This window comes from Ctenopharyngodon idella, chromosome 1 (genome assembly GCF_019924925.1).
Source record: "Ctenopharyngodon idella isolate HZGC_01 chromosome 1, HZGC01, whole genome shotgun sequence".
NCBI classification, from domain to species: Eukaryota; Metazoa; Chordata; class Actinopteri; order Cypriniformes; family Xenocyprididae; genus Ctenopharyngodon; species Ctenopharyngodon idella.
Window position 1 is genome coordinate 24,269,183 of NC_067220.1, and position 288,358 is coordinate 24,557,540.

Below are 288,358 nucleotides of genomic sequence, written 5' to 3' on the forward strand. Positions count from 1 at the left end.
CTTCACGTCTGCAATCACAAAAGGACAGTATCACTTATCTTCACTCCTGTTAATCACCTTTACGTTGCCTCATGCTCACCTGCACTGCTGTTTTACTCTGCTGGTATCAATAAACATCCCTGTCTGTGATCTCCTGTCTCCGACCCTTCTGTGTTGTAACACATATATCAAAACGCGCTTGCACGTATTAGTATGAAACTCGGTACACATATAGACCTCATCGGGCCTAACAACTTTCGTGCTCTAAGTTATACGCCAGCTCAACAGGAAGTCAGCTATTATGGGTTGTTTGAAAAATGCATGCTCTGGAATTTGATATACTCCTCCTAGGTGATTAATCAGATCACCACCAAACTTGGTCAGCATGAAGTCAAGACATTGATGATGAAAAATTGCCAGCAGATTTTTGATATCTCGAACGCTTTGGCCGTGGCGAGGCAACGAATTTATGGCGAGAAAAGGGAATCAGGAAGTGTGTTCTAACGTTTGCATACATTGATTGATTTTTATGAAACTTCAGCAGTGTGTTGGTTGTAGGAGTCTGATCACATGGATGTGACTATTGTGAGTCAAAGTTATAGCGCCACCAACTGGCAGCAGGAAGTGTGTCACTTTCAAAATGCTTTGAGATCACTCTGTTATTTTTACCTGATGTGCTTCAAACTTCATCAGTGTAATGTCAATACACAGCAGATGTAGACCTGTGACAGGATTTTTGATATTTTAAACACTGTTGTCATGGCAACGCATCAAATTTTAATATTTGTTTTGGAGGCTTTTGAGACTCTTAGCATGCTTCAAATTGCATGAAACTCGACACACACACCAGCGGTGTCATACAGTAGACAGGGCCTATATAGCGCCACCTTTTGACAAAAGTGGGGGGGTTAGTTTAACCTACAGTTTAACCTACAGTCACCAAACTCAGCACACATGTTGCTCTCATTAAGCCGGACAACTTTCTAATTTACAGTCATTACCTCAGACCAACAGGAAGTCAGCTATTTTGGTTTGAATGTGGATTTTTTGAATAAACAGGCTCTGAATTTTAAACTACTACTTCTAGGGGGTTTATTCGATTCAGACCAAACATTTTTTACCATGGTGCTATGATATTGAAGATGTTAAATTGAGAATGGATAATGGATATCTCGAACAGTGTTGCCATGGTGATAGATTGAAGTAATGTCAAAAAAGGGAAACGGAATGACTCATATTTTCTATAAAAAAAAACACTATACACAATTAATTTATACATAGAATAAAACAAATGTTTGAAATAAACACATTTTATTTATTTATTTATTTATTTATTTTAATTTAAAAAGCATGTGTAAGTTAAAAACAGACAGATTAATTATATTTGATTGAAAAATGGATAAATATTATACATAGAGTAACAACCAGAGGGCAGCATATACCTATTTTTAAACAGGGTTGGATAAATCAAGCACTAGATCAATAGTTTATATAGGTAGAACAATGATTTAGTTTTTATTTTATACTGTTTGTGCAGGTATATTTAAACATTTATCAAAGACTACTTTATGTCACAAATTTAGATGTTTTTGTTTTTTTTTGGTTTAAAATGATCTTCTCAGTCTGTCTGTCTCTCTCTCTCTCTCTCTCTCTCCTCCCCCATACTACCTCAGGTTCACTTGGGTGTGTGTGTGTGTGTGTGGGTGTGTGTGTGGGTGCACTTCTCTACTTATCTAACAGGGGACATTGGTCAAGTCAAGTCAAGTCACCTTTATTTATATAGCGCTTTTTACAATGCAGATTGTGTCAAAGCAGCTTTACAGTGATAAATGGTATATAATTTTGGCTGCACAGCAGCTCTTAAAGAAAATGCTGTCAATGTAGGCAGATGCAAAGCACTGTTGAATATCAAATGTCAAATGTCAAGTGTCCCCAACTAAGCAAGCCAAAGGCGACAGCGGCAAGGAACCCAAACTCCAACAGGTGACATCAGGTGGCAAACAGGTGGCAAATAGGTGTTAAAATGGAGAAAAAAACCTTGGGAGAAACCAGGCTTAGTCGGGGGGCCAGTTCTCCTCTGGCAAACAGTGCTTCGTTACGATTCAGGTAGCTATCATAAGCACGATAGGATCGCAACATTCAAAGTATTTATTCCAGTTCAATCCAGTTCAATCCATCGTATTCATCACGCCGGTATGGACGGTTTGTTGAGGAACTGTGCCACTGGCTGTCGTGTCGATGAGGCCTTCACAATGGATGATCTAGTTGACTCAATCTCTGCTGACACTTCAGGGGTGCGTTGTGGTCGTGTCAAGGCACAGGTCCTCAATCTCACCTGGATACGGCCTGGATCCGGTTGACTACGGTAAACCTCGGGATAAACAGAAAGACTAATATTAGCGTAGATGCCATTCTTCTTCTGATGTAATGAGTACATCTGGTGTTATAGGAAGTGTTCCCGGTTCCGGCTGACCTAATTTATGCAGCCTAATAATCCTTTAATGGATTTGAAAAAATAAATTGATAATGTGTTATGTGTATGCCAGGTTAAAGAGATGCGTTTTTAGTCTAGATTTAAACTGACAGAGTGTGTCTGCTTCCCGAACAATGCTAGGAAGATTGTTCCAAAGTTTAGGTGCCAAATAGGAGAAGGATCTACCGCCTGCAGTTGATATGACATCTCTTCGTTTACTACTACAAACTGATAACGGTCAGATAAGTATGATTTAAACCATGGCGTTGCAATTCCACTAATGCCAACATAATTTTCGAGTCTATTTAAAAGAATATTGTGATCAATAATGTCAAATGCAGCACTAAGATCCAGTAACACTAATAGAGAGATACAACCACGATCTGATGATAAGAGCAAATCATTAATAACTCTAATGAGAGCAGTCTCAGTACTATGGTACGGTCTAAATCCTGACTGGAAATCCTCACAGATACTATTTCTTTCTAAAAAGGAACATAGTTGTGATGATACTGCGTTTTCTAGTATTTTTGACAGAAAAGTGAGATTTGAGATCGGCCTGTAATTGACATTCTCTAGGATCAAGTTGTGGTTTTTTAATAAGAGGTTTAATAATAGCCAGCTTAAAAGTTTTCGGTACGTATCCTAGTGATAAAGATGAATTAACGATATAAAGAAGAGGATCTATGATCTCTGGAAGCATCTCTTTCAATAGCTTAGTCGGTATAGGGTCTAACATACATGTTGTTGATTTTGATGATTTAATAAATTTAGACAATTCTTCCTCTCCTAAAGCAGTAAATGAATTGAATTTTTCCTCAGGGACACTACAATGCACTGTCTGACACGATACTGTAGTAGACGGTTGCATGGTTATTATTTTTTCTCTAATATTATCAATCTTGCAAGTAAAGAAGTTCATAAAGTCATTACTGCTGTGCTCTTTGGAAACATCAGAAGTTGAAGCTTTATTTCTTGTTAATTTAGCCACTGTATCAAATAAATACCTAGGGTTGTGTTTATTTTCTTCTAAAAGTTTTGAAAAATAGGCAGATCTAGCAGTTTTTAAGGCCTTTCTGTACTCAATCATTTTCTCTCTCCACGAAATGCGAAAATCTTCTAGTTTTGTTTTCTTCCAGCTGCGCTCCATTTTTCTGGCTGCTACCTGCAGCTAGTACTAACTCCGATAGAAAATCAGCAAATTCTTTGCTAAAGTCTGTATGGTGTCCTGGTGGCCTGTATACAGTATCCAGCACAAATGTCAACTTACATAATGTTACATAAAGTACCATCACTTCGAAGGAATTATATTTGAAAGATTTTTGACTAATACTGTAAATATTACTATAAATTACAGCAACACCTCCCCCTTTTCCTTTCTGATGAGGATTGTGTCGAAAATAATAACCTTGAGGGCTAGACTCATTTAAAGTAATGTAATCGTCTGATTTTAGCCAAGTTTCTGTCAAACACAGCAAATCCAGATTATTGTCTGTGATAATATCATTTACAATAAGTGCTTTTGAAGAAAGGGATCTAATATTTCACAACCCAAGCTTTATCATTTGTTTATCAGTTGTTACGTGTTGGTATTGTAGAGACGAGGCGAATACGGAAATCCACAATAATAAGGGTATTTAATCAACGAAGGAGCAAGAAACACAACCATACACATTTAGAATAACATTAGAACTGACAAAGGAGTGCAGGGAGTGAGTCCAACTTAAAGGGAGTGCTGACGAAGACAACAGGTGCAGGGAATCCAGGAAAATGGCGGGAAGGCTGATGAGGGAAGTGAAAACAGGAGTGGAGCAAGGAGGATTCTGGGAAACGGAGTCCGGGAAGGCGTGGATGTGACACCAGTATTATTTCTATTTTTTATTTGTTGAACATCAATTAAATTTTTACCATTAAATGGGTTTGGAAGTTTTTTTGTTTTTACTAATTTGGGGTACAGACACAGTCTCTATGTGATAATATCTAGGTGTAAGTGTTTCTATGTGTTGGGAATTATCTGACTTCTTTAACGTGAGGCAGCTAGCAGACGGTCGGTTTAGCCAGTATGTCTGCTTCCTGACCTGGACCCCAGTTTGTCATGTTTCAGCTCTAAGACTATGTGCCATATTACTAGAGAGAAGAGCAGCACCATCCCGGGAGGGATGAATACCATCTCTTTTCAACAGGTCAGGTCTGCCCCAAAAACTATTCCAATTGTCTATGAAACCTATATTATTCTGCGGACACCACTTAGACAGCCAGCCATTGAGTGATGATAATCTGCTAACTATCTCATCACTCCGACGAACAGGAAGGGGACCAGAGCAGATTACTTTTCCTAACATTGTACTTGCGAGTTCACACACCTCTTTAATGTTAATTTTAGTGATCTCCGACTGGTGAAGTCGAACATCATTAGTGCCGACGTGAATAATGATTTTAGAGTATTTACGATTAGCATTAGCCAGCACTTTTAAATTTGCTTTGATGTCAGGTGCTCTGGCTCCTGGCAAACCTGTGACTATGGTGGCTGGTGTCTCTATTTTCACGTTCCGTGTAATAGAATCGCCAATAACTAGGGCACTTTCAACAGGATTCTCAGTGGGTGTTTCACTGAGTGGGGAGAACCTGTTTGATGTTCTTATTGGAACGAAAGAGTGGTGTTTTCCGCGGCTAGGCCACCTCATCGTTACCCAAGTGCCCTGCTGTGCGGGCTCTACAGCCGGAACCGAACAATGTACAGAGTTCACTAAGCTAGTCGCATCCAAAACAGTATCTGAAGCCCTTACATTCTTACTATCCTCAATTAAAGTTTGGATGCGTGTCTCTAATTCTGAGATTTTCTCTGTCAGCCTGACTATTTCCCTACATTTATGACATGTAAATCCCTCGTCGCTGACAGAGAAAGCTATACTGAACATGTGGCAAACAGAACACGATATAACACTAGGAGAGGATGACATGACTCACCGTGTTTGTAGACTGATCCGACTTACCACAGCTGTTTGATGAACGCGTTGAAAAGAAAATGAGCGCGCGAGAGACTGATGACAAGTTAACAAGCTAGCGAGATGCAAACGTATTGTAATAGCGATTTAGATTCAAAGATTAAAAGCTAGCGACGTCAGATTAATGTGGTAGGCAATATTATATATAAGGTAATGATAATATAAGCAACAATGAATGAAAGTAAGAGATTAAAAACAAACGAGTGTCAAAAGAACTGCTGTTACATTGCTGCTATATTCAGAGATATGTTCAGAATATGAAATATTGATAATTGCATTTTACCATCTAACAGGGGACCAGTGTCCTTTTGTGTAGTGAATCACTTTTGCACGTTGCTGCTGCTGCTTAACTTTAGCGTGAACCCTTTTGCTTGTGTGGAATTGGGCACTGAATGATGCCCACTAGGCCAATTATAGCATTGAATATTGAATATAATTATGGTAACCTGTTATTGTAACTGTTATGATAAGTTATTAAAAGTTATTAATACTTACTGAACCGACCTGAAAATGGTAACATCTAAATTAACTTATTTTGTTCAAGTCAAAAATATTATTTACATCAATGAACCAAACTAAATACATCAGTTTATACCAACAAAACTAAGTTTTTTTTTTAAATCAAGCAGAAATAGCTATTTAAGGTAACAGTTGCAGGTCATCACTTTGTACAGTGAATATTGATTTGATTAAACAAAATGTATTTAATCCCCTGTTAGATGGTAAATTGTGACATCTGTTTGGTTGCTTTGCCATTTCTTACCGTCACAAACACACTGTAAAGATTTTGGAGGTCAGATCTCAATTTTATGTTGACTTGCTGTATTGCTGCAAAATTGTCTTTTATTTCTATTAAATTGTGTAAACAACGTCTTTTAACACTGGCATGTTATTTGAACCACCTGAAGTTTTTCAATGCAACAATCTACATAAAACTGAGTTTTGACCTTCAAAATCTTTCTACAGTACAAATTCTACTTTCTAAAAAATCTTTCTTCTTTTTTTTAATGGCAAGAACTGGTGTTTTAATTTTATTAATTAGATTACAAAATATTGCTAAATGTAAAGGCAACCAAACAGGTGTCAAACATTACCATCTAACAGGGGACCAGTGTCCTTTTGTGTAATGAAATCACTATAACAAGCACATGTTGCTGCTGCTTAACTTTACCGTGTACACTTTAACTTGTGTGAAAATGGGCATGGAATGGTGAATAAAAAATGATGGTAAACTGTTATTGTAACTGTTATGATAACCTGTTATTAGAAAATTAACTAATTTTGTTCAAGTCAATTATTAAAACTTACTGAACCGACCTGAATACATTAATTCATAACAACAAAACCAAGTTTTATTGGTTAAATCACACAGAAATGTAACACGTAATGTAACAATTGCAGGTGACCACTTTATACAGTTAATATTGATATGATCAAACAAAATGCCTTTGCTCCCCTGTTAGATGGTAAATTGCGACATCTGTTTGGTTGCTTTGGCATTTTATGCCATCACAAATACTCTGTAAAGAGTTTAGATTTCAACATTTTTGTTGACAATTGAAATATATGAAGTAGGGAAGTTCATTTTGGATGTTTTTTTTCCTTACTGACAGCAGATGCCTTTTAACCAATCATTATCTATTAACCGAAAAGATTAGAAGGTTATATTAGAATTAAACTATAATGGATGAGTGTCTGTGACCCATTAAAATACCACAAAAGTTTAGTTTAACATGTGCAAATAGCAGCATAAAGCAGCACTTTTTATTTTTATTTTATAAAATAGCATATTATGTTTGGTGTTCATTTGTAAACAATACATATTTTACATTTCAGAATGTTAAAATAAAATATGACATACACAACTTATCTGTTTTTTTCTCTCAAAAACACAATTTTGACTGATATGTGTAGCATATATTACTTTACTTTTAAAATTACTTAAATTGTTTTCTACAGGTATTAATTGGTCAAAACTCTTACTGTCATTTAATTAAGGTCATTGTTTTTTTTAAAACGGGCACTTTAATTGAACCAACTGAAGATTTTCAATGAAATAATCAACATAAAACTGAGTTTTGATCCAAAATAAAGGCAAGGTTATAAAGGTTGTAAAGGCAACCAAACAGGTGTTGCACTTTACCATCTAACAGAGGACCAGTGTGCTTTTGTGTAGTGAAATCACTATAACATGCACATGCTGCTGCTTCTGAACTGTACCATGTACACTTAAACTTGTGTGGAATTGGGCATGGAATGATGAATAAAAAATGCTAACCTAAAATGGTAAATTAACTTATTTTGTTCAAGTCAAAAATAATTTTTAACATCAATAAACCAACCATGGTCAATTAACCAATGTACATACATCAGTATATACCAACAAAACAAAGTTTTATGGGTTAAATCAAGCAAAAATAGCACTTTAAGGTAACAATCGCAATAATTGTGACTCTGTTAGAGTCCCCTGTTAGATGGTTAAGTGGGACAGCTGTTTGATTGCTTTGACATTTCTTTCCATCACAAACACACTGTAAAGATTTGAGAGGTCAGATCTCAAAATTTTATGTTGACTTGCTGCATTGCTGCAAAATTGTACAAACCTGATTCCAAAAAAAGTTGGGACACTATACAAATTGTGAATAAAAAAGGAATGCAATGATGTGGAAGTTTCAAATTTCAATATTTTATTCAGAATACAACATAGATGACATTTCAAATGTTTAAACTGAGAAAATGTATAATTTTAAGGGAAAAATAAGTTGATTTTAAATTTCATGGCATCAACACATCTCAAAAAAGTTGGGACAAGGCCATGTTTACCACTGTGTGGCATCCCCTCTTCTTTTTATAACAGTCTGCAAACGTCTGGGGACTGAGGAGACAAGTTGCTCAAGTTTAGGAATAGGAATGTTGTCCCATTCTTGTCTAATACAGGCTTCTAGTTGCTCAACTGTCTTAGGTCTTCTTTGTCGCATCTTCCTCTTTATGATGCGCCAAATGTTTTCTATGGGTGAAAGATCTGGACTGCAGGCTGGCCATTTCAGTACCCGGATCCTTCTTCTATGCAGCCATGATGTTGTAATTGATGCAGTATGTGGTCTGGCATTGTCATGTTGGAAAATGCAAGGTCTTCCCTGAAAGAGACGACGTCTGGATGGGAGCATATGTTGTTCTAGAACTTGGATACACCTTTCAGCATTGATGGTGCCTTTCCAGATGTGTAAGCTGCCCATGCCACACGCACTCATGCAACCCCATACCATCAGAGATGCAGGCTTCTGAACCGAGTGCTGATAACAACTTGGGTTGTCCTTGTCCTCTTTAGTCCGGATGACATGGTGTCCCAGTTTTCCAAAAAGAACTTTAAATTTTGATTCGTCTGACCACAGAACAGTTTTCCACTTTGCCCAGAGAAAACGCATGCGCTTCTGGATCATGTTTAGATATGGCTTCTTTTTTGACCTATAGAGTTTTAGCCAGCAACGGCGAATGGCACGGTGGATTGTGTTCACCGACAATGTTTTCTGGAAGTATTCCTGAGCCCATGTTGTGATTTCCATTACAGTAGCATTCCTGTATGTGATGCAGTGCCGTCTAAGGGCCCGAAGATCACGGGCATCCAGTATGGTTTTCCGGCCTTGACGCACAGAGATCGTTCCAGATTCTCTGAATCTTTGGATGATATTATGCACTGTAGATGATGATAACTTCAAACTCTTTGCAATTTTTCTCCAAGAAACTCCTTTCTGATATTGCTCCACTATTTTTTACTGCAGCATTGGGGGAATTGGTGATCCTCTGCCCATCTTGACTTCTGAGAGACACTGCCACTCCGAGAGGCTCTTTTTATACCCAATCATGCCAATTGACCTAGTAAGTTGCAAATTGGTCCTCCAGCTGTTCCTGTTTGCGGCCTCTTATTGCTACCTGTCCCAACTTTTTTTGAATGTGTAGCTCTCATGAAATCCAAAATGAGCCAGTATTTGGCATGACATTTCAAAATGTCTCACTTTCAACATTTGATGTTATCTATATTCTATTGTGAATAAAATATAAGTTTATGAGATTTGTAAATTATTGCATTCCTTTTTTATTCACAATTTGTACAGTGTCCCAACTTTTTTGGAATCGGGTTTGTAATTTGCCTTAATTAACTTTTATTTTCAGGTTAGCTTTAAAATTTAAATTTAAGTTGAGCCAACTGTTTAATGTTTAGATGCAATAATCAACATAAAACTTTGAATTTTGATCTTCCAACAGCAGGCTTTATGTATTGTCTGTTTTTTACAATTTAGATAAACTAAATATTATCAGATTATCACTGAGGACATGAGTACATTATCACTGATGTTCAGCAGCATCTAATTGTTTTGATAGTATTTTGATAGATCAGATTCTGAAAATATTTCAATATGATATTTCTGAAGAAATATAGCAAATTGATGTCTTATTTAATGTAATGTTATGTTTGGTTTTAAACTTAAGTTGAACAGTTTTGAAAAGAGCATGTATGTATAGACAGGGCCTAAAATTAATACTTGCCAACCACCAAATGTGAGTAAAAATTGGTGTTGGTGAGCGTATAAAATGGTGTCACATGCCAATTGGCTGGTAACATTTTTATGAATTCTAACAAAGCATGAACGTGAACAAACATAAACAACGATTGGGACAGATGACAGGCCAGCACTGCATCATCAAGAGAGTTTAAGCCTTGACAATTTAAATATTCAAATGCAAGAAGTCACAAAAGGGAGCTCATTTTGTGTGCTGTGAGGAAAGCTTTGTGTGCACAAACAAGCGCATGCCCCGAAATCAGCATCTCTTGACAGCGCACAAATATTAAACTGAGCTGTCTTTCATGACATTTTGCTCTTAAGTGGACAAATTAATTAAAAAAGGTCAAAAAATAGCGAGTTGGAAAATGAGCCTATTTTCAAAAAAAGTGGAGTGTTCCTTTTAGTCACCGGCCATAGGCAGATGTGGCAAAAAGTTAGTTTTAGGCCCTGTATATAGTTTTGGCAGTGGCTGCATCTAAGGGAAATATGTATTCATGTAGTTTAAAAGATTGAACACATTATTACGACATTGAATAAGACAGAAATTTGCAACATTTCTATCGTAATACCATATTGAAATATATTCCAAAAATTAAAAAATAAAATACTATCAAAACAATTGGATGTAGCTGAACACCTACACATGAATTGATCTTTTAGTTTCATTACCATCTATACACAAGGGGAAACTTAGAAGGGAAAATTTTACTGTAACACAGACATGAACCATGTAACAATTTGCAGTGAATTCTGAACAGCAGAAAACAGCAAAAAATATTGTATAATGCCTGTCGATAGTGATTTTAAGTCTGTGTTTTATGAGTGACAAAGTGTGTTTGTTGGGTGAAACCTTTGCTAGTGTTCTGGAAGAATGACTTGATTTGAGAAATGAATTATGTGTTTTGGTAGTTTTAGTGCATTTTGAATATGAAATTAACTGCTATGAAGCTAAAAAGTTTGTTTGGTGAAATTCTGTAGTGTTACAGTGCTGCAAAAATGACAGCAATGTTTCTTTATGAAATAGCAGACATGGTAGCATACATATTTTTTGAAAAAGCTCCAAATCCACTTTAAGGTTTGGATGCAAACTAAAAACTTAATGAGTCAAACAAACTCTTTTTGTTTAAGAGACCATTTAAAACTGTAGTCTAAAAATTGAATGGTTTGGCCATAACTCATTATCCTTGATATTTTAATATCATGTGTATTCAGGATTGGGTTTGGATTGTGTTTGCTGCACAACCCCCACTGGTGATTTACATTTCAATACAGGAAGGCTTCTCACAGGTGAAGTACAGACAAACGAGCTCACTAACTACCAATATTGTTACCAATGTCTAAGAATCTGTGGAACTTCTCAAATAAACTAGAGAAGATGCTGGGATTTACCCAAATTAAATTAAAACAGTTTTTATCAAGTCAAGTCAAGTCACCTTTATTTATATAGCGCTTTTTACAATGTAGATTGTGTCAAAGCAGCTTTACATTGATAACTGGTACATTGTTTGGCTGCACAGCAGCTCTTAAAGAATAGTGTCAATGCAGGCAGATCAAAGCACTGTTGAATATCAAATGTCAAGTCAAATGTCAAGTGTCCCCAACTAAGCAAGCCAGAGGCGACAGCAGCAAGGAACCCAAACTCCATCAGGTGACATCAGGTGGCAGACAAGTGGCAAATTGGTGTTAAAATGGAGAAAAAAACCTTGGGAGAAACCAGGCTTAGTCGGGGTGCCAGTTCTCCTCTGGCCAACAGTGCTTTGTTACAATTCAGGTTGCTATCATAAGTCCAATAGGATCGCAACATTAAAAGTATTTATTTCAGTTCCATCCAATTGAGGATCGTATTGAGGATCACGCTGGTATGGACGGTTGTTGAGGAACTGTGTCGTGGCTGTCGTGTCGATGAGGCCCTCACAGTGGATGATCTAGTTGACTCAATCTCTGCTGATACGTCAGGGCTGCGTTGTGGTCGTGTCAAGGTGCAGGTCCTTGGTCTCACCTGGATACGGCCCGGATCCGGTTGACTACGGTGAACCTCGGGATAAACAGAAAGACTAATATTAGCGTAGATGCCATTCTTCTTCTGATGTAACAAGTACATCAGGTGTTATAGGAAATGTTCCCGGTTCCGGCTGACCTAATTTATGCAGCCTAATAATCCTTTAACGGATTTGAAAATATAAATTGGTAATGTGTTATATGTATGCCAGGTTAAAGAGATGCGTTTTTAGTCTAGATTTAAACTGACAGAGTGTGTCTGCTTCCCGAACAATGCTAGGAAGATTGTTCCAGAGTTTAGGTGCCAAATAGGAGAAGGATCTACCACCTGCAGTTGATTTTGATATTCTAAGTTTTATCAGCTGGCCTGAATTCTGAGATCGCAATAGACGTGAAGGACTATAATGAATTAGGAGCTCGCTCAGGTACTGGGGAGCTAAACCATTTAGTGCTTTGTAAGTAATTAGCAAGATTTTAAAATCTATACGATGTTTAACAGGAAGCCAATGCAGTGTTGAGAGAACTGGGCTAATATGGTCATTTCAGTAAGACTGAAATTTGCTACATTTCTACAGTAACACCATATTGAAATATATTCTGAATCTAAAAAACAACAAATACAATCAAAATAATTAGAGTGTTAGTCTTTGTTTCATAACCACCTAATTTTAACGTGGATTATGTAACAAACTACTGTGAATTATAAACAGTAGATAATGTCATTTTTGTTTTGTAAATAAGTTTTACAAAAGAAAACATTGTGTAATGCTCCTGTTTTGTTGTTGTTGTTTTGTTTTATGAGTGACAAAGTGTGTTTGTTGAGGGGAACCTTTGCTAGTCTTGTGAAAAATGGCATGATTTGAGACATAAATTTTTTTTGGTAGTTTTAGTGCATTTTGAATGTGAAATTAACTGCTGTGAAGCTGAAAGTTGGTTAGGTCATATTTAAAAACTCTTCACTCAGTTCTCCTAAATATTGAGAAATGCGTCCTAGCGATGGTAAAAGAAAATTATTTTAATTTAATTTGGGTAAAACCCAGCATCTTCTCTAGTTTATTTGAGAAGTTCCACATATTCTTAGACATTGGTAACTGTATTGGTAGTTAGTAAGCTCCTTTGGCCTGTACCTCAACTGTGACAGAACTGGTTTTTGAAGCCTATTGAAATGTAAATTGCTAACGGGGGATGTGCAGCAAGCTAAATTCTAAATACACATGAAATTACCTATGTTAGAATATCGAGGATAATAATGAGTTATGGCCAAATCATTCACTCTTTAGACCACAGTTTTAAAGTATATCTTAAACAAAAACAGTTTGTTTGACTCATCAAGTTTTTAGTATCTGTGACATTCTCACTGAATATTATCATTCTGTCTCTTTAGTCACTCAGGATGATGGTGTGAACGATCCTATAGGGCAGTGATACTTTGATCATCTACATGTCTTTGTGTAAATGTGTTTAACACTAATTCTGAATGATAAATAAGGCCCATTTACAGCTGCTTTTACAGTTAATTTATTTGATTTTTTACAATCACTAGGACACATTTCAAAATTCACTTTTTCAAAATTATTTACACGGTTATTATTCAGACAGAAATTTGCATTCCTACAGTAGTACCATATTGAAATATATTCCAAAACTAAAAAAAAATAAATAAAAACTATCATAACAATTAGATGTAGCTGAACACCTACATAAGTATCAGTCTTTCATTTTCATCATCTATACAAAAGGGGAAACAGACATAATTTTGTACACTAATGTAAACATGAACAATGTAACAAACTGCAGTGAATTCTGAACAGCAAAAAACAGCAGAAAATATTGCATAATGCTGCCTGTTGTTAGTGTTTTTTTGTGTTTTTTTATGAGTGACAAAGTTTGTTTGTTGGGTGAAATTTTTGCTACTGTTCAGGAAGAATGACATGATTGAAGTGTTTTGGTGGTTTTAGTGCATTCTGAATGTGAAATTAAAAGCTAAAAGCTAAAAGTTGGTTTGGAAAACTGAGTGAAGAGTTTTGAAAAAGTGACATAAATATTGAAAAATATGTCCTAGCAATTGTTAAAAACTATAATGAGTCACAGGCACTTATCTATTCTAATTTAATTCTAATATAACATTCTAATCTTGTCTGTTAATGGATAATGATTGGGCAACAAGCATCACCTGTCAGTCAGGGGGAAAATGCAAAATGAACATCCATACTTCATATATTTCAATTGAGTCAACATAAAAAATTTTGAGATCTGACCTCCAAAATCTTAACAGTGTGTTTGTGATAGTAAGGGATGGCAAAGCAACCAAACAGGTGTCGCACTTTACCATCTAACAGGGGACTCTGACAGTCATTTTGTTTAACAGAATCACTATTCACTATATAAAGTGGTAATATTTTTTAATTGAACAAAATAAGTTAATTTAGATGTTACCATTTTTATTAATCATTCCATGCCCATTTCCACACAAGTTATAGTGTAAATGATAGAGTTTAAGCAGCGTGTGCATATTGTAGTGATTTCACTACACAAAAGGACACTGGTCCCCTGTTAAATGGTAAAGTGCTACACCTGTTTGGTTGCCTTCATATTTAGCAATATTTTGTATCTCTGAATATAATAGCAATGTTCATAACAACAACACACCAGTTCTTGTCATAAAAATATGTAGTATGTGATACGATATTGTTTTAATCAATTTAAATTATATTTAAATATATTTAAAAACTGAAAATTATATAACCAATATATACACACATTCAGTTTCAATTTCTTTGCCAAAGACATGTCCACCATCTGTGTTTACATTAATACTTGCCAAGACCGGTATTTTGATATAACTCTGTGTGTGTTTGTTCGAGTACAATGAGCCACAAAAGAGAACTGAATCCGGGATCACACAATGTATGAAAGGCTGCTCTTTGTGTTTTAATGTCAAGCAAGTCTCCTACCCAATCTATTCTCTGTTATGTGTGTCAACCTAAAACTTTAACTTTTTGCATTGTTTTGAAGTAAAATATTAAAATCATTCAGATATCACATGCTATTGCAATATGCATATCATGATATGTACATTTGAAATATTTCAATATATTGTGCAGCCCTAATTTTCAATGCAGCAAGTCAACATATAAAATTGAGATTTGGGGTCATATTTACTTACAGTTTGCAACAGCACAAACCCACTTTCAGGATTTACTGAAGATGGTGAAAAATTAGCTCTGAAAAGGTGTGGACACAGATATTTTGACCTTATTGCATATGCATTTGTAGGAATTTACCTTTTAGATGCAAAAGTCTTAAACCAGATCCTAATTTGCACTTCTCTTGGTAGATTGCGTTGGTCATTATGGAAGTGATCCAGCTGTGTCAGTGTGTTTTTTAATTTGTGCTTCGTCAGTAGATCGATCATACACTGAACTTTCCACTACCATCAGCACTTTTATGGTTTTGTGCTCTCACACTAATTTGCCCTGTTTAGTAAATCTGGCCCTAGATCTCCAAAGTCTCTATAGTGTGTTTGTGATGGTAAGAAATGCAAAACAACTAAACTGGTGTATACTTTACCATCTTACAGGGGACCAAAAGCATTTTGTTTAACAAAATCACTATTCACTGAATAAATGGTGACCTGCAATTGTTACCTTAAATAGCTATTTCTGCTTGATTTAACCCATAAAACATTTTTGGGTAAAAATCAACTTGTTTAGGTTGGTTCAGTAAGGTTTAATTATTGACTTAAACAAAATTAGTTAATTTGCCATTACCATAACAGGTTACCACAATAGGTTACCATTTTTTATTCATCATTCCATGCCCATTTTCACACAAGTTAAAGTGTACATGGTAAAGTTAAACAACAGCAAATGTGAATGTTATAGTGATTTCATTACACAAAAGAACTGTGGTCCCCTGTTAGATGGTAAAGTGTGACACCTGTTTGGTTGCCTTTACATTTAGCAATGTTTCATATTCTGAAAATCTCTGAATGTAATAGCAATGTTCATAATAAAACTAAAACACCAGATATTGCCATACAAATACAGTGTAGAAAGATTTTGGAGGTCAAAACTCAGTTTTATGTTGATTCTTGCATTGAAATTTTTTAATTGGTTCAGCTAAAGTGCCAGTGTTAAAAGACATTTAGTTCACATGATTTAATTTAGATAACTGACAATTTTGCAGCAATGCAGCAAGTCAACATACAATTTTGAGATCTGACCTGCAAAATCTTTACAGTGTGTTTGTGATGGTAAGAAATGGCAAAGCAACCAAACAGATTTCGTAATTTGCCATCTAACAGGGGACCAAAAGCATTTTGTTTAATTGAATCAATATTCACTGTATAAAGTGGTGTTACCTCAAAGAGCTATTTCTGCTTGACTTAACCCATAAAACTTGATTTTGTTGTTATAAATGAATGTATTTAGGTTGGTTCAATAAGGTTTAATAATTGACTTAAACAAAATTAGCTAATTCGCTATTACAATAACAGGGTTTTTTTTTTTAGGTCAACATTATTTTATATGTTGATTGTTTCATTGAAAATCTTTGGTTGGTTTAACAAATAAAGTGCCAGTGTTCAGTTCACATAATTTAATTGAGCCAACTGAGCATTTTTTAATACAGCAAGTTTTGAAAGTTTTTGGCAAAGTTCAACATGGAAACATGGCTAGTGAGTCTCTTATATGATAGGCAGGAGGAACACAGTCCAGTCCTTGAAATTTGTTTTAAATTGGTGCAAGAAATCAAATCTCAATCTAAACATCTCCAAAACAAAGGAAATGTCTATTGATTTTAGAGAGCAGAAATTAATTTATAATTAATAGGCAGCCAGTACAATCAGTCCAGAATTATAAATATTTTGGTGTACTTGACAATAAGCTTAAATGGGATATGTGGGCTGATCATATATGCATGGACTGATCATATATGCATGCATGTTATAGTGATTTCACTACACAAAAGGATACTGGTGCCCTGTTAGGTGGTAAAGTGCGACACCTGTTTGGTTGCCCTTACATTTAGCACTATTTCACATTCAGACTATCTCTGAATGTAATGGCAATGTTTGTAATAACACTAAAACACCAGTTTTTCCATTAAAATTTGCTGTAATAAGATTTTGGAGGTCGCTTTATGTTGATTGTTGCATTGAAAATCATCAGTTGGTTCAACTAAAGTGCCAATGTTAAAAGACATTCAGTTCACATAATTTAGTTGAGCCAACTGACACTTTTTCTGCAATGCAACAAGTCAACATATAATTTTGAGATTGATCTTCAAAATCTTTATAAAGTTTTTGTGATGGCAAGAAATGTCAAAGCAACCAAACGGGTGTTGCACTTTACCATCTAACAGGGGACCAAAGGCATTTTGTTTTTTCACCATTCCATGGCTATTTCCACACAAGTTAAAGTGTAAATGCTAAATGTAAGCATCAGCAGGCATGCGCATGTTCTATTTATTTCACTCCACTTTACATTTTGAGATTTGGCTTCCAAAATTACCACCTGTTTTTGATGGTAAGAAACAGCAAAGCTGCCAAACAAGTGTAACAATTTACCATCTAACAGGGGACCAAAGTCATTTTGTTTAGCAAAATCACTATTGTATAAAGAGATGACCTGCAATTGTTACATTAAAGAACTATTTCTGCTTGATTTAACCCATAAAACTTAGTTTTGATTGTATAAATTGACGTATGGAGGTTGGTTTATTAATCTTAATTAATATTTTTTACTTGGAAAAAATCACTTAATTTACCAATTGTATGTCACCCTTTTTTCACCATTCCATGCCCATTTCCACACAAGTTATTGTGTACATGTTAAATTTAAAAAGCAGCAGCATGTACATGTTATAGTGGTTTCACTACACAAAAGGATACTGGTCCCCTGTTAGGTGGTAAAGTGCGACACCTGTTTGGTTGCCTTTACATTTAGCACTATTTCACATTCAGACTATTTCTGAATGTATCGGCAATGTTCATAATAACACTAAAACGCCAGTTTTTCCATAAAAATTCACTGTAATAACATTTTGGAGGTCTAAACTCAGTTTTATGTTGATTGTTGCATTGAAAATCATCAGTTGGTTCAACTAAAGTTAGAAGACATTCAGTTCACATAATTTAGTTGAGCCAACTAACAATTTTACTGCAATGCAACAAGTCAACATACAATTTTGAGATTGCCCTTCAAAATCTTTACAATGTGTTTGTGATGACAAGAAATGTCAAAGCAACCAGACAGGTGTTGCCCTTTACCATCTAACAGGGGACCAAAGGCATTTAGTTTTTTTCACCTTTCCATGGCTATTTCCACACAAGTTAAAGTGTAAATGATAAATTTAAGCATCAGCAGGCATGTGCATGTTTTTGTGATTTCACTCCACTTTACATTTTAAGATTTGACCTTCAGTATTAGTTTGTGTTTGTGATGGTAAGAAATGGCAAAGCTGCCAAACAAGTGTCACACTTTACCATCTAACAGGGGACCAAAGTCATTTTTCTTTTAGCAAAATCACTATTCACTGTATAAAGTGATGACTTGCAATTGTTAACTTAAAGAGCTATTTCTGCTTGATTTAAAACGTAAAACTTAGTTTTGTTGGTATAAATTGGAGTATGTAGGTTGATTCAATGATGTCAAATAATATTTTTGACTTGAACAAAGTCTGTTAATTTAAATGTTACCATTTTTAGTGACCATTTTCACCATTCCATGCCTATTTCCACAAAAGATAAGTGTACATGCTGAATTGAAGCAGCAGCATGTGCATGTTATAGTGATTTCACTACATACAATGACACTGGTTAGATGGTGAAGTGCAACATCTGTTTGGTTGCCTTAACATTTAACAACATTTCACATTCTGACAATCTTGGAATGTAATAACACTAAAACACCAGTTCTTGCCATAAAATAAATTGTACAAAAATTGTGGGGTTTGAAACTCAATTTTATGTTGATTGTTGCATTAAAAATCTTAAGTTGGTTCAATTAAAATGCTAATGTTAAAAGACATTGAGTTCATATATGGAAGACTTAAATTAACCTGTAAACTGACAGTAAGAATTTTGACCCATTATTACTATCAGTAAACAGTTAAAAAGATAATTTAAATAATTTTTAGAATAAAGTAATATGCTATGTATATCAGTCAAAATTGTGTGTAATATGTAAAAATGTGAAATATTGTTGAATACAACTAATTGTTTACAAACAAACACTACAAACATGTTTTATTCAAAAAAGAAAAAGAAAAAAGTAGTAAAGCTGTCTATGGAGCATTACAAAAATGAATTGAATTGAATCAGGGTATGTTTACGTGATCCCAAAACGATCCCTGTACACTAGGATCTGAGAAAATTACTAAAAAGGCTGTATTATGCATGCCATGCCAGTAGTTGGAGATGTCACTTTGTCAAGAAACACCCTACGAAAACATAATATGCACGTGTGAACATGTTATATGCATGCACATGACGTCACAATTTTCACAAATTCTTGTTTTGTTGTTTACCTGCAGAAGATAAAGGCATCATTTTCAAAGCCTTGTACTTTGAAACCTGTTTTCAAAAGATAAAACTTAGTTTTTGCCTTAAAAAAATACACAGAAATAAGATTTTGGGGGTCAAAACTCAGTTTTATGTTTATTGTTGCAATGAAAATCTTCAGCTGGTTCAACATCTGAATTCTCAATGTAAAAAGACATTCAGATCACATAATTTAATTGAGACAACAGACAATTTTTCAATGCAGCAAGTCAACATAGAAGTTTTAAATTCTTCAAAAAGGTTCCCCACTTTGGATTAGGATTGGAAAGTGTGACACCTGTTTGGTTGCCTTTAAATTTAGCAAAATTTCACATATTATCTCTGAATGTTACAGCAGCATCTTTGATTTTAGTAGAGTATAAATTAGTAAAAAATTATGTTTTAATTAATGGGCAGCCAATACAATCAGTCACAAATTATAAAAATCTTGGTGTACTTGACAATAAGCTTAAATGAGATATGTGGACTGATCGTATACTGTATGTATGAAGCCACAACAGAGAATGTATTTCTTAAAGAAATTACTTTCCTTTAATGTCCACAACAGAATGCTTCTGATGTTTTATAGTGCTTTCATCATAAGTGTTATGACATTGTGGATTATATGTACAGAGAAAAAAAAACAGTAAGGAAAGTGGTTACAATGGCAAGTAAATTGTTAGGGACTGCATGGGTTAGGGTTAGGCAAATAAATAAGGCAAATAATATTTTGAATGATAAGAGGTGTCTTTGCGCCTCTGCTTTTGAACTGTTGTCATCTCGTTGACGGTATTGTTTTCTCCGTTGTATGAAAAACAGATTCAAATGATCTTTTCTCAATTAAAATGTTTTATTAACTGATGGTTTGGTCATTCTTTTTTATTGTATATTGTGTATGTCTGTGTATGTATATTGTGATCTCTTATGCCATGTGTGAACAACATTTTATATCTATATATATATATATATATATATATATATATATATATATTATGAAGATAGACTTCACTGCCAGTTCACACACACAGCTCCATTGCAGGCTATGGAGGTCCCCTGTTGGATAGGCAGACATCGGTCAGAGTTGCAGGTCCCCTCTTGGCATGTTTTTTAAAAAATAAAAAAATGCTTATTTGAAGTTATATTATAAAAAAAGACCTTAAAAGAAAATTTTGTATGTCATTTTTGTTTCTTCAAAATGACCAGAAATACTGGTCCCCTCTTGGCCAGTTTAGAGTGATAGTCCCCTGTTAGTAATATAATCGTGTATAGGTGTGTGTGTGTGTGTGTGTGTTGTGGGGGTGGGGGGTGTCTGTGTGTGGGTCTCTGTCTGTGTCACTGTCTGTGTATATATATATATATATAAAAATCTCTCTCCCCTTCCTGTGTGTGTGTGTATTACAGTCTTGATTAGTGGTCTTTAACCCTTTTACTGGTTACTTATTTATTGATGAACTTATAAAAATTTTGAACTGCAAATTAGATCTTCACACTCATTTGAAACTGAACCATAACACCATATCACTATTCGGACAGGACTAGTTTTCTAAATGTTGTTTGAGTTACAATTATTTTTTACAATTACAGTTAGAATTTTTAAATTAATTATTTATTGATATAATTACATTTTTAAAAACCCCTGTTTCAGTAAATTTCACATGATTATAAAAGTGGCTGTTTAAAATAAACTTGCATAAGTGAACAGAAAAATCTAGACCTTACTATTACCTGAGACTGACATTAAAATTGTCTTTGCAGGTTCTGTGATTTGGCTCTATTTATTAATTTTTTCATTTTATTTTTCCTCTTATACCACACATATTAAAATTAAATGAAAGCATGCTTTTGGTGCATAAGATTGGTGCACAAACAACAGCTCAGGGAGGTCAAAAAACACATGAAGAGAAGTGTTATCAGCAATCACAGATATTCGCATTAAGGCTGGATTAGATTTCTCAGAGCACTGTGGAGTTTGCACAAATATCAGTATATAATTTGCTCTAGAATTTTTATAGGGGTTGTCTGAGAAAAAACACAGACATGTCAGATTAGGATGATATTCTGCACTCATTTTAAATTGACTTATGACATTCTATGACATGAAAGTCATCTCAAGTTAAACAATCTCATGGATGTGGCTGTTGTGGTTTGTGATCATAGGAGCATCAGCTGCTGCAGTAAATGTGGTTTGAAATTGACATAGTCCTTTTATGTTTAACTGTTTTAAATGCCCATTGCCCGCCGTGCACAGTTGCCCTGTAGCCACCGGGGTGGCGCTGCTTGCAGCTATATTTATTATTATTTTTTTTATTTTTTTTTCTCTGTTTTTGGCACTTTTGGGGCCCTTAACATGTTCGAAAACTCTTGAAACTTTGCACACACATCGGAATCCACGGCCATCAGGGCCGGGCAGAAGCTGGTATCCAGGCGTGGCAGGGGGGCTCGACAGCGCCCCCTTGAATGGGGTCCGAAAACTTGGTCCATATATCAAACACGCTTGCACGTATTAGTATGAAACTCGGTACATATATAGGACCTCATCGGGCCTAATAAGTTTTGTGCTCTAATGAGAAAGTTGTCCAGCTTAATGAGAACAATATGTGTACCGTGTTTGGTGACTGTAGTTTAAACTAACCCCCCCACTTTTGTCAAAAGATGGCGCTATAGAGGCCCTCCTCCCCACCTGTTTCTACGGCTTTGCCCGTGTCTACTGGTTGACATCTCTGACGTTTGTATCGAGTTTCATGCAATTTGAAGCATGCTAAGCGTCTCAAAAGCATCCAAAACGAAAATTAAAGTTTGATGCGTTGCCATGGCAACAGTGTTTGAGATATCACGATTCTTTTCACAGGTCTATATCTGCTATGTATTGACATTACACTGATGAAGTTTGAAACAAAACGGGTAAAAAAAATAGGGTGATCTCAAAGCATTTTGAAAGTGACACACTTCCTGCTGCCAATTAGTGGCGCTATAACTTTGACTCACAGTAGTCACATCCATGTGATCAGCATCCTATATCGAACACACAGGTGAAGTTTCATAAAAATCAATCAATGTATGCAGACGTTATCACACATTTCGTGTTTCCCTTTTCTCGCCATAAATTCGTTGCCTTGCCACGGCCAAACCATTCGAGATAACAAATATCCGCTCGCAATTTAACATCCTCAATGTCTTAACTCCATGCTGACCGAGTCTGGTGGTGGTCGTCTAGGAGGAGTATATCAAATTCCAGAGCATGCGTTTTCCAAACAACCCATAATAACTGACTTACTGTTGAGCTGACGTATAACTTAGAGCATGAAAGTTGTTAGGCCCGATGAGGTCTATTTGTGTACCGAGTTTCATACAAGTACGTGCAAGCATGTTTGATATATGGACCAATTTTTTAGGCACCATTCAAGGGGGCGCTGTCGAGCCCCCCTGCCACGCCCGGGTACCAGCTTCTGCCTGGCCCTGATGGCCGACGATTCCGATGTGTGTGCAAAGTTTCAAGAGTTTTTGAGCGTGTTAAGGGCCCCAAAAACTTAGAAAAAAAATAATTTTCCAAAGGATAATAATAATCCTTAGGGGATCAAGAGGGCCCTGCACCATTAGTGGCTTGGGCCCTAATAATAATCCTAAAGAAAACAATAGGGCCTTCAGCCCTTTGGGCTTTGGCCCTAATAATAATCCTAAAGAAAACAATAGGGCCTTCAGCCTTTGGCTTTGGCCCTAATAATAATAATCCTTAGGGGATCAAGAGGGCCCTGCGCCACCAGTGGCTTGGGCCCTAATAATAATCCTAAAGAAAACAATAGGGCCTTCAGCCCTTTGGGCTTTGGCCCTAATAATAATAATAATCCTTAGAAAAACAATAGGGCCCTGTGCCTTAGTGGCTTGGGCCCTAATAATCCTAAAGAAAACAATAGGGCCTTTGCCCTTTGGGCTTGGGCCCTAATAATCCTTAGGGGATCAAGAGGGCCCTGCGCCATTACTGGCTTGGGCCCTGATAATCATAAGAATCCTAAAGAAAACAATAGGGCCTTCAGCCCTTTACAGGGTTTTGGCCCTAATAATAATAATAATAATAATAATCCTTAGAAAAACAAGAGGGCCCTGCGCCACCAGTGGCTTGGGCCCTAATAATAATCCTAAAGAAAACAATAGGGCCTTCGCCCTTTACAGGGCTTGGGCCCAAATAATAATCCTTAGGGGATCAAGAGGGCCCTGCGCCATTAGTGGCTTGGGCCCTAATAATAAATGGAGGAAAACCAATAGGGTCCTTGCACTTTGGTGCCCGGGCCCTAATAATCCTAAAGAAAACAATAGGGCCTTCGCCCTTTGGGCTTGGGCCTAATTAAAGCTGCAAGCAGCGATGAAAGGGCCCTCGCACCCGGGCTCACCGCCACCCATTGGCCTTAGGAAAACAGTGAACAGTGGGCGACATGCATGTAAGCGATTAAATACAGGAGAATTATGGCAAAGTCATTTCAAAGTGCCATACTTCCTGCTGCCAACAGGTGGCACTTTGACTGTAACTGAATATTGGCATATAGATGTCTTCAGGTCAGGACTCTTATCAAACATGTGAAGTTTGGAGCAGATCAGACATTGTATGCCTGAGTTACAACAACTTCCTGTTTTGTGGCGTTAATCACATACTTCAGCACTTAGCCAAGTGCTGCATGATTTAACGTGTTTCTAGTATGTTTTACTTCATGGCATGTGTTTCTGGGAGTGAATTACATTGCAAAGCATGCCATTTCCTGTTGCCAACAGGTGGCGCTATTATAAATTAAAACCAAAAAGCAAAACACACCTGATGCACTTCTTTGTTCTTCATTTTCTAAAAGTAGAAGTGCTGTATTTTTGTGTAATTAATTAAGAGAAGGTACACCGCCATTTCACTCCGACGGAAGTGACTTGAACGCACCAGCCGTCGTAAACACGACTTCCCACCTCGTAAATACGAATTTCCCAGGGGCCCGTTTCAATAAAGAGGTTCAACCAACTCTGAGTTAAAACTTGAACTCTGAGTTGACCTAGGCTGCGTTCCACTCCACTTTTAGACACGCACTCATGAACTTCCCTAAGCACTTCTCCTCGGAGGAATCCCTGCTGCCATTTTGAAGTGCGTTCCAATTCGTGAAGTGGACAAGGGAAGTTTACATGGACAGACCCTTGCTCCCTTGATTTTGACTGAGTCTACTTCATACTTAATTTACCCCACCACAACCAACTGTATATTATTTTATTTAAATATCTAAAACAACACACCTATATACATGTAGAATGCTGCATTAAACAGTTTCGTAAGGGGGAAAAAATGTAAATAATAAATCAACTCCATAGCGGATTCCAAGTGATCAAAGGCTTAGGACGTTCCAATTCAGCCAATTGCAAGGGTTCCGCCAGTAGTGGGCACTCGTGCAACGTAAGCAATGGCGTTCATCCGAGTCAACGAGACTGAGGGAAGTTAGCGAGGGAAGGGCATAAAAAACTAACTGGAACGCAGCCTTAAGCACGGAACATACCAAGCCAACGCCGACAAACTAGTGGCGACGAAAGCAGACTGCGGGGTCCAAAGTTTCCCTGACACACCAAACCGACGCTCGACACCCGACGGCCAAGTAGCACATCTGTTCTGCGCCTGCGTAAGAAGAAATGCCTTTCCATACCAGCAGGTGACTGTAGCTGAACAGCCAGTCAGAATGATCAGATGGCCCGACTGACCGACGAGCTCCGACACTGATTCAACATGTCGAATCGTCCGGAAAAAGCAGACGAGGATCAACTTCAGCCGACGTAGCGAAACACACTGATGTAGCGAATCTGTACAGGTATTTAATTAATTTATGGGTGAAATATATGAATATAATAAATCATAAAGCTTTATGATTAATTATAATACATATACCGACCCGAGAGGGAATTATACATATATTGTGAGTTAATTAAAACGAATTATAATCAATCACATATATGATTAGTTCTGGTTTGATAATAATTTAGAGAAACTATTAGTTTGTCCAGCAAACCGTTAGCTCCTCATAGCCGATTATAAAAGGAAGGTTTTTCTCTGGCCACGAGAAAGACTTCCTATTCTAGCATCAATGCGTAAAGCAAGGATACTGGATCGAAACGTTAAAGTGACCTGGGTTTGTTGCATGAGCAAAAAGGACAATCGAGCATGAATATAATGTATTTAATATATATGAAACTACGGATACAGAGACTATACTACTAAACATACACAAACAATACACATATATAGAAAGCGAAAGTAAAGTCAAGAAAACAGAGGTGATCAAAGGAATGGCAACTTACTAACAGTTAAAACCTTTGAGAGCCAGCAAGGAAACTCAGCTTACACATCGAGCTTAAAACGCTTTGGAAAGAATGGTTCTATACTTGCATAGGTTCAGGTGCTGTGGTCGTTTCGTGTTTCTGCAGGAGTTTCGGTGCGTGCGGCTGAAGCGATTGGTCCTTTTCCGAGAAGGTGTTCTTCGGCGGGATTTTCAAACAAGGGTTTAACTTAAGAGTAAGATAACCGGAAAATAAAGAAAAAGAGTCCGTCTCCTAGGCGATGAAGAGAGAAGACTTAGGGCGACGGATGAAGAGGGTTTGACAAAGAAACTTGTTGCCAAAAGATGGTCGTCCCGAAGAGAGGGGGTGCGTGATGGAAGCGCGGTCGCCGAGACGTCCGGGAGAGACGTGTGTTAAATGGCGAGAGACAATCGAGAGACAATTGAGAGATGCGTGTCATTGTGTTTTAAGGACAACAGGCCAGAACGCCTCCTGGGATACATCAGCCAATGATGAGGGTGCGATTTTGGCGGGCAAACTCTTTCTTTGTCTCCATTTATGACCTAATTTGCATGGTTTATGAAGTGTCCGATCTGAGTACATTTTCTTCAAAGTACCATTAAAAATAGAAGAATGCATTTTACAGTCGTGTGACCTACATTTTCAATTAGAGCATAACGAAAGCTTTACAATGAGACCAAACTTGTCAGATGGCAAAGACATAAAAGGTGAGATACAGTTTATACTTGAGTTTTATCGTTTAGAAAAAAACTAATACAACTACAGTCATAGCTAAGCTTATATACTAGGGATAAATACATGCACCTTTAAATACAGCGACGGGTACATATTGGCACAGTCATATTTGGAGGATAAATGTACATTCACAATCTCCATGCGTGTTTGTGAGTGTCTGTATGTGTGTGTGTATTGGGGTTGTGGCCAGTGTCTGTGACCATATGTCCTTTAGTCCCACCAGGGTGACTCTTTGAAGTCTCTGGAGCTGGTGAGAATATGTTCTGTTTTTCTTTACTGGGGTAACAAAGGTGCCAATAGGGCAATTGGTCCCGGACTTGCCGGAGCCGATTCGTGATTTACATGCACAGTTCAGGAGGCTAAAAGCATTCTGAAATTTCCAAAGTTGATTGACTACGCCGGATCTATCCCAGACACTACACTGAGAAAACAAAAACTGCACAACGGCCGACCGTCGGCTTGGTGTGTTCCGGGCTTTACTCTGATATGGGGAACTCTTGAGTTCCCTTGCAATACTTCTTCACTTGATCTACGAGACTTGAAGCCACCTTCACCTGCAAGCAGCTGGAATTCGCAGCTGATCAGCTCGCCGCTCTGCAGCAGTTTGTTTAGCTCGCCTCTCCCTGCTTGCCGCTCTCTATTCTGCTCGCCGCTCTCAAGCAGCCGCCACCTACGAGTAGTCTACAGCTCTCTCACTGCTCTGCCAGATCGCCGCTCTCGTGCAGCGCTGATCAACCTGCCGCTTCACAGCGTGTAGTCAGGTAGTCACATGTTTGCCGGGAGCCAGAGCACCTGACATCAAAGCAAATTTAAAAGTGCTGGCTAATGCTAATCGTAAATACTCTAAGATTATTATTCACGTCGGCACTAATGATGTTCGACTTCGCCAGTCGGAGATCACTAAAATTAACATTAAAGAGGTGTGTGAACTCGCAAGTACAATGTCAGGAGAAGTAATTTGCTCTGGCCCCCTTCCTGTTCGTCGGAGTGATGAGATAGTTAGCAGATTATCATCACTCAATGGCTGGCTGTCTAAGTGGTGTCTGCAAAATAATATAGGTTTCATAGACAATTGGAAAAGTTTTTGGGGCAGACCTGACCTGTTAAAAAGAGATGGTATTCATCCCTCCCGGGATGGTGCTGCTCTTCTCTCTAGTAATATGGCACATAGTCTTAGAACTGAAACATGACGAACTGGGGCCCAGGTCAGAAAGCAGACAGACTGGCTAAACCGACCGTCTGCTAGCTGCCTCACGTTACAGAAGTCAGAAAATTCAGATAACTCTCAACACATAGAAACTCTTACACCTAGATATTTTCAAATAGAGACTGTGTCTGTACCCCGAATTAGTAAAAACAAAAAACTTCCAAACCCATTTAATGGTAAAAATTTAATTGATGTTCAACAAATAAAAAATAGAGATAATAATGCTAAACAAATGATAAAACTCGGGTTGTTAAATATTAGATCCCTTTCTTCAAAATCACTTATTGTTAATGATATTATCAAAGATAATAATCTAGATGTGCTGTGTTTGACAGAAACTTGGCTAAAACCGGACGATTACATTACTTTAAATGAGTCTAGTCCTCAAGGTTATGATTATCGACACAATGCCCGTCAGAAAGGCAAAGGGGGAGGTGTTGCTGTAATCTATAGTAATATTTACAGTATTAGTCAGAAGTCTTTCAAATATAATTTCTTCGAAACTATGGTACTTTACGTAACATTATGTAAGTTGACATTTGTGCTGGCTACTGTATACAGGCCACCAGGACACAATACAGACTTTATCAAAGAATTTGCTGACTTTCTATCAGAGTTAGTACTAGCTGCAGATAAAGTCCTTGTTGTTGGTGATTTTAATATTCATGTAGATAATAAAAAAGACGCATCAGGATTGGCATTTGCAGATATTCTAAACTCTATTGGTGTTAGACAACATGTGTCAGGACCCACTCATTGTCGTAATCATACTTTAGATCTAATATTGTCACATGGAATCGATATCGATGCTGTTGAAATTCTGCAGCAGAGTGACGACATCTCAGATCATTATCTAGTCTCGTGTATACTACATTTAGTCAAGGCGGCTAAACTGCCTCCATGCCATAAATATGGTAGAACCATCACTTCTACCACTAAAGATTGCTTTATAAATAATCTTCATGATCATTTTCATCGCCTTAGCATACCAGACAGCTTAGAAGACCTCGATGTTGCAACAGAAACTATTGCCTCTGTCTTTTCCAGCACATTAGACTCAGTTGCTCCTTTGTGTTTAAAAAAGATTAAGGAAATTAATCCAATGCCATGGTACAATGAGCACACTCGGGCCCTAAAGTTAGCAGCCAGAAAAATGGAGCGCAGCTGGAAGAAATCAAAACTAGAAGTATTTCGTATTTCGTGGAGAGAGAGAATGATTGAGTACAGAAAGGCCTTAAAATCTGCTAGATCTGCCTATTTTTCAAAACTCTTAGAAGAAAATAAACACAACCCTAGGTATTTATTTGATACAGTGGCTAAATTAACAAGAAATAAAGCTTCAACTTCTGATGTTTCCAAAGAGCACAGCAGTAATGACTTTATGAACTTCTTTACTTGCAAGATTGATAATATTAGAGAAAAAATAATAACCATGCAACCGTCTACTACAGTATCGTGTCAGATAGTGCATTGTAGTGTCCCTGAGGAAAAATTCAATTCATTTACTGCTTTAGGAGAGGAAGAATTGTCTAAACTTGTTAAATCATCAAAATCAACAACATGTATGTTAGACCCTATACCGACTAAGCTATTGAAAGAAATGCTTCCAGAGGTCATAGACCCTCTTCTCAATATCGTAAATTCATCTTTATCATTAGGATACGTACCAAAAACTTTTAAGCTGGCTATTATTAAACCTCTTATTAAAAAACCACAACTTGATCCTAGAGAATTAGTCAATTACAGGCCGATCTCAAATCTCACTTTTCTGTCAAAAATACTAGAAAAGGCAGTATCATCACAGCTATGTTCCTTTTTAGAAAGAAATGGTATCTGTGAGGATTTCCAGTCAGGATTTAGACCGTATCATAGTACTGAGACTGCTCTCATTAGAGTTACTAATGATTTGCTCTTATCATCAGATCGTGGTTGTATCTCTCTATTAGTGTTACTGGATCTTAGTGCAGCATTTGACACTATTGATCACAATATTCTTTTAAATAGACTCGAAAATTATGTTGGCATTAGTGGAATTGCATTGTCATGGTTCAAATCATACTTATCTGACCGTTATCAGTTTGTAGTAGTAAACGAAGACATGTCATATCGATCACAAGTTCAGTATGGAGTGCCACAAGGCTCAGTACTAGGACCGTTGCTGTTCACTCTGTACATGCTACCCTTGGGAGATATCATTAGGAAGCATGGCGTTAGTTTTCACTGTTACGCTGATGATACTCAGCTCTATATTTCTTCGCGCCCTGACGAAACTTACCAATTCACAAAATTAACGGAATGCATAGCTGATATAAAAAATTGGATGACCAGTAATTTCCTACTACTAAATTCAGAAAAAACAGAGATTCTAATTTTTGGACCAAAAACTTCTTCACGTAATAACCTAGAATATTGTCTAACACTTGATGGCTGCTCTGTTAAGTCTTCGTCGTCAGTTAGGAACCTGGGTGTGCTCTTTGATACCAATCTTTCATTTGAAGGCCATGTTACTAGCATCTGTAAAACCGCATTCTTCCATCTTAAAAATATATCTAAACTACGACATATGCTCTCAATGAAAAATGCAGAACAGTTAGTTCATGCGTTCATGACCTCAAGGCTAGATTACTGTAATGCTCTACTGGGTGGTTGTACTGCTCGCCTGATAAATAAACTACAGCTCGTACAAAATGCAGCAGCTAGAGTTCTTACTAGAACCAGGAAGTATGACCATATTAGCCCAGTTCTGTCAACGCTGCATTGGCTTCGTGTTAAACATCGTATAGATTTTAAAATCTTGCTAATTACTTACAAAGCACTAAATGGTTTAGCTCCCCAGTACCTGAGTGAGCTCCTAATTCATTATAGTCCTTCACGTCTATTGCGATCTCAGAATTCAGGCCAGCTGATAATACCTAGAATATCAAAATCAACTGCAGGTGGTAGATCCTTCTCCTATTTGGCACCTAAACTCTGGAACAATCTTCCTAGCATTGTTCGGGAAGCAGATACACTCTGTCAGTTTAAATCTAGACTAAAAACGCATCTCTTCAACCTGGCATACACATAACACATTACCAATTTATATTTTCAAATCCGTTAAAGGATTATTAGGCTGCATAAATTAGGTCAGCCGGAACCAGGAACACTTCCTATAACACCTGATGTACTCGTTACATCAGAAGAAGAATGGCATCTACGCTAATATTAGTCTTTCTGTTTATCCCGAGGTTCACCGTAGTCAACCGGATCCGGGCCGTATCCAGGTGAGACCAAGGACCTGCACCTTGACACGACCACAACGCAGCCCTGACGTATCAGCAGAGATTGAGTCAACTAGATCATCCACTGTGAGGGCCTCATCGACACGACAGCCACGACACAGTTCCTCAACAACCGTCCATACTGGCGTGATGAATACGATCCTCAATTGGATGGAACTGAAATAAATACTTTTAATGTTGCGATCCTATTGGACTTATGATAGCAACCTGAATTGTAACAAAGCACTGTTGGCCAGAGGAGAACTGGCACCCCGACTAAGCCTGGTTTCTCCCAAGGTTTTTTTTCTCCATTTTAACACCAATTTGCCACTTGTCTGCCACCTAATGTCACCTGATGGAGTTTGGGTTCCTTGCCGCTGTCGCCTCTAGCTTGCTTAGTTGGGGACACTTGACTTGACATTTGATATTCAACAGTGCTTTGATCTGCCTGCATTGACACTATTCTTTAAGAGCTGCTGTGCAGCCAAACAATGTACCAGTTATCAATGTAAAGCTGCTTTGACACAATCTACATTGTAAAAAGCGCTATATAAATAAAGGTGACTTGACTTGACTTGACAGCAACCAGATCAGCTCACTGCTCTCAAGCAGCCTGGTCAGCGCTTCGCCCCCGAGCCGCCTGCAGCATCGAGCGAGTGCACTTCGGTGTATCCTTTTGCAACGTAGTTGCATTATAAATATAAGAGCTTTCTAAAGAGCAAATTTCTGTGACGTTGTTGCAAATGTCGCACCACAGCTGTGGCATGTGCAGAACCTCTCTGCATGCTGATGACAGGCACACTGAGTGCGTGCAACGTCTGGGGAAGTCCCATGCGGAAGCCGCGTGCTGTGTTTTCACTACTGTGCTCAGCTGAATATGACATGACGTTCTTCCCTGACTCAGGCGAGACTCATGACCACCCCCGCAAGCCGCGTTAATTGAGGAATTTTGTTCTTACTACAAGAGTGCTAGAACAATCTAAATGCTGACAGTGCTCAACTGAATATGACATGATGCTCTCCCCTGATTCAGTTGAGACTCATGGTATATATTCACTCTGAAAGAGCATTTCTCCAGCGTTTGTTGTAAAATACCCAATCTCTGAGCGTGTCGTTTGCCGGCCACGCCCCGCGTTCATTGAGGGAGTGTGGTCTCACTACAAGAGTGCTAGAACAAGCTCAATGCTGACAGCGCTCAGCTGAATATGACATGACGCTCTCCCCTGACTCAGGTGAGACTCGTGGAATATATTAATTCTGATAAAGCAGATTTCTCTGGTGTTTGTTATCAAATGTTGAGTCACTGTGCGCTTTGCTTGCTGGCCCCACCCTGCAAGCCGCATTCACTGACCCAAACAGCCTCGTATGTGTTCCCAGTCACCCCGTTCAATTCTGGGTGCTGGGAAAATGTGTTTATTAAGTGCCTAAGTGTATAAGCACCTAAGTGTATAACCGATGTGGTAGCAGACAAAATAAAACACAAACATACTCAAAAAAAAAAAAAAAAGGAAGAGAGCAGAATTCCTCTTTCACCCCATGTGTGCACCACAGTCCCTCACAGCGACCTATCCAGCCACTTGCCACGTGGGCCGAGGCCTGGCAGGCCATCCCCGGAGCGTCAACTTGGGTGCTGAACAAGGTTATGTACTCCAATTCACTCAACGGGCCCTGTTATTCAACGGCGTGCCCCAGACCTCTGTGGAAAGCAAGGACATGCATGTCCTGCGTTCCGAGGTGAACACCATGCTGGCAAAAGGAGCCATAGAAGTGGTTCCCCCAGCACTGAGTGTATTAGGCTTCTACAGCAGGTACTTCCTTGTTCCAAAAAAGGATGGCAGTCTCAGACCCATCCTCGATCTCAGACATCTGAACAGGGCCCTGATAAAGCGTTCATTCAGAATGGTCACTTTGAAGCAGATCTTCCAACAAGTACGCCCGGGAAACTGGTTCTTTACCCTGGATCTGAAAGACACACATTTTCACATCCAGATAGCCCCCCATCACAGGTGATTCTTGAGATTCACCATTGAAGGGGTGGCATTTCAATACACGGTCCTTCCGTTCGGGCTATCTCTGGCTCCCCGCACTTTTACGACGTGCATGGATGAGGCTCTCTCTCCTCTGAGACGGATGGGTGTGCGCATACTGAACTACCTCGACGACTGGCTCATTCTGGCCCAGTCGGAGGCGGAGCTAATATTGCACAGATCCATCATCCTCAACCACTTAGAGTGTTTGGGGCTCAGGGTCAATTTTACAAAGAGCTTGTTATCTCCCAGCCAACGTGTCATTCCTGGGGATAATTTTAGACTCAACCCACATGAGGGCCACAGTCACTCCAGAGCATTCTCTGGCCATTCAGCAGCTTGTACAAACCTTTACGCCCGGGACTTCTCTGCCGCTCAGAACATTTCAGAGGATGCTAGGTCTGATGAGTTCAGCATCTCCGGCTCTGCAGCTGGGCTTGCTTCACATGCGCCCTCTGGCTGAAACCACGAGTCCCGCCCCTAGCCTGGCAACATGGTCGTTGCTCGCTCAAGGTGAACCGGGCATATGTCACAACCCTGGCCCCTTGGACGAACCCTTGCTGGTTCAAGCAGGGCGTGGCAATTGGGACGATAGACAAGAGGAAGGTCATCTTCACAGATGCCTCCAAGATGGGTTGGGGAGCTCTGCGTGACAACCGTCCGGCCTTTGGTGCTTGGAACGGCCTGGAAAACAAGCTACATATCAACCGCTTGGAAATGATGGCGGTATATTGAGCTCTCCAGGTTTTCCTTCCTCTCCTGGTGGGACACCACATCTTGGTCAGGTCAGACAGCATGACGGTGGTGTCCTTCATAAATCACCAGGGCGTCCTCTCTTCAAAGCCCCTCTTCACTCTAGCGAAAACCATCCTAGAATGGGCCCAGTGCAACCTGCTCTCGTTGAGAGCAGCACACATACAGGGCATGCTGAACATAGGGGCGGACATGTTGTCCAGGAGCAACCTTCTCTCAGAGGAATGGTCACTCCACCCCCGCTCAGTCCAGAGAATTTGGGGCATCTTCGGGAAGGCAGAGGTCGACCTCTTTGCCTAAGAAGACAATCATCACTGCCCAATATATTTCTCAAAAGCCAGGGACGCGCTGGCCCACGACTGACCCAGCCTCCTCCTTTATGCTTTTCCTCCTATCATGCTGATTCCCCAAGTAATCAGACGAGTCAGGGAAGGTGCTCACAAAGTCCTCCTGGTGGCTCCTATTTGGAGAACCCAACCATGGTTCTCGGAGTTATCACCCCTGGAGCCATGGCCAATCCTTCTGAGATGGGACCTCCTCTCCCAAGCGAGAGGGAAAATATGGCACCCCAGACCCGAGCTGTGGGACCTTCATGTGTGGTTTCTCAATGGGAGCCTGCAAGCCTCCCTGAGAATGTCTTAAACACTATCTCTCAGGCCAGAGCTCCGCTTACGAGACGTCTCTACTCCCTGAAATCGGCCATCTTTGCCGCCTGGTGTACAGCCCAGGGTAAGGGCTTATCCCAGATATTGTCCTTCCTTCAAAACTTAATGGATAGAGGCCGTACTCCCACTTGCAGCTATAGCAGCTTCTCACTCTCCTATAGCGAGGCAGTCGATAGGGAGAAATAACCTTGTTGTTCGCTTCCTTAAGGGATCCAGGAGGTTGAATCCCCCTTGTCCCCTCACGGTTCCTACCTGGGATCTTTCTGTGGTTCTTAGAGGCCTTAAAGGCCCTCCCTTTGAGCCAATCCAGACTGCCAACCTACGACCCCTGTCGCTGAAAACTGCCTTGCTGCTAGCTTTAGCATCAGTTAAGCATGTGGGAGATTTACAGGCGCTCTCTATGAGCCCCTCGTGTCTTGAGTTCGGGCCTAACGACTCCAAAGTCGTCCTGAAACCGAGACATGGATATGTCCCGAAAGTCCTTTAGGGCACAGATGGTACTTCTCTCCGCTCTTCCTCCTTCTCAGGATGAACAGGAGTTGAACCTACTCTGTCCTGTCAGAGCCCTGAGGTCTTACATTGACTGTTCCGCCTCCTTTCATCAGGCGAAACAGCTTTTTGTCTGTTTTGGTGGCCGTACAAAAGGTCTTCCGGTCACGAAGCCCAGGCTTTCCAGATGGATAGTCGACGCTATAGCACTCGCTTACTCCTCATAAGGCCTTCAATGCCCCTTGGGTGTGAGAGCGCATTCAACAAGAGGTATGGCCTCCTCCTTGTCTTATTAATAATTATCAATATTAATTAATTAATAAGACGAACGACGCAGTTTTCATGTAGAATCGCAAGGGAACGTATTCGGTTACTAATGTTCTTTGCTGCATTACGCGCAAGACGCCTCATGCCGTCGCTTCAGTCGAATTTAATCGATTTGCCATGGTGAGACGGCCACTTATATAGCCCGAGACCCCGCCCCTTTTGGCGGGCTCGAGCGGGCTCGCTCACCATTGGCTCACGCGTTCCGCGCCGTCATTGGTTCATTTACTTTAACTTCACGAACCAATGGCCGTGCATTTCACACTGCGTGATTGTATAAAGGCTTCAGAATCAGAGAAAAATGAATTTTTCCCGTAGCGTCTTGTCTTATTAATAATGATCAATATTAATTAATAAGACGAACGACACAGTACTCGTTCCGTATCTAAGGGAACCGAGGTTACGTTATTAACTGAATACGTTTTCTGTTTCAGAACAGCTGAATTGGGTTAGTTCAATCAACTAAGTGCGTGCACCATGACTATGAAAAGCCATGATCAAATGATTATAATTTAAGTGCATTTTTTTATTTAGCAAATTATGTTCTATTTACCATGTAGGCTAAAAGTAGCAGCAGTTCTTTGCAATAAGTGTAAATAGTAATTAGATTCTATTTATATTTTATACTGGCAGATACATATTATTTGCACCTGTACATTAACAGGATGCAATAATAACAGAGTGTAAATGATTTTAACATTATTAAACACTCATTAGGCAATTTACTTCCACTTTTAGAACATTTTCTTCATTTTTTTTCCAAAGTAAATGCCTTTCTGATGTGATATGTGATGGGAAAAGGGAGAAGAGCTAACTTGGAAAACAGCAGATTCGAACCCGGTCAATCACGTCACAGGTTAGTTCTCCGCATTCAATGCGTTACTACCTACACCACTGAAGCCACTGACCACGTGTGTTGTGTTGACATTGGTGGGCAGACCTACTGTAAATTCACACTTAGTAATAGACACTCCGAATAATCTTGTTTTCCGTTTGCATTAAGATTATTTTTATTACCACACTGGCAGATAATTTTAAGTAAAATAGTACACTTAATTTAGAAAATGCGCCAGTTAATTTTATGGCAAATGTGCAAGTCGTTGTCTTAGTAGCCCAATAGTCTAGCCAGCATGCTAAATTAAAGAATAAATAAATGTTAAAAATAATAAAAAATAAATTTAAAAATAAATAAATGAAGAAAAAATAATAATAAAAAATAAATTCAGGATTAAATTCAATTAAAAATGAATTATTTCTTAAGTCATTTATTTATTTATTTATTACTTTTTTGATCGATATATTTATATATAAAATTGTTTTTAATGTTTGCTGGTTTGGGCCTTCTTATGAGGTCATATTTTATTTTAATTTCTGTACCTAAATACTACTGTTTGACCTACCTGTAAAACTTTAAGCATTGTTTTATTTCATTTGTTTCATCTTTGTTCTATTGTATTTATTTGTGATATTGCTTGAAATTTGTTTATTTGTTCTAATACTGACTTTTCACTTGTCTTCAATAATGTTTGAACTTTATAGTAGTTTTTGCTGTGGTATCGAAATTGGAATCAAGAATTGTGAAATTTTACTGGTATCTAATACAAACAAACAATTGGCAAAGTGTTTTATAGTTTGATGAAACCAAACCAAACTTTTGAGCCATAATTTTAAAAGGTTGTTTGGCACAAAAACAAGACTGTTTATCACCCAAACAACACCAATAATGAAGCATGGTGATGCAAGCATCATGAGGCTGATTCTATTCAGGGGCGCCTGCAGGATTTTATCTCAGGGTACGCACAGAACTTTTTTTTTTTTTTTTTTTACCAATTAAATTAATCATTGAGTTGGTAGGAACGATCTAATGCTGTAGGCTACAAATCGAGTAATCGACTGTCTTCCTGTTCCCCACTTAGAAAATCTGATGAACGTAACCACTCTAATGTGCTTGTGTAGATAGATGCTTCGTGAACTTTTTTTTTTTTTTTTTTTTTTTTTACGTTTTCTCTGAGCGGCTTTGTCCCGAAATGTGCGTATTGTTTTCAGAGAAACATATGAGTAACGAAAAAGGAAGCCTCACATTGTTTCCAGTCACGTGCTTCACTTTGCGTGTCAGAATGTTTGAACCCAGACCACTACTATATGGAAGTTCAAGTCCTTTTACTAACATTTTAAATATAGGCCTATAAGCCTGTAGCCTATATTACATTAGCATATGTTCTGTCATATAAACAGTATAAAAACAATAAAATAACAGCACAATTTACTTGCTCAAACAAGTCAGTAAGTAGGCCTATTATTAGTATTATTATAATTATTGTTTTTGTTGTTACATTTAATTTATTGCCACACTTTAATATGTGAATTCTATTATCAGAAAACTAAACACATTTAGCGTCATCAGGCTTTTGTTTGTGCTTAAAGGGTTAGTTCACATAAAAATGAAAATTATGTCATTTATTACATTTATTACTTATTGTCGTTCTACACCCGTAAGACGTTCATTCATCTTCGGAACACAAATTAAGATATTTTGATTAAATCTGATGGCTCAGTGAGGCCTGCATTCAAAGCAATGACATTTGCTCTCTCAAGATCCATAAAGGTACTAAAACATATTTAAAACAGTTCAGATGAATGAAGATGAACGAAGGGTGTAGAACGACATGAGGGTGAGTAATAAATGACATTATTTTCATTTTTGGGTGAACTAACCCTTAATGGATAAAACAACGGAGCTGCGCACTCAGGTTTATGGCTGCTGTAAATTTTTACTGCCAAAAGATGGCACTGTTTTCGACACTCTTGATGCTTTGAAACCTTTCCCGAAAAAAATTTAGGGAAAAGCTTCAAAGATTTAAGAGGCTTCATTTCTCATACTCAATAGTTTTAGGCCTTTTTGCAAATATTTCAATCGACTTTAGCTGTTTTAGAGAGTGTTTACTCATTTTGAGCACGTTTTAAAATATTAACTATCTGTAATGTCATTTTTCATGTGAAAAAAACGACGAAACTAAATTAGCCAATCAGATTTATTTTCACCCATATCCCCCACGCCCACCCAGGCACGCACATACACACATTTGACTTTACAGCACACAAACGCACACCTTTATTTATTCTCATTGTCTCGTGCTTTTTAATATGTCTTGAATGTATGCAGATAGATTTTAATAATCAATTTAAAAATTATGTAAAAAAATAAAAATGGCATTATTTAGCGCCCTCTCATGGTACGCACAGTGCGTACAGCCGTACGGCTGCAGGCGCCACTGATCCTATTCACCCAGGATTGGGGCAGTAGTCAAGATAGAATGAATTATGTACACAGGAGATCCCCCTGCAATATCAGTCTGGAGGTCTTTTGCAAGGAAAAGTGAAAAAAGAAAAGAAAAATATAAGTTGTCACTGGCTGCTGTATTAAAAGGTGTTTCAAGCAATTAGGCTATTATGTTTCTATTTGTTCGTTACTTCAATGTTGGTTTCAGTATTACATTAAAAAGGTGGAAAAAGATCTGACATGGCCCACATAGCAATAGGGAATACTGTAATTATGATTTCCGAAACACTAATCTTTAATATAAACAATATAATAACATATAATTTAACATATATTTATGTTAGGATTATTGAGCTGCAAGCAAGTCTGTAGTAAATGGTGTAATGAATGAATCTCTCAACTTTCACCATTTGCATACACAAGTTGTTAGACAATAAGCAATAAAACAGTTTTTCATAATTTTGAATTTAGATAGTTGTTCACAATAATATTTTCAGGCTACATATGTCATGTTTCTGACTTTCGTGACTTGTCGTAATAACGGACCCCCGACTTGGAGATAGGAGATTTACAGACCTATGAAACTTTAATGTGCACTTGAATGCAGCAGATAAAGCATATATGAATTTGTTTTGCTTTTCATGACATTGCAATGCTAAATTCTTCAAATCTTTGTGTGGAATCAAAAGACAGAGAAAAATATTAAATTGTCCAACGAATCTATTTTATTATGCCCAAAATCCCCATTTAACGCACATCTGGTCATAATTACAAATTTCCGAACTTAAGTAGGGACTTCCCAGCAGAGAACATACATAAACGTCATTTTTTTTTTTTTTTTTTTTTTTGCGCACAGCTCTCTCTATCTTCCTCAATAAGGTATGCAACGGGTTAAGGAGCGGGGCTTCAGAGTCCTCTTCTCTTGTTCGCCACGATGAACAAATGAACTCTTGGGGAATGAAATTTAAATTCCATAAAGGAGAAAAAGTTCTCTGTTTTGAACCTGACCCATCCAAGGCCAAGGTGCTCTACGATGCAAAGGTAAATATACAGTAAGATCATGTTGCTACACATTTGTCTTTTAACAACTTGTTTTTGTGTGCTAAAGACAGTACATATTGCCTTCACGCATATGGATATTTATTGTTTTTTTCCCCCCCTCACATTTCCTCAAATACATTTTTCGGCATGGTCGTGAAACTGGAGCGGATTGCTATTACAGTCTCTAAGGATCACCAATATAATCAGCTTTAACAACATGTGCTGCTATGAAATCGTTCATAGTGTGCGTTAAACGGATTTATATTATTAAAAGTCCAAGGTGTTGCGTGGTTAAGAAACAGGAAAAGTTATAGCACGTTAGCTCGCTGAAGTAGCTAGCGCTCCATCCGCCCTATCTGAGGCCTCTCCATCCTTTTCATCATGCCCGATCAATAAAACATTTCAATAACATGAATTACATCACTAAATTTAAAGTATCCGCGTTACACTAGTAACCCCTAATATCAACTGAAATAAAATTACGTGCACACAATTAAACTCGGTCAACTTAGCAACAGCTGTGACGTCAGCATTATGCGCCGCACAGGCTGCTGCGGTGGCAAACTGGGGGAAGGGCAGAGGATGAGTCTTTACTAGCCAGTAAATATAATATGTGTGCATATATGCATGTATATATGTTATTTATTTATTTACTTTAGATTCCATACATTCTGTCGTGGGAGTCGTAAATCTGTGTTTATTTGCGTTTTGCATTTCAGGTTGTTGACATAGCAACAGTAAAAGATGACAAGGGAAAAAGGGTCCCAAATTATCTGATTCATTTCAGTGGTTGGAACAGAAGGTAAGAAGAGGAAGCATTTTAGGTTTTTAACAATATTGTTTAATTATTTGACATTTTAGCGTTACAAAGTAAACGAATGAAATTACTAAAGTTAGCCACGTTCAATGCCTTAATCGGTGTCACTGCGGCATTTGTTGTTTTGATGTTTTGCAGTTGGGATCGCTGGGCTGCAGAAGATCATGTGCTCAGAGATTCTGAAAATAATCGCATATTACAACGTAAACTGGCACGCAAAGCTTTGGCTCGCATGTGAGTTTCAGTAAGCCGCTGCTTGTTCGCATTGTTCAGTTGTGTAAAATGTTTTTGTCTGCTAGTAGTAATTCAAATACAGTTGATTGTCCTTATGAATGATAATAGCAAAATCAATCTGGCATACTACCATTGATGGTACAATGAAGATCTGGCTTTAAAGGCGCCATAAAATGATTTTTTTTGTGTGTGTGTGCTATTTTGTTATTATTATTTTTTAGATATCTGCTAGCTTTAAAGGGTTAGTTAATCCAAAAATGAAAATTGTCACCCTTATTTGACTCACCCTTATTCACACCCTTTTCTAAACACATGAGACTTTTGATCGCTTTGAAGCACAGACATTTTTATATTTTCCTGAAAGTCCACCCATCCAAAAATTTCAAGCTCTAAAAGTACATAAAGACATCGCAAAAGTAATGTCTTGAGCAGTTTAATCGAAGTATTCTGAAAAGAGAATTCTTTGTTTTTTAGATGATAACCAGATTTGAAATCTACATTCTCTCTTTCTGTGCTACAGACCCATGCAAAGTCACAATGTGACAACTGAAGCTGAGAAACTTTGTCCAATCAAAACAAAATGCCCTCTTCCCCACAAAATTAAAGTGGCAGTTTCAGTATGAATAAATAAAAGTATGTATTTGGGGAGTTAAGTACACAGTGTGCCATTTAACTTTTAGTTCAGGGGTATTCAATTAAAGTTCCATTAGGTCCGGTCTTGATATTTTCTTCCCAGTGGAGGTCCAGACAGTACTTTTTTGGAATAGTTGTAAATTTACATTTGGGAAACAGTAGTACTTTGTAGAAGGAAAAAAAAAAAAAAAATCCTAAACAGTCAAAATAGTCATCAAAGATGAGGATATTGGGCCCAAAGAGGTTTATATATATATATATATATATATATATATATATATATATATATATATATATATATATATATATATATATAATATATATAATATAATTAGAAAATCATCAGTTGAGCCCTATACATATAAATATTAAAAGGTAAGATCAGGCTATTATTATTTTTACATTTAGATACATATGTAAGACAGAAAGCCATGTGACAAAAGATACTGTATGAGGGGTTCAGGGTTTTCCTCTTAAGAAGTCTGGACCATTTTTATTTTTTGCTTTAAAGGGATAGTTCACCCAAAAATGAAAATTTTATGTTTATCTGTTTACCCCCAGGGCATCCAAGATGTAGGTGACTTTGTTTCTTCAGTAGAACACAAATGATGATTTTAACTCTAACCGTTGCGGTCTGTCAGTCGTATAATACTTGTCAATGGTAACTCCATCTATAAGAGTAAAAAAAAAAAAGAACAGACAAATCCAAATTAAACCCTGCGGCTCGTGACGACACATTGATGTCCTAAGATCGTTTCATGTCTTAGGACATCAATGTGTCGTCACGAGCCGCAGGGTTTAATTTGGATTTGTCTGTGCTTGTTTTTTGACTCTTATAGATGGAGTTACCATTGACAAGCATTATACGCCCTGGGGGTAAGCAGATAAACATCAAATTTTCATTTTTGGGTGAACTATCCCTTTAACCAGCAACTAAACCACTACTACTACAAACAAACAAACAAACGATGTGCATAATAATCAAAACGCCCTCATCATGAGCAGAAAACAAAGGTTAGTAGTAATTTCAGAGTTTTATTTGCCTTTCCTTGCCATCTACAAATACTTTTCACAATTATTACATTACAATATTATTATTTATTATATTGCTCTTAACATGCTTATTAATAATGATAAATGTAGATGGAAAAAATGTCTGTTTATTTAGTCTGAGTCCTATGTATATGACAGATAAAAATATCTATTTTACCACTCACTGTGTTTCTGCTACTATTAAAATACTGTTATTGTGGCACTTTAGCGTCTTTAGTGGGAGAAAGAATCAACACACACAGAACAGAAAGGGGTTGAATGAAGCGTGTTTGGCTCTAGATAAATATATCAGAGGATATAGCCCTGAAAGCTCATTACCATAAACGATCCTGAGTGCTTGTGGTGTGAACCGTTCCATTGTTTTGATGCGTGGCTCACTTTAAACTAGAAACGGTAAAATGGTGTTACAGTTGTCATTTTGTCCGGTATTTGAGGATGCCTGTTCTAGTTCATATAACAATTAGATTCAGCAAAATCAGTATATTGTATTTTTTTTTTTCAATTATTTATTTCCTGCACAGGAGGAAAAAGGGATGGAAGAAGCGACGCTGTCGTCTGCCAGGTGTTAACCCAATCTTGAAGACCCTGACTGAAGAGGAAAAGGAGAAGAGTGATGATGCTTGTGAGTATTTAATGTTTACTAGAGGTTGTTTGAGTATCCACCTGCATGCAAACAAAAAAAGACTTGTAAATGTAAATGCTAACCAAAAATCCTCTATTCTGTATTTTCACTCAGTTCTCCCTTTTGATATATATTTTTTTAACAGCTTTGATCTCGCCATCTGATGATAGTGACGAAGACATTTCAGACCAGGCGTCTTTAAAAAGTGAGAGTGACTCATCTGAGGATTTAAACAACATGGTAAGAGATTGCATCATTTTTGAGCATATTATAGAGTCAAGTCTCCTTTATTTATATAAATTTATATATATCTTTATACAATAGAGATTGTTTCTAAGCAGCTTTATAGTGATAACAGGAAAATTATACATTTCAGCTGTTGGTCAGCTGAAGTCATTTCAGTGTTGATTCAGTTCTGTTGTATAGATCATCAATTATTAAATTAGTTAATTTAATCTATAAGCAGTTCTGCAGAAAACAGTGATGTCATCGTCCAGCTCATTTCAATTCTCATACATATCCTCAGTGTCAGTACAGTCAGATCATTAATATTGTTGAATATTAAGTGTCCCCAACTAAGCAAGCCAGAGAGAGAACCCAAACCCCATCAGGTAACTGAATGGAGGAAAAAACCTTGGGAGAAACCAGTCTTAGTCAGGGAGCCAGTTCTCCTCTGGCCAACAAACGAACATTGTGTGATTATGTTTCAGGCTGCATCGCAAGTCAGAATTCAGATCGGGGTCGGTAGCATTCAAATATTCGTCCATTTCCTTTTGATTGAAGATCGTATTCATCACACTGGTATAGAGCCGATGCTGGCCAAAGGGTCTGTGCGGAGGACCTGTCTGGATCTTGTGGTCTTTGTTGAAGATCTGTGCCACTGGCTGTCATGTCGATAAGGCCTTCATAGGGGATTGTCTAGTAGACTTGGTCTCTGCTGACGTTCAGGGACGTTTATGGTCGTGTGTAGGAGCAGGGTCCACCATCTGATCTAGATATGGGCCGGATCCAGCTGACTACGGTATCCTCGGGAGGAGGATGAGACGGACTAATATTAACATAGATGCTGTTCTTCTTATGATGTAACAGGTACACAGGTTGTTATAGGAAGTGTTCCTGGTTCCGGGTGAATACTTTAGAATACTTTTTGTGCGCAAAAACAAAACATTTTCCTATGATGTTGACGTTGTACACACACTGCAGCGCTTCTGGGTTCTACGTCAGAATGCCCGCTCAATATTGGCCGACGCTGTACACGTGAGCACCACAATGCATGTGTGTGGGTAGTTGACAAATAGGCAGTAAAAAATGCTTTTTTTTGTAAAACATTATTTTTGAAGAAAAAATACATATATTTTTGTAGTGTGAAGTCTGATGTGTGAGAAAATATGAGGGGTCACTAGCTTTGTCAATTCATTCGCTGTTTTTTTTTTTTTTTTAAACATTTTTACTGAACTGTGCTGTAAATGTGTCCTATGATGTGACATAGCAAAAATTAAGGGAAAAAAAACTCTTAATAACATAAAAATAGCATGAGAGAGATTTATCTTTATTGTTAGATGCTTATTTTCATATAGTGCTATTTATTTAATATTAAATTATGAATAATATTATTTTTCCCCATAACTTGGACTTGTTGGACATTTTCAATAAATACGAGGCAAACTTTTGCTGTCATCCTTTCAAAACTGCTGAAAATTATACCATTTTAAGATGAGTGATGATTATATCTCCCCTACTGCAATACTCAACTGTTCTTTGAGTATTGCAGAGTATTGCAAGATATTGAGATACAGACAAATCTGCGGTTCTTTTATGTGTCACACCATAGGACATTGTCACACTAAAGGACAAAAATGGTAGTTATTGCATTAAAGAGAGTGAGTAGTATTACATTAAAGTATTTTTATTTAACCTTGAAAGTGTCAAAGAAGGGAAATTTAATTTTGATACAAACAATGTTGTTTTTGTTTTTTTTTAATCAACAAAATGAGCGGGGACGCCTTGAGAGAGCAAATATCTTTGAAACTTTAACACCCCAAAATCTTTTTTTAATGTAATTCATTTGTTTAAGAAGAAATAACATTTCATTTTGTTACATCATCAACCATGTTTTTAAAAATTACATTTTTTAAAGTATATGGCTGCTCTTTTAAAGGCATCATTTTTTTTTTTTTTTTCATTTTATGGCACCATTACAGTTAGCAAGACACATCTGCATAATTTTCCATGATTATGTAATTTAACGTACATTTTTAATTAAAAAAATATAATCTAGGGGTGTCACACCAAAGGACAACAAAACTTAACACACTTATAGTGGTTCCAAAAAAGTTAAATATATGAACAATTCTGAGACAGAAACTAACCATGTGCACATGTCATGGGCTTCACAAGGGGCTTCAGTAACATGATCTTGAATGGGTTCCTTCAATTAATTAAAGATATATGTGGAATTGCCCAATTTAATGTCAGGATATGCTGTCACACCGGAGGACATAGTTTTCTGTGACAAAATGTATCAAGATCCTATGCTTTTAGAAATATATTTATGAAAAAAAATGATTGCCATTTACTAAAATAGACACTTGTAAAATTATGCGTATTATGCGTGAGGTATTTATTAACATTTTTATGCTTTTTCTTTTTAATTTATAAAAGTTGTAATTTACTGAACCATGCTTGAGACAGTCACACCATAGGACAATTTTGAGATTTGGCTAAAAAATTTAAAAAAAATCTAATAACAATGCAGTTTTTTTTTTTTTTTTTTTTTTTTTTTAACAACAGGTCCATATAAAACAAATAAATAAATGTTTAATCATTTACTGCATTTTAAATGATGACGATACTAATTACATTCATTTTTGTCATGTGTGACAGTGAAAATGCCATGTCACGTCAACAACCTGTGTGATACTAACGCAGGAGCTGGCCAGTAATGAGAATGTGTGATGCTGATGCAGGAGCTGGCCAATACTGAGTCGGTGTTCTGACGTAAAACCTGGAAGCGCTGAACGTAAACAGCATAGGAGAATGACACAGAAGAGAAGATATTGTTGAATAACGTCTTTTTTTTTTTTTTTTTTTTTTTTTTTTTTTTGCACACAAAATGTATTCTCTTCGCTTCATAAAATTAAGGTTGAACCACTGCAGTCATGTGGACTATTTTAATGATGTTTTTAGTACTTTTCTGGACCTTGAAAGTGGTGGTTAAATTGCTGTCAATGGAGGAGTCAGACAGCTCTTGGATTTCATCAAAAATATCTTAATTTGTGTTCCGAAGATCAATAAACGACATGAAAGTGAGTAATTAATGACAGAATTTTCATTTTTGGGTGAACTTGGGTGAACTTTAAGTAGTAAGAAATTACTAGTCATCAAATTTTTTATATCAACTATGCATTCCGTTAATTTTGTGAATTGGTATGTTTCATCAGGGTGCAAAGAAATATAGAGCAGAGTATCATCAGCATAACAGTGAAAACGTAAAGCCATGCTTCCTAATGATATCTCCCAATGGTAGCATGTACAGGGTGAAAAGCAATGGTCCTAATACTGAGTCTTGTGGTACTCCATACTAAACTTGTGATTGATATAATACCTCTTTATTTACTGCTACAAATTGGTAACGGTCAGAGAAGTATGATTTGAACCATGCCAGTGCAGTTCCTCTAATGTCAACGCAATTTTCGAGTCTACCAATTCTTTCTAAAAAGGAACATAGTTGTGAGGATGCTGCCTTTTCTAGTATTTTTAACAGTAAGTGTAGATTTGTTTTTTTAATAAGAGGTTTAACAGCCAGCTTAAAAGTTCTCTACATATCCTAATGATGATGAATTAACAATATTGAGAAGAGGATCTACGACCTCTGGAAGCATCTTTCAGTAGCTTATTTGGTATAGGGTCTAACATATGTGTGGTTGATTTAGATGATTTAACGAGTTTAGACAATTCCTCATCTCTTATAGCAAAGAATGAATGGAGTTTTTCCCTCAGGGACACTAAAATGCACTGTCTAATATGATACGGTCCCACCCAACCACTGTGCAGTCAAGTGTGCCGTGGAAAATTGCCAAATGCCATGTTGCTGTCAGACAGAAACCTTGTATCTCTTTATTTCGTCAATTTCATTTTATTTAAAAAAAAAACTATGCTATTGGTCACCCTTTACGCCTGTATGTGGGTTTTTACAAATATTTAACCAATGAAAAGGATTTAAAAGAGCTTGTGACAAAACTTTGCAACCTTTAAATTGTTAGTCAAATAGGGCTGCACAATATATTATTTTAGCATCAAAATCGATGTGCACATCTGCGATTAGTCACATGTCAGGATGTGATGTCAAGTAGCTATAGGGATCGCTAATCTGTATGGACCAGACACCATGGTTCAAAACGCACTTGATTCTTGGATTAATTGCATAGTTTGACCATCATACAATTAAAGTTTATCATTTGAACATGTTTTAGGTCCTGTCAGGTTAAATATTCAGCTGATTTTAAATCATTTAAGAGCACGAAGATTTGAAAGATAACTTTGTTCTGAATGTGTGGCAGTTTTCTGTGCACACACAAAGACACAGAGTCGCGCAGATGCATGTGAACACCGAATGCTGTTCTCTTTCAAGTCTATTTGTGCCTGAATGGACACACACATGCAAAAAAATTGTCAAAATGCATGTAAAACATTAAGTTTTCTTTGCTCAAGAAACACTGTCTATAAAGGCTAATGTTTTATATATTTGAAGAGTGGGAGAAGAGTCTTAGTTTGGTATTTCCTGTCTAGTTGTAGACAATATGCTACTTTTTTTTTTAACCCCTTAAGCCGGAAGTGTCCCACCGGCGGGACAGCCCCCAGGCGAAAAAATTCATAATCAAATTACTAAGCAACCACTGACAGGAATAACACAAACTATCATTTTAAAGCTTAGAAACTCAGCTTTTTAATGCATCCAACCATTTTGTTCAAGGAGTGCTGAGTCATCACTCTAAAATGGAGTGTACTGCCGGGGGCACCACATAGATACAAAATAATTAATAATCATATTTTTCAAAACTTCTGCCATGATCTTTACAAAATAGGTGTCATTTGAAAGCTTAGAGTCTGAACTTTACAATGAATGTAGCCACTTTGATTAACTCCTAAGTACTGCTGAGTTTAAAAAAAAAAAATCATTATGAAATATTTTTTGTACTATGTACTCCAATGTGTCAAAAGCATCATACAGCTCAGATAATCATGTGTCATATGTCGTTTGAAAGGTCTCATGGAGTAGAATACAACAAGCATAATTTTTGTTTTGAGCTTTGACTAAACTTGAGTGAGTTTTTACGTAAAGCCCCGCAAGACCCATATGTAAATAATAAACCGATGCAGCATTTGTCATGTTTTGGCTCGTAACTTCATGAAACCTGCTCTAAATGTGAAAAATTGGACACAATTTTTTTACAGCAGATTCTCACGATTAAAATTAGTCCAACATCAACATAATCCACTAAGTCGATCGCAAGATATTGCTCATGTAATTACAACACATAAAACCCCACAGGCGCACCGATGCTAACTAAAACTAAAATGTAGCTATCACTTGGCATTTTTGCTTATAACTTCATGAAACATGCATTGATTGTAGAAAATGGCACATCATTACTGTACAGTGGATGCTCCTGATTGAAATGAGTCCAAGATCAACATAATCCCATGCGTCGATCACAAGGTACTCCACATGAAAGAACGATTTTAAAAATGCCCATTAGGGGGCGACAAGGGGTAAACGAAAAAGGCTACCTTGGTTCCAAATGCTGTAACTTTTGAATTCTTTGTGATCACCACAAAATATAGCAAGATACAGCTCACATATAGAGGAACATCATCAAAAAAAAAAAATAATAAAATAAAATTTGTCCTCTTTCCTTCCTGAGTTATGTAAAATTTGAGCAAACTTTTATTTTTTGTCTTATCAGCAATTTCTCAGCATGAGAATGTCCAAATTTAATTTATTTTTTATTTTTTTATTTAAAAATGTAAAGTTCTTTCAAACGATACCAACCTTTTGACTCTCCTTGCTAGAGATTGAGTTATGAGTCATTATTTTTGTGCATGTCACTCAGAGTGATGGGAAAAAAAAAAAAAAAAAAAAAAAAAAAATGCCTACCTTTGTTCCAAATGCTGTAACTTTTGATTTCTTTATGAGATCACCACACAATTTGATCCAGATACAGCTCACATATAGAGAAACATCAACAAAAAAAAGAATGATCCCCCTACCTTATTTCCTTCATGAGATATTGCATGTCAAATTAGAAAGATATGTAAATTTTCCCTTGAGCACACTTTTTTTTTTTTTTTTTTTTTTTGCTGTTTATTAGCAGTTTCTCAGCATTAGAATGTCTAAATTTAACTTTTTAAATATTTAATTGCTAGTTTTGGAGTTACGAGTCTTTACTTTTTTTGTATGTCACTCAGAAAGAAAAAAAACTCATACCTTCAGGGCTTAAGGGGTTAAATATCCCATTTCATCTATTATATCTCTGTAACAAAGTCCACTGGAGGCAAGTTGCAAAGTACCCAAGTGCAGTTTTAATAAGATCCAAAACATGAACAAAAAACAAAGACATGACTTGACTTATAACAGACACTCAGCAACAGCAGGTTACACTAACAAAGCTAGAAAAGATAACAATGAACCATGATGGCTTTTTATACAAAGAGACTAATTACAAACAAGGAACACCTGTGAACAATCAAGACAATGACCCAATTACAAAACAGAACTGATAACAACATGACTAAATCAACCAATGAAAACATGACACAATCACAAGGGGCGCACATGGCAAGATCACATGAGGAGCAGAATTTAAAACATTAAATTTGAATTAATTGTAAAAATCGCCCAGCCCTATGAAAAGGTGTAATGCGAATGCACTTACTGTCTCAGATGCGGCTATTCCAGTGACAGACAAAATGTAATTCGCTGCTCAAAAACCTCGCAACTCCATCTGAGCTTGATTTTCATAAAATATTAATATTATAATGACACATGCACGTGTTTGACATGTATAAAGCCACAATACCAACAGCGTCGATATGCAAATTTGTTGTTTTATCATCATCACCAACAACATCATATAGTATGACCTTATTATGTTCATACCTGACTTAAGCTCAAGTTTCACATTAAATGTGAGTACTACTTTTAATATAATATCCGGTTTTAATATGCCATTTGAAGGAATGCATGTCTGTGCAATGTTGTTTTAGTGCATGGTGGTGTACCGTGGGATTTTTTTTTTTTTTTTTTTACTTATCAAAACTGTGCCGTGGAAAGAAAAAGGTTGGGGAAACACTGCTGTAGTAGACTGTTGCATGGTTATAGTTTTCTCTCTAATATTGTCAATCTTGCAAGTAAAGAAGTTCATAAAGTCATAACTGCTGTGCTGTCTGAAAACAATCGGAGTTAATTCTCTGATTAATTGTTTGACCATCATACAATGAAAGTTTATCATTTCAACATGTTTTAGGTACTGTCAGTTTAAACATTCAAGTGATTTTTAAACCATTTGAGTGCACGAAGACGCGAAAGAGAACTTCTGAACGGGCAACTGTTCAATGTGCGCGCACACAAAGCCGCGCAGATGCACGTGAACACCGCATGTCGTTCTCTTCTGCATCTATTTGTGCCTGAACGGACACATACATGCAGAAAAATAGTTAAAATGCACGTAAAAGATCGCCTATCCTCATAAACACAATTGATTACGGCTTAGGTGATCTAAACAACTGAGAAAGAAAAACGGATGTGTAACAGTATGTGTTTGGGCTTAAAGTGACAGAAGCCCCTGCTGCTATCTGTTGTGAATGTTAATCAAACAACAAATGACAAAGAGAAAAATCACTTTTGTAGTTTTAACACAGATTAATTATATTTAATTTATACAGTGACTATGCAGACTATGCAGTATTATTTTACAATTGATTATTCAGTTTCTGTACTTGAATACTGTTAAACTTACCTGAAATATATAAAGCACTATTTATGTAATTTGTATCTTTTGTTCTCTTATATTTATCTATGCTTGTAATTTGTTCATTATTTTCTATGCGTATTCACTTACCTACAAAATCACCCCAATGATTCATTCTTTCCAAATAGAGCTAATCAAGTCATCTGGTGAATTTTTTCATATCGCGATATATATCGCAGAAAAACAAAATATCGCACAGTCAGTTTTTTCCAATATCGTGCAGCCCTAGTTTTAATGTTAATCAAACTACAAAAGACAAAGAGAAAATCACTCCCTGCTCTTCACTGAATAACGTTTTTGTAACTTTAATAAGGATTAACCTTTATTTCATTTGTACAGTGAAGATTATATGCGGTGTTATTTTACATTTGATTACTTTATTCAATTTCTGTACCTGAAAATCAAGAATCGAAATCGAGAATCGAATCGAGACCTTGTGAATCGGAATCGAATCGATTTGGGACATCTGAATTGATACCCAACCCTAATGTAGAATGAAAAAGACGCATTGGGATTGGCATTTACAGACATTGTAAAATCTATTGGAGTTAGACAAAATGCGACAATGAGTGTGGGTCCTGACACAATCATACTTTTAGATCTAATATTGTCACATGGAATCAATGTTGATAGCGTTGAAATTTTGAAACAAAGCAATTACATCTCAGATCATTATCTAGTCTTGTGTATACTTTATTTATCTAAGCCTGCAAAACCGACTCCGTTGCAAATATGGTAGAACTATCACTTTTACCAATAATGATTGCATTATAAAAAATCTACCTGATCAGTTTCATCACTTCAGCATACCAGATAGCTTAGAAGAACTTGATGTTGCAACAAAAACTATTTACTCTCTCTTTTCCAGCACTTTTGACTAGGGCTACACGATTTATCGCATGATACGAAAAATAACATTGAACTTAACATTGAACTTGATTATCGCTTAAACACTATTCTTAGTACGATTATGAAATCGCAAAGGCTGGGATTATTTTTTTTTATGTGCAGCTTGTCAATAAGGTATGGCTCTAAATGCTAATCCATCTGAAAGCACTGCAAGTTTGAGTCGCTTATAATATACATTTGAAAAAGCAACACACATGAAACATCTTTTCAGACATGAGAAGCATTTATTAACATCTTGTCCAACAAAAGACAACATTTAATATGTTTTTACTCCAAACTCAATTTATAATGACAGTTGAGCATCCTCCTGTGCGATGATGTGGCTTCCTACACAGAATACACAGAAGGCAGTCGTGTTTTTATTAGCCAAGTTTAATCAAAGCGTTTCAATCTTCTGTTTATTCAGCTACAGCAATAGTAGTATAGGGTTAGGGGTTTTCTGGAATGCCATACTTCTACTGCAGGGCATATTTGGAGTTTCTGCGCAAAAGCACCCTCTGGCTTTTAGATGGAGAAGCATTTACTACTGACCACAGAGCCGTACAGCTCTGACAAGCTGCATATAAAATAATTGCAGCCTTTGCCAAATCGCGTGTGGTTTAATCATGATAAATCATGCAGCCCTACTTTAGACAGTTGCTCCTTTGCACTTAAAGAAGATTAAGGAAAATAGTCAGATGCAGAGCAACCCGAGAAATGGAGCGAAGCTGGAAGAAAAGAAAACTAGAGATGTTTAGCATTTTGTGGAAAGCAAGCATTATTGCATACAGAAAGGCCTTAAAACTGCTAGATCTGCTTATTTTTCGACTCTCTTAGAGGAAAACAAACACAACACTAGGTATTTATTTGATACAATGGCTAAATTAACGAAAAATAAAGCTTAAGACATCGCACATCCTGGATTTCGATGCGAAAACGATGCATCGTGAAGCCCTAATTAAAACAGACAGCTGCAGGAATAATAGGTTGCTGTCACTTTAAGATTAATGCACGGATACAATAATGATACACATGCGTTTTTTTTCTCCACTGCTTACCATAACCGTAACTGACTACGTTTACCTAGATACTCGCAAAGGCGGGCATTTTGAGATAATTTTGTGTGAATTTGTCCATTTAGGTACAAAGAGAGGTGAAAGAGAATTCATTTTATTATTTGCACGCTGTTTGAGGCGCGCAGCTGTGAGGGCTTGGGGTGTGATAAACTTTAGTGACCATGCAGCGCTGGCCCAATCGGGACAATGACAGTTTCTTTAACTGTCCGGAACGTCTTTCACGCTGAAAGGCGCATCTGCATCCATGTTTAGCACTGAACGAATGACACTGTCCCCACTGTAATATTGTGCAAGTTAAATAAGAGGATGACATCTAGTGGAGAAGACTAGTAATAAGATAAACGTCAATCAGATATGTTCAATGTTTGCAGAAATAAATACGAAAAAAAAATTGATTCATGGCTTTTGAAAATCGATATCGAATCGATCACATTTTAAAAAATGATTAATCGAAAAATCAATTTTTTTTTTTTTTTTTTTTTTTGCCCAGCCCTAATCTACATGGATATTAAAATCGCCAACAAATAGGACTTTATCTGCAGCCAGTACTAACTCATAGAAAATCAGCAAATTCTTTGATAAAGTCTGTATGGTGCCCTGTTTACATTAGCCAGCACAAATGTCAAATAGGATTTATCACTTACACTAGATAGTGTTACATCATTTCAAAAGAATTATATTTCAAACTAGATAAAAAAGTTGGTTGAGACTAACTTTAAGTTGGCTTGAGAAAGCCTGACCACAAAGTTTGAAGTAGTTTTAAAGCTTAAATTTTGAAGATTTTGTAGGCAATTTTATAAAAAAAAAAAAAAAAAAAAAAAAAGGGTGGGTGGTTGCTAGGGTGTTGCTATGCAGTTGCTAGGGTACTCAGGGTGGTTGCTAGGGTACTGCTATGTGGTTGCTAGGGTACTCAGGCTGGTTGCTATGGTGTTGCTATGTGGTTGCTAGGATGTTGCTATGCGGTTAATATTTTATATTATTTCAGAGTATATAGGATGTTTAAGATAAGTTTGTACAGCATTTGTTTCATATTTCATGCATATTTTCTGCAAAGATATTTAACAAATAAGTCATTTGTTTTACACTTACACCATGTTGATCACTTCAGGTGTTGTGCACTTGGAATAGAACATTTTTAAACCAGATGGTTAATAAAGAGAATGTTACTTGAATCATATTGTAGTTACATTTTTAAGTTGAATAGTTAAACATCTAAGTTGACAAATTCGAAATTGAAATCGTGACTCTGTCAATCGTTTTGAGAAAATTGAGATTTTATTTTTTTGCCATAACACCCAGCCCTACTCTTGAAAGTTGAAAGTTATGTATTAATTCCTATGTATTAAAGGTGCAATATGTGAGATTTTTGCAGTAAAATATCCAGAAACCACTAGGCCAGTGTTATATAGTTTGTTCACTTGAGTAGTTACAATATCCCAAATGTTTCCAACTATTTGTAAATCGTAAGAAAATTGCAATTTTAACCAAGGCTCCGGGACTTGTGAGGAGTCACCTGTCAGTTGTGTCATACCCGCGTTACCCTCGGTTTTCTGGTTTTATTTTGTAAAAACCATGGAAACACCAAAGACACTTTAATATATTACATGTTTTAATAGACAAGAGAACAACTGTTTGGTTACATTTATAGACAGATAACTAATTGTTATATAGCTCAACACGTTTAGTTTTATTGTTTAAATCTAATTTTCTTTTTTTTGAGAGTACCATGCTTTACCATGCCTCAGAGAAAAACACTATTTTGTCAAGTAGCTAACATAGCATAATCAGATGCAGCTTTATTTTTAGTAACAGTAATACAGAATTTTCTCCATCATACATTTTAAAATTAATTGCATGCCATTTATCAACACAAGCCATCCAGCATTTAATATGACATTCTAAAATCGATCTATCTTACTGCAGTGTGCAACAAGTGTCTCACAGCAGCCTCCGAGTGAACGCACAGAGTAACCTTATAACATAATTTTCAACACACTCAAATGTATCTATTATAATAAACAGAGCTGTGTTACCTCATACTCATGACCGGAAAAGCGGAAGCGGCGCAGGCGATTGTGGCATAATAAAAGTTCCACTGCTTGCGGAGTGTGTTGCGCCGTCGCTCCAGCTGCCTCGTTCAGCAGCCTCGTTCAGCTCCCACAACACTCGGCCCTGCTCTGCTTCATACTACAGTATCGTTAATAATCACATCCATGAACATGATTTCTTCCTGAGTCCTATCCCGATTGTTTCCACCGGCTGTGATGTGAAGACCACATGTCCCAAGATTCCACGCTCAAACTTGCCGTCATCAAGCTACGCCTTTGTTTTGAATAAGCCTCTAGCGACCTCTAGCGGACAGAAAATTATACATATTGCACCTTTAACAATGAGACAAGGCTGAGAAAAAGGTTCACAGAGACCGAGACAGCAGAAAGCACACCGTTTGCTTTCTTTATTTTACAAAAGCACGTTTCGTTTTGATCGTAAGTTGACCTTTTACCTTTTGCTTTTATCTGTCTGACCATAAATGACAAAGTATTTTAAGTCGATTTTGCTTCTATGTGAAAAATCCAGCAAAATGCGCCCACGCTTTTGTTGACCCCAGAGGGTTAAATTTGATCAATAAATTCAATTAGAATAAGACACTATAGGACTGTTACCAATAAAATTAAATCATTTACACTGAAAAATTACAACTGCATTAAAAAATGTTATGAGATTATTTAAATTTTTTTTTATATATAAAGTCCTACCTATGTCAGTTATTTCGGTTTTATAATCCTGTTAATACTTCCCTCTTAAAAACATACTACTGCGTGTGTAGCCACGTGACTCCACCCCATCCAGTCAGTGGCATAAAAGCAACACGGAGGTGAACGCCGGTTCAGCACGCATTGATGGTGCGCGAGCGGTGAGCCTTGCATCTTCACTAAACTTTGTCAGTTGTATTTGTTTTAAGGTTTGCCAGTTTTGAAATTCAATTTTAGACGATGGGATGTATATTATTCCGAGCTTCCATGCTCGCGCAGCTGCACAGTGGCACGAACACTCATACAAACAGTAGCTGCGCAAAACGTGAAGATCGCTCGCACAGAAACTAGTTGTCAGCGCTGTCCTGTGATTTATCACTAAAGTAGCTTAGAAACTCAAAACGTATTATAGCATATATTTTTTTTTACTTATGAAGGAACTATTTACAACCCACAGCTTCACAATTAAAAGAGAGACTGTATGACTAATTAACACACGCAATCGCTCTCATTACGTACTGGTACTGTGCTACTTTTTCTTTATCTGATTTACAATGAGCAGAAATCTGTAAGAAATGTTACGAACCATAGATAAAATAACTGCTGATAGTGAGCTGTTATGTCAGATCACTCTTTCAATAGGAAAAAATATCCCACCTTTTAATAGTCAATAATATTTACAGTACAAACCTTGTCAGTGAACTATGAGGGCACAAAACAAAACAAATAAACAAAATAATCGTTCATTAATCGTAATCGAGGTAAAATGTTCAGTTAATCGAGGTTTTGATTTTAGGCCATAATCGTCCAACCCTAGCTCTCACCTTTAATACTGCCGTATCCAGTATCACTCTGGAGACTGTAAGCTGTATCACGAACAGCTTACTGATCTATCCTTGAGTAACAAATTTTTAGCACAACCTCTGTTTTGAAGAAGTCCGGTGTGAAATGATTCGTGCAGACATAAAAGAATTTTGGTAGAGTTGAGGGAGCATTTTCTTCGGAAACAAAATTAATCCACCTCGTTTTCAGCGGCTCAGATTTAGGGAGTAAATGGAGAGAGCTATGTGGATTAATCCATCCAGCTACAGAACACCTAAAACGCTTGAGAGACATTCTCGTCAGTGCAGCAATGGTGGACTGTACAACTGGCTGTGAACTCGCACAGGACGGTTCTATGTTAAAACGGCAGTGTCTGTCAACATTCGTGTGCGGGGCCTGTGGCTAATGTGATGTCAAACTGCCAGGGATCTGGAAACGGCTTGTTCTGCTTATGATTTATGGGGATTAAAAAAAAAAAAAAAAAAAAAAAAAAAAAGGAGTGGTTGGATTTTTATCATTATAGGGTGGTTGTGTACACACACTGCCAACACACATTTATAGCCAAACACCATGCAAAAGTGAATTTTGCATGATAGGTCCCCTTTAAGAGCTCCAACCCATGTTCAGTGTGCAAATTGAAAAAAAGAAAAACTCTTGTACCTTAACTTTAAAGGGGACTCTATAGGGCTTGTGCGCTACAGATGTGATCAGCTCTAACATCACCCAAATCCTCTGTTAAAAATAAATCATCCACCTGCCAACCACCCGAACATATGATTTTCACTGATTTACTGTAAATATTAGGGGTGGGACGGTTCAGATTTCTCACGGTTCGGTTTGTATCACAGTTTGGTTTGTATCACAGTTTTAGGGTCACGGTTTCGGTACAGTTTGGTGTGTGCTATGTTTAGTAAAAAATAAGACAGTTGTCAAATAAAGAAAATATAAACAAATAATGTAACTACAAGAAACAGCACAAATAAATACATGAGAGCTAAGATACAAATTAAATAAACAATTTCTAACAGCTTTCAGCTACAGAAATTGAATGAAGTAATCAAATATAAATAACACTGCATATAAACTTATTTGAATTGTTAAATAAAGATGTAACATTATTGAAGTTACAAAAGCTATTCAGTCAAGAGTGATTTCTTCGTGCTTTGTCGTTTGATTAACATAAAAACGCATAGAGCAGGAATATTAGACTGCTGCCCCTTTAATTCAAAGATCCAGTACGCTGATACTGATACACATGCATTGTCTGTCTCGTTTTTCTCTTAAGACATAACCTACTATGTTTGTTAGGATACTCGGTAAGATGGGCATGTTGACAATTATTGTGTGAATTTGTCCATTTAGGTGTAAGACTTGAAAGAGAATTTGCGCAAGAGTATTTGCGCGCTGTGATGCGGCTCTCCATGTACGCACTTCGGATGAGTACACACAAATCTCCTCACTCGCGAGGGTTCTCTTTCGCGTCTTACGGATGAATGTTTAAATTGGCAAGGTTTAAATGAGTTTAGTTTAAACACAGATAGCAACGTGAGATGTTCAGGTCTCACCTGTGCTCGCGTCGCGTGTCATCAACACCCGGGTGATGACGCCGTAAATTACTGCTCATAGAGCTTTCAGCACGTCATTGAACAACGAGTGACTATTTTGTCCATGTTCTTTTGATCATCGCTGTTGTAACGTATTGGGAAACTAGAATGCAATCCATCTACTGAAACATACATTAGCCGAATCCGTCTATCTGTTTTGCACGTTGTTTTCAACACACCATATTATAGATGCGTCGTCAGATTTAGGATGAACCGTGGTGAAGCGCGTGCCGAACCGTGGGTGGAGAACCGAACAGTTAGATTTTTTTTTTTTTTTTTTTTTTTTTTTTTTTTTTACAGCGAACCGTCCCATCCCTAGTAGATATCTACACCTAATCATCACAATACAATTATACGAATTCTCAGTGTTAAGCTTGATAATATGGTAAAATATTACACAGGCTTTTAAATAAATATTTAAAATAAAAGTTCTTCTTTGGCAAAATTACATTTCCTTAATAGCCTATAAACACAGGTAAACTCCCTTCAAACTTAAATTGTCACTGTTTCATTACATCATTGTTGAAAAAACACTCATCAGAATCTGTTAAGCTTGTGTACATTTGTAGTTAAAGCTGTTAAGTTTTTAAACTGTATCTCGTGAGCTTTTCCTTTGTGTTTTATGTAATGACCACTAGGAGGTGCTCTTGGCATATGCTTTCCTTGACTGGTTTTCCCTGAATAGAAATACGTTGTCGTTGAAATTGAAAGTAAAAGAGTGATGCACATTCCTTGCGTTTTACCAAATAAGGATTCTGTGTCTTTATTAAAATCAACACATTAATGATTTATCTTTAATCCACCTGCGACCCACCCGCAATTAATTGGAATGTTATCTTGTATTATTTGGCCGGCCTGACCCGCAGATTATTTGATGCGGATATAACCGCGATCCGCGCATTACTTTGGTGCGCTCTCGCAGAATGTTCTGAGCGGCTCCGTTCGAAGCCAGGAAGTTTTAGGACCGGAGTAAAAGTGATCTTTCTGGACCGGAACCCAATTTTCTGCAGTGGGGATGGGCGGAACGGTTCGGGAATGGACACAGGCCGGGAAGCCACAACAGAACCGTGGTAAAGGGGTATCTGAACATGTGGCTGCCTGTCTGAGGCAGTCGACAGCCGGAGGCAGCACAAAATTTGACGGAGGCGGCCGGCTCGTAATTCTCTCTGCAGGAAAAACCCTGCACCCTATTGAATTCCATGGTTTTCCATATCAGGACATAATAAAAAAAATCATCCTTGGCAGGTCTTAAAATTCGGAAAATGAAACGGATAAACAACAACACATGACATATTACATCATTTCATTATTTATTTAACAAAAATAAAGCCAAGATGCAAAAGCCATGGGTGACAAACTAAGGACACCTTTGCTGGTCTGGAGCCTTCAGGTGTGTTAACACAATGCTAAGGTGGAAAGACATCAGCAATGGTCTTAGAGAAGCAATTGTTGCTGCCATCAATCTGGGAAGGGTTATACATCCATTTCCAAACAATTTGAAGTCCATCATTATACAGTGAGGAAGATTATTCAGTGGAAGACATTCAAAACAGACACCAAATTTCCCAAGAGTGGAAGTCCCAGCAATTTCACCCCAAGATCAATAGTGTAATGTAGTAATGCTCAGATAATAAGTTTAATGCTGAGAGAAATTGCAGACAACCCAAGAACTACACCTCAGACTCTACAGGCCTCAGTGAACATGTTAAATGTTAAAGTTCATGGCAGTGCAATTAGAAAAAGACGGGACAAGTATGGCATGTTTGGAAGGGTTGCCAGGAGAATCTCTTCTCTCTAAAAAACAAAAACATGGCAGCACGGCTTAGCTTTGCAAAGTTGCATCTGAACAAACCACAAGACTTCTGGAACAAAAGTCCTTTGGACAGAAAAAAACCAAAGTGGAGATGTTTGGCCTAGACATGCCGGTATACGGTAATATGGTATATCACGATAATGAACATGCAATATTGTTATCGTGAGCACTTCAAAATACCATGAATAATTATCTATTACGAATTATACACTTTTAGAATGCGTTTTAAGAATACTCTTCCCAGCATACTCTTCCCATCTAATGGTTAAAATGTACAACACCGCTGTATGCTATCAAAAAGGCATGCACGCACACTGATGTAAACAAGCACAACATGTATGAGAAGCACATGGCGGAAGAGTGAAGGAGACATGCCGAATGAAAATGCACATTTACTCTTTGACAGCAGATCGCGCTGAGAAATGCAGCAGAAATGCAGCCGTTACCCTGGTAACCTTGTAAACAAAGCAGCTGTTAAATGTTTCAAACAGCTATTCATATTTTTGTATCTGCAATGGTGTGAAATACTTAGACTTAATAGGCTATTTATTTTCAAACACTTTTTTTTACAACTTATTTCAATATCATGATAATACCGTATACCGTGATAAAAGCTTCACCAATTATCGCAACATGAAAATTTGAAAACTAAACACACTATATCAGAACAAACACCTCGTATCAAAAGTCAAGCATGCTGGTGGAGGAGTGATGATTCTGGCCTTTTTTGTGCTTGATTTGTAGCCACCAGGCCATGAACTTCTCTGTAGACCAAAGTATTCTAGAGTCAAATGTGAGGCCATCCGTCCGACAGCTAAAGCTTGGCCAAAATTGCAAATGGACAATAATCTGAAGATCGCCAGCAAATCTACAACAGAATGGCCAAAAAAGAAAAGAATAAAGGTGTTGCAATGGCTCAGTCAAAGTTCAGACCTCATCCCAACTGAAAAGCTGCGGCGAGAGCTGTGCATAAACAATTGCCCACAAACCTTAATAAACTGGAATAAAATTGTAAAGAAGAATGGGACAAAATTTCTCCAGAATGATGTGAGAGACTGATAGTCAAAAATATCAAGTAGGTGTGCACTTCCCAAACACACAAATTGGGCTCAGGTGCAGGACAATAAAAAAAACGATGATGATAAAAAAGAAATGTGAAGTCCGCGCACTGAAAATAACTGCTCCAATAAATTTATTATTCAATGCAACGTTTCGACCAACAGGTCTTCATCAGGCACAATATCCATGTGGAATACAATCAACTCTTTATAAACAACAGGTGTTCAGATTAATCAAACTGACTCAAGAATCAGGGAATCAGGTGACACATAATTTAGCTCATGTGACACAAAAAAACAAAAAAACAGAAAATGCACAAATATACAAAATAAAAAAAAGAGACAGTAAGTCAATATTCATACACATGAACCACATAAGAGTATATAGACAGTCGAGAGTAAGCATTTGATACATCAAAAGGTCATATCAAAAATATAACAAGATCTTGATTGTTAACAGCAGATGAATAAATAAATCACTATAAAAAAGGTTTAATATCAAAATCCTCATTCAACCCTGATGGTGACAAAGTATTTAATGTGTAAATCCAAAAGCATTCTCTTTGTAACAACTTCTCGTAATCACCACCTCTCAATGTTTTTTTTTTAAAAAAAAATTTTTTACCTTCTCTATACCAATGTACTGTAAAACATTATTGGCAAAAATTTTTTAAAATGAGACGATATAGGACTATGCGTATCCCTGGTCCTAATGTTGCTACAATGTTTGCTGATGCGAGTACGCAATGACCTAAAAGTTTTACCAACATATGGGAGTCCACAAGGACACTGAATAAGATAAATAAAATGAGTAGAAAACTGGTAATAGTACCGTGTATCAGCAGGGTTATGTATTATGTGTTTTATTAGACAGGTGAGCAACTGTTTGGACACATTCATAGACAGAAAACTAATCATTATTATATAGCTCAACACAGTAAGTCTTATTGTTTGAATCTCTTTTTCTTGATTTACCGCGAGTACCATGTTGTACCATGCCTAATATTGATCTAGCTTACTGCAGTGTGCAACAAGTGTCTCATAGTAGCTGCCGAGCAAATGCACAGAGTAACATTATGACAATGTTCAATACACAAATACACTATATTGCCAAAAGTATTGGGACACCCCTCCAAATCATTGAATTCAGGTGTTCCAATCACGTCCATGGCCACAGGTGTATAAAATCAAGCACCTAGGCATGCAGACTGCTTCTACAAACATTTGTGAAAGAATGGGTTGCTCTCAGGAGCTCAGTGAATTCAATTTCCTCACTACTAAATATTCCACGGTCAACTGTTAGTGGTATCATAACAAAGTGGAAGCAATTGGGAACAACAGCAACTCGGCCACGAAGTGGTAGGCCACCTAAAATCATAGAGCGGGGTCAGCGCATGCTGAAGCGCACAGTGTGCAGAAGTTGCCAACTTTCTGCAGAGTCAATAGCTACAGACCTCCAAACTTCATGTGGCCTTCAGATTAGCTCAAGAACAGTGCATAGAGAGCTTCTTGGAGTGGGTTTCCATGGCCGAGGAGCTGCATCCAGGCCTTACAACACCAAGTGCAATGCAAAGTGTCGGATGCAGTGGTATAAATCACGCTGCCACTGGACTCTAGAGCAGTGGAGACGTGTTCTCTGGAGTGACGAATCACGCTTCTCTGTCTGCCAATCCGATGGACTAGTCTGGGTTTGGCAGTTGCCAGGAGAACGGTACTTGCCTGACTGCAATGTGCCAAGTGTAAAGTTTGGTGGAGGGGGGATTATGGTATGGGGTTGTTTTTCAGGGATTGGGCTTGGCCCCTTAGTTCCAGTGAAAGGTACTCTTAATGCTTCAGCATACCAAGACATGTTGGACATTTTCATGCTCCCAACTTTGTGGGAACAGATTGGGGATGGCCCCTTCCTGTTCCAACATCACTGCGCACCAGTGCACAAAGCAAGGTCCATAAAGACATGGATGCGAGTTTGGTGTGGAGGAACTTGACTGGTCTGCACAGAGTCCTGACCTCAACCCGATAGAACACATTTGGGATGAATTAGAGCGGAGACTGCGAGCCAGGCCTTCTCGTCCAACATCACTGCCTGACCTCACAAATGCGCTTCTAGAAGAATGGTCAAAAATTCCCATAAACACACTCCTAAACCTTGTGGAAAGCCTTCCCAGAAGAGTTGAGGCTGTAGACTGCATTTATGTGTGAAAACACACTGGGCACAATTACCACACCTATAATTGCCTGGGGGAAGGATCGGAATGCCTTGTTTTACACGGGAAGGAAATTCAGATTTCACAAGCAAATCACGAAGATTATTTTGAAGTTTAAAAATCAATTTTGGACCATTCTTGAAAACACATTTAGGATCACTAGAAATAATATGCCAATGCTTATTTAAAACTTTTCTAAACTCCGCACCTAATGCTGAATATTTAAACATAAAAATGGGAGCATTTAAACGTTGCTTTTTATTATTTTTAGCCCATAAGCACTGAATCTGAGATAAATCATTACATTTCTTTTTGGCATTATCGTTCCATTCTTTGCGGTGGCCACGATTCATAAACCTATTAGTTAAATTGGTAGATTGTAGAGAATAGGCTTCATTTGTGCTGCAAATTGACTGATAGGCAAACTCTTAATTAGAGGTCTAGGGTGAAAACTATCACCCTTAAAAATGGTATTGTGATCCGCTGGTTTCCGATACAGATCAGTTTGAAGTTTCCCGTCACCAGGGCTTGACATTAACTTTTTTGCTCACCAGCCACTGTGGCTAGTGGTTTTCCAAAGTTACTAGCCACTCAGCATTTTCACTGGCCACAATTTTGCTGTTGGGAAATTACACTTTATATGATTAAAGTTAACTTTGGCATGCTAAAATTACTTGATTTTGAGTCATTTTACTTGATTAGCTAGATTTAAAACCCTTTCAAACTTTCAAATGCAGTCTGACCACCTACATCAAGACTAGGCCTACATGGTATATCAGCTGGTGTATGGGTGGGTAATATGACCATAATATGATAAATTTTGTAATTGTGTAAGTTATTTTTGTTAGGCTATATAAAAAGAACAAAGAAGCAAATTACAAATACAATAGTACATTAAATAGCCTAAACACTTTTTTTTTTTTTTTTTTTTTTTTTTTCAGATACAGTAGGTTTATTTAACATTTATTTAACATCTGTTGTTTGATTAACATTAATGACAGACAGGTATTTAATTGGGCTGCGGAATGCATGGACGCAATATACTGACACACATTCAGTTTTTACCCACCTGTTTACGTACACTTAAGCCATAACCGACTGTATCCACGTGAGATACTCCACACGATGGCGATTTCGCCGATCCCGCCTTCACTAACTGCAAGTTAATCGATAACGAATTGTGATCGGATTGTAATTTTGTGCTACGACGAGCTTAGCTACCTTTCATTTGACTGTAGGCTGAAATTATATCCAACCCGCCAAAGTGGCTAGTGGGAGTGGCTGTCCTACCCGCATTTGGTGGGTTGGCGGGTGTTAGTGTCAAGCCCTGCCCATCACATATATATATATATATATATATATATATATATATATATATATATATATATATATATATACATATATATATACATATATATACATATATAAAATATATTACTCTAATATCAAGGAAACTAATGCTCAGTGTGTCTCATTCCATAGTAAAATTCACATGCTCGGTCCTTGAATTAAGATAATTAAAAATGCCAATAACTCTACAGGAGTTGCCTTTGTTATCTTAAAAACATCAATATATCGTTTGTAAAATAGAATCTTAGGGGAAAAAAGGATTTGACTCATTAAGAATAAAATCATTTTCAAAAACTCCCATATGGATCAATGATGTATAAGTATTTTCGACAGGCCAATTTTAAAATGCAAAAAATAATAATATCTATTGCAATTGTTCAAACATTAAGAATGTTGTGTACACATAAATTCATATTAATTTTAAATTAAGTGATTTTATATATATATATATATATATATATATATATATATATATATATATATATATATATATATATATATATATATAAATAATATATATAATATATATATATATAATTTTTTTTTTTTAATCTACAGTAGGTAGCCAACCAGAATAATACTTTTACTAAAATTACAGATGTGTTTACTGCCTTTTATCGCTAAGTGGCGCTATAATCACAGACTTTAAAAAAATTTGAAAGTAAATGCGTCAGTTCATTCTCTCAAGTATTAATCTGCCGCGGCTCGTTGAGAGCTGTGGAAGCAGATGAATTCAATTGAAACATTGTAGTTAAACGAATTCATAATCACATTATGAAACTACAGAACAAATGTAGAACTGAAAATAAATGTAGGCATTTATTATTTGCATCGAATTTAAGCAAAGTAAATGTTAACACTGTGAGCTTGGTTTTTATGTAGGCCTATAATTAGAAATGCAAGTCAATAGGTTGTCTCTTATACTTTGTTTTCTTTTAATTTGTAGTAGATTCATTAACTGTAACATTAACAATGAAATAAATGAAACTAAATGATCGTAAAATTAAGACGTCAGGACTTGCTAACCGACTCAGCAGCATTCGTGTTTTTGCTTCTTTATGATATTAAGAATGAAATACAGTAGGTTATGATCTGCATACTTTTCTTTAATTAATAATGAAAATATTTCAAAATAAAAATATAAAACATGCCAGTATAAAAATACTACATAAATTAGGCTTTGCACAGACTTACAATGGATACCCCGATGATATGGCCTCGTGGATTAATGCAAGACTTTGAAGCTTATCCAGCGATCAGACTTCGAGTTCCAGCTTTGTTGGTTTATTATTTGTCACAAATAAAAATGTTTGAAGATTTATTATTCAGTGTCATTTTTATTAGTAGTAGGCATTTAGTAAGATGATAACATTGTACATGCTGTCAACCTATGTTGGCCCTGCAACGTTTATTGATGCTCTCGCTGGACTCTGTTCGAAAATATGAGAAATACGTTTTTTCTAGACGACTAGTAGTTGTTCATTTAAGCAATTAGTCGACAAATCGCACATTTATATTAATTTAATAACTTAAATACTGGAGAGAATACTAAACCATAATGAGCGTTTATTCCGCACTCAAGCGCGCATAAAGCTTGCCGTAAAGAACCGGCAAATGTAATGATTATGAATGTTTAAAAAATAGCAAGGAGACATTTTAATTGTTTATTAATAAACTAGTGTTTTTTCTATGTCACTGTCGGCTGAAAAGATGAAGTTGACGACACTGACTCGCCATCTCTGCAGTAGTGGACGTGCCTAGAGAGAAATGCACATTTCATAGGGATTGCATAATCAGAGATTGGCCTATTTATTTTCCTTTTGAATTGTTTTGTTTAAAAGTAGACATTTAAAGTTTTCTATAGATATATTTCTCATGTCTGTGAGAGTTTCGGTTCATTTATGAGACGCGCTGCAGTTTGTGCGCAACGCTGGAGATCGCGCCGGCGTTTCCAGTGTCCTGATTATATTGTCTGCTATATTTGCTTCTTATTTATTAAATCCAGGCAATTGGTTGATGAGACATTGATTAAAATTAAGATATCATTTAAACAAAACGAAATTCACTTTAAAGAAAGGCTTTACAAAACAAAAATTAAATAAGTGGTCAAAATCGTGTCTGAGCCACTCCTTGTCTCGTGACATATTCCCGACATATTTGCATTAAATATTAGTATGAAACCAAATACGAATTCTTTAATGGCTACAACATGTATAGTATACAGAGAAATTGAAATTAAAATGATTGACGTGATTTGACCAGCAGCTGATTGGACAGATGTGACCATATGTGTTTTTTAAAAAATAATAATAATAAATAATTTAAAAAAAATTCAATGAGGGCCTTTTTTCACGCTTAAGTAAATTTGAAATAATACTAATAACAATAATAATAGTCTGCCCAATCCGGGCCCCTGCACACTGCAGCCCAATCTGCGCCTGACTGCTGCACTTGCATTCGTTTCTATAGAGTTGGCATGAACGCGTTCCTCAGTTCATTTTTAGATAATGCCCGACTGACTATCAACACTGCTCAAACATTCTAAACCTCTACAAAACCAGTTGAAACAAACATCACAATATTCATAACTTGACAAGATGGACACATCAAGAGATTTATACTGAAAGGAACTTTGCCTGCTCTTTAAGTTAAAAAACGTATCATCGGCTGAACAGTGTTGGGCACATTACTTTAACAAAGTAATTAGTTACTAGTTAATTCTCACAAATAGTAGCTAACTGAGTTACATCATTTCAAAAGCAACTAATTACCAGGTAAGTAACTATTGCGTTACTTTTTAATTTTTTTTCCCAAATATGTCAAATAACTTGGATGCCCCCAATATTAAATGTTCAATGAATGAAATGGACACTAAATAGGATAAATTATTGTTATAAAACGTTGTACACTACTCTACACTATTTTTATTTTGCTGTGGGACAATGTAAGACACCTATCAAATTCAATATATTATTGTAAATATTATCATTACTATAGTGGATCCGACTCGACTCATGATCCGCTCGTGCTCACGACATGACATTTCTTTACTGTACTATATCCTACGTGTTGATTAAAGAAAACGTATTTAGTTTCATATGTATGTTTAAATAGGCCCATTATAATGATTTTTTATTATTATTTCATTTATTTGATTATGAAAAGTGAACAGCATGAGTAAGACAGGATACATCATAAGATTCACAATATATCGGGAGACATTGAGTGGGTCAGACATGATTTTGACCACTTCATTAAGTTTTGTTTTGTAGAAAGTCTTTTTTTAAAGTGAATACAATTAAGATACAATTTTTTACAAAATGAAATTCAATGTTTCATCTACCAATTGCCTGGATTTAACAAATAAGAAGCAAATATAATCATGACATGGAGGCGCCGGCACGATCACTTGCACGTGAACTGGAGCGCGTCTTATAGGCTGAATGAGCCGGAACTCAGCGTATAGGCTGCTTGCTTTACAGACATGAGAAATATATCTATAGAAAGCTTGACATGTCTACTTTTAAACGAAATAATTCAAAACGAAAAAAAAAAATAGGTATTGTGTATTTCCCTCATTTAAAATGTAAAGATTGATATTTTTTTCTGACGTCTGGACTGTATTTTCAGGTGTTTTGAAAAATATAAACAGATGATTCAATATATTGGTAATGAATAGGCTTTATATGAGAATTAATATTTCAAGTTCAGATTTCAAATGTCACGCCCATAACGCTGGAATTGCGCAAACAAGTTTATTTATTTATTTATTTGCTAGTAGGTATTTTAATATCAGAAACATGAATAAACCTTATATTACTGTAAACACTGAACAGTTGTGATCTTTGGTTGAGATAAATGATAAATGAGCGCATGGCAGTCTTTGGATCAGCGCAAGCCATACAGCGAATGAATTTAGCAGCTGTTGAAATTTGTATATTAATACATATATATTAATGTTTGTCTTTTTTAAGCTGCAGAGCATTTAAATTTAATTTGTCTGAGATCTGAGAGGGCACGTGCCTCCTCGGTTTGACTATATATAACAGTGACCTTATATGACATAACTGTTGCATTTTTATTATTGTTGATTACGAGTACCGATACTTTTTTCTAGTACTCGCCGATACCGATACCGATGCCTATACATTTATCAATTCCTCTCTCTCTCTCTCTCTCTCTCTCTCTCTTTTTTTTTTTTTTTTTTGGTGATGTTGCAGTTTTGCAAGCACAACACAGTGAGACTGATGAATGTAGGACAGCTTCTTTATTATTACTCTAATGAAAAAAGTAATAATTTTTATGTGCTTGTCACAAACTTAAAGAACAAAAATTTCACAGTGTCCACTAATTCAAAGGGCATAATTACCAATATACATAATTGCTGTTATATAAAAAGACATTTACAAAAAATAAAACTAATACTGTAGAGATACAAATTAAATAAACTTGTTTTTCAGATAGGTTTATTTACCATGTATACATTTATTTAACATCTTTTCTTGTTTTATTAACATTAATGACAAATATAGGCTACCGTCCCTTTAAGACCGAATCCATGGATACTGACATATAACCAGTTTTCACCCAAATGTTTACGTCGACTTGAGCCATAACCGACTGTATTTACGTGAGATACTCCACACGATGGACATTTTGACAACTATGTGTGCATTTGACCATTCAGGCGCGAGGAGAACTGATCGCGCGCTGTTTGGTGTGTTCACACCAGACGCGAATGAAGTGCTAAGCGCGAGTGATTTACATGTTAAGTCAATGCAAAGACGTGATAGACATCCTGCGGTGCGATTCGCGCGAATGAGGTGGCACGAATGACGCGGCGCGAATTGAGCGTTTCGGGCGGATCGCGCGAGTTGACAAATCTGAACTTTGGTTAGCGCGGCGCGAATATTCACCAATCAGGAGCTTGCTCTAGTAGTGATGTGATTACGACGTAGCGAATGGAGGCAGAAATCTGAAACATCAATGGAGGACAAAATCATCGTCGCTGTATGTGGATACCCGGAGCTGTACGATACATCTTCGTACTTTTATAGAAACAGGAATAAAAAGGATCTTGCTTGCAAGATTGCTTGCAGTTGTGTTTCCACAAACCATTCTCGGCCTGGAATTCTCAGCACGGTTGTCTAACCGTAGAATGTGTGAAGTGACGTCGGCGCACAGGATTGGTCACTTGTCTGTTGCCTGGCTACCAGTTTCCCCGTAGCTGGCAAAGCGCTCTATTTGAATGACGTAAACACAAATTAATAATAAAATTAAAGGAAATATTTGATCACCCTCCATGACGCAGTCGTTATTTACATCTTATATCATCAGTAAACCGTTGCGTTACCAAGGCAACGACCAGGGTTGGGGAGTAACGGAATACACGTAAAGGCGTTACCTAATCAGGATACAAAAATCCAGTAACTGTAATTTGTTAGTTAAAAAACGTAGTAATCAGATTACAGTTACATTTTGAAAAAAGGGGGGATACTATCAGGATTACAATCGATTAATTTAAAACTAAATAAATCATTTTGCCATAATAACACATATTAAGCGCTGCTTGATTAGACAGTATTTCAGTATTATACAGGAAATGAGACAAGTTCCACAACTTGTCTCATTTCCACAAGTTGTGGAAATGAGACATGATTGCTTAGTTTTAATAGGTTTTAAAAGTAACCAAAATGCTAAACATTAAAATTAAAGCAAAACAAACATAAAAAGAAATGTTTGATCCAATCTTGTTCAGTTAGTTTATGATCTGATGTGACTTTTATATTTTTAAGCTCTAAACAACAACAACGATAATATTGCAATAGATCATTTATCAGATCTGTAAAATATTTTTATTGTTGAGACCCATTCAAAAGTATGAAACGTATAACATTTAAAAACTTGCAGAAATTGAGAAGAAATAAGTACAATTAAATTTAAAAATGTAATTTATTTATAGTAAAGTTGATTCCCCCCCCCCCCCCCCCCCCCCCCCCAATGTCTTTCTTTCTTTCTTTATATATATATATATGTGTGTGTGTGACCTTAAAGTAATCCAAAAGTAATCAGATTACATTACTTTCATATTGTGGTACTGGGATTACGTTACTGAATACTTTTTTTTATGAAGTAACTTGTAACTGTAATGGAATACATTTTTAAAGTAACCCTCCCAAGCCTGGCAACGACTGACTATATATATAATATTATACACGTATATGCAATACCGTTCAAAAGTATGGGATCAGTATGTTTTTAAAAGAAGTTTCGTCTGAATCATTCTGATATGCTGATTTGCTGCTCAAGAAACATTTGTGTACAATTGTACAAAATATGTGTACAGTATTTTTTTTTTCAGAATTCTTTGATGAATAGAAAGTTTAAAAGAACAGTGTTTATTTGAAGTACAATCTTTTGTAACATTATAAATGTCTTTACTGTCACTTTTGATCAATTTAATGCATCCTTGCTGAATAAAAATATTAATTTCTTTTTCTTTTCAAACAAATAGAAATTCTTACTGACCCCAAACTTTTGAACGGAAGTGTATAATGTTACAAAAGCTTTGTATTTCAGATAAATGCTGTTCTTTGAACTTTCTATTCATCAAGGAATCCTGAAAAAAAAGTACACAACTGTTTTCAACATTGATAATAAAAAAAGAGCAGCAAATCGGCATATTAGAATGATTTCTGAAGGATCATGTGACACTGAAGACTGGAGTAGTGATGGTGAAAATTCAGCTTTGCCAACACAAGAATAAATTATATTTCAAAATATTTTCAAATAGAAAAGTTATTTTAAATTGTGATAATATTTTACAATATTACTGTTTTTACTGTATTTTTAATTAAATAAATGCAGCCTTGGTCAGCAGACGAAACTTCTTTTAAAAACATACCGATCCCAAACTTTTGAACGGTAGTGTATATATGTGTATAATATGTATGTGTATAATAAATATATATATTTATACAACAGTTCTTTCTGGTTCTCAGATCTGATGTGATATTTCAGTAATAACAGTACTCCTACCTTTTCACCATTTGTATCAATCCGCTTGAAATGACTGTCAGTGCGGCAGAGCAAATCCACCGTCATTTTTGCGAATACTACACTTGTTGTACCACGAACTGTAGTTTTAAGAGGTTTTTTTAGGCAAGAATGTAGTTGTTTAGACCTGAAATATGTGATTTATATTTAGTCATAGTGCCTATTTTACTACTTGTTTAGACGTTTTCAGAGATGCAAGCTCCAGAACGTCAGCGGCCGTTCAGGGGTAGTGTACGCGCCGAGAACAGCTTCATCTTGGCCAGTGCTTTGGGGATTTGCCGCTGGCACTTATAGTGGTTAAACATGTGACATAATTAATTTTGAGTACATAAAATGGGCAATCTTTGGTCATATTAATCTATTACTTGTTCCAGAGCAAGTCGAATTGTGCTATGTTAAAATTGATAATTTAATATTAAGGCTATATTTAACTTACGTCCTCTATATAGCATAGCATATAGGCTACAACTAGACAGGAAATACCTTCAAATACATAGACATACTGTTTCTTGAGCAAAGAAAACGCTTTACTTTTTTTTTTTTTTCTCAAACATGAGATCTTTATTTACCTTTGCATTGCAAAGAAGCAGAGATCTCCAGACTTTATGAGGTTTAATCTTTGAGGTTTGACTGACAGTTTGAGGATCCAATGGAGTTACTAGATTTTGTCACAAGCTCTTTAAAATCCCTTTCATTCGTTAAATATTTGTAAAACCCACATACAGGTGTAAAGGGTGACCAATAGCATTTTTTTTTTTTTTTAAATAAAATAACGCTAGTGCTTTTGTATGTTTTGAACTGTGCAATTATTGTTTATTTCCTACTGTCATTTATAATGGCTATTATTGTTAAATTGTTGTTCAAAAAATATTATTTTATATAAATATGTTGTATTTGGTATTGAGAGAGGGTCCATTACACTGCATTAACACGGGGCGTCGGCGTTAACGCTTCTCATTTACTTTGAATGGGTGATGTCATGCGTTGCCGAACTGAATTGGGGGTTCTGTCGCGTCGCTTCACTCGCGTTGCTCGCAGCAGAGGTTGAAGATTTCTCAACTTTTCAAGCGCCAATGCAGGTGTCAGCCAATCAGATCGCCTTATGCAAACACTCTAGAGCAGTCGCTAGCCAATTGCATTCATGCAACACCGGATAATAATGTGATTGGCTGTTATCACTATAACGGTCGCATCAACACAAACTTCAGACACGCCCTCCGTCAAGCGTTGACGCTGATGCCCCGTGTGAATGCAGCGTTAGTGCGTAATATGGATTGAGTGAAAGTTACATTAATACGCCATTAGATGGCGGAAAAACTTTACGAGTGAATGAGACTCATTCAGTGAGCCAGTTGCAAGAGACTTAAATAAAAAGGACAAATATAAATTTCACTTTCTGCAGCGGACATTCAAACAGACTTTTATAATGGATATAATATAATGGACATCGACATAAAGAATGAATGTTACAGTATATCAGACATAGGTAATGCTCGCTCAGGTGATCTCTCTCTCTCTCTCTCTCTCTCTCTCTCTCTATACAAAATACAATGAGTTTCAATGGAGGGACTCAACATTCCTTCGTTACTAGTACTAAAGTGACATTTTAGAATTAGTAATGGGGGCTTGATCAAACTGTCAACTTGAGATTTGAATCCGTGGCGGAAGGAAGTAGTGCTGCCCAAAGAGGGTTTTAAAGACACTCCGTTGTTATTTCTAATTTATTTACACACCCGTGCCGTCGAACTGTTATATAAACGCAATATCACACGAGTAGCCGTGCAATATGGCTGTATATCAGCACGCTGTGATTACCTACGGCCGGATCACAGTCGTGCTGATATACAGCCATATCGCAAGGCTACTCGTGTGATATTGCTCATATATATATATATGTGTGTGTGTGTGTGTGTGTGTGTGTATATGTATATACAGTGGGTACGGAAAGTATTCAGACCCCCTTAAATTTTTCACTCTTTGTTATATTGCAGCCATTTGCTAAAATCATTTAAGTTCATTTTTTTTCCTCATTAATGTACACACAGCACCCCATATTGACAGAAAAACACAGAATTGTTGACATTTTTGCAGATTTATTAAAAAAGAAAAACTGAAATATCACATGGTCCTAAGTATTCAGACCCTTTGCTGTGACACTCATATATTTAACTCAGGTGCTGTCCATTTCTTCTGATCATCCTTGAGATGGTTCTACACCTGTAGCAGAACAGCGGGTAGTCCTGTTTATTTAACAAACGTCATAATGGAGGCGTGTTAATAATGAGCGCAGCATATAAAAGGGGGAAAATAGCGCACCTAGGAGGCGTTGTTCCTGATATCCTGCACGAAAGGTAAACGTGATGATGTGTGAGACAACGAGTGACGTATGTCATGTGACGTGTGGTTCCGGCCTGCTGTTTTGGACATGCTCTAGTGAGTTTGGAAGAAGAAATGATTGATTTGTACTTGCACGTACAAGTTTCATGCGATCCCACTCCAGTTTATGCGTGTTGGCACAGCTGATACGGAGATATCCAATGGATTCCCGTCGATTAGACGCCTCGTTGTTCTCTAAGCACTCATCATTAAACCCGAAATCTGCTCAAACCTGGTCAGTGACTCCCCGCTTGCTCCACTCACACACACATACACACACACATACACGCATACACATTTTTCCAACAAACGCGTGCAATCAAATGCGCGCACCTTAATTCCTGCATCCATTTTTAACATTGAGAGCGTTTTTTGTTTTTGTTAAATGCTCCTTACGTTTTGTGTAATGATTTAATTTTCTTTTCTTTACATGTGGGAAAAAAAATGCAGATTTGGGCACGCGGATGTGGAAAGAAACGCACTTATCTGGTGACATATTTTGGAACTTTTATTGTATTGCCATGTCGTATGGTTTGTGAGTGACTAAAAAAAAAAAAAAAAAAACTCTTTGCTTGAACCGATTATCAGGACAGTCACCAATTATCTGAAACTGAGTTGACATTGCATTCAAGCTGTTTTCTCTCTACTGGACTGGACTTATATGATCATTGTTGCCTCATTTTATGCAAATTTGTTACTCTGTTGATGTGATATATTTTGTTTGTTTTTTTTTTTGTTGTTGTTTTTTTTTTTTTTTTTTTTTTTTTTTTTTTCCTTTCCTTACCTTTTGATAAGTAAATGAAATGAATTTGAGAATTTGAGTGTTGGTTATTGTAACTGGTGATTTTAGAGCTATCTGGGGAAATATTTAAAAATTTGACAGTTTTCACTGTCTGGCGCCCGAACAAAAAAAATACTTTTGAGGTTAAAGTGTACAGCTGGGTGTCGTCACCGTTACACACCTTCATCTGAGTCCAGCTGTGTTTGATTATACTGATTGGACTTGATTAGGAACACACCACACACCTGTCTATATAAGACCTTACAGCTCACAGTGCATGTCAGAGCAAATGAGAATCATGAGGTCAAAGGAACTGCCTGAAGAGCTCAGAGACAGAATTGTGGCAAGGCACAGATCTGGCCAAGGTTACAAAAAAAATTCTGCTGCACTTAGGGTTCCTAAGAGCACAGTGGCCTCCATAATCCTTAAATGGAAGACGTTTGGGATGACCAGAACCCTTCCTAGAGCTGGCCGTCCGGCCAAACTGAGCTATCGGGGGAGAAGAGCCTTGGTGAGAGAGGTAAAGAAGAACCCAAAGATCACTGTGGCTGAGCTCCAGAGATGCAGTCGGGAGATGGGAGAAAGTTGTAGAAAGTCAACCATCACTGCAGCCCTCCACCAGTCGGGGCTTTATGGCAGAGTGGCCCGACGGAAGCCTCTCCTCAGTGCAAGACACATGAAAGCCCACATGGAGTTTGCTAAGATGGTGAGAAATAAGATTCTCTGGTCTGATGAGACCAAGATAGAACTTTTTGGCCTTAATTCTAAGCGGTATGTGTGGAGAAAACCAGGCACTGCTCATCACCTGTCCAATACAGTCCCAACAGTGAAGCATGGTGGTGGCAGCATCATGCTGTGGGGGTGTTTTCAGCTGCAGGGACAGGACGACTGGTTGCAATCGAGGGAAAGATGAATGCAGCCAAGTACAGGGATATCCTGGACGAAAACCTTCTCCAGAGTGCTCAGGACCTCAGACTGGGCCGAAGGTTTACCTTCCAACAAGACAATGACCCTAAGCACACAGATAAAATAACGAAGGAGTGGCTTCACAACAACTCCGTGACTGTTCTTGAATGGCCCAGCCAGAGCCCTGACTTAAACCCAATTGAGCATCTCTGGAGAGACCTAAAAATGGCTGTCCACCAACGTTTACCATCCAACCTGACAGAACTGGAAAGGATCTGCAAGGAGGAATGGCAGAGGATCCCCAAATCCAGGTGTGAAAAACTTGTTGCATCTTTCCCAAAAAGACTCATGGCTGTATTAGATCAAAAGGGTGCTTCTACTAAATACTGAGCAAAGGGTCTGAATACTTAGGACCATGTGATATTTCAGTTTTTCTTTTTTAATAAATCTGCAAAAATGTCAACAATTCTGTGTTTTTCTGTCAATATGGGGTGCTGTGTGTACATTAATGAGGAAAAAAAAAGAACTTTAAATGATTTTAGCAAATGGCTGCAATATAACAAAGAGTGAAAAATTTAAGGGGGTCTGAATACTTTCTGTACCCACTGTATGTGTGTGTGTGTGTGTGTGTGTGTGTGTATATATATATATATATATATATATATATATATATATATACATATATATAATATATTAATCGCACATCAAATTTGGCTGAGAAATTACCCCCAAAAGATAAGATTTTTTGGGCCCCCATAGTTCACTGACAAGGTTTGTACTGTAAATATGCTTGACTATTAAAGGTGGGATATTTTTACCTAATGAAAGAGTGCTCTGACATAACAGCTCACTTTCAGCAGTTATTTTATCTATGGTTCCAACATTTCTTACAGATTTCTGCTTGTTGTAAATCAGATACATATAATTTAGCACGGTACCAGTACATTTATTTGAATGCGTTAATAAGAGCGATTGCATGTGTGAATTAGTCATACCATCTCTCTATTACTTGTGAAGTTGTGGGCTGTAAGTAGTTACTTAAAAAGTATAAAAAATATATGCTATAACCTTTGAGTTTCTAAGCTACTTTAGTGATAAATCACAGGACAGCATTGACAAGGAGTTTCTGCACTCCTCTCTGTGAAAAACCAGAAGAGACCAGTGTGATCTGCGTGGGGGGGCTTTTTAACCTCTATAGAAGTCACACCTTTTGAGTTTTGTCTTGCCCAATGAGAAAGGCGCAATTCTCTGGCGGGAGAGTTTCTTTGTTTGAAAGTGACCTCATTTGCATGAGGGGAGTCAGCTATGTGGTTTTTTGTCCATTTATACTCTGATAAATATAACAAACATACAGTGCATTGTATGAGATGGTGATGTTCACCAAAGTGTGAGTCATTAAACAAGTAGTAATTTGATTTGAAACACCACTTAGATGGCTACGTTATCTAACAGTTCTGTTAGATAGACATGCATAGCACTATACAATATACAAAATAACAATATACTAACAGTAATGATACACAAAATGTACTGGGGAAATGTTCATTGATTTAGACAGATTTGTCAATGAATTAATGGCAAGGATTCAATTTTTATGGACCGAATGTTTGATTTTTGTGGCCTGTACTTTCCTGATCAGGCATTATCTCCCAAGTGTCTTTGAAATGTATGTGGGGAGCAAATGGTGGTAGTTCTCCGTGGGGGAGCCAGACATTACGGGGCCTGCATGGGTGAAGGGTTGGAAGAGTAACTTTTACAATTGTGTGCTTGATCTAATTAGATGCTACATATATCCCTCCCTTTAGATCACTGTTGTTCCTCCTATGGACAACAGCGAGCGACTTAAAAGGTGCAGAAAGATCAGACACACCTGGCATGCAGGGATGGAGGTTGTGGTGGTTTCCCTGGCCGCTGGTATAGCTGGTAGCAGGGTTCAGGTCTCTGAGCATGCTCAGCAGGTGTTGAGGTAGCAGGTGCCTTGACAGTGTCACCTGTCATCCTGATGTCAGTTGGTGGGGGTTGTTTGTGGTTGCAGGAAGTGGTTATGGGAGTTGTGGTGTGAAGAGGGTTTCAGACTGACCTAGGGCTGATGGCAGAAGGGCAGCAGGTGTTTGATTACAATGACATTTTTCATTCAAGAGGAATGGGTCATTTGTTCTATACCTCCACAAAGTCTGGCTGTAATGGCCTAATATATTCGACCCACTTGGTCCAGAATTGAATGAACACATTTTTCTGAAGACGGAGATTTTCACCTAATATATAAATCTTCCCAAGTTTTTGTGTTAATACTGCCTGAATTGGGGGATCATTCATTATTGAGAGTTCAATATCTTTCCACCTAGCATGATATGTTGGATTGCATATGTTTATTAAAGGTTTACTCTGGGCTGCATAGAAATAATCCCTAAAATAGGGTAATGCCATACCTCCTCAGTCCGTTGAGAGCTGCAGTGTTTGAATTTAACCCTGGGTTTTTTTCCCTTGCAAAATAAATCTGAAAATTGTTTAATTGGACCATTGTTTTGAGGAAATTTACTACAGGGAGTGCTTGAAATAATGTTGTGGAAGAATGTTCATCTTTATAGAGTCAATTCTTTGACTGAGGCCAAGGAAAGAAATGTAGTTCCATCTGTGTCACTTTTCATTTTTGTTAAGAGTGGATAAAAATTTATGGTAACACTTTAGTTTAGGTCCATTTCTCACTATTAACTAGTTGTTTATTAGTATGCATATTACTAGGACATTGGCTATTTATTAGCACTTATAAAGCACATATTAATGCCTGTTTCTGCATGACCATATTCTACAGCCCTCTACTAACCCCACCTAATTCCTACCCAATACCTGAACTGGAAAACTACCTTACTAACTGTTAATAAGCAATAATTATGAGTTTATTGAGGCAAAAGTCATAGTTTATTGTTGGTTAATAGTGAGAATTGGACCCTAATCTAAAGTGTGACCAAATTTATCTCTGCCAGCGTTTGGATTTCTTTGGATAAATATATTCCTAAATATATCAGTAGTTCTGATCCCAATTAAGGTGAAATTTATAATGTGTTTTGGAGATGTATAATTAAAAGTCAGAGTTTGTGTTTTTTGTATGTTTAGTTTGTAGGGATGGGTATCGTTAAGTCTTTAACGCTATTACTACTCTTACAGATACTGCTTATCGATCCGGTACTTTAACGGTATTCTTATCGGTACTTTTTGTTTACATATATATATATATATATATATAAACAAATTAAGAGCTGAATTAACATTGCTTTATATTATAGTGTGCAGGCATTTTTGGTGTTTTATATAAGATACAGTAAGAACATGAACAAAGAAACAAAGTAAAACAAACTGACAAATACAATAAAACAAAGATACAAATGAAATAAAGTGCTTTCATTTTTTCATGTGTTCAGGTAGGCCTAATATAGGCCTAGCCTATAAAAGAAATCTAAGTAACCAAATGTAAAATAAAACTGCATGGTTTTCACAGTATAAATTAATAGATGAATGCATATTAAAGCTAACTATATTCAGATGAAGAGCAGTGAGTGATTTTTCTCTTTGCATTTTGTTGTTTGATTAACATTGATGGCACAATTGTCAGAAGGTGACTGCTGTCACTTTAAGACCATAGATAATAACACACATCAGATTTTTTCCCAGCTGTTCATGTACACTTACGATATAAACTGCATTTAAGTAGCTAAACACTCTCCAAGCCGGTCATTCTAACATATTTTTGTGTGTATTTGATCGTTTGGACGCGCACCCGAAGCCTAAAGTGTAATTTGTCTATTTGCGATCCGTTTTGGAGCGCACACACAAAATTCAGCCCGGGGAACAGTGTCTCTTGCGCGGATTGTGCTTTCAACGTTTTAAAACGTTGATAATAATTATCAAACATTTACCACAATTTAGCAACAGTAAAGACTGCATCACAATCACCGATTGTGCTGATTCTGACGTTAAGTTTGGGTTTAGGGAGGAACGAACATGCACAGCTGTGAAGAGAATGAAGGTGTGCTAGACGAAACGAGGATAGTTTTTAATAGTTTTACCTCAAATATCTTCTTTCTGATGATCCTTGGAAGCCAAAATCAAAAATAACATCTCAGGCCTAAATTGTAAGCAGACGTTTAGTTGTTTAGTTCTCTCCTCCATCGTCACAATTAAACAGGGTTTAAATGTTGTGCGTGCGCTGTAGCTCCTCTGCGTGAGCGCAATCTCTCTGCTGGATTGCGAAAAGCAAAAATGCATCATAGATGCAGATACAGAAACAGCTGGCTACTCTGGCAAGATAGAATTTGCCAGATAATGTCTACATAGCAATAATAAATGTATTTTCCTCATAATTTCTCCAATACCGATAGCAGAACCGTTAAAGTCAGAGCTTATCGATACACCGGTCTTTCATAATTTAGCCCCGGGGCCAATTTAATACCGGGTTTCGGTACTCATCCCTAATCCTGCATATCTACCAAATTTTTCTAGAATGTTCATTAATTCAGGAAATTAGTTAGTGGGTTTACTTAAATCAAAATATCATCAGCGTATAATCTCAACTTGTGGTCTTCTCCATTTATGCCAATGTCTTTGATGCTTTCATTCTGCCTTATCCACTGCGTGAGAGGCTCTACATAAAGTGCAAAAAGTAGAGGTGAAATTAAACACCCATGTCTTGATCCACTCTCTTAATTATTTTTATTATTAGAAAAATGCACATTGCTGAGTGTCCTGGACATTCAGCAATGTGGGCTGATCTGACTACAGAAACATGCCCTGAGCCTCCTGCAACATCTCTTTAAATACTCAGACCAAGACAGGAACTTCTTTCAAATGGAAACATGATTTTACAATGGGAATTTGCATTATTCAGGGTCCCAAGACTGGGTAGTTTACACCTTTTTGGGGACAGAAAACCATTTGCATGAAAGACCCTGTGAAAGGGGTCACATACCACAGAAAGCAAAATATCTCTGAACTCTTAAAACCTTATTACCTTCTGGTTTACTTCTGTGGGAATGAGACCTTTGTATCAGTTGCACTGAGACATTTCACATGATACCAAACATGTATAGCGTTGTGTGATAATTGTTCACATTAAAACCATATAGATTTTGGGTGAATTTCAGGCCATCTCTGCATATAGAGAGAAGAGATGGGGAAAGAGGGGGTGAAGGAAAGGAAATGTAGATTAAGGCAATGCTGAGGTGTGATTGCGTCATGGATGGGAATGCTAATTTTGTAAGAGATTTCATATGTTAAAGAATTAGTCCACTTTCAAATTAAAATTTCCTGATAATTTACTCACCCCCATGTCATCCAAGATGTCCATGTCCTTCTTTCTTCAGTTGAAAAGAAATTAAGGTTTTTGATGAAAACATTCCAGGATTATTCTCCTTATAGTGGACTTCAATTGGCCCCAAACGGTTGAAGGTCAAAAATAGTTTCAGTGCAGCTTCAAAGGGCTTTAAACAATACCAGACGATGAATAAGGGTCTTATCTAGTGAAACGATCGGTCATTTACTTAAATTTTTTTTTTAAATGTATGTGCTTTGTATAAATAAATGATTGCCGTGCAAGTGCTTTCACCAGACCGCACTTTCGTATTCTTCAAAAAGCTTATGCTGTATGTCCTACACCTTCCCTATTCTACTTACGGAAAAAACGGAACTGGCGCCGCGTTCGTTCCATAAGTTGAATAGGGAAGGCATAGGACATGCAGCATAAGCTTTTTGAAGAATACGAAAGTGCGGTCTGGCGGAAGCACTTTTAACTTATTGTTAAATTCACAGAAAATCTGGTGACCAGATCAAAAAACAGAATATAAAGCAGACAAATCGATTAAATTTACGTGCTCGTGTACCTCTCTAATTCATCATGAATCCAAATGTTTCCATTGTTGTGATATAACATTAGGGCCTGGTTTCACAAAAAGGGCTTAGATTAAAGCAGGATTAGGCCTTAGTTCAACAAGGATATTTAAGTAGCTTTTATAAACATACTGTAAAAAAAAAAAAATAGTGTGCATTTTGAAACAAAACAATTGCATTGACATTTTCAGATGTCAGTGCAAGTTGCTTACAGTTAAAACAGCTCAAACATGCATTTTATTCTGGGACTAGGCTCATGCCTTGTCTGTGAAACTAAGGATTAATTTGCTAACCTATTATTTCTTTTGTAAACAAAGCTCTGTGCTTTACTTATATCATAATATTCACGTAAAACAGCAGTAACATACAAAAAAAAAAAAAAAAAAGTATTTCAGCATGCCACTGCTGGTGGTACTTGGTCAGTGGGGCAATTAAGTTGACCGACACATCCCTGCTATAATAAGTTTTTTCCTGAATGGGCTTTTCGGACTGTAAAGATAAGAATGAAATAGTCTCTTCACTCCAATTCATGTGTTTACCATCACCATTTGACATTTTTTCCCTCAAAAACTGAAACTACTGTTTATACAACTGTAACTCTAGGTAAAAAAATGGTGCTAACCCTGCTTCTAAATTACAAGTGTGAAACCTTTACCACGGAGTTAAAAGCAGGTTCAGAAAGTATTTAAAACCTTTTTTTAATCATAATTTGTTTTGTTGCAGGTGAGGTAGTAGTTACAACCTCCAAGTCCTTTTGGGTATGATGCAACCAGCTTTACACTCTTGGATTTGTGGGTTTTTGATTTAATGCTTCTTTATGACAGCCATTTTCAGGTCTCTTTCAAGATGTTTAGATTTAAAAGCATCTGTTACGGAACTGCTCAGAGACCTTGGGTTGAGGATCCACCCTACAATGATAAAAATCCACCCACAATGTTTTTTTTTTTTTTTTACGGATATAAAGTTTACCAGTTTTTAAGCACCTCCATCTAAAAAAAGAATAAGGTCTATATTGTTTACTGTTAGTTGTAACGAGTGTTTTTGTGTAATTTGATCGCTGTGTTAATGCGAGAGAGAGAGAGAGAGAGAGAGTTTATGGATAAGACTGTAATGTGCACCTCTTGTACTGTGTTTTATTCAGCTCTTAAGGTGATTTTCTGGAGTGAAAATGGATGCTTAATTTTTTGTTTGATGTACAATAAACTTCATAAAACTCATCAGTAAAGTTTTGACCATCATTCGGACGGGGTCCGCTACGACAGGCTTGCACTAATAGTGGATAAAAGCAAGATGACAACATAATTTATAATCGTAATGAAACTAAACTATACCTGTTCTGTCTCCATGCAGCATATATACTGTGGCTCTGTAGGCATCATTGTCTGACTCCGGTTCGAAATGAACACCGCTGTCGATAGTTTCTGACATTTTCAGTGCATAAGATTGTCCTGTTTGTTTGTTGCATGAGCTCTTGAAGCCCTGCTCTCTTCTTGAAAGTGGGCCAGGAGCAGCAGCTCATTTACAATTAAAGGGACACAGACAAAAATGGCTCGTTTTTGCTCACCCCCCAAAACTGGCTATTTTAACATGCTATAAAAATGATCTGTGGGTTTTTTTGAGCTAAAACTTCACATACACACTCTAGAGACATCAGAGACTTATTTTACATCTTGTAAAAAGGGGCATAATAGGTGCCCTTTAAAGGGTAATCAAAAAACATAATCCAATAAATAGCAAGAGGTCATAAACACAGGGTAAAGAGTCCAAACAGTCACAGGGCACAGGAACACGGGCAGACAAGAAACTCCAGGAACAGGCAGAGATCAAAACCATAACACGGCAAACAAATCACAGTATCCTCAGAATTGCAGCATAACACTAGACAAGATTTTGCAATAAAAGACTGAACAAACCAGGCTTATATAGAGTAAGTTGACAAGGTAATGAGTAACAGCTGAATAAATCACACATGATGAGTCTGGGCAAAGAATTATGGGAAATGCAGATCTTGATAGAATGACAGTGGTCCATGAAGAAGTGCCCTCTGGTGGATATGTAGGGCACTCCAACTGGTGATCATAACAGCATCATAACTCCTGTTTTCTGTCCACAAGCTCCCTCTGTTGCTCTGGCTGAAAGGATAATATAGTAATATGGGCGCTCAATGGATGCTCAAACCTACTCAGATCACATAGCTTTGGAAAATTTAAATGCTCATTCTTTCTAAAGAAATATGATGTAAAGATATGAGAATTAATCAATATTTTTCTAAATGTATACACTTTTGGCATGACCGGATTTATGCATAAGTTTTTTTTTTTAGGCACATGCCTATGCTTGTATGTTCAGGAGGGCCCAATTTTAATTAAAAAAAAAAAATAATATAAATAAATATATATAATATATATTAGAGACCTTGTGCTCCTCCACCTTCCATTTGAGGATGCCCCACAGTGGTCATCTTGGAGGTCTGTTTGGGGTTGTTTTCATGTTGGAATACTGCCCTGCGGCCCAGTCTCCGAAGGGATCATGGGGATCATGCTCTGCTCATTCATGGTTCCCTCAATTAACTGTAGCTCCCCAGTGCCGGCAGCACTCATGCAGCCCCAGTCCATGACACTCCCACCACCATGTTTGACTGTAGGCAAGACCCACTTGTCTTTGTACTCTTCACCTGGTTGCCTCCACACACGCTTGACACCATCTGAACCAAATAAGTTTATCTTGGTCTCATCAGACCACAGGACATGGTTCCAGTAATCCATGTCCTTAATCCATGCTGTGTGTTGAGTTATACACAAATACAATATCTCACAGAAGTGAGTACACCCCTCACATTTTTGTAAATATTTTATTATATCTTTTCATGTGACAACACTGAAGAAATGACACTTTGCTACACTGTAAAGCAGTGAGTGTACAGCTTGTATAACAGTGTAAATTTGCTGTCCCCTCAAAATAACTCAACACACAGCCATTAATGTCTAAACCGCTGGCCACAAAAGTGAGTACAGCCCTAAGTGAAAATGTCCAAATTGGGCCCAATTAGCCATTTTCTCTCACCGGTGTCGAGGTCTCAGATGTAAATGGGGAGCAGGTGTGTTAAATTTGGTGTTATCGCTCTCACTCTCTCATACTAGTCACTGGAAGTTCAACATGGCACCTCATGGCAAAGAACTCTCTGAGGATCTGAAAAAAAGAATTGTTGCTCTAGATAAAGATGGCATAGGCTATAAGAAGATTGCCAAGACCCTGAAACTGAGCTGCAGAACAGTGGCCAAGACCATACAGTGGTTTAACGGGACAGGTTCCACTCAAAACAGTCCTCGCCATGGTTGACCAAAGAAGTTGAGTGCACGTGCTCAGCGTCATATCCAGAGGTTGTGTTTGTGAAATAGACGTAGTGCTGCCAGCATTGCTGCAGAGGTTGAAGGGGTGGGGGGTGGGGGTCAGCCTGTCAGTGCTCAGACCATACACCGCACACTGCATCAAATTGGTCTGCATGGCTGTTGTCCCAGAAGGAAGCCTCTTCTAAAGATGATGCACACGAAAGCCCACAGTTTGCTGAAGACAAGCAGACTAAGGACATGGATTACTGGAACCATGTCCTGTGGTCTGATGAGACCAAGATAAACTTTTATATATATATATATACATTATATATATATATATATATATATATATATATATATATATATATATATATATATATATATATATATATATACACAGGTGCTGGTCATATAATTAGAATATCGTAAAAAAGTTCATTTTTTTTATTGTAAATTATTTTAAAAAATGAAACTTTCATATATTCTAGATTCCCTACATGTAAAGTAAAACATTTCAAAAGGTTTTTTTTTTTTTTTAAATTTGTTGATTAGAGCGTACAGCTAATGAAAGTCCAAAATCCAGTATCTCAAAATATTAGAATATTTACATTTGAGTTTCATTAAATGACCATCCCTACAGTATAAATTCCAGGTATCTTTTGTTCTTTGAAACCACACTAATGGGGAAGACTGCTGACTTGGCAATGGTCCAGGAGACAATCATTGACACCCTCCACAAAGAGAGTAAGTCACAGAAGGTCATTACTGAATGGGGTGGCTGTTTACAGAGTGATGTATCAAAGCATATTAAATGCAAAGTTGACTGGAAGGAAGAAATTGGGTAGGCAAAGGTGCACAAGCAACAGGGATGACCGCAAGCTTGAGAATACTGTCAAGTAAAGCCGATTCAAACACTTGGGAGAGCTTCACAATGAGTAGAATGAAGCCGGAGTCAGCGCATCAAGAGTCACCACACTCAGACATCTTCAGGAAAAGGACTACCAAGCCACTTCTGAACCAGAGACAACGTCAGAAGCATCTTACCTGGGCTAAGGAGAAAAAGAACTGGACAGTGAACAGTGGTCGAAAGTCCTCTTTTCAGATAAAAGTAAATTTTGCATTTCATGTTGAAATCATGGTCCCAGAGTCTGAAGGAAGACTGGAGAGGCACAGAATCCAAGCTGCTTGAAGTCTAGTGTGAAGTTTCTGAAGTCAATAATGATTTGGGCGGGCCGTGACGTCTGCTGGTGTTGGTCCATTGTGTTTTATCAAGTGCAAAGTCAATGCAGCCATCTTCCAGGAGATTTTGGAGCACTTTATGCTTCCATCTGCTGACAAGCTTTATGGAGATGCTGATTTCCTTTTCCAGCAGGACTTTAGCACCTGCCCACAGTGCAAAAACCACTTCCAAGTGGTTTGCTGACCATGATATTACTGTGCTTTATTGGCCAGCCAATATGCCTGACCTGAATCTATGGGATATTTTCAAGAGAAAGATGAGAAACAGTCGATCCAACAATATACAGATGATCTGAAGGCTCAATAGTGCCTCAGCAGTGCCACAGGCTGATCACTTCCATGCCACACTTCACTGATGCAGTAATTTGTGCTAGGAGCAAGTCATTTGCTGTAATATGTCCTGCCGATCAAGTATTGAGTGCACAAAAGAACATACTTTAAAGAACTTGAACTTTTCTGTTTTGCAAATCCATTTTTTGATTGATCTTAGGAAATATTCTAATATTTTGAAATACTGGATTTTGGACTTTCATGAGCTGTACACTCTAATCATCAAAATTTAAAAAAAAAACTTTTGAAATGTTTTACTTTACTTGTAGGGAATCTAGAATATATGAAAGTTTCATTTTTAAAAATAATTTATAATAAAAAAATGAACTTTTTGATGATATTCTAATTATATGACCAGCACCTGTGTGTGTGTGTATATGTGTGTGTATGTGTGTGTGTATATATATATATATATATATATATATATATATATATATATATATATATATATATATATATATATATATATATACACACAAACCCGATTCCAAAAAAGTTGGGACACTGTACAAATTGTGAATAAAAAAGGAATGCAATAATTTACAAATCTCATAAACTTATATTTTATTCACAATAGAATATAGATAACATATCAAATGTTGAAAGTGAGACATTTTGAAATGTCATGCCAAATATTGGCTCATTTTGGATTTCATGAGAGCTACACATTACAAAAAAGTTGGGACAGGTAGCAATAAGAGCCCGGAAAAGTTAAATGTACATGTAAGGAACAGCTGGAGGACCAATTTGCAACTTATTAGGTCAATTGGCAACATGATTGGGTATAAAAAGAGCCTCTCAGGGTGGCAGTGTCTCTCAGAAGTCAAGATGGGCAGAGGATCACCAATTTCCCCAATGCTGTGGCGAAAAATAGTGGAGCAATATCAAAAAGGAGTTTCTCAGAGAAAAATTGCAAAGAGTTTGAAGTTATCATCATCTACAGTGCATAATATCATCCAAAGATTAAGAGAATCTGGAACAATCTCTGTGCGTAAGGGTCAAGGCCGGAAAACCATACTGGATGCCCGTGATCTTTGGGCCCTTAGACGGCACTGCATCACATACAGGAATGCTACTGAAATGGAAATCACAACATGGGCTCAGGAATACTTCCAGAAAACATTGTCGGTGAACACAATCCACCGTGCCATTCGCCGTTGCCGGCTAAATCTCTATAGGTCAAAAAAGAAGCCATATCTAAACATGATCCTGAATAGTCGACGATTCAATGCTTCGATAGGAGGAGCCTGATTCGACTACCAATCTCACAGTGGAATCTTCACAGGGTGTTATTAGACGAGATATGGGGGTGCTCAATATCTGATTTTACATAGACCTACCGGTTTTCTCCCAATAAGTTAATATACAGCCTATTATGATAATACTGTAAATAAAAATGTGAAAAGGAAAAAGCTTTTAATAAATATTTTGAATGTGCGTGAATAAATCCAACCACCCCTGTGACAGATTTAAGTTTCACTTTCCATGATCCGTGACTGACAGAGGAGCATCTTGGCGGCAGGGATTAAATCTTTAACAATGTCTGGGATAAGAAAATCTGAAGTGTAGAATTTAATGCACTTTGAAATGGTAAAAGATGATCCAAAAAAAAGGAAGATGCAAGTTGTGCCAACAGATCATGTCCTACCGCTCAACAACGACAAACAAACGGCACGCTTCTGTCGGCCAACGTTAACGTGTTGACTAGCGCACTATTTGAAAAGACTCAAACGGACACAGGCAGATTGCGTGAAAGACTGTATTTTTATTTTAATCAGGTAGGCCTACAAGTGATTTCAAAACATTTCAGCCAATTCTCATTTGATTTTTGGATGCTGTGAATGTTTTGCTAAAAAGACTGCCACTCCAGTTTAACGTTTATTGCCTCTGCAGTTAAAAAGACGAAGTTGACAATTCTGGCTATAGGCTACTTTTGTTATTATAATAATTTCTTTAATTTTAATTTATTTATTCATCACTCTGGGTTATCTAATTTAACTATTTGTGGCTTGTGTTTTGAATATATGTTCCCCTGCACTTCAGGCATTTTGCACTTGTGACTTAATTATGACTATTTCATATTCTTTAAAATTATTTTTATTTATTAGAACGGTATATTCTGTTCTAATTCAAATTCTGTAAATTAATTTTTTTTTTAATTGTTTTTCGGTGCATCGATGTTGTAGTGTAGACTAGTTAAAGCATGCTCGCACAAGCAATTTAGCCGAATTTAATTTGATTTGCTGGTGTGCGAAGTGCATACCTATCTGCACTATGTAAATCCGTAGTCGGGGACACCCCTAGTTTTTAGTCTAGATTTAAACTGACAGGGTGTGTCTGCTTCCAGAACAATGCTAGGAAGATTGTTCCAAAGTTTAGGTGCTAAATAGGAAAATGATCTACCGGCTGTGGTTGATTTTGATATTCTAGGTATTGTCAACTGGCCAGAGTTTTGAGATCGCAATAGACGTAAAGGACTATAATGTGTTAAGACCTCGCTCAAGTACTGGGGAGCTAAACCATTTAGTGCTTTGCAAGTAATTAGCAAGATTTTAAAATGTATACAATGTTTAATAGGGAGCCAATGCAGTGTTGACAGAACCAGGCTAATATAGTCATTGTGATAGAATTTTTTCATTAATCATAACTAACATTTCTTTTTCCTTGCAGGAATAACATTTATATGCTTTTGAAACCTAAATGTTCTTAAACCTTGGGCCTAAGTCAGTGTGTGTCTGAATCATGTCATAATATAAGAAAAGGGGAAATTAAACTTAGTGAGAGCTAGACAATCATCCAAATATAACAGCCCCATGATATTGAGTAACCAATGAACTAATAAACACATGATTTGGGCAGATCTTGCTTTACCTAGTAACAGAAGGGTTTGACATGTGAAGAACCAATCATATTGTAGAATGCTTTGCCATGCTCATATCCTGTATAAACTGTTGTATTCTTCTTGCTGGTGGGATTCTCTGTGATTAATCACGGCCGGAGGACCTCGTATCAAAGCATATTCTAGGGCATAGTCTGGAGTCTGTTTGGTTTTTAGGCTGCGCAGCAGACTAGACACTAGAGAATCTTACTTCTATACTCAAGTGATAGTGTTTAGTGGAGCACTAAAGATCTTATTACCAGGTGATAGAGCTCAAACAGGCCGAGACGTCGGTCAACTCGAACAGACATTGAAGTGGGCTTAGTAGAGTATAAACTTATTCATAGGTGTCTGGGACACCAGGTAAACTTAAGTCAGGTGCATAGGGGAAAATCTACCACAGTCTTTAAAGGGAACCCCTGGTATTAAGACTTGTATGGCTTAATATAATGTAAATGAAAATTACTGAAATATGTAGTAGAAAACCCATGAATGATTTGTTATTTAAAAAAATCCATGTAATATTTGGACCAATTTGGACAATGGGGGAGCGGCATTTTGTTAAGCTGCGCAGTGCGTTCTATGTCGATGACGTCAAATGGTTGCACTCTGTGAGCTACTGACGCTGCCATGTTGCTATTTTTACCGCAGTACAACTAGGAATATAATATATGATGCCACATTGTGCAGCTTTTTGTTGTAATTTTCAGTCGATGGGCAACAAGAGAAGCGATGCAATTCTTCTCTCCTTTACTAGCGATAAGAGGAGAAAAGAACGGGAAGTTGTGAAGAATGTGGATGAATAAAACTTCCTAAAGAACCGTGCCTTTGTTCACTTCACTTTAACCCTGATGCCCTTGAGGCTTTTAGTAGACCACAGCTACTGAAAGAGCTAACATTTGCCGATGGATATAAGTGTATGCTTTAACCAGATACCGCACCTGTCGTGGAGACTGACAAGGGCAGCCCATAACATCTCAGACTGCCTCAAAGCTTGTGTGTGCTGTGATGCTCGAGATATCTGTAATAACGTAAAACAGCAGCATCTTCTCAGCACGTTTAACCGTGTGTAATGCATTCAGGTGACATATCAGACTATTTTTACACGTCAATCATACAACAGTAGTTCGAATAGCGACAGAGATATTACATGTCTTCAGTGCGATGTTTTCACCCTCAGTAATTTTGCGCTCTGGCTCAAATTGAAAAGGCTGATTGTGTTTTAAAAGGAGCCCCGCGAATGTTAAGACTTGTATGCGTTACTAGATTACCATTGCCCCAAAGTATTATGTCAGTAAGAGTATACAGTATAACAGTATACAGATGAAAAAGTATCAAAGGCATCAGGGCTAAAGTGGAGAGAACAAAGACGCGGTTCTTTAGGAAGTTTTATTCGTCCACATTCTTCACAATTTCCCATTCTTTTCTCCTCTTCTTATCGCTAGGAAAGCAGTGAAGACTTGCATCGCTTCAGCAACAGGCGGCGTCAGTAGCTCACTGAGTGCAACCATTTGATGTCATTGACGTAGAACGCACTGTACAGCTAAACAAAATGGCGCCCCCCATTGTCCAAATCGGTCCAAATATTACATGGGCTTTTTAAATAAATACAAAGTTCTGCCATAAAACTCTAATGGGCAGGCTAATAGGTCCTTTGACTCAACCTGCTCGTAATTGTATCATTATCTATAGGACACAGATGATTGGTTCCTGTTGTATCAGTAGGCAATGAGCTTGCGTGCTCAATCTTCAGATACATGAGTAGCATTTGCCTTAGCAGTGCAGCACACTTCAGAAACCCTCCACCTTCCCCAGCTCCACCTGTAAAGATCTGGGTTAATACGGGTAATTAATGTACGTTATATTGTACAGCAGCAGCATGTCTTACTTGCTCACAGCAATGTGTTGTGTATGTATTGGCAGTAGCAAGTCCTGTACTTGCTCTGCAGCAGCAGCAGCAGCAATAATCAACAGCAGCAGCAGCAATAAAAGCTGCAGCAGATTTATTCCACCAAGACCAAACATATCAACATTGTCATACCCATTACCATGCTAAACACTCCGAGAGTTGTCATGACAGAACGTAAATCTTTCATGGGTTTTCTACTACATATTTCAGTAAGAGACATCTTACATTTATTACCATTCGGCGCCTGTCCGCGGCGTCCAGTTAAGTTGTTCAAATTCCTGCCGCGCCACAGAGCGCTATTTACATTGTTTTACATTAAATGTATATTATATTTCTCTCAAATCATCGTTAATGTACATACTGACTTCACCCTGTGCTGCAAGATACATTAGATTTACATGCTTAGTTTAACAGCTTGAATAAAGTCTAATATAGTAGTCAACATTTGAAGTGGATCACAACCTTTCATCAAAGTTGTCCTAAAACCTTCTTCGGACAAAACCTTCTTAGTTCTTAGGACTACTTTGATTAACTTTTTTGATCCACTTCAAATGTTGACTACTATATCAGAAAAAAATGTATAATAAACATAGCCTTCTCTTTCATTTTGCTCTGTTGTGCCATTTTTCCATACACTAACCTCAGTGCGAAATGTTAAAGCATAGGCATATGTAATGTTTGCCTGTCAACTTAAAACTCACCCGTTGTGCAGCTTGTCTATCAGGAGTTTATTCGAAACTGAGCTTGAGCAGATAGAATGTGTGCGTCCGGTGTGCGATACCTGTGAGTTGTCCAAGACGCGGCGCGGCGCTGAACTTCTGAATAATAATTTATTACAAATTAAGATTTTTAAAGTGCATTTTTCAAGTGCAAAAAGACATGAAAGAGAGCTCAGTTCAGTACTTATCAGGGATTGACACACTTATCATTGAGCTACTATTATAGTTTTTTTTTTTTTTTTTAATTTTGATTTTTAGTTTTTCTGCTTTCATTGTAATTGTAGTTAAAAGTTTTAGTATTTTTTTTTTGTGTGTTTATGTATTTTTGTTTTTGCTTTTAAACGTCTATATAGTTTATTTCTGTTTGTTATTTTAGTACATCAGGTTAAGCTAAAGCATAGAAACTGTGTATGTGTGTATATATATATATATATATATATATATATATATATATATATATATATATATATATATATATATATATATATATATAATAATTAATATAATATAATATAATATAATATATATATATATATATATATATATATATATATATATATATATTAGTTTCAGTTAACGTATATTTCAAGTAATGAAGTTTTTTCATGGTTTTAGGTTTAGTTAACTATAATCATTATACTTGTAAAATATATTGAATAATGTGTCAAAAAAATGTTCTTAGTTACAGTAGTTTACTATGAATTAAATAGAAATTAAATTAAATACAGTTTATTGTGTAAACAAACTTAACAATAATGGCCAGGAAAAATTAATAATTATATACATCGTGACTCTTATTTTGAAATGTCTGCAGTCTGCACTGTAGCAGGTTGCTCATTTAAGTTCAAATGAGGGAGATTAAATATGCCTTCTTACAAGCGTCTAAAACATATTACCATATAAACATTGTGTAGTAAACATTGTCATAATTCATCAACATTAGCTTATAAGCAATCGCATGGCATAAATGTGCGCTATTCATTGATTGCGCAGCAGTCAGATGTGCTGCTGCACTAGCCTGTAGAGCGCACAACAGCGCCGCATTTTCCCGCGTTTAGAACAGCACGTTACACTTCAAATGTGCGCATCTTCCACACAGGACAGCAGTCCTGACTGTGATCTTCCCAAATCGTCCCTCTCTATCATTTTCTTCTCGATTTTATTCATTGACGAAAATTAGAGTAGATTTTAGTTATAGTTTTTGTCATTCAAAACACATTTTTATTTAGTCATCATCTCGTTTTCGTCCGTGAAAAAATTCTGTTGTAATAATAAAGAAGCTGTCCTACATTCATTAGTCTCACTGTGTTGTGCTTGGAAAACTGCAACATCAAAAAAAAAAAAAAAAAGAGAGAGAGAGAGAAATTAATAAACGTATAGGCATCGCTATCGGCGAGTACTAGAAAAAAAAATATCAGTCCTTAAAAAATGGTATCGGTGCATCCCTAAGCACAACATTTTGTTTTTACTCTGAGTGTGCACAAATAAAAGAAGACATTTCACAGATTAGAATGGTGTATAACTCTTTAATTGTCCAATATTGACGGAGTATCACTGACATCTTGGCACCTGGTTTTGTTGTAGGGTGAGGGGGTTTGCTAATATATTCATTAAATATAATGAATAATTGTGTTTGATTGGTCCAGATGCTAAAACATTTATGTTTATTATTTGTAATCTTAATTTGCATGACTTGGAACATGGAATTACACATATGCTCTTCTAAACTTAACAATATTCTTTTACACAGAGGGAAGAACAAGAGCCGCAGACCAAAAGGGAGAGTGAAGATAAGAGCATCACTATAAACATTGACATCCCTGATGTTCTCAAGAAGAAGCTGGAAGATGACTGTTACTATATCAACAAAAGAAAGAAGGTATGCATGTGTTACTCCTTTAATAACACATACATAAAAAAGCATGATTTAATGCGGACCAGAACTTTCTAAATTAAGATGATTGAAGTGGAAACGTCACAACATCTCTCCTGGTCTACCTATAAGCTCAGATTTACTTTGGTTTCTTGATTGCATAATTAGTCTCCTTTAAGGGCATTGTCTAATGTTAACAAAAATGATTATTTAATTTTGTTTCATTGTTTCATTGACAACAGCTGGTGAAGCTTCCTTGCCTGATGAATGTAGTAAACATTCTGGAGTCTTATGTGAAACACTTCACCCTAAATGCAGCTTTCTCAGCTAATGAGCGCTATCGGTATCCTCAGAGCTCCACGCAGACCAATATGATTCCGCACTATATGCCACCTGAGAGGAAGTAAGTTGTAACCTTTTTTTTTCCTCTGTGTTAAATTGATCATATACATAATGGCACACTGGCTGTCCATCCATGCCTTCAACTCCCTGCTTTTGGTCTGAGACACTGGGATAGGTTCCAGCTTTTCCACCATCCTACATAGGACAAGTGATTTTACAGGGCTTGTTCTAAGTTTTGAAAATGCTTGATTTTAACTATGTTTTATAGGGTTTGAAATGTGCAGGAATTCTGAATATAGTCCTTGAAATTGCTTTATTTTTTGCCTTAAAATCCATTACAAATTTATTAAACCTTTATTTAACAAATTACCTATTATTAAAAAAAAAAAATCTACATCTCATTGCTTTATTGCTGCACAAGTACATAGACTTGAAAGTGCTGGAAAAATGCTTAAATTTCTGTACGAAAAAATCTGTACGAACCCTGGATTTGTAACTTGAACGTGCGCATCTTCTGGTGTGCACAGTCGCTTCATTATTTTAGCTGTACAAGGACAGTCCATAGATCTCATTCAGAGAAGTGCCATGACATGTATGAAAGTGAGGCCATGAGGGATAGACTTGCAGAGTTTTCAATGGCATCCGCTGTAAAGCTGTATAAAGCTCCTAGATCACTTATACTTTTCCACAGCTCATGTTGTCTGGGTTTTTTTTTTTCTAGTGAAATTTCTTAGAAAGATGTTTTTACAGTGTTTCATCAGCAGAACAAACCAAAAACACATTAAATAACAGTTCAACCCACTGAAGAGATGTATATCTATCCTTCACAGTCTTGCTTTCATTCCTGTAAAAAATCAAAGATGGCGCTGTTGCAAATAAGATCTATTATGCTTTATGATGTTGCAAACTGGCATTTCTTATACTATTTATTATCGTAATTATAAACACTGGTTGTAGCAAAAAATAGTTTCACCGTTTTCTGCACTAACTTATTCTTCTAGTAGCAGGCCTTGGCCAAAAGTTTTTGTAAGGTAGCTGGTTTATACTTCTCACTTGATGTCTGAAGTAACGTAGCTCTGTATAGCTCTTGCCACACAGCAGATTTGTAAACTCAGCCGTGTGTTTTAAGGCTGCATGTACAGACTGAAGGACAGCGATATCCTGCCAGTTTGGAATAAGATGCTGGTGTTGCCACTCATCAAAAAATCAGGATTCAAAAAAAATTCAGGATTTGCTCCAAAACTAACCATGATATTTAAAAAATGAAAAAGCGTTATCATGTTAATCATGTTAACAAACGAGACACTCTACCCGCACTCCAAGAAAGTTAGCTTGCCAGTGTGGATGTCTTTTGGATTACGTGAAAATGACTCGTTAAGGTGCCACCATCTACAAAAAAATTAATAATCATATTTTTCAAAATTCCTGCCTTGATCAACTTGATAAACTCCTAAGTAGTGCTGAGTTATTTACTGATAAATAAAAAAAAAAAAAGTTTCAGAATTTATGAAATACTTTTTTGTACTATGTACTGCGATGTGTCAAGAACATCATAACACTCAGATAGTTATGAGTCATGTGTCTTTTGAAAGGCCTCACAGAGTAGAATACAAGCATAATTGTTTTTTGACTTTGGACTAAATTTGAGTGAGTTTTTGTACGTGAAGCCCCGCAAGACCCATATGTAAATAATATACAAATGTGGCATTTATTTTCCTAACTTCATGAAAAATGCTCTGATTGTGGAAAATGGCACATCATTATTTTCAGCAGATTCTCATGATTTTTCAGCAATCTGTCAATCACAAGATATTCCTCACGGAGTTACTACACATAAAACCTTACAAGCACACATAGCTAAGTTAAAGCGAATGTAGCTTTCACATGAGGTTTTTTGCTCGTAACTTCATGAAACATGCTCCGATCATAGAAAATGGCACATCATTACTTAGTGGATGCTCCCATTTAAAACAAGTCCAAAATCAACATAATACATTGTGTCGATCACAAGATATTCCTCATGGACAAACAATTGTAAAAATGCCCATTAGGAGGGTTCAAGGGCTAAACAAAAAGCTAACCTCGGTTCAAAATGCTGTAACTTTTGATTATTTTATGCTATCACCACAAGATTTGATCCAGATGCAGCTCACATGAAGAACTTCACCAAAAAAGAATTTTCCTCCTACCTTATTTCCATCCTGAGTTGTAAGAAAGATATGTAAAATTATATTTAATTTTTTTGTCTTTTATCAGCAGTTTCATAGCATGAGAATGTCCATATGCAATGATTTTTTTTTTTTTTTTTTTCTAAAAATTTAAATTTTGTGTAGGTCACTGAGAAAAACAACTCTAAAAATGCTGGGCTTAAAGGGTTAAAATACTATAAAATAATAATATTATATAGTGGCTTATAGCGAATTAGCTCAAAAGGGAAATATGAATAATTAATCATAACTCGTTATAATTAATTATAAATATTTGAATCGGTTAATTGAATTTACTTGATGTAGCTGAATTAATATTACAATCAATTAATCTGTTTGGCCAGCGAACACTCAGTATTGATTGTCTATCAACTCTTCAGAAAGGGTATTTTCCCTTGCCACAGAAAAATATCGCTTTCTTAGGTAGCTGTGATCGTAATCATGATCAGGGACATTGGTTTTATAAGCAGATCAGAATCAACTCGCAAGAATGTGCACACAAGTTTTATTTAACTAATTCATGAACACCTAGCTAGACTTAACACATACATAGGAGTGGAAATGAATTTGAAACGTAGCATAACAGGGAACGGAGCTATAAAAAGAGTAATTTAACGAGCTGGAAGAACCATCAGTTTCTCACTCTAAAGCACCTTTGTTAACAAAGGGGTTCAAACTTAATGCTAAATCACCATGTGTTCAAATGTACGATACTTGCAAATTGCTTTAGCTGTTGAGAGCTGAGGAGAAATTCTTGATGGTTCAGTCCGATGGTGCTGAAGTTGTAATCAATATCTTCTGTGTTGAATGAAGAAAATGACAACAAACTTGCGCTGTTAATTTGACCCTGTTGTGGTCGGAAGTTGCGCATGGCTTGAAGTGAGTGAGGCCTGCCAGCCCGGCTCTGGGATCTCAAGCGACAGTAGTATCAAGTGACAGGTCTGTATTATCAGCAGTAACAAAGAGAAGAACCAGAAGAGAGAACATGATCTGCGTGTGGGCTTTTAACCTCTACGGAAGTCACACCTTTGAGTTTTGGCTTGACCAACGAGAACGCTGCATGTTGTGAAGATTGACTTTTACAATTGTGTGTTTGATCGATCCAGATGCTACAGGCTTGACAAAACCAACATATTGATCTACTATTTAAGCTCCTTCTTCTTCTTCTTCTTCTTCTTCTTCTTCTTCATGAAAATTAAAACAGTGTCTCCTCCTAGAGTTTTCAAGCTACAACCACCAAACTCTGGTCAGACCTTCAGACTGTTCCGACTCGGGTTGCTATATTTTTTTTCTAACTGATCCGACTTATGGTTTTCCTAAAAATGAACATTAAAAATCATAGAAATCCCATAAACTTACATTGAGGGGGTCAAAACTTTAATGCAATAACTCTATTGGAGTATTTAAAGTGGAAATGTGCTTCATTTGTCAGTCAAGTTAACATTATTTAGTAAATGGACTTACACTCTAATCAAAAATTATTAGGGCTGTCAATCGATTAAAATATTTAATTGCAATTAATCGCATGATTGTCATGAGTTAACTCGTGATTAATAGCAATTTAATCACACATTTTAATCTGTAATCTTTACATTTTTTCCGTAACAAAACATGGAAAGCTCAGCCAAACAGCTGATCATAGCTGTAGAGGGTGGGTTTTTATTTCTCATTGTAGCAAAGGTGTTACGGTGTTGGTTGCCTAAGTTCAATAGATACAACGGTAGAGAGACAAGACACACAGTGGAGGACAGATAGTGAAAGATAAAGACAGAGACAGTAGCTATGTTTACATGGACACTTTTTGTTTCAATGAAATCATCCCGAATGATGAATCTGAATGTAGTGTTTACATGGACACTAAATAAAGTGATCGGGTTGTTGTGCGTGCTTGCCACAAGTTTGAAATCGGAATTGATTTTTTTTTTTTTTTTCTTTTTCTTTTTTTAACATGCACTTTTGAGACTACGAGTACGTGAACCGTTGTATTGTGCTGCTTATATTTATCAAGCAGTAAAAAACACCCCTTCCCATGCCCAAAACAAGGCATCTGTGGATGAGAGTCCGAAACAAGGACTGGTGGGATGATGTCTTGCACCACTTCACAGACGACGAGTGGGAGATGAAAAGGGAGGTCACTATTGCATTGCTCCTGGATGTAAACATGAGTTTTACAGTGTTAAAGCAAAGGACAAAAGGGTCTCTTTTCTCAAAACACATTCAGACAAGTCCCACTGCCTCAAGATTTCCATAGTTATACTTGGTTATACATTTCCCAAAATGACTCTCAGAAGTTATGAGAATGAACCACAACCATTATAAACACCTGTTTGTCATTCCACAACACAGAGATCAAAGCTGATGCAAACCGCAAAATAAATATTTCTAATCATGATTCCACCAATCAGCACTCCATATGTTGGATAATCTCCAAACGTTATACCTAATCCCATTATTGTCCATGCCGTCATCTTTTTTGATATTTTTGCATTGTGTGCAATAATGTTTTTAACCAACTTTTCCTTCACTGCTGGAGCCCTTCAGTTTCCTTCATTTTCGTTCGCCTATTTCGTTCAGCCCGGAATTGCCTTGCAAATAGCACTGGGTCAACAACTTGATGGCAGATATTATGAGTTTATTTATTGCTTGTAACAATTGCAGCAACTAAGCAGAAAATCAAAGGCCAGAATAGAAACTATAATAATCTTCATTAATCCAACATAGCAAACCAATCCCGTGACGTCACATGATGTGGTACTACAAGATGGCGGCACCCTCGCTACAAAAGCTATAACAAAACAGTTTTTTTTTCTTTTTAATTTACATTTATCATATTTGTTATATATATTTTTAATTAGAGTGGAAATCCATTTATGAAATAATATTAACTTGACTGACTGCTTCTTTTCCACTTTAAGCTTCATCCACTATGTATCTATCACTGGCAAATCCTAGCAACTGGCTTAGGACAGGTTTGCAAAATGCTAAATCATGCTAGCAACATGGTAATTCATGCTACCAATGTGTTAAAACATATTAACAACGTGTTAAATCAAGCTAGCAACGTATTAAAACATGTTAGCAACATGTTAAAACAAGTTAGCTAATTAATGCTAGTAACATGCTAATCATGTTAACAACCTTCTAATTCATGCTAGCAGCATGCTAAAACATGTTTGTAATATTTTTTTTTTTTTTTTTTTTACTTTCTCTGAGTAAAACCTTCAAACTTCAAGCTTTTCAAAGTTATTTTATACTTTCAGACTTTTCAGACTTTCTTGACTTTGTCAAGCCAACATCAGAGTTTGTCATCAAACTTTACTTGTCTAGTTTCTTTTCAATTTCTTTGGCCATGATAACCGTGTAGTGAAAAATGGTGACAGCTGTAGTTCAGAGTATTGACCTGTATTTGTCCCATTGTATGTAGTGATTCAGGCCAGCTTCTTTTCATCGAGGGATCACTTATCAAATGTGTGGCAAAGGCGTTCTTGCACACTTTCCCCTGAGATGCGACCATGGGTATCCTCCACATTTATTAGGTCCTGTGCTAGATCAGTGGCCGTGTTTCCACTTTCGGGCCAAAGGTGAGGGTGCTAGTGCATGCCAGGGCCAGACGCGTTTCCACTGTCACTTCCGAGGCTTTTTATGTGAAATGGTAAATATCAGTTAGATTCAGCATGACTGATGTGCACTCCTGACACAAATTAATACATTACTGTTACTGTAACAAATGTGTTCTGGGGTTTCATGACCCTTTGACCAATGTAAAACATTGGTCAAATATTGATGTTGGAATCTTAAATCTTTAAGTAAAGAACAAACGTTCGCTTCAGTCATGCTCATTTTGCGATCTAGCTAGTTTTCAGTTAGCTGGTGCAATGGTGACGTCGTGTGACGTCATTCTATGGAGGCATGTTAAGGGCAGGTTTTAGGGAAGTGCTGCGGGGCTACTGGCCCGACAGTGGAAATGCAACTTGATTTTGGCCTCGGTGCTTGAGGTCCGAGGCTATTGGCCTTGCACGGCACGTTGTTAGCCCTGACTCACACTAGCCCGACAGTGGAAATGCGGCTAATAAAACCTCTTCCCATTTAATGAGATATGTATTAGGCCTATATATTCATTTAGATGTCAGCCTTTTCTGAAGATGATAATGCAGATTGGGCAAACTCAGCACAGGCTAGAGATTCTTCAGAAGGACCTTTGCTGCAGATATGCCATCCTCTGCAACTATCATCTTGCGAGCATTTTGAGAAATAATTGGCAATGCAGGGCTCTATGCTAACATTTTTCTTAAGGAGCACTTGTGTTCCTAATAAAAAAAATTAGCACAGTCAAAAATTTAGGAGCACTTTCTGATCAATAACAGACATTAACTTTACCATTACAGGGCGATATCTGTCCCTTTAAATTAATTTCCAGAGGCATTTTTACCATTTATAAGAGCATTTTTTTCTAATTTTCTTATTAAATGTATGCCATATTTTGTCATATTTTGTATGCCAACATATGTCATATTATGTCAATTTCTTAAATTAAAATGGAAGATTTGTTTTTAAATGTTAAACAATAAATTCAGTTAGAACAATACGACCCAATCAGACTATAACCAATCAAATGAAATAAAAAAATAAAAAAAATCCATATTTGCATTGCAAAAGTGGCACAGAAGCTCTATCTGAAGTGATATTTATTTAGACATTTACATAGACTGTTTAATGCAGCTCATGGGTAAATAATGTATGAATGTTTTAAATATAATTTTCTGAATTTAGAAATAGGTAAATATGTAAAGTGTTAAATATGAAAATCCACCAGTAGGTGGTGGGTGGCAAGTCTTAATGTGTGAGTCATTCATTCAATCGTTCACAACGCAGATTCATTCAAGAATCACTGTTGCTTGGAGATGTGCAACAGTTCTGGTGTTCTGGCGAAATAGAGCAACAACAGACAGTATTGTGGCTAAAATGTTAGGTAGTCACTTAATATCATCTTGTTTATTTGACTTTTGTATAAGATCAGTATCACATTTGCAATTATGCCAATACTCAGAGAAACAGGTGTCTGCTCATGTGGTATTGCTTAAAGGGTCATGAAACCCCAGAACACATTTTTTGAGATGTGAACAGATATGTACAGGTTGCATGTCACTGAAAACACTAATAGCACTCATAAAGTTTACCAACAAGTGGAAATTGGTTATTTTTGCATTTTTCAGAGCAATTTTGTACTTGAAAAGCAAAGTCGAAGCTACGTCACAAAATCTGATGCAGATTCGGGCCTCAGAGAGTGTAGATAGGCTTGCGGGGGCGAATCTATGTCACGGGGCTCTCTCATCTTCATCTTCATTTATATAGCGCTTTTCACAATACATATTGTTTCAAAGCAGCTTATTATTGAGCTAAAGTTGGTTTTTGATTGAATCACTTCCGTTGTAAAAATTGTTAATTATTACTTTAGGGGCCGCTTAAATGACACATTTCCTACTGGAAAAAAAAAAAAAACCCTGAATACCTTTAATGCATTCTTGCTGTTCATTTACTTGTTTAGTCTATAGGTTTGCGTGTTTGAGTGTGTATGTGCACAGAAGCTTGGTTTTGTTTTGTTTTTTAAAGTGATATTTGCCAAATTACTGGTCCGAGAAAAATTTATTCTGCGTTTATTCATGAGAAAGAGCTTGTTCAGTCCAGTCCCTGCACATAAGATTATTATTGCAGTATTATGCATGAGGAAGTATCACTTCTGTTGCTTCCGTCTCATTGCTTATTGTCATTAAGAGACATGGGTCATAGGTGCTCGTTTCCTCAGTGCTACATACAAAAATGCGTTTCCATGGAATGGAATGGAATGGACTATGACTTTCTGTTGTTAAATACTTTAGAAATTAAAAACTGATATAATGTGAACCTTTAAAACATACACCTAAAGAATCCTGCAGTCACTTTGCTATTTTCCCTTTACTTAGATTGCACAAAAAAAGTGATTAGTGAGATAAATACAAATAAATACTATCTTGATTAAATAAAATAAAGTTTCCTGTCAGGTTTTATGCATATGGTGGTGTGTTCTTTATGACGTTTTTTTTCTAAAATTAGATCCTCTTTCTAAAAAAAAAACAAGAAATATCACAATATATCACCTTTCTCACAGTATCGCAATACATCACAATATATCGTACCGTAACCCCTGTATCGTGATACGTATCGTATTGCCAGATTTTTGGCAATACACAGCCCTACCCTCAGCTTGATCTTTTAAAGGAAAAGCTTCAATCACATTTAGACAGTTAGAGATAATCTTGTCGATTTAAGGTTAGACACTGCAAGCATCTCTTGTGTATATTTGAGAAAGTCGATCGTTCTGCCTCTGTAGCGCATGATTTCAGCATGTCAGCAACATAGAACTCCTTCTCCACCAACTTTCTGGTGTCACTGCCCAGACTCTCTTCGTATTCTTCGGCTGCTTTCATGTTTTGAACTCGCATTCTGTGACCCACATTTTCGCTGTCAAAGTTATTGTTTCTGTACCACAGGAATCTTAGATAATCCCTATGGTCCCTCCTAACCAGAAAACAATGGAACATGTACTATATGTCAGCAGTAAAGCCACATTCTTTACGGAATCTCATCAGGACCCCTAGCAGGCTGTTATTCAAGTCAGGGCCTGTGAGAAGTACATTAAGTGAAACTCCCTCAAATTTTGTCAGGTTTCTTAGGATGATACACCCCAAACAGTGGAAAGTACCACACTTCCTGACCTTGCTGAAAATGTAGTGCAATCTCTGTATGCACATTTTTTAGCAGGTTATTCATAAAATACAGGAAGTGTGCTGTAGCAAATTAGCTCAAAAGAAATATGAATAATTAATCATAACTAGTTATAATTAATTATAAATATTTGGATCAGTTAATACAATTAACTTAATGTAATAAAATAAATATTACAATCAATTAACCTGTTGTCCAATGAACACAGTGTTAATTGTTGATTAATTCTAAGAAATGTTCATTTCCAGGGTATGGAAAATAACATTCTTATTGTACAGTACTACTCAGAGCATGTAGTCAAAATCGGCATGATTAGGGACTCCAGTATGAGAGCATATAACACGGACAACTTTACGTGTGACATGAACAAGACTTTATTAACTAGGCTAAACATTTAAACTACTCTAACATTCACACACATACATGCATACAGTTTACCAAGGGAAAGAGAGAGCTGAAGCAGAATACAGGACATACAGGAAAGTTACAGCATTGTTTGAAATTCAGCAGATCAACAGCCTTGAGCAAACCATCAGTTTAGTTCTAACATGCCCCTTCTTTAAAAGGTTAAAAGGTAAGGATACTTAATGTGTGAAATAATGAGACTAAGTTTGATACTTGCATGTCTCGCCAATTTGAATTAAACTTGTCCTGATGCAATTTGTTGAGGCTCCAGTTGATCCTTGATGATGTTGTCTCGATGAGAAAGAACCAGTTGGATTCAGAGGATCTTTGGTGAATGGAAGGACAAGGCCGAAGCCTGGCACAAGCTTGGGGTTCCTTAGAAGCTTCTAGCTTCTTAGCATCATCTTCACATCAGCATTTCTCAGTAAAAGAGAAGAAGAGAGACTGTGATCTTGTGATCAGTGATTTTAAAGGGTGAAGATGTCACACCCTCTTGAGGTGTCTGAGCCAATAAGGAGTTGTCCCCTTGGATGGAACCATACAAGTCTTTGTGCCTTTGGCAGGATATTAGCATAAGACACTGGACTGGATGAATGAGAGAATAACCTTCTAGATTCTTATAATACTAATGTGTCACAGAGTTAGCAACATGCAACATTAATTAACAAATAGGAAACGGAAGTTGGAGTCCATCAATACCAAACATGCTACCCATGTGATTTTAGTAATTTTAATTAAATTTTCAACTCCAAAACATTAATACCAAAATAGTTCAAAAGAGAGAATTAATACATAGAATAAACCCTATAAAAGGAAAGTCATGAGATGGGAAAATTGGATACATGTTTATACATTTCTCAAGTGGTTATATATAGAATATATAGGATTAAGAGGGTTTATTTGTCCTTCTCAGAAAGAATGAAGTCAGAGTCTCTAGTCTCTGCAAAATTCTTTCTGATCGTAGAAGTTCTTATCAGTTTCCCTGTGTCCTGTAACAGGATTAGTTCTGCCTGTGTGTGTTAGCCACGTTTGGGATGCTAGTTGCAGTTTTAGGGGGATGGGTTCACAGAACTTTGAGAGAGTGAGTTTCTGGATAATTCATTAAATAAAATGAATAATTGTGTGTCTGATTGGTCCAGACACTACAGTGCTTTTATCTGTGATCACTTGTTCAGAGTGTGACGCAGTGTGAGAAGACGTTTGAATGTATAGTCTTTGTTCTTGGGTAGGTGTTGTCTGGGCTCACAAAAAGGTAGCGCCGCAACCCAACTGTTGCAGCTGTCCTGAAAAAACTTTTTGTCCATGATATGGAGAAACAAAGGGCCGGTTGCCCGGTCATAAGACTAAGCGTTTTAAGTTCTGCGTAAAACTAATACCTGTTGCACCATCTGGGCATAGCACATGTCTGAGACTAAATCTTACGCCTAGTCAAAGGTAGGTGTAAAGTAGGGGTGGGACGGTTCAGATTTCTCACGGTTCGGTTTGTATCACGGTTTTAGGGTCACGGTTTCAGTACAGTTCATTATGTGCTATGTTCAGTAAAAAATAGGACAATTGTCAAATAAAGATAAAGAAAATAACAAATAATCTAACTACAAGAAATGGCACAAATAAATACATGAGAGCTAAGATACAAATAAAATAAACAATGCTTTACAGGTTTTTCAGGTACAGAAATTGAATAAAGTAATCAAATATAAAATTACACTGCATATAAACTTTTAATTTGAATAATTAAATAAAGATGAAACATTATTGAAGTTACAAAAGCTATTCAGTCAAGAGTGATTTCTTCGTGCTTTGTTGTTCGATTAACATTAAAACACATAGAGCAGGAATATTAATCTGCTGTCCCTTTAAGACATAATTCAAAGATCCAGTACACTGATACTGATACACATGCATTGTCTGTCTCGTTTTTCTCCTAAGAAATAACCTACTATGTTTGTTAGGATACTCGCTAAAATGGGCATGTTGACAATTTTTGTGTGAATTTGTCCGTTTAGGCGCAAGATTTGAAAGAGAATTTGCGCGAGAGTATGCGCGCTGTGACGCGGCTCTCTGTGTATGCGCTTTGGATGAGTACACACACACACACACACACACACACACACACACAGACAAATCTCCTCACAGCGCGCAAGAGTTCTCTTTCGCGTCTCACGGATGAATGTTTAAATTGGCATGGTTTAAATTAGTTTAGTTTAAACACAGATGGCAACGTGAGATGTTCAGGTCTCACCTGCGCTTGCGCGCTATCAACACCCTGGTGATGATGGCGTAAATGACTGCTCATAGAGCATTCGGCATGTCATTGAACATTTGTTTACAATGAGTGACTGTTTTGTCCATGTTCTTTTGATCATCGCTGTTGTAACGTATTGGGAAACTAGAATGCATATCCATCGACTGAAACATACATTAGCCGAATCCGTCTGTCTGTTTTACACGTTGTTGTTTTCAACAAACCATATTATAGATGCGTCGTCAGATTTGGGATGAACCGCCCTTAAATGCCCTTTAATCTAGCACAGTTATAAACTCATTACAGTAGAGGCAGTTTGCCGGAGATGAGGCGAATCTGATATATCTAAAGTGCTGCAAGTCAAGAGCACTATTATTTATTTAATTAGTTTCAATTATTAATTTCGTAATACCTGGCTACTGATTGGCACATAGCCCATCTTGTTTCTATTTATTTATTGACTTATTCGTTTTTACTTTATTTAATTCCATGCCTGGTGGTGTACCCAAATAATTTGGGAATTCAACATTCGGTAATGAACCGAAATAAATCGTATAGTGCTCTTGACTTGCAGCACTATATATATGCTATATGAAATATTGTACTACAAATGAGAGCTAAAAACCTAACAATTTTTTTTTTAAATGTTGCTTAATTTTTTTTGTATATTTTCGCTTGGTAGTCTTATTTTATCTTTCATGCTAGATTGACATGAAGGATGTTGGCAAGCACTGCTGCTCACGAGCTACTCTCCGTCTGCTGCCTGTCTCACTGAAAATAAACTGGGATCTTGTGGTTGTACTGTACCACGTAAAATGCATCCCCTGACCAAGAGTATAAGGTATATTAATAAAATAAAGTAATAACAAATAAGTAGGTAAGTACAAACAAGCTGGGCAATGTGCCAAATCAGCCAGGATTTCACTTTTCCTGGCTGCTCGCGATGGCCAGTCCGGGACTGCCTTATATTTAGCACAGTTATTAGGCTATATTAATAATAAAAATGATGGCACTTCGGGTGAAAAAGGTCATCTTCTGTGTTCAGTCTTTTAAACCACTCCTCAACGTGCAGTGTAAATAAAACAGTTACGTCAATGAAATGATAGTAGCCTGGTCCGCAGCCACACCCCTGTGGTAATGGCACAGCCCACGGTGCAAATTACAAGACAAAAAATGGAAAATAGTAAAAGTAGAAAATAGGTTAAATTTCATTTATTCAAATGATTGTTTCTAAAGTCATAATTTTGCAAAAGTAAAATTGATAAAAAGGGGAGAAAATGGCATTTGCATTGTATGGTCTGAAAACTGAATTGTGAAGCATTACGGGGACCCGCGGTGGTATGGGTCTGTTATCTTTTGCCAGATGTCTTGCTTTTTTTTGTTTTTGTTTTTTTTATTCGTTACTGAATTGTTTTGCTTGCATACCAAAATATGCATATACTTACTGAATAGCTCAATAATTTTTCTTGTTTCACAATCTGAGTAATTTAATTTTCATTTTTTTCGGCTCAGCAATCATGTTTCATATATTCGTTGGAGCCAATAAATTCAAATTTGTAACCATAGTAACACGAATGGCATCTCAACTAACAGTGCGGTAGAACACTGCGCCTAGTCGTAGTTTTAGATGGTGCAACAGGTGTAAATATTCATCGGAAAGCTGGATGTAACTAAGTTCAGCGTAGAGCTTACACCCAACTTTTTTACGTCCAGCTGGTGCAACTGGCCCCTAGTGTTTTCTACAGCAATCTTATGATCATTCGCAATGCAGGAGAAAACTGAACTGAATGACCAATGTTTTGACCATTCTAGAGGTTGTTGCCATTATGGATTAACCCTCTTGGGTCTGAGGTGTGTGTGACATGCCCTGACGTTTGTGCTTATTTCTGTTGCTAATAACATTTTCATAGCTAAAGTCTGATTACACTGTAAACTCTGCTACAATAATATGTGGGCAACATGTATGTAAAAATTTGTAGTTTTGAGAAAATGACGTTTATGCGTGGTTTGTGAAAAGTATTTATTTTTTTTAGTCAGTTAAATAAGGCCATAAAACCCATACTGAATATTTATTCACAAGACTTTTGAAAACTGTATCTTGAAGCCTAGAATTTTTCTTAAACAATGTGGAAATCATCCTGCCCACTCATTCACAGAAAACAATATATCAATTTAAAATTTGTAACACGTTTTGTGTCAGGAAGGCTTATGGGGGTAGGCCTGAATCATCATGAATATTGATGTATTTCACACCTGAAAGACAAAGACCCCTCCCCTGATGGCCCTATCAGCTGAATGGGACTAGAAGAATGAATGTGAGAAGATTAAAAGAATGGCTTTTTGATTGTTTCTATTTTATTTACAACACAACACAATCCAAACATACATAACAAAAGACAAAAAGGCACGCTGATCTAAATACAGAGATTTGGACAGTCACACACCTTTGTGCCATTCCTGAAACAGTTCCTGTACAACATACCTGTCATTTCCAAGATGTTTGCTTTTTCATTTGACCATGTTCATGTAGAAGCTTGCTGATGTTGGTACAGTGCAGTCAGAGAAAAACAGTTTTAACCCTCTGGGGTCTGAGGATTTTTGTGGCTCTGGATAAGTTTTGACATGCCCTGACATTTGTGCTTTTTTCAGTTGCTTATAAACATATGAATGGCAAAAGTGCATTACACTAGGAGTTCCGGTTTCCGCTCGAAGGAGTAGGTTGGAAGTGAGGAGCACTGCCAAAAAATACACTCATATGGTAATTTGAGCCCTCAAAATTTGATAAAGCAGGGGCCAAATATAATATAAGTATCCTAACAACAAGACTTCTGCTATGAAGAGAAATTTACGGAAGGGAAAAGCGAAACAGATTCAAAAAAGAGTAAGTCCCTTCACAGTCGGCAGTCCAAAGATGGCGCAACGGAGTTCACACAAGAAACCACATCAGAGAATTCAATCTCGTTACAGACATTAAGAGAGGAACTGCGGGTATCAAGGGAAGCAGTTCTGGTGCAGCTAAAAGCTGAGATTGCGACATCGTTTAATGATATCAAAGCAAACATTTCCTCCCTGTGCGAAGAAATGAAAGCAGACATTCGTGCTATACATGACGAGCTAGCCGGTGAGCTAGCATGTCTCCACTCGGCACAAGCAGAGATGGTCAGTAATGTCAAGGAAATGGGAAACACACTCAAAACGATGGACAGCTTTGGAACAATCACATCAAGTGATTGCTAAAGAATGTAAGAAATTACAGGACAAATGCCTGGATCTAGAAAACAGAACCAGGAGGCAAAACCAAAACCCTTTTATGAACCTTGGTCAAGCCAAAGACCTAAAAAATGTGCGAGTTCTCTAAAGGAGAAAAAAAAAACATAATAGTTAAAAAACATTCTGAAAACAATAGGGCTTTAGCACCTATAAGGCATGCATTTTGGTCGGGCCCTAATGAATGGCAGTGTTGCTGAGTGTAATGAGTTTATCTACATACGATCTGCTGCGGAGCTTAATTGCTCTGGATAAGCCGGGTACTAAGTCATACGATGACATTGTGACTGTTGTAAAAGAACATTTCTCTCTGAAACTCTCAATTTAAAGATTTAGGTTTCATAACTGCAGCCAACAGGAGACAGAAACAGTAGCACAGTATGTCACAGTTTTGAAAAAGCTGAGTGAACACTGTCAATTTGGGACACGTCTACAGGATGCGTTAAGAGATCACTTATTGTGCAGGCTGAAAACTGAGTCAATACAAAAATGTTGACTGACAGAAGTGGCTCTCACATTCAAAAAGACAGTGAAGATTGTATTGCCTATGGAAACGGTTGTGAGGAAATCCCAGCAGTGGCTGTTTGAAAGTGAATTCACTGTCCTTACAATAGAAAAGGGGAAGCAAGCTCTTGTGGAAGAATAAACCACAATGGGAAAGATTGCTATTACAAAGAGCAGCAGTACCACAACTGTGGTAGAAATTAAAGGCAAATGCACGACTGAATGTAAAAAGACAAAGAAAATTGAAAAAAGAGTGAATTAGATCAGTGTTTCCCAACCACTAGTGTGCCGTGACAGGTTGTCAAGTGTTCTGTGGAAAATAAATAAAAAATAAATAAATAGAATAAATGCTACACAGTTAAGAATATATTGTTGTTGTTGTCAGGCGGAAACCTCGTATCTCTTCATTTTGTAATTTTTGTTTTATTTTATTTTTAAAAATCAATGCAATTGTTCACCCTTTATGCCTGTATGTGGGTTTTACAAATATTTAACCAATGAAAAGGATTTAAAAGAGCTTGTAACAAAACCATGTAACTCCATTGGATCCTCAAACTGTCAGTCAAACCTCATAACTCCGCCCTGCCTCTATCGTGAATGAAGTGCCGTGCGCAGTTTGGAGATAGATCTCTGCTTGTTTGCAATGCAAAGGTAAATAAAGAACTCATGTTTTTTTTTAAAAAAAGTACAATGTTATCTTTACTCAATAAACACTGTCTATAAAGGCTAATGTTTTATGTATTTGAAGAGCGGAGAAGAGTCTTTAGTCAGATATTTCCCACCTAGTTGTAGCCAATATGCTACTGTTTTAAATATCCCACTTCATCTTCACCTGTAAGTTGATGAAAACATAATGCGATGCACTTACTGTCTCAGATGCGGCCGTTCCAATGACAGACAAAATGTCATTCGCTTGCCAAACCTCACAACTCCATCTGAGCTTGATTTTCATAAAATGTTAATATTATAATGACACATGCACGTGTTTGACATATATAAAGCCACAATGCCAACTTTGATGACACAGTGTTTAATTATTTATAAAATGCAAGGTTTCCGCCCAACAGTGACGAGATGTAAATTAGTTGTTTTATCATCAATCACATTAACATCAAATAGCTACCTATATATGACCTTATTGTGTTCCTACCTGACTTAAGCTCAAGTTTCACATTAAATGTGAGTATTACTTTCAATATAATATCAAGTTTTAATATGCCAGTTGAAGCAATGGATGGTTGTGCAATTTTGTTGTTTTAGTGCGTAAGGGAGTGCCGTGGGATTTTGTTTTTACTTATCAAAACTAGTGTGGCAAGAAAAAGGTTGGGATACTCTGCATTAGATGAATGTGAAGGATTTGTCAAGTGATGACTTTTATTTTAGATTTGTTTTTGGTGTTTTTGCTTTTATTGAGATAGGACAGTATAGAAAATCAACAGGAATCAAAGTGGGAGAGAGAGGGGGACGGGTTTGGGGAAGGTCCCCAAGCCGGGACTCAAACTCGGGTTCTCTGAAGTGCAACTGCACTATATGTCAGAGCGCTGCCCACGAGGCTGCCTGCTCATCACTTTATTTTAATAATAATAATTAAAAAATTTGAACCAATGATGATTCTGAAAGAAAACAAGAAAAGAAGTTTACTGTTGCTAAAGTGACAAACACAAATTTCACGTGCATCTGCTCAACAGATAAACCTCACGCTTTTATTTCATTGTTGTTTTTAATTTTGTGAATATTTCTAACGCTTTGCTTTGTACATTCAGTTTAACAACATGAAGTTAAAGATGGTAAACTTTATAATTCATCTGAACTGTACATATTTTAACACTTACCTTATGTTCTCCGTTCATGGATTAAATACACGGCCTTGAAAGAGCGCATGCAGTTTTCTAACGCATTTACTTTGTCTCCTCAGGTAATGTCAGTGGTATGACCAATTTCAGATGTGGCCAAATTACAACAACAGTCGCTGCATATAAATATATTTTAATTGTTTAATCAAAATTATTGCTAGGGACAATTCAATAGTCACTGGATATTGGTAGGGACATGTCCTTAGCGTCCCTACTAAATTCTCCGCCCTTGAGGAACATTCTGTTGCAGTTTACTGATGCAATTTGTGTCGTGACAACCCCCCTCAGCCGTGATAGTTTTCACAATACAGTACGGCCTCTTATTGTATCCAAATGCATACATTTGTCCTTCTGATCTCTTACGTGAAGAGATGCCATTTGATACAAGTCTACTTTGAAATTTTACAGAAATTACTCAGATTTTGAAGCTAAGTGGGCTTTCTTTGTTCTCCCATTACAGTGAGGAGCTCTGTAAAGAAATGGTGGATGGTTTGAGGATCACATTCGACTTTACCCTTCCACTTATCCTGCTGTACCCAAACGAACAAGCTCAGTTCAAAAAAATAAGCTCCTCCAAGTTCTTCCAACCAATTACTGACAGCGCAGCCTGCACCAGTAGGTAAGAGAGTTCACATTTAGTAAAATGTACTGAAGACATTAGTTTGTTTTGGAATGTCTTAATTTAATTGTATTTAGTTCAAAATTTAATGTTAATTTTTAACTTTTTTATGGTTTACAAATGATTTAGAGGGCTGAAAATGCTATGAGATTTTTAAATCTCAAAAAATAAATAAATGAAAAAAAATCCTTGATGCAACTACAGTAATGCAAAAATCACTGTATAGCAGTGTTTTTCAATCCTGGTCCTGGGAATCCACCACTTATATTTTATGTTTGTTATTTGTATAAGTCCCCATGAAATCAAAATGGAAGTTTTTTGGCTTTTAGTATGACTATGTTATAAAGTCGCCCGTTTCACACTGCAAGCCTGAGCGGCGCGTAAGCAGCGCATGAGCGTAACTACATCGTCACTGCAGCTGCAGAGACGTGTGTGTATTCACACTGGAAGCGTTTGTACAGCGTCACAGCAGCGGCTCAAAGCCACCTATAAAGTGAGCATTTCTTTACAAAGACAGCTATAAATTTGTTTTTATAAGTTGGTAATTTATAAACTTGATAGTCTTGAAAATTTGTTAACATGGGGAGGTGTGCAACATTTGCATATAAACGTAAAATAAATAAATAAATAAAAGCCTCGTGTTATCCATTGCTGCACACAAATGAGGTAAGCTTTGTGTTTTACATCATCTGCCGCGTACACGTTTACAAGACGGCAAACTCAGCGAAAACAGTCAGCAAACTCGGGTTTGATTTGGATATGCTAGATATATCTGTCTGTGTAATAACTAAAAGAATGTTTATATATCATATTTTCTGGCTAGTTTACTTTAGTTTTTTATAATACACCATACTTTAACCCAAACTGAATAATTAAAAAAGTTTAAATGGGTAAATCTTCTATAAATATTTTTGATTCTTAATTTTCTTTTCTGTCGTACTCAAATTCTTGTTAAAACACATTAGACATGCTTATTCTGTGCATTTTGAACACTTTTTGTGTGAAATTCTATTTATTTTGTCCATCAAAAGTGTGCTTTCACTTTAATTGAGTGTCAGCAGCGCAGCAAAAATAGACTCGGCGCAGAAACCCTGCTTCACTGTTGCTCACGCGCTGCTCCTGCTGCCTGTGTGAATGCATCCATTGGTTAACGTGCACGCCGGGAAAAAATATGCGCTGCTCACGCGCTGCTGACGCTTGCAGTGTGAAACCGGCGTTACTGTTATCTATAAGCTAGTGTGCTCCAAAACAATGACAAAATTTTAATTTAGAAGATATAAGTGTAACACGGTATGTTGTTATGGGAAGAAGGAGGCAGGAACTGGCAAATGTTCAAACACTTTAATACAAAATAAACAAATACAAAACAAAAGTAAAATGGTGACAGTCCCTCATGGTTGACTGCCGCGCACACACACACACATAAGAAAACATAAAGTCCAGGCCTGGTCCTCTCTCGTCCTTCACTGTCGTCGCTCCTCCATTTATGCTTCCGGAGCTCCTCCATGAGAGATACGAGACCGGTGCAGTGCGTGGGTGACGCTACTTAGCAATCATGCCAACGGCCTCGCGCCGTTCTCTCACGGCTCTCGCCCCGCCCTGCTTGTTACGATAAGCATTCAAACTTTACAGTCTCTCATTTCTGGCAATATGGATGAATGATTTTGATGACAATACTCTGTACCTCAGCTTCTCATCAGATTATCTGTCCAATCAAATGCTCTCTAGAATCTAAAGCGTCCCACCCACAGTCAAACCAAAATGTATTCAGACACCTTGAACATTTCATTAATACAGTTTATTCACTATAGTTTAAAAAATGGTAATAAAATATGACAAGATCTCAGAGTTAAATCGTGTCAGAAAAAAATAATCTTAATTAAAGCTGCAAGCAGCGATGAAAGGGCCCTCGCACCCGGGCTCACCGCCACCCGGTGGCCTTAGGAAAACAGTGAACAGTGGGCGACATGTAAGTGAGTAAATACAGGAGAATTATGGCAAATTCATTTCAAACTGGCACACTTCCTGCTGCCAAAAGGCAGTGCTTTAACCGTAACTGAATATTGCCATGTAGATGCGTTCTGTTCAGGAGTATTGTCAAACATGTGAAGTTTGGAACAGATCGGACATTGTATACCTGAGTTACAACAACTTCCTGTTTCGTGGCGTTAATCACATACATTAGCACTCAGCCAAGTGTTGCATGATTTAACGTGTTTCTAGTATGTTTTGTACTTCGTGGCATATTGAAATGTGTTTCAGGGAGCGAATTACAGTGTAAAGCATTCCATTTCCTGTTGCCAGCAGGTGGCGCTATGACTATCTGAATATTGTCATATAGATGTCTTTAGGCCAGGACTCTTATCACACATGTGAAGTTTGGGGCAGATCGGACATTGTATGCCTAAGTTACAACGGCTTCCTCCTTCATGGCAAAATATCAGATTTTGTCAGGCCGCCACGGACACGGCCTTCAACGAAAATGCAAAATCTTTGCAATTTAACATTGCTAAGGTTTAAAGATTAGACTAACCATATATGATGTGGTTCTGGTTAAATCTGTATGAGGAGTTAATCACAGTGTAAAACATATCATTTCCGGTTGCCCGCAGGTGGCGCTATAACTGTAACTGAGTATTGTCATGTAGATGTCTTTAGGCCAGGACTCTAATAAAACATGTCAAGTTTGGGGCAGATCGGACATTGTATGCCGTAGTTAAAACAACTTCCTGTTTCATGGCGAAACATCAAACTTTTTCAGGCCGCCACGGACACGGCCTCCAGCGAAAACTCTAGATCTTCGCAATATAACATCGCAAAGGCCTTTAGATTAGACGGACCAAATATGACATTGATCTGATTAAAGCTCAAGGAGGAGTTCGTTAAAGTACACCATCTGGAAATAGCAAAAAGTGCAAAAATTTTGCAGAAAAAATCCAAAATATCTCACTTCCTGTTGGTTTTCAGATTTTGCACCAGGAGACTTTTTTTGTAGGGATTGGGCTGTTACATATGTTTACCGAATTTCATACCTGTATGTGAAACGTGGTGCGAGGGGCACTTCGTTGAAATTTTGTAGGTGGCGCTATCGAGCCATTTTGCCACACCTAATTCTGAGACCCATAACTTTTCAAATTTTCACCACTTCTGATGCGTGTGCAAGGTTTCATGAGTTTTCAAGCACGTTTAATGTTAATAACATGCTTTAGCAGTCAGCTAGGTGTTGCTAGCATGATTTAGAATGTTTCTAGCATATTTAGTAGTCAATTGCATATTTTAGTATGTTTCTAATAGTGCATCATATTGTTAAAAACGTCACTTCCTGTTGCCAGTATGTGGCGCTATAATTTTAACCAAATATTATCATGTAGATGTCTTCAGGGAAGGACTCATCAAATGTGTGAAGTCTGGGGTAGATTGGACATTGCATGCCTGAGTTAAAGCAACTTCCTCTTACACTGTATTAATAGCATGCTTTAGCACTTAGCTAAGTGTTTTGCTAACATTTTTCTAGCATGTTGCTAGCCTGCTGGCACATTTTAATATGCTGTCAGGAGACCATAACAGCGTTAAACATGTCACTTCCTGTTGACAGCAGGTGGTGCTATGACTATAACTGAATATGGGCATGGACATGTGTTCAGGACAGGACTTTTATCAAGTGTGTGAAGTTTGGGGCAGATTGGACATTGTTTGCCGTAGTTACAGCAACTTCCTGTTTCATGGCGAAACATCAAACTTTGTCAGGCCGCCAGGGACAGGCCCTTTTACAAAAACTCAAGATCTTCGCAATTTAGTGTCGCACAAGCCTTGTGATTACACAAACCAATTTTGAAGATGATCGGATTAAAACTGTAGGAGGAGTTTGTTAAAGTACGAGGCCTGAAAATGGCAAAAACTGCAAAAAAAAAATCGCACAGGAAATTCAAAATAGCTGACTTCCTGTTGTGTTTAGGACTTAGCTCCAAGAGACTTTTTTGTAGGTAATGGGACGGTGCACGTACGTACCAAATTTCATACATGTACGTCGAACGTCGCCCGAGGCGCACATCGTTGAAGTTTTATAGGTGGCGCTATCGAGCCATTTTGCCCCACCCATTTCTGAAACCTATATCAGATGTCAATTTTCGCCAGTCCTGACGCGTGTGCAAAGTTTTGTGAGTTTTCGAGCATGTTTAGGCCCTCAAAAATGCGATAATGTTTGGAAAAGAGTAATAATAATAAATATAGCTGTTACAGCAATTACGGGGCCAAGCACAAAAACGGCATAATAATCTAGCCAACATAGCTGTGAGCATCAGACCAACTGCAACAGTGAGACCTATTAAGATCATCTTAGGCAAAAGAGCTGAAAAATCAACAATACAGTAATAATAATAATAAAGATTTACTGGTTTATCACTTTCCACCAATAGGTGGCGCTGTGACCAAATTCGTGCGGTATGGTCAGAGTGAGGTGACAATGACAATCGTGAAGTTTGGTGTCAATATGTCAAAGCATTGCAGAGATACAGCCTCGAGTCATTTTGGCATCAAGACTCTAATTCTTCGCTGTGGTATATGAATACGGTTTAGTCTATTAACACGAAATACGTAACTTTTATTCTACATGGTCTGAAGATGATATGATTCGATTTTGGTAAAAATTGGATGAATGGTCTAAGAGCAGTTTGAAAAAGTAGGTTTTAAAGAAAATCATAATGGCGGCAGGAAGTTTGGCTGACTATTGTAAAATTGGCATCAATGTTCTCAGCATGACCCACGGAATCTAATAAGACAAGTCTCATAATAATAGGCCACATTTACATAAAGCTATTAGCATTTTTAATAAATGTTATTACAACATTTGACCACAAGGTGGCACTGTCTCGAAACCATTTGAGAACCTTCAAAGCATGGTGCCGATGACACATACTGAGTTTCGTAATGGTACACCAAAACATTCATATAATAGAACATTTTATAACATAATACTGTATTGTAGTTAATGTAAATTTCATGTTTTGTTCAATTATAGCGCCACCAAGAGGCACAGTCCCACCAATTTTTGTGTCCTCATGGTGACCCCATACATGTGTGTGTCAAATTTGGTGCAAATATCTCATTTCGTTTTGGAGTTATAGACATTTACATGTAAAAGATCATAAAAAATGACCCATGGATGACTTTTAGATTTTTTTTGCCATTTCTTATCAAAATTTTGACATTTGGGCTGTGACATTTAGTTAACCAGCTTAGGTTCCGTGTTTCCTACGCTGGTTTGGTCTTGATCGGACTAACGGTTTCAAAGATATTCACAGTCATTTTTTAAGTGCTAAATCACCATGCCGCACAAACCGTAAGTCGAAACCTAGCATGTTTGGTATCGTTGCACTCGGCAAGGATTCAGGAGTCTAAGGATGTGTCTCCCATGAAAATAAGCCAACCAGATCAAAAGTTATAAGCATATGAAAAATAAAATTCTCCACTAGGTGGCGCTGGTCCGAAACTTCTCAGGCTCCTTCAGGGCATTGTCCTGATGACCCATACCGAGTTTCGTAATGACACGCTAATGCGTTCGTAAAATACAGGATTTTAACACAAAATTCAAAATGTCCGACAGCCAAAATGGCCAATATGGGAAAATTGGATATTATTCGACTCAGCATGATGCCCCGAATCCTAGGATAAAGTTATAATATTTAGAGAAACCCATCAGAAGTTATGGGCAAAAATAGCCATTTTTCATATCTCTGCACCAGTAGGTGGCGCTGTGCCGAAACGCTGCATGATGCCTCAAGTCATGCTTGATACGATTCACTTTTGTACTAAGTTTGGTCTGAATATGATAACGCATTTCGGAGATATAACCTTGAGTCCACGTTGATTTTATTTGGGTGTTATTCAAGAACGGTTGGGTTAATCAAAAAGCTTTTAATAACTTTTTGTTGGCATGGTCTGAAGATGATCTGCTTCAATTTTCGTGAAAATCGGAGTAACGGCCTAGGAGGAGTTCGAAAAAGTAGGTCTTTCAGAAAATTCAAAATGGCGGAAAAATTTTCATGACGGAAAATGATGTCATATGGTGCAAACGATTCGTCTTGACCTAAGGAATCATAGGAAAACATTTTGTTTCTAACCCTTACGGTTCAAAAGTTACTAACATAGACATAAGTGCAAATTTGGACAGCTGGTGGCGCTAGAGGGATTGAGTTAGAGACTCCAAATTTGCTATGGACACAGTTCTGACTGTTCTCTAACTGTGTGCCAAATTTCAAAACTTTTTACCATACGGTTCTATGGGCTGCCATAGACTTCCAGAGCGGAAGAAGAAGAAGAAGAAGAAATAAAAAGAAATCTAACGGTTACAATAGGTGCCTACGCACCTTCGGTGCTTGGCCCCTAAATATAGCTGCAAGCAGCAATTACGGGGCCAAGCAAAAAAGGCACAACAAGCCAGCCAACATGGCTGGGAGCATCAGACCAACTGCAGCAGTGAGCAATTAAAGACCTATTAAGATAATTTTAGGCAAAAGAGCTGAAAAATGATATATACAGTCAATAATAAAGATTTACTGGTTTATCACTTTCGGCCAATAGGTGGCGCTGTGACCAAATTAATGTGGTATGGTCAGAGTGAGGTGACAATGACACTCGCTAAGGATATGACTCCCATGAAGATAAGTCAACCAGATCAAAAGTTATAAGCATATGAAAAAAATAAATAATTCTCTACTAGGTGGCATTGGTGCGAAACTTCTCAGGCTCCTTCAGGGCCTTGTGCTGATGTCCCATACCGAGTTTCGTAACGGTACGCTAATGCATTCATAAAATACAGCATTTTAACACAAAATTCAAAATGGCCGACATGGGAACATTGGATATCATTCGACTCGGTATGATGCCCCGATTCTAAAAAGACCACTTTTATGATTTTTGGACAAACTATCTGAAGCTATAAGCAAAAAGAGCAATTTTTTGTATCTCCACACCAGTAGGTGGCGCTGCACCGAAACTCAGCAGGTAGGCTCTGGTCTTGCTTGGGATGATATGTACGAACTTTGGTCTGAATATGATAAAGCATTGCAGAGATACAGCCTCGAGTCCAAATTGGGTGCTCTACGTTAAATTAATTTGCGTGTTATTTGAGAATGGTTGAGTTTATCAGAAGGCTTTTGATAACTTTTTGTCAGCATGGACTGAAGATGATCTGATTTGATTTTCATGAAAATCAAATGAAGTGTCTAGGACGAGTTCGAAAAAGTAGGTTTTTCGCAAAATTCAACATGGCGGACAAACCATAAGTCGAAACCTAGCATGTTTGGTATTGTTGGACTCAGGGATTCAGGAGTCTAAGGTGATGACTCTTTTGAAAATAAGTTGACCATATCCAAAGTGATAAGCATTTGAATATTTGATTTTACCACTAGGTGGCGCTGGTGCGAAACTTCTCAGGCTCCTTCAGGGCATCGTGCTGAGTTACAACAACTTCCTGTTTCGTGGCATTAATTGCAAACATTAGCACTTAGCCAAGTGTTGCATGATTTAACCTGTTTCTAGTGTGTTTGGTACTTTGTGGCATATTGAAATGTGTTTCTGGGAGTGAATTACAGTGTAAAGCATGCCATTTTCTGTTGCCAGCAGGTGGCGCTATGACTAACTGAATATTGGCATATAGATGTCTTTAGGCCAGGACTCTTATCACACATGTGAAGTTTGGGGCAGATCGGACATTGTATGCCTGAGTTACAACAGCTTCCTCTTTCATGGCGAAACATCAGACTTTGTCAGGCCGCCATGGACACGCCCTTTAGTGAAAACTCTAGATCTTCACAATTTAACATCGCTAAGGCCTTTAGATTAGACTGACCAAATATGATGTGGTTCTGGTTAAATCTTTATGAGGAGTTAATCACAGTGTAAAACATGTAATTTCCGGTTGCCCGCAGGTGGCACTATGACCGTAACTGAATATTGCCATGTAGATGTCTTCAGGCCAGGACTCTAATAAAACATGTGCAGTTTGGGGCAGATTGCACATTGTATGTCTGAGTTACAACAACTTCGTATTTCATGGCGAAACATCGAACTTTTTCAGGCCGCCACAAATACACCCAAATACACGATGAAAGGGCCCTCGCACCTGAGCTCACCGCCACCCATTGCCCTTAGGAAAACAGTGAAAAGTGGGCGACATGCATGTAAGCGAGTAAATACAGGCGAATTATGGTAAAATCATTTAAAAGTGCCACACTTCCTACTGCCAGCAGGTGGCGCTTTGACCATAACTTTGACCACCCTCCAACGAAAACTCAAGATCTTTGATATTTATCATCACTAAGGTCTTAAGATTAGACTGACAACATAGAATGTTGATCTTGTTAAATCTCTATGAGGAGTTAATCACAGTGTAAAACATGTCATTTCCTGTTGCCCACAGGTGGCGCTATGAATATAACTGAATATTGCCATGTAGATGTCTTCAGGCCAGGACTCTAATAAAACGTGCAGTTTGGGGCAGATTGGACATTGTATGTCTGAGTTACAACAACTTCGTATTTCATGGCAAAACATTGAACTTTGTCAGGCCGCCACAAAGACACCCTTCAGCGAAAAGTCAAGATCTTCGCAATTTAACGTCGCAAAGGCCTTTAGATTAGACTGATCAAATATGACATTGATCTGATTAAAGCTCTAGGAGGAGTTCGTTAAAGTACAATGTCTGGAAATGGCAAAAAATGGCAAGTTATTTCAAAATATCTGACTTCCTGTTCGGTTTCAGATTTTGCTCCAAGAGACTTTTTTGTAGGTATTGGGCTGTTAAGGCCGGAACACACCAAGCCGACGGTTGGCCGTCGGGCAGTTTTTGTTCGTCGGCTGACTAAGTTTTCTCAGTGTATTCTGCACCGTCAGCTGAAGTTGGTCCTCGTCGGCTTTTTTCCGGCGAAATGTTGAATCGGCGCTCGTCGGTCCGTCGGGCCATCTGATCATTCTGATTGGCTGTTCAGCTACTGCCACCTGCTGGTACGGAAAGGCATTTCATCTTGTGCAGGCGCAGAACGGACGTGCTACTTGGCCGTCGGGTATCGAGCGTCGGTTTGGTGTGTCAGGGCAACTTTGGACACAGACGCTGCCAACGTGAGCCAACCCCGCAGTCTGCTTTCATCACCGCTAGTTCGTTGGCGTCGGCTTGGTGTGTTCTGGCCTTTAAATGTGTGTACCGAATTTCAAAATCTATGTGAAATGTAGCGCGAGGGGCACTTCGTTAGGTGGCGCTATCGAGTCATTTTGCCACGCCTAATTCTGCAACCCATAACAGACGTAAATTTTCACCACTTCTGACGCGTGTGCAAAGTTTCATGAGTTTTCGAGCACGTTTAGGCCCTCCAAAAAGCGATTCACTTTGGAGAAGAAGAATAATAAACGGAGCAATTCCAATAGGGTCCTCACACCATCGGTGCTCGGGCCCTAATTAAAGCTGCAAGCAGCGATGAAAGGGCCCTCGCACCCGGGCTCACCACCACCCGTTAGCCTTCAGTGAACAGTGAACAGTGGGCGACATGCATGTAAGCGAGAAAATACAGGAGAATTACGGCAAAGTGGCACACTTCCTGCTGCCAACAGGTGGCGCTTTAACTGTAACTGAATATTGCCATGTAGATGTCTTCAAGCCAGGACCATTATCGAACATGTGAAGTTTGCAGCAGATTGGTCGTATGCCTGAGTTACAACAACTTCCTGTTTCGTGGCGTTAATCACATACATTACCACTCAGCCGAGTGTTGCATGATTTAACATGTTTCTAGTATGTTTGGTACTTCGTGGCATATTGAAATGTGTTTGTGGGATTGAATTACAGTGTGAAGCATGCCATTTCCTGTTGCCAGCAGGTGGCGCTATGACTAAGTGAAAATTTGCATATAGATGTCTTCAGGCCAGGACTCTTGTAAAGTTTGGGGCAGATCAGACACTGTATGCTTGAGTTACAACAACTTCATGTTTCATGACAATAATAGCATGCTTTAACAGTCAGCTAGGTGTTGCTAGCATGATTTAGAATGTTTCTAGCATGTTTAGTACTCAATTGCATATTTTAGTTTGTTGCTAATAGTGCATCATATTGTTAAAAACGTCACTTCCTGTTGCCAGTAGGTGGCGCTATTACTGTAACCGAATATTGTCATCTAGATGTGTTCAGGGAAGGACTCTTATCAAATGTGTGAAGTTTGGGGTAGATTGGACATTGCATGCCTGAGTTACAGCAACTTCCTCTTTCACTGTATTAATAGCATGCTTTATCACTTAGCTAAGTGTTTTGCTAACATTTTTCTAGCATGTTGCTAGCATGTTTAGAACTTGCTGGAACATTTTAATATGCTGTCAGGAGTCCATAACAGTGTTAAACATGTCACTTCCTGTTGCCAGCAGGTGGCACTATTACTATAACTGAATATGGGCATGGACATGTGTTCAGGACAGGACTTTTATCAAGTGTGTGAAGTTTGGGGCAGATTGGACATTGTTTGCCTTAGTTACAGCAACTTCCTGTTTCATGACGAAACTTTGTCAGGCCGCCAGGGACAGGCCCTTTGACGAAAACTCAAGATCTTCGCAATTTAGCGTCGCACAAGCCTTATGATTATACAAACCAAATTTGAAGGTGATCGAATTAAAACTGTAGGAGGAGTTCATTAAAGTACGAGGCCTGAAAATGAAAATGAACCGTTGAAGTTTTATAGGTGGCGATATCGAGCCATTTTGCCCCACCCATTTCTGAAACCTATATCAGATGTCAATTTTCGCCATTCCTGACGTGTGTGCAAAGTTTCGTGAGTTTTCGAGCATGTTTAGGCCCTCAAAAATGCAATAATGTTTGGAAAAGAATAATAATAAATATAGCTGCAAGCAGAACAGTTGGAGCCTGACCAGTTAGTTGAGTCAGATGATTCAATAATATTTTAAACAATAAGAATAAAATATATACTGTAACAGAAATTAGTCTTTGATCATCTCTAAATATATACATTAAAATATAAAACTAACTAAAGCCTTTTATAACTAAAATGTGTTCTTGTCTTCTCAACCCTGTTTAAAAATAGATATTTGCTGCCCTCTAGTGCTTATTCTATATATGACATTTGAATATTTTAATTATTTTAACCAAAGAGCAGTTATCTGCCTAATTTAAATTTACACATACTTGTAATTAAAAAATGATTTAAAATGTGTTTATTTATAATATTTGTATTATTATATACTGAAATAAAGGGTGTATATTTATAAAATAAGGGTGTATATTCCCTTCTTTGTCCTCAATTTAATCACTTACCATGGCAACAATGTTTGAGATATCCAACATCCCTTTTCAGTTTAACAACTTCAATGTCTTAGCAACAAGTTAAAAAAAGTTTGGTGTAAATTGTATAAAGCCTGTAGGAGTAGTAGTATAAAATTGATAGCCTGTTTTTAAAAAAAATCCACATTCAAACCAATATATCTGACTTCCTGTTGGTCGGAGCTAATGACTGTAAATTAGAAAGTTGTCCGGCTTAATGAGACCAATATGTGTACCGAGTTTGGTGACTGTAGGTAAAAATAACCCCCCCACTTTTGTCAAAGGTGGTGCTACTGAGCCCATCCACCACGCCCATTTCTAAGGCTTTGTCCATGTCTACTGGTTGACAATATTTATGCGTGTGTCGAGTTTCATGCAATTTTAAGCATGTTAAGAGCCTCAAAAACACTCAAGAATATTATTAAAGTTTGACATGTTGCCATGACAACAGTGTTTAAAATATCAAAAATCCTGTCACAGGTCTACATCTGCTGTGTATTGACATTACACTGATGAAGTTTGAAGCACATCAGGTAAAAATAACAGTGATCTCAAAGCATTTTGAAAGTGACACACTTCCTGCTGCCAGTTGGTGGCGCTATAACTTTGACTCACAATAGTCACATCCATGTGATCGGACTCCTACAACCAACACACTGGTGAAGTTTCATAAAAATCAATCAATGTATGCAGACATTATAACAATTCCCTTTTCTCGCCATAAATTCGTTGCCTCACCACGGCCAAACCGTTCGAGATATCAAAAATCTGCTGGCAATTTTTCATCATCAATGTCTTGACTTCATGCTGACCAAGTTTGGTGGTGATCGGATTAATCACCTAGGAGGAGTATATTAAATTCCAGAGCATGCATTTTTCAAACAACCCATAATAGCTGACTTCCTGTTGAGCTGGCGTATAACTTAGAGCACGAAAGTTGTTAGGCCCGATGAGGTCTATATGTGTACCGAGTTTCATACTAATACGTGCAAGCGCGTTTGATATATGGACCAAGTTTTCGGACCCTGTTCAAGGGGGCGCTGTCGAGCCCCCCTGCCACGCCCAGGTACCAGCTTCTGCCCGGCCATGATGGCCGCGGATTCCGATGTGTGTGCAAAGTTTCAAGAGTTTTCGAACATGTTAAGGGTTCCAAAAGTGCCAAAAACATGGAAAAAAAAAAAATAATAATAATAATCCTAAAGAAAACAATAGGGCCTTCAGCCTTTGGCTTTGGCCCTAACAATAATAATAATAATAATAATAATAATCCTTAGAAAAACAATAGGGCCCTGCGCCTTAGTGGCTTGGGCCCTAATAAACGGAGCAATTCCAATAGGGTCCTCACACCATCGGTGCTCGGGCCCTAATAATAATAATAATAATAATCTTAAAGAAAACAATAGGGCCTTCAGCCCTTTAGGCTTTGGCCCTAATAATAATAATAATCCTTAGAAAAACAATAGGGCCCAGCGCCTTAGTGGCTTGGGCCCTAATAAACGGAGCAATTCCAATAGGGTCCTCACACCATCGGTGCTCAGGCCCTAATTATGTCAGATAACACTTAAAGGGAACCCCTGGTATTAAGACTTGTATGGCTTAATATAACGTAAATGATTTCTCTTACTGAAATATGTAGTAGAACCCCATGAAATATTTACGTTATTTAAAAAATTCATGACATATTTGGACAATGGCAGCGCCATTTTGTTTAGGTGCAGAGTGCGTTCTACAGGTGCATCTCAATAAACTAGAATATCATGAAAGTTTTTTTTTTGTTTGTTTGTTTATTTTTATATAAAGTAGTAAAATATTTAGTAAAGTAAAATATTTCCAGACTTTTTTGTTTTCATTTTGATGATTACAGCTTGCTGCCCATCAAAATCAAAAAATCAGTATCTCAAATTATTAGAATATTTAATTTCGAGTTCTATTAAATTACCATTCTCAGAGTATAAATATTGGGTTCAACAGCAGTCATGGGGAAGTCTGCTGACTTGAGAGTTGTCCAGAAGACGATCATCAAGATCATCTACAATGAGGGTAAGCCACAGAGGATCATTGCTGAAAGAGCTGGCTGTTTGCATAGTGCTGTGCCAAAGTATATTCATGGAAAGTTGACTGGAAGGAAAAAGTCTGGTAGGAAAAGGTGTACAAGTGAAAGGAATGACCGCAGGCTTGAGAAGATTGTCGGGCGAAGCCGATTTAAGAACTTAGGAGAGCTTCAAAAGGAGTGGACTGAAGGTGGAGTCAGTGCATCAAGAGCCACCACACATAGACGTCTTCAGGAAATGGGCTACAACTGTCACATTCCACGTACCAAGCCACTTCTGAACCAAAGACAACGTCAGAAGCATCTTACCTGGGCTAAGGAGAAAAAAAACTGGACTGTTGCTCAGTGGTCCAAAGTCCTCTTTTCAGATGAAAGTAAATTTTGCATTTCATTTGGAAATCAAGGTCCTAGAGTCTGGAGGAAGAGTGGAGAGGCACAGAAACCATGTTGTCCAGTGTGAGGTTTCCACAGTCAGTGATGATTTGGGCTGCCATGTCATCTGCTGGTGTTGGTCCACTGTGTTTTCTGAAGTCCACAGTCAACGCAGCCATCTACCAGGAAATTTTAGAGCACTTCATGCTTCCTTCTGCTGACAAGCTTTATGGAGATGCTGATTTCATTTTCCAGCAGGACTTGACACCTGCCCACACTGCCAAAGGTACCAAAAGCTGGTTCAATGACCATGGTGTTACTGTGCTTGATTGGCCAGCAAACTTGCCTGACCTGATCCCCATAGAGAATCTATGGGGTATTGTGAAGAGGAAGATGAGAGACACCAGACCCAACAATGCAGATGACCTGAAGGCCGCTATCAAAGCAACCTGGGCTTTCATTACACCTGAGCAATGCCACAGGCTGATTGCCTCCATGCCACACCGGATTGATGCAGTAATTCATGCAAAAGGAGGCCCAACCAAGTATTAAGTGCATAGAAATGAACATACTTTTCAGAAGCCTGACATTTCTGTTTAAAATGTCCTTTTTTTTTTTTATTGATCTTATGAAGTATTTTAATTTATTGAGATAGTGAATTGGTGGGTTTTTGTTAAATGTGAGCCAAAATCATCACAATTAAAAGAACCAAAGACTTAAAGTACTTCAGTCTGTGTGCATTGAATTTATTTAATACACGAGTTCCACAATTTGAGTTGAATTACTGAAATAAATGAACTTTTCCACAACATTCTAATTTATTGAGATGCACCTGTATGTCGATGACATCAAATGGTTGCACTCGGTGAGCTACTGACACTACTCTGTTGTTATTTTTACCGCAACACAACTCGGAATATAATATACGATGTCACATTGTGCAGCTTTTGGTTGTAATTTTCAGTCGAAGGGCAACAAGAGAAGCGATGTAAGTCTTTACTGCTTTACTAGCGATAAGAGGAGAAAAGAAGTTGTGAAGAACGTGGACAAATAAAACTTCCTAACTGCGTCTTTGTTCTCTCCACTTAAGCCCTGATGCCTTTCATTACTTTTCATCTGTATGTTTTGGTGCAATGGCAATCTAGTAACGCATACAAGTCTTAATATCCGCGGGGTTCCTTTTAAAACACGATCAGCCTTTTCAATATGAGCCAGAGCACAAAATTAGTGAGGGTGAAAACATTGAAGACATGCAGTGTCTCTGTGGCTATTCGAACAACTGTTGTATGATTGACGTGTAAAAATTGTCTGATATGTCACCTGAATGCATTACATACAGTTAAACGTGCTGAGAAGATATATATACGGTTTCATGCGATCACAGATATCTTGTGAATCAAATCGCACACAAGCTTTGATTCAGTCTGTCTCAATCGAGATGTGTTATATAGGCTGTCCTTGTCAGTCTCCACGACAGGTGCGGCATTTGGTTAAAGCATACACTTACCATCGGCAACTGTAAGCTCTTTCAGTAGCTGTGGCCTACTAAAAGCCTCAAAGGCATCAGGTCTAAAGTGAATAGAACAAAGACACGGATCTTTAGGAAGTTTTATTTGTCCATATTCTTCACAACTTCCCATTCTTTTCTCCTCTTTTCACTAGTAAAGCAGTGAAGACTTGCATTGCTTCTCTTGTTGCCCTTCGACTGAAAATTACAACGAAAAGCTGCACAACATGCATTGTACGTATATTATATTCTGAGTTGTGTTGCAGTAAAAATAACAACAGGGCAGTGTCACCGAGTGCAACTATTTGACATCATCAACATAGAACGCACTGTGCACCTAGACAAAATGGCACTGCCCATTGTCCAAACATGTCATGGATTTTTTAAATAACATAAATCTTTCATGGGTTTTCTACTACATATTTCAGTTAGAGACATCATTTACGTTATATTAAGCCATACAAGTCTTAATACCAGGGGTTCTCTTTAAGCAAAACATGGTCAGGTCAAAGTGTCTGAATAATTTTTAGTTTCAAATTTTTATCAGTTTTACTGGTAGTCCACTGTATGAAGAATTTTTGGATATAATAGTCACAGTTTACTTTATTTTGCTGTCCTCACTTACATAAATGAACTATAGTGTCCTATACCCACTAGTAAAAATATATCAAAAATATAAATGTCTGAATAATTTTTGGTTTGACTGTATATAGACGCTGAAGCTGTGGCTAAAATCGATCATTTGTTCACACATTTACTATTTTCTGCATGGTGAATGGCACATATTGGACTGTATAGGGGATAGGGAACGATTCAGGGAGTGTAAATATGCTTTCCATTGGGGCGAATGAAGTTTGGTTTCACGCTAGTGTCATGTGAACCGCCACAGTACATAGTCTGCTCTGGTCCAAAGACACAATAGCACAGGATGGATCATATGCGCAAGTCAGTGCAGACCAGAAAACGTATTGGACCCATTTGAATTCTGCACAGAATGCTATATTTTAAAGCGATATGGATGAGATTAAAAGGAGAAACGGTTAGAGATTAGGAGGAAACTGCAGCTTTACCGAGCTCAACAGCTCTGTCCGAGCTGTGATATAAATGAAATGCTATTAGCTATTTAAAAAAAAAAAAGTAGAGGAGCTGTTCAGTATGTCCTGCCCTGTCTTCCTGTTTCAGTGGAAATTGCATCAACACATTGAATAATGCTGCACGTTTCAAGGCACTTCAGTGGGCCTTTATGGACCTGATCGTCGGCTTATTAGATGAGAGCTCCATGAACTGAATTAAGTGTGTCAGATAAGAAAAACATACAAAATGGGCAGAGCAGTGGGTCCCCAGGACCAGGATTGAAAACCAGTGCTGTACAAGATCTTTGATTTGACTCATTTATACTACGATCTGGGGTTGCCCTGATTCCAGATCTTCAGTAGTTAATACAAATGTCTTGTCACCTTAGTTATGTCTCACTGTACATTATTAGCTAAAGTAATACAATACAAAGTAACGTGTTGTTCCAAATATAAGACTATATATATATATATATATATATATATATATAATTTTTTTTTCTTTTTTTTTTTTTTTCTTGGAAATACATCTGAAAAAATGGGGTCGTCTTATATAAAGCAGCCGCTTTGAAGATTTTGAGTGTGTCAGTATGTAGGCGAAAAAAGAAATGAGGGGCTGCATCCAGTTTGAAATGGAGACTACAGATGCAGAGTTTTTTCAGATTTTCTGTAGCTGTGTTCTCTCCATATTTACGATTCTTTGCAGCCTTTAGCCACTGCCTATAATGCTCTAGATACTTAAATAGAAACTGAAAATAACTCCCACTAAATGTTTATTCTTTGAATTCTTGTATCTGGGAACAATACAAGTCAACATCATTGTGACTAAAAGTTTGTTAAGGAGTATTTCCTACTCAAGCAAGGCAGTATTTGACTCTGGTCAAGCCTATTCAGTAGGAGCAGATTGGGAGTGGCTTTGAATGGCAATGTGCTCAGGACATTATGGGTGTTGAAGTTGAAGAAAAAAAATCCAATAGACTTACATTTATGTCATTTTTGGTGATACAGCTAAGACTAAAAGATCATTCTAAAATGTAAAGGGTCTTTTGTTTGTGAACACTCACAATAACAAAATGTTGTCCTTTTGTAAAATATAGAAAACAAACAAGGTGCACTTTAAGCTGTCTCTGTCTCCATGAACTGCTTTCTGGAGTGTGTCTCAAAAATGAATTGAAACTCAGCTTATACTTGCCACAGGCATGAAAACATGTCTATAGAAAGCTTGAAATGTCTACTTTTAAATGAACTCATTTTAAATTGAAAACAAAAATCCTTTATGTAGTCCATATGAAACCAACGTGAGGTACAGGCCTTTCCCGTCTGAATTCATTATCTGTAATGTGGTCACACCCACACGCAGCACAGGCTATTTATACGGTAATCATCTGTTTGAGCCAGACAAACATGTAAACACCTCCCATCACCTCAATCAAACAAATCATTATGCTGTAAGTTTATCTACCCAGGTGAAAAAAAAAAGTACACTTCTATAATGTACTTAAAGTGCTTTATTTTCACGCACTAATTTTTTATTTAATATACTAAAAATTATTTTTTAGTACTTTTAAGATAATCTTAAGAACATCTAAGTGTACTCAACTGTGCTATTTCGAGACACCATGAAATATAAACTAAAATGTGCTTTTAATATACTATCTCTGTATTTAAAAAAAAATAGTTACCACTTGTAGTACACTATGGGTTCAAATGCACTATAAGTAGTATCTAAATACATTTTTTAAATACAGAGATGGTGTTTCTTAAGATAATCTTAAGAAGTACTAAAGAAGAATTTTTAGTATATTAAGTACAAAACTAGTGCACGAAAATAGAGCACTTTAAGTACATTATAGAAATGTACTTTTTTTTTTCACCTGGGTACTTTTCATCATTTTTTTGAAGAAGACAGACTGTGAAGATAAAGCCTTGAATTTACCTCAGAAGATCTCTTTCAGATGCACGGATTGATCCAGCGGAGGATATCATTTCTGATTAGCAAGTCATTTATTCTTTCTTACTTGAGTTTATTTTTTACATAAATTTGTACACATTTTACTTCTTTCCAGACTGCAATGTGTAAAATATATAGGCAAATAGGCAACATTTTATTAGATTTAAATGTTGTATGACTCTAGGGCTGTCACAATATCAGATTATCCACTACACGATTATTGTGGCTAAAAGAATTCATGATAATGATATATCATGATGTTAGTGAAAAAACAGATGTTAGTCTTATCTGAATCAGTACATGAAATCACAGTGATGGGTGATAGAAATTGTAACTCAAATGACATTTAGAAAACTAGTCCTGTCTGAATAGTGATATAGTGTCATAGTTCAATTTCAATAAGTTATCATTTTTTGCAGTTCAACATTTTTATGTGGGTAAATGGGTAATCAGTCAAAGGTTTAACCCTCTGGGGTCTGAGGCTAATTTGGGGCCCTGAAGAAGTTTTGACATGCCCTGACATTTGTGCTTTTTTCAGTTGCTTATAAACATATTAATGACAAAAGTTTCATTACACTGTATTCAGCAGAAACTAGGCTACAATAATATGTTAGCAACATGTACATGTTTGTATTTTTGAGAGAATTATGTATATGCATGGTTTTTGGAAAAAGAAAAAAAAAAAGTAACTGAAATAAGGCCTCAAAACACATAGTAATTTTTTCACAAGACTTTTGGGAACTGTATATTTTAGTGTAGAGTTTTTGCTTCAAAGTGATGTTAAAATCATTCTGCCTACTCAGACACATAAAACAATGTATTGATTTTAAATTTCTAAGACTTTTTGTTTAGGAAGGCCGTATGCACGGAGGCGTGAATGTTCATGAATAATGCTGTGATTCATACCTGAGGAGATTAAGACCCTGCCCCTAATGAGCTGCATAATGAGCCATTCAGTCAGGAATGTAACTTAGTGAACTAAGAAAGAATGCAATGACAAAATAAATGTCATTTTGGTTTGTAGTTTATTTAAAATATAGTTATAAATGAAAGTCAAAGACACATTTTGAGTACACAGTTATACCTGGAAATAAATCCAGGTTAAAAAAAAAAGCTTTCCTGCTTCCAGTTAGTGATCTCATTATCATATGCATGCAGTCCAATGTGGGCCAATATCTGGTCACTATAATTCTCAAATCTTCAAATCTGTGAGATAAAGGGGGGAAAAAACCCGCTGTGAGCTTGCTGATAACAGGATCATATTTAAAACAATGGTTTTCTATTTTAATATACTTTAAAATATAATGTATTTCTGTGATGCAAAGCTGAATTTTCATAATTCATTGTGATCAAAAGCTTCCTCACTGTGTCTCAAAACGATGTACATGAATCTGACTAAGCTTGATGCATTTTTCTGAGCTGATGCGGGCGTTCACTCTCTGTTGCATTGATCACCTCAGAATTTGCGTTTGAATAGAGCGCGAGCTCCGTGTGCATTAGTAAATGAGATGACTCGCGAATGACTGACATCTTTCTCTTTTCAAACAGATTACATAAACAGAGAATATTTGTTTTTCAATATGATTTAAAACCTGACATTTCAGCATTTCTTTGGACATATGTCTCATGTTTGTGTGATTAGTATTCTCTAAGTTACAGTTAATTTTCTGAGGACTATCAGTTCAGACTTCATTCAGATAGAGATGGCAGGTCGCGCATTGTTACGTTTTCTTTATTTTGTAAAAAGCATTTTGTTTTTACTGCGAGTGTACACAAATAAATAAAGATATTAGACAGTTTTTAATAATATATAACTCTTATTTGTATGTCAAAAATTGCTGGAGTATTTCAAGTCTTATTTGCACTGATAAGAAAAAAAAGCAAGTAAAGGTGCCAACGACTTAACTGACTCCGAGTGTTAAAGACCACTAATCAAGATTGTAAAACACAAACACACACACACACACACACACACACACACACAAAGGGAGGGAGACCAGACAGAGAGAGAGAAAAAGTGAGACTGAGAGAGTGAGGAGAGTGAAGACAGAGGGACACAGAGTGCCTTTGGTGCCATCTTTTGGTTATATAATATATATTACGTGCTTTAATTTCTTGTCTTCAAACAGAGCACTAATCTGCTTATTTTTAAGTTACACATACTACATTGATTGAAAAAGAAACTCAAATGTATTTTTTTTAATTGTATTATTATTGTATATAAATAAATGGTGTATAATTCAGAGAAGAATATTGTTAGTGTCATGAATTAATCTCAAAATACACAATTTTAAAGAAAACAAATATATTTTTCTGAAATATAGTACATTCATTATAAATTCATTCGGGTTCTATTACCAAACATACAATCTTAATTTAAATCAAACAATGATTTTACAAGATATGAGACCCTTTCCGTTTCCCTTTTTTGTCCTTACTTTAAACCCTTGCCATGGCAACACCATTCAAGATATCCTATAACTGTTTGATTAAGCATCTCCAGTGTCTTGTCATCATGTTCAGAAAGTGGTGGCGGTTGCATGAATCCCCTAAGAGGAGTACATAAAAACTCAGAACCTGATTATTCAAAAAATCCACATTCAAACCAAAATATCTGACTTCCTGTTGGTCGGAGCTAATGACTATAAATTAGAAAGTTGACCGGCTTAATAAGAACAACATGCAGTATGTACCGAGTTTGGTGACTGTAGGTAAAACTAACCCCCCCACTTTTGTCAAAAGATGGCGCTATAAAGGCTCTCCTCCCCGCCCATTTCTAGGGTTTTGCCCATGTTTACTGGTTGACATCGCTGTTGTGTATGTCGAGTTTCATGCAATTTGAATTATGCTAAGAGTCTCAAATGCATCCAAAATTAATAATAAAGTTTTTATGCGTTGTGTAACATCCTGATGTTATTAATGCCTCAGTTACACTGAGTATAACATACTGTGTGACGTCATTATCGCGAGACTACCGGGTTGTATGAGAATCTCGTGTGTGCTAAGAGGTCTGAGTAAACAGTGGTTGAAGTTACACCAGTCTCTTCTCTTTTATTATATATAAAAGTTAATAACTTGCCAAAGGGCAAACATAACAACTGTTTAAAATATCAAAAATCTTTTCACAGGTCTACATTCGCCATGTCTTGACATTATTCTGATGAAGTTTGAAGCAAATCGGGTAAAAATAAGAGTGTAATCTCAAAGCATTTTGAAAGTGACACACTTCCTGCTGGCAGTTGGTGGTGCTATAACTTTCTCACAATTGTCACATTCATGTAATCGGACTCCTACAACGAACACACAGCTGAAGTTTCATCGAAATCAATCAATGTATGCAGACATTATAACACTCTTCCTGTTTCCCTTTTCTCGCCATAAATCAGTCAGGATGTTTACATGTGCTTCTGTGGAATTGGTATTGATGTTTTATATATAATTTATTTTTTTTCATTTTAGAATCTAAGATCACCTAATATTATACATAATTCTCACTTTTATTGAAGGAATCTCAGAGAACGTTCCCCCAGTCCTGGCCAGAATCCTTCTACCCCCCAGTCCACAGACAGCCAAGCAGCTCTGAGCGAAACCTCTTGTGTCCCTGTCATCATGGCAACCCCGCCTAAGCGCAGACGCTGTGCCTACCTGGATTCTGATGCCACACAATCCTTGCGTCGCTCAACACGCAATACATCCGGAGGGGATCGGGCGGCAGAAGCTGGGGGTGGAGGCAGCAGCAATGCCTCTCCTCAACCAAAGAGAAGGCTTACTGAGGTGCAAGCACCACTACCCAAGTTCTTCCTCAACCTAGAGAAGAGTGAGTCACACTTTCTGTGTCCTGTTCTATTTCTTAAAACTGTAACTTTATGCACAATTTTAAGTTAATTCAAATTAAACCTATTAAACCAGGTGCGTCATGTCAAAAAAAGTGTCCAGTGCAGATACGTTGGATGGGTTTATTATAAGCAAGATGCTCACGTTTGCTCTAGTGTTAGCTACTCAGTTGCTTACTCTCATGACACATAGCAACACAGCTAAAAGTATTCTTAATATTTTGGACCTTTTTATTGAAAGTAGCCTACAATTACCTGTTGAGACCAGGGGTGCATTAACGCATGGGCTTCCATGGCTTGAAGCCCAGGGGCCTACACTGGGGAGGGGCCAACTGGCTGCACGAAAATTATATTTTTCAAATAATTATTTGTATATATGGGAGTTTGCAGGAGTGACAACAGCATTCTATAAACAAACTCACACACTAAAGGACTACATTTTCAGAACTCGTAACTGCATTTTAGATGAAGTCCTGGTGTAAACAGAACCAGACTGGACAACTAGTTTTCTGTAATGTCATACAGTGCAAGAGAGCCGCTCTGCACTAAACAGGTTCAGTAACTTGCGTGTGGATATAATCTTTATGTCATCTGAAGGTTTTAGATCTAGTCATTCTGTTTGGCCAGCAGCCATATCACCCTGTAGCCTAAGACTGGTTGCCCACTGAAGCTAAGTAGGGCTGAGCCTGGTTAGTACCTGGATGGGAGACCTTCTGGGAAAACTAGGTTGCTGCTGGAAGAGGTGTTAGTGAGGCCAGTAGGGGGTGCTCACCCTGTGGTCTGTGTGGGTCCTAATACCCCAGTATAGTGATGGGGACACTATACTGTCAAAAAGCACCGTCCTTCGGATGAGACGTTAAACCGAGGTCCTGACTCTCTGTGGTCGTTAAAAATCCCAGGATGTCCTTCGAAAAGAGTAGGGGTGCCACATTTGCCCATTGGCCTCTGTCCACCATGGCCTCCTAATCATCCCCATATACTGATTGCTGCTTTGACACAATCTACATTGTAAAAAGCGCTATATAAATAAAGGTGACTTGACTTAAAGGTGCACAGAGCGCCCTCCGGCTGCAAGTATGAATTGAAAACACAGTATCCAGCGCTCACAGTGATGACAATAAATATTGAATAAATATTACTCCTCTGTATAGAAAATTGACATGAACATATGAGAATCCATCAATATTTCTCCAAATGTGCATGCTTTTAAGCATATTAAGAAATTACGGTCAATATAAGTTCTCTTTCGATACTTTCACTCATACTGCGTATGGGGAAAAAGCTCATTTTTTCCTCCTTGCTGAAGCCTTTTTTCAATAGCGCAGTGTAACTGCACGTCTATTGGCTCAAAGAATGAAACTCTTTGAACCAATGACGGCGCGGCGTAGTCGCGCGAGCCTATAGCGAAACAGTGCGCCAACGAGCCCGCCAAAACGGGCGTGGCTTATGGCTATATAAGCAGGCGTTTCGACATGGGAATCAGTTCTCTCTCCTTTAGCGACGACTGCACTTCGCTGGATTCCTGCTGATCGCCTTCGCCGCTGGAACGAGCTCTCTCTTCGCCGTAGAAGAGGCTTCGCAGAGGACAGCTGAAGATCGCCGCCTGCTCAGCGCCGGCGCCTTCGCAGACTGCCGCCTCGAGCGCCGCTCTCGATCCGCCCGCCGCGAGCTTCCGGATTCGCTCTCAGCGAGTCTCCTGCCGCCATCCGGCGAGCTTTCTCAAAGCGCAAATTTCAGCGATTTCTCACCGCTCTAAAAGAGCATTTCCAGCGGTTTATACCGCTCTAAAAGAGCCCACACAAGCGCCATTTTCATGGTGGCGGCGTTGTTATAATGCCGCGCCACACTTGTGGCACCTGCAGAGCCCCTCTGCAGGATGATGACGGCCACGGTGAGTACGTCGGATGTCTAGGCAAGTCCCACGTAGAAGCTGCGCTCACCGAGACTTCATGCCCGCACTGCGAGTGTATGAGTCTCGCCTCTCTGCGCTTGCGGATCGCTTTCTTCAATGAAAGCGGTCCCGCCCCCCGCGCCTTCCCGTCTTCTTCTTCGTCCCGCGAGCCGGCCAGGAAAAGACAGCGAGGTAGAGGGGCTCAGCGCCCGGATTTGGGAGAGCTTACGCCGACCCAGCACCCGCCTACCTCTCCCTCTCCTAGGAGAGAGCCGTCCCCCGTCCTCTTCTCATGCCCGGAGCAGCATCCCTCGGCTGAAGCGGTTCAGAGGACAAGCCGCTCGACGACTCCATGTCGCTCGCAGCATCTGAAACGGAGGAATGGGTCGGCGACGAAGAGCCCGCCCCCCTGCCATCACTGGAGCCCATTGTTCCCAGGCCTGGGACGGACTCCGAGTTAATCCGCATCCTCTCAAAGGCCGTCGAGGAGCTCGACTTGGAATGGGCCACACCTGAGGAGCCGACTCGAAGCAGGCTGGACGAGTGGTATCTGTCCACGTAGAGCTCACGAAGTCATGGCGCGCTCCTTACTCCACCCGCCTGCGAACTTCTTCACCTGCGCCTCTCACCTCGGTTGACGGCTCATGTGAGAAGGGTTACAAACAGATGCCACCGCTGGACGAAGCCGTGGCCGCTCACCTCTGTCCTCCCGCGGCTGTGGGCTGGAAAAGCAAGAGGGCCCTCCCTTCCAAGCCCTGCCGTACGACCTCTGTCATCGCCGGCCGAGCGTACTCCTCAGCTGGGCAAGCTGCATCAGCGCTTCACACTATGGCCATTCTCCAGGTCTTCCAGGCCAAACTCCTCCATTCTCTGGACGAGTCTGGAATTGACGCGCCAGCTTTCCGCGACCTACGCAGCGCCACCGACCTGGCCCTGCGCGCTACGAAAGCCACGGCTCAAGCCATCGGGAGATCCATGGCCAACCTAGTTGTGTTGGAGCGCCATCTCTGGCTCAACCTAACAGAGATCAAAGAAGCGGACAAGATGGCCTTCCTGGACGCCCCAGTCTCGCCTTCAGGTCTCTTTGGGCCAGCTGTGGAAGGATTCACCGAGCGCTTCACCGCCGTGCAGAAATCGTCCCAAGCTATGCAACATTTCTTGCCCAAGCGCTCCAGCTCTTCGTCTGCTGCAAGTCGGCCCAAGCCTGCGCCGTCCCAGCACCAGAGCAAGCCTGCCCCTTCCGCACCACAAGCAGCGCCACCTAAGGAGCAGCGACAGTGGGCCCGTCCTGCTAAACGCTCCACGCTTCCGAGACGCCAGGGTCCCCGGCCCAGGATAGTGCTGGACCCGACGCCTCCGGCGTCTTCCTGATCAGAAGGGAAGAAAGAGGATGGGGCAAAGTCTCGCCACGGCCGGACCACCCCAAAAGCTCTCTCGCACAGTTCCCCCGCCACCTCGTTTAGCACCGGGTGTTGGGGACCAATGGGTTATGCGCCCTGGGCCCACAGTGGTTGCGCCCATGCAAAACGCCGTTCTCTGTTCTAATTTTTAAATTGTCAAAAAGAGAGCAAACTTCCTCTTCCTTTAACGTCAGTGCAAAGACCCCCGCACAGCGGTCTGTCACCAGACGCTATCCAGCCCCTTGCCACACGGGCCGAGGCCTGGCAAGCCATCCCCAGTGTGTCAAAGTGGGTCATGGGGACCATAACTCACGGCTACTCACTGCAGTTCGCCCGAAGTCCCCCGCGCTTCAGCGGCGTGGTTCCCACTTCGGTCAAACCGGACGACGCGCATGTCCTCCATGCAGAAGTGATGTCTCTGCTAAAGAAGGGAGCCATAGAGATCGTTCCCCCTGCAGAGATCGAGTCGGGCTTCTACAGCCGTTACTTCATTGTCCCCAAGAAAGATGGCGGTCTCAGACTTCTAAACCGCTCCCTCATGAGACGGAAGTTCAGAATGTTAACGTTGAAGCAGATCCTCGCACAAATACGTCCCGAGGACTGGTTCTTCTCGGTGGATCTGAAAGATCCCTACTTTCATATCCAGATAGCCCCTCGTCACAGGCGATTCTTGAGATTCGCTTTCACGGTCCTTCCCTTCGGGTTGTCCCTAGCTCCCCGCACTTTTACGAAGTGCATGGACTCGGCGCTTCTCCCTCTGAGACAGATGGGAATCCGAGTTCTGAACTATCTCGACGACTGGCTCATACTGGCCCAGTCTCGTACCGAGCTAGAACACTACAGATCCGTGCTCCTCAGCCACCTCCAGTGCCTGGGACTCAGGGTCAACTTTGCCAAGAGCTCGCTGCTCCCCAGCCAACGTATCACGTTTCTGGGCGCAGTTTTCGACTCAGTTCAAATGAGGGCTGTAGTCTCACCAGAGCGCGGTCTGACGATTCAGAAGCTCATGGCATCTGCCAGGAACAAAGCCCGTTACCCTCTGAGGTTTTTCCAGAGGATGTTAGGGCTGATGGCTTCCGCCTCCCCGATACTGCAGCTCGGCCTCCTCCGGATGCGGCCTCTGCAATACTGGCTGAAACTCAGGGTTCCACCTCACGCTTGGCGGCATGGCCGCTTTTTGGTCAAGGTCAATCAGGCCTGCATCACGGCCCTGAAACCTTGGATGAACCCCAGTTGGTTCGAACGTGGTGTTCCCCTACAGGCGGTGTCCAGAAGGAAGGTGCTCTCGACGGACGCCTCCAACACAGGTTGGGGTGCTGTATTCGAGGGCAGGCCGGCCTTCGGCTCGTGGTCTCACGAGCAGAGCCATCTGCACATCAGCTGCCTCGAGATGCTGGCAGTGGAACGAGCCCTCGTCTCGTTCCAAGAGTTCCTGGAAGGGCACCACGTCCTAGTCCAGTTGGACAGCATGACGGTGGTGTCTTATATAAATCGCCAGGGAGGCCTGTCGTCCAGTCGCCTTTGCGCCCTGACAAAGCGCCTCCTCGAATGGGCAGCACCCAGGCTGCGGTCGCTAAGAGCGACGCACATACCTGGAAAATCGAACCTGGGAGCAGATATGCTATCTCGGAGCAACGTCCCCTCAGACGAATGGATGCTCCATCCCCAGACGGTACTAAAGATAAGGGAGATCTTCGGGAAGGCAGAGGTCGACCTCTTCACCTAAGAAGACAACTCTCACTGCCCAACTTTCTTCTCAAAGGAGATGGATGCACTGGCCCACGACTGGCCCAGGCTCCTCCTTTATGCCTTTCCCCCGATCGCGATGATACCTTACGTCATCAGACGAATCAGGGAAGACAGACACAGAGTCCTCCTGGTGGCCCCACTCTGGAGAACCCAAATCTGGTCTTCAGAGCTGTTCAGGCTCTCCACGGAAGCCCCATGGCCAATTCCCCTGAGACGGGACCTCCTCTCTCAGGTGAAAGGAACTGTGGGCTCTGCACCTCTGGTCCCTCGATGGGAGCCAATAAGCCTCCCCGGGAACATTCTACACACCATCTCTCAGGCTAGAGCTCCGTCTACCAGGCGCCTCTACGCACAGAAGTGGTCAGTCTTCATTGACTGGTGCTCAGCACGCAACATTGACCCTGTGGAGAGTGACGTATCTCAGATACTGTCTTTCCTCCAAGAGCGGCTGGACAGAGGTCTCACCCCCTCCACGCTCAAGGTTTACGTAGCAGCCATCGGAGCGTTCCACGCTCCCATCGCTGGCCAGTCAGTGGGTAGAAACAGCCTTATTGTGCGTTTCTTGAGAGGTGCTAGGCGGCTGAATCCCCCTAGACCACTCACCGTTCCCACATGGGACCTTTCCACGGTCCTTGCAGTCCTCAAGGGTCCTCCCTTTGAACCGCTGCGGTCAGCTGACCTCCGGCCCTTAACGCTTAAAACCGCTCTGCTACTGGCACTAGCATCTGTCAAACGCGTTGGCGACCTGCAGGTCCTCTCGGTAAGCCCTGCATGCCCTGAAATTGGGCCCAACGACTCTAAAGTCGTTCTAAAACCCAGGCATGGCTACGTCCCTAAAGTGCTCTCGACTCCGTTCAGAGCACAGATCATTTCCCTCTCGGCGCTACCTCCTTCGGAGGAGCGAGAGGTGGAATTGCTCTGCCCTGTCAGGTCGTTAAGAGTTTATGTTGAGCGGTCTAAGCCGTTTAGGCAGTCCGACCAGCTCTTCGTCTGCTTTGGCAGCCGCACCAAGCGGTCCCTGGTCTCAAAGCAACGCCTCTCGCGTTGGATAGTCGACGCAATCGCTCTATGCTACTCCTCTATGGGCCTGGATTGTCCCATAAGAGTAAGAGCACATTCTACTAGAGGTATGGCCTCTTCTTGGGCATGGTCTAGTGGCGTTTCACTCAAAGACATCTGTGAGGCGGCCAGCTGGTCCTCGCCGTCCACTTTTGTCAGGTTCTACAACTTGGATATCCCGACCTTGCATGCTCGGGTCCTCTCTGTGTGACACGACGGCCTCGTGGCGAGCTCCGTCGTCATACCTCTGTCAGGGTATTCTTCCCTGTTCCAGCGTAACACGAAAGGGTTCGACGGCCCCGGCCCCTCACGTATCCACTGGGCCCCTAGGCGCCCAAGATATGTTCTTGTCGTTCCCTGCCGTGGCACGGCGTGATTGTATTCCTTCCCCATACGCAGTATGAGTGAAAGTATCGAAAGGGAACGTACTCGGTTACGTACGTAACCTCGGTTCCCTGAGATACGGGAATGAGTACTGCGTTTTATGCCGTGCCACGACACTATAATTTTCAGGTCTAGCAAAGAAGCATCTTCTCTTACAAAGCAATGAAATCACAGATTTTTTGCAAAGAAGGCAAGAAAGGATTACAGTGAGAGTGGCGGGTACTTTGTCAGTATTGGGCTCACAGATCGTGTGGGTAAGGTATTCTTTACTCTTTGTGTCGATGACCATGTCTGTCAGCCACCACCGAAGACCATTTTTGACCCAGGAAAAACCCTGCGATTTTATACAACTTTTCAATAAATAAGAAGGTAATATTGTGTTATATTTTAGCTATATTTCACAAGATTGTCTGTTTTGGTTACCTATTAAGCCATAGCAGAACAATTCAAGTCAAGTCACCTTTATTTATATAGCGCTTTTTACAATGTAGATTGTGTCAAAGCAGCTTTACATTGATAACTGGTACATTGTTTGGCTGCACAGCAGCTCTTAAAGAATAGTGTCAATGCAGGCAGATCAAAGCACTGTTGAATATCAAATGTCAAGTCAAGTTTCCCCAACTAAGCAAGCCAGAGGCGACAGCGGCAAGGAACCCAAACTCCATCAGGTGACATTAGGTGGCAGACAAGTGGCAAATTGGTGTTAAAATGGAGAAAAAAACCGTGGGAGAAACCAGGCTTAGTCGAGGTGCCAGTTCTCCTCTGGCCAACAGTGCTTTGTTACAATTCAGGTTGCTATCATAAGTCCAATAGGATCACAACATTAAAAGTATTTATTTCAGTTCCATCCAATTGAGGATCGTATTGAGGATCACGCCGATATGGACGGTTGTTGAGGAACTGTGTCGTGGCTGTTGTGTCGATGAGGCCCTCACAGTGGATGATCTAGTTGACTCAATCTCTGCTGATACGTCAGGGCTGCGTTGTGGTCGTGTCAAGGCGCAGGTCCTTGGTCTCACCTGGATACGGCCCGGATCCGGTTGACTACGGTGAACCTCGGGATAAACAGAAAGACTAATATTAGCGTAGATGCCATTCTTCTTCTGATGTAATGAGTACAACGGGTGTTATAGGAAGTGTTCCCGGTTCCGGCTGACCTAATTTATGCAGCCTAATAATCCTTTAACGGATTTGAAAATATAAATTGGTAATGTGTTATGTGTATGCCAGGTTAAAGAGATGCGTTTTTAGTCTAGATTTAAACTGACAGAGTGTGTCTGCTTCCCGAACAATGCTAGGAAGATTGTTCCAGAGTTTAGGTGCCAAATAGGAGAAGGATCTACCACCTGCAGTTGATTTTGATATTCTAGGTATTATCAGCTGGCCTGAATTCTGAGATCGCAATAGACGTGAAGGACTATAATGAATTAGGAGCTCACTCAGGTACTGGGGAGCTAAACCATTTAGTGCTTTGTAAGTAATTAGCAAGATTTTAAAATCTATACGATGTTTAACACGAAGCCAATGCAGCGTTGACAGAACTGGGCTAATATGGTCATACTTCCTGGTTCTAGTAAGAACTCTAGCTGCTGCATTTTGTACGAGCTGTAGTTTATTTATCAGGCGAGCAGTACAACCACCCAGTAGAGCATTACAGTAATCTAGCCTTGAGGTCATGAACGCATGAACTAACTGTTCTGCATTTTTCATTGAGAGCATATGTCGTAGTTTAGATATATTTTTAAGATGGAAGAATGCGGTTTTACAGATGCTAGTAACATGGCCTTCAAATGAAAGATTGGTATCAAAGAGCACACCCAGGTTCCTAACTGACGACGAAGACTTAACAGAGCAGCCATCAAGTGTTAGACAATATTCTAGGTTATTACGTGAAGAAGTTTTTGGTCCAAAAATTAGAATCTCTGTTTTTTCTGAATTTAGTAGTAGGAAATTACTGGTCATCCAATTTTTTTATATCAGCTATGCATTCCGTTAATTTTGTGAATTGGTAAGTTTCGTCAGGGCGCGAAGAAATATAGAGCTGAGTATCATCAGCGTAACAGTGAAAACTAACGCCATGCTTCCTAATGATATCTCCCAAGGGTAGCATGTACAGAGTGAACAGCAACGGTCCTAGTACTGAGCCTTGTGGTACTCCATATTGAACTTGTGATCGATATGACATGTCTTCGTTTACTACTACAAACTGATAACGGTCAGATAAGTATGATTTGAATCATGACAATGCAATCCCACTAATGCCAACATAATTTTCGAGTCTATTTAAAAGAATATTGTGATCAATAGTGTCAAATGCTGCACTAAGATCCAGTAACACTAATAGAGAGATACAACCACGATCTGATGATAAGAGCAAATCATTAGTAACTCTAATGAGAGCAGTCTCAGTACTATGGTACGGTCTAAATCCTGACTGGAAATCCTCACAGATACCATTTCTTTCTAAAAAGGAATATAGTTGTGATGATACTGCCTTTTCTAGTATTTTTGACAGAAAAGTGAGATTTGAGATCGGCCTGTAATTGACTAATTCTCTAGGATCAAGTTGTGTTTTTTTTAATAAGAGGTTTAATAATAGCCAGCTTAAAAGTTTTTGGTACGTATCCTAATGATAAAGATGAATTGACGATATTGAGAAGAGGATCTATGACCTCTGGAAGCATTTCTTTCAATAGCTTAGTCGGTATAGGGTCTAACATACATGTTGTTGATTTTGATGATTTAACAAGTTTAGACAATTCTTCCTCTCCTAAAGCAGTAAATGAATTGAATTTTTCCTCAGGGACACTACAATGCATTATCTGACACGATACTGTAGTAGACGGTTGCATGGTTATTATTTTTTCTCTAATATTATCAATCTTGCAAGTAAAGAAGTTCATAAAGTCATTACTGCTGTGCTCTTTGGAAACATCAGAAGTTGAAGCTTTATTTCTTGTTAATTTAGCCACTGTATCAAATAAATACCTAGGGTTGTGTTTATTTTCTTCTAAGAGTTTAGAAAAATAGGCAGATCTAGCAGATTTTAAGGCCTTTCTGTACTCAATCATTCTCTCTCTCCACGAAATACGAAATACTTCTAGTTTTGATTTCTTCCAGCTGCGCTCCATTTTTCTGGCTGCTAACTTTAGGGCCCGAGTGTGCTCATTGTACCATGGCATTGGATTAATTTCCTTAATCTTTTTTAAACGCAAAGGAGCAACTGAGTCTAATGTGCTGGAAAAGACAGAGGCAATAGTTTCTGTTGAAACATCGAGGTCTTCTAAGCTGTCTGGTATGCTAAGGCGATGAAAATGATCAGGAAGATTATTTATAAAGCAATCTTTAGTGGTAGAAGTGATGGTTCTACCATATTTATGGCATGGAGGCAGTTTAGCCGCCTTGACTAAATGTAGTATACACGAGACTAGATAATGATCTGAGATGTCGTCACTCTGCTGCAGAATTTCAACAGCATCAATATCGATTCCATGTGACAATATTAGATCTAAAGTATGATTACGACAATGAGTGGGTCCTGACACATGTTGTCTAACACCAATAGAGTTTAGAATATCTGCAAATGCCAATCCTAATGCGTCTTTTTTATTATCTACATGAATATTAAAATCACCAACAACAAGGACTTTATCTGCAGCTAGTACTAACTCTGATAGAAAGTCAGCAAATTCTTTGATAAAGTCTGTATTGTGTCCTGGTGGCCTGTATACAGTAGCCAGCACAAATGTCAACTTACATAATGTTACGTAAAGTACCATAGTTTCGAAGGAATTATATTTGAAAGACTTCTGACTAATACTGTAAATATTACTATAGATTACAGCAACACCTCCCCCTTTGCCTTTCTGACGGGCATTGTGTCGATAATCATAACCTTGAGGACTAGACTCATTTAAAGTAATGTAATCGTCCGGTTTTAGCCAAGATTCTGTCAAACACAGCACATCTAGATTATTATCTTTGATAATATCATTAACAATAAGTGATTTTGAAGAAAGGGATCTAATATTTAACAACCCGAGTTTTATCATTTGTTTAGCATTATTATCTCTATTTTTTATTTGTTGAACATCAATTAAATTTTTACCATTAAATGGGTTTGGAAGTTTTTTGTTTTTACTAATTCGGGGTACAGACACAGTCTCTATTTGAAAATATCTAGGTGTAAGAGTTTCTATGTGTTGGGAGTTATCTGATTTTTCTTTAAAAAATTTTCTTTCGTTTACTTCTGTAACGTGAGGCAGCTAGCAGACGGTCGGTTTAGCCAGTCTGTCTGCTTTCTGACCTGGGCCCCAGTTTGTCATGTTTCAGTTCTAAGACTATGTGCCATATTACGAGAGAGAAGAGCAGCACCATCCCGGGAGGGATGAATATCATCTCTTTTCAACAGGTCAGGTCTGCCCCAAAAACTTTTCCAATTGTCTATGAAACCTATATTATTTTGTAGACACCACTTAGACAGCCAGCCATTGAGTGATGATAATCTGCTAACTATCTCATCACTCCGACGAACAGGAAGGGGGCCAGAGCAAATTACTTCTCCTGACATTGTACTTGCGAGTTCACACACCTCTTTAATGTTAATTTTAGTGATCTCCGACTGGCGAAGTCGAACATCATTAGTGCCGACGTGAATAATAATCTTAGAGTATTTACGATTAGCATTAGCCAGCACTTTTAAATTTGCTTTGATGTCAGGTGCTCTGGCTCCCGGCAAACATGTGACTATGGTGGCTGGTGTCTCTATTTTCACGTTCCGTGTAATAGAATCGCCAATAACTAGGGCACTTTCAACAGGATTCTCAGTGGGTGTATCACTGAGTGGGGAGAACCTGTTTGATGTTCTTATTGGAATGGAAGAGTGGTGTTTTCCGCGGCTAGGCCGCCTCACCGTTACCCAAGTGCCCTGCTGCGCGGGCTCTACAGCCGGAACCGAACAATGTACGGAGTTCACTAAGCTAGTCGCATCCAAAACAGTATCTGAAGCCCTTGCATTCTTACTATCCTCGATTAAAGTTTGGATGCGTGTCTCTAATTCTGAGATTCTCTCTGTCAGCCTGACTATTTCCCTACATTTATGACATGTAAATCCCTCGTCGCTGACAGAGAGAGCTATGGTAAACGTGGCAAATGGAACAGGTAGCAATGCTGGGAGAGGATGACATGACTCACCGTGTTTGTAGACTGATCCGACTTACCACAGCTGTTTGAAGAACGTGTTGAAAAAGGAGCGCGCGAGAGACTGTTAAAAAGTTAACAAGCTAGCGATGCAAATGCGTTGTAACAGCGATTACAAGATTACAAGCTAGCGACGTCAGATTAGTGTGGTAGGCAATATTACATATAAGGTAATAAAAAAAAAAAAAAGCAACAATGAATAAAAGTAAGAGATTCAAAACAAAGCTATACGGAGTTACAGACGCAAACCAATCTGAGCAGCGAGCAGCGAGGCAGTTCACACACCTCTTTAACAATTGTGCATCTCCGAGCAACACAGTGGTGTTTCTGAATGAATTCGCGTTTTTAACGAATCGGGTGAACTGGTGATTCAATGGTCAATTCATAAAGTGAGCCATTAGCTGTGTCAAAATTCAGGGGCTGCATCCTCTGGAGGTCGCATTTGAAGGCTGCATACATCATCAAGTCGGTCTCATTTTAGAAAAGTAACCATAATAAAATTGTCTGTTATTTCTCGTGAGGTGTAAAATAATTTCTTACAGTTACAGTAAGAAATTACTGTTACAGTAACAGTTACTTTGCTTAAATGAGACCGACTCGATGACATATGCAACCCTCAAATGTGACCTCCGGAGGACACAGCCCCTGAATTGGGACACAGCTAGATACTTCATTCCTGAATGAATCAGCCGTTTGAAAGAATCAAATGAATGAATGACTCAATTACTTACTCATTTAGACATTTACCACCACCACAATTTTAGTTTCTTAGGGAAAAGGCCTATCATTTGTAGCGAATCTGTACAGGTATTTAATTAATTTATGGGTGAAATATATGAATATAATAAATCATAAAGCTTTATGATTAATTATAATACATATACCGACCCGAGAGGGAATTATACATATATTGTGAATTAATTACAACGAATTATAATCAATCACATATATGATTAGTTCTGGTTTGATAATAATTTAGAGAAACTATTAGTTTGTCCAGCAAACCGTTAGCTCCTCATAACCGATTATAAAAGGAAGGTTTTTCTCTGGCCACGAGAAAGACTTCCTATTCTAGCATCAATGCGTAAAGCAAGGATACTGGATCGAAACGTTAAAGTGACCTGGGTTTGTTGCATGAGCAAAAAAAAACAATCGAGCATGAATATAATGTATTTAATATATGAAACTACGGATACAGATACTATACTACTAAACATACACAAACAATACACATATATAGAAAGCGAAAGTAAAGTCAAGAAAACAGAGGTGATCAAAGGAATGGCAACTTACGAACAGTTAAAACCTTTGAGAGCCAGCAAGGAAACTCAGCTTACACATCGAGCTTAAAACGCTTTGGAAAGAATGGTTCTATACTTGCATAGGTTCAGGTGCTGTGGTCGTTTCGTGTTTCTGCAGGAGTTTCGGTGCGTGCGGCTGAAGCGATTGGTCCTTTTCCGAGAAGGTGTTCTTCGGCGGGATTTTCAAACAAGGGTTTAACTTAACTTAAACTAACTTAACTTTAACTTAACTTAAAGAGTAAGATAACCGGAAAAGAAAGGAAAAGAGTCCGTCTCCTAGGCGATGAAGAGTGAAGACTTAGGGCGACGGATGAAGAGGGTTTGACAAAGAAACTTGTTGCCAAAAGATGGTCGTCCCGAAGAGAGGGGGCGCGTGATGGAAGCGCGGTCGCCGAGACGTCCGGGAGAGACGGGTGTTGAATGGCGAGAGACAATCGAGAGACAATTGAGAGACGCGTGTCCTTGTGTTTTAAGGACAACAGGCCAGAACGCCTCCTGGGATACATCAGCCAATGATGAGGGTGCGATTTTGGCAGGCAAACTCTTTCTTTGTCTCCATTTATGACCTAATTTGCATGGTTTATGAAGTGTCCGATCTGAGTACATTTTCTTCAAAGTACCATTAAAAATAGAAGAATGCATTTTACAGTCATGTGACATACATTTTCAATTAGAGCATAACGAAAGCTTTACAATGAGACCAAACTTGTCAGATGGCAAAGACATAAAAGGTGAGATACAGTTTATACTTGAGTTTTATCGTTTAGAAGAAAACTAATACAACTACAGTCATAGCTAAGCTTATATACTAGGGATAAATACATGCACCTTTAAATACAGCGACGGGTACATATTGGTACATTCACAATCTCCATGCGTGTTTGTGAGTGTCTGTATGTGTGTGTGTATTGGGGTTGTGGCCAGTGTCTGTGACCATATGTCCTTTAGTCCCACCAGGGTGACTCTTTGAAGTCTCTGGAGCTGGTGAGAATGTGTTCTGTTTTTCTTTACTGGGGTAACAAAGGTGCCAATGGGGCAATTGGTCCCGGACTTGCCGGAGCCGATTCGTGATTTACATGCACAGTTCAGGAGGCTAAAAGCATTCTGAAGATTCTAACTTGACGGGCAGATCCAATTTTGAACAGACACTACACATTTCATTAAAAATAATAATAATAATAATATTCCATATTAATAAATAACTCATTAAAGGTATAGTTTCTCTTTTAGTGGTCCGAAAAAGAAAGAAGGACATAGGACATTGGAACAACACCAGGATGAGTAAAAGATGACTTTCATTTTAGTGTGAACTATCTCTAAACTTTAAAAGGCTTAAATAATTAAAAATTTAATAATTAAACACCACCACTGCGCCAAGTAGCCCACATTTATGCCAAGAAATTGTTTTGATCTACTGCTGATGAATAATAAATATTTTGTTTAATGTATGGAGTTTATATCATATATCATTCTCGCATTGATTATTGCAATGCTTTGCTGGCCAGGGTTTCAAAAGCTACCCTCAATAAATTACAGTTGGTTCAAAATTCAGCCACTCAAATCCTGTCTGGAAACAGGACAAGGGATCACATCACTCCTGTCTTGCAGTCTTTACACTGGCTCCCTGTCAGATTCCATATTGATTTTAAAATTCTCATGCTTACTTATAAGGATTTGCATGGATTATCTCTCTGAGCTTTTAACCCCCTACACACCAGCACGTGATCTCTGCTTCTCGGAAGCTGGCCTCTTAATTGTTCCACTTACTCGTTTAAAATCTGTGTAATAGGGCTTTTTCTTCAATTGCTCCAAAACTTTGGAATTCTCTGCCTGCTGAGATTAGGCAAGCAGAATCACTTAGTGTTTTTAAATCTTCCCATAAAGCTTATTTTTTTTAGGGTAGCTTTTACCTGTTTTGTAATTGTCATGTTTACTTGTTGAACTTTTTGATAGTATGTTTTTATTTGGTATTTTTCTGTATTTCACTTTCAGTAGTGCATTGTTTGTATAATTGTATGTTTTATTTGATCTTATTCTTGTGAAGAGCTTTGAGATGCTACATTTAAAGGTGCTTATAGAAAATAAAGTTTATTATTATTATTTATTATGTTTTTTTTTTTTTTTTTTTTTTTTTTTTTTTTTCATTTGTTGCACATCAAATTACTCTTAAATGAGTTCAGGAGTTTTTTGTATTTACTAGTTTGGGGAACTGAAACAGTCTCTATATTATGATATCTAGGTGAAAGAGTCTCTCTGTGTTGGGATTTTTTGGACTTCTCTAATGTGAGGCGGCTAGCAGATGGTCGGTTTAGCAAGTCTGTCTGCTTCCTGACCTGGGCTCCAGTTAGTCTAATACCAACTCTAAGACTATGTGCCATATTACTAGAGAGAAGAGCAGCACCACCCCAGGAGGGATGAAGACCATGCCCTCAGAATTGGAGGTGCTAACCCTTATCCCCACCCCTTTACACTCTGTTGCAAACTGCTCTAGTAAGTGCTGAACATCACAGCCCAACAGTGCCTTCAGGACATCATCATCTGCAAAACGTAAACATGTCAGACATTGTTGTAGGAAACGTGTTGAAAATTGTTGCAGAAACAAGTGCAGGTCAAACAGAAGATTACAATATACTGCTAATCTGGCTATTCTACACACCTCTTTGAATTTTGTGACTGGCGGAGATGCCAGCCTCCTACGTTTACGCCACTTCCTCATAAGACTTCATAGCCCAGTGCCGCAGCTACACGCTGTCTTGTATTATTTTTTTATTTGGGCAACCAACGTAATGTCATTGCCATAGAAACCAATGCAGATATACTGTAAAACAAAAGAGCGCCACGGGGGACACGTGTCAAATCCAAACAGTTGTGATACACTTGCGAGTCAGGATAGTCAAATCATTTACAGTTCAATCGAACATAGCCTTAACCTACCTCAGTGACATCCACCAGGGAAATGGGAGATGACTCTTGGGAGTCCTCCAACACTGTCTCTTCTTGTATGGGCATGTCCTCAGGGTTGAGAAGTGTTCCTTCCAACTCCAGACTATAATTCCTGGTGGGTCGTGTCAAATCAACCAAATTTCTGAAACTTCCCCAGCTCAAATTTTCACTTGAGATTTGGAGCCAATTTACAGGTGTGTAAAAATGATGGCAGCATCATTATTTATTTATTTATTTATTTATTTATTTTTTCCACAATTATCTGTTGACTTTAGCAATCTTTGTTTCATTATGCCAAAAGTGACAGTTCAAAAATGGCAAAAAGCACTTCTTGTGTTTTTTGCCTCAAGTTTGCATGCCTGTAACTCAAGGGCCCGGTTTCACAGACAGGGCTTAGTCTAAGCCAGTATTAGGCCTTAGTTCATTTAGGGAATCTAAGTAGCTTTTATGAACATGCCTTAGAAAAACCATTACTGGGTGCATTTTGAGACAAAACAATGGCACTGACATATTTTAAGATATGTCAGGGCAAGTTATTTTCAGTTAAAACAGCTCAAACATGCATTTTAGTCTAGGACTAGCTAAAGCCTGGTCTGTGAAACTGGGGGAAGAAGTATTAAAGATGTCTTAATATCCTTATAGATTTGGTATCTTTTGGTATCTTCATTTTAAAGGCCCTCGATGGTTCAATCCCAGAGATATGGAGATCTTAATGTGGCTCCATGAGTAAATTGGTAAATTGTACATGTTTTCAGTGTTACAAAACAAAATGTGGGTCACTTTTATATACAGCTGATACTTTTTTTTCTTTTAAAGAGGAATATCTGAAGAGCAAATAATGTTGAAACTAGAAATGTATCTCCTGTTTTATCTATCAACTCAATTGCATAGAACATAGCTTTCTGAGTGCCATAAATATTCCTTTTCCATGCCTGCATGCCTGTAACTCAAAAAGTATTAAAGGGGAACTATTATGTAAAATTCACTTTTGCATGGTGTTTGGACATAAATGTGTGTTGGCATTGTGTGTACACAACCACCCTATAGTAATAAAAAAAATCCACCCACTCCTTTTTTTTTTAATCCCCATAAATCATAAGCACTGAAGTTTCTCCCAACGACCTGTTTTCAGCCATGGTGCTAATGTGACGTCACATTAGTCACAGGCCCCACCCACGAATTTGACACACTGACGTTTTAACATAAGAACCGCCCTGAGCGAGTTCACAGCGAGTTGTACACAGTCCGCCATTGCTGCACTGACGAGAATGTCTCCCAAGCGTTTTAGGTGTTCTGTAGCTGGATGTATTAATCCACATAGCTCTCTCCATTTACTCCCAAAATCTGAGCTGCTGAAGATGAGGTTGATTAATTTTGTTTTAAAAGAAAATGCTCCCTTAACTCTACCGAAATTCGTTTATGTCTGCGCAAATCATTTTACACTGGATTGAGGGTCATTGTGAATGAGGGTCAGTATAAAGCAGGTTTTGCACAAAAGTTGCTCCGGAAGGATGGATCCAGCTACACCTCCAGAAGAAGTAAGTATCACGCATTTTCCAAATTGCCTTTCTGAAAGAGCTTCTTGGCACTCTGTAAGGCTAATGTTGCTAAAGCTACCATTGTCTGTCTGTTTTCATTGATGCTGCCTTCACGTGCTGCCAGAATGATCGTTAATAGGAATGTGGTAGTTAAAAATTGCATATGAAAGCAATGTGAAGTCGATCATTTAGGCATCTTACAACAGTTCCCACACGAACATCTACAGCGAGTTATTGATTATCATGCCAGAACATGTTAATCGATTACTTAGTTATCTGCATATTAACTACATAAAAACATCAACTAACCATTCAGAAACTTCCTGTTGCATTCTATGTGTTGTCACTTCTTCTACAGCAGGGGTGTCCAACCCTACCCCTGGAGAGCTACCATTCTGCAGATTTCAGCTCTAACCCCAATTAAGCACACCTGAACCAGCTAATCAAGGTGTTCAGTGTTGCTTGATAATTACAGACAGGTGTGTTGGAGCAGGGTTGGAACTGAAGTCTGCAGGATGGTAGCTCTCCAGGGGCAGGGTTGGACATCCCTGTTCTACAGTCTCTCTTTCACTGTCTGATTCCGGTTCATACATATACAGCTGAACACCACTACTTGCAGTTTCCAACATTTTCATAGCGTGAGAGTATCATGTTTTGTTATTGCTGTCATGCCGGAGCACAAGCTCTAGAAGCTCCGCCCTCATCTGAAAAGGGGGGCAAGAGCACCAGCTCATTTGTATTTAAAGGGACAAACACAAAAACAGCGCGTTTTGGCTCATACCCTGAACGTGGCAATTTCAACAACCTATAAAAAATTATCTGTATGGTATTTTGAGCTAAAACTTCACATACACACTCTGGGGACATCAGAGACTTATTTTACATCTTGTAAAAGGGGGCATAATAGGTCCCCTTTAAAGAGGTCCCCTTTAATAGGTCCCCTTTAAATCTTAATATCCATCTAGATTCTCATTCTTAATAAACTTTCCTTTTGAAATCTTCATTTTCAAGGCCATATATAGTTCAGTCCTATAGATATGAGGATCTCAAAGCAGCTCCATGCATGTTCAAATTGAATTTTTCCCATTTTCAGTGATCGAAAACCAAATGTGGTTCACTTTGCACACAGCTGATACTTTTTGCATTTAACGAGAAACGTTTGAAGAATAAATAATGTTTTAACTAGAAATGTATCTTGTTTCTCTCTATCAAAAGAATTGCATAAAACATAACTCCACTGAAAATGGTTAAGTTGAGGCACATTAACTTGCCCTTAAATGTGTATTTATAAGAATATATATTTGAATTGATTTTAAGAATATTTGGAAGATGGAATTTGGTTCATTTTAACAGCTTCTGAAGCTACCAGGAGTTAAAATATGCAGTATCATAACTACATGTTACCACGTTGAACCATATAGGGCCTTAAAAATTAAGATTCCAAAAGAAAAGTTTCATAAGAACAAGAATCTAAAATGACATTAAGATATCTTTAACATTTCTAGATTTAAAGAATATGAAATTTGGGAAAATGTTTGTTTTTTGGTACTCAGAGAGGTGTGTTGTATTCAATTGTTTTATTTGTTCTTCAGACATTCTTCTTTAAACACAATAACTATCAGTTGTTTAAAAAGTTACCTACATTTTGTTCTTTACCATTGAAAATGGGCAGAATTCAACAATGTGACATGGAGTCACATTGGGGTCCCACTATCTATAGGAACTATATAGGGCCTTAAAAATGAAGATTGCAACAGAAAAGTTTATTAACAATGAGAATCTAGAAGTATATTAAGATATCTTGAATACTTTTTGAGTTACAGGCATAACAACTTCAGAAAAATAATATTTATGGCACTCAGATATGTTCGATGTAATAGAAAACAAATGAGATACATTTTTAGTTTTAACATTAATTGTTTTTTTAGATATTATTCTTTAAAAGAAAAAAGTATCAGCTGTATGCAAAGTGACTCACATTTGGTTTTTCACTACTGAAAATATGTACAATTGACCAGTTTACTCATGGAGCCAAATTAACACGTACATATCTCTGGGACCGAAACATTGAGGGCCTTTAAAATGAAGATAACAAAGGAAAGTCTGTTAAGAAACAGAATCTGAAAGGATATTAAGAAATTTTTAATACTACTTGAGTTACAGACATGCAAACTTGAGGCAAAATACACAAGAAGTGCTTTTTGTCATATTTCAACTGTCACTGTTGGCATATAATTAAACAAAGATTGCTAACTAGTCAATTGCTAGTCAACATATTTTTGTAATAGACCTACCAATCTCTGTGTAAAAATAAAATAATGAGGCTGCCATCTTTCTGAAGTCATTTTTACACCCCTCTAATTTGGCTCCAAATCTTAGGTGAAAATTGACATTTTGACCCCCTCTACAAAATAGTGGATTACTCCGTAAATATGCATGTGTGACATTTAATATTTTGGCTATCATCACTATTTATGTTTGTCTTTCTACAGAGAAAATATTAACAAAATCAAAAATTTAAGCCAGGGTCCTCTGGTTGAGTTGACATGGAATGACCGTGGTGAGGTCAGTATGTTCCCTTCCTGACCCTTAAAACAGCTTGTGCCAGCCCAAGTTTCCTTGATGCTGGCTGATGCTGTTGGTTAATATTTAACTGCTGTTTTGTCTTTCTCTGTTCTGTCGTTCTACACGTAATTGAATTTGATGTCTTTGATGAACTTGCCACACCTTGATTTTTAGTGAATTGATGCCTCTGGTCTGCATGTAGGCCTATCCTATAATCAGCCTTCATGGCATGGCTTTCAATCAGACTGTGTTTATGAGGATACTCACCAAAAATGGGCATTTTGACAATTTTATGTGTTTTAGTCAGCTCAAGTGTGATAAGAGTCAAAGAGAACTTAATTAATTACTGGTGCACTCTGTGAAGCGGATCTCTTTGCGCATACACCAGAAATGTGCACAAAGAAAGACGCTTCTCAAACAGCATGCCAGTACCAATTTGCAGCACTGACTGAATGCCAGATAAACTGAATGGATTTAGGTCTTCAGTGCCCATTATTGCAATGCATATATATATATTTTTTTAATCTTGAAATTGCATATGTTTCTCTACTACTTATCCAGAAACTCCTGTTCACAGTGGCTCCTCATCTCCTTTGCCCTTGACACCGAGCAAGGATTACACTGGAGGGCTTTTCTCAGGGCTGGAAACCCAGAGGAACTACGAACTAAATGAGGTGAGTCCTAAAACCAGGTGCAAGAACCCTCAAGTCTTGCTTTACTGTCAATAGTAAAAAGACTTGATTAGACAGACTTAAAATCCGATAACAAACCCATATATAATATAATATAATATAATAAATGGGTTTATAACAAATATATATATATATATATATATATATATATATATATATATATATATAACATATGTATGTGTGTCAAAAGTTTGGATACATTACTATTTTATGTTTTTGCAAGTCTCTCAAAAATACAGAAAAAAATGTAATATTGTGAAATATTATTACAGTTAAAATAATGGTTTTCTATTTTAATATACTTCTATTTTAATTTATTTCTGTGAAGCAAAACTGAATCTTTAGCATCATTACTCCAGTCTTCAGTGTCACCTGATCCTTCAGAAATCATTCTAATTGGCTGATTTTATATCAATGTTGGAAACAGTTATTTTATCAATATTTTTTATAATCTGTGATACTTTTTTTCCAGGATTCTTTGATGAAAAAGAACAGCATAAATTATAGGAATAAATTATAAAGTATATTAAAATAGAAAACCATTATTTTAAATTGTAATAATATTTCACAGTGTTGCTGTTTCTGATCAAATAAATGCAGGATGAGCTTAAGAGAATTTGTTTCATAATGCTGCATAATTATCAAAAATGGTAATATAATAAAGTTCTTTCACCATTTCGCCAGCCTACACTTCAAATAATGGGACTGTAGGTGGCACTTGGGCTTCATTAACTATGATAGTTTCATCAAATAGTAAATGGTGTATCAATATGCATAAATACAGTAAATGAATAGAACACTACTTACTTAACATTAATGCGACTTTTGGTGCTGCATGGTTTTGTGCAGTGCATTGTAGTCAGTTAACATCCATTTTGTCAGCGATGCAATTTGATTTATAAAATGAGACAAACCGCAGAAATTGCTCCACAAATGCAAGCTCGTCTGTCCATGTAATTTTTTAACTGATTAATGAATTAGAAGAATGGAAAATGACCGCTCTACTTTACATTGTCCAATGAAATTTGAACTTCTTGTGCCATATCACAATGGGTTGGTGTATTATAGTCTACATGACAAACGGGCATTGATGAATTATGTAATATTTTAAAATGTAATATTAGTAATATATAGATTTTTAATTAAATTGACAGACTAGCTTTGATTATTGATGAAAAAAAGTTTAAAAAATTGTTTGGTTTATTTTTTTCTTCCATCGAGCCATATAGGCATTCACCATATACGAGAGCCTAGGTTTTGTACAGACTGTGAAAAATCAGCCAGCCAATCAAAACGCAGACAACCCATAGCAACACGTTATGGCAACGCCTCAGACTGACGGATATGTAAAAATAAACAGGAATTTTGAGCGATTCGTTACTATTGTACACATTGTCATGTTAATTATAATTTAAATGCATTTCGTTTTATTGAACACAATATTTCCAATTCCATATTCTCCTTCTATATGAGCCATAAATGCCTGATGTATCAAATGACACTAAAAATGCATGCTTTTTGTATTTTGTCTAAAGGTTCAAACAGGGGCTCGTCACTCTCTCTCCTCTCCATCTACAGCTGGTGTGTGGTGAGCGCACTGGCGTCGTTGTACTGTGGCTGCTGTCGCATCATCCAAGTGGATGCTGCACACTGGTGGTGGATGAGGAGAGACCCCTGATACGATTGTAAAGCGCTTTGGGTGTACAGTAGTACATATGAAAGCGCTATATAAATGCATCATTCATTAATTCATTCATTCAATAAACTGTTTAATTAAAAAAAAAAAAAGAAAAAAAATTTTGATTATTAATTAATATGTCAGGCTTTACAGGGTTAAAAAAAGTTTATTGTTCCCTTTCCAAAGGGAACTCAACACTGCGTTTGACACGCTTTGGGGAACGCCTCCTCGTGAACTGGTGTCTGAAACAATTATCAAGTAACGCCAATCCTATTGGCCGGCGACAGCCTATGACGTCATAACTGGCGCGACCCGGAAGTATATAAGGAGCGCCTAGAGAAGCAGTCAGTATCTTTTCGTCTTCAGGGACTGTTTTGTTTGATTGTGATTCATCAAATACGGTAAGAGAATAAATCTAACAAACGTTTCAGAAAGTGTGTGGATCCGTGTCCCAGGTTTTTGACACCTGATGACACACACAATCTGTGCGTTTTCTGTCTGGGGGAAGAGCATGCACGGACAGTGCTTGAGGGTGCTGTCTGTGCAAATTGTGAGCATCTACCTATCAGGACGCTCCGCTCTCGTTTGGCCCTCTTCTTGAGGGAAGAGGGGCCGGCATCAGTGCCTGGTGGTTCTGGTCCCGCTCGCGCTGAGGCAGAGTGGCGACTGAAATCATGGGGTTCTCAGATGGAGCTGGCTGAGGACTTTCAGAGAGGTGTAAATCTCGTGACCCTCAGAGGCTGACAAGGGTGAGCTGCTGGAGGATGATGTGCTGTCATTAACATCATCAGATCCAGCAGCGAGTGCTCTTCTGGCTCCTAGCCCTAGAGAGCAGGAGATGGCAGATGAAGAGGAAGTAGGCAAGCCTTCTAAATCTTCTAAACCACCCTGCCCCACGTATGCGGAGCTGCTGGAGGTTATGGAGCGTGCTTCTGGCAGGCTGCAGCTGCCATTGGAGCGTGTTAGGTTCATTTCTGATCATAACCCTGCAGCCCCCGTGAGCCTTCCATTCCTTCCAGATCTCCATGTTGAGACAAGACGTTTGCGAACTATCTCGTCACAGGGTAGGCACCGACACTAAAAGCTCTGTTCCTGCCTTCAAAGCCCCTTAAGATGACATCTCGCTTGAATGGCAGGACATACGCGGCAACGGGTCAGGCTGGTGCTGCCTTACACACGATGGCAGTGTTACAGGCTTACCAGGCTGATTTGCTGAAAGATTTGGATCAGGGGCAGAGTCTGTCCCCTGAGGTGGTAAAAGAGCTGCGCTGCACCACAGATCTGGCTCTCCGGGCCACCAAACAGACTGCTGCATCGGTGGGAAGGTCGATGGCAGCAATGGTGGCCACGGAGAGGCATCTGTGGCTGAATATCGGGGAGAAAGATGCTCCAGTTTCGCCCTCTGAACTATTTAGCACCTCCATCAAGGCAGTGGTGGGAAAGTTCAGAGAAGCGAAGGCGCGCTCGGCAGCATTTAAGATAGTGCATACCGCTCAGATCCGAATCTGGGCCCAGACAGACAGGTGGTCCTGGCCCGTCCCGATTTGAGGATCAAAGACAGGGCCAGAAGTCCAGTGTTGCCTTTCAGGCACCTCCTCCTCCTAGGAGCAGGTCCCAGAGAAGGCGGGACTCCAGGAAGAAGAAGGATCTAAGGGAAGGTAATCGATTATAGATGGTGATCGATTTCCTCTCTGAGGTTAAATGCATCTACCCTCTCCTTTTCTTCTTCCGCCTCCTGATTAATGCTTTGTATACCCAGGCACTTCTTACAGTCAGGCTGAGGGCTGGGCTCATGATGAGATAGTAAAGCCTTCTGGCTCGATAGTAAAAGGGCACTTTCAGGCTTGAAAGGACCAGTAGATTCCATCTTTTCCATGGCGGAAAATCTTCGTCCTCTGAGCTGCAGGTGAGCTTGGTCTATATTTATAATAAAATATATGTGACTTTAGTCTCTGTATAGTTTTTTCTGGGTAGAGAAAAAAAATAGGGCCCTGAAGTTCCCATTAGGTTGGCTAGATTTTTTTTTTTTTTTAAATAAAAGACTTGATAGCCACCATATGGTAGAGTAGCTTTTTCCTCTGGTTTAAGCTAGAGTTGTATTAGAGATTAGCACTCTTTACTTCAGATAGATCTAATGCTAAGCGTCAGCTTTCGGGCCGCCTGGCATTGTTTTGCTTGGGTTTGAGCATTGCTCCTCTGAGCTCTTGACTTACAGACTTATATTTTCAGAGTTGCCTCCTCTCTAATTTGAGAGTCTGCTGTTTCTTGCTGTTTCTTAGTTTCTTCATTCTATGCTTATGTGTGTCCTTACAGGCCCACAGCTATAGCTATTTAGCTGGTACTCTGACTTCAGTCTTTTCCCCTGAGCCCTTGAACTATGTTCAAGCTTGAGTGAAATGGTTGTAGCTTTTTTCTTAAAAGCTCCTGTTACTTAGGGTTCAGTACAGATGTTTCTGTTTTGGTGAGAAGGACCCACCCTGTGTTGATAATAGGGTAGGATGAATAGCACTAACCCCTGTTTCTCAGGGTTGTTTATGCTTTAGTACTGTTAGTTCGGATTCCTGCCCTACACTATGTGAGCTCAGTACTCTTGTATACTGCCACAGGTTTGCACCTGTACCTTCTGTAGTAGTAGGCCTGTTATGGCCTCCTTCAGATTATGGTGACTAGTTATACTCCCCTTGCTTTAAGGGTAAAAGGTGTTTTTACTGAGTATACTGCCTGTTGGAGTGTATAAAGCTCAGGTTGAGTTTATTTTATGTTGAACCTCACTAGTTAGTTTGGTTCATAAGTAGCTCCCTTTAGAGTTTGTACAACTGCCGCAAGCTGACACTCGTGTTGTTGGAAGTAGAAGGCTTTGTTTGGGCCTCCTTTAGAGCACAATAGCTTGTTTTACTACAAGACTTGTTGGTAGATGTGTAGTATAGAGTTTGCTTACTTGGAGATTAGCACTGCCACAGGTTTATGCCCGTGATCTTTTGAGGTAGTAGGCCTGTTTTTTGGGCCTCCCTCAGAGCATGGTGGTGTAATATTCTTTGTACTCCCCTTGCTTTAAAGGTATATAGGGTTTTTTTACCGAGTGCATTACCTGTTGGAATGTGTGAATGGATTTAAGCTCAGGTTGAGTTAAATGTATTGACCTCACTGGATAGTATGGTTTTCTTATATGGTTTAGAGCTTAGGCACTGCCACTAGCTGACGCCCATGTCTTTCTAGAGTAAATGTGTTGAGGTAGACTGATACGTGTGCACTCTACAGTCTTATCTGCCAGTTAAACTCGGTTTCAATCAGAACGAGTTCCCATGTTTTTGTGGGCTCTTGCATTGTCAGCAATTGAGTTGCTTTTAGTTGTGTTGCCTTCACAGGCCACCCTGTAAGCGAATCCCCCACATTTGGGTATATCTCAGAAGATTAGGCATGTAGTTTCACATGGCTAGCCTTTGCAAGGCTACGGTGATTGTTCTACATTGGGTAGAATTAGCTCATGTTGCAGGCTCCCCGGGAGCCTCCATGATTTTGTGCCTACGGTATGATCTACCTGTTAGGTTGAGCTCAGTACTCCCCTCGGCTGGAGGGTTGTCCTTTTATAGCACTTAGCTCCTTAAGTCTGTTCAGTGGTTGAAGGCCTATATAAGGCCTCCCTGTGGAAGACCAGCCGTTAGGCTGGTTGTACTCCCCTTGTTTGGGTCCCCTTAGAGTGCACAGCCTCCTCAGTGCATAGACAAACAAGCACTGAGTAGATCCTAGGATTGAGCAGAGTTTTACTCCCCTCATTTGTAAGGGTAAAAATCGCTAAGCTGAGTCCTGCTCTCCAGGATGCCCATCTCTGCGATCTGGTCTGAGTTGGTTACTGCCTCTTTGCAGTCCCTCTTACTGGTTATCTTCTCAGAAGAATGTGATTTGAGACTCTGTGATCAGACAGGTTGTTGGCCAAGACTAGGTTACTGTTAGACCAGGTCGGCCTCCCTGGTGCCAATCAGGGTTGATTGATGGAATAAATACTTTGAATGTTGCGATCCCATCTGACTTATGATAGCTACCTGAATCGTAACAAAGCACTGTTCGCCAGAGGAGAACTGGCCCCCCGACTAAGCCTGGTTTCTCCCAAGGTTTTTTTCTCCTTTTTAACACCTATTTGCCACCTGTTTGCCACCTGATGTCACCTGTTGGAGTTTGGGTTTCTTGCCGCTGTCGCCTTTGGCTTGCTTAGTTGGGGACACTTGACATTTGATATTCAACAGTGCTTTGCATCTGCCTGCATTGACACCATTTTCTTTAAGAGCTGCTGTGCAGCCAAATTTATATACCAGTTATCACTGTAAAGCTGCTTTGACACAATCTGCATTGTAAAAAGCACTATATAAATAAAGGTGACTTGACTTGACTTGATTACGTTCCCCTGACAAGTGACTGGCTAGGGCTCCTTCGGGTCCCCCTGGCTACATTTCCTAAAAGGTACCCCCTTTATTCTTGAAAGAGGCTTGGTACTAAAAGCCTTTGAGCTGCCTTGGTAGGCCTTCTGTGGAAGGCCTTTTTGAGGCTTACAGCTTGGGCTGTTGGCCATAGGAAATGCTGTCACTGACAGCCTAAGTATGACCTGAGGGGGAGTGGCTCTGGCAGCTCAGTTGAACTGCTAGTTCTTGACGTTTGTTTAGCCATTCTTTGGCATGCACCCCCCTCAAGCATGGCGGCGTGGGTACAGATGGTACTCAACCAGAATGCCTATTACCGCCACGCCAGCTGCCTCGGCAAAGCCACCGCGGCAAAAATAAACCAGTTGCATTTCAAAATCGTTTGTGAAATGACCGCCAGGAGGCGCAAAGGGCCATTTTGCAAAACAGCTGCAATTGTTGCATTTTGAAATGTAAGTAACGTTAGAGCTGTAGTCATAAATCAACAATAATAAAAACACAACAGTTATGTTATATAAGGTCACTGTTATATATAGTCAAACCGAGGAGGCACGTGTCCTCTCAGATTTATGAGACAAATTAAATTTGTATGCACTGCAGCTTAAAAAAGACAAACATTAATATAGCCTATATGTATTAATATACAAATTTCAACAGCTGCTAAATTCGTTCGCTGTATGGCTTGCGCTGATCCAAAGACTGCCATGCGCTCATTTATCATTTATCTCAACCAAAGATCACAACTGTTCATTGTTTACAGTCATATAAGGTTTATTCGTGTTTCTGATATTAAAATACCTACTAGCAAATAAATAAATAAACTTGTTTGCGCAATTCCACCGTTATGGGCGTGACATTTGAAATCTGAACTTGAAATATTAATTCTCATATGAAGCATATATTGAATCATCTGTTTATATTTTTCAAAACACCTGAAAATACAGTCCAGACGTCAGAAAGAAAATATCAATATTTACATTTTAGATGAGGGAAATACACAATACTACTACTAATTTAGTCTGCACGCTGAAGAATAAAGTGTAAAGCTTACTGCAAAGCACCAGCAGAAATAGCCTAATGATTATGAATGTGTCGGGAAAAATTAGACATTTTAATTTTTTATTAATGTTTTCTGAGTCAGTGTCAGCTGTAAAGATGAAGTTGAGGACGCTGACTCCACAGAACAGTGGATGCACCTTTACAGAGAAATGCAACTTTCATATATGGATTACATAATCAGACAGTTGCATATTTGATTTCGATATGAATTGGTTCATTTAAAAGTAGACATTTCAGGCTTTCAATGCACATATTTCTCATGTCTGTGAGGCAAACATCGATAATATGTGAAATAACGTTCGACTAATTGTTCATTTAAGCCATTATTTGACTAATAATATTTATATTAATTTTATTTCTTAAATACTGGAGAGAATAAACCATAATAATGAGCGTTTACGTAATTGCTAGCATATATAGCACTCAAGCGCACGCATAAAGCTTGCCGTAAAGAACCGGCAAAAGTAATGATAATGAATGTGACAAAAACAGCAAAGAGACATTTTAATTGTTTATTAATAAACTAATGTTTTCTGAATCAGTGTCGGCTGAGAAGATGAAATTGACATTGCTGACTCTCATCATCTCCGCATAATGGACGCGCTTAGAGAGGGAATATTCTCGTTCAGATTACATAATCAGAGAATGGCCTTTTTTTTTTTTTTTTTTTTTTTTTTTTTTTTGAATTATTTCATTTAAAGGTAGACATTTCAAGCTTTCTATATATATATTTCTCATGTCTGTGAAGCAAGCAGCCTATGCGCTGAGTTTCGGTTCATTCAGCCTATAAGACGCGCTCCATTTCACGTGCAAGTAATCGCGCTGGCACCTTCATGTTATGATTATATTTTCTTCTTATTTATTAAAACCAGGCAATTGGTAGATGAAACATTGATTAAAATTAAGATACAATTTTTTACACAACAAAATTCACTTTAAAGAAAGACTTTCTACAAAACAAAACTTAATGAAGTAGTCAAAATCATGTCTGACCCACTCCATGTATCCCGATATATTGCGCATCTTATGATGTATTCTATCTTACTCATGCTGTTCACTATTCATAATCAAATAGATGAAAAAAAAAAAATAAAAAATCATTATAATAGGCCTATTTAAACATAAATATGAAACTAATTACGTTTTCTTTAATGGCTACCAACGCGTAGGCTATAGTACAGTACAAAGAAATGTCATGTCGTGAGCAAGAGCAGATCATGAGTCGAGTCGGATCCACTATAATATTTACAATAATATACTATTTGTGAGAAGTAACTAGTAACTAATTACTTTTTTAAAGTAATGTGCCCAACACTGTTCATGATCAACAATAATGCTAGCCTAATGTCTACAGAATAGCGCTATAAGTCTGAATTGCGAGTTCTCTGTTTTTAGTAGTCAGAGACGCACCTCTCCTATAACAGATAATCTGGGGGGTGGGAGAGGCAGTTCAGTAGCTTCATCTTGGGGGTGCAGAACAATAGAGGTGTGAATCGTGCTCTTTCATATGGAGAGTGTCAGACAGCCAGCTGATGATACATTTTTTAAATTAAAGAGCAGGTAAAGTTCCTTTCAGGATAAATCTCTCGATGTGTCCATCTTGTCAAGTTATGAATATCGCCACTTAGTGATAAAAGGCAGTAAACACACGTCTCCAATTTTGCCGTCGCAGTAGCGGCAGCGGTAAAAGTATTATTCTGGTTGGCTACCTACTGTATATCGTTCCCCAAAGCGTCAAATGCAGTGTTGAGTTCCCTTTCGAAAGGGAACATCTCAGGTTACGTATGTAACCATGGTTCCCTGAGAACAGGGAACAAGACACTGCGTTTCCTGCCATGCATCGGGGCTGCCTGCTGAACAGTCCCTTTAGACAATAAGGTACTGACTGCTTCTCTAGGCGCTCTTATATACTTCTGGGTAGCGCCAGTTATGACGTCATAGGCTGTTGCCGGCCAATAGGATTGGCGTTATTTGATAACTGTTTCAGACACCGGTTTACGAGGAGGAATTCCCCAAAGCATGTCAAACACAGTGTGTTATTTCTAACTTGCACTCAGCCAAGGCTCTTTTATTTCTTTAAAGGTGCACTATGTACAAATTTTCAGTTACTGTTTGTAAACACAACATTCAAACGTGACCCCTCTTCATGAGTGGAACATGGCCAGAAGCACATGCCCTCTCCCTGACGTATTAGTTACATACACAGCTCAACTGACTCGAGAATACCACCAGGAAGATGAGTGATGAGCTTTTTTTTGAATATTTTTTTCAAATACTGTGTTTATCATGCATTAACAGCATTTTGTGTGTATTTGTATATGAATGAACAGTTACATTAATCGTTAGATGATTGGCTGTAATTTGCAAGCGAGTGTAGCCATCTTCATTCTAACTTGATTATAAACAATAATTATGTCAGCATAAAAACATAATTTCAGTGCCTAGTACAGTGGAATCAGAGTGCACTTGAGCTTAATTTTGAGTGTCATGGCAAAGGCTGTGAATACTTATGTACGTGATTTTTTTCGTTTTTAATTTTTAATAAATTTGCAAAGATTTCAAACAAACTTCTTTCACATTGTCACTATGGGGTATTGTTTGTAGAATTTTGAGGAAAATAATGAATTTATTCCCTTTGGAATAAGGCTGTAACATAAACTGTGAAAAAATTGAAGCGCTGTGAATACTTTACGGATGCACTGTAATTTGTCGAGTTACAGATTGCAGTCAACAAAGCAATAGCAACATTAGCAAATTGTTTTTGTGTTGAGACAGGAGAACTTAGAAGGGCTTCCTGAGCCTCAAACACCAATGAAAAAGTCTCACCCTCACATGCACCGTGTGAAGTTATTGGCTGGAGCGACACACTCACTGGCCAAAGGTTGTAGCCCAGAAACGTCCCAAGCACAGGAATTCAGGGCTGTGGAGGACCAAATCTGCAGAAATTATAAATATATATAAATAAATACAAGTAATAATAGAAAAATAAAGTAATTAAATACTTGATAAAACAAATATAATATAAAAATGAAATGAAATTTAATCCTGAATTTGTTTTTGTATTATTGTGTATATATGGTAGTTCAGTTCTTGCTCAAAATGCCTGTCTTAAAGGGATATTAAAAGACGTGTTAAAAAAAAAAAAAAAAAAAAAAAAAAAAAAATCACCTGGAATTGGATGCGTTTTTGGTGATCTGATCACAAGTGGCAAATTTAAGATGAACTGCTTTTCTCACCTGGTATTAAGCACCAAATTAGGCCTTAAAGCAGCACAAAATCATTTTTTAAAAGAACCATGAACACTTAATTTAATGAATTGGAAGTTTAAATAATACACAAGTTTAAAAAATGGACCAAATATTTGAAAATACATATAAAGTTAATGCTAAAGGGGCCATTCACATATCGCGTCTTTTCCGCGCACAAGACAGTTATTTCAAATGTAGCCGTGCGACAGGCGCGCTCATAATGGAAGCGACGTGCATGCAGTGTGTTTTCCAGGCACATCGAGATGAAAAATTCTCAACTCATATCTCATCTCCATAAATATATCTAGTAGTAAAGCTAATGCAAGGGCTAGAAATCAATTTATCCTTTGCTGAATCTTCCTACTCCTCGTGGAGAGCGCAATTCATGGTTGCATAGCAATGACAGACGCCACGGGAGTGCAAGCGCTTTGGAAAGAAGGAGAAAGCAGTGCAGCCACGCTTTCCATGCGTTTTTCCATGCGACGCAATATGTGATCGGCCTCTAATTCTAAAGCAAGCTCTGGGAATATAGAAGCACCCCACAAAGGTTTTTTTTTTTTTTTTTTTCTTGTTTTCAGTACAAACATAGACTATGAATGTGGGGATCACAATCTTTCTGGATTTTTGGGTTTTAAACAGTAGGTGGCAGAAAAGTTACTATAAATGGAGTGATAAAAGACTTGTGGTGGACAAGCATTGTATCACAACTATGTATCATTTTATACAGATTAAAATGTTGCAATGGTAATCGTGCTTCTACAAAAGGAACCACAGTTTCAGACATTTGACAGAGGGGAGTCAGAATCCCCACTAAACATAACAATACAACAGCACTGCAAACTCCCAAGATAGCTGCTGTCTGTTAAATAGAATATTGGGTTTTGCTGTGGTGTCAAAATTGGTATTGAGAATTTCTCTGGTATTGACTATTTAATTTTAATGTTGTGATCAGCCTAGAAGCACTGATTCTCTGTACAGTTTTAAACATTATCTTTGTGTATGTTTGCACTGTTAGAGATGTAGGATCTGTTCTTAAAACGATCTGGTGCAAAACTGCTTGTATGCCTATAACCTCATTTACAGAATAAGCTCATTAAATTGGCTCACCTCTATATGATTGTCTTGAGGTTCTGAGCTGGAGACTGACACCAGATAACTACCCTCAGAGTGACCAGCTTCCACCTCCCTCTTACCTCTATGGCTCTCAGCACCTGCTTCGGCTATTTGGTGAATATTAGCTTCTTATGTTCAAATGTGTTCTCATAAATTGAAGTTATCATCTTAATCTTTTACTGTCTCTTATTTATTTATTTATTTATGTTTGCCTTTTTGTTTTAGTGAAACTTCCAGAAATCCTGAGGAAGATGCACATACCAGAAAAGAACCTGAGGGCACTAGTGAAACACTTTGAGCTTTTCCTCAGGTGCAGATTTCTTTTAGCATTGCATGCATATGATTAACTTCTTTAAGCATTGATTGCACATACAGTATCTCACAGAAGTGAGTACACCCCTCACATTTTTGTAAATATTTTATTACATCTTTTCATGTGACAACACTGAAGGAATTACACTTTGCTACAATGTAAAGTAGTTAGTGTACAGCTTGTGTAACAGTGTAAATTTGCTGTCCCCTCAAAATAACTCAACACACAGCCATTAATGTCTAAACCGCTGGCCACAAAAGTGAGTACACCCCTAAGTAAAAATGTCCAAATTGTGCCCAATTAGCCATTTTCTCTCCCCGGTGTCATGTGACTTATTAGTGTTACAAGGTCTCAGGTGTGAATAGGGAGCAGGTGTGTTAAATTGGGTGTTATCGCTCTCACTCTCTCATACTGGTCACTGGAAGTTCAACATGGCACCTCATGGCAAAGAACTCCCTGAGGATCTGAAAAAAATAATTGTTTCTCTACATAAAGATGGCGTAGGCTATAAGAAGATTGCCAAGACCCTGAAACTGAGCTGCAGCACAGTGGCCAAGACCATACAGCGGTTTCACAGGACAGGTTCCACTCAGAACAGGCCTCGCCATGGTCAACCAAAGAAGTTGAGTGCATGTGCTCAGCGTCATATTCAGAGGTTGTGTTTGAGAAACAGATGTATGAGTGCTGCCAGCATTGCTGCAGAGGTTGAAGGGGTGGGGGGTCAGTCTGTCAGTGCTCAGACCATACGCCGCACACCGCATCAAACTGGTCTGCAAGGCTGTCGTCCCAGAAGGAAGCCTCTTCTAAAGATGATGCACAAGAAAGCCCGCAAACATTTTGCTGAAGACAAGCAGACTAAGGACATGGATTACTGGAACCATGTCCTGTGGTCTGATGAGACCAAGATAAACTTATTTGGTTCAGATGGTGTCAAGCGTGTGTGAGCAGTACAAACCAGCTGAGCAGTACAAAGACAAGTGTGTCTTGCCTACAGTAAAGCATGGTGGTGGGAGTGTCATGGTCTGGGGCTTCATGAGTGCTGCTGGCACTGGGGAGCTACAATTCATTGAGGGAACCATGAATGCCAACATGTACTGTGACATACTGAAGCAGAGCATGATCCCCTCCCTTTGGAGACTGGGTCGCAGGGCAGAATTCCAACATGATAACAACCCCAAACACACCTCCAAGATGACCACTGCCTTGCTAAAGAAGCTGAGGGTACCTAAACCCTATTGAGCATCTGTGGGGCATCCTCAAATGGAATGTGGAGGAGTGCACCCATAAGACCTTCATTCATCTTCGGAAATTAAAATATTTTTGTTGAAATCCGATGGCTCAGTGAGGCCTGCATAGCCAGCAATAACATTTCCTCTCTCAAGATCCATTAATGTACTAAAAACATATTTAAATCAGTTCATGTGAGTACAGTGGTTCAACATTAATATTATAAAGCGATGAGAATATTTTTGGCACGCCAAAAATCTAAATAATGACTTATATAGTGATGGCCGATTTCAAAACACTGCTTCAGGAAGCTTCGGAGCGTTATAGAGTAATAAATGACATTATTTTCATTTTTGGGTGAACTAACCCTTTAATGGCTGTGTGTTGAGTTATTTTGATGGGACAGCAAATTTACACTGTTATACAAGCTGTACACTCACTACTTTACATTGTAGCAAAGTGTCATTTCTTCAGTGTTGTCAGATGAAAAGATATAATAAAATATTTACAAAAATATGAGGGGTGTACTCACTTCTGTGAGATATTGTAAATACTTTATGTAAGGAAAATGTGTATGAGGTAGTTGTAAATAATTGTTTTGTAGTTTCCGGGTATTCTTGCTGATCATTTGATAGAGAACACACAGGCGAGATGGATAAAACAAATATTGATTATATTTCTAATACAAGTTATATTTCAGCATGTGTCCCATTTATTAAAATGTATAAAATCAAAGACATGAAAAATGATTCTCAATGAAACCCAAATCCCAAAAAGCTATAGGACTAGGGGTACATTCCAACTATCAGCGTTACAGGGAAATTATAAATGTTGCTCCATTCGTAAAGTTTGGGACGTCACTATATAATTTAGTGAGAAAACTCCTTGACACTCATAAATCATTTGGACTTTAGACATAACAATGTAACCTGAAAAAAGAGTCACTGAAAAATACCCACTGCTAATGCACAGAAAAGCAATGTAGAATGCTGTTTGACCAGATTAGAGGACCATAACTTACTGTTAATGAAAACCCTTATAATGGTTGTTCCCTTTCTGTCATTAACTACAACGTGTGTCATAACGACAGAATGGGGATTGTCCTTGAGAGACCTAATCACCTCTGAGTATATCAGAAAAGGCCAATGAAATGTGAATGAAGTTGGTGTGCAAAATTTGCATGCGAGGCCATGCCCGTGCATACGGGTATTTAAGGCCAGCCATGTGCAAATGCAATTCAGTTCTGTTCTTCGGTGCCTGAGCTACGCATTTATGAGAAGCAAGTTTTCCCTTCACCTCATTCACTGGATATACAGCACATTCAGCGATCTCTCACTGAGCATGGATAAGTGTGAGATGGTTCCCTGGGTGCTTCAGTGGTTTTCACAAGAGAGCATTTCGCTCTAAAAGTGCGAATTTCTCTAAAAGAGCTTACACGGCGGTCTTTGTCTTTTTCAAAATGCCATTCCGTTCATGTTCTTCTGAGTGAGATCGACTTTTTGTTCGGGGCTCCAGCAGATGATGAGGTTGATGAGGTTCCAGCAGATGATGAGGTTTCCCTCGCAGCATCAGGAGGTGGCCCTGTCTACCCGTCTACTCGTCGTCGAAGTCGGCCTTCTGCAAGTGCTGCATTGGCCCTGCCTCAGCCTGGACCGGCAGCAAGACTCCAGCGGTCTTCCCATAAGCAGGTGGCGCCACCTACCCATGGACGCGAATCTTTCGTCGTCCTGCGCTCTGATGCCCCAGGCCCACACTCCGGTAACTGTCTTACACAACACCTCTATCATTCTGGGCCCCCCCGCCAAGGTCAATGCCCAAGTGCACCATATGTCACAGGTTTTTTGGGACGCAGAACAGCCTCCCAATATGATGGACCTTGCCCCCCCCCGGTACCCCAGGTATTATTCCTTTAGTACCACTTGTGCAGTGCTTGGATGTGTGGTTAACGATTCCTAACCTGTCACATTGACTGGTCAGAAAAATCCGGCTTGGTTATGTGATTCAGTTCGCCCAGGTTCAGGAGTGTTCTTCTTACCTCGGTTTGACACCAATTCTGGATTCGCATGTTTTGAATCTGACCCTTCATTGGCTCCCGTTCAAAATGCTCACTGTCTGGCTCATCTTCCCTTGGCAGTACTCCCCAATGGTGTCCCTAAGTGTTTTTACCACATGATACCTCCCTTCAGGCAGGATGTGGTCTCAGTAGCATACCTATCCCTCTGGGAAAGAGAATGTTTCCCAACGCTAACAACCAGGTATGTGACGCGGCTGTTATCAAAAGCTGTTGATTCTTTGAATCTCTTAAGAAATCAGAAGAAGCCCCCAGCCGCAGTGACCTCTTCTAGATGAGTAGCACTCCTTATCAGGAGGCCGGAGGTCATTTACCCTGGGCGTTGGTCAGTGTTTTGCACCGCTTTTTCTGGTGACACGGTACAGTAGTTGTGGCGTTTAGTATAGGGATCCCCATTCTGTTGTTACGACTTACGTCATAGTGAACGACAGAAAGGGAATGTCTCAGTTACGTATGGTAACCCTCGTTCCCTGATGGAAAGTCTGTACTGATCGCTGATGTGACTGAGATGCTACCTGCTACCTCAGAACAATACTGAAGTGTATTTGCATTTCATTGGCCTTTTCTGATATACTCAGAGGTGATTGGGTCTTTCAAGGACGATTCCCATTCTGTCGTTACGACACACGTCTCCATTCCCTCCAGCAGGGAACGAGGATTACCATTCATAATCAAGATGTTTTATCATCAGTAAGACTGGTTAGTGATTATTACCTATATGCAAGGTCATGTTTGTTTACACTGAAATACAGCATGGGAGAGTGGCAAACATTTTTCCTAGAAAAAAATAAGCCCATCTACTGTCACTTGTTGTCCCGAAAGAGATGATGACGAGTGACTGCTGAACTAGAAGAAGAATCGTGTGAAATATCTAGTTACCTAATAAAATCTTTATTCGAAGTGACAGTGCAAATATGGCTTCGGTTGATTCTGATTTAATTTAAGTGGTAACAGCCTGCAATGTCAAATCATTCTGATTTAATTTAAACATGCCTTTGAAAATCAATTTTAGGGGGCAAATATTGCCCCTGGTGGGAAAGTTAATTTCTGACACTGATAGATGGCAATAAATATAGATCTCTGACTTTATTGTTCAAAGTGTAATTTCAGGGTTTTGGTATCTTCTTGTAGCTAAGAGAGCACTTCCTGTATTATTTCCTATATTATAAAAGTAATTTAACATTACTCCTAAAATATCTAGGGCTCAGCCTCACTTTTTGTGAAGTTTGTCAGTGTTACTTCACATACATTCACCGACCACCTTATTAGGTACATCTCTTCAAATGTTTGTTAACACATACAGTAAAACCAAAAATTATGCAGACATTTTTGATATATTTTATATATTTTTACTAGTGGGTGCAGGACACTATAGTTCATTTATGTAAGTGAGGATAGCAAAATAAAGTAAACTGTGACATATTATACCTAAAAATTCTTCATACAGTGGACTACCAGTAAAATTGATAAAAATTTGGAACCAAAACTTATTCAGACACTATGACCTGATGATTTTTTGCTTAAGTGTTATCTGACATAATTAAGATTATTTTTTTCTGACACAGTTTAACTCTGAGATCATCATATTTTATTACCATTTTTTTAACCTATAGTGAATAAACTGTATTAATGAAAGAAATGTTCAAGGTGTCTGAATAAATTTTGGTTTGACAGTATATATAATCAGCCAATCACATGGCAGCAACTCAGTGCTTTTAGGCATGTAGTCATGGTCAAGACGTTCAGTGCTGAAGTTCAAGTTTAATGTCAAGTCACCTTTATTTATTTATTATTATGATTCAGGTAGCATTACAGGTCAGAAGTGAGATTGGAATCGGAACATTCAAAATATTTAATCCAGTTCCATCTGGTTGAAGATCGTTGAAGCAAAAACATGCCATTTTTGAGTGTGTCCCTTTAAATGCAAATGAGTTGGTGCTGCCGGCCCCTTTCAAGAAGAGGGCGGAGCTTCAAGAACTCATACCAGCAACAAAATAGGACAATCTCATACACTTAAAATGTCAGAAAGTGTTCAGTTCGAACCATCATTGAAAAATCATTCTGCCCTACTCAGTCACATAAAACAATGTATTGATTTTAAATTTCTAAGTCACCTTTTTGTTTAGAAAGGCCATATGCGAGGAGGCGTGAATCTTCATGAATAATGCTGTGATTCACACCTGAGGAGATTAAGACCCTTCCCCTAATGAGCCACATAATGAGCCATTTAGTCAGGTAGCTATGTGACTGAGTGAACTAAGAAAGAATGCAGTGACAAAAGAAATATATTTGTTTGTATATATATATTTGTTAAAAAATTTTTGTTTGTATTTTATTTAGAATATAGTTAACTATATAAATGAGTGTCAAAGACACATTTTGAGTACACAGTTATACCTGGAAATAAACCATGTTCAAAGATTAATGAACATCACATACCTGGCATTTGGTGTTTATATACACTGGAGAAAGACAAAGAAGAAAGAAAAAAAACATTCCCGTTTCCAGTCAGTGATCTCAGTATCATATGCATGCGGTCCAGTGTGGGCCAATATCTGGTCACTATGATTCTCAAATCTGTGAGATAAAAGAAAAAACCCCTCTGTGGGCATGCTGATAACAGGATCATATCAGCTATTGTATTAATGTTAATATAATGTCCACTCTTAACAGCAAACATGATTGTTGTGATTTCATGCATGCATGTATTATTGCACATTACGTGAAGAAAATTTTGCATAGGCCTATTTTATTTTAAATTACAGTACCGGTCAAAAGATTGGACACATTACTATTTTTAATGTTTTTGAAAGAAGTCTCATGCTCATCAAGCCTGCATTTATTTGATCAAAAAAAAAAAAAAAAACAGCAGAAAAAAACATCAATACTGTGGAATATTATTAAATTTTAAAATAATGGTTTTCTATTTTAATATACTTTAAAATATAATGTATTTCTGTGATGCAAAGCTGAATTTTCATAATTCATTGTGAACAAAAGCTTCATCGACGTGGCACTAGACTATGTCACAGTAAACACTTCATAATCTGTTCAAAACAGGCCAAAGAAATCGTCTAAACATTCATATTACCTCTATGACATTTTATGTATTATATTTGTTATATTATAGAGCCTAAATGTTAATGTGCAGTTTAATACATTGCTAACACATTTTATTTCAGTATTTATTACGTATTTCAATTGGTTCCACTCATCTCAGTATAGCAATATAGTTTGGGAATAGCCAATATGGCAATTTACTAATGTAAGTTATGTGTAACGTAGTAAACGAAATGCGCGTCTGCGCCATTCACATAGAGATGCACAAAACTTGCAGGATTCATATTTCATATCTTTTTGCAGTTTAATATTTCAAGATTAGAAGAAAGAACTTAAGAATAAAAAAACTTACCATTCAAAATCATTGGCTTGATCAAGTTGATCCTTGAACTCAAAATAATAATCTTGATGCATTTTTTCGAGCTGATGCAGGTGTTCAATCTGTTGCATGGATCGCCTCAGAATTTGCCTTTGAATGCTGCGCGTTGTCCGTGGGTGTGGCCGCATTAGTGGATAATGAGATGACTCGCGAACGACTGACATCTCTTTTTTTCAAACAGATTACATAAACAGAGAATTTTTTTTTAAATTTGATTTACATGACTTAAAACTTGACATTTCAACGTTTCTTTAGATGTCTCATGTTTGTGTGATTAGTATTCACTAAGTTACAGTTCATTTTCTGAGGACTATCAGAATGGACTTCATTGAGAAAGAGACCGCAGTTTGCGCATCATGTTAGTTTTCTTTATTTTGCAAAAAGCACAACATTTTGTTTTTACTGTGAGTGTACAAAAATAAAAGAAGACATTCCACAGTTTTTAATAGTATATAACTCTTATTTGTATGTCCAAAATTGCCAGAGTATTTTGAGTCTCTTTTGCACTAGTAAGAAAAAAACTGAGGTGGTATCACCGGCGCGACCACCGACCCCTGAGTGTTAATTATGGTTATAAAATGGATAGTTCTGGCCCTTGATTCTGATTGGTTGAGCCGCATTTGAAGCCATTGTGAAATTCACAAAAACATACAGCTGACCGCATTACATAAGTATCGCTGCACCACTGAGTGTGTATGTTGCTGCGTCTGTCTTAGCAACCACTCTTAGCAACGTAAACATATGTTTGTTCCAAATTAATTTTGTTCATTGAAACTTACTGCATTATGTAGAAGAGTATTGTGAGAGAGACCGAGTGTATTACCTGCATTCAGATTTAGCATTTTCCTTGTCAGTCCTATGTTCATAATAAAAAATCAGTTTGAATGTCCACTGCGATCTTGTCCTATTAACGTTTAATGGATTTTCCTGTGCCCTGCTGACACTGACAGCACTGGTCAAAGCATTTGTCATTTGCGTCTTGTTCCATGTTCACAACAATATAAAAGTCTTTGCAACTGAGTGACTCGCTCATGAAGACAATCTTTGCCGCCATCTAATGGTGTAATAAATGTAACTTCTGTTGCAGGGACTGTCAGGGAACTGCTAACTTCAGGCCGCCACCCCGCGTGTCACTCGTAGCCGAAAAATGATGTGACTGACTCCTTAACCTGTCCATAAATAATCAGTGTACAATTCTGATATCTTATCTTAACATACTATGTATTTATATTCTGTATCTTTTTGAATAAAGTCATAAAATTTTAAGTAAGGCATCAGGCATTTTCATCACTCGAAAAGACAGACGCGACACTCGTTTAGGTTTATGTTGCTTTGCATAAAAGTAAACAATATACTGAACAATAATGAATTTTTAGATAAAATGTACACAAACCTGCATTTTACCGAAGACATGCATCACTGCTCTCTCTTGAAGAGGTCGCAAAAAGCATGCGATAAATGACTCAACCCCTGGGTTGTTATGTCTGACCCAGGATCTGGGTAAAACAAAAACTAACCAAACACTGGGTTATTATGTGGGACCGAGGAGCTGGGTAACATAAAAACTATCCAAACACTGGAAAAATAACTGCCCAAAAAATGACCCAAAAGGCTCAACCCAGGACTTGGGTAGAAAAAAATAACCCAAGATTTTTGCAGATTAATCAATTAAAGTTTGGACCATTTGGACATGCTGATCCTGAACTTTGTTTAAAAAACATCATTTGTTGCTTGAATTCTGCAATCTCTCAAGATGCAGACATGTAAGAGGCTGACAATTAGTTGAACACAAAAGTGTTAAATTAGTGACACTTAGCCTACATTTTAATTATTCTTTATTTGAATACAACAATGGCAGAATAAAGAGAGGTCTTAGCTTAAGACTTCTCTTTCTCTTTATTCTTTAGTAAATGTTTGTCTCAGCAGCTTTTTTTTTTTTTTTTTTAAGGGAAAACTCTTAGCTAAGAACTTTTACTTTGAATACGGCCCCTGGGATGTCATCGCTCTGCTGCAGAATTTCAACGACATCAACGATTCCATGTTACAATAGTAGATCTAAAGTATGATTATGACAGTGAGTGGGTCCTGACACATTGTCTAACTCCAATAGAGTTTAGAATGTCTGTAAATTTCAATCCCAATGTGTCTTTTTCATTATCTACATGGGTATTAAAATCACCCACAATTAGGACTTTATCTGCAGCCAGTGCTAACTCTGATAGAAAATCAGCAAATTCTTTGATAAAGTCTGTATGGTGCCCTGGTGGCCTGTATACAGTAGATAGCACAAATGTCAAATGGGATTTATCACATACACTAAATAGTGTTACATATTGCACCATCACTTCAAAATAATTATTTTTGAAACTAGACGTCTGAGTGATACTGAAGATATTACTATAAATTACAGAAGCTTTGCCTTTCAGATGAGGCTTGTGTTTATAACAGTAGTCTTGGGGGGGTGGACTCATTTAAAGTAATGTGATCATCTCTGTTTTAGCCAGGTTTCTGTCAGATGCAGGTTTCTGATGTCAGCCGCTCTGGCTTCCGACAAACATGACTATGGTGGCTGGTGTCTCTATTTTCACATTCACGAATCACCAATAACTAGGGCACTTTCAACAGGATTCTCAGTGGGTGTGTCACTGAGTGGAGAGAATCTGTTTGACGTTCTAATCGGAATGGAACAGCTCTGTTTTGTCCCACGACTATGGCGTCTCACAGTCACCCAGTTGCCCTGCTGCAGGGTCTCTATAGCCGGAGCTAAACAATGTAAGGGGTTCGCTAAGCTAGTCACATCCAAAGCAGTATCTAGAGCCCTTGCATTCTTGCCATCCTTGATTAAAGTTTGGATGCGTGTCTCTAATTCTTCTCATTCAGCCTGTCTCTTTCCCTGCATTTATGACATGTGAAACCCTTGTCGCTGACAGAGAAGGCTATGCTAAACATGCGGCAGGCAGTGCAAGTGACGATAAGAGGAGAAGACGATGTTTGTTGACTGATTCCAGCTTACCACAGTTGTTTCATGGACTCGTAGAAAAAGACAATAAGCATGGATGACAAGTTAACAGGCTAGCAAATGCTAATGATAGTAAATAGAGATTCTAAACAAAGCTATACAGATGTAGCAAATTAGCTCAAAATGGAAATATGAATAAACAAGTTTATCTTAGTCTCAATTATAAATACAGTATCTCACAAATGTGAGTACACCCCTCACATTTCAGCAACCATTTTATTATATGTTCTCAAGGGACAATACTATAGAAATGAAAATTGGATATACTTTAGAGTAGACAATGTGCAGCTTGTATAGCAGTACAGATTTACTGTCCACTGAAAATAACTCAACATACAGCCATTATTGTCTAAATAACTGGCAACAAAAGTGAGTACATTTTGTGTGAGCACCATTGTTATTTAACACTGCCTTAATCCTCCTGGGCATGGAATTCACCAGAGCTGCACAGGTTGTTGCTAGGATCCTCTTCCGCTTCTCCATAATGACATTACGGAGCTGCTGGATATTAGACACATGGCGGTTCTCCACCTTCCACTTGAGGATGCCCCACAGGTGCTCAGTAGAGTTCAGGTCTGGAGACATACTTGGCCACTCCATCACCTTCACCTTCAGCTTTCTCAGCAAGGCACTTATCATCTTGGCGGTGTGTTTGGGGTCATTATCATGCTGTTCAGCCCAGTTTCTGAAGGGAGGGCATCATGTTCTGCTTCAGAATATCACAGTACATGTTGGAATCCATGTTTTCCTCAATGAAGCAGAGCTCCCCAGTACCAGTAGCAATCATGCAGCCCCAGCCCATAATGCTAACACCACTATGCTTGACTGTAGGCAAGACACAATTTTCTTGGTATTCCTCACGAGGGCGTCGCCACACATGCTGGACACCATCTGAGCCAAACAAGTTTATCTTAGTCTCATCAGACCACAGGACATGGTTTCAGTAATTCATGCTCTTGGACAGGTTGTCTTTAGCAAACTGTTTGCGGGCTTTCTTGTGAGCCAGCTTCAGAAGAGGCTTTCTTCTGGGACAACGGCCATGCAAACCGACTTGTTGCAGTGTGCGGCGTATGGTCTGAGCACTGACAAGCTGACCTTCCGCTTCTGCAACCTCTAAAGCAATGCTGGCAGCACTCATGCATCTGTTTTTTGAAGCCAGCTTCTACACCTGACACACAGCACAAGGTCTCAACTTCTTTGATTCAACTTCTTTGGCCTGTTCCGAGTGGAACCCGTCTTGGAAAACCTCTGTATGACCCTGGCCACTGTACTGTAACTCAATTTCAGGGTGTTACCGATCTTCTTATAGCCTAGGCCATCTTTGTGGAGAGCAACAATTCTAATTCTAAAATCCTCAGAGAGTTCTTTGCCATGAGGTGCCATGTTGAACATCCAGTGATCAGTATGAGAGAATTGTACTCAAAGCACCAAATTTGAACTGCTCTAATACAAGATCCAAACATTTGTATGCTCATGTCAAGCAGACAAAAACATGAACATGATGAATAGGACATGTGGCTTTGCATGGTTAAACAACATAGAACTGTTATCACTTAGGGTGTACTCACTTTTGTTGCCAGCTATTTTGACAATAATGGCTGTATGTCTATACAAGCAGCACATTGACTACTCTAAATATATCCAAATTTCATTTCTATAGTACTGTCCCTTGAGAAGATATACTAAAATGGTTGTTGAAATGTGAGGGGTGTACTCACTTTTGTGAGATACTGTATTTGGATCAGTTAATCGAATTAACCATGTAGCTGAATTAATATTACAATCAATTAATCTGTTTGTCCAGCGAACACTCAGTATTGATAGTCTATCAACTCTTCAGAAAGGATATTTTCCATGGCCACAGAAAAATAACACTTTCTTGTAGCTGTGATCATAATCACTAAATTGACATTGGTTTGTAAGCAGACCAGAATCAAAAGTTTTATTTAACTAAGTCACGAGCACATAACTAATGGTTTGTAAGCATACAAGAATCAAAAGTTTTAACTAAGTCACGAGCACGTAATTAATCTAAACAAACACATACATACAAATCACGAATACATGGGAAATGAGATAGTGGAAGTAAAGGAAACCATAGCATAACAGAGGAATGGAGCTATGAAAAGAGTCATTTAACGAGCTGAAAGAATCATCAGTTTCTCATTATAAAGCACCTTTGTTAACAAAGGGGCTCACAACTTAATATTGAATTTTTTTGAACTTGCGCTGTTAATTTGACTGATGTGGTCGCGGAAATTGTGCATGGCTTGCCAATGAGGCCTGTCGGCGCGACTGCATCGGCTCTGGGGCCGGGTGAGGTCTCACACGAACAGCAATCAGTAGAAGCACCAAGCACACAGAAGGAACTTCGTGTTGGCTTAAAAGTTCCACAGAGGTCACACCTTTGAGTTTTGGCTTGACCAATGAGAAAGGTGCAATTCTCAAGCGGGACAGTTCCTTTGTTTGAAAGCAAACTCATTTGCATGAGGGGAGTGAGCTGGCAGTTTGTGTCCATTTATACTCTGAAAAAAAATAACAAACACACTGCATTCTATGAGGTGGTGATGTCCACCAAAGTGTGGGTCGTTAAACAAGGAATATTTTGATAGGAGACACCACCTAGATGGGGCTACATTATCTGTGAATACGGCCCCATACTGCATTCATTGAAAAACAGAAGAATTTTTTTTTTTTTTTTTTTTTTTTTTTTTTTTAATATTTAAATTTTATTTAGAAGTAAATGTGCATAATTAGTGCCATGAAATGATCTCAAAATACAAAGTATTGAAGAAAAAAATTATTGAACTGATAAAATAGTCATTAATTTCACATTCATTCAGCCCCCATCACCAAACATACAATCTCAATTTAATTGAATTTAACCATCTGGAGTCGGCGGTCGCACCGGCGATACCACCTTGCTTTTTTTTTTTTATCAGTATGAAAGAGACTCAAAATACTTAGTCAGTTTTGCACATACAATTAAGAATTATACTCCATTTTAATCTGTGAAATATCTTCTTTTATTTGTGTACACTCAGAGTAAAAACAAAATGTTGTGCTTTTTGCAAAATAAAGAAAACTAACATAAAGCGTGATCTGTCGTTTCCCTCTGAACGAAGTCCAATCTGATAGTCCTCAGAAAATGAACTGTAACTTAGTGAATACTAATCACAAAAAAATGAGACTTATGTCTAAAGAAACGTTGAAATGTCAGGTTTTAAATCTTGTAATTCAAATCGAAAACAAATATTCTCTGTTTATGTAATCTGAATGAAAAGAGAGAGATTCAAGCCATTTGCGAGTCAGCTCATTATCCGCTAATGCGGCCACACCCACGGAGCTCACGCGCTATTCAGACGCAAATTCTGAGGCAATACATGTATACATCGTCGCAATCGTGTATTTATTATCTTCAAAAGTGTCTATCTGCATGTTATAGCCATGGATATAGCAATCTCTGGAAGCCTCTGTTAGTTCCTGGAATGTCACATGGTATGCCTGTTCTTCACCAAGAGTTATTTGTGGACTAAATGTGCACAGAGCGCCCTCCGGCTGCAAGTATGAATTGAAAACACAATATCCAGCGCTCACAGTGATGACAATAAATATTGAATAAATATTACTACTCTGTATAGAAAATTGACATAAACATATGAGAATCCATCAATATTTCTCCAAATGTGCATGCTTTTAAGCTAAAAGCCCTGATGGATGTTGTTTTGCAAAGGTAACGACTCCGTTTTTCATATTCATAACTCTGACGCATATTAACAAATTACGGTCACTATAAGATTTTAAGAGTAAAACAGGTCAAAATGTAAAGCTTGAGATCTTTTTAATGCTGTATAGTTTGTCAACTGCACGTTAACATTTAGGCTATGTAATATAACAAATATAATAGCCTATATGAAATGCCATAGAGGTAACATGAAAGTTCAGATGCTTTGCATCACAGAAATCACAGATTGCATCATATATATTTTAAAGTATATTAAAATAGAAAACCATTATTTTAAATTGTAATAATATTTCACAGTATTGCTGTTTTTTCTGTATGTTTGATATACAGCATGATGAGCATGTGACTTCTTTTAAAAACATTATAATAGTAATGCGTCTAATCTTTTGACTGGTACTGTAATTTAAACTATATTAGGCCTATACAAAATTTTCTTCACATGACGTGCAATAATACATGCATGCATGAGATCACAAAAATCATGTTTTTTTTGTCAAGAGTGGACATTATATTAATGTTAATAGCTGATATGATCCTGATCACAGAGGGTTTTTTCTCACAGTCTACCTGACTGAAAGGGCTCATTATGCGGGTCATTATGCAGGTCATTATGTGGGTCTTTGTCTTCTCAGGTGTGAATCACAGCATTATTCATGAAGATTCACGCCTCCATGCATACTGTGTTTCTTGACAAAAAGTGTCTTACAAAATTTAAATCAATATATTGTTTTATATGAACGAGTAGGCAGGATAATTTTTACATCATTTTGAAGCAAAAACAGTCTACAACCTCCAATGCCCAGAAGTCTTGTGAACACATATTTTGTATTTATTTTGTGGCCTTATTTCAGTGACTTAAGTTTTTTGTTTTTTTAATAACCACGCATAAACGTTATTCCTTCAAAAATACAAACATGTACATACATGTACCTCACATATTATGGTAGCCTAGTTCGTGCTGAATACAGTGTAATGATTAATTACCATTAATATGTTTATGAACAACTGAAAAAATGTCAGGGCATGTCAAAACTTCTCCAGGGCCCCAAAAATCCTCAGACCCCAGAGGGTTAAATCAAACAATGCATTTACAAGATTGATTGCAGAGGTGGAAAGTAACTAAATACAAACACTTTCGTTAGAATACTTGAGTACATTTTTCAATGTTTTTCTCCTTTTTGTGAGTATAATTAAGTTGTGGTACTTTTACTTGAGTTTAATAAAAATATAGTATTCAACTTTGCTACATTTATTTTTTACCAAAAGTACAAAGTACTTTGACAAAGTTGCCGATGGAGCAACAGGGCGAGCTGGCACTTTTCAAATGACTGCAGTGGAGCCCTGAGCTTCAGGCAATAACTGACAGGTCTGACTCAGGTGCAAAACCAATCAAAACTTCCAGTTCAGCTCGGGCAGGGCGTTCAAATATTTTTGTGAATGTCAGTGAGCTATGCTCATATTCTGATATTAAATTATAATTTTGGCACCTCTTGAAATGAGTCATGACTCATACCATTGATATTGCCAGAGCACTGAGCAGTTGAAGTAAATAGAAAACTCGGCTCACACAAAGATGTAGTTCTTGCACGGATGGAGCAAGAACAATGTAGGGCATGTTTACGTTATTGGGGGCCCTAAGCAAATCTCCGGGAGGGTAATCGTATTCCGGACTTCCCACTTAGCTTTCTCCAGCGCTGGAAAGCTTTTCTAATATAAACGTGGGTCCTAAAGCACTTGCCCAGTCATAAACCTTCATTCCAGTGATATTCTTTTGAGCTGTTTTGTATTGTGTCCCATCTCTCGTTCTGCATTTTTTTTTTTTTTTTTCCCTGATTTTCAAATCTCCCTCTTGCTCGTTCTCTCTCCTCGACTGTCATACGCCCCCTAATGCTGATTGGTTAGACTTTTGTTGTTAGTATCGGCCCGACTAACTTCCAAACAGTTTAGTTGAAAAAATGGATACCCCACCTTTAATGATAAAGCTTTAACAATACAGTTAAACTAAATGTCTATGAAGCAAACTTTGTACGAAGCTGAAATAACCTCAACATTAGCAACAACAGTGAAATAAGAGCTCATGGTTTATCTGTCAATCAGATGCAGGTAAAAGTGTAGTTTGTTACTATAGCAACAGTGGGCTCCTGGCACATTTTCAGTAGAATGAAAAAAAGAGCATCTTATTTTACATGTTAACCCATACCCCACTTTATTTATTTTATTTTTTTTTACTGTCACTTTTCAATTCATACTGTTTTAATCCCTCATTTCTTTGATCGGACCTCTCACTTACCCTTCTTTTACCCTTTTTTTGGACTTACTTTTCAAACTTAGTAATAAAAGAATCGCTCTTGGCAACAATAGTACATTTGCTTAGAATAGCATCACGTGACAATTAATGAGATACATTTTTTTGCTCAAATCACTAATATATATATATATATATATATATATATATATATATATATATATATATATATATATATATATACACACATCAGTGTATATAGTGTTTGAAATAACTTTTGTGGTCCATGTTGCTGCTTAACACAGAGTGAGACAGAAAATATATTATGTCATAAAATTCTATGATACAGGCTATGTCAATTAGCATTGCATTATAGATATACATTATTCTTATGAAAATTCTCGAGATGGCTTGAAGAACACAGATAAACACAGATATATCTTCGCAATTGTGTTCATTGTCTAAATGTTTCATCAGTCAAAATGTCTCTATCTGCATGTTATTCAGCTGATGCAGTATCTGATCTGATAAGGGATTCCCTGGAAGTTTAATACTTCTATGAATCTCACTTGTGGACTTTCTGCACTAGGGTGACCTCTGGCTTCCAGTATGAATGAAACCAATTACTTGAGAGTGTTTAAGTGCTCCATGTTGCTAACATCGTCTCATTTTGTGTAAAAATAGAAAAGTAATACTAAAGTACTTTGTAACATAGTAACTTGAGTAGGCACAAGCACTAACTGAATACAAATATGTAGATTTCACGTGGCGTTTTTGCTCATAACTTAATGAAAAATGCACAGATCATAGATCATGGTACATCACCATTCTTACGATTAAAATGAGCCCAAAAACAATATACAGGTGCTGGTCATATAATTAGAATATCATCTAAAAGTTGATTTAATTCACTAATTCCATTCAAAAAGTGAAACTTGTATATTATATTCATTCATTACACACAGATTGATATATTTCAAATGTTTATTTCTTTTAATTTTGATGATTATAACTGACAACTAAGGAAAATCCCAAATTCAGTATCTCAGAAAATTAGAATATTACTTAAGACCAATACAAAGAAAGGATTTTTAGAAATCTTGGCCAACTGAAAAGTATGAGCATGTACAGCACTCAACACTTAGTTGGGGCTCCTTTTGCCTGAATTACTGCAGCAATGCGGCGTGGCATGGAGTCGATCAGTCTGTGGCACTGCTCAGGTGTTATAAGAGCCCAGGTTGCTCTGATAGTGGCCTTCAGCTCTTCTGCATTGTTGGGTCTGGCATCTCGCATCTTCCTCTTCACAATACCCCATAGATTTTCTATGGGGTTAAGGTCAGGCGAGTTTGCTGGCCAATTAAGAACAGGGATACCATGGTCTTTAAACCAGGTACTGGTAGCTTTGGCACTGTGTGCAGGTGCCAAGTCCTGTTGGAAAATGAAATCTGCATCTCCATAAAGTTGGTCAGCAGCAGGAAGCATGAAGTGCTCTAAAACTTCCTGGTATACGGCTGCGTTGACCTTGGACCTCAGAAAACACAGTGGACCAACACCAGCAGATGACATGGCACCCCAAACCATCACTGACTGTGGAAACTTTACACTGGACCTCAAGCAACGTGGATTGTGTGCCTCTCCTCTCTTCCTCCAGACTCTGGGACCCTGATTTCCAAAGGAAATGCAAAATTTACTTTCATCAGAGAACATAACTTTGGACCACTCAGCAGCAGTCCAGTCCTTTTTGTCTTTAGCCCAGGCGAGACGCTTCTGATGCTGTCTGTTGTTCAAGAGTGGCTTGACACAAGGAATGCGACAGCTGAAACCCATGTCTTGCATACGTCTGTGCGTAGTGGTTCTTGAAGCACTGACTCCAGCTGCAGTCCACTCTTTGTGAATCTCCCCCACATTTTTGAATGGGTTTTGTTTCACAATCCTCTCCAGGGTGCGGTTATCCCTATTGCTTGTACACTTTTTTCTACCACATCTTTTCCTTCCCTTTCGCCTCTCTATTAATGTGCTTGGACACAGAGCTCTGTGAACAGCCAGCCTCTTTTGCAATGACCTTTTGTGTCTTGCCCTCCTTGTGCAAGGTGTCAATGGTCGTCTTTTGGACAACTGTCAAGTCAGCAGTCTTCCCCATGATTGTGTAGCCTACAGAACTAGACTGAGAGACCATTTAAAGGCCTTTGCAGGTGTTTTGAGTTAATTAGCTGATTAGAGTGTGGCACCAGGTGTCTTCAATATTGAACCTTTTCACAATATTCAAATTTTCTGAGATACTGAATTTGGGATTTTCCTTAGTTGTCAGTTGTAATCATCAAAATTAAAAGAAATAAACATTTGAAATATATCAGTCTGTGTGTAATGAATGAATATAATATACAAGTTTCACTTTTTGAATGGAATTAGTGAAATAAATCAACTTTTTGATGATATTCTAATTGTATGACCAGCACCTGTAATCCATTGCGTTCATCACGAGATATTACTCACGAAATGATGTAACATATTTGACTAAAAACATGTCTCTTGTCTTTCCGGGATGCAGTGTGTTATCCAATGTTTCTGGAACTGTCCATGCTGGTTTTCCAATGTGGAACAACACAACATAGGTATCATTTTAAATCTTAGAAACTTAGCTTTTTAATGGATCTCACCATTTAGATAAACTCTTAATGAGTGCTGAGTAGTCCCTATAAACCCAAATGTACTGCCCGCCGGCGCCACCTAGCAACGAAAATATTAATAATAATAATTTTTATTTTTAAAACTGCTGCCTTGACCAATAAAAAATAAAAGCTTATAGTCTAAACTTTACAATTGTCACAGACACGCCAGGCTCTACACTCACCCAATCACAACGCACTCCCTCTCCTGAGTATTAACAAGCCACACCTGATGCTCATTCAGCACTCATCACCACAGCCACATAAAAGACACGCCAGATCACACAGTCACTGTCCGGTCTCGTTATTGCATACCTGTTGTTATGCTTACCTCCAGGACTCCCCGAAACGATTACTTACCTGTCTCCAGCGTCTCCTGTGATCCCTTGTGTCTCCACGTCTCCAGTGAGTTTTCAGTGTGTTCGTCTGCTCCCCGCTACTCGGCATCCTCGCTCCCTGAGAATACAAAGACAAGTATCAGATCCAGTATCACGTCTCGACAACATTATCATCTGCTCCAACTCACCTGCACTCTGCTTGCACGCTTTGTTGTTACCTCAATAAAGCCTGATTACACTTACCAGTGTCTCCGCTCCCTTCTGTCCGTAACAGAAGACCGGACCAACACCGCCTGAGGTAACAACATGAGCACCCCGGATTCTATTCAAGAACTGGTTGATGCACTTCGTCGCACTTTCACCGGCATTTCCACGGCTACAACACCAGCGAGCACTTCCGCATTCACCGCTGCATCTCCTTCACCACCTGCGGTCGCCAGTCCCATGGCCAAACCGGCACCCTTCTCTGGTCTGGCGGAGGACTGCAACGGTTTTCTCTTGCAGTGTTCGCTGGTCCTGGAGATGCAACCGCACTTGTACCCGGATGATCGATCTAAGGTGGCTTTCATAATCTCTCAACTTCACGGAAAAGCGCTTCGATGGGCTGAACCTCTCTGGAATTTGAATAACCCGGCTGTATCGTCCTTGTCGAGTTTCACTACGCACTTCAAGGAAGTTTTTGGAAAACCCGCTTGGGATTCGTCAATTGGTGAGAGATTATGCAAACTAAAACAAGGTTCACTAACTGTGTCTGATTATGCCCTCCAGTTTCGAACCCTAGCTGCTGCAAGTGGCTGGAATGAACAGGCTATGATCACCACCTATCGTCAGGGCCTCGATCCACATGTGCGGTTGCATCTCGCTGCATACGAGGACTCCATCGGGCTCGAGAAATTCATCCAGTTATCCATCAGATTCGCCACTCGTATGCAGCTGTGCCTAGAAGAGCACCAGGGCCAGCCGCTATTTCCCTCCACTCTCCGCCAGCCAGAATCCGTCAGCTCCCCAGAACCAGCAAATGACTCCATGCAAATTGAACACTCACGTCTTTCATCGGCTGAGCGACAGAGGAGGCTGGCCCAGAATCTCTGCTTGTATTGTGGCGGTGCTGGGCATTACATCTCTGAATGCCCCCTTTGTCCTGTTCGGCTATTGGTGAGTGCCATTCTGCCCACAATGAATAAGATGAAACCACTCTCAATTGTTGTAAAACTTACTGCCGCTGATTTCTGTCTTCCAGTCAGTGTGCTCCTCGATTCTGGGTCAGCTGGAAACTTCATCTCCGGAGCCCTCTGTCGCCAGCTTCACCTCAAAACCACCCCCACGCCGAAGATCTACCGGATCCACGCGGTAACTGGGAAACCGTTGCGGAAAGTACGTTACAGCGTGGGACCCCTTCGTCTCCAAGTTGGAGTTCTCCACATGGAGGAGATCCAGCTGCTGGTTCTGGAGGAGTCAACATCTGACGTGATTCTAGGGCGCCCATGGCTAGAGCAGCACAACCCCACCATCTCCTGGAGGACAGGAGAGATCCTGAAGTGGGGTAACCAATGTTTCCACGGCTGTTTTCCCGAGTTCCCCGTGTTCAGTTCTCCAAGCTCCCAAGAAGTCCAAGTCTGTGCTACTACAGTGGAAAGTCCATTCGAGAAACGTTCAACTGATATTCCTGCCTGTTATTCCCACTTCAGTGATGTCTTCTGTCCAAAACAAGCCTCCAAGCTGCCTCCCCACCGGCCATGGGACTGCGCCATCGACCTCATCCCAGGTGAGCCAGTGCCCAGAGGGAAGATATATTCCCTATCCGTTACGGAGGAGAAAGCCATGGAGGAGTATATCGACGAGGCTCTTAAGCAAGGCTACATCCGACCGTCCACTTCCCCTGCTGCTTCAAGCTTTTTCTTTGTGGCAAAGAAGGACGGAGGCTTGCGGCCCTGCATCGATTACAGAGCACTTAACCAAATCACCATCAAGTTCCGTTACCCCCTTCCTCTCGTCCCAGCAGCCCTGGAACATCTACGCGGCGCCACTGTGTTCACCAAGTTGGACCTCCGCAGCGCGTACAACCTCATCAGAATACGTGAGGGGAACGAGTGGAAAACAGCTTTTGTGACACCTACTGGCCATTATGAATATCTCGTCATGCCGTATGGACTGGTCAACGCCCCCTCCGTATTCCAAGACTTCATGCATGAGGTGCTCCGGGAGTTCCTGCACCGGTCTGTCCTGGTCTACATTGACGACATTTTAATCTACTCCCGGAGCCTGGCCGAACATCGCCAACACGTTGCGGAGGTCCTCCAACGCCTAAGGGACTACCACCTTTTCCTAAAGGCCGAAAAATGCACTTTTCATCAGCCCTCAGTGCAATTTCTGGGATATAACATCGACCACAGTGGCGTCCGCATGGACGAGAGGAAGGTTACCGCAGTCAAAGAATGGCCCCTTCCCTCATCCATTAAAGAGTTACAGAGATTCCTAGGATTTGCAAAGTTCTATCGACGATTCATCCAAAACTATAGTTCCATCACCAGTCCACTCACCAACCTCCTCCGTGGTAAGCCCAAGTCTCTGTCCTGGACCCCAGCCGCCACCCAAGCTTTTGAGGCCCTCAAGGCCGCATTCACGACCGCTCCCCTCCTGGCTCACCCTGACCCAGAGCTCCCCTTCGTCGTCGAGGTCGACGCCTAAACCACCGGAGTGGGAGCGGTATTATCCCAGCAGCAGGGGAATCCCAGCAGACTCCATCCGTGTGCTTTCTTCTCCAGGAAACTCAACCCGGCGGAAGTGAATTATGACATCGGCAACCGCGAACTCCTCGCCATCAAGCTCGCCCTGGAAGAGTGGAGGCATTGGCTTGAGGGAGCAAAACACCCCTTCGTGGTCCTAACAGACCACAAAAACCTGGGATATTTACGAGATGCCAAGAGATTGAATCCCCGCCAAGCCAGATGGGCTCTGTTTTTTTACGAGGTTTGACTTTACCATCTCCTATCGTCCTGGATCGAAGAATGTAAAGGCCGATGCCCTGTCTCGTATCCACAGTCTGGAAGAAAGCAACGAGGATCCAGAGCCCATCATCCCCGAGAAACTCTTCGTGAGTCCCATTTCCTGGTCTGAAGAGACGCTCCCCGAGTCCAATGCCTCCGCCAACGTTCCGCCGGGTTGCCCCCCCGGATTGAGGTATGTACCACGGACACGACGCACCCCACTTATTCACTCTGCACATGCTTCACTGGGCACTGGCCACCCAGGGGTCAACGAAACACTCTCGCTGTTAAAACAGCGCTTCTGGTGGCCCAACATGACATCCGACGTCAGGAGGTACGTGCAAGGGTGCAGGGAATGTGCCATCTCCAAAAGTCCACGCCATCTTCCCTCCGGAAAGCTCCAACCTCTGCCTGTTCCCACTCGCCCTTGGTCACACCTAGGAGTGGACTTCATCACCGACCTTCCCGTCTCCAATGGATGTACCTGCGTACTATTGATCGTCGACCGGTTCTCCAAGTCCTGTCGATTAATTCCCCTGCCTGGACTCCCCACTGCCATGGAAACGGCAGAGTTACTATTCAACCATGTGTTTCGTTATTATGGATTACCAGAAGACATTGTATCTGACCGTGGATCTCAATTCACCTCCCGAGTCTGGAAGGCGTTCTTCAAACTCCTAGGTGTGGCCATAAGTCTCTCCTCCGGTTACCACCCGCAAACGAATGGACAGACGGAGAGGAAGATACAGGAGATCGGCCGTTTCCTGCGTACCTTCTGTCACGGCCACCAGGACTCCTGGAACCAGTTCCTGGGCTGGGCCGAGTACGCCCAGAACTCTCTCCGTCAGCCCACTACAGATCTTACTCCTTTCCAGTGCGTACTCGGCTATCAGCCCCCACTGTTCCCCTGGGATGGGGAACCATCAGACGTCCCGGCAGTGGACTACTGGTTCCGGGAGAGAGAGAGGGTCTGGGACTCAGCGCATCTGCAACTCCAACGAGCCCTACGCAGGCGCAGGTTGACAGCCGACCTTCGACGCTCCCACGCACCCAACTACCAGCCAGGACAGAAGGTTTGGCTGTCAACCCGGGACATCAGGATGCGCCTGCCCTGTAGGAAGCTGAGTCCTAGATTCGTTGGCCCCTTCACCATCATCCGGCAAGTCAACCCTGTCACCTATCACCTGCAACTCCCTCCTGAGTATCGCATTCACCCAGTTTTCCATGTGTCACTCCTGAAACCTCACCATCCCTCTGTTCTTCCCTCCACAGAGCCTGGCAACACCGAAGATCCCCCTCCTCCACTCATCGCAGAAGACGGGGTAGCCTACCAAGTAAAAGACATCCTGGACTCCCGGCGTCGTGGTGGGTTCCTAGAGTACTTGGTAGACTGGGAAGGATACGGTCCCGAAGAGCGTTCATGGGTTCCTAGGAATGATATTCTTGATCCAAGTCTCCTTGACGACTTCCATGCCAGACATCCCAACAGACCAGCTCCCCGAGGCAGAGGTCGACCACCACGACGTCGGGGTCCGCGGTCCTCAGGAGCGGACCGTGGAGGGGGGGGGTAATGTCACAGACACGCCAGGCTCTACACTCACCCAATCACAACGCACTCCCTCTCCTGAGTATTAACAAGCCACACCTGACGCTCATTCAGCACTCATCACCACAGCCACATAAAGACACGCCAGATCACACAGTCACTGTCCGGTCTCGTTATTGCATACCTGTTGTTATGCTTACCTCCAGGACTCCCCGAAACGATTACTTACCTGTCTCCAGCATCTCCTGTGATCCCTTGTGTCTCCACGTCTCCAGTGAGTTTCCAGTGTGTTCGTCTGCTCCCCGCTACTCGGCATCCTCGCTCCCTGAGAATACAAAGACAAGTATCAGATCCAGTATCACGTCTCGACAACATTATCATCTGCTCCAACTCACCTGCACTCTGCTTGCACGCTCTGTTGTTACCTCAATAAAACCTGATTACACTTACCAGTGTCTACGCTCCTTTCTGTCCGTAACAACAATGCATGTAGCCATTTCAATTAACTCCTAAGTAGTGCTGAGTTATTTGCTGATGAATAGAAAAAAATGTTTTCATAATGATCTGTGCATGTTTCATGAAGTTGTGTAAAAATGCCACTTGAAATCTACATATTTCTTTTTATTTAACTATAAAGAAATATGTAGATTTCAAGTGGCATTTTTATACAACTTCATGAAACATGCACAGATCATAGAAGCTTACAGCATTATATAAATCAGATCCTCGCAACAAAAATGAGCCCAAAATCAACATAATCCTTTGCGTCAATCACAAGATATTGCTCATGAAAGAACGATTTTAAAAATGCTCATTAATTCAATTAAATTCAATTCACATTTATTTGTATAGCGCTTTTCACCATACATATCGTTTCAAAGCAGCTTTACAGAGAAAGCATGTCAACATTACAATTTAGAGAATGCAGTTAGCTAACAATGTAATAATTTAGGCAATTTACAATCACTGTTAGCAGTTTAATTGAAGGTAGAAGCAATGAGCTCCTGGAAATAATGAATTACATATTAACAATAATTAGGATATATAGAAATTTGGCAATGTGCATGTTGATCCAGATGTTGCATCATCTGAAGTCCTCGCAGGAGTTGGCGCCGTCTCTTCAAAGGTGTTGGTCATCTGAGGTCTTCTTAAGAGGCTGGATCCAAACTGAAGCTGATGTACTCTAGTCACCTCGGGACGGGCGTCCCGAGATAAAACAGAAAAGCAAATGGAGAATAATTAGCGTAGCTGCTGTTCATAACATTAAGCAAAGTCATGTGCAATTGATCTAATATGAGATGCATTATGTGAATGCTTGGCTAAAGAGATGCGTCTTTAATCTAGATTTAAACTGGGTGAGCGAGTCTGAGCCTCGAACATTATCAAGAAGGCTATTTAGGAGCCAAATGTGAAAACGCTCTCCCTCCTTTAGTAGAATTAGATATCATAGGTACAACCAGAAGTCCAGTTTTGTGATCTTAAAGAGCGTGAAGGATTGTAGGGCGATAGAAGATCGGTTAAGTACACAGGAGCTAAACCAATTAGAGCCTTATAGGTCAGTAGCAATACTTTATAATCGATATGAAACTTAATAGGTAACCAGTGTAGAGATGATAAAATTGGTGTTATGATCATATTTTCTTGACCTGAAATTTTCAAGATCTATAGTGTCGAACGCAGCACTGAGATCAAGTAACACTAGTATTGAGATACAGCCTTGGTCAGAAGCTAGAAGTCATTTGTAATTTTAACAAGCTCAGTTTCTGTGCTATGATGAGGCCTGAATCCTGACTGAAATTTTTCATAGATAGCGTTTTTTTGCAAGAAGGAACACTATTGGACCGACACAACTTTTTCTAGTATTTTAGACACAAATGGAAGATTTGAAATGGGTCTGTAATTTGCCAATACATTTGGATCTAATTGTGGTTTCTTAATGAAGGGCTTAATAACTGCTAGCTTGAATGGTCTTGGGACATGACCTAGAGATAAAGACGAGTTAATAATATTGAGAAGAGGCTCTTGTGCTACGGGTAACAATTCTTTCAGTAGTTTAGTGGGTATTGGATCTAATAAACATGTTGTTGGTTTTGATGCAATAATAAGTTTATTTAGCTCTTCCTGTCCTATAGTTGTAAAGCACTGCAACTGTTCTTGATGGGCAGTAATTGAAGCTGAATCATAAAATGCTGTCAAAGGTTGTACATTTACAATTGTATTTCTGATGCTTTCGATTTTCTCAGTAAAGAAATTCATAAAGTCATCACTACTAAACTGTAATGAAATGTTTTGTTCTGGTGATGTCTGTTATTTGTTAATCTAGCCACTGTACTAAACAAGAACCTTGGATTGTTTTGGTTATTTTCTATGAGTTTGCGGAGATGCTCGGCCCTGGCTGCTTTTAGAGTCTTTCTATAATGGGACGAGCTGTCTTCCCACGCGATTCTGAAGACCTCTAAACGAGTTTGTCTTCATTTGCGTTCTAGGATACGAGTTTCTGTCTTGATAGCATGAGTAATACTGTTGTACCATGGTGCACTATTTTTCTCTATAACCTTTTTTAATCTCATGGGTGCAACAGTATCTAATGTACTAGAGAAAATGTTGCACATAGTGCTAGTCATTTCCTCAAGTTCATTTGTGTGTTTAGGTACAACGAGCAGCTGAGACAGATCAGGCAGGTTATTTGTGAATTTATCTATAGTTGTTGAGAGAATTGTTCTACCTAGTCGATATCACGGCGCAATTTGACAAATATCATCAGTATGCAGTACGCATGTTACAAGGTAGTGATCAGTAACATCATCACTTTGCGGTCGAATTTCTATATCGGTAGGATTGATTCCATGTGATATAATTAAATCTAGTGTATGATTAAAACTACACTAAAACTACAACTAGACTATTGTCTACATGAATGTTAAAATCCCCAACAATCAGTAAGGCAAATTACATCAAGACTATTATCTGTGATCATTTCATTTATAATAACCGCCTTAGGTGTCAGCGATCTAATGTTTAGTAGCCCTAGCTTTAGAAATAGTTTTTGTCCAGTAATTTTGCGAATTTCTGTTTTGATCACGATCAGATTTTTTCTAGATCCTTTATTTTTATTGTTAAACCTCATTATTCGGGGAATAGACAGAGTTTCTATAGACTGTACTACACTCACATTTCTATCAATTAAGTGGGCAGAACACAGACTGTGATTTGAGGTTTGACTTACTAGTCATACGGTGTGTAGCATCTTGGATATGTTCTCCGGCAGAAGATCAGCTCCGATTCTGCTGGGGTGCAGGCCATCAGCACAGAAGAGCCTAGGTCGCTCCCAGAAAAGATTCCAATTATTTATAAAGAGCAGCTTCTGTTCATTACACCAAGACATTAACCATTCATTTAAAGCTAATAATCTACTGAACCTTTCATGTCCACGTCGGTACGTCGGAAGCAGTCCGGACACAATGATCCTCGTCGCAGGCGATGTGGCTCTTACTGTCTCGATCAGGCTCCTGAAGCCCTGCTTTAGCACCTCCGTCTGCCGCAGCCTGGTGTCATTCACCCCCGCGTGCAGAACAACAGCTCCGATGCTCTCGTCAGCATTCAGGATCGCGGGTACCTGCGCAGCGACATCGAGAACACAAGCACCAGGAAAACAGTGACTGCGCACCTTACCTTTGGCTGAGGTAGCGTGGAAGTGACAAACAATAGTCACCGATGACTACAGCGTCGCGTTCCGCCTCGCGAAGAGGGGAGAAGCGGTTCCTTGTCGAGTTCTCGAAGACCGGAGGCGGCGGAGGAGGAGAGGTCCTGGTTCGAGGCCTGGCTCGCGCCTTCCGCTGCTGAAGAACCCAAGGTCCCTGGTATGACGGCACCGGAGTGAACGAGGGCTGGGATGAACTTGTTCTGGGTGCTCGGGCCCTGTGCAGAGAAACACACGGAGTAGAGGAAGCAGGTGTGTTAATATCGCGCTGCAAACTTATCGCGGATCGGTGAGCATCAACCCGGGATGTTTACAGCGCTGTTTGCCGCTCCCGTAGCTCGGCCTGTTTCTCAAGAAGGGTCCGAATCTGTCATTCCACGGCCTCCAGCTCCAACTGCACCGCATGCAGCTTGAACGTGTCCTCACCTGCACTCAAAGGTAGAGACACGTCCAATACACTCGCCATTAGTATAGATGAACAATAATGTTGTGAGTGAGAACAGTACAAACGCTAGTGTGACCACGCCACTATTGCTAAAGGGCTAAAGCTAGTAGCAGATGTTCGGGAAGTCGGATAAAACTAGCGATATCAAGGCAATCCGAGTGTTTTTTTTTATATTAAATAATGTCGTTGTGTTCACCCGCTGTAAAAGGAGAAAATGATAGGTTATAAGTTTTATTTTAAGAGAAAAAACAAGCAATTAGGAAACAACGCGACGGAGCTCTAACTCAAACAGCGTGGCAGCAACAAACAGGAAGTAACGTCTCCATTAGGGGGCATCAAGGGCAAAGAATTAACTACCGTGTTTCAAATGCTGTAACTTTATAAAATTTGATTACTTTATAAAATAAAATATGAACCAGATGCAGCTCACATGTAGGAGAGCTTCATCAAAAAAGAATTTTCCTCATATCTTATTTTCTTCCTGAATTATTGCATGTCAAGTAAGAAAGATATGTAAAATTATAATAAGTTATATATGTTTGTTTGTCTTTTATCAGCAGTTTCTCAGCAAGAGAGTGTCCAATTGTAATGTAATTTATATTTACTAAAAACTTAGAAAGTGTTCTATCAAATGATGCCTACCTTTTGACTCTCCTTGCTAGAGGAGTTACAAGTCTTTACTTTTGTGTATGTCTCTCAGAAAAAACTCTAAACAACCCTAAAAATGCCTTCAGGACTTAAAGGGTTATAGCAAATCAGATAAAAATAAGAGCGATTCCAAAGCGAGAGAGAGAAATGGGAAGTGATGTGACTACAAAGGGCAGTTTCACTTTCACGATCAAAGGGGCAGAGGCTATGATATATATATATCATAGAGTTGTTTGTGGTGGGGTAAATTAAACGCGATATGCAGTGACGTCACAATCGTGTTGCATTGTGGTATATGGAGCTGTCTGAAGTGTACATATGAAGTAGACTCGCTCCCTCTGTCAAAATCAAGGGAGCGAGTGTCTGTCCATATAAACTTCCCTCGTCCACTTCACGAATTGGAACGGGAAGTGCTTAGGGAAGTTCGCAAATGCGTGTCTAAAAGGCCACGTACACACTGTAAGTTTCAGGAGTGATAACCGCATTTAAATGCGGGACTGAATCACCTTAATTATCATTACATGTGTGTACGGAACACGACTCACTCTCGAAAATTCGATGATTGACAGCTTGGAAACCATAGCGACGTTCTGGCGTCTCTCATGTTTGGTATCCATTATTGTGACCAAAGTAATATTACAGTGATAAAACACTTGTTATTTTCAGCAATTTAACTAAACACACTAACACAGTTGACGGAGGCTTCGTGTGTTGTTTATGCTTGTACAGCCCGTTTCACACAGAGCGCGCTCTTTCTGTGTTGCCATGGTCACTCATTATAAGCATTTTCGTGCTTGTTGTTTAAGCTCGTCTCATAAAGCTAACGGGTTTATGGAGTTATTAAAGTGTGCAGACATGAATCATGATATTTTGGTGTTATTTTCAGCATAAAGAATTTGGATTTATTTCGGTTTATTATGGGCTTATTCTTGTTCGCTGATTTTTCTTGCAAGATCTGGCAACTAAAAGGTGAACTGACAACCGAATTTAGCTGCAGTGTGTACGTGGCCAAAGTGGAGTGGAACACAGCCTAGATATTCTCCATTCACCTATCCCTGTTCTTAACACTTTTATAACACAAGCTTTTGGCCAAATATATTAAACAACAGTAAAAACTGAGTGCCCACATATAGCTACAAAAACCTTTGTAACCTGTAAGTTGATAAAAACTTAATGTGATTCACTTACTGCCTCAGATGAGGCCATTAATGACAAAACACAAATCTCTGACATTCGCTGGTGATACACCTCATAACTTCATTTGAGCTTGATTTTGGTAAAATGCTAATAATATAACAACACATGCAAGTGCCACAATACTAACTTTGACAACAAGGTGTTTAATCATTTAAAAAATTATTTTAAAAAAAATCCTAGCGGTAGCGGTTCTACACTAACCTGCAATTTTTTTGCTGGTTACAAACACACCACGCTGGATATGAATTGCCATGGTGACATATACTCGGATAAACTCCTGAGATCCAATGGCTAATGCCAGCATGTTGCCTTGCAACGTACCTATGATGACTTGACAGCTGAGCATGGGCATTTCACTCACTCATGATGAATCAACGTCACATTTGCATAGGCCATACTATTTGAATTCATGATTGGTCGACTTGCCAAATTAACATCTTAAACAGAATGATAAAATAACATTATTAACCAGTTAATGGTAATTTCAAATAAGTGTTTCTGTTCAGAACGACTAAACTTTTTGTTTATGTTCCTGTTAAAATTTCGTTCATTTGTGGTTTTTGTTTTTGTTCTCGTTTCTTGAACTGGTTCAGAGCCCTGATTTTTAACACACTTCCTGTTTCCCTTTTTTTGTCATAAATTCATTGCCTCACCACGGCCAAGCTGTTCAAGATATCAAAAATCCATTTACAATTTAGCATCCTCAGTGTCTTGGCATCATGTTGAAAGATTTTGGTGGCGATCACATGAAAGCCCTAGGAGGAACATTAAACATTTCAGCGCATGCGCTTATCACAACACCCAGATTAGCCGACTTCAAGTTAGGCTGGCGTATGACTTTCAGCACGAAAGTTGTTCAGCTCAATGAGATCTATATGTGTACCGAGTTTAAAGGTAGGGTTGGCAATTTCAGAGAGGGCAGCAATAGCAAGCTAGCTTTGAAAGCATTAGATCCCACCCTCCCTTCAGAGCGCTCTTGAAAGCCATGCCTCGTACAAAACACATGAACATCGCAGGTCACGCACAGCCAGACCTTTCAGTGCTTGGGCTCTAATAATAATATTATTAATAATAAATATAGCTGCAAGCACCAATTAAGGGGCCAAGCCCAAAAGAAGGCATGATAAGTCATGCCAGCATGGCTGGGAGCATCAGACCAACTACAACAACGAGCAATTAAAGACATATTTAGATGATTTTAGGCAAAATGGCTGAAAAAAATCATAAATACATGATAATATGTTTTAATGGTTTATCACTTTATACCAATAGGTGGTGCTGTGACCAAATTGTGGTGTGGTCAGATTGGTGACATTGACTCATGCAAAGTTTGGTGTCAATATGTCAAAGCATTGCAGAGATGCAGCCTCAGAGTCATTTTAGCATCATGCCATCAACGTTGATGCAGTATATGAAAACGGTTTCATCTATCAACATGAAATCCATAACTTTTGGCCGACTTTTGGTTTGACCGTCTGAAGGTTCAGTTTTAGTAAAAAATCTGACATCTAGGAGGGGTTCGAAAAAGGTTTTGAAAGAAAAATTAAATGACGGACAGGCAGTTTGGCTGACTATGGCAAAATTGATATCTATGTTCTTGGCATGATCCAAGGAAATAGACAATATTAATCAAGTTATTAACATTTTTGGAAATTTCATTATAACTTATGACCACATTGTCAATTAATAACCACAATTAATAACCACAGTTAATAACAAATGATTTTTACAACAGAATGAATCAATACTGAACTTACTTAAGCTGGACAATGACACCATTTTCTTCTATAGCTGCTGTACAGCCAAAATTATGTTCCCTCTATCACTGTAAAGCTGCTTTGACACAATCTGCATTGTAAAAAGTGCTATATAAATAAAGGTGACTTGACTTGACAAAAGGAATCTGCCAGGGAGGGGGTGTCGCAAAGAGCATCAGGTCCGAGAACCAGGTCCAGGTGGGCCAGAATGGTGCGATGATCAAGACCTGCTCCTTTCCTCCCTGACCTTGCACAGCGTCTGTGCAAGCAGGCTCACTGGGCGAAACACGTATTTGCGTAGGCCCCGGGGCCAGCTGTGTGCCAACAAGGGGAGCCTTGGTCAGAGAGTAAAGTAGCTAGCAGTGAGAGGACTCCTGGGAGGCAAACGGGTCGCACGATTGAGCTGGCCTGGCTGCTGACTCCAGAGGAGGAGATGGTGGGCGGGTTGAGACATGTGATGCGAGCATACACCACCTAGTTGATTGATCGATGCAACCATCGCAGTGCTGTCCGTCTGGACCAAGACATGCCAAAATGTCATAAAGCGATGGCCAAAACCATTGCAGGGCGAGCAGCACTGCCATTAACTCTAGGCAATTGATATGCCATTGCAGTCGAGGTCCCATCCTGGCTGTGTGCCCGTTGCATATAGCGCCCCAGCCCATTCTGGAGGCATCTGTTGTCACAAGAATGTGCCTGGACACTTCTTCTAAGGGCACTCTGGGCCGTAGAAATGCAAGGTCTGACCAAGGGCTGAAAGTTTGGTGACATATCGATGTGATGGTCACACAGAGTGTGCCACAGAGCCATGCCCATCTCTGTACTCAGCTGTGTAGCCAGTGCTGTAGTGGTCTCATATGCATTAATCTGAGCAGCGTGACTACCGCTGTGGATACCATATGCCCCAGGAGCCTCTGAAATTGTTTCAGTGGAACCGTTGTTTTGCCCCTGAACATGTTCCGGTAATTTAGCACTGACTGAGTGAGAGTCACTGTCATATTGACACAGTCCAGGTCCATACCGAGAAAAAGATGCTCTGCACAGGGGAGAGCTTGCTGTTTTCCAGTTGACCCAAAGCCCCAGATGCCTGAGGTGGCCCAGGCATGTGAGACAGCGATCTTGGCCGTCAGATGAAGACAAGAAATGACCACTTCCAAAAACAAGGATGGAAAGGCATCTTTAAAAAGATGCTCAATGGCCGTGCTTGCTGTTTTAGGGAAATCTGCTCTTCACACTGAAGCACCTGGGGGAAATCGCTGCCCTTAACTTTGCACTTCTCTCTGTGAATGGCAAAACCTGCAGAATGTGCCCTCTAAACCAGCGAGAGAGATCTCCTCTGTTGCATGCTCTTTAACGTTGCTTGATGACTGGAAAGAGTGATTGCTGTCTGCAGCCACTCGGCTCCAAAGCAAAAATTTGAATGATTGGATGCCTGCCGCCATCTTAAATACCTGTATGTACTGTGAGTTGCTCGGCATGCAAATTCCACTCGCCAATTCCATTGGCCATTCTTCTAAAATTCAGAGGTGTTTGGGGCTCCCAACTGAGACCCCATTTGTCAGTCTTCAACATAACATAAAATCAAAACCAAACAGATGTTTTGTTAGTTTTTGGCAAAATATTTTGGCAAAAGCTTTGCAAATGCACTGCACTATTCTGGATAGGAGGCAGGGAGCAGCAGCTCATTTGCATTTAAAGATGTGTACACGAAAAAAAGTATGTTTTTGCTTTCACTCAAAAATGGGCATTTACAACATGGTATAATAAATGATCTATGTTGTATTTTGAGCTGAAACTTCACAGACACATTCTGGGGACACCTCAGACTTATATTACATCTTGTAAATGGGGCATAATAGGTCCTCTTTAATAATAATCCTTAGAAAAACAATAAGGTCCTGCGCAATTTCAGTGCTTGGGCCCTAATAATAACCAGAGCAATTCGAATAGGGTCCTCGCATCATAATTGTTTGGGCCCTAAATATAGGCAATACAGAACCTTTGCCACTTGGAGGCTTTAAAAAATGCACAATGGGCAAATGCATTTAAACAGTTAAAGAGAAGTATTTCAAAGTCTGTCTTATTTGTCACACATCCTTCTGCCAGCTGGTGATGCTATGACCATGAACCACAATAGCCAAATCCACCTTACCTGCTCCCATGACCAAACATATAACACCAGTTTCATCTCAATCAGAGCACTTAGACGTAGCATCTGGACTGCATCAAGGCTATCGAATCAGCTATAGGCCTCAGCAAAGCTTTTGACTTTCGACTTCTTCATGTAAATCACAGACCTGGCTCCGGTGCGTCTGTACCAAATTGCCCTGGTGTCACATTAATTGCCTTGGCAGATTCTAAGCAGTAACATCCTCATAGCTCCTAAGTGACTTCAAAGAGCTCCTAGATCACCCCATGCTGGGCATAAAGGGCAATGTGGCCACAGACACATTGGGAAACCCCAAATAACACAGACACACACACATAGAGAAACTCTCTGAATTCAATTCATAAATAAGCTATCCCAGAATGTTATATGGTATATTCCTGTGTGTATGCATGTCCCTATGTCACAGTTAGCCTAGTTATGATTTTTAGTTATTTTAGGATAAGTTTAAATTCTTGTAACCATATGTGAGAACCAGGGTGTCCGCGGGGTCTTAAAAAGTATTAAAAGTTGATAAATCAATTTAGAGAAAATTAAGGCCCTTAAAAAGTATTAAAAAGTCTTAAAAGCCATTTCCAAGGTATTACATTTTGTATAATCTTCATTATGTATATTTGTCCAAAGAGGTTGTATGCTAAAGTTTACCTGAATTTAATCATTGCGTAGGCGAAAAGTGTGATTCTGTGTAGTTTATTTATAGAATCCCGCTAGATTTGATGTCATCTGTTACCGCGCTCACTGACTGACTGATTGCACAGGTCCTTTCACGCTCGGTTGTTAAGCAACATCGTTGACTAATGGGAAAATAGAAGTTTTCGTGCAAATGGTTGGAGGATAAGGAGTTGGAACTAGGGGTGTAACGGTTCTCAGTAAGAAATCCAACCGTGCCGTTCTCCACACACGTTTCGGCACACACTTGCACCTCGGTTCATCTCATATCTGACGACACATACGCATCTATAATATGGTTTGTTGAAAATAAATAAAACAGACAGAGTTAGGCTAATGTATGTTTCTGTCGATGGATACGCATTCTGGCTTCCTCTAAACTTTGTTCAATGCGAGTGCTGTATGCTCTATATGAGCAGTCATTTACGCCGTCATCATCCGAGTGTTGATAGCGCGCGAGCACAGGTGAGACCTGAACAGAACACATTGCTATCTGCCTTTAAACTAGACTCATTTAAGCCTGGCTAATTTAAACATTCGAGCGCAAGGCGTGAAAGATAACTTAGACGCGCGCTGTGAGAAGATTTTGTGCACTCATCTGAAGCGCGCACATGGAAGCGCGTGTACAGTGTGCAAACATTGAGTTCTCTTTCAAGTCTTGCGCTTGAATGGATAAATTCACACAAAAATTGTCAACATGCCCGTCTTGGCGAGTATCCTAGCAAACATAGTCGGTTATTAAGTGAACTTATATACTCGAGAAAGAACGCATGTGTTCAGTGTCAGTGTACTGATCCATGCATTATGTCTTAAAGAGACAGCAGCCCTTGCATTCCTGTTGTCTGTGTGTTTTTAATGTTAATCAAACAACAAAAGACAAGGAAATCACTCACTGCTCTTGATGAAATAGCTTTTGTAACTTAATTAATAATTAATAATGATTAATTACTAGATCTTATCTAATTATCTTGTGAACATTATGCAGTGTTGTTTTAATAGCTAACGTTACTTCATTCAGTTTCTGTATACCTGAAAACTACTGATATGAGAAAAACCTGAAACCTTTGTATCTTTGCTCTATTGTATTTATTTGTGCTGTTGCTTGCAGTTTGATTTTTATTTTCTTTATTTTTATTTGACCATAGTCCTTTTTTCCCTGAACATAGCACATACCGAACTGTACCCTAACAGTGACCCTAAAACCGCGATAAAAACTGAACCGTTGCACCCCTAGTTGGAACCATGGGTGAGGGCCGTCTCTGGGAATAACCGTGAGGCGTCCTGCTCTGTGTGTCGGAAGGCAATTAGCGTAGCCTCGATGAGGATCAACGCTGTCCAGTCCCACATGCTAAGTGCTAGCCACAAAGCCGCTATGGGACGCAAAATGCAGGTCTCTATCGCGCAAATGCTCAGAGAGCTTTATTTTCCCTCTTCAGTAAGTTTTGTCAATTGTTTTGTTTATTGGTCTAATTCTTGTTTCTGGTTTCTCTTTCTAATAAACCTTGCATTGGGTTAGTCACTCAATTAATTCTCTTGTACTTTGTTCCCACCCTTCTGAATTATGTTGATAAGGAGTTATCACAAACTAAGACTGTTTAGTTGTGCTATTTAACTTAAATTTACTATATATTGATTGTAAAGTGTCGCTGATGTAACTGGTTAAACTTGAAGTGGCGATGAGGTCTTAAAATGTATGGAAAAAGTCTTAAAAAAGGTCTTAAAAGGTATTAAATTTAACTCCATGATTCCTGTATATACCCTGAGAATGTACCACTCTTTGAATGTCTCCCCACCTTATTGAGTTTGGTCTTTAAATAATCCTCTCTGGATCCCTTAATTGATGATTTATGTTATGTTATGGTAAAATGCATTGTTATTTTTACTATACTTTGGGGTAAAACTGTACTAATCATGACACCACCATAAACATGCAAATTAGATCATAAATGGAGACAAAGGGAACCCTGTCCCTCTCGAAATACACACTCTGGATTGGTCAGTTTACCCAAGGAGAGGTGTGGGCTGATTTGTCCTTAAAAAAACAAGGTCTCTCATATGGTCTCTCGTCTCTCACTGCTCTTCCTTCTTCTACTTCTTCTGATGGGACAACCATCTTTCGGCAAAACGTGCTTTCAGGTTACCTCCATTCAAACCAACGAACTCCAACCCACTAATGCACTAAAACTCCATTTCGCATCCATCTACAACTCAGCACCAAAAATCCATGCAAGTATCGTTCTTATCGATCTTTAGATGCGTTACATTTATATGTCCTATTAAGGTGATATGATTCTTTGCTGGCTCTTAAGGTTAATTGTTTGTAGGTTTTGCCATTCTTTTGTCTTCTCTCTCTTTCTTTCCTTTCGTTATCCTGTATATATGTCTTCTTTGCTTAGATTTAGTTTTATGTATTCGTAGTTTCATGTATTAAAATCCGTTATATTCATGCTTGATTGTCTCTGTGCTGCTCATGAACCAGGTCACTTTATCGTTTTGATTTTCACTACATGCTTTTGTACTGTTAGTACTAGAATAGGAGAATTATTCCTCTTGGCCAGAAGAATAGTCTCCTTTTTAAGAGCTGATAAAATGATCGTACTGAAAACTGATCTAGACCGTATATATTCATAATTAATTATAATCCGTTGTAATTAATTATCTATATATATTTCCCTTTATGGTTATATTTATAATTTATCATAACGAGTCGTCAGTAATTCCTCAGTTTTTCTTCCTTAGCATTCATACATAACAATGTAAAAAATTACATTACCTATGGTCTTCAATAACAGCATGCGATTATTGATGTATACAGGTGCTGGTCATATAATTAGAATATCATCAAAAAGTTCATTTTTTTATTATAAATTATTTTTAAAAATGAAACTTTCATATATTCTAGATTCCCCACATGTAAAGTAAAACATTTCAAAAGTTTTTTTTTTTTTAAATTTTGATGATTAGAGCGTACAGCTCATGAAAGTCCAAAATCCAGTATTTCAAAATATTAGAATATTTCCTAAGATCAATCAAAAAATGGATTTGCAAAACAGAAAAGTTCAAGTTCTTTAAAGTATGTTCTTTTGTGCACTCAATACTTGATCGGCAGGACATATTACAGCAAATGACTTGCTCCTAGCACAAATTACTGCATCAGTGAAGTGTGGCATGGAAGTGATCAGCCTGTGGCACTGCTGAGGCACTATTGAGCCTTCAGATCATCTGTATATTGTTGGATCGACTGTTTCTCATCTTTCTCTTGAAAATATCCCATAGATTTAGGTCAGGCATATTGGCTGGCCAATAAAGCACAGTAATATCATGGTCAGCAAACCACTTGGAAGTGGTTTTTGCACTGTGGGCAGATGCTAAAGTCCTGCTGGAAAAGGAAATCAGCATCTCCATAAAGCTTGTCAGCAGATGGAAGCATAAAGTGCTCCAAAATCTCCTGGAAGATGGCTGCATTGACTTTGCACTTGATAAAACACAATGGACCAACACCAGCAGACGTCACGGCCCCCCCCAAATCATTACTGACTTCAGAAACTTCACACTAGACTTCAAGCAGCTTGGATTCTGTGCCTCTCCAGTCTTCCTTCAGACTCTGGGACCATGATTTCAACATGAAATGCAAAATTTACTTTTATCTGAAAAGAGGATTTTCGACCACTGTTCACTGTCCAGTTCTTTTTCTCCTTAGCCCAGGTAAGATGCTTCTGACGTTGTTTCTGGTTCAGAAGTGGCTTGGTAGTCCTTTTCCTGAAGATGTCTGAGTGTGGTGACTCTTGATGCGCTGACTCCGGCTTCATTCTACTCATTGTGAAGCTCTCCCAAGTGTTTGAATTGGCTTTACTTGACAGTATTATCAAGCTTGCGGTCATCCCTGTTGCTTGTGCACCTTTGCCTACCCAATTTCTTCCTTCCAGTCAACTTTGCATTTAATATGCTTTGATACATCACTCTGTAAACAGCCACCCCATTCAGTAATGACCTTCTGTGACTTACTCTTTTTGTGGAGGGTGTCAATGATTGTCTCCTGGACCATTGCCAAGTCAACAGTCTTCCCCATTAGTGTGGTTTCAAAGAACAAGAGATACCCGGAATTTATACTGTAGGGATGGTCATTTAATGAAACTCAAATGTAAATATTCTAATATTTTGAGATACTGGTTTTTGGACTTTCATTAGCTGTACGCTCTAATCAACAAATTAAAAAAAAAAAACTTTTGAAATGTTTTACTTTACATGTAGGGAATCTAGAATATATGAAAGTTTCATTTTTTTAAATAATTTACAATAAAAAAATGAACTTTTTCACGATATTCTAATTATATGACCAGCACCTGTATATTTTCTACCGGGTGTTCAAAATACATAGTTTTGTGTTTTATATTGTGTTGGTCTCTGGCTAACTCACACTATTACTGTCTTGCTGAAATAGCTGTGCTACCCAATATTGTGTCAATTAATGCAGATTGTCTGTCCTTCTTACTTCTTTGAGTAATGATAAAGGATGGAGCAAGATTTGTTTTACAAACTTTAATGTTACATCAGTCATTCATGTTAGTGCTCAGCTAACATATGCACAGTTATTGATCAAGTTAATGAAGCAGTTCCCACATGTGCACCACAATAAATTTAGAAATATACACATCGGTTTGTTGATGAACATATACTTGTTAATGCTGAATTAGTGTTTTGCAACAGTTAGTGTTGCAACATCTCATAATGTACTACAAGCTGAGTAAAAACTTATCACTGAGAAATGTCCTGCTCAAGTCCTCCTTGCGATGGAGGTTCGGGTTGAATAACTAGTTCTTCCAATGTTTCATGATCGGACTCTCTATATGGTAAAATCGATGCAATCATTACTGTCTTTAAAGTGTGTACAATCTCTGAGTTTTAGGAAGCCTCCGGAGTTAAAATTCAGTTATGGTAATAGATGTTTCCTTTTCAAGATGCGCTGTAAGTGGTAGACCAATCCCAGCAGAATAGGCCATCTGACCAATCAGAGCAGAGCAGGCTCGCGGAAAGGTGGGATTTAGAGAGACTGAAACTTTGGACGAAATGTTTTCGAGTATTTGAGAAATGAGGTGATGTGCAATGTATATTATGAAAAAAATGAAAGTGTTTTTTGACCTAGGATGTTGTAGGGGACCTCCAAAACAAAATTATGAACCTTTAAAATAGCATAATACGGGCACTTTAAAAATCTGTTTGCAATTCAGCATCTTCAGTTTTAATGTCTGCTTAAAATTGCATGAATCCCCATAGAGGAGTATTTAAAAACTCAGAGCCTGCGATTTAAAAAAAAAAAAAAAAAAAAAACGCAGTCAATCCAAAATAGCATATTTAATGTTTGGCAGAGCTAATGACTGTAATATAGAACAGTGGTTCTCAACTCCGGTCCTTGGGTAAAACCGCTCTGCATATTTTTTTAAAAATCCTTTAGCCCCAGGTATACTTCACCTTGCACGCAGTCGTGTCCGTGCATCTTTCAAAGTATACTAACCACAGATGCGCGCGGATGACCGAGTTGGACACATGCGCAGTACAATTTTTTCTATACTCTTTTCAGACATCGTGTCATCAACTGGACATTCACTGGGCAAGATTGGAGAAGAAAAATAGTGCATCCACCATTGCAACATAGTTCAGAAGATACACCAAGAGAACAGGAATCAAAAACGACGGAGGCGGCATGCTTCTGAGTTTACTCGTCTTGTTTTTGAATCGCTCTTTACACACTCTTCTTCGACGACTACACATTGTGCTCAGTACTGTGCATATTGCCACCTAGTGGACTCTTCTGTCCTGCTTGCGCATGGGCTGTTGCATTTTTGTGAAAATTACGTCATGTGAACGGTGCATGAACGCGGACGGCCGAAGTCGGGGCTTGAATCCTATTAGTTCAGTTCATGGATCTTTTTCCTAATGAGCTGATGATCTGAATAAGGTGTGTTAAATGAAGAAGACATACAAAATGTGAGGTTTTTTCTATTCAGGTTTTCCCTGAATAGAAATACGTTGTCATTAAAAAAGAAAGTAAAAGAGTGACGCACATTCCTTGTGTTTTACCAAATGAGAGTTCACCCGCAATTCTCATCCACCCGCAATTACTTGGAATGTTATTTTGTATTACTTGGCCGGCCCAACCCGGCGGATTATCTGATGCAGATATAACCACGATCCGCGCAGAATGTCCTGAGCGGCTCCGTTCGAGGCCAGAAAGTTGTAGGGCCGGAGTGAAAGCAATATTTTCATCACAGAACCCCATTTTCTGCAGTGGGGATGGGCGGAACGGTTCGAGAATGGACACAGGCCAGGAAGCCGCAACAGAACCGTGGTAAAGGGTATCTGAGCATGTGACTGCCTGTCTGAGTTTTGGTAACACTCGACAGCCGGAGGCTGAAATTTGACAGAGGCTGCCACCTCGTAATTCTCTATGCGGGAAGAAACCTGACATTCAGCCAAGGCTGCAAAACTGCCTCTCTGCCACAAATATGGTAGAACTATCACTTCTACCACTAAAGATTGCTTTATAAATAATCTTCCTGATCAGTTTCATTGCCTTAGCATACCAGATAGTTTAGAAGAACTCGATGTTGCAACAGAAACTATTGACTCTCTCTTTTCCAGCACACTAGACTCAGTTGCTCCTTTCTGCTTAACCCTCTGGGGTCTGAGGATTTTTGGGGCCCTGGAGAAGTTTTGACATGCCCTGACATTTGTGCTTTTTTCAGTTGTTCATAAACATATTAATGGAAAAGGTTTCATTACACTGTATTCAGCAGAATTTTCGCCTGAATAGCGCGTGAGCTCTGTGGGTGTGTCAACATTATCGGATAATGAGCTGACTCACGGACGTCTGACATGTCTCTTTTTCATACAGATTGCATAAACAGCGAATTTTTGTTTTTCGATTTGATTTACACGATTTAAAACCTGACATTTCAACGTTTCTTTAGACATGAGTCTCATTTTTGTGTGATCAGTTTTCACTAAGTTACATTTGTGCTTTTTTTAATGGTTCATAAACATATTAATGGAAAAGGTTTCATTACACTGTATTCAGCACGATCTAGGCTACCATAATATGTGAGCAACATGTATGTACATGTTTGTATTTTTGAAGGAATAACGTTTATGCGTGGTTATTGAAAAAACAAAAAACGTAAGTCACTGAAATAAGGCCACAAAATAAATACAAAATATGTGTTCAGAAGACTTCTGGGTATTGGAGGTTGTAGACTAGAATTTTTGCTTCAAAATTATGTAAAAATTATCCTGCCTACTCGTACATACAAAACAATATATTGATTTAAATTTTGTAAGACATTTTTTGTCAAGACACATAGTATGCATGGAGGTGTGAATCTTCATGAATAATGCTGTGATTCACACCTGAGAAGACAAAGACCTGCATAATGACCCACATAATGAGCCCTTTAAGTCAGGTAGGCTATGTGAAAAAACCCTCTGATAACAGGATCATATCATATCATTAACATTAATATAATGTCCACTCTTGACAGAAAACATGATTTTTGTGATCTCATGCATGCACGTATAATTGTACATCATGTGAAGAAAATTTTGAATGGGCCTATTATAGTTTAAATTACAGTACCAGTCAAAAGATTGGACGCATTACTATTATAATGTTTTTAAAAGAAGTCATCATGCTGTATATCAAACATACAGAAAAAACAGCAATACTGTGAAGTATTATTACAATTTAAAATAATGGTTTTCTATTTTAATATACTTTAAAATATAATGTAGTTCTGTGATGCAAAGCATCTGAATATTCATGTTACCTCTGTGGCATTTCATATAGGCTTTTAGCTTAAAAGCATGCACATTTGGAGAAATATTGATGGATTCTCATATGTTTATGTCAATTTTCTATACAGAGGAATAATATTTATTCAAATATTTATTGTCATCACTATGAGCGCTGGATATTGTGTTTTCAATTTATACTTGCAGCCAGAGGGCGCTCTGTGCACATTTAGTCCACAAATGTCTCGTGATGAAGAACAGGCATACTATGTGACATTCGAGGAACTAACAGAGGCTGTACATGGCTGTAACATGCAGATAGACACCTTTGAAGATAATAAATACACGATTGTGACGATGTATTGGCTCAGAATTTTCGTCTGAATAGCGCGTGAGCTCTGTGGGTGTGTCAACATTATCGGATAATGAGCTGACTCACGGACGTCTGACATGTCTCTTTTTCATACAGATTGCATAAACAGCGAATTTTTGTTTTTCGATTTGATTTACACGATTTAAAACCTGACATTTCAACGTTTCTTTAGACATGAGTCTCATTTTTGTGTGATCAGTATTCACTAAGTTACACTTCATTTTCTGAGAACTATCAGATTGGACTTCGTTCAGTGGGAGACGACAGATCACGCATCGTGTTAGTTTTCTTTATTTTGCAAAAAGTACAACATTTTGTTTTTACTCTTAGTGTACACAAATAAAAGAAGACATTCTATAGTTTCAACTGATATATTACTTCCGTCTCTATGACAAAAAATGACAGAAAGTCAGTTTTGCTGCTATGTGAAAAAAATCCTGCAAAACGTGCAGGTGCGAGGGTTAAGGAAGATTAAGGAAATTAGTCCAACACTGTGGTACGAGCATACTTGGGGCCCTTAAGAGCAGCCAGAGAAATGCAACTAGAGTGCAGCTGGAAGAAAACAAAACTAGAAGTTTTTCGCATTTCGTGGAGAGGAAGAATGATTGAGTACAGAAAGGCCTTAACTGTTAGATCTGCTTATTTTTCAAATCTCAAAGTATTTATTTGATACAGTGGCTAAATTAACGAGAAATAAAGCTTCAACTTCTGATGTTTCCAAACAGCACAGCAGTAATGACTTCATGAACTTCTTTACTTGCAAAGATAGACAATATTAGAAAGAAAATTATAACCATGCAACCGTCTACTACAGTATCGCATCAGACAGTGCATTGTAGTATCCCTGAGGAAAAATTCCATTCGTTCGCGGCTATGGGAGAGGAAGAATTGTCTAAACTTGTTAAATCATCGAAATCAACAACATATGTTAGACCCTATACCAACTAAGCTATTGAAAGAGATGCTTCCAGAAGTCATAGATCCTTTTCTTAATATCATTCATTCATCTTTATCACTAGGATATATACCGAAAACTTTTAAGCTGGCTATTATCAAACCTCTTATTAAAAAAACACAACTTGATCCTAGAGAATTAGTCAATTACAGGCCAATCTCAAATCTACCTTTTCTGTACTAGAATACTAGAAAAGGCAGTATCATCGCAACTATGTTCCTTCTTGGAAAGAAATGGTATCTGTGAGGATTTCCAGTCAGGATTTAAACCGTACCGTAGTACTGAGACTGCTTTTATTAGAGTTACAAATGATTTGCTCTTATCATCCAATCGTTGTTGTATCTCTCTATTAGTGTTACTGGATCTCAGTGCTGCTTTTGACACTATCGACCACAACATTCTTTTGAATAGACTCGAAAATGATGTTGGCATTAGTGGAATTGCATTGGCATGGTTCATATCATACTTATCTGACCGTTTACAGTTTGTAGTAGTAAACGAAGAAATGTCATATCAATCACAAGTTCAATATGGAGTACCGCAAGACTCAGTACTAGGACTGTTGCTTTTTTACTCTGTACCTGCTACCCTTGTGAGATATCATTAGGAAGCATGGTGTTAGTTTTCTCTGTTACACTGTTATGCTGATGATGCTCTATATTTCTTCGCGCCCTGACGAAACTTACCAAAAAATTCAAAAAATTAACAGAATGCATATCTGATATAAAAAATTGGATGACTAGTAATTTCCTACTACTAAATTCAGAAAAAACAGAGATTCTAATTATTGGACCAAAAACTTCTGCATGTAATATTTTAGAATACTGTCTAACACTTGATGGCTGCTCTGTTAAGTCTTTGTCGTCAGTTAGGAACCTGAGTGTGCTCTTTGATACCAATCTTTCATTTGAAAGCCACATTTCGAGCATCTGTAAAACCGCATTCTTCCATCCTAAAAATATATCTAAACTACGACGTATGCTCTCAGTGGCAAATGCGGAACAGTTAGTTTACACGTTTGTGACCTCAAGGCTAGATTACTGTAACGCTCTACTGGGGGTTTGCCCTGCTCACCTGATAAACAAACTACAGCTGTTCCAAAACGCAGCAGCTAGAGTTCTTACTAGAACCAGGAAGTATGACCATATTAGCCCGGTTCTGTCAACACTGCATTGGCTCCCTATTACACATCGTATAGATTTTAAAATCTTGCTAATTACTTACAAAGCACTAAATGGTTTAGCTCCCCAGTACCTTAATGCATTATAGTCCTTCATGTCTATTGCGATCTCAGAATTCAGACCAGTTGATAATACCTAGAATATCAAAATCAACCGCATGCGGTAGATCCTTTTCATTTTTAGTACCTAAACTTTGGAACAGTCTTCCTAGCATTGTTTGGATAGCAGACACACTCTGTCAGTTTAAATCTAGACTAAAAACACATCTCTTTACCACAAGTTTTTACCAACATGGTCTGAATATGAAACGACTCGATTATGGTGAAAATTGGACCAACGGTCTAGGAGTAGTTTGACAAAAATATGTTTTTAAAGAAAATCAAACTGGCAGACAGGAAGTTTGTCTGGCTATGGCAAAGTTGGCATTAATGTTCTCAGCATGACTCACAGAATCTATTAACCCTTAAATGCATGACTGTTTTACCAATCATTCTTACATATTCGGGTCTTTAGTGACCCGGATCTATATCTAACACGGATCTATATCTAACTCCTCTGATATTAGAGTAACAATTACAGAAGAATAAAATAAAGCATATTTTGTTAACTTTTGGAGCTTGGAAGAGCTCATTTTGAGCAGATGTTTTAGCAGAGCTCATTTCCCAGTACATTCAGCAAATTATAGCTTTGAGAATATGTTTGAGATCGCGAATATGAGTCCATTCTACAATGGACTACATCATTTTCAACATCTTCAAAATCAATAGTTTGATCGCTGACAGCTTCACCAGATCCATCAAGTGACAGTGATACTAATATTTGATTGCTTTCAGTACTTGCTCTGCACAAATTGCTGAGCCATTTCATGTTTTGCTAATGATACTTCCTATTCTCTCGTTTTCTGTCTCAATGAAATGTCACTTCATCATTGTGTATCAGACATTGTCACCTTGTGGAATAAAGGTGAATTGCACTTATTCCGTCATTGGGTCGTTAGCGACCCTATACAATTTTTACAAAACATTAATGGGAAAACAGGCATTCTTTTATAATTTTATGATTTTTTTTCTTGTTATATTGTTTACAATGAATTGATTGAGTAATACTAAGAAGGTTGACGTCTATCTTTAAAAAATGAATGAGGAGGAGGGTAGTGAATAACGTCTCGGGTCGATAAAGGAACATTTAAGGGTTAAGACCAGTCTCAGTACAATAGGCCACATTTATATAAAGCTATTAGCATTTTTTTAAAAATGTTATTACAACATTTGACTAAAAGGTGGCGCTGTCTCGAAACCATTTGAGAACCTTCAGAGCATGGTGCCGATGACACATACTGCGTTTCGTAATGGTACACCAATGCATTCATATAATATAGCATTTTATATCATAATACTGTATTGTAGTTAATGGCAAATTTGTGTTTTGTTCAATTATAGCGTCACCAAGAGGCACAATCCCACCACTATTTTTATGTGTCCTCAGAGTGAGCCCATACATGTGTGTGTAATTTAATGAAAATATCTCATTTAGTTTTGGAGTTACAAACAATTATATGTATGAGAACATAAAAAATGACCCATGGGTGACTTTTTCATTTTTTTTTTTTGCCACTTCCTATCAAAATTTTGACATTTGGGCATTAGCATATAGTTAACCAGCTAAGGTTCCGTGTTTCCTACGGTGGTTTCATCTCGATCGGAGTAACAGTTTCTAAGATATTCGCAAAAGTTTTTTAAGCGCTAAATTACCACTTCGCACAAACCACAAGTCAAAACCTAGCATGTTTGGTATCGTTGAACTCGGCAAGGATTCAGGAGCGGAAGGAGATTTCACTCCATGAAAATAATTCGACCACACCCAAAGTTATAAGCATTTGAATATTTGATTTTACCACTAGGTGGCACCGGCTTGAAACTTCTTAGGCTCCTTCAGGGCATCATGCTGATGACCCATACCAAGTTTTGTAACGATGTGCTAATGTGTTCATAAAATACAGAATTTTAGCACAAAATTCAAAATGGCTGACGCCCAAAAAGGCTGATATGGGGAAATTGGATATCATTCAACTCATCATGATGCCCCGAATCTGATGTAACCACTTTTATGATTTCTGGACAAACCATTCAGAAGTTATAAGCAAAAATAGCCATTTTTCGTATCTCCGGACCAGTAGGTGCTGTGGTACCGAAACGCAGCATGTAGCCTCTGGTCATGCTTGGGTTGACGTACCAAGTTTGGTCTGAATATGATAAAGCGTTGCGGAGATATAGCCTTGAGTCCAATTTGGGGTGCTCTACATTAAATTAATTTGCGTGTTATTCAAGAACGGTTGGGTTAATCAAAAAGCTTTTAATATCTTTTTGCCAGTATGGTCTGAAGATGATCTGATTTGATTTTTTTTATGAAATTCAAACAAAGCCGTTTAGGACGAGTTCGAAAAAGTAGGTTTTTCACAAAATTCAACATGGTGGACAAATGATCATGACGCAAAATAAAGTCATAGGTGCATTCAAATCGGCATGAGCCAAGGAATTTTTGTTTCTAGCCATTACAGTTCAAAAGTTATTAGCACAAACGTAAGTGCAAATTTGGACAGTTGGTGGCGCTAGAGGGATTGAGTTAGAGACTCAAAATTTGCTATGGACACAGATCAGACTGTCCTCTAACTGTGTGCCAAATTTCACAACTTTCCCGCGAGCAGTTCTATGGGCTGCCATAGACTCCCAGAGCGGAAGAAGAAGAATGCCAACGATTACAATAGGTGCCTATGCACCTTTGGTGCTTGGCCCCTAATAAATAAATAAATAAATAACTTTATTTTTCCATAGCACCTTTAAAAGAGCTTTTCTAAGCACTTTACAGTATAAGAAAATACATGTAAAGTAATGAACAAAATAAAAATCAAACAAAAGAGCACAGGAGAATTAAAATAAACAACAAATCATGAGGAATGAGGAAATTACTTTCATTTTATTACTTTCATTGCTCCCTTCAGAGCTATGCCCTTTCAGAGCAAGTAGGGCATCGGGATGCTCACTTCCAATTGGAATCCTAAATCTCTAGGAGGAATATGTTAAAAGTAGGATGTCTAGAAATGGTAAAAAAAATAAAAAAAACTGGCTCTTAGATCCTGGGGGCACTGCTCTGCACATTTTGTATGTCTCCCTTACCTTACACACTCAGTTTAGCTCATGGAGCTCTTTCCTAATGAGCTGATGATCTGAATCAGTGTGTGTCAAGTCAAGTCACCTTTATTTATATAGCTCTTTTTACAATGCAGATTGTGTCAAAGCAGCTTTACAGTGAACTGGTGAATAATTTTGGCTGCACAGCAGCTCTTAAAGAAAATGGTGTCATTGTCCAGCTTAAATAAATTCAGTATTGATTCATTCTGTTGTAAAAATCAATAGTTATTATTTTAGGTAATTTATCTATATATCAGCACTGAAGAAAACAGTAATGTCATCGTCCAGCTCAGTTCTGTTCACATACAATGGTGTCAATGCAGGTAGATCAAAAACATTGTTGAATATCAAGTGTCCCCAACTAAGCAAGCCAAAGGGGACAGCGGCAAGGAACCCAAACTCCAACAGGTGACATCAGGTGACCAACAGGCGACAAAAATGGAGAAAAAAACCTTGGCAGAAACCAGGCTCATTTGGGGGGCCAGTTCTCCTCTGGCCAACACCGAACACTGCATGATTATAATTCAAGCAGCGTTACAGGTCATAAGTTCGATTGGGATCGTAACAGTCAAAATATTTAATCCAGTTCCATCTAGTTGAAGATCGTGTTCATCACGCCGTTATGGGACGATTTGTTGGGAATCTGTGCCACTGGCTGTCATGTCGGTGAGGCCTTCACAGGGGATGATCTAGTTGACGCAATCTCTGCTGACACTTCAGGGCTGCGTTGTCGTCGTGTCTAGGCACAGGTCCTCCATCTGATCTGGATACGGCCCGGATCCAGCTGACTACGGTAAACCTCGGGATAAACAGAGAGACTAATATTAGCGTAGATGCCATTCTTCTTCTGATGTAACAAGTACATCTGGTGTTATAGGAAGTGTTCCTGGTTCCGGCTGACCTAATTTGTGCAGCCTAATAATCTTTAAATGGATGAGAAAACATAAATTGATTATGTGTTATGTGTGTGCCAGGTTAAAGAGATGTGTTTTTAGTCTAGATTTAAACTGACAGAGTGTGTCTCCTTCCCGAATAATGCTAGGAAGACTGTTCCAAAGTTTAGGTGGTAAAAAGGAAAATAATCTACCACCTGTGGTTGATTTTGATACTCTAGGTATTATCAGCTGGCCAAAATTCTGAGATTGCAATAGCTCGCTCAGGTACTGGGGAGCTAAACCATTTAGTGTTTTGTAAATTAGCAAGATTTTAAAATCTATACGATGTTTAATAGGGACCCAATACAGTGTTGACAGAACCGGGCTAATATGGTCATACTTCCTGGTTCTAGTAAGAACCCTAGCTGCTGCATTTTGGACCAGCTGTAGTATGTTTATCAAGCGAGCAGGGCAACCACAAAGTAGAGCATTACAGCAATCTACTGTATCCTTGAGGTCATGAACGCATGAACTAACTGTTCCGCGTTTGTCATTGAGAGCATACGTCGTAGTTTAGATATTTTTTAAGATGGAAGAATGCGGTTTTACAAATGCTAGAAATGTGGCTTTCAAATGAAAGATTGGTATCAAAGAGCACACCCAGGTTCTTAACTGACGACGAAGACTAAACAGAGCAGCCATCAAGTGTTTTAGGTTATTACGTGCAGAAGTTTTTAGTCCAATAATTAGAATCTCTGTTTTTTTCTGAATTTAGTAGTAGGAAATTACTGGTCATCCCATTTTTTTATATCAGCAATGCATTCCATTAATTTTTTGAATTAGTAAGTTTCGTCAGGGCGCGAAGAAATATAGAGCTGAGTATCATCAGCATAACAGTGAAAACTAATGCCTTGCTTCCTAATGATATCTCCCAAGTGTAGCATGTACAGAGTGAAAAGCAACGGTCCTAGTACTGAGCCTTGAGGTACAACATATTGAACTTGTGATCGATATGACATCTCTTCATTTACCACTACAATCTGATAATGGTCAGATAAGTATGATTTGAACCATGCCAATGCAATTCCACTTATGCCAGCGTAATTTTCGAGTCTATTTAAAAGAATCTTGTGGTCGACAGTGTCGAATGCAGCACTAAGATCCAGTAACAAGAGAGATACAACCACGATCTGATGATAAGAGCAAATCATTTGTAGAGATCGACCGATATATCGATTAACCAATATTTTCCCCGATATTTAAGCATTTTACCATAATCGGATATCGGTTTTGTAATATCAGATTTACCGATAAACAGCGCCATCTTGTGGGTGTTTTGAGAATTGCGCGCAGGATCGGCATTACAGCACATCTGAGGGGAGACGAGACAATGGCGTGCACATGTAAAATAGCCTACACTTACCTGCTTTGCTGTAATTAGTAAGCTTTATTTAACATAACAGCCATTAATGGACAAATTAGATGTGTTACATAAATGCCTGAAATGTAGCTAGTTTATGCAGCTTGTCTCTAAGAAATACAGAAAAGCTCACGGAGCCACGTAAGATAATCCGTCATGTCCTGTCACAATAATGATGTAACTTTACATGAATTAAATAATACAGCCATGAATGAGCACATGTTGGAAATAAAAGCGCTGAATTTAATTCTCTGTTGTCTATGTTCATCATTAGTCTCGTGAATTTGTCTGCATTTTGCTGTTCACTCTGCGGGTTGATGCTCGGCCACCGCATTTAACTTTTAACAAGATTCACTTGTTTAAAACACCCTAATTATATAAACATTTACTATACAACAATTAATTCGCTAATAAACATCCAAGTAAACGCAACTCTATGGAAATTAATTATTTATGATCTCCGCGAGCGATCGCAGTTTGAGTATAGTTCTGTGTAAATGCATAGATCATAAACAGCGCTTTGTCAGCAGATATTTCATAATCTAGAATGACAAAAACATTATTAATAATTCTGTATGTATGTATTTAACGAGTTTAGACAATTCTTCCTCTCCTATAGCAGCGAATGAATGGAATTTTTCCTAAGCGACACTACAATGCACTGTCTGACGTGATACTGTAGTAGACGGTTGCATGGTTATAATTTTCTTATTATAAATCTTGCAAGTAAAGAAGGTCATGAAGTCATTACTGCTGTGCTGTTTGGAAACATCAGAAGTTGAAGCTTTATTTCTCGTTAATTTAGCCACTGTATCAAATAAATACCTAGGGTTGTGTTTGTTTTCTTCTAAGAGATTTGAAAAACAAGTAGATCTAGCAGTTTTTAAGGCCTTTCTGTACGTAAAAATGTGTTCTTTCCACAAAATGCGAAAAACCTCTTGTTTTGCTTGTTGTACCACGGCGTTGGACTAATTTCCTTAATCTTCTTTAAGCGCAAAAGAGCAACTGAGTGTAATCTGCTGGAAAAGAGAGATTCAATAGTTTCTGTTGCAACATTGAGTTCTTCTAAGCTATATGGTATGCTAAGGAGATGAAACTGATCAGGAAGATTATTTATAAAGTAATCTTGAGTGGTAGAAGTGATAGTTCTACCATATTTGTGGCAGGGTGGCGGTTTTGCAGCCTTGGCTAAATGTAGTGTACACGAGACTATCGATTCCATGTGACAATATTAGATCTAAAGTATGATTACGACAATGAGTGGGTCCTGATACGTGTCCGATAGAGTTTAGAATGTCTGTAAATGCCAATCCCAATGCGTCTTTTTCATTATCTACATGGATATTAAAATCACCAAACAATAAGGACTTTATCCGCAGCCAGTACTAACTCCGATAGAAAATCAGCAAATTCTTTGATAAAGTCTGTATGGTGCCCTGGTGGCCTGTACAAATGTCAAATGGGATTTGTCACTTACATTACATAATGTTACATAAAGCACCATCACTTTGAGCAAATTATATTCTAAAGACTTTTGAGTAATACTGAAGTTATTACTATAAATTACAGCAACACCTTTTGCCTTTCCGATGTGGCTTGTGTTGATAATGGTAACCTTGAGGCGTGGACTCATTTAAAGTAATGTAATTGTCTGGTTTTAGCCAGGTTTCTGTCAAACACAAGCACATCTAGATTATTGTCTGTGATAATATCATTTAAAATAAGTGCTTTTGAAGAAAGGGATCTAATATTAAGCAAACCGAGCTTTATCATTTGTTCATCAGAATTATATCTGGTAAAGAAGTCATATAAAATCTGCAACTCGGTGTGCCCCAGGACTGGAGTTGAGAACCACTGCTCTAAGGCCGCATTTATACTGCAGGCCTTGATGTCCAGTTCCACTTTGTTGACTATATCCAATTTCTTCTTATTTGATCTTGGATTAGTGTTAATTAATGTGTCTCAATTTTCACCTAACCACCAGTTATTTTCTTCAAAGCTTCAAACTTTTTTTGAGTTACATATTTTGCTTCCTTTTTTTCAGGTTTTTGGCAGAGTTTCATGAGGACTTCTTTCCAGAGTCTGCATATGTGTCTGCAACTGAAGCTCATTACAGCATGAAGCAACCACGCTCAATCTTTTAAAAATCCATTGGGGAGAGAGTTTCTTCTGTACTGTGCTCCCCTGAAGTTCTGGTCTACCCCTAATACTGAATGTCCAGCCTTTGTTCTTTCTACTTGCAAATCCTAACAATTTACCTGGAGTGTTTCCAGTGGTCCATTTCTACCTTTTCAGTTGACATTCATAACAATGCTTTCTTGACAATCTTTATATATGTGTGTGTGTGTGTGTGTGTGTGTGTGTATATATGTGTATATATATGTGTGTATGTATATATATATATATATATATATATATATATATATATATATATATATATATATATATATATATATGTATATATGTGTGTGTGTATGTATGTATATATATATATATATATATATATGTATATATATATATATATATATATATATATATATATATATATATATATATGTATATATATATATATATATATATATGTATATGTATATGTATATGTTTTCTTATAAAGTATTTTGAATTCAGTCTCACAAGAATGATCATTTTCTTGTTGCATAGTTTATGCTGTATTAAGCCACCATTACCTCTTGTGCCTGTGATTTTTTTCTTCATCTTAAACTGAACAACTGACTACTTTTGCCAAGTTTTCCTTATTTTGCAGCAGCTGTCTTCTAACTTGTGCTTTACATCTCCTCCCTCTGAATGTGCTTAAACAAGCAACTTTACAAAAGCAGCATAAGATGTTTATTACGCATTTCTCCATTGTTGCCACACAGAATTATTGTAGTAACATTGTTATAAATTATATATAGTTCTTTGAATTATCCTTTTGAGTGTGAATGAATGAATTCATATGTTATTTTCTTTATGTAAATTAATATGTATAAAGTTGTTACTGGTAAAAGTTTTTATCTCTTTTGTGTGAACAGGACAAGGCTGGGTTAAAACAATACATTGTTTTTTTTTTTTCATTCATTATGATTAAGTTCATTATTCCCATGTTTTCCTCTTTCCTCTGTGTATTTGTTTTCTATGGTGTCTTGTAGATTATCTGTCAACGTCACTTATGGTGGTGCTTAATTTCTCGGTTTTTCAACCAATACATTATTCAAACATTTGTATAAAAGACCTCAAATCTATACATTGTTGTAAGAAAAATACTGCTTTGTTGCTGATTTTGTCACAAAATTATGAAAACAGATTGAAGACTGGATACAAATATAAATGTGGTTTATTAAAACCAAACGGTAAACAGGCGTTACAGTGTGCAGCAAAACACTAGTGAACAGAGAGGAAATGAATGATGAACAGCTGTGATGAATGAATGTCCATGGTTACTGATGAGTGGCAAAGGAACACGTGATGAATGAAAACAAACTGAAAGTCCATGAAAACAAAGTAACTGAACATAATTGGGTAACACTTTAGAATACTGATCCTTCATTAATGAATAACTACACAGGAACAAATGAGTAATGCATTATTAACAGTCTAGTAACTACTAACTAACAATAAACTCTGATTATTAAATTATTTCGTAATAGTGCTCAGTTGAATGTGGTAATTCACTATTAGCTAATCAGTAACTATTGTTTTTGTTTGTTTGTTTTTTTATACCTACCAGAGAACTTCTAAGAACTACTATATACAGGTTCATAATTAACATGAATGATGCATAATGTATAATTAATTCTAAAGTAAAGGTCATGGTAACCCACTAGTAATGACTGAAGTATTACCAAATCCTTCAGAAGGAATTACTAATTTTTTGGATCAGTATTCTAAAGTGAAAAACATGATAACTCTCTAGTAACTACTGAAGTCATTGTAAACTTTTGAGGTTCTTAGTATTTCTTAGTATTTCTCTGGCAGGAATGAAAAAACAGTAGTTACTGATTAGCTAATAGTGAACTACCACCTTCAACTGAGCACAATTACTTATTAATTCATTAATCAGAGTTTCTTGTTAGTTAATAGTAGTTACAAGAGTGTTAATAATGCATTATTAATTTGTTCCGGTGTAGTTATTCATTAATGAAGGATCAGTATTCTACAGTGTTGTCCACACATCTCTAAAACAACTTCCTTTGCAAAAGTTCCTTTCAATTTAAAAGTCTCTTGTGACTGACTCATTGAATAAGTCCCATTGACTCTTAAAGTTTTGCCGCCATCTAATGGCGTATTAATGTAACTTTCACTCAATCCATATTACGCCCTAATGGACCCTTTCTCAATACCAAATACAACATATTTCTATAAAATAATATTTATTGAACAACATTTAAATGAACAACAATAGCCATTATAAATGATACACTAGTGTGCCGTGACAGGTTGTCAAGCAAATGCCAAAAAAACAAATGTGGGTTTTACAAATATTTAACGAATGAAAAGGATTTTAAATAGCTTGTGACTAAACTGGCCAAGAAAAAAAAAAATTCACCACTAGATGGCCGGCCAGAACATAGTCAAAGGATAATTTAAATTAATTGATGAAAAATGCAACTAGAATTACCTGTGATAGACTGTTACAGTGTCTTTTGTGCCTGGTATTGAGCTGTTACTCTGTGTTAAATCCTGTAGGACAGTCATTAACAAAAAGCCACATTTGTGTGGCAGTGTCCGGGTTTTACACTGGATAAATTAATAAAGCAGAGAAGTGACAAATAACCTGGCAAGTATCTTCAATCACCAACTTGCAACACAGACCGCCTTGCTAAAACACACATATGTGGGAGATGCGGAATGGATAAAAAATAACTAAAAAAATACGAGGACTTGAATAAGCCCATTAATGGCATGTTTGAGTCATGCTCTTAACAAACTGTTTTATTTCCTCTTTCCGTCTTGTGAATAATAAATGTGTCTCATTTTAATTTGCTTGTTACACAATGGAGCCTAACTTATTGCAATAATTATTTGACATAGCCTACTTTTACACTCAGAATTATTCCTTGGCATTCCCACATACTAAACTGCATTTTTTAATTGTTTGCATGCTGGAGGTATGTTATTACGTCGTGTGCAGAGTGATGTTAACAATTATGCTAGCTGGTGAGAGAAAATGGCACTATCAAAAAGTCTAAAGAGGAAATGACAGCGAAAATAGGGAATACAACGAAGAATGGAAAGACAACTATGCATTCATTCTACCTAGTTTTGTGAATGCAAAGCCGGTGTGTCTTATCTGCAGTGAAGTTGTCGCTGTTTTCACCGTGTCTACACCGGACGCGAGCGACGTGATGCGACGCGTCAAAAGATAATAGAACCCATTATAATCAGTGATATTATGGCAATTCAGAGCTGTTGGATTCACGAAATCTTCCCCAAAATACATAAAAGTTTGTGGCCGATGAATTGGGTGAAGAATAGAGTAAGCTTTATTGTTTTATACACAATGTGTATCTGATATGAATAAAACACTTTGTCAAATTATATAGGCCTAAATGAAAGGGTTATTGTTGCAGCTTCCGTAGACATCAGTGTATGGAATTTGATTTTAACAAACTATAAATGTCTTTTTTTATGAAATTTCCTCACTACTAAATATTCCACGTTCAACTGTTAATGGTATCATAACAAAGTGGAAGCAATTGGGAACAACAGCAACTCAGCCATAAAGTGGTAGGCCAGGTAAAATCACAGAGAAGGATCAGCACATGCTGAGGCGCACAGTGCGCAGAAGTCGCCAACTTTCTGCAGAGTCAATAGCTACAGACCTCCAAACTTCGTGTGGCCTTCAGATTAGCTCAAGAACAGTGCATAGAGAGCTTCATGGAATGGGTTTCCATGGCTGAGCAGCTGCATCCAAGCCTTACATCAAGTGCAATCCAAAGCGTCGGATGCAGTGGTGTAAAGCACGCTGCCACTGGACTAGATTAGTGAAGAATCACTCTTCTCTGTCTGGCAATCCGATGGACGAGTCTGGGTTTAGTGGTTGCCAGGAGAACGGTACTTGCCTAACTGCATTGTGCCAAGTGTAATGTTTGGTGGAGGGGGATTATGGTGTGGGGTTGTTTTTCAGGGGTTGGTGTTGGCCCCTTAGTTCCAGTGAAAGACATTTTGGACAAGTTCATGCTCCCAACTTTGTGGGAACAGTTTGGGGATGGCCCCTTCCTGTTCCAACATGACTGCGCACCAGTGCACAAAGCAAGGTCCATAAAGACATGGATGAGTGAGTTTGGTGTGGAGGAACTTGACTGGCCTGCACAGAGTCCTGACCTCAACCCGATAGAACACCTTTGGGATGAATTAGAGCGGAGACTGCGAGCCAGGCCTTCTCGCCAACATCACTGTCTGACCTCACGAATGCGCTTCTAGAAGAAATTCTAGAAAAATTCCCATAAACACACTCCTAAACCTTGTGGAAAGCCTTCCCAGAAGAGTTGAGGCTGTTATAGCTGCAAAGGGTGGGCCAACACCATATTAAACCCTATGGATTAAGAATGCGATGTCATTAAAGTTCATGTGCACGTAAAGGCAGGCGTCCCAAAACTTTTGGCAATATAGTGTACATATGGTCACACTTTAGTTTTAGGTCCAATTCTCACTATTAACTAACTATTGCCTCAATAAACTCCTAATTACTGCATAGTAATAGTAAGGCAGTTGTTAAGTTCAGGTATAGGGTAAGATGTAGAATATGGTCACGCATAATAAGGCATTAGTATGTGCTTTATGAGTACTAACAAACAGTTAATATAGTAGTATGCAAGGAACTAGTTAATAACTAAAGTGTTCTATTAAATAAATTTAAAATAAAATAGGCCTAAATGTTTGTGTGTGTTGAACGCGTGTGCGTGTATATACAGTATTGGCTATCGCCCGCTGGGCGCTCTTTTTGTGTGTGTATGTTCTTTTATGAGAAAATGCTTATGCAATTTAGCTTATTGGGTTCATATTCTGGTCGCATATGCTTGCTGGTATAAAAGATCATCAAAGATCATCAAATCTTTTATTTAAAAAAAAAAACAGTGTCGTTTACAGCAGAAATGGTGACAAACGATCGTGGCACCTGGCACGAACTCTGGCAGCTGCCTGTTACTCCTGGCACGAACTCTGGCAGCTGATACATAAAAATGTATAATATTGATAATAATAATAATAATAATAATACAATTGTGGGAACTTTGTCTCATCTTTTTAAAACACCACCGCACGCCACTGGGAACAGTGTAGTTTATACAAGCAATTAGCAGAAACGGCGAGAAAGACCATGGCAGCTGTCACGAACTCTGGCAGAGTAACTTTCTAACCGCTGCCAGAGAGAGTGCCAGCCCCTTTATCAATCATTAGGCTCGTTTGAGAAGAGCATCTGCGCAGACCGAGATGCATGCCGGTTAGAAATGTGTTGGAGCATGGGCTGCCTTGCTCTGATGTCATGCTGACAAATGTCAAAAACCTCTTGCGAGGGCAAGGCTGTCACAGACCCGCCAGGCTCCAACATCAGCCAATCACAGCGCACTCCCTCACCAGAGTTCTAATCACACACACCTGTTTCCAATCAGCACCCCATCACCACAGATACTTAAGCACACCACTCACCTCAGTCAGTTGTCTGGTCTCGTTTATACGAAGGACTCTTCATGCTAAGCTCCAAGACTTCGTTGGTACTTACCTTCTCTATTCCAGCGTGTTTCCCCTGTCTTCGTGCTTTGTCATCTGTGTGTGAGTTCACCTACCATCTCGTTGTGTCCAACCAGCTTACCAACCATCTGCCATCCACGATTCACCAACCTGTAAGACAAAGGACAGTATCAGTGTTTCAGTTATCACATCACAAAGACTCTGCCATTCACTTACCTGCTCATCTGTGTTTAACCTGCTGTTTGTCAATAAACAACCATCTGCTTGCATACCTGTTGTCTCCTACCCTTCTGTGTGTAGCAGAAGACTGGACCAACACCGAATGACAAGCAGCATGAGCTCTCCGGATCCCTTTCAAGATCTCGTGGATGGTCTCCGTCGAGTACTCTCTGCAAATCCACCAGCATCTCCACCAGCACTCACTTCCGTCAACACCGCTGTCACTCCTTCAACACCGGCGTACGCCAGTCCCATGGCCAAACCAGCACCCTTCTCTGGCTCGGCGGAGGACTGCAACACCTTCATCCTGCAGTGTTCACTGGTCCTGGAGATGCAGCCGCAGCTGTACCCTGACGATTGCTCCAAGGTAGCTTTTATTATATTCCAGTTGAATGGTCGTGCGCTCCAATGGGCTGAAATTACTCAGTCTCTAACCAACTTCATCACCCATTTCAAAGAGGTTTTCGGTAGACCTGCTGGTGATTCGTCGGCGGGTGAGCAACTCTATCATTTGAAGCAAGGTTCAATGTCTGTTAATGATTATGCCCTCAAGTTTAGGACTCTCGCGGCTGCCAGTGGATGGAATGAACAATCGTTGCTCACTACCTATCGTCAGGGTCTGGATCCCAGAGTGCGGCTGCATCTCGCTGCATTCGAGGATTCCATCGGGCTCGAACGTTTCATCCAACTCTCCATCAGATTCGCTACTCGTATGCAGTCGTGTCTCAAAGAACACCAGGGCCAGAGGCGACTGACCCGGGGGTTATGCTTATACTGTGGAGCTACTGGGCATGTCATCTCTACCTGCCCCACTCGTCCTCCTCGCCCCATGGTGAGTGCCATTCTTCCTTCCATTAAGAAAATGAAGCCACTCACTACCATTGTAATGCTTACTGCTGTCGATGTTTCCATTCCAGTCAATGCTCTCCTCGACTCCGGGTCAGCCGGCAATTTCATCTCTGGTACCCTCTGCCGCCAGCTAAAGCTCAAGACCACATCTACGCCGTCCGTCTACCAGATCCACTCTGTGACAGGCAAACCACTCAGCCGTAAATGGGTCCATCTATGTGTTGGTCCAGTCAAGCTTCAAGTCGGATTACTACACGTGGAACATCAACATGGTTCTGGAGGATTCCACCACTGATGTGATTCTAGGGCACCCGTGGCTGGAGCAGCAAAATCCCATCATCTCTTGGACCACCGGCGATAACTGTTTTCCTCTCATTCCTCAGCATCCCGTTCCTCGTTCTGAGACGCTTCCTGTGTGCTCAACTTTCATAGAAAGCCCCGTTGAGAAACAGTCTGTGGATATTCCTCCTTGCTATGCCCCCTTCAGTGATGTTTTCTGCCCGAAGAAAGCCTCCAAACTGCCTCCACACCAGCCATGGGACTGCGCCATCGATCTGCTTCTGGGTGAGTCAGTGCCCCGTGGGAAAATCTATCCATTATCCATTCCTGAGCAGAAGGCCATGGAGGAGTACATAGAGGAGGCTTTACGTCAAGGCTACATCCATCCTTCCACTTCCCCTGCTGCTTCGAGCTTCTTCTTCATGGCCAAAAAGGACAGAGGCTTGCGGCCTTGTATCGACTACCGGGCTCTGAACAAGATAACTGTTAAGTTCCGCTATCCTCTTCCCCTCGTCCCAGCGGCTCTTGAACATCTCTGCGGTGCCACTGTGTTCACCAAGTTGGACCTCCGCAGCGCATACAACCTTATCTGGATACGTGAGGGGGACAAGTGGAAGACAGCTTTTGTGACCCCTACTGGACACTATGAGTATTGCGTTATGCCGTATGGCCTGGTCAACGGGACTATTCCAGGACTTCATCCATGAGGTGCTCTGGGAGTTCCTCCACAAGTTTGTCCTGGTCTGCATTGATGATATACTGATCTACTCCCGGAGCATGGCCGAACATCGCCACCACGTTGCGGAGGTCCTGAAACGCCTGAGAGTGTTCCAGCTATTCCTCAAGGCCGAAAAATGCTCCTTCCATCAACCATCAGTGCAGTTTCTTGGATACAACATCAACAGCAGTGGCATCCAGATGGATGAGGGGAAGGTTGAAGCCATAAAGAACTGGAGTGGGCCTCCATCCACCATCAAAGAACTCCAGAGATTCCTCGGATTTGCGAACTTTTACAGAAGATTCATCCAGAATTACAGCTCCATTGCATACCCTTTTACAAGCCTCCTCCGTAAGAAGCCCAAGTCTCTGTCCTGGTCACCAGCGGCCAACGAAACCTTCAACACCTTGAAAGAAGCATTCACCAGCGCACCACTCCTCGTTCACCCTGACCCAGAGAAGCCCTTCGTCGTAGAAGTAGATGCCTCTACCACAGGAGTTGGAGCGGTGCTTTCGCAGCAGCCGGGGAATCCAGCCAGACTCCATCCATGTGCCTTCTTCTCCCGAAAACTCAGCCCGGCGGAAAGAAACTACGACATCGGCAACAGGGAACTTCTAGCCATCAAACTGGCCCTTGAAGAGTGGAGGCATTGGTTGGAGGGTGCCAAGCACTAGGGCTGTGACGGTGGCAATTTTTTACTACCGCGGTGGTAAGTCACCAACAACCGCCGGTGTTGCGGTGGTGGGGTTGGTTGGTTTTATATATATGTATATATCAGAGGTTGCGTTAAAAGTCATTTAAACACCTATTTGCCACTTGTCTGCCACCTGATGTCACCTGATGGAGTTTGGGTTCCTTGCCGCTGTTGCCTTTGGCTTGCTTAGTTGGGGACACTTGACATTTGACTTGACATTTGATATTCAACAGTGCTTTGATCTGCCTGCATTGACACTATTCTTTTAAGAGCTGCTGTGCAGCCAAATAATGTACCAGTTATCAATGTAAAGCTGCTTTGACACAATCTACATTGTAAAAAGCGCTATATAAATAAAGGTGACTTGACTTGACTAACTGGAGTGTTGGAAGGAGAGACGAAGATCGGCAAAGCACACTGAGACGAGACCACAGGAGGGTACAGGAAACACGCTGGAATGGAGACGGTGAGTATCGAGGGAGTCCTTGAGGTAAGCATAGAAAGAGTCCTTATGCAAACGAGACTGGACAAAGACTGAGGTGAGTGTGAGCCCTTTAGTATCTGTAGTGATTGGGATGATGATAGATGACAGGTCTGCGTGTTCAGAACTCTGGTGAGGGAGTGCGCTGTGATTGGGTAATGATGGAGCCTGGCAGGTCTGTGACACTATGGTTGTCATTTTGAACTTGTTGAATTACTAACCGGCATCAAAATGACAAGTTTAATTACATTCCAGCTGCTGTAAGAAGAGGCTACACGCAATCTACCGACTGCTGCATCCACGCACACGCAATATAGCCTGCTAGCCGGAACTCCTGTATGTATACAGACGTGACTTAATGACGCAATGACGAACGGCGGAAGCTCGAATTTCCCGTGTAAACCTACCAGTACCACTCAAATTATAAAACATTATTACAAGCTTACCGTTGTGAATCGGGCTAAGGTAAGGAGATAGTTTTGAACACTGGCTGGTTATGTACCTGCTCAAAATTGATTTTGGATAATTCTTAACCAAAAAAAGTTACGGACTGCAGCTTTAGGATGTATTGAATCAATATGAATTAAATTAAAGTAAACTAAAATGAATAAGTGGCGGGGGGTTGAATAAATAGAAGTTGAATAAATGTTTCGTTTCATTGTCATATTTTGTCATGCTTTGTGTGTTCTGCTTTATGTGTCCGCCCCGTCATGTGCTGGTCCACCCTGTCATCTTGATATTTTAAAATAATATTTTAAATAATAATTCAATCATACCTATATAATCCAGTGTGTTCAATAGCTAGGTGTGGGGGCAATAACATGCAAACAAAAATATCACAGTTTTCTCAAAATAAGAAAAAAATAAATGTGCAAATTGTACAAGTTTCTTTAAAAACACATAATTTGCATAAAACTTTTCAGAAAATATAATTTGCATCTTAATATTGCAATTAAAACATATTTAACAGTAATTTATATGTCCACGACAGGGTGGGCATATCTTATGGTTTATGCTCCGAATAATGGCCCATAATTATCTAAAAATATGTGTGGGAGCTCAGCCATATATTTTTTTACAGTACTTAAGTGTCTACTATTTATGACAAGACATAAAGCAAATGGAAAATTAAAACCAAAATTTTGAGGGTTTTATTAGTATTGTGAGGGTTGAAAGGCACTCTACAGTGATATTCTGTAGTAGTAGGCTTTGTTCTGGCCTCCTTCAGATCATGGTGACTAAGTTTGTACTCCCCTTGCTAGTAAGGGTAAAAAGTGTTTTTACTGAATAGCCTGTTGGAATGCGTAGCTCAGGTTGAGTTTGTTTAGTGAACCTCACTATTCAGTTTGATCCTTATGTAGCTCCCTTTAGAGTTTGAACACTGCCACAAGATGTTGATTGTGTTGTTTGGAGTAGAAGGCTTTGTTTTGGGCCTCCTTCAGAGCACAATAGCTTGTTGTATCACAAGTTTGTTGGTAGATGTTTAATCAGAGTTTTGCTCACTTAGAACTAGCACTGCCACAAGTTTATACCCGTGATCTTTTGAAGTAGTAGGCCGGTTTTGGCCTCCTTCAGAGCATGGCAGCATATATTCTTTGTACTCCCCTTACTGTAAGGGTAAAAAGTGTTTTTACTGAGTACATTGCCTGTTGGAATGTGTAGAATTTAAGCTTAGGTTGAGTTAAGCTAGGTAACCTCACTCAGATTAGGCTCCCTTAGAGCTTAGACACTGCCACTGGCTGACGCCCTTTCCCTCTTTCTGGAGTAGTAGGCCCTGTTTGGGCCTCTTTCAGAGCATGTTGGCGTAGTTTGTACTCCTCTTGCTTAAAGAGTATAAAGTGTTTTACTGAGTACATTGCCTGTTGGAATGTGTTTAATAGAATTAAGCTCAGGTTGAGGTAAATAGTTAACCTCACTGTATAGTTTGGTTCTCATATATGGCTCCCTTAGAGCTTAGACACTGCCACTAGCTGATGCTATGTGTCTTTCTGGAGTCACAGGCCCTGTTTGGGCCTCCTTCAAGAACATGATGGCGTAGGTTTGTACTACTCTTGCTTAAAGAGTAAAAAGTGTTTTTACTGAGTACATTGCCTGGTGGAATGTGTGGAATAAATTAGCTCAGGTCGAGTTAAATTAGTTAACCTCACTGGATAGTTTGGTTCTCAGATTTGGCTTCCTTAGAGCTTAGACACTGCCACTGGCTGACGCCTGTGTCTTTCTGGAATAGTAGGCCCTGTTCGGGCCTCTTTCAGAGCAGAGTGGCGTAGTTTGTATTCCTCTTGCTTAGAGAGTAAAAAGTGTTTTACTGAGTACATTGCCTGTTGGAATGTGTTGAATAGAATTAAGCTCAGGTTGAGTTCATTAGTTAACCTCACTGGACAATTTGGTTCTCATATATGTCTTCCTTAGAGCTTAGACACTGCCACTAGCTGACGACACGTGTCTTTCTGGAGTTGCAGGCCCTTTTTTGGAGAACATGATGGCGTAAGTTTGTACTCCTCTTGCTGAAAGAGTAAAAAAGTGTTTTTACTGAGTACACTGCTTGTTGGAATGTGTTGAGGTAGACTGTTATGTGGGCACTCTACAGTCTTATCTGCTAGTTAAACTCGGTTTCAGTCAGAACGAGTTCCCATGTTTGTGGGCTCTTGCTTTATCAGCAAGTGAGCTGCTTTAGGTGTGTGGCCTTCACAGGCCGCCCTTTAAGCTATTCCCCCCCACATCTAAGTGTCTTTTAAGCAGATTAAGCATGTAGTTGTTTGGCCTTTTTCAAGGCTGCTGTGATATATTCTACACAATGTAGAATTACGTCATGTTGCAGGCCCTTCCTGGGCCTCCATGATTTTGTGCCTACAGTATGGTTTATCTGTTAGGTTGAGCCCAGCACTCCCCTCGTTTAGAGGGTTGTTCTGCATAGTACTTAGCTCCCTAAGTCTGGTCAGTGGTTGAAGGCCTCTCTGAGGCCTCCCTGTTGAAGATCAGCCCCTAGGCTGGTTGTACTGCCCTTGTTTGGGTCCCTTTAGAGTGTACAGCCTCCTCAGTGCAAAAATCAAGTGCTGAGTAGATCCTAGGATTGAACAGAGTGTTACTCCCCTCATTGGTAAGGGTAAAAAGCGCTAAGCTGAGTCCTGCTCTCCAGGATGCCCGTCTCTACGTTCTGGTCTGAGTTGGTTACTGCCTCTTTTGCAGTCCCTCTAACTGGATATCTTCTCTGACGAATGTGAATTGAGACTCTGTGATCAGACAGGTCATTGGCCCAGAATAGGTCATTTTAATTAGACCAGGTCGGCCTCCCTGGTGGCATTCAGGGTTGACTTTGTTCCCCTGACAAGTGACTGGCTAGGGTTCCTTCAGGCCCCCTGTCTACATTCCCTTAGAGGTTTCTTTGAAAAGAAGTTGGTCCCAGAAGCCTTTGAGCGGCCTTGGTAGGCCTTCTGTGGAAGGCCCCTTTGAGGCTTATAGCTTGGGCTGTTGGCCATAGGGTCTATGTATGACCCATAGGAGGAGTGGTTCTGGCATTTCAGTTGAAACTGCTAGTTTCAACATTTGTCTAGCCATTTTTTGGCATGCACTCCCCTCAAGCATGGCGGCGTGGGTATATCTTTCCCCATAGCGTGTTCAAATGCAGTGTTGAGTTCCCTTTCGAAAGGGAACATCTCAGGTTACATATGTAACAATGGTTCCCTGAGAACAGGGAACGAGACACTGCATTACCTGCCATACATCGGGGTTGCCTGCTGAGCAGTCCCTTCAGATGATAAGATACTGACTGCTTCTCTAGGCGCTCCTTTATACTTCCGGGTCGCGTCTACTATGATGTCATAGGCTGTCACCGGCCAATAGGATTGGTGAGATTTGATAATTGCTTTCAGACACTGGTTCACGTGATGACGTTCCCCATAGCGTGTTCAAACGCAGTGTTGAGTTCCCTTTTCGAAAGGGAACTTGTTTATGATAACTGTTTATTAAGGAAAACAGGACAACTGGTTTTTGTAAAAGTGTTTAATAAGATAATAGCTCATTAAAAAAGACAAGACAACTGTTTTTGTAAAAGTACTTTAATAAGAATGTAGTTTATAAAGGAAAGAGACAAAACACTTAATTGTTGTAAAAGCTTTATTAAGAAAATGTTTATAAAGAAAGACACTACAACTGTTGTTTTAAGATTTTAATAAAGCATGCTAGTAGAATAGTAAGGATGTACATAACATGTATTAGTAAGAAAGGCAGTTATTACCACTGAAGGATGTCCTGAAGAGGAAGCACAGGACACAGCAAAGGAGAAGAGTCCGAGAACAAAGAACAAACAAAGGCCTTTATATATAGACTCAGATGAGGGGAATACCAAAGAAGATGACTTCAAGAGGTCAGATAGTCTATAAAAGGCTGGAACATGAAGGGAAGAGCAGAGGCTGCTTCGCACCTGAGGCTGCTTCCCTGACACCAGAACCAACACTGATGATGCCTCCATCACTGATATTGCCTTGACTGAAGAACTTTTTGATATTTATACTTTATTTAATTACTTGTATAGAATGTTTGTACAATATATATATAATGCTAGAAATACTATTGTAATAAATAAATGAACATAACTTTATAACTAAACTCGGCCTCGTGGCATTAATTTAAGTCGTTGAGCCTGAATCAGACAGTCTTCTGTCTGATTGTAAGTATCTTAAAATGCTTATAAATTAGATCAGATTTGACTTACTTACCTAAACTGAGAATAATAAAGAATAAGGTAAAGGTGTTTAGAGACATACCATAAAACATGGCGCCCAATGTGACCGGGGCAGATTGATCATCAATTACTGGCCAGGATTGATGACCAAATTGCTCGACAGCTGGCTTAATACTCGCTTGTATGTTTAATATTTAGAGCATGAGATAAGAAGTTACTGAGGAAAAACTATATCCTGTAAGACCCCAAAAGAATAGAATAATTCTAAGACGAATTATTTGATTCGACCCAGAAAGGGTTGAATGCGTGCATGAAAAAGAATAAACCGTACAAGCTAAGAGGGTTGTAAAGTTTATTTAGCCAATAGATGTGAGATAAGATCTCATATGGCAGGTCTCAGAGAGGCTAGAATAGCAAAAGAGACAGGGCTTTCTGTCAGGAGAGGGACGCCTCACTAACAGAAAGCTAGACTCTTTATTCAAGTTTATACGAATAATATGCTTGAATGAGAGAAAAGTAGCTTTAAAAGCGAAAACGTTGATTAAAGAAACTGAATTGGGTAAGCTGATCCTTTGGATCCCATCCAAATTGAGTTAGAGAAAGAGCAAAATACTTAAAAGTAAGTTAAAAGTAGATAATAGGACTTAGGAGCTAAACATTTTTGAAATAGGTGAAGAATAGGTGAAATGGTAAATGTAGGATGACTACAGTTTAATATGGAAAATAAGAAATAAAAATACACTGTGTGTATATTAGAGAGATAAAGAGAGTTCAGGAAGAAATATGAGAGATGTATATTGTTAAAAGTATCACAACATTATAATAAGATACTGAAAATTTACTAGAATATATGAAAGAGAAAATATAAAATATTATTGGGATAGATAGAAGATCCATATTATCCTGGAAAAAAAATGAGAAAAGCTTAAAATGAAAGGATTGTTGGCAAAATTAAATAGAAATAAATAGATGGTAGCCAAGTGATAATGAAACGGGCAAGCCTGGGGCAAAAAATGTTAGGTGTGCGAGTGTTTTCAGAGAAAGGGCCCTCATTTATAAAAAGCGTGCATATACACAGATTAAATCTAAGAGTGTGTGTACGTTTAAATCGACAACACTCGTATGTCTAAAAACTTTCTTTGATGTGGAAAAGTGCTTAGAGTCTGAGCAGATGTATGCATTTTCCTTCTCAAAGTACAGCAGGTTTTTGGAAATCTAAGTAATAGCTTTCACACCTGAAAGAGAGGCATTTGCGTGTTTTTATGAATCACACGTACGCACGGATGAGAAATGATCGTAAGATCAAAAATAGGACCATTTATACACAACATTTAAAAACGAGGCCCATAGAATCTGTGTATATTTTTGAGAGGAGCGACAGTGCAGGCAAGATCTGGTTTCTGTTAACTGAGCTAAAGCAAAAGCCTACTGTTAGGAAGGATTGCTGTGAAGAAGCTTTGTGTGCAGAGCAAGTTTAAAGTTTGAAACTATAACCGCAATAATAACTGCGCCCTCCAGAAGCTTGCGTTCTGCAAGTGAACGGCGTCTTGTGGTGCCATCCCAAAGGGGCACAAAATCACTCTCACGGACCTTCTCCTGGTCTGTTCCTGGTTGGTGGAATGACCTACCACACTCTATCCAAGCAGCTGAGTCTTTAGCCATTTTCAAAAAACTGCTAAAGACATATCTTTTTCGTCAACACTTGACCCAGTAATATAGCATTTTTTTTTATTTTTTTATTCGTTTTACTTTTCTTTTTTTCGATTTTTCTATTCTTTCTCCATATATTTGCGTACATATTTATATAAAAAAATAAAATAAAAAAAAAAACAACCTAGCTACGAGCACTTTACTGATGAAACTGTGACTTGACACAGCACTTACATACTGTTGTACTCATGTTGATTTGATTGCTTCTACTATTCTCATTTGTAAGTCGCTTTGGAGAAAAGCGTCTGCTAAATGACTAAATGTAAATGTAAACTGTGATAAGACAAGAAAAGTAGAAAGTAAGTAAAACTAAGAGGCAAATAGGATAGATACATTTAACTTTAATTGGGACAAGACAATTTAAACATCCAGTAAAATTTGTAGGCTAATTGATGCATAACCTATATGAAATTACAGACATAGCTGAAAGAAAATTGTTAAACAGTAAGTCTGTTAAAAATTACAAATTAGAGAAAACAATAGAACAAATCTAACAAATAAAAGTGATAAGCAGGAAATAAGCAGCTAGGATCATTTCAGCCCGTCCGCAACCTGTAAAAATGCCTGCAGTGAGAAGAGATTTACAACAGTTGCTGTGAGACAGTTGTGATAGTTAGAGCTTAAATTACTCTTTATAACATATAGAGAGCAAAAAATAGTGAATCACATAATAGTATACTAAAAGTCAGCATTTATAGAATATTAGAAGAGACTGTGATTAAATGTGATTGTATGGAGAAAAAATATATATAGTTGAAACAGGAGAAAATAAGTGTAAAATGTGAAAGAGATTAAAATTAAATAAAGGCAAAAAGACTTGAAGAGGAAAATAGAAAATGTTGATGAAAGTGGGACAAGTTGTCCCAAAAAGAAATTTAAATCGAGCGTAGCATTAGTTCAGTCAGGCCACGTAGGCATAGTGCTGCGACCAGCTGACGCGGTCGGCTGTCAAATCGCTCCAATCACTACCATTCTCCTATTAGACACGGGACATATATACGTGGCATTACTGCTCGGTAAGTATGCTTAAACTGCTTGCAACCCTCCCTCCCTCCTCATTATAAGCATGAGCATATTACTGTGCACCTTCTGGTTGTCGTCTTCTTTTGTTTCAGATAACTAAGGCTTTCAAGTCCCGGCTGGCATGGACCTCACTGCTGAGAGACACTCATCCTCATAACCAAGCTACAGTATAGACGTCCCACTGCCAAAATAGTACGCCATTACCATGTTCGCTTTTAAAGACATTACTAAGTGTCTTAATTGCCTATGTATTTCCAAGCTGATGGTTCCGGGGGGTTAATGTTAAAGCTCTTGTATGTTCAATTAATTCTGGAGCAAGAACCCCCATAAGGAACCATGCCGCCAAAGATAAATTGTGTTTCAATAAACTCAAGTAACTTGCCAAAGTGGTCCTGTCTGAACTAGCAAAAAGAAAAGATTAATTAGTTGCAGAGCATTACGCAGCTTGAGAAGTGATTTAAGACTGAAATAAGGTGTACAGGATGATTGCAATTAGAGAATAATAAACAAATGATAATAATAGCTGAATAAAAATAATACAATTTAGAACAAGTAGTCAAAGAAGATTACTAAAAAAGGAAAAATTAGAGGACTAAGAGGACTTATAAAATCGATCAAGTCTAAAAACTTAGAAAGAGAAGAGTCTCAGAGAGCAGAAAAACAGATAAACCAGAGATATTAAGATTTACGATAACCCCAGACACTAAGAGTTTAGTGAGAGCAGAATAAGAGAACAGAAAAGTGTGAAGAGATCACATTACAAAATAAGAAAGAAGAATGTCAAAGTAATTACAGTAACTCATCAGATTCAAAATACTGATTTGAAACAGAGAATAAGGGAACAAGAAATTAAAGTCCTGTATTAAAGAAGTGAAGTGAAACACATAAGAAGTGGAATAAAAAAGTTATTCCTGAATGAGAATTTAACTTGTAGGTGAATAAGAACTACTAGTTAATTAGCCTACATTACCTTTACAGACAACTAAAAAGCAAGGGTTGTGTCACGTTTCCACCCACTGCTGTTTCCTTCCACTCCCCACCAGAGGTCTACTGTTCACCATTAAGACTTTTTCATTGCACACACGCAGTCACTTCACTCTGGACTACATTTCCCATAATTCCCCAGCTAGGCACTAATCACACATTCACTCCTGTTTCCTATCAGTGACTCTTTATAAGCTGCACTCAGACACACACACATTGCTGAGTATTGTTTAGCTTTTGATTGTGCCTTATATTTGACCTTGTCTCCTTGTTCCTTGCCTGTGTTTTTGACCCTGGACTGATTCCTTGTTTATGCCTTGACCATTGCCTGTTTTTGGACTACTCTTTGCTTTGCCTCCTCTCATCCTGTTTGCTGGTGTTTGACCTCCTGCCTGTTTGACTACGCTCTCTTTTATTAAAGCTTGCATTTGGATCTACCACCTTGTCGTCTCGATTCCCATCGTTACAGAATACTCAGCCATTACCAAGATCCAGCAGCTTTTTGAGCATTCCCAGTTCAACTATGGATCTAGTCAACCAGCTACTAGATCTTCAACAGGGAGAGCTATCAATTGAGGATTATGTCCACCAATTCTGTGAGTTGTCTTTTCTGGTTCCTTTTGATGATGTGATTTTGAAGGACATTTTTTTTTTTTTTTTTTTTTTTTTTTTGGACCTAATGAACCATTAAGATCCTGGTTTCCTAAAGGAACATTAAATTCCACTCTGAGAGACTTTATGGACTGTGCTTTAATGTTGTGTGGTTCACCGTTTACTGTGGAGAAAGCTCCAGCAGCAGCAGAGCTTGTACCATCACAAATTTCTATGCCCTCCAGTCTGGTTATTGTAACCCCGAAACTCTCTGTACTCTCAAATCCAGTAATTCCCTCAACAATTCCTGATCACATAATGGTGGCCACATCGGATTCCGTTCCTGTATTTGCGACCCATTCCAGAGCCTCGTCTCATCAGATCTTTCAGAGCCTCGTCTCGTCTCATCAGATCTTTCAGAGCCTCGTCTCGTCTCATCAGATCTTTCAGAGCCTCGTCTCGTCTCATCAGATCTTTCAGAGCCTCGTCTCGTCTCATCAGATCTTTCAGAGCCTCGTCTCGTCTCATCAGATCTTTCAGAGCCTCGTCTCGTCTCATCAGATCTTTCAGAGCCTCGTCTCGTCTCATCAGATCTTTCAGAGCCTCGTCTCGTCTCATCAGATCTTCCAGAGCCTCGTCTCGTCTCATCAGATCTTCCGGAGCCTCGTCTCATCTCGGTAGACCTTCCAGAACCTCTCCACGTCTTGCCTACCATCCCTGAGTCATGACCTATGGCATTTGGCGTTCCAGAACCCTGCTCTGTTCTGTTAGGGGAAACCATCATCAAGCGTCAGAGATTGGCATCCAGCGTGGAGGATCCACCGCTGGTGTCAATACGCACAGCTTGTATCCCCAAACCTACTCATATTAGCCCTGTGCTTTACGCATCTTCCTGCTCTATAGTTCCCATACCTGAGCCAGTTCACAAGCTGGCTGCCACGCCTGAGCCCTCAGCCAAGCTGGCTGCCACGCCTGAGCCCTCAGCCAAGCTGGCTGCCACGCCTGAGCCCTCAGCCAAGCTGGCTGCCACGCCTGAGCCCTCAGCCAAGATGGCTGCCACGCCTGAGCCCTCAGCCAAGATGGCTGCCACGCCTGATCCCTCAGCCAAGATGGCTGCCACGCCTGAGCCCTCAGCCAAGATGGCTGCCACGCCTGAGCCCTCAGCCAAGATGGCTGCCACGCCTGAGCCCTCAGCCAAGATGGCTGCCACGCCTGAGATTGCAGCGCTGGCTATTATGGCCACAGCCATTTGGGGTGTGTGGGCTGCGCACACATCGGCTCCAGTCCATGAACCCACTCCAGCCCATGAGTCCCCTCCAGAGCCCGCTCCAGTCCATGAAACTATTCCAGAGCCTGCCTCAACCCAAGAATCAGCTCCAGAATCCACCTCAGGCCATGAGTCCACTCCAGATACAACCACAGAGATCGTCCCTGAGTTCCCTGTCCGGCCTGATGTGACCACGGAGATCGCCCCTGAGTTCCCTGTCTGCCTCGACACGACCGTAGAGGTCGTACCAGAACTGTTTGTTTGCCTCAAAGCGACCGCAGAGGTTGTCCCTGAACTTCCTGCCTGTATCAATGTGACTACAGAGGTGGCTTCTGGGGTTCCTGTCTGCCTCGACATGACCGCAGAAGCCACCTCTGTAGTCACATTGATACAGATCCCTGGAGGACTTTTCTTAGCTCCCTGCCTGTCCAGTTATGGCCCTAGTGGCCAATGCTAACCTCTCTGTGCTTCATGTTTCAGTTTCTTTTGTTCAGCCATGTTGGTTCCCAGTGTTACCAGATCTGCTGTGGTGGTCATCTGCTTCACCGAAGGGGTCTTCAAACCCGTCTGCGCTGCTGTGGTGATCGTCCGCTCTGCCGTGGGGGTCTTCAAACCCGTCTGCGCTGCAGTGGTGGTCCTTATGTTGTGAATACTTTTAATCGCAGGTGAAAATAAAGAGTGTGTCATGTTAATATTGTTAAAATTGTTGTACCTGTGAGTGTCTCCATCTGACTCAAAGTGCTTCATTTTTGACTGCTTGTTTAACTCTGACACTTTGAAGAATCTGTCCACCAAATAATCACATTCACCTGTTTCTGCCCAAGCTGATCTCAGAAATTTGATCAATAAGTATCCTACATTATTTAATGATTTTCCCACAACTACGCATGTCATAGAACATGACATTGATGTCGGTTCACATGCCCCTGTTAAGAAAATGCTTACAGAGTTAATCCCGTCAAAAGGAATCTCATGAAACAGGAAACCCACTATCTGTTAGAATATGGTTTAGCAGTTCCCAGTAGTAGTCCCTGGTGTTCACCGTGTTTGTTAGTCCCCAAGTCTGATGGCACATCCAGATTTTGCACCAATTATAGGAAAGTTAATGCCGTAACTAAACCTGATAAAATATATAATAAAGTAGTCAACGTGACTACAATGGTTTAACCTTAATATTATGAAGCGACAAGAATACTTTTTGTGCACAAAAACAAAACAAAAATAACAACTTTATTCAACAAATTCGTCTGTCCCCTGTCATACTGCTACGCTATTTTCATTGCAGAGCGGGCTCAGTATTGGCCTATTGACTATATTATCGATGTCTTTAATACCTTTCTGGACCTCAAAAGGTGCAATGTTTCGTTGCTGCCTATGTGTGGATCAGATAACCTCAGATTTCATAAAAAATATCTTAATTTCTGTTCTGAAGACAAACAAAGGTCTTATGGGTTTGGGATGACATGAGGGTGAGTACTTAATGACAGAAATTTCATTTTTGGGTGAACTAACCCTTTAACTGAAGTGTATGATATATTGATGATTTTAAGAATTAATCACATAATTGTCAGATTGTGCTTGACTGCACATGTCCACAATCTCCTCCAACCACCTACAAAGGCAAAGAACTGTCAGTATTCTCTCTCATTGATGCATTCCTGCTTTGACTGTCATACTCACCTACCTGTTTACCATACCTGCCACAATCAATAAACTCATATTCATTTCTACATCATTGGGAGTCTGTGTTCCGTAACAGAAGACCAGACCCTCTTACCGTTTGAATATGAGTGCACCTGATCCATTCCAGGAGGTCATGGACGCTCTCAAGCAAGCACTCACGGGCACCACTTCCGCATCACCCGTCACCGTCACTCCTTCACCGCCAGTGGTATCCAGTCCCGTGGCCACACCAGCGCCCTACTCTGGCTCGGCGGAGGATTGTGACGGATTCCTCCTTCAGTGTTCGCTGGCCCTGGAGATGCAGTCGCACTGGTTCACCAACAAGAGATCCAAAATAGCCTTCATAATCACCCTGCTGAGGGGAAGAGCGCTCCACTGGGCTCAGACCATCTGGAAACAAAATGCAATTGTCACACAAACACTGGATAATTTCATCACTCACTTTCGTGAAGTTTTTGGGGTTCCTGATGGCGATTCTTCTGTTGGTGAGCAACTATATCATCTTTCTCAAGGAAAAATGTCCGTTTCTGATTATGCTCTTCAGTTTAGAACCCTAGCAGCGGCCAGTGGTTGGAATGAGCGCTCTCTCCTCACCACCTACCGGCGAGTGAGAATGGGTGAGTGTCATCCATTCAGTGTCTGTTAATACCAAGCCACTTACCACTGAAGTTATTCTTATTGCCTCACATGTCTCCCTTCCAGTGCACGCACTCCTCGACTCTGGGTCAGCTGGAAACTTAATCTCCAAATCAATACATCATGGTTGTTTAAACCAATGAGCAATAAGCTGTGTCATCAGCAAGTCGTTTCCCACTGTGCTTTTGATCAGCGCAGTCGGTGGAGAGCAACTGCGCCTGACAGCAGAATCCGATGCAGCCACATCGCTGTTGCAAGACTTTTTTGACGCACGCCGGCATGACATCGGAGCAAGCCGGACCACACTCGGACACATTTCTAACTGGCATGCATCTCGCGGTAAGCACCGGTGATCGGTTCTGCGCAGATTTTGCTCATCTCAAACGAGCCTAGGCAGCTGACTCATGTTGCCTCGCTGCCCTGTCAGGCGATAGGCTTGTTTGAGATTCATCGGCACTGCACAGACCGATCGGCGTATGACATCAAAGTTCCACAAGAGCGATTCAAAAGCGTAAGGAGTCGTTAGGCTTGCTTGACTTCATGTGGCACCACAAAGATCAGCTGCAGCCTGACAAATGCAGTGCATTCTGGTTAGAAAATTTGTCCAACTTTGATCGGCGCTGCAGTCGTTTTACGATCACATGTGCCATCAAAGTACTGCGAGAGCAAAACGAGACCAGCTGCCTAGGTCAGGTGCTGCAGTTGCTCAAAATCGGCTGCGAAAGCCTTGATAATGACACACTTTATTCTCATTGATAAGACTCTGTGATGACAAGGACGATGTGTATTGCGTGTTTTTTCTTAGAAAAGTTCCTGTATTTAACCAGTCTTGATATTGAATATCTGATATTCAAAACATGGGAATTTCAATCGCATCCACTTCTTTGGCTACAATCAACACAAAAATCACGTGGTCTGCCATGAATGACATTGGTTCAGCACACTACAGAAAGCACGAAGTGTCTGACCTGACGGACGTCTCTGTACTCCTCCCCCTCCCCACTCCTAGTGTAGTTCATCTCGATCAAGCCTGTTTGCTCTCCAATCACTCTTGCGGTACTATGATGCCATACGCCAATCGGTCTGTGCAGCACCGATGCATCTCAAACAAGTCTGATGACTTAGAAGGCAGCGTTTGTGCATGAAGGTACCTCACGAAACGGACAGACTTCTAAGGCCGCGTAATGATTTAATGATAGATAAAACAGAGCGCTTTGATGACAACAAATTGGATATTCAATTACTACAATACTAACTTCTTGCTAGAAATGTCATCAAAAGTGGGGAATGTTGGTCCAAATGTACAATTTATACACAAACTGACCACCAACCTCAAATTTCAGATGCCATCTTTATTTTTTAGCTCAACAGTCAGGTGATGAGACGCGCAGGATTGTGGGATCTGAAAAGCAGTGAAGGACACATCTATGCTGCCTTCAAAAATCGATCAGATGAAGGTATCTCAGGTATCATTGGATTCAGACGTGCCTTGTTACCTTCCTACCTCCTTATCCTGCCTGCAGAGGCAGCATTTTTCAGTTTTTGGATGCAAACACAATCTAAGACATGTCATTAAAAAAATCTGTTGGCAAGAAAACAAGGTATGAAAGATTAAATTTTGCAATGTATCAAAGCAACAAGATTATATTTGAGAATAAAATTAAGTAACAAATTATTTATTTATTTATTTATTATTTTTAGTTAGTAAGGGTAGTCCTTCTGCACTCCAGTTCAGTTGGTGGCGGTAATGCACCTAAAGCTGGCTTGCCAACCGCCAATAAACAAGAAGAAGATGAACACGCTGCACCAAGTGGCAGGTAATCTCAGCCTCAGACGTCATGCCCACGGACCACTGACTGAAGTTCTGCTGCATATGGCACACTTAACTGGAAACACTTCAGGATTTTTTAAGTCGTCATCTGGTTGATTGTCATGTCTGGGACATGCGTGTGTCATGTTCTTTAATGGTCCGCGTGGAAACAAATGCTGTGACAACAAACTTCCTTGTGGAATAAGAACACTGTCGCGTTTACAACTGTGACAATGAGCGCTTACCAGGATTAACTAAACGCTGGATTTTCAAAAGTATGTGAAGTTTGTGGCTTCACTGTTGCAGTAAACTTGCATCACATTCTTGAATGAATAATTTATTAGATGCACGCCGGTCTGTTATTGTAGAGACATCAACTTGACATTTTCACGCTAATAAACATGACACGGAACAAAACGAACTGTGCAATAGAGTCCAGACCTTCTGCCATCAGTCTGAAGTTCTGGCTATGCGAGACTAGGTGGCAGGTGGCAACACTGTGTTGTGACTGAGGACAAAATGGAGTAGAGTCCAGAAGTGATCTGGATTTGGAGGACGTAGATGGCGGGGGAAATGAAAGAAACAAAAGTAGTAAGTGGACTTTAGTAGAAAAGTGGAAAAGAAGAAAAGATTGGAGCCAAACATCAGGAACAGAAAGTGAGAGAGAATGTCATCAGCTGAGAGCAAGAAAGGAGGAGTTGGGTAAGGTATTGATGAAGTTTATGTAAGAAGAAGCAAGTAATTTCAATCCTTTGAAATTGTCTAAATCACTGAAGGAAATGTAGGAAATATTGAAAGTGCTAAGATGTTGCAAGATGGTGAAACGTCTCAGGTTACGCATGTAACCATGGTTCCCTGAGAACAGGGAATGAGACACTGTGTTGAAACGCTATGGGGAACACTTCCGCGTGAACCGGTGTCTGAAACACTTATCAAATCATGGCAATCGTATTGGCCGGAGACAACCTATGACGTCACTACTAGTGTGACCCGAATGCACATAAGGGGCACCTAGAGAACAAGTCATCCACTTATCGTCTGAAAGGACTGTTCAGCAGGCAATTTCAACTGAAATGCCAAAATCACTCCTCCTACGGGTCATGAATAGGCTGCAGCATTGTGACAGCATTTCCTACGGCCACAACCCAAGCTATAAGCCTCAAAGAGGCCTCCAGAAATATCTAGAGGCCTACCAAGGCCGCTCAAAGGCTTGGAACCAACTTCAAACAGAAGGGGTCCCTTTAAGGGAATGTGGCCAGGGAGCCAAAAAGGAGCCCCGGCCAGTCACTTCTCAGGGCGGACCTGGTCCTACTTTAGTAGTAACCTAGTCTGGCCAGCAACCTGTCTGTTAACTAGACAGAGTCTCTGAAACACCTGCCTCCAGAGGAGGCATCCAGAAAGAGGGACTGCAAACTGGCAGTAACCAACTCAGACTGGATTATAGAGAGGGGCATCCTGGGGAGCAGGACTCAGCATAGCCCTTGCAATCGAGGGGAGTTACTCTGCTCAACCTAGGATCTACAGAGCGCTTCTTAATCGAGGCACTCTGGAGGCTGAGTACTCTACATAGTGTCCCTAATGAGAGGCATACCTCCAGCTCCAACAGGAGCTGATCTACCAAGGGAGTTCTTAATAAAAGAATCTCTTAAACATTTCAGACCAATTCAGGGGCGAGGTCCTCTATATGACGATCTACTCGAGAGGGGAGTACCTACAGCCTAAAATACTGATCTTACAGAGTGGTCTCACAAGAGACCTTCGACCTTCTGACCAGACCTCGGGAGCGCAGGACTTTAAGAACGACCCTCAATGCGAGGGGAGTACAAACTAGACTCAACCGAGACAAGTACTGACCAAGCTCAACACAAGTACCAGGAAGGCTCCAGAAGAGTCTACACTCTGATATAACTCTAGGGAGTAAGGATGCTCTTTTAGCTGGAAGTGCTAAAGGCCTACTCGACCCAGAGGATCACCTTCAAGGTGGCCCGCTCGAGGGCCAAACACTTGGTAGCAGATCTAGAACTCTAGGGCTAGTATCAGGGAGGCTCCACTGGAGCCTAAACTACCTGATAACCATCTGCTCAATTCTAGGGAGCTAGGTCACAGGACCTAGCTCAACCCAGAATACTCGTTCGCATTGCCATCATGAGCAGTGTACTCAGCATATCTCTTTCTACCCTTAAAACAAGGGGAGTACAAATCTATGCGACCGGACTGATGAGGAGGCCTCAATTATGCTACTACTCTAGCATAACACGGCCACAGGCCCGGGGCTAATGCTTGAGCTCTAAGGGAGCATGCTCAACCTGCCATGAAAGGAGGTAGTACTCGATACGCTCGACCTGAGCATCACTGTTGTTAGGCACATATGGGGCACAGAGCTCTGGAAGCGAAGTGAGCTAAACCCGGGAAAGGCTCAAGTGTGAAAGCCAGAGCAAAAAACTCCAAGACGAGAATAAACGTCTGAGCTCAGCTCTGGAGGAATGAAGGCCTCAACAGGAAGAAATTCCACAGGAGGGGCCTGCAACACTTGACCCCGCGACTTGATAATAATCAAGGAGCTTTTGGTGGAGAGACTGCTCTAAGCTTGAACTAGACATAGCTACTACCAAAGCTCTAGAAAGCAGAGACTTCAGCATAGTGCTTTCCACTCTCTAAACCAGAGGAAGTCTAACAACGCTCAAGGACAACCACAGGGGAGGCTTTCAACGAAAGCCTACAACACCTGGTTATTTGTCTGTGCCTAACACCACTAAGGAACTGTAGCTCAGCTTATCACTTTTACTCTAGTATCAAGAGAAGTCTCCGCTCAACCTAGGCAGATCAGCTCAACCGCAAGGCCTGGTTTCATAAATGAGCAGCAACAGAGACAATCAAAGTATAACTATAATGGATTTAATAGATGCGAACTATGAATAAATGACTAAAATATAACAAAGGAACATACATAGAATAAAACGAAAGTCAAGAAAACAGCGGTTGATCAAAGAAATGGCAAATTACAAACAGTTAAAACCTTTGAGAGCCAGCAAGGAAACTCAAAACTTACAGGGTTCTTCGGTGGGATTTTAAAACAAGGTTTTAACTTAAGAGTAAGATAGCCAGAAAATAAGAAAGGAAAGGTCCGTCTTGTAGGTAATGAAGAGTGAAGGCTTTGGGTGAAGGCGACGGATGAAGGAGATTCAACAACGATGAGAGACGTGTGTCGGTGTCTTTTAAAGACAAACAAGCCAAAACACCTCCTTGGATGCGCCAGCCAATGGCGAGGGTGCAATTTTGGCGGGCAAACTTTTTCTTTGTCTCCATTTACGACCTAATTTGCATAGTATCTGGAGTGTCAGATCTGAGTACATTTTCTTCAAAGTACTATTAAAAATAGAAAAATGCATTTTACAGTAACGTAACATACCTTGTTAATTAAAACATTCCGAGAGGTTTCAAACAAAACTAAACATGATAGGTGGAAATACATTAAGAAAGAGATACAGTGTTATACTTGAATATAACGTTTAGAGTAAAACTAACACAACTACAGTCGTAACTAAGCTTATATAATATGGGTACATGCATACACACTGAACTGAAAACAAGGGTATACTTTGGCATAGTCATATTTTGAGGCTAAATGTAAATACATTCTCCATGCGTGTGTGTGTGTGTGTGTGTGTGTGTCTGTATGTGCGTGTGTGATGTGTATTGGGGTTTTGGCCAGTGTCTGTGGGCCACATGGCCATTAGCCCAACATGGGGTGAACAAGGGTGACTCTTGAAGTCACCGGAGCTGGTGAGAATGTCTTCTGCTTAGCTTCAATGAGGCAACAAAGATGCCAATGGGGCAATCTGATCCAGACCTGGGGCCGATTCATGATTTACATGCAAAGTTCAAAAAGATGTGTATTGGGGTTTTGGCCAGTGTCTGTGGGCCACATGGCCATTAGCCCAACATGGGGTGAACAAGGGTGACTCTTGAAGTCACCGGAGCTGGTGAGAATGTCTTCTGCTTAGCTTCAATGAGGCAACAAAGATGCCAATGGGGCAATCTGATCCAGACCTGGGGCCGATTCATGATTTACATGCAAAGTTCAAAAAGATGTGTATTGGGGTTTTGGCCAGTGTCTGTGGGCCACATGGCCATTAGCCCAACATGGGGTGAACAAGGGTGACTCTTGATGTCACCGGAGCTGGTGAGAATGTCTTCTGCTTAGCTTCAATGAGGCAACAAAGATGCCAATGGGGCAATCTGATCCAGACCTGGGGCCGATTCATGATTTACATGCAAAGTTCAAAAAGATGTGTATTGGGGTTTTGGCCAGTGTCTGTGGGCCACATGGCCATTAGCCCAACATGGGGTGAACAAGGGTGACTCTTGAAGTCACCGGAGCTGGTGAGAATGTCTTCTGCTTAGCTTCAATGAGGCAACAAAGATGCCAATGGGGCAATCTGATCCAGACCTGGGGCCGATTCATGATTTACATGCAAAGTTCAAAAAGATGTGTATTGGGGTTTTGGCCAGTGTCTGTGGGCCACATGGCCATTAGCCCAACATGGGGTGAACAAGGGTGACTCTTGATGTCACCGGAGCTGGTGAGAATGTCTTCTGCTTAGCTTCAATGAGGCAACAAAGATGCCAATGGGGCAATCTGATCCAGACATGGGGCCGATTCATGATTTACATGCAATGTTCAAAAAGCTAAAAGCATTCTGAAATTTCTAAAGTTGGTTGGCTATCTGATCCTGTGCAGATGCTACATAGGAGTAGCCTACTCTGAGCTACTGCATGCTAGGAGACGGAAAAGCTACAGCAGAATGCCTCTGTCTAAAAAGACGTATTCCTAAAGTACTAGCCTAGGTCAGATATTGGGGCGGCCCAAAAAGAAGGGCCAGAACACACACACTCATGACCTTCCTGGAGCTCAATGGAGTGGACACTTCAGCCTAGCAACTCTGAAGAAATGAGGCCAGCTCACACAACACAGGTGAATTGACCACCTGGAGCTCAGTGGAGCGGTGGCTTCAGCATAACGACTCTCTAAGTGAGAGGAAACCAACACACTCACCACAGGGAATATCATGGTGGCCCTAACACAGGCCAGCTTGAGGACATCAACTACAGTAGGTACCCAACCAGAATAATACTTATACCTCCGTGGAGACCTGAGTTTACTGCCTTTTATCTCTAAGTGGCGCTATAATCACAGACTTTTAAAAAATTAGAAAGTAAATGCGTCAGTTCATTCTATATTAATCTGCCGCCGCTCGTTGAGAGCTGTTGAAGCAGATGAATTCAGTTGAAACACTGTAGTTAAACAAATTCATAATCACAGTGCTGCAATTACAGAACAAATGTAGAACTGAAAATAAATGTAGGCGTTTATTATTTGCATTGAATTTAAGCAAAGTAAATGTTAACACTGTTAGCTCGGTTTTTATGTAGGCCTATAATTAGAAATGCAAGTCAATCGGTTGTCTCTTATACTTTGTTTTCTTTCAGTTTGTAGTAGATTTATTAACTGTAACATTAACACTGAAATAAATGAAACTAAATGATCGTAAAATTAAAACGTCAGGACTTGCTAACCGACTCAGAAGCATTTGTGTTTTTGCTTCTTTATGATATTAAGAATGAAATACAGTAGGTTGTTATGATCTGCATAGTTTTTTTAATTGATAATGAAAATATTTCAAAATAAAAATATAAAACATGCCAGTATAAAAATGCTACATAAATTAGGCTTTGACACCCCGATAATATGGCCTCGTGGACTACACTGCAAGACTTCGGAGCTCATACAGCAACTTCGAGTCCAGGCTTTGTTGGTTTATTATTTGTCACAAATAAAAACGTTTGAAATATACATTGATTCGAAACACTTTTTGGAGCTTTATTATTCAATGTCATTTTTATTAGTAGTAGGCATAAGTAAGATGATAACATTGTACATGCTGTTAACCTATGTTGGCCCTGTAGCGTTTATTGATGCTCTCACTGGACACGGTTCGAAAATATGAGAAATAAGTTTTTTCTAGACGACTAGTTGTTGTTCATTTAAGCAATTAGTCGTCAAATAATTTAATAACTTATAATAACTTAAATATATACTGGAGAGAATACTAAACGATAATGAGCGTTTATTCCGCACTCAAGTGTGCATAAAGCTTGCCATAAAGAACCGGCAAAAGTAATGATTATGAATGTTTAAAAAATAGCAAGGAGAAATTTGAATTGTTTATTAATAAACTAGTGTTTTCTGTGTCACTGTCGGCTGAAAAGATGAAGTTGACGACACTGACTCGCCATCTCTGCAGTAGTGGACGCGCCTAGAGAGAAATGCACATTTCATAAGGATTGCATAATCAGAGATTGGCCTATTTATTTTCCTTTTAAATTGTTTTGTTTAAAAGTAGACATTTAAAGTTTTCTGTAGATATATTTCTCATGTCTGTGAGATTTTCGGTTCATTTATGAGACGCGCTCCAGTTCATGCGCAAGAGATCGTGCCGGCGTTTCCAATGTCCTAATTATATTGTATGCTATATTTGCTTCTTATTTATTAAATCCAGACAATTGGTTGATGAGACATTGATTAAAATTAAGATATAATTTAAACAAAACGACATTCACTTTAAAGAAAGGCTTTACAAAACAAAAATTAAATAAGTGGTCAAAATCGTGTCTGAGCCACTCCTTGATTCCTGACATATTCCCGGCATATTCGCATTAAATATAAATATGAAACCAAATACGTTTTCTTTAATGGCTACAACATGTATAGTATACAGAGAAATTAAAATTAAAATGATTGACATGATTTGACCAGCAGCTGATTGGACAGATATGACCCAAATGTCACATCTTTCCAATCACATGTTATTTATTAAAAAAAAAATAATAATAAATAAATAAAAATAAAAGTTTCAGTGAGGGCCTTTTTTCACGCTTAAGTAAATTTGAAATAATACTAATAATACTAATAACAATAATAATAGTCGGCCCAATCCGGGCCCCTGCACACTGCAGCCCAATCCGCGCCTGACTGCTGCACTCACATTCATTTCTATAGAGTTGGCATGAAGGCGTTCCTCAGTTCATTTTTAGATAATGCCCGACTGACAATCAACACTGCTCAAACATTCTAAACCTCTACAAAACCAGTTGAAACAAACATCACAATATTCATAACTTGACAAAATGGACACATCGAGAGATTTATCCTGAAAGGAACTTCATGTATCATCAGCTGGCTGTCTGACACTCTCCATATGAAAGAGCACGATTCACACCTCTATTGTTCTGCTCCCCTATGATGAAGCTACTGAACTGCCTCACCCAACCCCCCAGACTATCTGTTATAGGAGAGGAGCGTCTCTGACTACTAAAAACAGAGAACTCGCAATTCAGACTTAAATCGCTACTCTAGACATTAGGCTAGCATTATTGTTGATCATGAACAGTGTTGGGCACATTACTTTAAAAAAAGTAATTAGTTACTAGCTACTTCTCTCAAATAGTAGCTAACTTAATAACTTAGTTACATCATTATAAAAGTAACTAATTACCAGGGAAGTAACTATTGCGTTACTTTTTAATTTTTTTCCCAAATATGTCAAATAGCTTGGATGCCCCCAATATTAAACTACTAAATAGAATAAATTATTGTTATAAAACATTGTACACTAATCTACTAATCTACACTATTTTTATTTTGCTGTGGGACAATGTGAGACACCTATCAAATTCAATATATTATTGTAAATATTATCATTATTATAGTGGATCCGCTCTTGCTAACGACATGACATTTCTCTGTACTGCCTAAGCGTTGGTAGCCATTAAAGAAAACGGTAACACTTTAGTATAGGGAATATGTATTCACTATTAACTACGACTTTTCCCTCAATAATCTTCTAATTTACTGCTTATTAATAGTTAGTAAGGTAGTTGTTAAGTTTAGATATTGGGTAGGATTATGAATGTAGAATAAGTTCATGCAGAATAAGGCATTAATATGGGCTTAATAAATACTAATAAACAGCCAATAGCCTAGTAATGTGCATGCTAATAAGCAACTAGTTAAAAGACCCTAAAATAAAGTGTTACCAAGAAAACTTACTTAGTTTCATATTTATGTTTAAATAGGCCTATTATAATGATTTTGTTTTATTATTATTATTTCATCTATTTGATTATGAAAAGTGAACAGCATGAGTAAGAAGGATACATCATAAGATGCGTAATATATCGGGAGACATGGAGAGGGTCAGACATGATTTTGACGACTTCATTAAGTTTTATTTTGTAGATAGTCTTTCTTTAAAGTGAAATTCGTTTTGTAAAAAATTGTATCTTAATTTTAATCAATGTTTCATCTACCAATTGCCTGGATTTAATAAATAAGAAGCAAATATAATCATGACATGGAGGCGCCGGCGCGATCACTTGCGCATGAACTGGAGCGCGTCTTGTAGGCTGAAATGAACCGAAACTCAGCGTATAGGCTGCTTGCTTCACAGACATGAGAAATATATATATAGAAAGCTTGAAATGTCTACTTTTAAATAAAATAATAAAAACGGAAAAAATAGGCCACTCTCTGATTATGTAATCCGAATGAGAGTATTCTCTCTCTAAGCGCGTCCATTATGCGGAGATGATGAGAGTCAGCAATGTCAGCAATGGGGTACAAACTAACGCGGGGTTAGTTGTAACACACGTGGTTTAAATACTTCCACACATGCTAGCATGAAGAAACTTAGCGTATTTACTAGTTGCCATATCGACAATATATAAAGAAAAAATGCGCCAAAATTCAAAAATCTTTGGAAGATATCGCCTATTTGTCTCGTGTTCTGTTAGAGCTGTGAGTGGAGGGAGAGGAGTGTTTTTATTCAGCTCTGTGTTTTTCTGAATGTCTGAATATGTTTCTTCATCTGTTTGACTGTTGACCAGTGCTGTATAGTTGTGTTTTGCAGAGTGTTCATTGTCAAACTACAAAATTATTTAAATTTGAATTTCTAAAAAAAAATGCTATTATTTTATAAGAAAAATATAATTATTGTCTTTTATTGACAAAATATTTTAGTATGTCATGTATATTTTTTAAATTAAGTCAGATAAAATTTTTAGCTGTCATATGGTCATGTTACAATGTGCCCCACCTATGTGGCATGTTGTCACATTTTACTTCCCTTCTTTCAGGGTAAATAAAGAAAAAAGTATACACTGTATTAATGAAACAAAGCCACATATTTGTACCAGACGTGTGAAATTAATGTGGAACAAAAGAAATTCCCTGAACCCTAGGTAGATTTACACAAACTGAGAAAGTCAAAAAGCGTTAGGTTGTGCCCCGCTCTCCCCTATTGTGTATTTCCCTCATCTAAAATGTAAAGATTGATATTTTTTCTAACGTCTGTATTTTCAGGTGTTTTGAAAAATATAGATGATTCAATATATTGGTAATGAATAGGCTTCATATGAGAATTAATATTTCAAGTTCAGATTTCAAATGTCACGCCCATAACGGTGGAAGTTTAATTATTTATTTGCTAGTAGGTATTTTAATATCACAAACATGAATAAACCTTATATGACTGTAAACACTGAACAGTTGTGAAAGAACGTTACTTACATTTCAAAATGCAACAATTGCAGCTTGTTTTGCAAAATGTCGCTTTGCGCCTCCTGGCGGTCATTTCGCAAACGACTTTGAAACGCGACTGGTTTATTTTTGTCGCAGTGACTTTGCCATGGTGGCTAGCGCAGCGGTAATAGGCATTCTGGTTGAGTACCATCTGTACATGAAGCTCAGTGGAGCAGTGGCTTTAAATAACATTTTTAAACAACCCCACATCCTGTTGGAATTTTATTCCAAATCATATATTTAATTCTGCTGGAGGTTTACATTTTTTATTGCGCTGCAACTTTGACATCTCTAAAATACCTTTATCTTTATCTTGTTTTCATAAACAGGCTTTAATAAGTTGGTCACTTATATATAATTATCATTTTTCTCCACATAGCTACTTTATTTGGAATAATACAAATATTAGATATAAAAATAAATCTCTTTTTTTCACAATTGGTTTGATAAAAATATACTTTTAGTCAGTCAACTTTTAGATGATCGTGGTGTTCTTTTTACTTATGAACAATTTATGCAAGAATTCTCTTTTCCAGTCCCCCCAAGAGAATATGCCATTGTGTTTGGTGCAATTCCCGATTGTATTATACCTTTAGTAAAGTCTGGCCCTAAAGGTTCGTTAGACTCTCCTCTTTTTGACAACACTAACTTATTTGTTGACCAAAGTCTTCTCATGTCAAACAAAGACATTCGTTCAATTATTAATAGATCTCAGATTTCTTTACCTGCTTGTGTGAGTTTTTTGAATAACATATTTAGTGATATAGGATGGGAAGAGTTTTGGCTTCTTCGACAAAAATTCTTCTTATCTAATAAAGTTGTTGAAGTCTCTATTAAAATTATCCATAATTGTTATCCGATAAATTATAAACTTGCTAAATTTAACAATAGTATTTCACCCAATTGCTCCTTTTGCCTTCAGTATGAAGAAACAATCAATCACTTGTTTTGGGACTGTACTTACTGTAAAGTCTTCTGGATTGATTTTTCAAATTTTGTTAAAAAATATTTATATCCAAACTTTTGTATAACCCCAAAAATTGTGTTTTTTGGTTATTCTTTGAATTTAGACCCTTCTCAAATGTATTAATTAATTGCTTTATCGTGCTAAATTTTACATTCATAAGTGTAAATTTTCAAAGAAAACTCCCTACTTTTTTATTTTTAGGAAAGATTTTGATGTGTATGTAAACTCTTTAAGAAACTCTAATAATTCTATTGCATGTAAGACTCTTTCATGGTGTAAGTCTTATAAGCTAACATAATTTGCTTTTGGAGTATTGTTTGTAACCCTCATTGTCTCTTGTTCTTACTTTGTCTTTGTAATTGTATTTGTTGTTCTTCTATTGCATTATATATATATATATATATATATATATATATATATATATATATATATATATATATATATATATATATATAAACTATTATTGAATGAGTAATTGTTAGCAGTAAAGCTGTAGTGAGGTTTATTTCAACCGCATGATGTTCATTAAGTATAATGATATAAAACTTGTGCAAGATTAATTGAAGACTGTTTACTGTTCTTTTAGGTGTATTGGTGTATACTCAGTTGAATGATGTTACTGCAACACAAATTATTTGAAATATTTTTATGAGGAAAATTGAGTAGAAATTACTCAAGGGTGCATGTTGAAGACATGTAAAAGCTAACTGGTCAAACAAATTAGATGAGTTCAAAATACTTAGAAGTCTGATGCAAATAGTTGCCTCAATTTTTTTTGAGTAAAACCACGGCAAGATTTTTTACAGTGTTGAAATATAAATGTGAATCCTACTTCAACATGCTGATAACGGTAGGCTATGTCTTAATTTATTTTCTTAATATTTCTCTTGTGGTCCATATACTGTAAGTAGTGAAAAAAAAAAAAGAGAAGTAGTATTTCGTGCAAACAAGTAGTTTTTGAAATAAAGCTGCTTTTCATTAACTGATTATCAGTGTTCGGTCACATTATAGACTGTTAATAATTTTATAGGCCTATTCGTTGTATAAATGTCTTTAAATAATTTTCAGTCAGGAGTAAGCTAATCTATCAAATATTTTATTATCCTCGCAGTGCGTCGGTTATGCGGTGATGCACTGTGAAATTAGCCTATTGAATTGTAGGCTAATATCAATTTAATAAAAGTAGGGCTATCATAATAATAATTTGATATATAAATTGGAAATGCTTAATTCTCTTATATCCATATCTGATGCTTTTGACGATATAGATAGCATTGGGTCAATCGGCTAACCCTACGGAAGCCCTAAACGGCCATGGTTTATTATTTTTTCTATCTTGTTTTGTCGTGATCACGACTTATTTTCTCGTGATCTCGAGATAACAAAAGTTGTTTTGTCGTGATCACGACTTAATTTTCTCGTGATCTCGAGATAACAAAAGTTGTTTTCTCGTGATCACGACTTAATCTCTGCTGTAAATTACACAAAAGTGCCAACAGGTGTCAGTATATTACCAAATATAACTGATGATGTGCTTTAAATATCCGCTTTACTGTATTAGTTCATATTGGCCCAGATTGTACGAGCTTCGGACAGAGAGAGTCTTCGTGATCGCTTTATTTTGTGCAGTATTGTGTGCGTTAAGTAATTAACTTAACTGTTAAATGCTTGAATATGATTATTTTGTTTGAAAGTGTATCTGTTATCGTTCTGAATAGTGCATGACTCACCACAGTTTCACGACCGCAATAGTTCGGTGTGATACTAAACTTATTGCTTATTAAAACTAATTTTGATGTCACTGTATAGTATTCTGTTTGCACCTTATTGTGTATCTTTAAGACGCCATTTTAATCATCGCAGTTTCAGTGTTCGTTTCACTCACTCAATGTATATTGATAAGAAATATGATTTATAGCCTATGTCATTTAATTCAGTGATAGTGTGTAACCTATTTTCTACATTTCTTTGGTGGAAACAACACACATACATAAACACTCTTCTCAAACAGCATCCCAAGATTGTTTTAGCCTATATCAACTGGATTAAAGTTTTGTTTTTTGGAAATCTGGAGTATTGCACCTCTTTTTAATGGAAACTGGAGGAAGACAGTTTAATGATAGTTTAGTGAAGTAAACATTTTGCTGAAATATCCACACGATATAAGAGCGCATGATTTATCCGTTGATCAGATACGCGTGAAAGTTGTGTTCGTTACTATAGCAACAGTAGAATCCGGGTACAGTGTGTTTCAGAATCAATCACTGTAAAAAGAACTTTTATGTCGAGATGACGAGAAAACAACTTTTGTTATCTCGAGATCACGAGAAAATAAGTCGTGATCACGACAAAACAACTTTTGTTATCTCGAGATCACAAGAAAATTAAGTCGTGATCACAACAAAACAAGATAGAAAAAAATAATAATCCATGGCCGTTTAGGGCTTCCGTATAACCCAGCACGGGGGCTTATAGTGCATATTTCAAACGCATAGTGTGAGCAGTCAAGTCACAGCTCAACCATCGGGCCGCATAGTGTGAGCACATAAATCGTGCGCTTTGGCTTTACATCGCACACGATCTAGTCGTACAGTCTGAGTTGGTAACCTTGCTGAACTCGCACAGCAATCGCACAGTGTATGCCCGCCTTTACGCGGCAGGCGCAAACGCACGTATCCGATTCATATCTGATTTATTTCCACATATGAATGAGGCCTGAAACCGATCTGTGAAAATCGGAATCCATGCGCTTTTTTCCCGCTGGCTCATATCCGATCGGTGCCACATGGGAGAAAAAAATCGGAATTGGGTCACTTGAACCATGTAGTGTAAATGGGGCCTTGGACGGCATTTCTCATTAAAAAAAGTGGTTAAGTATTCATACACAGCACAGATCATAATCAGCGAGCATGTTTTTAAATAAAAGTTGTTTTTTTAAATTAAGTTTGAGGAAGCTTGGTGGTGGTGACGTTGATCCGCGACCATGGTGTGCTGTAGTCCGTTTATAGCCTACTGTTAGCTTTTTATAACTGACGACTTTATTTAGGCTTCCATATTATGAGATTAGATTCCCGCCAATAGTATTGTGGTCACGGATCAAAAAATAAGCGTGAATCAAAAATTTAAAAACACATGTAAAAATATATAACACAAACTTAAAAAAATAATGCAAAATGATCAGAATGGCAAAGAACGTGGTCACGGATCAAAATATAATAACCGTGAATCGAAAAGCATCTTTAAAAAAAATAACAAGCATGAATCAAAACTTTGAACACATTAAAAATTATATTGCACAAATCTTAAACTTGTGTTTGTGTCCTTAAAAGTTGTTTTCCTTGCTTTTATTGCTCTGTACTTTGTGCTCTCTTACATTTTCTGCTCATATTTTACTCTTTTGTAGGCTACTCGTGCTGTTTTTCTCTTTGCTCTTCTTTCCATGTCCCGCTCTTGCATTTCCAAATGTTGCAGTTCGAGTTTCATGTAAATTAGGCCGGGCTTAAGCGTCACCATTGGTCCACTAGTTCTAGATTGACAGCTCCTCCTCTAGCCAATCAATCGAAGAGAGGGAGATGACATCACTTCAATGCGACTCATACTGATGCTCACACTCATACAGGGGAAGATAAGTTTAATTTGAAGCTTTACAAGGACTTTCAAGATGTAAAGTTATGCCAAGGATACTACAGGATTTTAAGCCCAGTTTGCAAGTTAACGAGCTCGCCGACAAGTCGGGCTGTGATCGGGGAGAAAAAAAAAAAAAAAATCAGCGAGTGATCGGCGCTCACCAATCTTTATGTGTGAACTACTCAAGGACGCGTCACCGACACCTCGCAGAGGCCAGACAAATATCTAGCATGCTAAATATCTGGAGCTGTCGGCCGACTGGATATCCTGTGGTGTCACATGTCGCGACGCAACAGCCAATGAAATATACACTGAAGTCATTGGAAGCAGCAATAACAATCCATTCCAGTGCTTCCCACACATAGACTTTACTTGGGCGGCCGCCCAGGTATATTAACGATGTGTCTATATTTGTAGACACATTTATGCTTTTATTATTTTTATCCTCTTATACTTTTGTATCCGCCCAAGATAATGAAACCATCCGCGATCGATTAACTAGTGGAAAATCTCCCCTGGCCCTACGCGTTTCATACCTGCTTGTTCTGTGCGCGAGAACGGTTTACTCCCGCTAATTGCCACGTGCGCTGCAGAGATGCGGTGGATATTTCACAAAGAGCGCTGCATGTTGCAAAGTCACAAGGCGGCGCTGTTGAGCGTTCTACACTTCTACAGGCTCGCGCAACAACGCTTCAGACTGCTTCAAAGGGATTCTCAATCAACGAAATGCGCAGATGTATGCCGAACGATTGCTAATGAACTCAAGGACAAATGGATGAATTCACATTATATATTAAGATCAAGGTCATTACATAGGTTTTTAAATGACAAAACACTCACTTGCACATTGTCACGGACAGAAGGGTAGGAGACAACAGGTTTGCAGAAATAACAGTTTATTTCCAAACAGCAAGGAATAACAGAAGTACAGGTAAGTAGGCCTAATGGTTAAATGGATATTTAAGATGGTGAAACAGGAGTGGTAATACAGTCCTTTCTCTTGCAGGTGGATGGTTGAAGGCGAAGTGGTGGAGTGAACTCACGGAGACGGTAAGGAGACACACACACACACACACACACACACACACACAGATACTTCGCACGAAGACTGGGGGGCACGCTGGAACGGTAAGGGCAAGTATTCTCAATGAGCTGGAGCATTGGAAGAGTAGTCCTTGTATCAACGAGACCGGACAGTGTACTGAGGTGAGTACTGTGCTTAAGTATCTGGTGGTGATTGCGTGATGATGGGGATCAGGTGTGTGTGTTAGAACTCTGGTGAGGGAGTGCGCTGTGATTGGCTGATGGAAGAGCCTGGCGGGTCTGTGACACACATATTTGAGAATCGAAATATCAGATAGTTGATGACATGGTGAGAAAAGCAATACATCTGTCATACAGTCTGGCCGGCTGGCCGCGGTGTGTCACGTGACAAGGCGTCGCCTTAAATCTGGGGGGTCAGCCAGAATGTTTTAAACTTATGTGTGAAACGGTTATTTTAATTTTAATTAAATTTAATTCAAAATTTAATCTAATTTTCTCCCAACATCCATTTTCAAATAAAGTCGTTGGGTGACAGTTGTCGTCAGCTCGTGTAGTGTGAACAGCACAGCGATCTGCCAACATTTAAAGTCCTGTAGTGTAAACTTGGCTTTATCTGAACTATGGACAAATAATTCTGCTTTTTTAGATACTCTTTTTATTGTGCAGTCTTGTCATGATTGTTAATCTTTATGTTCATAATATATGGTATTTCAACCCTATCTCACGGCGAATTCGTACTAATTCGTACGAATTAACCAAGTGGCTAAATCGTACGAGCTGGGTCGTACGAATTCGTACGATTTGTTCATTGCATTTAAAACAACCTCGTCAAGGCGAATTCGTACTAATTCGCACGACGTAATTACGTGGTTAAATCGTACTGTATAGTATGATTTCTTGTTCGCGTTGAATAAGCGTGACCCAACTCTCGATTGGAAAGCATCGCGATATTAAACAGCAGTTACACGTGCCACATCTCGGTAAGTAGTTTGTCATATGCTGTCCTAATGTCCTAATATAATGTTCTATATAAGTCCATTATATGTTATGTATTAATCAGATCGGCTCCATAATGCTCGCTGGATTTTATCTGCCATCTCTTACCATGTTTTGTTCCAAAAAGTTGAACATATATCGCTAGATAGGGTGATTAAACGCTAGAGTTAGCGTTAGCTAGCTTCGATCAGTTTATTACGTTCATATTGGTGGAATTATAGAAGTAGTGACCACCACTGTACTTCTATTACTATTTTGAAGTTTTAGCTCAATAACGGCAATGCTTACTATGCTTTTACCATAGTTACTGTGGTAATTGGTAGTATAAGTACAGTTACTGCAGTAACTGTGGCTGTACCTTGATATGTGTAGTAAAAGCACAGTTATTGCAGTAGTTGCCATGCTGTTAATACCTTTTATTTAATATGCAAAAATTGTAATTCAGCATTTTTTTTTTCTACCTTGCAGTTACTTCAGATCCCACACTACTCCATACAGACTTCCTACAACATATTAACCCAACGGCTCTTTTAAGAGCCATCTCTTGCAAATCTCTTGTCTCTCTGACACACACTCACACTCTCTCTCACTCTCTCACTCACACACACACACACACACACACACAGACATACACAGCGACTCTTTCCCCCTCCATTCCTCTTCTCTTCCTTCGCCTCTTTGTCTTTCGACTTTTCTTTGATTATTTCTCTTTCTTTCTCTTCTTCAATATGGCATCTTGTCAAAACTCAGGTTTTGACCAATTATGTCAGGAAGCTGCAATTATTACAAGGGAACTTGAACTCAAAGCTGCCAGTGCTGAACTTGAAGCAGCTACCAAGGAGGCTGAAGAAATTCTACTAACCTTCAACCCTCCACCAGTAATGTTGAATACATTTCATTTCAATTTTTTGTTTTGTTTTCATTTAACTACTTTTTAATTCAAATTAATTTGCTGTATTTTTAGCTGTTAATATATTTAAAAGACCTAGCTTATGATCATCTTAGCATTTTGTTTCAACATGAATTTACAAAAGAAAAAATAAGTCCTCTTTTTTCTAGTTGAAAAAGAAGACCAAACAAGCCTGTAGCACTCGTCTCAGACCAGTCTCTTTTGTAGAGAGGGATGAGTTTGGGCATCTTGTGCCAAAACGGAGAAGGCCAAAACTTACCAAGGCAAACATATCCAAAGGTACATTTGTTATATTTTGCACAATGTATTCTTGCAGCTTATACATGTTTCTCCTCTCATAATGAGTAGCATCATATTTTGTCTGTTCTGTATGTTTCTATTAATCTTAATCTGTTTTTTTTAGCTACAACGATTAATAGTCCAGCTATGTCATCATCTTTGGAGTCTGGGCAAGTAGACATTGATCATGGTGAGTAATGACATGAACACTTTTCAAAATAACTAGTCATGCAGAGTTATTAGTGACTATTTGTTTCATTGTTCTTAGGTGAAATTCCATCACTGCCTTCTCACACTGTTTGGCCAGCAGTTGAAGATATAGGTGTGTATATGTGTATTGTTTAAAGAGTTCTCAGTATAATCACTGCTTTGTAATGATCAGTCTAACCAACTGCCATGAACACTATAATTACTTTAGTTTTTTTCTAATTCAGAAACTCTTCATCAAGAGGTAGAGGATCTGTTGGCTGATACTGGAGACATTCAGGGCCCAAATCCGACTTCCTCAAACACATGGTCAGTTCGCATGGCCCAGACTAAAAAGAAGTGGGCAGCTTTGAGGCCAGAGATGGTGGAATCTTTATTAACAGCTGAGTACACGGAGATCAGACAGTGCCAGCACTGCCAACTGAAGCGATCTGTTATCCGCTGTAAAGACTGTGTTCCTAAACAGCTGTACTGTGCAGACTGCGATATTTTGGCCCATGAAAGGAAACTGCACAACTGAGAGACAGATGTAGAAGGATTCTTTCGGGCCATATCCCCGTCAACTTTGGTGAAGGTGGATATTGACGGCCAATTCCATTTTGAGGAAAAAGGCATGTAATTCAGTTGTTTTAGAATTTATAATACCTTCATGTGAATCTATCATGTGAATTTCCATGTAATCATAATAATAACGCAGCTATGGTATTTTTGGTAAAGGTTGAATTTTCTAGCCTTACTTTTTTTTTCCAGATTGCCTTTTGCCTCTAGAGACACCTGATCAAATTTGCAGCTGTGCCACTGATACCATTGTGGTGTCAGGAGGTAAAAAGGCTATTCTCATTGGAATTGATGGTGAGTCCAGTGTATTTATAAAAAAAAAAAAAAAAAAAATTATTGATTATTTTGTTTTTATACTATACATTATTTCAATAGGTCGCTACAATGTCAGCTTGCCAACCTTCACATGCTCAACATGCCATATGAGCAGAACGACCAGCATCCCACAACTGATCAAGTCTGGTTACTGGCCTGCCACAGCAAGCTGTGAAACGCTGTATAAAATTGATGTGTTTGTGTCATATGACCACATGGAATTGACTGCTCCTGGACTTTCTAGACAGTCCTTCATCAGTTTATTGGAACAGCGGACGGAGTTCTTTGGCCGAGTATTAATTGAATAAACTACTGAATCATTTCCTTTTTTCTTCTTTTCATGTTTGGGAGTGAACAAGGTTTATGTTTTTTTTGTGTTTGTGTTATTTTACAGGATGGAAAGATCTGCACAGATGCTTTTCAAAGAAGTTTTTTCGAATGGAGATACTGCCAGTTTGAAATTGGTCAGCTCTGTGGACTGAAAGTGTTTGACTGTCCAGCCTGTTCTCCATTTATGCTTGCTGTGTCAGTAGATGGTAACAGGAAATTGTATCGCTTCAAAAGAGGGTAGGAAAAATTCTATATCAGTGTGAAAAGCATTAAAAAGATATTTAATGCCAATTAGCTTTTCATTAAATAATTATGTAATTATATTCAAGGGCTGAAGATCATGGTCTGTTCAAGGGTGTCTTTGTCTGTGAGGATGAAGATGTTTCCAAGTTCGTGGACTACATTAATAAGAAGACAAAGCACGTAGGTTGTATTGTTTTGTCATAGTGTTTTCTAAAATTGTATTTCCTGAACAAAAAATAGCAATGGACATATTCATGTAAACACAATAGCAAAATTAAGACCAATGCATTGAATTGTCATATCTTTCTATCTCGCATGGCTTGCAGTAAAGCAAAAATTCAACTAGTGGTCATTTGAAATGTCTGTTGGCATTTTTTCACCCCAAATATTTGCTTAGACATTTGTCCACAAACATCATTTAATACAATGTTGTTGGATCATCACATTTCTTTCACCTCTTGATAGTCCGCTGGAAAAGGTGTCTGTGGATCGAGTCAGTGGACTGCAGCACGGGAGTCCATCCCAAAGAAAATCAACAAGCTGGATGAGGAGGGGATGGAGGTGGCTGTCTGTCGGCATGGTGTGCTGCTGAGAAGTCTGAACATGATGAGGGGGGAAATATTTGCATATCCTTTGTTTCTCCAAAAGGAGCTGACTCCAAGGAATGTTCAGTTCATGTGCACTGACGTAATATGCAAGTACTGGCCATACCTGCAGAGAGTTGTTAATGATTGTCCAGAGCTTTCTCCTCTCCTGCACATGAAGCCATTCCTGTCAGTGATGCATGCAAAGGCCCACTCTTGGAAATGTGAGGTAAACTGTTTTCCAGAACATGAGGGTACCAATTTGTGACTTGTGTATTTATGATCAGTAATTGTGAAATTGTGTGTATATTCTAAAAGATGTGGTTGTTTTATTTGTTAAATATGTGATCTCCATGCACAAGATTAAGTGGGGTGGCCGAAACCAAGAAGGAGCAGGCACCACCTTGGGTGAAGAGGTGGAACAAGTAAACAGCTTCTTGTCGAGAACTGCTATATGCAGTAAATACATGACCAAAGGAGGTAAGTGCATAACTACAAACATATACAATGCAAAGTTACTAAATGGGACTCAAAAAATCCATTCATTTTTAAATGGCATTAGTATTAAACTTTTACCTGACACTTGATCATCCCTAGAGGTGTTAATGCAAGTCCAACATCATTTTCATATCAGTCTTCTAAACAAACCAAAATGGAAAAAATGGTATGCAACATTAATGGGAGCTATCAATTATTTATATTATTTTATATTGTTTAGCTAGGACAGACATGATTACTATCCAGGCCATGGCATGGAATCAACGCAAAATTGACAACCTTGCAAACATGCTGTCCCAAAGATTAATAAAGGTATGTTTCTAAATTGCTTTTCTCTTTTACAGGTGACAGTTGTAGTCTTTTAGTGTTTAATTTTGATGTAGTATTTGCTGTGGTTCAGTAGGCAAGTGGCAACTATAAAGTCAAAACTGTGAATTCCAAGACCAACTTTGTGTATTAATAAAAGAAAATGTATATCCTGTTTTTCCATTTGAAAAGGGTCATTAATCATGTATGCATCTGTCATTAGTTTTTATCTCTTAACAAATGCACTTTATGGTATTGTTCATTAGACAAAAGCACAAATTCAGGAGGAGTCCCTAAACCTTGATGCACTAAAGACAGAGTTTGAAGTAACCGATGACACGCTTAAAGACTGGACCAGTGAAATCCAGCAGTGGGCTGACACAGGTAGGCATATTTTAGATTACTTTAGCACTGTACTCATTGTTTTAACCCTTTCAGTAACAGAACTTTGACTGTAGTGTTGTGTATGACTTTTCTGTTTCTACTTTTTTTAAATTTTAAGCCTCATCCTTATAATCATAATGTACATGTTTATTTCTATTGTAAAAGCATATTTTATCAATAATTTAGCAACAAGTAAGGAGAATGCAAGCAGTCAACAGGGACTCCAGAAGACAATTGAGACTCTTTATGTGAGCATCAGGCAGAGGAAGCGAGATCTTTACCGTCAAACAGTTTAGATCATTTTAAACATTAAATAATTTTAAAGCTTTTAAAGGCCAATTCACACCGCTCAGACAAACACCAACAAATGCATCAAGTCTGTTGGTGTTTGTTTTCACCTGTCTCAACATGTTCAATCAGCATTTGTTGGTGTCTGTTGGGGCAGTTATTTTCATAAATTTCTAAATCTAACGGCCAGCTTGATTGTTGGTGTTTGTTGCCATTAATCTGTGTGGTGTGAATTGGCCTTAAAGGGGAAATATTATCCCCCTTTTTTACAAGATGTAATAAAAGAATGTGTCTGAAGTTTCAATTCAAAATATCCCAGGGATTATTTATTATAGTATGTTTTATTTGGGTGTGAGCAAAAACATGGTGTTTTCATGTGTCTCTTTAAATACAAATGATCAGCTGCTTTCACTCCCTTTTCAAAAGAGTGTGTAGCCTTTATAGCTTGCGCTAGTTTGGATACTCCAGCAACAATAACTGGAGTCTGAAGAATCTCATACAGTGAATAAAATTCCCAAAAAGATTAATACCAACTGTTTGTGATCCAAATTCATATTCAGAACATGTAAGTACCACGTTATATATTGTGAATGTTTGTGTGTGTGTTTTTTTTTTACCATACTGTATGGCTAATGTGGCTAAACTTATTGTCTCTGTATTCACAGAGATCAGAGCTATGTCATTAGTTTTGTTTTTAAGTACTAAAAGTGTGCTTCAGAATTATAGACAGTGAGCGTTTTCAGGTTAAAAATAACAAGCTCTGGTCTCTGTGAATACAGTTAGAGACAATGGTAACTTTAGCCACATTAGCACATTCAGAAAGGCGATTTGCGAAAACACACGTTATAAGGTACGGTACTTGCATGTTCTGGATATGAAAAGTTGGATCACAAATAGGGCTGAACGATTAATTGCATTTGTGATAATATCACAATATGATAAAACAAGATTTTTTAAATGCAAAGGCTGCGATTACACTCTGGTCATGTCACGTGACATGCGAGAGAGTAAAGCAGTCTTCAGAGTAAGCATCAACTTGGCATGTTACGCATATAGGCCTGGCCTACAGGAACAGTTTGTTTAACCTAATATTGTGTTGGTCATACTAGGGGTGGGAGAAAAAAACAATGCAACGCGATTCTCTCTCCAACGATTCTGGATCGATTCTGAGCTTAGTTTTTAACCACAGATATTCATAATTACAGCCATCAACAGATTAGTTATAATGTATGAATAGCTGAAACATTATATCACTATCTGCTCTAGCAAGGGTATAAACATGGCGGACTGTGTGCGGCTCCCTCAGGGCAGGATCTATGCTAATAGTGCAGAGATCATTGCCAGTGAATGGGGCTTTTCCCTACAATGATGTCACAGTAGGGAGAAAACTGGAACAGTGCATTTTCAGACACTGCTTCTGATTTATGGGGATTATAAAAAAATAGATTTTTATGATTGTAGGGTGGTTGGTTATACACACGGGGACACACATGTAAAAGTGAATTTTACATAATAGGCCCTTTTAACAATTTCAACACTGGGTTGTGGTGTTTTATAATAGTGAGACCTTGGATAGCACTAAGCTGAAGAACTTTGGGAAAGAAATAAATGTTATGTACTTTAACAAATATGTACAGTATTTTGCAAACTGCTTTCTGAATGATTTTTTTTGCCTATATATATATATATATATATATATAATATATATATATATATTTTTTTTTTTTAATTTAAGAAAGAGTCTTAAATTGCACATATTATGGCATTGCATTGTCTTTTCAGATGGAAACAAAAGAAGACACAAACTCCGTAGAAAATTTTTGGAGGAAAAGGCCAAATTTAGTGCAGCTGTAGATGAGTACAACAGGCAAGCACCTGAAAAGCTGCAGTCAGCTGACACAGTTCTGGCATCTGAGAGCTATGCATGGCCATGGGTACTGGATGAGCGTGGTATGTTATGTTACTCATTCAAATGTATGTACTGTATTTACAGTATGTAGCAGCTTATCTGCTTGCAGTGGATATTGTGTATACCTATTGTGCAGCAGGACATCTTGCATGCTTTCAGCAGCATGTTCCCCCAAGACCAAATACAATAACTTATCCATCATAACTTATATTCATCATATCTATCAATATATTACAAACTTATAAGTTTGTAATATATTGATAGATATGATGAATATAAATTAGTTGTCATTAATGAAATGTATAATAATACATTCATAAAAATTGTAGCTTTGATAATTGTTTCTGTTTATACATGCAAACGTCAGACAAAATGCTTGTTTAATTTATATTTATTTTTTAATTATATATTTAAACACCTTTGTACAAAGTATATTGATACACTATTCATGTCATTATATTTGGAAATATCTTCACAGATAATCTTGTCACCAAAAAAAGGGCCTTTGACCAACTGATACTGCTGAAGCGCCTTACCGAAGAGGAGTGCATTGTCCTGAATGAAATCAGGAATCACTGGAAAAGCCTCAAAAAGGATCTATCTCTTCTAAATGACCTTTCATGTCATGTTGCTGTTGATATAAAAAAGAACAGTAAGCACTACATACTTTTCTGTTAATTTTGTTAAAAACAATATTAACATCAATATGTCTATAATATCATGCTCTTTAACTGAATCTCTGTTAATAATCCATAATCACTTTCTTCAACTGGTGAATAAGTTAATTGATGCTGTAAAGTTTGCAGAAAATTAAAGCAGAATAGAACCTCCTTAAAATTTTGTTTTTTGTTACTTACAGAACAGGACTCTGGACTTTCCAAAAGTGGAATTCTGGGACTTCACGCTCTACTACAGAAAAAACTATGCTACCTAAAAAGTCACATCTCCTCGGTTCAGCAACTGTATGGTAGTGTCCTAGACAATTGTGAGGTGTGTGAGAAACTGCAAGATGATGATTACCTTGACATGGATGAGGATTATATCCAGTATGGTTCAGAGGATGAGGAGGAGGATGAAGATGAAGTTTCATTTGAAATTTAAAAACTTTGTAAATCATTACTGTGGAAAAACTGAGCAACATACACTAATTTATGATACTCATTTAATTTCCATTAAATCTTAGCTGTCTATATTACTTGATAAAACTTGTGTAAATGTGTAATCCTACTGTTAAATTTCATAATTTACATGGTAAAAATTACACTGTAAAACATTACTTGCACTCACTATTATTTATTGTAAAATAGCTTCTTGATGTAACAAACCTGTAATATTCATGACTATCTGTACATTGTTTTACCAAAATGTACCAAATTCATAACAAATTCAGACAGAGAACCTGCCAACCAATTTTATTGTTTTCAGTATGAGTGTGCTGCAGATTTTATGTAATGGGGTAGATGTTTGAAAATGCATGTACTGTATGTGTTTGCAGTGACCTGTCCAATAAATGTGCTAAACTGCTTTGCTCTAGAGCTGATATGTAACTAAAATGCCTACCTAGGTCCTTTTTCATCCTTGCCCTAATAGACTGATTGACAACTGGTTAATCTGATTTATAGCCCATTTCAGGTGAGTACTATTGGATCTGTGTGTAATGATTCAAACTCAGGATCTTATTTCAGGCTTAAGACTGTTTTCAGAAGCTTACATGTGCCACATCTTTTTAAAAGCCTAAAAACAGCTCAAACATGCAGTTTATTCCAAGCCTTGTCTGTGAAACCGGGGGTAAATGTTTATGTATTTAATATGTGTAATTTAATTAATATATTTAATAAATATTACTTAACCCCATGGTGTATGCAATGGATGGAAACCATTTGGCCCTTGCTTGGAAGAGCCTAACTTAAAGCCTATTTCTACATCAGGTTAACCACACAAAGGAAGCTATCGTTTTTAAAATGCTAGTTTACGTTTAATGGGAAATTATAAATGTATAAAACATAACCAAATATATTTTTATAGGAGTCTTATGCATTCATCTCGTTAATAAATTCGCCATATAAAACCGGAAGATTCTGTCGTAATTGACCATATATGTAGACGTGTGCATGGCGCCTCTTTTGAACTGCGTTGTCATTGGCTCCACAGCACCGGCAGGAACCGCTCTGGTTGGTCGATCTTTAAACCCCTATTAAAAAGCGCTTCGTGTTGCAAACTACGTTTTGCTGTTAATATTATGCCAGTCATACATTCAGTTAACAATACCACGTTGCTATGTTGAGAGAAATTATCCCATTATCGACATCACAACCCTAAGCCTAAGCACACACTTCAAAGAACTACAAGTATCAGCGCCATGATTTCACGTTCCACCGACAGAATGGCGGGGGCTTATGGGTAATGTAGTTTAAAAACGTTTACTTATTAAATAAAATAAATTCCATCTTTAATGAATCAATGGATATTTAAATATGTTCATTGGGCAAACCTCTGTGACATATTTAAGAGATGAAATTTTGTATTTTACTATGCACACTTTTTAAAACGCATTTATACCACCTTTCTATAAATGTCAAGAAGCTGTATCTAACATTATTTATTAAACACACCATAAAGAGTTGTCCTGCAAATTTTCTTTTAAATACACTAATCAGACTTTGATTTACAGTCATTCAAAGTATGCATTTTTTTGCTCTTCAAGGGGGCACTACTGGGCCCCTGGGGGTGGAAGGGCAATAAAACCTACACATATGTATTCTCCTCATCATGTACAACAAACTATGTTGAGTCACATTTATTTATTTTTTTTCCTATTTTCCATATTTTCATTATGCTTGTATCAGTTTTTGATGGGTATTGTGAGACTCTGATCTGATGAAATGAAAATAAAAAAATATATAAAAAGAATCAAAACTTAATCACTTTTACTTTGCAACATTAATATTTATGATATGTTTTACATGCATAATTCTAAATAAATACATGCAGTGGTTATTTCGCTGTGATTTGTCTGAGATACACCTGGCTGTGAATTAACACGTCAAGGGCATTGTCTGGAGTCCTGCCTGCTTACTTCTGTGCAACAAGATAGTGAGGCACAAGAGATTCTTAATTCCTAAGTTATAGTGATCACAGGGGATGGGACACCATCTGACTGAGTGAGGGCCACCAGAGGATAACAGAGATCTGTGGTGACTGAAGCAGTTTTACCTAGCTTATGCATACAGTGGGAATTTCTACCACAAGCAGTTGTCAAAAATGTTAAAAACTTATATGGCTATATTACATACTGATTATCTCTTTATATATCTGTGTTTTTTAAACAGTGGCATTGGGTGAACCTGAAACAACTAATCCAACTTATATGTACAACAGAAGTTGTCACATTTATTGTTGTAGTGCTTTATACAACAGATTGATTCAAAGCAATCATCTCAGTAATAAACAGAAAAAAATTCAAATATGACATTCAAATTCTATTCAAAGCTGCTCTACTGTAGTGGAATTATTCAGATATTCATTACATTTAAGAAAGTATTACACAGTCTGACACACCTTGGAATATTACACAAGGCCAATATGTCATTCACTGAGATAACAAGGTACATTTTGTTACTATGACATAGACCAAGGTGCAAAAATGCATGCAATATAAATAATTACAATATAAAAGACCTTCTGTAATTTGAAAAAAATTACCTTTTTATCCTCATCTTCTTGCACTTCCTTAAATGCTTCCTCGGTACGGTGTATGTTCTATTTTCTAATGCAGTAAAAGATCCATGTTGATAATGCCCTAGTACATATCCTAGACAAAGTTGTGCCAAAAGTGTCTGTAGAATTATAACCTACTACAGTCCTGTAATGATTTTTGCAGCATTCCTAACAAGTAACTGAAACATGGCATGTTTACTGTATTTACCACAGCATGTTATATCAATGTTACTGCATCATTTTATTAAAAGAATCAGGATACTTTTCTTACAAATCAATCATAAAATAATTTTTTAATGAAACCCCATTTTTAATGTACAACATTAAACACTTCATTTTAGAACACAATACTTTATTGTAGGATGTATTATATGATAGATGCTTTGCTGTTTTGCAAGATTAACATAGGCATGCATCCACTGTTCAAGTACAATGTATTTGTTAAAACAAATTCATTGAAACACAATTACTACTCATATTTTGTATTTATTTCATTATATGCACTGATATGTCAAATGTGTATGAATTTAAACAGAAGCAAATAGTTCGCAAACTACTGTACAGCATCCTCGGACACCCATGTACTCCGCCACTTCTTGCCACTAAGAAAAAAAAAAGAAAGACAGTAGTTGTTATAAAAACTTGAAATCACCCTGTCAAAAGATGTGCCCAGTCTTTTTGACCATTCAATTCGCTCATAGGAAAGTTTAGTTTAACAATGGAAAAATGAGAATTTGACTCAATTTCTTTTTTCCCCTACATTGGTTCATTTATAGTTTCAATATTTCATTGACACAGAAACGCTTTTTTCTAAACTTTTTTAAACTATAAAAAATATTTCCATGAACCATCACTCACTGTTAACTATGCATGACATTTGAAGCAGGTATTGATCACAATCCATAAGCTATAGCATGCTGATACAGAGTTTGATGTAGGCTATTTTTTTAATATTTAATAACTTGTTTTTATATGTAATAACATGCTATGATTTTGAATGAGGCCCTACATGTCCTTCACTTCAATAGTTCAATAGTTTAGTCATAAGTATTGTTATGAAATATAATAATATAAATACACTAAACGTTGTGTCAGAATGATGGCTGGCAATAATTATATGACCAGCAACATTTCTCATGTGCCTGTTTCTTCAAATGGCATTAATAATTAACAATTAACAAAATAATTACATAATTAACAAAAATGAATGTTTTATGATCAAATGAAAGAGGTATCAGTGGCCCTATATGTGCAAATGAAACAATAAATACCAATTTACACATAATAATGCAAAAAAAAAAAAAAAAAAAATTATATATATATATATATACACATATACATACACACACACACACACACACACACATACATACATAATGGGCAATATATGATAATTATAAATAATAATGCAATATTTCTTTATTAAGGTGTTATACCAAAATTTGTGTTAAATACAGCTTCCAAACTTATTATACAACTATTGAATAGTTTCCTGTTGAATGTCATCTATCAGAACATCTGCCAGTTGGCCGGTTAAGATTACAGATGCTTATGCTAAATGGGCTCTGAAGATTTGCTCTTTTTGGATGTCTGACATATCGCCCATCTTACACACGGCTTGTACCAAATACTGCTGAAAACCACTTACACTGCATTGATATTCAAACTAGAGAAGATAAACAGAAAAAAAATTAAAAAAAGACAAATTGTAATGTTTGTTTTTTCACCAGAGCCTTCACAAATGATATTGACCCCTATGATAATGGGTGTTCAGATTATTTTGTCCAACCCCTGTAAAATTTAGGTCAAAATGACCCTAAAGTTCATGGATGAGTACAATTTTTTAGAACAGTGGTTCTCCTGGAGGCCCACCAACACTGCACATTTTGCATGTCTCCTCAATCAAACACACCTGATTAAGGTTATCAGCTCATTAGTAGTGACTCAAAGATCTAAAATGTCAGACAAAGGACACATGCAAAACGTGCAGTGTTGGTGGGCCTCCAGGAATGTGGTTGGGAACCACTGTCTTAGAAGAACAATACGGTCAAATAAGCTACCAAATAAAATGTCTGTACTTACCAAGATGTGCAAGGCTGCCAACGAAAAAGATATTCTTTTCTTCCCTTTAAAGAACGGACAGACAAAAAAAATGTATCAAGATCTGTTACATCATTATACTTCAAGCTAAACAGCACAAGGAATAAAATAACTGATTTATGCTAGTTATTTTCATGTACTTGTCAACCTAACAATAATATAATTGGACAATTTACTGGTCAGTGAAACTGTTTAGGGATGTTGCCAGTTACCAGTGCTGTTAACTTACTGTTTCAGTAGCAAAAGTTACATGTAACATTACAATTCATTTGAAGGTTTTAAAGAGGAATAAACAGTAGTAATGAAGTGGCTTTTTTCCTTCTTTATTCTGACCAACCTCCCTATCTCTCTCCCTCACAACCTCTCCATGGTACACATCCTGGCTGTTATGTGAACATTCTGTAACGCAACAACATGCATCCATAATTACAACTGGATTAGTCTTTTTTTTCAGTGTTATGTGTCAATTTTCAAATTAACTGAATGTAGTTCAACAATAAGCATTACAAAGAAGGAAACATTACCATTATGTATTTGTCTCCCCTTTCTCTTTATTGGCTTGTAGAACACATTGGAAATATTGACTGTAAAGGTGGAGTCGTTGGGCACAGAGGTGTGGTCGTTAAATGCAGGGGTGGGGTCATTTGACAAAGAAGCAGTTCCACTGGTCTGAAAGGCGGAGTTGCTGGACACAGATGCAGGGTGATTGGCCGCAGTGGTGGAGTTGATGGATGCGAAAGCGGGGTCATTGGACACAGACGGAGGGTCACTGGCTGAAAAGGTGGAGCTTTTAAACACAGAGGCGGGGTCACTGGATGCAGAGGCAGAGGTGTTGCACACAGAGGCGGGGTCACTGGACGCAGAGGTGTTGGACACAGAGGCGGGGTCACTGGACGCAGAGGCAGAGGTGTTGCACACAGAGGCGGGGTCACTGGACGCAGAGGTGTTGGACACAGAGGCGGGGTCACTGGATGCAGAGGCGGGGTCACTGGACGCAGAGGTGTTGGACACAGAGGCGGGGTCACTGGACGCAGAGGTGTTGGACACAGAGGCGGGGTCACTGGACGCAGAGGCAGAGGTGTTGGACACAGATGCGGGGTCACTGGACACAGAGGTGTTAGACACAGAAGTAGGGTTGTTCCCTGTAGAGGGTTAAGAAAAAAGAACAGTATTTAACTTAAAATATACACAATTACATATTCATTATAAACCATTATATATATATATATATATATATATATATCTCAACACATTCTGTATAATTTATAAAATACTGCTACTTAACTTACCTATACAGCCTATTTGCCTATAATGCTCTAGCTCAGGGTTCACAATCATGTTCCTGGAGATCTTCAGTACTGGTCAAAAATGGAGACATTAATATTTTAATGTTTTTGAAAAAAAAAGGCTCTTCTCTGTTCATCAAGCCTGCATTATTTTACCAAAAGTAAAGAAAAAAACTGTAATATTGTGAAATAGTATTACAATTAAAACAAAAAATAATGGTTTTCCATTTTAATATACTATACGAAACAATTTATATCTTTGATGCAAAACTGAACTTTCAGCAGCATTACTCCAGTCTCAGTGTCACATGATCCTTCAGAAATCATTCTAATATGATGATTTATTATCATTGTTGGAAACAGTTGTGCTGCTTAATATTTTTTATAACTTGTGATACTTTTTCAGGATTCGTTGATGAATAAAATGTTTAAAAAGAAAAGCATTTATTTAAAATAGAAATCTTTTGCAACAATATACTTTTTTACTTTTTTACTTTTTACTCTTAAAAAAAAAAAAAAAAAAAAAAAAGGAAATAAAGAAATTAATACTTTTTTTCAGCAAGGACATGTTAAATTGATAAAGTGACAGTACAGACATATATTGTTAGAAAAGATTTCTATTTTGAATAAATAAACTTTTTATGCATCACTGAATCCTGAAGACAATATCACAGGTTCAAAAAAAAAATTATATTAATCAGCACAACTGTTTCCAACATTGATAGAAAATCATCATATTAGAATGATTTCTGAAGGATCATGTGACACTCAAGACTGTAATGATGCTGAAAATACAACTTTGAAGTCACAGGAATAAATTACATTTTAAAGTGGTAACACTTTACAATAAGGTTCATTAGTTAAACATTAGTTAATTAATTAACTAACATGAAGTAACCATGAGCAACACATTTGTTATTGTATTTACTAATCTTCGTTAATGTTAATGAAAATACAGTTGTTCATTGTTTGTTCATGTTAGTTCACAGTGCATTAACTAATGTTAACAAATTCAATTCTTGATTTTAATAATGTATTAGTAAATGTTAAAATTAACATTAACAAAGATTATCAAATGCTGTATAAGTGCAGTTCATTATTAGTTTATGTTAACTAATTAACCTTATTGTAAAGTGTTACCTTTAATGTATATTAATATGAAAAAAACATTTTAAATTGTAATAGATTTTCACAATATGACAGTTTTTTCTGTATTTTTGATAAAATAAATTCAGGCATGATGAGCATAAGAGACTTCTTTCAAAAACATTATAAATAATAATGTGTCCAAACTTTTTGAACAGTAAAGTTCAGCTCCATTTCTGATCAAACTATCACTAATTAAATATACAGACCGCACAGCAACCAAGACACATTAAAATACGTGCACAAGAAAACATGTCTGAAGTTTTACATCAACCCATACACGTCTGATGACTGTGAGCTGCATTACATGCAAGACTGAAATGGTGGCTAACAAAGAAATTTCTAACATTAATTTTGATCATGGCTTGTCTTGAAAAATAAAGACAATTTGATTGATGTCATAGAAGTCACACTGCAGGATTGTGTGCCAAATCTTCTGACACTGCTACAATTTTGTCTGAGGTAAAATCTGATCGCAATGTCCTGTCAGTGAACATGTCAAACTAACAATCAAAGACTACATATTTTAGCCTAGGATCAGAGGAATCTTTTAGTATTTCTAAAATTTGTCCGAGGTGGCCAAATTGTGAACCTGGTTTAAGATCTTCAGGAGCACTTGATAATTAAATACAGTTGTGTTAGATAAGGGTTGGGTCTGAACTCTGCAGGTAGGTAGATCTCCAGGATTGGGCACACCTGCACTAGATCCTTTGTATTTAACCAATCTTCTATCACGCTATACATCACGCTCTTAGGTCACAAATCTTTTGATAGTACATAGAATAGAACTAAAGAAGGTAGAGCGTTTTCACATTTGCTTCCTCGACTCTAGAATAGCCTTCCTGATAATGTGAATCTAGATTACACACATCATATAAATTAGCATTCACTCACTGCATCTATACAAACAATGGTATCTGATGAAATATACCTGATCGTCTTCTGCCTGAAATGCAATGAACTGCAGCTATGTTAATTCTTTTTCATTTGTTTTCCTGATTTTAACAACAGCAACTACAGATTGTGCTAGTTCCAGTCTTTCCGAAGATTTCAGGTAACACTGACAATTGCAAAGATTTCAGATGACTCCAAATTTGGATTGTAATTCAAAACTGTCAAATACATTTCTTATATTTTAGTCATTATGAGCAGAAACTGCTTACATTAAGAACAATTTCATTGAGTCAGCTTAACTGAATACATGATATTAACTAACCACATAACATGTATTATATTATAGCTAAATATTAATTCCTGCTATATGGATATTATTTTGACAAAAAAAAAGGGTTAAAAAGATATGCTCAACCATCTAAAGAGGAGGTACTATCAAAAAACATATGTTCATCTTAATTGAAGAAAAGGTGCAACACTCAAGGAAAAAAAAAAAAAAAAAAACTTTATTCACTTCCAGGCCAGTAGTTGGTGTCACTTTGTCAAAGAAACACATAATACACATGTGAACATGTAATACGCATTACCATGATGTCACCATTTTCACAAATTCACATTTTTGTTGTTTATGTGGTGACTGTAAAGGCATTGTTTTCAAAAACTTGCACTTAAAATCCCATTTTCAAAAGCTTGTTTTCATGCCCCAAAATGTCGTTGTCGTGTAAATGAATGGACAAAATGCAAAATGTATAAAATGTTTCCATTTTCAGTTTAAAACAGTGTCATGTAAACAGCCTCTCAGTTTAAAACAAGCAACGTTTTAGCCACTGTCAAGGCCTTCATTAGACATCAAAAACAACTTCATCACACACTGCTTTAAACATTCTTACAATCAGCAGCAGGTGTACTCTACTAACTGTGGGAGTGGCTTTTTTTACAAGATCAAAAGGGAAAAAGAGAAATTTCAATAAAACATACCATAGCCTATTACCTAAATAGGCTCTTTGGGAAACAACAAATCTAAAGTAAAAATCCCAAAAGTTTCCCTGGACCTATGATTCACATCAATATCTCCTCCCAGGCCTAATAAATGAACTTGTTCAATGTGAAAATAAAAGGACTCACAGATAGAATGTGAATGCTATTTGAAATATTGTGCTACAGGGTTACTAACATGCTCATGTCTTTTGACACTACAATGTTCGCATATACAAGTTCTCAGTTCTCTTGATGTTTTTCAAACATACAACAATCCCCACATGAGAAATATATTGCATACATGACATTGCATAAATTACAGGTGATGAAACTTTTTATAAATACATTTATTTTTGCCTGTTCAAGGGGTGAAAAATATTTCTGTATCCCAGACTTTCAGTAATGGTCTGTACATAACGACTGTCCAAACTTGGTGACACGGACATCCAAAATATCTAAAGGTGATTGTGAGAAGGTGTAAAGCATTCTGTGATATAGTTGTTCTTGACAAAGGCCTTAACAATGGCTAAAATGTTACTAATTTTAAACTTTTTTTCTCTTCTAGGGCGAGTGTTGCAACTTTTCTTCAATTGACATTATTTTGACACTCATCTACGGCTGATAACAACAATCCTTCCTAATTATAATATAATAATAATAATTTTAGAGGAAGTTATGATTTAAATCTATAGATGAATACTAATAAAACACTAACAGTAGTTATGCCACTACATGCACTCTATAAAACATATATTTAGTGTGACATCATAACAATCTTTTGGAGACAAAGGTAAATGAGTACATATTTCAATGAGAAAAGCTTTTCAAATTGTGAATGCAAATGTACAAATAAATACCTCTTGTAACAGCCTCATAAAGCCTCTGCATAACTGGAACTGAGGGATGGCTCTGAATGTACGCACTTTTAACTAAAACTTTTGTAGAGCGGTGCTGGCCTTTCTGTGTTGTGATAAAAAGCATCGGTGAGACACCTAGTAATTCCAACTTATGGAGCTGAGAAGAGAGAACAAAATGTTTTTAAACAAGAGTATACATTAAAGTTAAAAACTCACTTTAGTGCTAACAGGCTTTTTGTTTCAATTTAAAAAAAAAAAAAAAAAAAAGTCATATTAAAATAAAACTTACAATCAAGTCAACAGAATTCATGATTTTGCAAATATTTCCATCTTTTTTTAATTTGGCTGCCCATTGGTAATTAAATTTAAGTTTTTGGTGTTCCAGACTTTTCTTCTGTTTAACTGTTATTCCACAATGTTTACATGATTTGGAGGCGCTGCCGATCTCTTTATAGCAAACAGTACACTGCCGTGTTGTGGCTCCAGGTGCCATGCTTTTGTGTGTGAGAAAATGATGTAATGTCCCTAAAAATCTATAATTAATGTAGGCCTAAGTAAAGCATGGGGTAGGAATAAAAGGTGACAGCAATAATGTGCGTGTGTGTGTGCAAGTGTGAGTTTGAGTGAGTGTGTGAGAGTAAGTGAGAGTGTGTGAGAGAGTGAGAGAGAGAGAGAGTGTGTGAGTGAGTGAGTGAGTGAGTGAGTGAGTGAGTGAGTGTCAGAGAGAGAGAGAGTGAGTGAGTGAGTGAGTGTCAGAGAGAGAGAAAGTGAGTGAGTGAGTGAGTGAGTGAGTGAGTGTCAGAGAGAGAGAGAGCTTTTGCAAGAGATGGCTCTTAAAAGAACCGTTGGGTTAATAAGTTGTAGGAAGTCTGTATGGAAGAGTGGGATCTGAAGTAACTGCAAGGTAGAAAAAGAAATGCTGAATTACATTTTTTGCATATTAAATAAAAGGTATTAACAGCATGGCAACTACTGCAATAACTGTGCTTTTACTACACATATCAAGGTACAGCCACAGTTACTGCAGTAACTGTACTTATACTACCAATTACCACAGTAACTATGGTAAAAGCATAGTAAGCATTGCCGTTATTGAGCTAAAACTTCAAAATAGTAATAGAAGTACAGTGGTGGTCACTACTTCTATAATTCCACCAATATGAACGTAATAAACTGATCGAAGCTAGCTAACGCTAACTCTAGCGTTTAATCACCCTATCTAGTGATATATGTTCAACTTTTTGGAACAAAACATGGTAAGAGATGGCAGATAAAATCCAGCGAGCATTATGGAGCCGATCTGATTAATACATAACATATAATGGACTTATATAGAACATTATATTAGGACATTAGGACAGCATATGACAAACTACTTACCGAGATGTGGCACGTGTAACTGCTGTTTAATATCGCGATGCTTTCCAATCGAGAGTTGGGTCACGCTTATTCAACGCGAACAAGAAATCGTACTATACAGTACGATTTAACCACGTAATTAAGTCGTGTGAATTAGTACGAATTCGCCTTGACGAGGTTGTTTTAAATGCAATGAACAAATCGTACGAATTCGTACGACCCAGCTCGTACGATTTCGTACGACCCAGCTCGTACGATTTCGTACGATTTAGCCACTTGGTTAATTCGTACGAATTAGTACGAATTCGCCGTGAGATAGGGTTGGGTATTTGGTGTTAAAATATTACTTGGTTCATGATGGTAATATGCTAATGCTACTGTAGCTAATATACTTCTTATGCCAAGTTTACACTACAGGATTTTAAGGCCGATTTGCAAGTTAATGAGCTCGCCGACAAGTTGGGCTGTGATCGGAGAAAAATCGGCGAGTGATCTTTGTGTGAACTACTCAAGGACACATCAAAGAGGCTCGCTGACGCATCAACGACACCTCGCAGACGCCAGACAAATATCTAGAAGGCTAAATATCTGGAGCTGTCGGCCGACTCGATATCCTGTGGTGTCACGTGTCGCGATGCAACAGCCAATGAAATATACACTGATGTCTATGGAAGCAGCAATAACAATCCATTCAAATATAATTTGCTGACGTTTATTCATATCAGATACACATTGTTTAAGTAACTACAAAGCTCACTCACTCTATTGTTCTCCCAGTTCACCAGCCACATGTATTTCAGTACAAATGGATGTATTCACGTTATATACTAAGATCAAGGTCATTACATAGGTTTTAAATGACAAAACACTCACTTGCACATATTTGAGAATCGGAATATCAGATAGTTGATGACATGGTGAGAAAAGCAATACATCTGTCATACAGTATGGCCGGCTGGCCGCGGTGTGTCACGTGACAAGCATGACGCGTCGTAATGGAAACAATAAAGGGAAACGTTCTAAAATAACAGTCGCCTTAACTCTGGGAGGTCAGCCCGAATGTTTTAAACTTATGTGTGAAAGGGTTATTTTAATTTTAATTAAATTGAATTCAAAATTTAATCTAATTTCCTCCCAACATCTATATTCAAATAAAGTCATTGGGTGACAGTTGTTGTCAGCTCGTGTAGTGTGAAACCTCCTGTTGCAGATCATTTACGTAGTGTGAACACCACAACGATTTCAAGACTCCACAGCAAGTCATGTAGTCTGACCAGCACAGCGATCTGCTGACGTTTAAAGTCCTGTAGTGTAAACTTGGCTTTAATTGTTGTTGTTAATTGATCATAGGTAACCTGGTAAATTAATTCTAAGACTGAATGTATTGACTACGATAGTGTTAGAGAAACCAGGTGGATTTGATATGCAGTGATTTATTCACACACTTATTGTGTTTATTTATATAACTACATAATTGCACAATACTATAAGATTATTGTTTTAAATATAGCTTTAAAACAAAATTATATATCAGGGATAGGCAGCATTAGTTCTGGAGTGCTGCTGTCCTGCAGAGTTTAGCTCCAACCCCGAAAAAAAGAAAAAAAAAAAAAACTCACCTGTCTGTAGTATTAATAATCCTGAAGATACTAGCACTGATTAGCTAGTTAAGGTGTGTTTGATTAGGGTTGAAGCTAAACTCTGCGCTTGCCCATCCATGTTATAGAAATATGAATTTAAATGGCCAGTAGGTGGCGGAAAGTTACTGTCTTTATGAGTGAGACTTTCATTTAAACGTTTCGTTCAAATCGGGAATTCATTAACGAAACACTGCTGTGTTGCTCAGAGATGAGCGACGCTGTTCTGCTGTGGCTTTGTTTAATACTCCTTTCATCAAAATAGTGCAAAAACACACTCAAAATTAACTTATTGTTATATCGATTTATACAACAGCTCAATAAACATTTGCAGTCGCTCTAATATCGGGGAAAACACTCTTGCTGGTGTGAAGGCTATTGCTTAACTTTATAATTTTATAATCTCGGTGCTAAAATGTGATAAAATTCATAAACCAACTCCCCTGTCAATGACATACTACATGTACATGGAAGACAAAATCTATAAATCTGTTTACAGGGAAACAATACATGACAATATATGCAGGCAGTTTACTTACGAGCATTATATGAGCATTATTACGAGCATTATACCTTGGTCTGTTTAAATACTCGATTCTGATTGGCTGGAAGGTGTGCAGTAAAACCGTTTAATGCACAGGTAGTTCCAGTCAGTTTGATTACAGATTGAAATTAATCCACCACTATAAACATTGGTAACCATAGTAACACAGTTACACTTGCAAACAGAGTGAGAGACATATATGAAAACGTTTATTTAGGTAGGCTAAATGGATGATTTTTGCATATCGTTTAATTTGTACAGTGAATATGGCAATTTTGAGAAATGGGCCCAGGCACAAGACGAAATAGAAGACTTGGAGAAGACGTTGAATGACAAAAAGCGGCACAAAGAATTAACACCGGCAGAGCTAGATAAGATAGAAGACGACAAAGATGAGGTCAATACGAAAAAGACAACTAAATGTGCAGTTAACACTTACAGTGACTTTTTGCGCCAAAGACAGAACAATTGTGATGTCGAGAGTTTTATGCCTCTGTTCAGTCTACCGCTGGATGTGAATACAGTGTTGCAAGTTTGATGTGTCTCAGAGCAGATATTAACCGTCACATTACAAAATACAACCTCATAAGTGATAAAGACTTCAAGTCAAGCAATGCCATCTTTAAATCAGTTCTAAAGCGCTTCAGGAAAAATGGAAAAGACACCAGCGTTCATCATCCGTGTATTACTGAATCTGACTTGGAGAAAATTAGAAATGCACCTGCACTCTCCCTTTTCACACCCACAGGACTTGTAAGAAAAGTTTGGTTTGACATACAGCTGTGTTTTGCATGGAGGGGAAGAGAAGGAAACCGTAACCTATCAAAAGAGTCTTTCGTTCTCCGTTCAAGACGAGAATGGGAAAGAGTACCTGAACCTGGCGCATAACCCAGAGACAAAAAACCACAAGGATCCCACTGCATCAGATAGAGAAAATTTATGCGGATTTATGTTTGCGAGCCCCGGCGACCCACTTTGTCCCGTGGACAGCTTTAAAAAATATCTGTCAAAGTGTCCAGAAAATGGCAGAGCGTTCTATTTGAATACGAGACGCATCCCTCTGTGCAAACTCGAGAGCACCGAAGTGTGGTTCGGAAAATAACCTAAACCTGAAATAACCCTACCCTTTTCCATGTCTAATTTCACGATAAATGGAAATGTTGAGTTTAACATCAATTTGTAGGCTATAATGATGAGTAAAACAATCCCCAAATGAAATTTCCAACTGTTTGATTTTTTTTTTTTTTTTTTTTTTTCATTTAATTTAATGCATTTCAATAAATGTAATGTGTCTTTATATTTATAGTAAACTGTGGTTAGAGATGCCGGTTTTATTTCACACTCTACATAATTTATTTAAATAAATGATATGATTAGTTCAAATAAAGATTGCCTTGTCACTGTTGCCTGTCATTCGTAAATAATTTTAATAAATCCATTAAAGAATCCTTAAGTTAGCCTATGTTAGCTATATGCTTAAGCAACGAGGGGACTTCAGACTAGACTAAAGAAGAGACGCACACAGTGCAGGTAACTCGCGCACACATCTCTCTCTCTCTCTCTGATCTTTCTCTTTCAGTTCTCTGTCTCTCTCTTTAATAATGAATTTAAATAAATGTGATAATTCATTAAAATAAAAGCAATCCGATGGCTCTACTTTATTTAAAGTGGACAGAGTGCTAAAACTAACGAGCCGTAACTTAAGAAAATAACCGTCATTTTAAAAAATAACACTGTAAACATCAGTTACAGCTTTAACTTGTTTTTAACTTGGCAAATAACCAAGCTATAAGCGGGATAATCCATGGCTAGCCATGCATTAAAGGATTTTAATGCACGACATAGAGGCAACCACCCAAGAGCGAACATGGAAAGAAGAGCAAAGAGAAAAACAGCTCAAAAGCGTACAAAAGAGTAAAATATGAGCAGAAAATGTACGAGAGCACAAGTACAGAGTAATAAAAGCAAGGAAAACAACTTTTAAGAACACAAGTTTAAGATTTGTGCAATATAATTTTTATTGTGTTCAAAGTTTTGATTCATGCTTGTTATTTTTTTTAAATGCGCTTTTAATTTTTCGATTCACGCTTATGTTTTGATCCGTGACCGTGGCTTTTATTTATTTATTTTTATTTATTTTACGTTTATATGTGAGTGTTGTACACCTTGCATGTTAACAAACTTTCAAGACTATAAAGTTTATAAATGACCAACTTATAATTTTTTTTATAGTTGTCTTTGTAAAGAAATGCTCACTTTATATGCAGCTTGGAGCCGCTGCTGTGACGCTGTACAAACGCTTCCAGTGTGAATACTCGCGCGTCTCTGCAGCTGCAGTTCACGCTCACGCGCCGCTAACGCTTGCGGTGTGAAACCGGCGTCACACTCCATCCCAGTAGGTGGCGGAAATGCACCTTAAGCTGGTTTGCCAACTGCCATTAAACACAAACGAAGAAGAAGAAGAAGCAGAAGAAGAAGCAGAAGAAGAAGAAGCAGCAGCAGCACTGGTGGGGGAAGCTTCTTTAAATAAACACGGTATTTACAAGTAAAGAAATACATTTGGTTTGCAATCTGCCAATAAATCCACAGAAGAAGAAGAAGAAGAAGAAGAAGGAGGACATTCTTTTCATGAGGTATATAAAGAGGTAGGCTATTTCGAGATTTCCAGTACCTATATGTTCATGCATTATGAAGTCACGAGTTGTGTCACTCAAATGTGGTAGTCATTGTGTATTGGCAATTCTTTCTATGCTCAGTGTATCATTGTATTCAGTGAGGTGATTTTTCAGTAATTATGCATGCCAACGGCCATATTAGTGTAAAATGAGTTTAATCGGTGTCGGGGCCTTATTTTACGAGCAGTTTAAGTGCTATGCGACGCGTTTTATGTTAGCCAGAGTGGCATGTGTTAGGAATTTTTTGCAACCACACATTTTACAACGCCCTCTTTCATCCTTTCAAAACAAAAGTTCGTGTTGGAATTCGCACTCATTTTCTGTGAGCAGTAAGGTCCTCTTTCTTTGATTTGATTGGCCATTTCAATCATTTTGACATTGGCGAGCGCTGTTAGATCATTGAGGCAAGACCAGCCTTAAAATGTAACTTCTGAAAACTTTTTTTGTCATTCTAAAAAACAAACAGCTGTGCAGGGGCCGTTCTTCGTACGTCGCTAACTCATCAGTTAGCTGGATTTGATTGATGACGATTTGGCATGATCTTGGATTGTTCGGTTCTTCGACGCTCATCCTGGACTTACTGTCATAGCAACAGGTCCGTAAACTCAAACCTGCTCGTAAGCAGGCTTATTTCATGTAAACAGGATTAGATTGCATGTTTTTAGAGAGAGGGCTGGCGCAAAATGCGGTAGCGGCACTTCCGGCGGCATCTCCAGCAGCCAGGGACTTTTTTGGCAGCGCTCCCTACAGCGGCATCTCGTAGCGGCATTTCCGGCGGCATCTCCAGCGGCCAGGGACTTCTTCGGAGCTCTTCCTACAGCGGCATCGGCATCTAGAGCAGCCAGGGACTTTATTCGGCATCACCTGCCGCTGGCCCACATAATTCGATGTAATATTTTTTTTTATATTTTATTTTAAAAAGTACATCAAAATACCATTATACCAGAAGACTACCATTTGTAATCATTTATCACAAATTTTGTTAATAACGTTTATTCAGTTAATACAGAAATTAATTTCTGATAGGCTATGCTGCACAAAGCTGAAATTGCGGCATCTGGTTGCGGCACTTCAGGTGGCATCTTCAGCGGCCACGGATATTCTCCGGCAGCTCTCGCTACAGCGGCATCTCGGAGCGGCATCTCCTGCAGCCACGGACTTTATTCTTATTTTAAAAAGCTACATTGCAACAAAATAGCATTATATATCACAGGACTGTCATTTGTAACCATTTATTATTAATTTTGTTAATACGTAGTTTTCTGACGCTGCAGTAGCCTAAACGGAGCATATAAAATAGCCTACCTAAAATAAAAATATTTTATAAAACATAGCAAAGTAAAACGCTCAACCTGACAATACAAACAACAATAACATCAGAAATGGATTTTAATTGTTAGTGGTCCGCTTAGAGACGGTCTGGGATTCGTGATCGAGCCTATTAAAGTCAGCGCGCCGCATATTATTTCAGAGTGACAGTATGATATTAATACAATATTTCTGCTCAAAACTTAAATTGCGGCATCTCCTGCAGCCACGGACTTTCTCCGGCAGCTGTCGCTGTTTGAAGCACCTGCCGCTGGCCAATTACATTAATTCAATGACATATTTTCACTTTAAAAACTGCATTTGAACAAAATAACATTAGGCTATATACACAGGACTGTCATTACATTATATAGCTTACCACAAGACTGCCATGCACACGCAGTAATTTCAGCTTTCTCTGATGTAGGCTACTGCAGCGTCAGAAACGTATTAACAAAATTAATAAATGCTTACAAATGACAGTCCTGTGATTATATAATGCTATTTTGTTGCAATGTAGCTTTTTAAAATAAGAAGAAAGTCCGTGGCTGCAGGAGATGCCGCTCCGAGATGCCGCTGTAGCGAGAGCTGCCGGAGAATATCCGTGGCCGCTGGAGATGCCACCTGAAGTGCCGATATGAGATGCCGCAATTTCAGCTTTGTGCAGCATAGCCTATCAGAAATGAATTTCTGTATTAACTATATATAGTCTAAATAAACACACGCAACAATTTCAGCTTTCTCTTATGTAGTGGAGCATCATAACGTTATTAACAAAATTTGTGATAAATGCTTACAAATGATAGTCCTCTGGTATATAATGTTATTTTGATGAAATGTACTTTTTAAAATAAAAAAAAAAATATTACATCGAATTATGTGGGCCAGTGGCAGGTGCTGCCGAATAAAGTCCCTGGCTGCTCTAGATGCCGATGCCGCGGCTGTTGGAGATGCCGCTGTAGGGAGAGCTGCCGAAGAAGTCCCCGGCCGCTGGAGATGCCGCCGGAAGTGCCGCTACAAGATGCCGATGCGGCGGCCGCTGGAGATGCCGCTGTAGGGAGAGCTGCCGAAGAAGTCCCTGGCCGCTGGAGATGCCGCCGGAAGTGCCGCTACAAGATGCCGATGCCGCTCTAGTGACAGCTGCCGAAGAAGTCCCTTGCTGCTGGAGATGCCACCGGAAGTGCCGCTGCGAGATGCCGATGCCGCATTTTGCGCAAGCCCCTGCTGTCTTTTTAAGCGGAATTGATACTTCTGCCCCAACCACTGCTACTTTATTTCAAGAGTACTCTACTAATCCAGGGACAATAATTTAAAATGATAACAATTTACAAATTAATTTGAAAATACTATTATAATGTTGTTTGGTCTATAATACTAGACACAGCCATTTTTACTCATTGAAAGTATTGAATTTATTCGTGATGGAATAATTACTTTACAATTGTATTGGAGTCTTACACACATGATGTACATTTATTCTGAGACGTGCTTTAATTTGAATGGTGACAGCTATTATGGGAGTGGCTTGATACAGATAACTTGATCTTGACTTTAATTAATTTTTATTTAACTTCAATGCTGTCACGTAAACAAATCTGCTTCAAAGATAAAATTAAATGAACTGAATTACAACATTGAAATAAAAATGTAATGACTGTACAAATGCTTGTGAATCTAACTGGGAATCATGTAAAAAAACAAAACAAAAAAAAAACAGAGCACATTGAATTTATCTATTATAACATTTGTCATTCTGTCATTTTGTTCGTTTGGCTGTTTCATTATAAAGGTCCAGAAATTCGTCAAGTTTTTCATCAGGTGTCTTTCTAATGATGTCATTACGTTGCTGCCTTGCTGCCAGTCAATCGCTGCATTGCTGATCGTGGTTTCGAGTATCGATACATCTGCCCTTTTCAAGGAACATGAGAACACGCAGTAATCTCAGACAACTTATTCATGATATTTGAATCCAATCCACAAATTCGTTTGAAGAACCAAATTAGCTAGAGATCAGTTATCATGATTAGAAGATCTAGCATCTGTCAGATCATCTGATATTAAGCGAGGTACGAAGAACGGACCTCAGAAGAGCAGTATCAAGAAATGTATATAAAATATATAATCATCTGAGATGATTTGACATGCTAGATCTTCTAATCGTGATAACTGAACGCTGGCTAATTTGGTTCTTCAAATGAATTTGTGGATTGGATTAAATTGTCTGTGATTACTGCGAGTAGTATGAGGTCTCTGCGGAACAAAAGTGGGTGTTTCTGTATTGGTGGGTGTTTTCAAACTGGTGGGTGTTTATAAATCATGCAATGAAAATTATCCCCTTCACCCGACCACACCCCTAAACCCTACCCACACTCTGACTTGGCCAAATCAGGTAACGCTCTCAAAAACGCCCCTCTGATTATGGCCTCGCCCACTGATCTGGTAACTCCTATTACTGTGCTGCAGAGAGCTGTACTTGAGTTATTGTGTTCCTCGAAAAGGGCAGATGTATCAATACTCGAAACCACAAACCGCAATACAGCTATTGGCTGGCGTCAAGACAGCAACGTAGTGACATCATATAATTAAAAAAAGACACCTGATGAAAAACTTAAGAAAAAAATATAAATTTCCTTTATAAGAAAACAGCCAAGCAACAAAAATGACATAAGTTATAATAGATAAATGAAATGTGCACTTTTTTTATAACATGATTCCCAATTATTTAGGCTATAGCCTATTCATGATTTCTAGTATTTGTTATTTCAATGTTATAATTAGCGATTCTTTTAATTTTACCTTTGTAGCAGATTTGCTATGTGACAGCATCAATTAAAGTTTCTTAAGGGTCAAGATCAAGTTATCTGAAGCTCCTGCACTGCATCAAGCCACTCCCATAATAGCTGTCGTGGTTCAAATTAACAAACTGTTGACAAACTGTAAAATATAACAAGTTGAGAGAGCCCTCTGCTATGAACACAATATAAATGCTGAACGAAATAATCTAGATGCTGGCAGTGTGCAAAGCTACCAAATTACTATATTTATTTCAAATAAATAAATATATGAGAATTTAAATACAAAATATAGGGCTCCACATTAAAGGGATAGTACACCCAAAAATGAACATTTTGTCATGATTTATATAGGAAGATATTTGGAAGAATGTCAGTAAACAAACAAATCTCACCCCCCATTGACTATCATAGTATTTTTTTTTTTTTTTTTTTCCTACTATGGTAGTCAATGGGAGGCAAGATCTGCTTGGTTACTGACATTCTTCCAAATATCTTCCTTTATGTACAGCAGAATAAAGAAATTCATACAGGTTTGGAACTACTGGAGGGTGAGTAAATTATGACAGAATTTGCATTTTTTGTTGAACTATCCCTTTATCTTGTCTTGTGCTTGTCTTGTGAGTGCAAAGTTATCTTTTGCAGCTCAAATTGTTTTAAGTCCAGTATTTATCTTAAGGTCTTTTTATATTTTTATTAAAGGGGTCATGAACTGTGTTGGTTTATTGTTTTATGTTTCCTGGGGTGCACTTATAATGTTAGTATGCTTTTTACATCCAAAATTGTCATAATTCATGAATAAAAGGCATTTTTCTTACCCTGATTTTAGCCTCTGGTTTGAACGCTCCGTTTTAAGGGGCGTGTCTGCTGTGAGACTTCAGTGTAAACGCCCACTGCTGTGATTGGCTAACATCTTTGCATATCTAAATATCCAAGTATTACTCTCTCTTTTAGCACGTTTTTACTATTACAGCTCTAAGGTTAACTAATCGTGAAAAGTGTTGCATTATATTTAGATCGTGGCATGAAAGGTTGCAGGGATGAACATTGTAGCTGATCACAGACAATGTTGAGCGCATGAAAGCAGTGATCTCGTCATTGCAACTCAATTTCTGTACACTAACAAATGCTTTTTATCTTCACTAACAGTGCAAACGCGATATAACTAAAAGATTCGTTGAATAAAATGGGAGTTCCCTTTCGATACTTCACTCGTACTTCAGCAGCGGGGAAAAAGGAGACCTTTCCCCCATACGCAGTACTCGTTCCGTATCTCAGGGAACCGAGGTAACGTTAGTAACCGAGTACGTTTTCCGCATCAGTCACTGATAAACTTGCTGTTTGATTGACAGCTTCAGCATGCGCTGCTCCAACCATTACAAAGGGGGCTTTCTTTGAGCTTTCTTTATATAATTTGATCACCATTAAATAAGATTATTTTCATCCTACTAAGAGAAACGACGCAAGTTGACGTTTAGTCACTGGTTTGATTTACTGACACACAGACAAAGAACATCTGACTGTACATGAATCATTACATATCAGATCAGGCATTATAATTAACACAGTTACTTACATGTTGTTGCATTACTGTCAAGTCCAGGCACTGCACAATATTTTGTAATCCTCAACGGCATGTTTATTGCTTGGTAGCTCAATCTGGTTTAGCACCACATATGTTACTTATGCGCGATTCGGTGGGGGGGCTATACAGGCAGGGATGAAGTAGGCGTTGATCTTCTTCTGCAGAGGAGGTGCTTACTGCCCTTTGACGTCATAGATCCCCACTTTGTAAATCCTGTCGTTTTCTGGGTCTGGTGTCAATTAAAGCTTTTATTGGACTAACAAGGAAGTTTTCAGCTCTAAAACTTACAGGATATTCTTATAGTATGATGACCTCTTATGTCAAAAGCTCAAGGAAAATTTGATTTCTCGTGTCATGACCCCTAATTAATAAAGTAATTATATAAAACTATATTGTCAGCGCCCAACAAATGAATTGGTTCTATGCATTTTTATTTAAACTCAGAAAAAGACAAGACATAAGAGATTTCTTATCCTTTAATACAGGCCAAAGCACACAGCAATGAAAGTTTTAAACTCTAAACCATCAAATGCGTCATTGACACGCACACACACAGAGAGAGAGAGGCAGAGTGAGATCAAATGCTTAGTTGGAGATTGTTTTATCAGTAAGTTGATTAAACAACGTTTTAAATAAAAAATAAAATCTTCACTGTGACAGAAATTAGTCTTTGATAATGTCTAAATGTATGCATCCAAATAGAA

At 38.6% G+C, this 288,358-nt stretch overlaps 4 protein-coding genes across 29 annotated transcripts in view; 3 read left to right on the forward strand and 1 right to left on the reverse strand.

Moving 5' to 3' along the window:
• The first annotated feature begins 39,395 nt into the window (after window positions 1-39,395).
• LOC127514118 (male-specific lethal 3 homolog) lies at window positions 39,396-219,737 on the forward strand. 8 transcript variants are annotated; one of them, XR_007930569.1, is made up of 14 exons: window positions 39,431-39,650; window positions 40,370-40,452; window positions 40,606-40,701; window positions 42,909-43,009; window positions 43,155-43,249; window positions 93,764-93,892; window positions 94,129-94,289; window positions 111,932-112,090; window positions 133,864-134,174; window positions 154,781-154,893; window positions 166,436-166,535; window positions 166,647-166,731; window positions 169,480-169,719; window positions 218,422-219,737. XR_007930569.1 is itself a non-coding variant. In XM_051896572.1 (13 exons), the coding sequence occupies exons 1-13, from the start codon at window positions 39,552-39,554 to the stop codon at window positions 218,519-218,521; spliced, it is 1,632 nt and encodes a 543-aa protein (XP_051752532.1). In that variant the 5' UTR covers window positions 39,431-39,551; the 3' UTR covers window positions 218,522-219,737. The 8 variants fall into 8 exon arrangements, 7 of the variants coding, with proteins under 7 accessions (XP_051752543.1, XP_051752532.1, XP_051752524.1 ...); XM_051896572.1 differs by lacking the exon at window positions 169,480-169,719; XM_051896564.1 differs by lacking the exons at window positions 169,480-169,719; window positions 218,422-219,737 and adding an exon at window positions 189,744-190,466.
• Window positions 219,738-259,915: 40,178 nt separating this feature from the next.
• On the forward strand, window positions 259,916-266,301 carry LOC127514168 (uncharacterized). The gene is made up of 12 exons (XM_051896695.1): window positions 259,916-259,972; window positions 260,112-260,213; window positions 260,295-260,527; window positions 260,629-260,801; window positions 260,894-260,987; window positions 261,273-261,620; window positions 261,754-261,871; window positions 262,110-262,201; window positions 262,462-262,579; window positions 264,650-264,817; window positions 265,255-265,428; window positions 265,636-266,301. The coding sequence occupies exons 3-12, from the start codon at window positions 260,342-260,344 to the stop codon at window positions 265,875-265,877; spliced, it is 1,713 nt and encodes a 570-aa protein (XP_051752655.1). The 5' UTR covers window positions 259,916-259,972; window positions 260,112-260,213; window positions 260,295-260,341; the 3' UTR covers window positions 265,878-266,301.
• A 2,409-nt stretch (window positions 266,302-268,710) lies between these two features.
• On the reverse strand, window positions 268,711-271,971 carry LOC127511840 (polycystic kidney disease protein 1-like 3). Its single transcript, XM_051892492.1, has 4 exons — window positions 271,953-271,971; window positions 271,118-271,735; window positions 270,576-270,619; window positions 268,711-269,095 (listed from the first exon to the last, which is right to left on the reverse strand). The coding sequence occupies exons 1-4, from the start codon at window positions 271,969-271,971 to the stop codon at window positions 269,021-269,023; spliced, it is 756 nt and encodes a 251-aa protein (XP_051748452.1). The 3' UTR covers window positions 268,711-269,020.
• Window positions 271,972-281,739: 9,768 nt separating this feature from the next.
• Window positions 281,740-288,358, forward strand: part of psip1a (PC4 and SFRS1 interacting protein 1a) — a 105,057-nt gene continuing 98,438 nt past the window's right edge. For 6 of the 19 annotated variants that reach the window (XM_051896739.1, XM_051896756.1, XM_051896748.1 and 3 more), the window contains exon 1: window positions 281,744-281,939. The gene's annotated coding sequence lies outside the window, so the exon portion shown is untranslated. Of the gene's footprint in view, window positions 281,940-282,435; window positions 282,565-288,358 lie in introns of all 19 variants that reach the window. The other 13 variants (XM_051896765.1, XM_051896786.1, XM_051896813.1 and 10 more) reach the window with 5 other exon arrangements.

Coding starts and splice junctions, on each gene's coding strand:
- LOC127514118 (XM_051896564.1), top strand. CDS start 39,552: ATGAACTCTTGGGGAATGAAATTTAAATTCCATAAAGGAGAAAAAGTT. Junction 134,175..154,780: donor CTTCCTCAACCTAGAGAAGA/GTGAGTCACACT, acceptor CTACTTATCCAG/AAACTCCTGTTCACAGTGGC. Junction 154,894..166,435: donor GGAACTACGAACTAAATGAG/GTGAGTCCTAAA, acceptor GATTGTCTTGAG/GTTCTGAGCTGGAGACTGAC.
- LOC127514168 (XM_051896695.1), top strand. CDS start 260,342: ATGAGCAGAACGACCAGCATCCCACAACTGATCAAGTCTGGTTACTGG. Junction 260,802..260,893: donor TTGTATCGCTTCAAAAGAGG/GTAGGAAAAATT, acceptor ATTATATTCAAG/GGCTGAAGATCATGGTCTGT. Junction 265,429..265,635: donor TGTTGATATAAAAAAGAACA/GTAAGCACTACA, acceptor TGTTACTTACAG/AACAGGACTCTGGACTTTCC.
- LOC127511840 (XM_051892492.1), bottom strand. Junction 270,620..271,117: donor GGGGAGACAAATACATAATG/GTAATGTTTCCT, acceptor CGTTCTTTAAAG/GGAAGAAAAGAATATCTTTT. Junction 269,096..270,575: donor TGGCAGCCTTGCACATCTTG/GTAAGTACAGAC, acceptor TTTTTTTCTTAG/TGGCAAGAAGTGGCGGAGTA.